General features: G+C 39.2%; 16 protein-coding genes across 26 annotated transcripts; 5 read left to right on the top strand and 11 right to left on the bottom strand.

The window, feature by feature from the left end:
• Positions 1 to 816: 816 nt before the first annotated feature.
• Positions 817 to 4,898, bottom strand: LOC112558324 (uncharacterized protein NCBP2-AS2 homolog). The gene is made up of 4 exons (XM_025228743.1): positions 4,726 to 4,898; positions 2,119 to 2,152; positions 1,658 to 1,730; positions 817 to 1,212 (listed from the first exon to the last, which is right to left on the bottom strand). Exons 1-4 carry the CDS (start codon positions 4,881 to 4,883, stop codon positions 1,040 to 1,042), a joined length of 438 nt encoding a protein of 145 aa, XP_025084528.1. The 5' UTR covers positions 4,884 to 4,898; the 3' UTR covers positions 817 to 1,039.
• Positions 4,899 to 7,668: 2,770 nt separating this feature from the next.
• Positions 7,669 to 37,602, top strand: LOC112558297 (serine/arginine repetitive matrix protein 2-like). The gene is made up of 11 exons (XM_025228678.1): positions 7,669 to 7,695; positions 10,484 to 10,507; positions 20,529 to 20,547; positions 24,765 to 24,785; positions 26,719 to 26,822; positions 27,180 to 27,296; positions 27,804 to 27,865; positions 28,431 to 28,685; positions 29,612 to 33,425; positions 33,639 to 33,912; positions 34,260 to 37,602. The coding sequence occupies exons 6-11, from the start codon at positions 27,264 to 27,266 to the stop codon at positions 34,427 to 34,429; spliced, it is 4,608 nt and encodes a 1,535-aa protein (XP_025084463.1). The 5' UTR covers positions 7,669 to 7,695; positions 10,484 to 10,507; positions 20,529 to 20,547; positions 24,765 to 24,785; positions 26,719 to 26,822; positions 27,180 to 27,263; the 3' UTR covers positions 34,430 to 37,602.
• Positions 37,603 to 39,900: 2,298 nt separating this feature from the next.
• LOC112558294 lies at positions 39,901 to 77,765 on the top strand. 2 transcript variants are annotated; one of them, XM_025228674.1, is made up of 49 exons: positions 39,901 to 40,446; positions 42,084 to 42,167; positions 42,426 to 42,579; positions 42,930 to 43,102; positions 43,898 to 44,028; positions 45,214 to 45,349; positions 45,709 to 45,832; positions 46,011 to 46,114; positions 46,515 to 46,639; positions 46,917 to 47,139; positions 47,584 to 47,739; positions 48,495 to 48,625; positions 49,043 to 49,177; positions 49,977 to 50,189; positions 50,887 to 50,976; positions 51,308 to 51,388; positions 52,080 to 52,203; positions 52,345 to 52,448; positions 52,783 to 52,888; positions 53,184 to 53,325; positions 54,212 to 54,345; positions 55,026 to 55,140; positions 55,796 to 55,941; positions 57,047 to 57,216; positions 57,768 to 57,934; positions 58,489 to 58,578; positions 59,037 to 59,199; positions 59,427 to 59,525; positions 60,421 to 60,592; positions 60,774 to 60,828; positions 61,577 to 61,728; positions 61,881 to 62,020; positions 62,395 to 62,540; positions 62,843 to 63,035; positions 63,391 to 63,543; positions 64,466 to 64,619; positions 65,137 to 65,258; positions 66,480 to 66,655; positions 67,654 to 67,735; positions 69,948 to 70,062; positions 70,752 to 70,895; positions 71,207 to 71,332; positions 73,138 to 73,266; positions 73,847 to 73,975; positions 74,114 to 74,242; positions 74,398 to 74,534; positions 75,000 to 75,045; positions 75,510 to 75,655; positions 77,175 to 77,765. In XM_025228674.1, the coding sequence occupies exons 1-49, from the start codon at positions 40,236 to 40,238 to the stop codon at positions 77,235 to 77,237; spliced, it is 6,540 nt and encodes a 2,179-aa protein (XP_025084459.1). In that variant the 5' UTR covers positions 39,901 to 40,235; the 3' UTR covers positions 77,238 to 77,765. The 2 variants fall into 2 exon arrangements, with proteins under 2 accessions (XP_025084459.1, XP_025084461.1); XM_025228676.1 differs by lacking the exons at positions 39,901 to 40,446; positions 42,084 to 42,167; positions 42,426 to 42,579 and having other exon boundaries at positions 42,966 to 43,102; positions 45,219 to 45,349.
• Positions 77,633 to 81,069, bottom strand: LOC112558321 (translin-like). Of its 2 annotated transcripts, none has more exons than XM_025228739.1 (6): positions 80,894 to 81,069; positions 80,549 to 80,642; positions 79,983 to 80,076; positions 79,628 to 79,743; positions 79,299 to 79,378; positions 77,633 to 78,992 (listed from the first exon to the last, which is right to left on the bottom strand). In XM_025228739.1, exons 1-6 carry the CDS (start codon positions 80,957 to 80,959, stop codon positions 78,756 to 78,758), a joined length of 687 nt encoding a protein of 228 aa, XP_025084524.1. In that variant the 5' UTR covers positions 80,960 to 81,069; the 3' UTR covers positions 77,633 to 78,755. The 2 variants fall into 2 exon arrangements, with proteins under 2 accessions (XP_025084524.1, XP_025084523.1); XM_025228738.1 differs by having other exon boundaries at positions 79,983 to 80,079; positions 80,894 to 81,068.
• A 672-nt stretch (positions 81,070 to 81,741) lies between these two features.
• On the bottom strand, positions 81,742 to 110,686 carry LOC112558301 (O-acyltransferase like protein-like). Of its 3 annotated transcripts, none has more exons than XM_025228685.1 (16): positions 110,471 to 110,686; positions 107,530 to 108,370; positions 106,942 to 107,114; positions 90,541 to 90,637; positions 90,093 to 90,174; positions 89,039 to 89,391; positions 88,268 to 88,447; positions 87,885 to 87,978; positions 87,340 to 87,438; positions 86,874 to 87,039; positions 86,434 to 86,516; positions 86,146 to 86,247; positions 85,737 to 85,863; positions 84,912 to 85,116; positions 84,078 to 84,220; positions 81,742 to 83,568 (listed from the first exon to the last, which is right to left on the bottom strand). In XM_025228685.1, the coding sequence occupies exons 2-16, from the start codon at positions 108,353 to 108,355 to the stop codon at positions 83,440 to 83,442; spliced, it is 2,859 nt and encodes a 952-aa protein (XP_025084470.1). In that variant the 5' UTR covers positions 108,356 to 108,370; positions 110,471 to 110,686; the 3' UTR covers positions 81,742 to 83,439. The 3 variants fall into 3 exon arrangements, with proteins under 3 accessions (XP_025084470.1, XP_025084467.1, XP_025084468.1); XM_025228682.1 differs by lacking the exons at positions 106,942 to 107,114; positions 107,530 to 108,370; positions 110,471 to 110,686 and adding exons at positions 91,042 to 91,214; positions 91,702 to 92,582; positions 94,905 to 94,983; XM_025228683.1 differs by lacking the exons at positions 106,942 to 107,114; positions 107,530 to 108,370; positions 110,471 to 110,686 and adding exons at positions 91,042 to 91,214; positions 91,702 to 92,572; positions 94,905 to 94,956.
• Positions 110,687 to 114,622: 3,936 nt separating this feature from the next.
• LOC112558300 (nose resistant to fluoxetine protein 6-like) lies at positions 114,623 to 127,901 on the bottom strand. 2 transcript variants are annotated; one of them, XM_025228680.1, is made up of 16 exons: positions 127,803 to 127,901; positions 125,178 to 126,075; positions 123,360 to 123,532; positions 122,861 to 122,957; positions 122,413 to 122,494; positions 121,331 to 121,683; positions 120,493 to 120,672; positions 120,110 to 120,203; positions 119,584 to 119,682; positions 119,234 to 119,399; positions 118,775 to 118,857; positions 118,519 to 118,620; positions 118,118 to 118,244; positions 117,238 to 117,442; positions 116,069 to 116,211; positions 114,623 to 115,541 (listed from the first exon to the last, which is right to left on the bottom strand). In XM_025228680.1, exons 2-16 carry the CDS (start codon positions 126,058 to 126,060, stop codon positions 115,413 to 115,415), a joined length of 2,916 nt encoding a protein of 971 aa, XP_025084465.1. In that variant the 5' UTR covers positions 126,061 to 126,075; positions 127,803 to 127,901; the 3' UTR covers positions 114,623 to 115,412. The 2 variants fall into 2 exon arrangements, with proteins under 2 accessions (XP_025084465.1, XP_025084466.1); XM_025228681.1 differs by lacking the exons at positions 125,178 to 126,075; positions 127,803 to 127,901 and adding an exon at positions 124,470 to 124,553.
• Positions 127,902 to 131,034: 3,133 nt separating this feature from the next.
• On the bottom strand, positions 131,035 to 133,172 carry LOC112558323 (nose resistant to fluoxetine protein 6-like). The gene is made up of 4 exons (XM_025228742.1): positions 133,068 to 133,172; positions 132,137 to 132,341; positions 131,790 to 131,932; positions 131,035 to 131,542 (listed from the first exon to the last, which is right to left on the bottom strand). The coding sequence occupies exons 2-4, from the start codon at positions 132,339 to 132,341 to the stop codon at positions 131,411 to 131,413; spliced, it is 480 nt and encodes a 159-aa protein (XP_025084527.1). The 5' UTR covers positions 133,068 to 133,172; the 3' UTR covers positions 131,035 to 131,410.
• Positions 133,173 to 133,430: 258 nt separating this feature from the next.
• LOC112557797 (nose resistant to fluoxetine protein 6-like) lies at positions 133,431 to 137,166 on the bottom strand. The gene is made up of 10 exons (XM_025227840.1): positions 136,956 to 137,166; positions 136,526 to 136,625; positions 136,114 to 136,195; positions 135,399 to 135,703; positions 135,039 to 135,218; positions 134,609 to 134,702; positions 134,274 to 134,372; positions 133,870 to 134,035; positions 133,642 to 133,724; positions 133,431 to 133,536 (listed from the first exon to the last, which is right to left on the bottom strand). Exons 1-10 carry the CDS (start codon positions 137,157 to 137,159, stop codon positions 133,431 to 133,433), a joined length of 1,419 nt encoding a protein of 472 aa, XP_025083625.1. The 5' UTR covers positions 137,160 to 137,166.
• Positions 137,167 to 143,639: 6,473 nt separating this feature from the next.
• Positions 143,640 to 161,334, bottom strand: LOC112558302 (O-acyltransferase like protein-like). Of its 4 annotated transcripts, none has more exons than XM_025228688.1 (15): positions 160,046 to 161,324; positions 159,246 to 159,418; positions 158,790 to 158,886; positions 158,443 to 158,524; positions 157,893 to 158,149; positions 157,505 to 157,684; positions 157,100 to 157,193; positions 156,415 to 156,513; positions 155,997 to 156,162; positions 155,572 to 155,654; positions 155,332 to 155,433; positions 154,932 to 155,058; positions 154,114 to 154,318; positions 144,299 to 144,441; positions 143,640 to 143,790 (listed from the first exon to the last, which is right to left on the bottom strand). In XM_025228688.1, the coding sequence occupies exons 1-15, from the start codon at positions 160,989 to 160,991 to the stop codon at positions 143,668 to 143,670; spliced, it is 2,877 nt and encodes a 958-aa protein (XP_025084473.1). In that variant the 5' UTR covers positions 160,992 to 161,324; the 3' UTR covers positions 143,640 to 143,667. The 4 variants fall into 4 exon arrangements, with proteins under 4 accessions (XP_025084473.1, XP_025084472.1, XP_025084474.1 ...); XM_025228687.1 differs by lacking the exon at positions 144,299 to 144,441 and adding an exon at positions 153,758 to 153,900 and having other exon boundaries at positions 160,046 to 161,316; XM_025228686.1 differs by lacking the exons at positions 143,640 to 143,790; positions 144,299 to 144,441 and adding exons at positions 152,969 to 153,628; positions 153,758 to 153,900 and having other exon boundaries at positions 160,046 to 161,310.
• On the bottom strand, positions 148,985 to 152,153 carry LOC112558312. Its single transcript, XM_025228714.1, has 6 exons — positions 151,214 to 152,153; positions 150,917 to 151,089; positions 150,393 to 150,489; positions 149,993 to 150,074; positions 149,249 to 149,502; positions 148,985 to 149,061 (listed from the first exon to the last, which is right to left on the bottom strand). Exons 1-6 carry the CDS (start codon positions 152,127 to 152,129, stop codon positions 149,057 to 149,059), a joined length of 1,527 nt encoding a protein of 508 aa, XP_025084499.1. The 5' UTR covers positions 152,130 to 152,153; the 3' UTR covers positions 148,985 to 149,056.
• A 578-nt stretch (positions 161,335 to 161,912) lies between the features above and the next one.
• LOC112558310 (solute carrier family 23 member 1-like) lies at positions 161,913 to 167,566 on the bottom strand. Its single transcript, XM_025228712.1, has 12 exons — positions 167,256 to 167,566; positions 166,565 to 166,983; positions 166,008 to 166,165; positions 165,643 to 165,731; positions 165,328 to 165,392; positions 164,940 to 165,121; positions 164,527 to 164,647; positions 164,254 to 164,392; positions 163,877 to 164,130; positions 163,481 to 163,754; positions 162,871 to 162,966; positions 161,913 to 162,696 (listed from the first exon to the last, which is right to left on the bottom strand). The coding sequence occupies exons 1-12, from the start codon at positions 167,260 to 167,262 to the stop codon at positions 162,452 to 162,454; spliced, it is 2,049 nt and encodes a 682-aa protein (XP_025084497.1). The 5' UTR covers positions 167,263 to 167,566; the 3' UTR covers positions 161,913 to 162,451.
• Positions 167,567 to 169,627: 2,061 nt separating this feature from the next.
• Positions 169,628 to 177,835, bottom strand: LOC112558307 (O-acyltransferase like protein-like). The gene is made up of 16 exons (XM_025228702.1): positions 177,729 to 177,835; positions 177,094 to 177,407; positions 176,650 to 176,825; positions 176,211 to 176,310; positions 175,624 to 175,705; positions 175,219 to 175,496; positions 174,805 to 174,984; positions 174,194 to 174,287; positions 173,446 to 173,544; positions 172,789 to 172,951; positions 172,405 to 172,487; positions 172,172 to 172,282; positions 171,663 to 171,786; positions 170,790 to 170,994; positions 170,410 to 170,552; positions 169,628 to 170,162 (listed from the first exon to the last, which is right to left on the bottom strand). The coding sequence occupies exons 1-16, from the start codon at positions 177,830 to 177,832 to the stop codon at positions 170,046 to 170,048; spliced, it is 2,373 nt and encodes a 790-aa protein (XP_025084487.1). The 5' UTR covers positions 177,833 to 177,835; the 3' UTR covers positions 169,628 to 170,045.
• A 1,314-nt stretch (positions 177,836 to 179,149) lies between these two features.
• Positions 179,150 to 188,652, top strand: LOC112558306. Of its 3 annotated transcripts, none has more exons than XM_025228699.1 (8): positions 179,150 to 179,573; positions 182,141 to 182,325; positions 182,966 to 183,122; positions 183,793 to 183,873; positions 184,098 to 184,205; positions 184,489 to 184,551; positions 185,205 to 186,073; positions 186,560 to 188,652. In XM_025228699.1, the coding sequence occupies exons 1-8, from the start codon at positions 179,447 to 179,449 to the stop codon at positions 187,538 to 187,540; spliced, it is 2,571 nt and encodes an 856-aa protein (XP_025084484.1). In that variant the 5' UTR covers positions 179,150 to 179,446; the 3' UTR covers positions 187,541 to 188,652. The 3 variants fall into 3 exon arrangements, with proteins under 3 accessions (XP_025084484.1, XP_025084485.1, XP_025084486.1); XM_025228701.1 differs by having other exon boundaries at positions 179,155 to 179,573; positions 185,205 to 185,392; XM_025228700.1 differs by lacking the exon at positions 184,098 to 184,205.
• An 11,060-nt stretch (positions 188,653 to 199,712) lies between these two features.
• Positions 199,713 to 205,816, top strand: LOC112558326 (solute carrier family 23 member 1-like; the record flags this gene model as incomplete). Its single annotated transcript, XM_025228745.1, is given in 16 exon segments — positions 199,713 to 200,012; positions 200,272 to 200,341; positions 200,344 to 200,393; positions 200,609 to 200,671; positions 200,673 to 200,733; positions 201,182 to 201,246; positions 201,544 to 201,652; positions 201,655 to 201,724; positions 201,888 to 201,976; positions 201,979 to 202,007; positions 202,250 to 202,388; positions 202,633 to 202,886; positions 203,012 to 203,285; positions 203,883 to 203,932; positions 203,934 to 203,979; positions 204,248 to 205,816. Coding segments are annotated over 16 exon segments (1,914 nt in total), but the record flags the coding sequence as incomplete, so codon positions are not given.
• Positions 205,817 to 206,138: 322 nt separating this feature from the next.
• Positions 206,139 to 225,899, bottom strand: LOC112558298 (contactin-3-like). The gene is made up of 27 exons (XM_025228679.1): positions 225,060 to 225,899; positions 220,134 to 220,245; positions 219,147 to 219,241; positions 218,678 to 218,763; positions 218,062 to 218,228; positions 217,665 to 217,772; positions 217,033 to 217,177; positions 215,159 to 215,343; positions 214,913 to 215,008; positions 214,445 to 214,678; positions 214,060 to 214,168; positions 213,620 to 213,810; positions 213,192 to 213,467; positions 212,588 to 212,869; positions 212,047 to 212,210; positions 211,692 to 211,806; positions 211,042 to 211,209; positions 210,686 to 210,826; positions 210,195 to 210,289; positions 209,919 to 210,008; positions 209,461 to 209,608; positions 208,688 to 208,809; positions 208,200 to 208,252; positions 207,859 to 207,995; positions 207,366 to 207,481; positions 206,572 to 206,749; positions 206,139 to 206,432 (listed from the first exon to the last, which is right to left on the bottom strand). The coding sequence occupies exons 1-27, from the start codon at positions 225,069 to 225,071 to the stop codon at positions 206,293 to 206,295; spliced, it is 3,765 nt and encodes a 1,254-aa protein (XP_025084464.1). The 5' UTR covers positions 225,072 to 225,899; the 3' UTR covers positions 206,139 to 206,292.
• A 2,115-nt stretch (positions 225,900 to 228,014) lies between these two features.
• LOC112558313 (28S ribosomal protein S27, mitochondrial-like) lies at positions 228,015 to 231,471 on the top strand. Its single transcript, XM_025228715.1, has 2 exons — positions 228,015 to 228,367; positions 229,651 to 231,471. The coding sequence occupies exons 1-2, from the start codon at positions 228,054 to 228,056 to the stop codon at positions 230,771 to 230,773; spliced, it is 1,437 nt and encodes a 478-aa protein (XP_025084500.1). The 5' UTR covers positions 228,015 to 228,053; the 3' UTR covers positions 230,774 to 231,471.
• Positions 231,472 to 232,797: the final 1,326 nt, after the last annotated feature.

Here is a 232,797-nt window from a genome sequence, read left to right as displayed (position 1 = left end):
TTGGTTGCTTTGGCAGGAAAGCGTTTCCACCAAAATGTGATTTTGCACTACGAAAAAGGTTAGGGGAGAGGGAAAACCGAGTACAGAAAACCCCTGATGGCTGACCGTGCAGTCAGGTGTTAAAGATAAGTGTCTCAAGATAAGTTCTGAACCCAGGGCCTCTCTTTGCAGTGGTGACAAGCAAGGGTTTTAACCACTACACTACCTCTCCAAGGAATTGCATCCCCACTTCAGCCATCTTACAAGTAAGGGAATTCACCTCACACATCAACACAAATCCTGGTGCTGGACATGAGCGGCTGACCTGTTAGGAAAGGGACATCAAGTATACAGGTGTTTTACTAAGTCGCTAACTTATGCCACTTAAATGACGGATCAATAGTTCACTACAAAATCACAGCTGGAAAAGTTAGTGGCAGAAATCAACCAGGGCAAAACTGGCTATTATACTATATTAGAATATGCACTCTCACTTTTCTTGTTTGTCTCCATATAAATACTTTTTAAAAAACTAATCGTGCTGAGATCAATGTCAGTTGTCATCCCATTTTTCCCTAAGTCAGTGATACTAATGCACGTGCTCTTCAATAGCGCAAAAATCTAACTTCCTCCTGATTGAAATGTCACTTTAATGCAGTTTTGGGGTGGTTGTGCACAGAGTTTTGCATACATTTCTAACCACATTTGTTTGTAAAGACAAGTCACGTGTCAAATCTACTATGCACCACACAGAACTCCCACCCCATCACTAACCTGATCACTGGTTGATTACTCTCTCTCTCTCTCTCACACATACATATACAAAGAACTGAGATGATCAGCATATTAAAACTAGTTTGCTTGTCCTAAATAGTCAGCAAGAACCCACTTTTCATTCAGACCAAAGGAAATTAACAATAAATCACAGAATTGCACTGTCCTTATTTATACAAACCACTTGCTCTTTGGTGTTTCTGTTGAAATGCAAGTCAAATCTTCACATTCTACTTGCAAATCTTTCTGTACATGTGCATAGTTCAGTTATGGTAGTGTATGAAGGCTATCTTTGTTGGCTAGATTTCTTCAGTTTTTCATTTATTTCTTTAAAACCACTCTCAATTTCCTTCTTAAATGTGCTGCTGAAGACTGAGGCTCGTTTTCCTCTTTGGCTAATTTCTTGTTGCAAGCGATTCATGGTGTCAGAGTCACGTAGCTTTTCTATACTGTCTTCTCCTTTAAAAGAAAAAGAAGGTTAAGGGACAGCAATTTTCTTGCAGCAACAATAATCACATTTATTTTCTTTTATTTAACGTTGGGAACATCTATGCTGTAAATTACAGAAGAGGTCAAAATCAAAGTCCCAATATGTCTGATTAACATGTGTTCTCAGCTTTTCCACTGCCTTTTGCTTTCACAGTGTAAACATATCCATGTACAATCCTGATATCTCTATTGTTGACTGTTGACCTCTTTTTGTGCTTGGTTATATCTGTAGATGTATTTCTGAGAATGGATGAAGCAGTGGGTGCTCACTTGGATTTGGGGTGATTGTATCTATCACAGGGCTAGAGAAACAAAATGTACACCCCACTAATCCTTTAACTGAACTCATTTTATTGAATGTGTAATGAGGTCAAATTTTCTTATACAACTGCCACATATAAAAATGCTGACTTACCAAGTTCTTTTCCTCTGTGAAACATGTAGGCTGTCAGCTGTGCTGCTCTCCTGACAGGGTAGCTATCTGCCAGCTGCATAGGACAAGTTTATAACAAAATTATGAGATAAATAAAAGGGGATTTAATTTTGAAATTTGTGCATGACACAATAACAAGTTGGTCAGAACCTGCCTATCTGATCAATATTTGTGAAGAAAATGGCAAACCAAACTTGGCATGATGCCAGACCGAAAGGAAGTGCAATGCACAACTTACTGGTACAGCTTATTTTAACAAATATTAACTTAAGGCAGAATGACAAAACACAGGTGAATGAAACATGCATGCAAACAATGCTAAATTGCTGAAAAGTTTTAAAAATACACCTCATGAGAACAAACCATCTCAGTTTATCAAACGTCAATCTTCTTCACTTTATTTAAAATTATTGAGTACATCACTATTTTAACAAAATCATTACCTTTTGGATGAGTTGCTCATTGTTTAAAAGGTACCTGAAAGATACCAAAAAAATTATCAAAAATATTCTGAAATGTATATAATTTTTAATTTCATTTTTAGAAATTGCCACATCTCACTTATGCATACACTACCACACATAGAAATGCACCTGTCCCTTCTCCCTAGAAACTGTCAGCATTAAGATACACATAAACGCCCCTTTTAAACCAAATAAATATGGATGACTATTTGACCAAATTTTACAAATACTGACACAAAGACTTTGCCGAACTTCATTCATTTTTGTCAGTTTTAAGAAGGGCCTTAAAAGGAGGCACTAATATGTTCTTCTCTTATAAGTTGTGTTAAAGATACTGCATTGTATTTTTATTTCAGTCCATTCATAATGTCAATAATGCATGTTGTGTCAAGTCCTCATAACTGTATAAGAGCTCCCCATTGTGTCTGAGCATCCATCAACATCTTTTTGGAGAAGATCATGCAAGAAACTCTTCACAATCATCATATCTCCATTTCCATTAGTGGAAGGCTCATATGAAGCCCACAGTTTGAAGATATCTATTTGATAACTGGCACCAACAGTAAACTGCAAGACGTAGCAACAGACTGGCAGATAGTTCTAATACATATGGAATGGAGACCAGCTCTGAAAAGAACAAGGTCATGTTTGATGACAATGACAAAGAGAAGATTTACTTGAATGGAGTATAGCTTAAGGAGGTGAACATTAAGTACTTAGGAGCCAACCCTTCCAAAGATGGCCGCTCCACAGCAGACATTTTCATCAAGATCATGGCAGTGGCAGCAGCACTGGCCAGGCTTAGCAAGCTCTGGAACAGCAGCACCATCAGGTTCACTCCGAAGTACAAACTGTGTAAGTCCCTCGATTAAATCCTGCTGTGTGGAGGTGAGACATGAACCCTGCTTGCAAATACAGAGACAAGAATCCAGGCATTCATAGGCCTGAAGAGCTGCTCTGGATCTTGTACATGAAAACATAAAAAATAGCTAATGACACTGTAAGGAATACAGATGCCGTATTTGTAGGACACCAGGAACCCCTTTATGCAGTAGTCAAGAGAGGCAAGCTGGTCTGGTTCCATCATGTGACCTGGCAAAACACACTAAAAGAAAAAATTCCTTCACGTTACCTTGGAGGAGAGAGAGAGGGGAGAAAACCCCAGACCTAAAAGTGTTAACGGTAAATCTGGTCACAAACATTCCCAAAACAGCAACAGAAATGCAAAGGGAGACAACTACACCTCCTGCCATCACCTTACAGGTGCATGTAATATATATTAAGCTCTAAGTGCATGCACACATACAGATATATCAGTTTGAATAATGTTGCCAATTGTCTAAGTGGTAAATGTCAAAGAGATGCAAGTTTTAAATGTATTAAAAACTCCTCTTCCATTTTATGAAAGTCCTACGCTGTGTTTACCTATGTCATACAACTTTTCTCATTATCTGAATTCAAAAAAAAAAGCTTGACTAGACCAGTCCCCTTTCCTTTCGACTATCTCCAAAACACTCAAAATGCAGCACGTGTAAAGGGAAACACCTTTATATATAATGCGCACATAATGCTTGCACTCCCAATGTGAACAATAAATAAGATTCTATATCCTCACCTTCAACATGCACATGCTATTACTCTCACACACCCACAGACACATAGATCATACTTATAAATAATGTATTAACTATAGGGCCCTGTGTATGACTGTGGTCATCATGTGACCTTTGGTCCGTGCTCAGAATTATTCAGTTAATTGCCAGTGTCCAGTATATGAAGGACATCTGTGTTAATAGACATCTACCTCCAGGAAACATTTACAAAGTTTGATAATAGTGTCACCAACATTTCCCATTTGAAGTGATTTATCTCTTAGCTTGGTCTGTCAGCTCTTGGTTATCAGCAGCATAAAACTATATATTGTCCATACCTTTTGAAGACACAAGATAAATATTTTTTTTGTCTGGCTCACCTTACTGTCACTCTAAATTTCTTACAGGTAGAAGTTTTACCAAACTTTTAACTGCCACTCTTGCTGACAGGCTTAACTTCAGTTGTTATAGGTTTTCTGATTTTCTTTTACATCTGCATTATGGAAGGGGTTGCAAAGAAAAATAAAAGTCATACACAATGAATTAATTTTAGGGTTCTCTTAGTCTTCTCATAGACAAATTCCTAAGGGAAAATAAATGAGAATCAGTTTGAAGTCGAAGTCAACTATGGTAGCTGTTTATTTCATCACTGATTTACTACCAATGTCATCCTTTCCTTGATTATCGCAAACCTTTCTGGACATGTGAATGATAATTATACCAGTGGCAACTCACAAAAGCTTATGCGATTAAAGTTTATCACTGAAGACATTTTTAAAAGAAAAAGCCTTAGCTAGGACAATGTCATCCTTCGTGAATCTGTATCCTGAGGTTGTAGTACTTCAGACGACCTAACTTCGTCTTTTGTTTCGAAAGGCATACGCATAATTCGCAATCCTATATTTAAAAAAAAAAAATAAATATAGTGATAGCATTTAGTACATCACATTAAAGACAACGTGAGAGTTGCCTTCAGTCAGATTAGTTTCATTACCTTAAAACAGCACGCAATGGCATTTTCTTGTTTAGTTCATTGCTCAATCTGATCACGCATAACACAGACCCCTTTCGTGGAATGCTCTGAGGAAAGTGGGTCTGTGCAATAAATAAGCCAATCACACAGTTGGGACCGGTCGGGGTACGTCGTATCATGGCGTCTATCCCATAGCATCAGAATGCGAGTTCACAATGCGATATACAATAAACGTTATCAACGTGGTGGGTATTCGTTGATTTGTTTAATCTTTGGATTTCAAGATATCAGTGAATTTTATTAATTAATGACGTTACTTGTATGTGGATAAAATTTCAGCATGAATTTGTCGTCTGTGAAAGCAGACATATTGTGCAGTAACGTTAAGTTGGTTTGCCATGTTTGTACCTCCTAGTGTCGCTTTGAAGAAATTTCAGCATTTGATCGTTTGTTTTGTGAAACCCTCTTGATGGATACAAATACTACAAATAACTGTAAGACTTGATAGTTATTTAGGAGTGATAGGCTAGCCGCCATTTGATGATCTTATTTAGTCTGGACTTGGCCAGTATGGGGTAGAGTGTGTTTTTTCTCAATCGAGTAATGTTTGAAGACATGAAAAGCAAGGTCATAACCTCATCAGAATGTATTATCGGTATAATACGATCGCAACGTCCCGATTAATTATCGTCGTTAAGAGTGCATTTTCCAGTATTTATTTTGTAAACCAAAAAACTGTTCAGCCCACCATCGATGATTTACATTTTCACTCATCATATTCGCACTGCTGCTACTATACTAAAATCGTAACGCAGTTCATGCATTTTTATCATATAGCATCGTTAATTATACAGGTGTATAAGAATTTATAAGTTTCAGTATAACTTAAAGAACTTTCGTTGTTTTATCTTTTTATTTTTCAAGTGTTGAAAGATCGTGTGTGGACATTATACATAAATTTTATAACATATTATTAACAGATTATAGTGTAATTATTTTGTAATCGTGTTTTTCTTTGTTTTAACTTAAATTATTGAAAAACCTTTTCACATTCAAATTTTAATTCAATTTGCATTTTGTCAACATAAATTTGTTTTGGGGTAAAATCAAATTATGTTTTGGACACATATTTCAGATATCACAAGGCATGGATGTAGATATACACACATATTACATGGTGAGACGTCGTATAGATTTTGATTAGTTCCTTCAGTAATGGCATTGAATCTACAGCATGATGAATCAGTGACAGAATTGTGAGAGGAAGTTTGCCGAATCTCCCTAGATTTTTGATTTTTCTGGAAGTAATTGTCAATCCTTGTGAACAAGTAGAAGTTAAGGAGTCAAAATTACTATCTTACTATGGTGGCTAACTATTTTACTGAACCTGGCCTTTCTGCCTACATTCAGGTTACCAAACCAAGAGAGAAATGAGAATGGGACCAGACACTCTAACATGTTGAGTTATCTGAATTAAGGAAATGAATAGGAATTGTAGCACAACTTATGTCATTTACTTACTTAATCATCCCCATTCCATCTTTTAAAAGGAACTGAGGAGATGTTGTAGCACACATACCTGGCTTTATTTTTGTATTTGAACTATGTATATTTGTATACTGCAAGAAAACAAAGTAGCTCATTTAAGGTTCTTATGTGTTGTTGCATCATCTATGTGTAATAGAAGCAATAGGCATCTGAAATCTTTTGTGCCATCCACAGTCCAGCTACTCAATCACAGATGAACTATCAGCGGTGTGTGTGTGTGTGATGGGTAGGTGTGCATGTGTGTGGTTGTGTGTGTGTGTTTTTTTTTTTTCCATATACATATATTTTGGAAACAGGGCATAGCTCCCATCTAAATTGCCCATTGGGATTAATAAAGTCTATTGTTATTTTTATTGTTATTATTCTTATGTTATGTTAATGGCAGGTGAAACAATTCTGAGCTGACAATACCAGTTTCAAATCCCAGTGTGCAGAAAATCTTATTTTAAAATCAAACTTTTATGACATTTTTTTCATCATTAGTAACAGGCTGTTTTGTCACATGTCTAAAAGAAAAGATTCATTTAAATACAGTGATCTTAGTAAGATTATCATTTTAGAGAACTAAGTGCAGCAGTTTTCCTCTAACCCAGCGGTTCTCAACCTGGGGGGCGCAACGTGCCTACAAGGGGGGCGCGAAAGTGGTCATTTTTTTAGTTTCTTATACTGGTATTAGGGAAATTAGCTTACATTGCTGGCTAAGGGAAGCGCGGATGTACCTTTGTCCGTCAGGGGGCGTCACAAGTAAAAGGTTGAGAACTGCTGTTCTAACTGCTGATCTTAATTGTCTTATTTAATATCTGATTTTTTTTTGTTGCATGAAATACCTACAGTGCCTTTATCCAGAGATGAAAGCAGGAGCAGTTAAAATAGTGTGGAATTTGAATAAAACACATTTTAAAAATGTTTCAAGGGTCATTATCAAATCAGTTTGGTACATTTTAAGTATTGTGTTAATTTGAGAAACAATAGTGTGCTGTCATAGATATATTTTCCTACAACTTGTAAAGGCACAATAAAGTTTCTTTACTGATTTTCCTAAGACAAGGGTTCTGCATATGTATATATGAGCTTTAATGATGTTATAAATTATCTAAGAGGTAGATATTATGTATATGCAAGTTGAGTTATTGGTGTAAACGCTTTTTGTAAAGGTCCCACTGTCACAAAGATGTGCGATTTGTCTATTCTACTTTTAGGTGTTTTCTTCAGTAAAATGTAGGAAAAAATGAGGACATATTTATGCATTCATAATTTATACCATGTTTCTAGGCATATTAATTTATCCTTTTTTTTTTATTGTTTTCAGAAAATTTGTGTCAACCCGATGATATCTGAAGAAAGTCTTTAAGAAATATTTTCATACCCGACAATCATAGAGAACCATGAAGTCTGTTATCAAGAGTGGAGGCCCTTTGCAAGCAGGGTCCCAAACAGATCAAGGTATATTTTGACAAGAACTACCTGCCTCAGCTTACACCTAGTTTTACTGCAAACTGTAGAGGGGCATTGTAAACCATCAGTTGGTTATGAGGGTTTAGAGTGAAAAAAATGGTATCAGTAGTCAGTTTCTTTTGTTGACACCATAGCCATATCCTAAAAAGGCATGTTAGTAAACACATGCATTGCATGTTTTGCAAGTGTAAGGATTTATCCCCCCCAAACCCCCTGCATTTGCACTGCATTTGTTTAAAAAAATTGCATTTTATTGAAGGGCTACCTCTGAAGATGACAATATCCCCCGAAGAAAAATCTTTATAAGCAATAAATTTGTGGTGGTCTACTGCTAGTGAAAGTTAAATATGGTAAGGAAAATGAAATAAGGAACTACCAGTAAAAAAAAAAAAAATTCAGTATAAAAAATGTGAAAGTAGAACAAGACAAACATTCTTGCCTTGGTGTTCTGTCATCCATTTGTCACTTAAATGTAGTGTTTGTTTTCTTTTCCGTCTGAGATCTGTAGGTTTCCTTAGTGTATGTCAGACACAACCGTAAATCATCTGATGAGCTAGAACTTACTGTGTGAAGGGGTACAACATTTTGAACATATCATTATTGTTCTTTGTCATTTTTAATAAGAACTTGTATGTATATTGAAAGAGAGGTTTTTTTTTTTTTTGCGCGTGTGTTTTACTAGTGTGCAGTTTTTGTATATTTGATGTTGTATGTGTCTGAACTTTAGTTGGGAAATTCCTATACTTAGATGAGTTAATATGCTTTCTAAGCTTTGCGAGCTTTTTGTTTAGAGCAAATGTCTTTAGGATGAAGGTCAAGCAGTGTGATGACAGATGACACACACCTTTTGGTGACTGTGCTGGATTTTGCTTAACATCTATATACAGGGTTTGGAAATGGACCGTTATCATTGTCTAACATCATTAACTTTTTCAGTGGAGGGACATCACGATAACACATTCACAACAGAGGGCAGTCCTAGCAGTTCTCTCTATGAACAGGGTACACATTTTGAAACCTGACACTAAGAGCTAATTGCAGTCTGCCATTAAATTAAGAAGCTGCTAAATACACCCGAAATAAACATGTCCTAATTGTTACTTGTTGACTGCTTTTTTTTTTTGTAGACAAGATTCAATTCTTGTTTCACAAGATAACTGGTGTTTTTGGATGCACAGTGTAGTACTAGCAGGGAAAGAATGGGCACATATTGCAATAAAATGCTTTGCAGCAAAGCAGATTTGTCACTGTCTGATAGGTTGAAACATAAAGCGTGATGTTTGGTGATGCATGCACTTTGCTTGTTTCTATTGTCTGCTTATTAAACCGAAATGACAAGAAAGAATCTGCTCCATTAGTAAAGCAATCTGTTCATAACCAAGTCCATGCTTTCTTAGAACATTCAAGAGTAACATGGAGATAAAGAACTTTCAGGAGGATCCCCTTCACCCCTCCACCCCTTCCCTCCATCATTTAGTACCGAAACAAGACTAATTGAAGTATTGTATACTAAATTTTTCTTCATGTGATCAAGCATACATCTGTTAGAAGGATTTACAAATTGTTGATACTGAGGTAAATGTTACGCAGTGAAACTTGACTAAGCTGCTTATGTTTCAAGAGAGGTGGTAATGTTATGATTAAATGCATTACATATGCAATGTGAGCACATCTATGTCATTAAGGTGAAACCTGTGTTCAGTCACAGTTTTGGTCTACATCTGGTCATGAATACCAAATAAAGATACAGTCAAAAATAGGCAACCCTCTCCTTCCCTTTATAAACCCCCTTATTTTGCATGTGACAATGCAGTATTTTTGATAGCTTGCATGTTCTGATCAGAGATAACAGTTCAGTCTCAAAAAAACTTGAGGGTGTGTAGCTTAGTTTATCATTCTTATGATTGCTTTCTCATGTTTATCTTCATCCTCAGTACATTGAGAGTGAAAGCATCTGGCATATTGCTTTGGCATAAATGTCCATGTTTACATTTTCCTCTTCCTTTCCATCTTGCACCCCCACTCCCCCCCCCCCAAAAAAAAAACAAAACAAAAACTCTTCTTCTCCACTGAAAAAACAAAAACAAAAACCCCAAGATCTCAACCTAAAACAGATGGAAGTTCTTGAGATAATGCTTGATCAAACCTACAAGGGTAACTGTGCTACTGAGGACACTTAACACAACCAGAATCAGTTTGATGACTGGCATGATCATTTTGAAAGCAAAGTATGTGGTCAGATTTATTGAATTTTTTAAAAAATAGTGCACAACGCAAAGTGTAATTAATGTTAGTGATGTAATGATGCCTGTAACCTGTCAGTGTCTATAGACTAGTCTTTAGAGCTAATCAAAGGAAAACACATGGCTTTTCAGAGCATTAAGGCGTCAGACATTGCAGCACGATTAAGCCATGATTATCGATTAGACTGTGAACTACTTTTATTTTTGAATTAAACCATTATTGTTCCCATTGCTTTTTTTCGGTTTCCTTCCCATATATTGCTAGCTCAGGTTCAAGGTACTGATCTGTTAAATTTTTTTATTTTTCGGTGTACTGTAAAGTTATGGAACATAGACTTGCTGCTAATAGATACTCAGACTATCAATGGCCTAAGGTGAAAATTCGGTTGCTGCATTTAGTTAGTCAGAATGGAGGTGAGAAGGGCAACCTGCCATCTGACATCACCAAGTAGGTAGTTGCAGCTGTCTTATACTTTTTCGTTTCTGAATATTTTTCAGTGCCTTAACTAAAACATTTTGTCTTTGTATTGAAGGTTTTGAAATGGCAAGCTAAGCAGGTAATGTATCTTTATTTTGTACGGTGCCAATGTGTGTGCCATTATTATTTAGCCATGCATTTATACTAAGACCCGGTCTTTTAATGGTTAGCTACACATTTTGATGCAGTAGTTTCTTCAAAGAAGAAAGTGTTAACATAAAATGTAATAAAAAAAGTACGTAGTAGCTTTCAAGCTTGCAACAAGATTTAGAAAGGTATGGTGAGCTGTCCAGGACACACTGGTGAGATTTCAGATCTGCTAACATTGATTCTGAGCCAGCAAATATTGTCCCCAAAGTCACTTGTGCAGGTAATCATCTCTTAATGATCAACATGCAACATTTAACATCAATATGGTCACTCCAAAGTTGGAGCTGTTGTCTTCAAAAATTATTTTAAAGTTAAGATGTTCTTGAGTTTCATACTACTACTCCTGCATATTTTTTTTCAACTAACTATTTTTGTATTGGTACTTACCACTTGTTTATAATGGCGGGGTTACAGAGTTTTAAAAAAAATATGGCCGGTTTTCACACAGACTCCTGCAGTAGTCTTATCAGGTTTTGCATGGGCTGTGGGTACTTTACTTTGCATGTTGTGTTTTAGGCAAAACGTTTTTCTCTTCCCATTCAAGTCCTTCCTGCTGTTCAACAACTTATTGGTTTATACATTGAATATTTTCTTCACAAAGCAAACATAATTCTAGCAGCTGTGTAGTTCAGAAGTTAATGAGTAATCCTGCAACATGTTTAAGCATGATAATGTTAAAAAAAAACCATTTACAACTATTCCAAATGGTTATAGTCATAAAGCCATTCATCATTCATTGCATCAAGCCATGGTCACTTGTGAAAAGAACAAAACGCTGTAACTTGTAAGTGTGCATCCACGTAATGTTTTGATCAAAACTGTTGATGGTTAAATCTAGTAAGCTGTGCTGGTCCATAATGCCTTGAGAGAAAATGCTTCACCATCACAGCCATCTTTTAAAGATTTTACTTTTTATTTATTTTATTTTTATGCATTCCCAACTTTTATTTTCTTCGGACACTCAGTGCTGATGCTGCTTTTCCAACAATGATGAGTGATCTGGAGTTGATGCATGTGTTCTACATTTGCACTTAAGATCCTGTCAGCTTCAATTGACCATTTTGTAAGAAGACAGAGTCTGTTAACCTTTAAGCTGTGTTTGGCAGGCATGATCTTTTACCTCAGGTTTGAAGCTAATAGATCAGTAGTGCATTCTCAAAGAGAGGACACAAATCCCTTTGGTGGATGCTTGATGGGTAACAGACTCTCTCTTCACTAAACGTAGTGATGTTGCTTTGTAGTATGTTTTCCAGTGTGTATGGTATTACTGTGTATGTATTTCTGACAATGTCATGGTTGCTTCTTATACTTAACATTCACACTTGAAATCTTACTCTTTCAGTGGATGTGCTAATAAGACTATTCATTTGTGTACTGCCTAGTTGTCTAGAGCATTTTGACTTACAAGTGGCCAATCTTGCTTCTCTTGTATTATTTACAATGAGTGCGCCACTTGCAAAGCCATGGCATAGTCACAGGAATTTGAACATGCACTTTATATATTCTCATATCCTGCATATGTTTATTGCCCTGTCTCTCATTTACTAATGAGTATCTGCAGACAGTAAAGAGCAATTTCAGTAGCAGGAAGTACAAATTTAATCCATTTATTGGAGGAAAAGGTACTGGGACAAAGAAAGGTATAAGTGACCAGAAGACATTTTCCTCTCAGGAAATTTCCATTCTCTCTGATGGTACGATGGTATGCACTATTTCTTATTCATTCTTGAAGAAGTCACTTCCAGTGTTTTTTGGGTGATTTAAGACATTTTTTCATTGTTTGATTTGTTATTGTGAAAAGTAAAATAAGTTGAGTTGGAGTTATCTTGATGAGTTTTCTAAATGAAGACGTAATTTTATGTTCTTCAGTGTAGCTTGCAATATGCTATGTATGTCTATTTTAAATGGTATTGAAGGTATGAGTGAACAATTTCTAACAAGCTGGGAAACTTTTCTGCACAAATGATTAGGGATTGATTTCTCAGCGAGGTTATGATTCTAACATTTTACAATGCATATCAGTAATATTCATGATATATATAAGTTATAAGTAGATAGCATGGCTTACTGATGACTGCATGTCTACATTATATTACACCACTTTAATTGATAGAGATTGTGACCAAGAAAGGTTATACAATGAAAGGGGAAATGCATGCATGCTGATTTGTATTTTGTGGATGGCATTTAAAAATTTAGGTATAAATAAAAATTATCAGAAACCACAGCCATCAGCTCTAACAGCAACACAACTGCCACTAGTCATTTTTATAGAAGACCTAAGATATAAAAATATTCAAAAAGAATAATGTTCCAATTCACTTGAAATCTCTACAAAGATGTAATGCCTATGGCATCCTCAAGTATTTAAACAGGTTTTTTTTTGTTTTTGTTTTTCCAGTATTGTGCATATGTGTGTGTGTGTGCACGTATGTGTGCGTGCATGTGTATGAGAGCATGAAAAGAAACAGATAAGGGAATGACAGAATGGCAGACTAGAACAAGTTCTTCATGCTCCCCCCCCAACCCCCCCAAAAAAAAATTGCGTGATTTCTTTTTATTTGTTTGTTTGCTTGTTGATTTATTTAATATTGGGGAAAATAATTTCAAAGAAATAATGCTAATCTCCCTCACACTTCAAGCAAGTTGAGAGGTGAGTTGTAATGAGGTTTGTTTTTAAATTTGTTGCATTGTTTTTAATATCTAGTGGTTGGGGCTCAAATGAAAAGAGAATGTCTGTGCATGCATATTCATGCACGTTCATGTAAATGTGTGATTTTTTAAAATTACAGAATAGCTGTGTTTTTTTGTATTTAATCATACCTACATCAGAGTGTCTTTACGTAGATGATATACAGTTAAACCAGTTAGTCATTAGTTTAAGTTCATCCTTAATAAACATCGTCCATTTTCTCAGGTTACTGCTAGTTTAACATCTTTTTAAAAAGTTATTGAATTTTCATGGTCAGAATAATATCTAATAATATATGGCTTTGGACTCATTAGGCTTGACTCAAGTACTATATATCAGCAGTAACATTTTTATTGTTTAATCATGTTTGATGGATGAACTATGTAGGTGGTGGCATTCTATCTGACCCCTTATTTGCCCTGCATGGAGATAGTTTTCCAGAAGTGCAGATTTGCACTATGTCAGTGTAACTATCTGCTTCACGAGGAATGTCATAGCTAGCTTTTTATGGTTGGGAATAAGGATGTTTGTTACTATTTGTGGGTTTCTCTTTCCTCTTCTCCCAGTGTTACCCTGGTGCACAAATAGTTATCGCATTAATCTGAATTGTTAAACGTCAGAGCTAAAGCATCTGCCTCTCTGTGATCATGTTAAGTGTTATATTTAACTTTGACCTACCCATTAGCACATTTTCAAACAAGTGCATTTGTTTGATATCTACAAAATCAAATAAGTGGAGTTAGCTTTTACTAGGAACCTTGGCCATGCCAACTACAATTGATTACTGAAGTGAAAGTTTGGCTTTTATACCCTCTTGATAATGCAACAATAGCTAAATTGACGGAATAAATTTCCACAGGTAGACATTGTTTTTATGCTAAGGTTCATTTTTATCATCCTGTAGAGGAACTGGTTTGTTTTCTTTAGCTTTTCATGAGAAAGAATACTATTGGTGTGCACTTGGGTCTTTTTTATTTGTGCTGTTGCATGCCCACAGACTGTTAACTTTTAAATGCCAGTTTAATTTTGTTTAATGTTGAGGAGGCAGGAAATGCTGCCATTGGTGTGCAACCTGTTCTTATAGGAATGCTATTGTGTAGGCTTTCAAATGTATCATAACATGGACAGCTGCTAGTGGATGCTGGAGGCCTTGTGCTTCTGTACTGCATCAGGGTTATGTTTCTTCTTAACTAATATAAAGTCTCTCTGTGTGTGTATTTCAAATGAAGAGTTCATGTATATTTGCTTTTCAGCTTTCCATCTTGTTCATAACCTCATGCTGATCCCATCTGTAGTCTATTCCTTGTTTTCCAAATAACATTTGGTGACTTATTTTCATGGTCACTTTCTGCCAGTCAAAATGACTCCCTATGCTTCTGTGCTACTCAGCATGCTCTCCGTGTACATTGTTTTGGAGGGGGTGGAGAAGTTAGAAAGGAGGGGGTGTTTCTGTTATGCTTTTCTTATTTAAAATGAACATAGTTCATAAATCAAAGTTGAAAGCAGTATTTACAGACATTTGTTTTTGAGAAAGTCTGATTATAATAAGAAAAACCAAGTGCTGTATTAGTACAAGTGTTTTTCTTAGACATTCATTTTTTTAAAATGAAATATTTGGTAATCATAAAACGTGCTGCCATATGTATAAACACAGTATAAGACATTGAGAATTTACATTTCATCGTCTGTGGAATGAAATGCCCATGGGATGATTTATATTTCTTTTTAATTCTTTGAGTGAGATGACTAGTAAGCACTCAAAATATGTTACTTTCACTTCTTAGTTAACTTAGCTTTTTAAATTTAATTGCTTATAGCCTAGAACCTGAAGAGTAGTGGTAAAAATAGCAGTACAACTATCTGCATCTTTCAAGTTTTGGAGGACAATTAGGAAGAGCAACTTATGACACAAACTGCCTATATTGCCACAGAGGCTGCTTATGTGATATGATTTATTTTTTTAATTAGCTTTATCTGCTTGTTAGAGTTAATAGTGCACATACCATGAAGCTTTTCATCAGTCATTTTTAATTTTGAGGAGTGGGAGCTTCCAGTGTAAATGCATACATTGGTAAAACAATGCACATTTGTTGTTAAATTTGACACTTTTGTATCAATTAGTTTATTTAAAAAAATACATATTCACTTTTGATGCATCTTTAAAAGAATTTTTATGTTAATTGTGTAGTAGTGCAAAGCTTCTATGTATTTAATTTAAAAAATTTTGGCAAAATTTGTGTGTGTGTGCAGGCATGCATGAATGCATGGGTACATGTGCTTATGTGCATATATTTCTGTGTTTACATGGGTTGGTAGGGAAGGGTTCACAGGTAAACTTACAAGCAATTTGGTGTATTCATTAAACTGAAACAGCACACTTCATTGCAGGCTTGCTTGGTTTGGTATTTGCAGTTTTAAGTAATAAGATTTAGTCCTTAGTTCTAAAGCTTGCCATCTATGAATGTACTGTTTGGGTCTGATTTTGTCCTTATCACTTTCTGCCTTGCTTTCTGTATAGCATCACCAGTCGTACATTTGTACACATTTGTTGTATTTCTGTATTGTACTAAAAATTACTGCATCCCATCTGCCATTGCTTCACCAGTGGTTGAACAATGTAGTCAGGTGATTTCATTTTGCTTTGAGTCTTCACTGTTCTCTAACCTTAGAACTTGTCTTAGGCAAGCACATCTGAGATTTTTTTTAGTATTGGGTGCTAATTTAATTTCTTTCTTTTTTTCTGCCATGTGTTTTTTACGCCAAGGGGGCAAAAATAGAAAATATGGTTGAAAATTGTTATTCAAAAATTTGAGCTGAAGGTCTTTGAATGAAAACTAATTCAATTTATACAGTAAATTTGGAATGTGTGTGCAATGTTTGCTAAATGCTTCTTGCATTTGATACTTCATTAAGAGTAATGGTGCTTTAATTTTACAAACAGTAGAAAAAATATTCCTTTTTTACATTTTCTGCCCATTTGTATTCATTTTTTATGGAGTTTTTTTTAATTTCCCCCTGGTGATCTTTGTTCTTGCCCATTTGTTATTAGATCTCTGTGCGACATTGCCTGTAACTATCACATAACTTGATATGGTCCCTCAATGATTCTCCCTTAAATGTGCTGACATCTGAAAGACATTTTGGCATTTTGGAAAACTAGTGTCAAGAATGAGTAACAGTGCATTCAGAACTTCTCATAGTTAAGATTTAAAGTTCTTTATGCCAACCAAGTATTCAGATGCAGAAAATAAAGTTTACAGGACAGAATAAGTGATGTTGGAAGTAATAGAATCTTTGCTTAAATCTTTGTTTGGAAGTAATAGAATCTTTGCTTATAGTGATGATAATCACTATACAGATTCTTTGGGAAACTATAATCAGGATAGCACTAGGGATGGTAGGAACAACTTTTCATGTGCACTTACACCTTAACGACTGTTAATGCTCTATTAGTAAGCATATTCTGTGCATCCCAGCTATTTTCAAATATATCAATTAATATGATATATACATATATCAATACATATAGTCTATCTGGTGTGTCATTTATATATATATTTTCTTCTTTCTTTTTGAACACTAAATTTTATTACAGCATTATAATAGGATTCTGGTGTTGCAGGACTTCACTATAAAAATTAGTGCTGTGTGCTTTTCTTATAACTGGGGCTCAGGTTAATAGCAGCTTTGCTCAGTGATCCACAAGTGCTTGGCTTTTTGACTTTTTAAATATTGGGTGCTAATCCTCGATTCAACAATTAACACCCTCCTCCCCACCCCCTAGGAAAAGGCCAATACCTTTGGTGAACATGTTTCTTTAACTTACTTTTGTCCCTTATTTAGGGACTTAAAAGAACTTATTCAGATTTTATCGTTATGAATATTTTCATGTCTGATCTTCTTCCACAAACATAGTTAATTGCAGTTTTGCAAACTCATTGTCAGATATTTCTGGACACTATAATATTGTGTTCAGAAAAATGTCAAAAAATAACAATGACAAAATTACGAATTTCTTGAGAGAATCAAAATTATCACTCACAAACTATCGGTGTTTTATTACCATTTAAAGCATGTAGTATTTGTGTAGCTAGGTAATCCTATGGGAAACTGGTATTCAGGTTAGAAGGAAACAATGTTGCTGACAGAGGTGTGGAAGAAATCATCAATCCCATACGAAAGAAATTTTTAGTTCTAGATTTGTAGAATTGAGGCATAAATTGATATACTTTGAATAGATACACTACTGTGCTCACTAACTTGTTTCAGCAAAGGCATGGCTGTGTAGGTATGGTTTGTGCATGAATGTCTGGATCTGAACCAGAAATAGAACTTTTATTAGCTGCTGGACTCCATATTTGTTTGGTTCTCTTTCTTAATTAGATCTTTATTGTGGTCTCATTTGACATCAACTTCTGTTCCATTTTTATCAATACATTGTCATTTATGCTTTCCCAACCATGCAGCAGGGCCACTACAGTACAGTTTACCTCATTCTATTAATGAATTTAGCTTAGATTTAAAGCACTTCTGAAAGGTGGTGGTTAAGCAAATCTTGCTGAAACATGCAAGAGCAAACATTGAACTGTGGGAAAGGGTATCCTCGATGCTTAGTTTTCTTGACATGAACTGATAAATCATATTCAGAGTAACAATAGCTACAAAGGAGGATGCTTAATTTGCTAATCAATAAAGACATCTTTTTAAATATGTATCGATCAGTCTACAAAATCAGGTGTGTGTCTACCAGAGTAAGACGAGTGAATTTTAGATATGTTGAGCTAATCAAGAAATACAGAAACAAAAAAAAAAAAGACAGTTGACACCTAACCATTGATCTGCCAGGAGTCAGTATAATCTTTGCAGTAATGGATGTATTTGTGGCCCAGCCCTACAAATAGATGTTCCATCTGATGTGTACTCATTTGAATAAGATTCTGACATGCATATGTGCCAGTCAAAACTTCTGTTTTCTTAGTGGTGTAGGTTTGGTTCTAAGGGTCATCTAGTATCTTACTATACACACATTCAGATATTTCATGATTTTGTCTAATGCGATATTATTTATTTAATACATGCATACATTTTCTGAAACCCTAAGTTTTGGGCTTTTGCATCCATACACTGAATATTTTCTATTTACAGTGGCTTATTCTTGCTTTCATTGTTTTTTTTTGTAAACATGCTTTTAGCCTTACTGGAAGAGATGACTGTTTAGGTTTTTGTGATGTGATTGTTTACATTTTTTGTTCATGACTTTTACTTATGGGGCATTAGTTTAGTGATCATAAATTTTCCTCTAAAGTTATGTATATCATAAAACATGCAATTGTTAAAAGAATATATTGGTGTTGGGTGGAACATTTGATTTGCTATTATATGGAACAGAACATTTGAATTTGTCTACCACAGAGACAATTAGATTTAGAACATTTGTTTTCAAGCAACTTTTATTGTACACTTCCCATTAAAAAAAAAAAAAAGTACCACATTTATGTTCAGCCTATGTGTTCGTGTGTACTCTTCCCTTTCCTTATCCTTCAATTTTTTTTTCTTCTCTCTCATATTCGTGCAGACATCATCCATATGTGTGGACATGCGTATGCTAACTTTTAATCTAAGAAGTACCGAATGTGCTGCTTAGGTGCAATTTAGGGAAGGTCAGTAGGGGATCTTGTTTAACCGTGTTTTCACATTCCTTTGTGATTGATCTGTCTGTATATGCATGATTTTCATTAGCAGTTGGGTGATAGAGGAGATAGAGGAGATGAAGGTAGTATTGAGACAGTGAGCTTTATTTTCTAAAGATAAGCCACATACTTATTCAGACGTATTCGTGTTAATGTCTTATTTGAGTTACAAATGACATCAGTCATGAAATGTGTGTTTAAACAAAACGCATTACATATATTAGGCATTAGCCTTAAATTCTTTATTTCACAGCTTTACAGTGTAGTGTAGACATTTCTGTGTCCAGGAGCTTTATTCTAAATTATTATATTTTTATTTAAATACAAAGTGTCAGTTGTAATAGATGAGGAGTAGAAAGGTGTTTAGTTTATTATTCTGAAAAAAAATTAAATATCCATCCATTTGTTTTACAAGAAAACTTATTTCCCATTACCCTTCTATCTCTATGGTTCATAATATCTTTTGAAGGTGATTTTATAGCAGCCAGTTTTGACCTTTGCTGTATTTATGATTATAGAGGATTAAATAATGCATCAGAAGGCTTAAAGTGTACTTTCAAGAATATGGCCCACCCCCTGATCCCCTCACTCTACAAAAAAAAGATTAGAAGCAGACGTAACATGGTGAAGTTGTCATCTTCTAACTAATCCTAGTTTATTCTCATTTTCTCCTTATTTGTATCATGAGAAAATCATCATAGTCTGTCTTTTTTTTTTCTTTTTTTTTCTGTAGAAAAGTTCTGGAGTATGCTTGATGTCTCCATTCAGTATCATTTGCATGAGGCTTATTTGGTCTTCACACTTAATTTTGGACAGTCTTTCAGCACTGATTTGTGCAGTACTTCACTAACACTATATATTTCATTGTTTGGTGAGTGCAAAATGGAAGATTTTGTATTTTGAGGATTCATTTAACTTCTTGTCAGTCTTACAAATCCCTGTAGGCTATAGCATTGCATATTCCGTATGCAACATGTAGGTCATATCTAAGGAGTGTGATTTTTCTTTTTTAAAGCTAACTTCTGATGAGAATTGCAGGCTCATTCAGACATGTCTTTCTCTAAATAGTATTTAATACTGTTATTCTTCCTGGCTGTGGTCAATAGATTGAATGTGTATGGCAGAAGTCTTATGAAAAATGCTTATTTCACAGACTCAGTAACTGTTCTTTACCATGTCCAATGTGTGCTGATATTTTTTAAGAAGCTTTGAAGTGAATGAACCTTCTAAAGGATATTGCTTCCATTCCATGTGTGTGTGAGAGAGAGAAAAAATAGTAGCAAATGCTCGAATTCTGTTAGTTTAACCCAAGCTGTTTGAAAAGGGGCATTATGCTGTTCACCTCAGTAAAAGGTTCTCATGTAGGTTACAGCTGGTGTTCCTTACTGCTGACTGAGAAGAGTTGACAAAAAATGATGACTGAAGACAATTTTTTTCAATTCTGAACATTTGAAACATTTGACAGTATGTCCCTGAAAAGCTGAAGATTTTAACCAGTTGCTTTAAATTATAGTGTGTTCTCAGACATAATGTTGTAACATTTCAATTAGGAGTGACCCTATCTGCAGGTGCTATTCTCCAGGCCAGGTATTTCCTGTTTCATTTTCTTTTCAAATGCAGTACATAGAAGAGGCTTGTTTGTATTTCTAATTTTCTTTTTAACATTTCATAAAGCCCTTTGGAGGCAAGCACCAGCATGTGATTCCCTTCCGCCTGTGGCAATTGGTGTATGACTTGAGTATGTGCTGAGTGCTTGTTTTGTCTATCTACATTTATGTAGCTTGCACATGGCTTAATTCACTCCATTTGCTAGGATTGGTCATGATACTCAAAACTAATTGTATGGCTTGCTTTTTGTCTTATATTTTGTATACATGAAGAGTTTCAATGATTTTGTTTTAATTTTAAAAAATACATAATAGAATATGTGTGTTTATGCATGTCTGTGTGTATGCGTGCGTGCGCATGCCTTCATCTTCAGCGTTAGTTGAATTTAGAAGTGTTCTTTCATTTGATACATTTTGTTATAATAGTTCAGAAATGCTCCCAGTATTTTGTTATAAATGTTGTTGGGGTTGACAGTGTTTAATTTTATCAGGTTTTTAAAAAAAAAAAAATTCCAGTCGAGACACTATTATGTAGCTGTTTAATTGAATTTTGTGTGTTTGGACTTAGTTGTACTCAGTGAATGACTCCAGCATTAACGTTCTGTCTTTCCTCTTGAAGTGCAAAAATTTGTAAAGTATGGCAAAACCTATATGCGCAGACACGCACACAAACACACAAAGTGCAATTTGTTTCTATAGTTATTTCTATAAGGCAGTATCATAAGGAACAGACCAACAGACCTACTTGCATATAGAACATCAAATTCAAATTTCAGATGCTTTTATCTGGTTAAGGGACTGAAATTAAAACGGTTAAAATAAGAGTTATAATAAAACAGATAAATATTTTGATAGAGCTTTGTTAAAGTAGGTGTTGGGGGTGTGCACATGTGCATGTGTGCAAGTTTTCTGGGGTGATAAGGGATGGTTGGTCACAAAATTATTGCTTGATGTCAGAAGCAAGTCTTGGGCTAAGTCATGTAGAGAGGACGATTTTTACAGGATGAAGGCGTTTTAATTTGGTGTGCCAGACAACCGTATGTATTACTTGTTGTATTATTTTATGGCTGTTGTATGCATGCACTGAACAATTTTAAACATAACGATTTTTAATAGTTTGTGGTCTTATGAACTACTCATTTTCTAGTATTAGCCAAATGACCAACTGCATTTTTAAAGCTAACCTGAGTGCAAATCTTTTTCTTTAAGGTTTAATTCGTTACAAGATGATTTAAGTCTTGAATTTATTTGCAAGATTTGAAACTTTAAAGTTCTTACCTGCATTTTGGAAAGAGGTCAGCACCTCATCTCAAACGTAGACTTACTAGTATAGCAAGGCCTTTCAGAGCTATGGCATTAGCTGTTGTCTTTAATGCCGGGTCAGAATTTAGGTCAGTCCATATATGCTTCTCCCGAAAAAGCAAGAAGTATATTGTAGATGAACTAATGAGAACACGTGTTCTATTAATCTGTCACTATCTTATACCTTAATTTCATATTTGACTTGCATTACCTTTTTTAACTTACATGTTTTGGTTAAAAAATTAAGATTATTGGCAGAGATGTGTTAGACATTGATCAGTATTCTTAGTTTCATAAATTTTAAACTGTTTGAAGTCACAGATTAATTAGTGGCAACATTCAGTTAGGATGATTATTTCAATGTGATTTACCAGTCCTTGTCAACATAGCACTTAAGATTCTTTCACACCATGAGAATTAGTAGCAATCAGTAAAGCCTTTGTGAAGGTCCTAAACAAAATGGTAACATCTGCATAAAATGTACATAAAGTTCCTTTTGTTAGAGAGTTAAAAACATACCCTGTATTTTTTTTTTTTTTTTTTTGGATTAAGTTAGGATAGAGCAGACTTTAAAGTGATTTTTGTACCTTTTGATTTTGATTTAATATAATGGTGGAAGAGACAATGTGGAATTATATATCAGGGGTGATACTGATCCTTATTTCTCATAGAAACTAACACTTCTGCATTTTGCAGATTTATAAAATGATAATATTCTTGATTGCTTTCTTTTTTTTTCTCTCTGCTCCTAAATTGTAGCACTGCATACTCAAGATAGTTCACACTATGCATGATGTTCTCACTGTGTAGTCAATCTATCTTGGGATGCTTTTGTGTGTGTGTGTGCACGAGTGCAAGAGAGGAGTGAGGAGTAATTTGAAATTTAAGTGTAGGACAATTTGTGTTATGTTCCGTTTTCAAGCATTAAAATTAAGCAACATTTTGAATTCCTATGTTGTACATATGGATATATATATATATAAAATACAGTTATAAATATGTGTACAGAACTGAGCACAAATCAGCATTTATAGCAGTTCTTTGTGTGGTGATGGTTGAAAGAAGGAAATTGTTTGTTTTTTTTTTTATTTTGTGTGCATGCATGTTCATGTTTGTGCACATATATAACTTTCATTTTATCTTTTAAAAAAGCACACAAGTCCTACATTTTAGAGACTGGGGTATCTTCTTTAAAAAGGGGGCACATAAAATAACTTAATCTTTTGGCAACAGTGTAACCTCACCTACTATGCTTGCAATCAGAAAAATGAATAGATGTGGGCATAGGGACTGAGTTCTTTGGTTCAGCACATTTGCATTGGCTTTAATCTGTATACTTTTCCAACCCACAACACCCAATCCCTTTAACTTTCTGGTTGCTTATTGTTGCAGTTTAAAAAAGAAAAAGTAATTAGTCTGATGTCAGTTTTTTTTTTACTTTCAAAAGTCATTAATATACTAAAACAGATCATTAGCAGATAATGATGTGGTATAAATTAACTGGTCCATAAAGTCTAAATGTTTACATTATTTCTTTCTTTTTATTTTTTAAGGCAGAAGTGGGAAAAATATCTTTGACCTCACAGTCTTTGGGGAGGAAGAAAAAAAGAGCTGAAATTAGTCTAGAATATGCCACATTTACTTGCATTATTGGGTGGATATTTGCTTTGTAGTAGGTTTCTGCTCTGCTTGCTAACACTGACATCAGTGTTTTCAGTATGTCAAAAAGTTTTTTCTGATGCTTTAGCTGATTTCCCTTTGTGCATCTTACTGTTTGTGGGAAGGATATGTACAGTGTTTGGGAAAGGAACACAACAATGGAAGTGCCATTTAAACATATGAGTAATAGTTCTTATGATTGTATGTTTGGGTTTTTTTCTCTCCTTTTTATCAGTTCTATAAATTCTTGGTGGTTGTAATACTTTGAAAAGATATATCTGTTGCAGGATTGTTTTGGCTTTTCCCTTATGTTAAAGCTAGATACTCTGCTGTTCTTTATGGCTTGCTTGCTTTACCTGAACTGACTAGTGAAGGGAAGTATTCTGATGTTGCCAAGTAGGGGAGGAAAATATTGCAAACGTAGACAATACATTACTTTTCATATTTTGTTTTCTTAGTGATTTCATGCAATCACATGTAGTTTAATAGCTTGGTACTTTACACAAATAAGAAAATGTTTTGCTAAAGTTTTGTTGTTGTTGCTTTGTTTTGTTTTATTTTCAAATATTGCTTGTAATAGTAAAATGTATTATAGCAAAGTGCGTTCACCAATGATGGAATATACAGTTTAAACCTTATACGTTTTGATTCATGAAGATAAGGCTAAAAAGTACACAGAACAAAATACCTGTGCATTTTGTTTTAGTCAGGTAGGAATTATTTACAAAGCAGTTTTTTGAAACAAATTTTGAAAAGTATTACATTTATTTCTGGTAAACTAAGCGTACTGTTTTATTTTCTTGTATTATTTCCACAATGAAAATTCATGCAGCATTAGGTTAGCAGGGGGAATATCTGTATATTTTAAAAAATGTCTGACCGCTAACCTTTCATTCTTATTAACTGGATTAGTAACCGTGCATGTTCTGCATTCATCTGTCCATCTTTCCAGGTGTTTGTGTGTGTATATATATATATCCACACACAATTCTTGACACTTTAGATCATCTGGAAAGATTTCATTGAATTTAAGTGGCATATTTGCTGTTCATTAAAACAGAGGATGAAATAAGCTTCCAGAATTAATCTAATGCTCATTTTGATTAGGCAAAAATACAGAAGAAAGTACACATTTTGGAAGATGCCATGCATCCTGTTTAACTGATACTAGTCTTTTTTATTTTTGATATTCTGCCATTTAAATCTGTTCTGGAATTAAGTTCTTTTCATCAACAGCAGCAGCAGCTACAAGAGAAGGTCAACCCTTAAGATCAACTCTGTACTGTATTTGCCACCTTATTGATGCTACAGTTGCTTGCACTTTTTTTTTTTTAATATTTCCTGTTTTATCCTCTCAACCTTCACACTGCTGGTGACCTGAAACATACTGCACAGCATGTCTCTTGTTTAGGCGATATTTTAAAGTGTTGCTTGTTTAAGGGTAAGCATTGCTTTTTTCTGTACTTTTTTTATAATTGGGACATTTTGAACTATACTCATGTTGCATACTAATGTACCTAACAATGAGTTGTGTGGAACAAACCATGGTCCTACCTTGTGTGACCATTTAGCCAGTGCTTGACATTGTCTGCTGTCTTGAGTCCTGCTTTTGGTAGCCTGTCAGGATTAATAAAACTGAACAATTTGCAAGTGTTATTTATCAGAAAGAGCAAACCAGCAGATGCATGCATCCTTTAATTTCCCTATGTATGCTAGTATGCAAATCTTTTCCATTTTCACGTAACACCATATTATGAGTCTTTAAACTGTACAAGTATTTTGGCAACTATTTTCTATGAATCCAGAGTGTATTTTCAAAGGATTTGAGCAGGTGTAAAAGATTAGTACAATTTAATATTCTTCACAGTTCAGATAAAGAATAATTACATTTGCATTTGAACTATTGTACCATGTTCCTGCTGCCCTGTCTTAGTCACATAGTCACAACTGATTTTCCTTCTAATCTTATTATCTTGTTGGAAACCTTCCCTCCCAATCCCCAAATAACTGTATTCTTATTTATAAGCTATCCTGATTTATTTATTTATTTTTTTTTTTTGCCAGTGCCATTGTCTTGGGATCATTTGTATGGGGAAAAACTGGTCCTGACTGTACATTGATCTTGTGCATTGATGCATGCTTTTGCTCACCCTCTTAGCTATAGTTTGTTGTACTCATCAAATGTCACATGCTGAGAGATCTACAGTTTGGGGCCATGTGGTAGCTTGCGAGTCTTTTTAAACTGGCATAAATCATGTTGAAAATTATGCAAAATCAATAGCTTCCTAATAATTAAAATGTACAGCTGCATATAGCTTCTTAAAATTTTAATAATTTATTTAACTATCCATATCTTTGATTAGTGAATGCAGCTTTCTGTAGGCAAAATATTGTGCTTTTTTGATGCTGGAGTTATGAAGAAAACTGCTTTTAAAATAAGTTTTCATTTGTGTTGTGTTTCTTTATATATCAAAAAATAGAGGAATGATGTTTAAGCCATTAATATTTTAAAAAAGCCAGCTAGATGTAAATTACTATTTCATATCATTTCATCCATAAACACTACATCTCAAAGATAAAATATTATTTTGTACCACTTCGCCATAAACATTGTGTCTGTGAGTGTGTTGGATTTCTCAGTAGTTTTGATTTAGTCCTGTTTCAAAGAAATGTTAAATGTAATGCCTGAGAACGAGGAGACAGGCATTTTGAGAGAGTGAGCAGGAGGTATACTGTTAAATGCTTATCTGTGCCATCAGAATCTTTTCCGAATGTTTTCCCTGAAGCAACTGTAGATGCTGTGTCTTGACCCCATGTTTTGGTCTCCCTCCTAACTTCTATTCTGCAGGCCTGTCTGAATCAGTTTACCTAGTCCATGTTTAAAGTCTTTGCAGTTACCCAAAGGGTTAGTCTGATAAACGAACTCATAGTATACAGAAAACATGTCATAGTTATTGCTTAAAATTTTAAATCTTCGATATGAAACCAAAATATTGTACAGTTATTACAATTTACTTAAGGTTGTTAAAATCTAGGGATAAAATATTAGCATTGTCTGATATGATGCACACTTTTTTTGCAGCTGTGTCCATCCAAAGCTGCAGCTTCATGCATTTCTGATGCCCGGTCATTTGTGGCGACTTTCTAAAAGTAATATGTCAGTGGTACATATGATTTTGATTCATTTCAGGAAAAGCAAAATCCCAGACATCAGCAACAGCTGCAACAAACTCCAGTAGTATTAAAGATGGTGATGGTGATGCTAAACCATTGCCAAAAAGCAGTCCAACAAAGGTAGATTATAGTTTTACCTGTTTTAATGATAAAGTTGCAGGAAATCATTCTTAGGTGGATGCACTTTTTTCCTGAGACAGTGATTAGTAATCATCACACCTATGAAATATCATTATACACAGAAGAGCTACAGATATGTGCTGAAGAAATCTTGACTTGGTTTGTAATTGACCCAGATGAATTGACCCTTGTCTTTATTATTTATATTGCTGATATGAATATTTGTTACAGAGGCCAGATGATTATCTTTGGCAGTTTGACATAATCATAATACCTTATAACTAGATTATGCATATACATCCTACATTTTTTTTTTTTAATGTGTTGTGAAGTTCCTAAGTTTTTCCTTCTTTGCAGACAAAAAAGAGTGTTGATGGAAAGAAAGATAATTCTGTGGGCACAACAGGTATTAGTTCTAGGCCCACTTCTCCTTCCCAAACGATGAAGACACGATCAGCAACAAGAAATCAGCAGGTCAGCAAAGATTAAGTGTTAATTTGTTAAAACAAATTTGCTGTAGTAGATTTAGATGTGGTATGCACTGTCCATTCAGAAAGAAGAAAGATCTCTAAGAGTTTTACAACTACACAAACGGTGATAAAGTGTATATGTATGTAAAATATATAAAGACATACACATAGTGCAGACAGTTCGGAATGTTGTTGTTAAAGGCAACTTGACAATAGTGTTTCAATCTAGTTTTAGCTTTAATAATCCTGATTAGCAGAGGCGTAGGAATTGGCTGAGTTAAAAGATTGCCATCCCCAAATGCTTGTTAGACGTATTTGGTTTTTTTTTAAACCAGTAGCAATTATTTTCATCCTAATGAATTTTTATTTCCGTTCATAGTCTTGTGTAATTGAAAAGGAATTATGTAAGAGGTGTTGGGTTTTGTGATTATAAGAAAACATTTTTGACTTTCTGGTATGAGTGCTTGAATAAAACATTGTTCATTTATTGGCAGTCACATGTATTTTGCAGTTGTCCTTGCAGGAAGCAGTGAATGAAGAGGAAGGTGAACCTGTTGCTGAAGATATGGAAAAGTAAGAGAAAACTGCAGTAATAATGATATGCATTAATTAGATCCTAGCCTTGACAAAAGATATTTATTAATGTAGCTGCACTGTTTCATTTAAAGTTTATATTACACTCTTACATTATTGCAAAGCTTACTCATATGCTTATTATAAAGATATCTTTGCGAAAATAGAAATCATCTAAGAAGTTAGTTGAATTTCTCTATTTTTTTGAGGTTGTATGTTTTATTTGATTTTCTTGTATTTTCTTTCAGTGAGAAGATTTTGAGATCTAAGATATTTATAAAATGCATCCCACATTGGGTATCTTCAGTTGTTATCATCATGATGTTTTTGGACAAATAGTGGTACAAACTTACTGGAAGTAATAATAGCAAGAAAAGCAAAATTTATATTGCGCATAGTCACACTTTCCTAAGGAGCATGCTCTTAGCAAAGTATTGAGTACAGCAGCAGTATGAAGGAGTATAGAAAAGATACTAGGCTACATTTATTGTGTCATTATCCCAGTAGTGAATAGAGAAGCTCTAAACAAATTAGTGATATTTAGCAAAATTCTACATTTTGATAGGGTGACCAGCCCCAAAGATCAAGAATCTCAGAGGACTGGTGGAGTCGTGTCATTTTCTCTCAAGAAGGCCACCAATAAAGTCACAACAGCAGTGCCTGTCTTCTCTCAGGAGAACCTGGACCAGGAAGAGGCAGAAGAGGTGGAAGTAAAGCCTAAATCTGTGATCTTGCCCATTCCTGAACCATGTCTTTCTCATGAACATTCAGTGGATAAAACAGAGAAGACACAGGGTGAAAATGAACAGAAGACAGAAAGGTGGGTCTAGCTTATCACCATAAAGTAGTTTTTAAACTGGTGAATTGTCCTATTTTTTCAGAATTGTCTCATTGTAGGAATATTCCAGTTCTCATTTTTATAGCAATGCGTGTGCATTTATTTTTTTTATCAAATAAATCTGAAAGAGATGATGATGCTGCTGTCTTCACCACTTTCTATCTCACTGGACAAATCTCGTCATGACTAAGAGCTCACAAATCTTTGCTATGTAGCACTTAGCATGTGCAGTGCTGTCTCGTGCCATTTCTGGAGTGAAAGATGGATTGAGGTTTGAAATTTTAGAAACTTGCTGTAAAACATCACTCCCTTTGTCGTCTAGGGTTAGGAAATGCTTGGAAATAGTTCAGTGAGTCTATGTTCTTCACATTTCGTATCATTAGTAATTGTATAAAAATAGAATAACATTGTGTGCACATACCTGCAAAGGATCTACTGTGCAGGCACTGAATTTTGGCCATGTATAACTGAAGAACTTATAATGAGTTAATTAAGAGTGCTGTGTACTTGTTTGTGGGGGTGTATTTATTATTCTGTGACTTAAAGTTGGGGGTGTATTTATCATTCTGTGACCAAGTTATTTCATGTTTTGAACAGAAAGTACTTTTACCTTTACATCTTAATGCTAATTTCATTCATGCTTAAGGAGGAACTTTTATAGGATCTGAAATTTGTTAAAACACCTGATCCAGCTCTGAAGTCAGAAGTGTTTAAGCGTGAAGGTGTGTGATAGTAATTTTTGTCATTGACAGTTATGGCCTGGCATTAATTTTTGTGTTCCTTCTACTTTCATGGTTCTGAGGGTGATCATTAAGGCAGATATGACTTTAGTTATTGTGATAATGCTTTTTTGCATGTTAATTTAATGTTTAGTACATTAGAAATGATATTTATATGAACTTTTTCAGCAATGAACTGGATGGGGTTTTGCAAGCTACAGAAGAGGAAATCCCAAAGATAATATCAGACGCTCAGAGTCAAGAGTTAGGAAAATCTGCAAAATCACTTATGACTCCCAAGCTGCTAACTTCTTTCATGAAAGTATTTAGCAGCAAAGATGAAACTCGTGTTTTGGATTGGCCAGCAGAAATGATTCAGTACACCACAGCCTTGCCAAGCCTTTCTTACAGCTGCAACCCTCTGCACTTTGATTTTTCACAACTGCTTTGTCCTCTGTCATCTGTCCAGAAACTGGGAATTACAGCTGAAGATTCAGTGGGGGCTGTAGCATCATCTGCAGAAATGGTAAACACAGCACCAGAAGACGATGTTAAAAATGAAGTGGAAGATGAGAAAAGAAGAGAACAGCAAGTAGAGGAGGGCGAAATGATAGGAGAAAAGGCTGAAAAAACCATCGATGAAGGAAAAGAAAAGAAAACAAGTAAACGGAGAAGAAAGAAGAAGAAAAAGCATAAGCACAGTAACAAGACAGAAGTCACAGAAGGCGAAGCTACAGGTGAGAATAAAGGAGAAGAAACAAAGAAGAAGAAGAAGAAACACAGAAAGCGAAAACACAAAGGAGAAAAGACTGTTACTGTTTCTGAACAAACAGGTTTATTGCAAGATGGGGATCAGGAAGCTAAGCCAGCCAAAGGTGAAAAAAGTAAACACCACCAGAGAAAGAGATCAAAACGCAAGCATAGTCACAAAGAGGCCATCGATACTATGGTTGAGGGTGATGAAATCGGCGCAGGGATTGTAAATGATGGCACTGCAACAGTTAAGAAACCCACCCACAAACGGTCATCACGTAAGCATAGAAAGAAACACCGTAGTCGCCGTGATCACTTGCGCAAAGCTGCTGCAACAAGCACCAAGTCCAAGAGTGAAGTAACCACAGGAAGAAAACTCAAAGCCAACCAACCAAAAGTCAAAATCGATTACATTGATGATGAAGAAGAAACAGAGCAGGTTGCAGAAGGCACTCATACTGGTGATGGAGAGCCTAAAGTAAAGCGATTGAAGAAAATGAAGGTGCCTCAGGTTAATGCTGAAGATGGCCTTGTAGAGGAGGCTGGCAAAGTTTCCAAACTGTCCAAAACTTCTGCAGGAGACCAAGAATCCAGAGATGATAAACCTGCATCAGAATTAGGAGAAAAAGAAGCTCAGAATTCTGAAGAGACCAAGAAATCCAGCATTACACCTGATCTGGCAGCTGGATCTTTAAAGTCACCCCAAGGAAACAAGAAGAGTACTAAAAGAGATGGCAATACTGACAATCCAGCGAGTGCTAGAGGCTCTTCCAGGAAGCGACAGATTAGCACTTCCAGTGCAGACTGTCAGACACCTAGCAAACAAAGCAAAACCCTAGCCCATGATGACAAGGGTGCATCATCAAACAAGATGGAGGACACTTGGAGCAGGCTTGAAGGCATCTACGAGAATAAAAGTCAGGAAGCAGAGAGTAAATCAAAATGGGACACAAGTGACAGTGAACTGGAAACTTCTGACCCACTTGGAAAAGTGGTAAATACATCACGAGAGAGCAGGTCTGATCAAGATGAAGATGCAGAAGAGACGTCACATTTGGAAAAGTCCATAGGTGGTCCAGAGGCAAGCATGCTGACAGGGAAAAAACTGCATGCTGAGGAAAAAGAACATCATTATAGCCACAGTCGCCACTCTCATAACAAGAAGTCATACAGTTCATATGAATCCAGTCGTTCCCGTAGCAGAGGCTCTCACTCACGATCTAGAAGCTACACAAGGTCAAGGTCCTCGTCCAGATCATCACGATCAAGATCTCGATCATACCATTCTTACTCTGATTACAGTACTTCTCGATCTCGAACACGATCACATTCAAGGAGCCGATCCTCTCGAAGTTACTCAAGAGGAAGTTCACGAAGTCGTTCTTGGTACCATAGATACAGTCGCTCATATTCTTCCCACAGTGGATCAAGTTACTCACGTTCACGTTCACGATCAAGGAGCTACACTCGGTCACGCAGCTACACACGTTCTCATTCCAGATCACCATATAGCTCTCGATCATCAAGAAGCAAGTCCCGTTCTCACAGTAAAATCAGTTCTCGCCGTCGTCATCGACACAAGCCTCTTGTCCTCCCAAAACTAGAGCCTGCTAAGGAGAAAGAAAGCAAAACAAACGATCCTACAGAAATACCTTTACCAACAAGTGAAGACAATGTTACAGAGGAAAAAGAAGACAAGAGCAAGCTTACAGACATACCACTACCAACAGTAGAAGAGAATGCTTCCAATCCTGCTGTGGTAGACTCAACAGCATCAACCTTAGGTAGCGCTGCAGTTGTTACAGGAACAACTAGCATTAAAGATGGTGAATCTTCAGAAGAAGTGAAGCCCCTCCTGCCACCACCACCTCCTCCATTAGGTACAGATAATCCTGGCCATGGGGGTTCTCAGAGTAGCATCCACGGCAGTCCTTCCAAATCCACAAACCCAACCCATAATCCAGGTCCTGGTCATGGTTCACATATGCATCCTCATTCTTCTCCAATGGATGGTCCCCCTCCTCATTTTGATGGACCTTCTCGCTTTGATGGGCCATTACCACGTATGGGGCCAGGTAATCCTCACCCTGGTATGCCTCCTCGTCTTGGGCCAGGTTTTAGGGGTCCACCACCACCAAGAGGCATGTTTCCACCTGGACCACATGGTCCACTTCCAAGGATTGGTCCAGGAATGGGACCTCATGGGCCAGGTCCAAGAATGGGTCCTGGACCAATGGGACCTAGGGGACCTCCTGGAATGGGGCCACCTGGACCAGGCATGGGGCCTCCAGGTCCATCAATGGGTCCACCTGGTGCTGGACCACGCAACATGGGACCCCGTCCTGGACCTCATGGACCACCTCCTGGACATGGACCACCAGGACATGGTCCAAGAATGGGATTTGGAGGACCAAGAGGTGTGGGACCACCTCCACGAGGAGATATGCCTCCACCATTCCATCACAGGCCTGGCATGGGACCTCCACCTAGACATGGTCCTCGCGGACCCCTTGGATCTGGTGGCCCAGGAATGCCACCACCTAGTATGGGAGGTCCTGGGCCTGGAAATTTCCGTGGTCCTCATTCAGGGATGGGGCCTCCACCTTTCCATCCATCAGGTCCCAGAGATATAGGTCCACCTATTCAGCAGTCCCCATCACAGCAGCATTCTGTTTCCACCTCCTCTGTCATGGATCCTCAGAGTAAACCTCCAGAGCCACCCAAAACTGACCCATCTACCCCACCTCCTCCACCACCACCACCCCAGCCACCTTCTCCTCAGCCACCACCACCTCCAAAAAAAGAGGAAGAGATAAAGCCCATGCAACCTTTGATTCCGCCAGAGCAAGAAGAGCAGTATAGAAAACTTCAAGAGCAGGCCCAGAAACATGCTAAGAAGCAGCTTCGTCGGCAACAGCAGCGTGAGATGGGTGAGCCTGTATCCTCATCTTCTGACAGTGAAGAGGAAGTGGAGGCTGTGTCCGATGCAACTGCTGATTTGGAAGCGCAAAGAGAGCTTGCTGAGATGGAGGCTGCAGCCTTAGCGGCTGGTGAGGACACAGGAGATGAAGTTCACACTACTGTTTTGGCTCTGCCAGCAGCAGCACAGTCTCCCCTGCTGCAGCCTCACCCAGCCATGCTCATCTCTCCACAAACAATGGCTCCATCTCTGTCATTGGGCGGCACACCACATATGTTGCACGCAGCTCCTGGCCACCCACAACTTCTTGTCCCAGCATCCCATGCACAGGTTAGTTATTGGACACGTGTAACCTCTGACAGCTTTTATTTTAATTGTATAAAAAAAGTGCATGCTGTGGATACAGTTGTTCTGATGAAATATGTCTGCTAGTCTGTTTTAATACTTATGATTTTACACAGAATGATTTGTATCAATCTATCAACCAAGCTCTGTTCTCATGGAGTATCTGTTATGTTAAAAGCAGTCAAATGTTGTCTGCAGATGAGTGTTGCTGCCTTGGCACAGCATCATGCACTACCCTTACAGACAGGAGCTCCCATTATGGCATTCCCTCATTCTGCTGCATCACATCCACATCTTCAGGCCGCTCATCTCAGTTCAGCAATGCCAGGAACAGTGACCGTCATGCCACACCCCCACCACCCTGGCCTGCAGATTGCAGTGAGTCATGCTCACACAGCACTTCAGAATGCAGTAATGATGCAGGCACAGGCACAGGCTGCACAGCCTCATGTGGTGGCCATCAATGCTGCCGGTGAGTATACAATACAAACTTTGCAAAACTTAATGCTTAAAGGCAGATTAGAGTTTACAAGCAGCTTGCTTTTATCATTTGTTTGAGGTTTGTTATTTTGTTACCTGAGTTTTTTTCCTTGGAAGAATTTATTGTTAAGTCTTAGGGCTACATCCAGGAGATGTGAGTGCAGTACAGCATACTCTGTGAATAGGAGTGATTGAACAAATAGTTAAAGGATAGATTGAACATATAGTCACAGGCAAGGCACCTTACAATAATTGATCATAAGCAAGGCAATTCATGTGACCATGCACTGGAGAAGAATGACATTGACGATTTCATTATCACGGAGGTAATTGTTGCAGGTCAACAGGTAATAATTCCAGCCCACATGGCAGGAATTCCAACTGCTGTTCCTCAAGCTTTCTTACAACCTATTCAGCACGTGCAACACATATCTCCTGCCCATGCTGTCTTTCAGCATCCCTCAGGACACATGGTCCTTATGCCCCGAATTCAGCGCCCTCATGTCTGATGAGGGATGTATACTCCATTTTACCTAGATTGTTAGCCTGTAGTCTGAGAAAGGGTCATTGTCCCACTGCCAGAGAAACTGACATTTAACCCTTCACATCAGAGCCTCCATCTGCATGTGGACATCATGGTTGATAATGAGCAATAACTTTGATGTCAGGTGCTGTTACACATCACCTGAAGGAGTGTGGCTTCACATTCTGAGATGTTAGTAACTGACAGTTTCTTTATGTTGGCTGGTTGTGTGCTTGCTAACAAGTATGTCTTATGGATGTTGGGCCTTTAATTCTGTTCATCTGAAATGCAGATTGTAATCATTTGCTTTTATTATTAGACATTTACAGGGCTTCTGCTTACGCAAAAAATTGCGTACAGTACGCATTAAAAGTTCGGAGGACCCCTTCAATTTTCGTCAATGGGGTCCCATTCAAATTTGGGCGAAGAACAGGGACCCCTTAAAAATTTGAAGAAGGGGTCCCTGGGACCCCAAAGAATTTAGCCTTAGCAGAAGCCCTGATTTAGTTTGTCTTCAGATGTCTAATGAGGATTGTATCATGGAGCATGTTGAAACAAGTATTGAGATATTGTGAAAAAGGGTAAGAAGTCCCATGTTTCTTGAATTGTTAAAATTATGATTTTGTGCTTGTGTGAATATTTAGACTTTTCTTTTTTTCTATAATCTAGTCAGGAAATGTTCTGAGCACTTACGGATGACTTATGCTATCTTAAGGTCTGCCTGGAGACAGTTAATTTATGTTTGCATGATCAGTACTTGTGAAGTGTAGCATGAGAAGCAGTCTGTCAACCCCTGAGGCAAGTACTGTTCTCATGTGGGAACATTCCAGGACTGTGATATCACAGTTGATTCTTAATCAGTATTGCTAAACTGAGAGACAGAAACAGACCTGTGTGGTTGTTTTCGTGGACTTGATGCATGCAACAACTCTCAAATTAGTGTAAATGACATAGCCAAGGAAGAGTCACTAGAGATATTTTTGTTAACCAATAGCTTGTGAAGTTGAGAGAGGGGTGCAGAAATAAGCAGAAAATGAGAGTAAACACAGTAATGGTGAGATATAATAAATTATGTCTTTCGCATTTGCAAAGACAGAAATGAACACCCACATTTGGTGTCATTGCAATTATTATCTGCAGCCATCCCTTGAGGGCATGTTGTTTTGTCTAAAAGCCATCTTTTATCCTTTGCTTTTTCTTCATCACTTGACATGAACTCCAGTCTTCCTAGCTGTTAAAAACAAACGCTGAAAAAGATGTATAACGAAAGTAAAGACCTTCTGATTATGTGGAAAAATCTGTAACTGTGAAATAATTTTGCCTTGAAAAAAGAACTAAATCACTGGTAAAGAAGTTATTACAAAAATGTTTGTGTGATCATTCAAGATCAAGAAATTTTTTGTGTGAATTTGACACCAAATAAAATATTGGTGTTTAATGGAAGTACATTGATGTATTTAGACTGTCCTAATGGAAGTCTGAAAATGATTACAGTTGTAAAAAGCAGTAGTGGAATGTCACATAATCTGATGTAGGTGTCTGTTTTTTTTAATTCTGGACATGCATCCAAAAAAAGTGGGCCATTCTTTCTACCTGTAACATGGCTTTGAAAATGGGATGCTATTTGAGTGTAAATTCTTGTATGACATGGTGCAAGCTCTTAGTGTGTGCATGATATTTGTATATCTCCTTAAAGAGTGATAAACGCTTTAAATGCTCTTTTTGTGTTAGATACAGCTAGACAATCACATAAGTTCCAAACTGATGGGTGTGGTGGGTTTTGCAAGTCTGGCTGTAAAAGTGCCTTTATGTAACACTGGAATTGATACTGTTTTTCACAGATCTCATAGTCTGTTATTAGCATACCCATGTGAAAGGAGGTTTTATTTTCACAGACGTGCATGCATATGTTGAAAACCATTTTTAAACATCTTAGTTTGAAGTTTTCTTCCGTCTGGAAAGATGTTTTAATTTGTACTGTGTAGGCATCTTGTGAATTATTTGAAGCACAGGCAGACATTAAATATGGCTGATTGGGTAGTAATCATGGAAATAAAAGGTTCCCGTAGACAGAGGAATTTAGATAGTAGGAGTAGGAGGAGATAAAATAAAGTGTTGTGAATAGACTATATTACAAGGATGGTGCTAAAACCACTCCTAAGAGGACATTCTTGTTGTTTTTGCTGTCCTTATATATGAGGTGTTTTGGGTTCAGAGGAAGGTGATTATGGGTGGTATGGATTGCTCAGAATATTGTGGATTTTATCTCTTATTATGTGTGTTGTTTGCATTTAGTTTTTAAAGAGCAGGTTTCATCTGCAACCTCTCCTATAAGGTGTGGTGCAGGACCAAGTGAAACATTATCTTCTATACCTTGATAATTTATTTCTTCCCTCAAATTGTTTTTTGAATGTACATTACATGTTAGTGTAAATATATATATAATTAAAGACTAACAGTTTGGACGTGCTTTAGCTTAGCAGTCAAAGCTGGACACAAATTTCTATAAATAATTCTTAGTTGTCTGTTTTGGGTTTTCCATTGTTTGCTTCAGTTTTTCTTGTACTGCTTGCCCTCACCTTTCAATCTATACTGGGTGGTATTTGTTGTTGATATCGTTGCCCATTAAAGTGGGATTGCTTAAAGTTACCTTGATCACTGTGAAACCCAGTTTTGTCCTTGGTTAAGGCCAGCATGAACCTTGTTTACTGACCTGACCATAGCTTTCAGTCTGTAACCAGTACGATGGTGAAGCACCATTCCCACTTCACCGTAACCCATTGCCCCCATCCCCCCCAAAAAAAAAAGATTTGCCTTGGATGTACAAAATGGTTCCTAAGAAATACCCAGATGCCATTATGTCTAAAGTAGATGTTTAGAATGCCATTGTGACTGCTCATTAATGTTTGTATAATATCATCTACTATCTAATGGTATTCATTTCACTGTGATTGTTTTAGATATGCATCCATTGGAATCAGAATGCATGTATATAGAGTTACATGTCCTTTTATCATACTTTATGGAGCCGATGTAAGTAAAATGCTGTTTTTAAAAGTTTGGTTTGCATATTATGAGAACACGCACAAAGAGTGTGATGCACTCTGAGTGCCTTGATTGTTGACGTGTTCTGAAAATTAAAAGACTATCCTAAAATCATTTTTGTTAACTTTCTCTTTCATGATATTAGGTGCTATACAATATTTTGATACAAAGGGCTAAAATTTTAAAAACTATCATGAGTGCTGCTTTTTAAATATGCACGTTATTTTACTTCGCCTTTCAAAACATGCACATTCGACCGTTAGGTTCTCAGCATGGAAAATTGAGATGCAAAGACTAATAAGACTTCTGTGTAATGTCATGTAGTGAGCAGCGTTTTAATGCTAAAATTCAAATACAAAAAGACCTCATTATCAGAGGCGCTGTATAAGAGCTCGGTCCTACTCAACAACCAGCTAGAAGGACAGTCGGTGTTTTTTCCAAGGGTGCCTCCTTTATTGCCTGTAGTCTTTACATCATCTTGTAAAACATTAGGCAAGAAACCCTTCATGATTTCGCACTTCTCTTTCCATCGGTTGGAAGCCCATATGCAACCAGCACTTTGCAAACGACATTTATTTGATGGCAGGTAACACCACCTAATTGAAAGACATGACCAACCGTGCAGATTAATGTGGAATGAGACCAGCACTGACGAGCGAAGTAATGTTAAATACTAACGGCGACAGCAACTTGAGATGCGAACAGCTTACAAGTACCTAAGACCCGTTTTCTTTAGAGGGCGCCGCATCAGCAATGGCCGAGCTAAACAGGTACAGCATCACATAGAAATTTGCTTCTGTGGCTGTACAAGTTTAGTTCTCATCCTCACATACATCCATAGACTTAAGCAAGACTGGGACACTGCTTGCTGATACGGAATAAAGAATTCAGACATTTGCAACTTCGTCCCCAAGTAACTACTCCTAATTTTCTGCAAAAAAAGACCAATGAATATGTACAGAGAAAGGGTTGCTACATAGAACCTCTTGACAGCATCAATCTACAACATAAAGTTGTGTTTTTTGGATAGTGGTGGTGGTGTTTGCATGTCCACATTCACCCACACAAATATATCCACACACATCCACACTCTTATTCTACATACTATTGCACTTAGAGGGAATCAGACGCGTTCAGCACTGTTCTGACTGGAGGTTGCAGCCGAGTTCATGGATCACTACCTTAGTAACTACTCTTCAAGAGGATGTTCCGGCTTGTTTCTAGCCCCAAAGGGCATAAATGGAATAAGCTTTGGCTGGGTGTGACATGGCTAGGATCTCTTTGCTCATTTCTCAAACTGCACTGGAGATTTATTCTTAAGAGGGTAAGCTACAGCTGTACGCACCACCCGGTCGTCGGACTTTACTGGTTCTTGGTGGGACTGCGCACGCGACGATGGTTAAAAACAGTATATACTCTTGATCAGTCATTGCATCCCGAGACTGGCGAGGCGTGTATAGCTAACAGTCGTGAGGAGATCTGGTGGAGGTGAACTCACGCCAGCAGGGTCGGTCTTCTGCCCTCCTGAATAGGTCCCCCAGTGAACAGCCGGTCCACTCCTTTGCGTTAGTCACCTAGTGGTTGTTTTTTTTTCTGTTTGCCACGGCGTCGACCGCCTTCAATGTAACTGTGGAGGACCGTCTTCGAGAAGGTACATACTCTTGATCACTTCTCAGTAAAACTGGGCCGGGATGCCTCTCTTTTTCTTTTTTTTTCTCTCCCCAGTTGGCCTAGGAAATAGGGTATTTGAATAAACGAATGTAGTGCCGAATATTTAATAAAAACTCTTTAAAATTAATCATTACATTTCGCAATCAGGCAGGGAAACATAATACGACACAAAGAAGCAAGCTGACCTCTGTACAAATAAATCAAATGAAAGCGAACTAGATGCAAACACCTTTATTAACGAACACGTTTTGATGCATATACAATAAGCTCAAGCAGGGAACTGCATTATCGTATGTTAAAGCGAGGGAGAGACAATTATCTCATGTGTTGTTGCCAGTTAAGTAGTAATCGCATCATAGCAAAATACGAAAACACTGTAAATCAAAGTGTGACACAGAGACTAGTATTTTCTCATAGAATGGATTTAATTATCAAAGGCATCAAACAATGTTAAAATAATTCTTTGTTGGGTATTTAAAGACACGTTTTCATGTTTTAGCAATTATAGCTTTAAATCACCAAAAGTTCAATACACATTTGGATCTCCTTTGTGCAACAATAGTAGGTCAGATAGTAAAACGCTGATTAAAGTTCTAATCTTGTGGTATAAGCCAGTATTTTTACTGTTCAAGTCGATAGCAGATGTTGTTGTGCCAGTGGAGAAGGTCGGTTGGATATCAGCGTTGATAACTTGTGCTATCAGTTTACTTCTGCTCATTCCACGTACACATAACTTTTTCATTCGTTATTTTATCGCCCACTCCCACCCCCGACCTTGAGATGAAAACTGGAAGCTTCTTTACCAAATTATTTGCAAGAACAACTAGTGTCAATGAAGTATTAAAACTGTATTAAGGGATACACTGCTTTACATCGCTTAGTGTGCAGAGTGCAGGCATCTGAAGTTTAAGTCTCATCTGTGGCAAACAGCGCGTGTTCAGAACTAAGTACTTATTCCATCGAATCACCTCGATGTTGGCTACATTGATGACATTATCTGTGTTTGGGGTGGATAAGTGTGCACCTGCAGCGACTATCCTGCAGTCTCAACGTGTGTGTGGGTGAGATTTTGCAGGATGCAGACGACAGTGCTGGTGGTGGCGATCGTGTTGTGCGTACTTTCTGCAGTGGGATGGAACTCTGCTAATGGAGCCTGGACCTCGCAGCCTGTCTACACCTCGTGCGCCCACGTCCTCCAGACGTTTCGATCACGAGGGCAGAATGTTACAGACGGCAGTTTCCTCATCAAAGTGCCTAATGTGGCCATCATTGAGATCTACTGCGCCGGTAATATTGCCTGTTATGTCATACGCATCACATACTGTACCACTCCTCTCCTTATTTTTGACTCTGGCCCCTTCTGTCCGTCCCCTCTGTTCCTCTCCCTCCCCTCACCTTTGTGTGTGTGTTTTTTTTTTCAGGCCCAGGGGCAGACAACCTTTCCAATCGCCAGAATGACGCTTTACCAGAGGCAAATAGTTACACATCAAACATTGTAGTCATTAAAACAGATCTTGAACAATATAGTTGAGTTATAGTTAAACATTACGCGTCTCCCATTAAAAATCTCACATCTACACATAGGGGTGTCTGTCTCCTGTCGGACACCATGCAACTTCGATCTGTCCGACCATTAGTTCGTGGTCTGACTGAAGTCCACTTGCACATTGGTGCCTTAGGTTTAGTCTGTCCACTGGTAGTCGGATTCTCTTACAGTAGAGGTTGTTGCTCTTCACTGTCACTCTCTGTTGTCCCCTCTCTTTCATCGTCCTGATCAACTTCCTCCTCCAGGCATCATCCCGGTTTTCCGCAGGTACCACGCCTGGAATAAACTCTGGTCCCTCTGGCCTCAACTCTATGCCCACTTCGATGTCTCTAAATTGCAAATTTGCACCAGTTTATTATCTTCATCATTTCCACAATCTGGAGGTGTGATTGCTACCTCGTCTGCACGCTGTGTGGGGTTGTTATTCCTGATATGGTTCTTTCCTGGACCAAAGATGGTGCCCAGCCTAACGCACCCACTATAGGAGTAACAGATTCCGACGGAGTGTCCGTTTTGATCCAGAGCCGTCGTCTCTTTGAACCACATACACAGGTATATATCGTTCAATTTGTCCAGAACGACAAAAATTCCTTCCTCCCAGCGATCATCTAGTATTATCACAATAGAACACAATAATAATAAGGCTGACGACAGGCGTAAACAATAGAAAAAGCCCCGGATCTACTCCGCGAAGCATCTCGTTAATCACTACACTCAGTTTCTGTAAACACTGTCCGTACACTGTATTTTGGTTAATGAATTTACCGTTCCATTGATTTTTGAGCGATAGAATATCGGTTATAATTATTACCTGGAATGGAGATCTCAAGATGGCTCGAGTTCGATCATCACCAGATGCACTATAAGCGCTATATATTATATCTTGTATCAGTCTAACCGTGAATATGTATCCCCGACACGTCCGTGGTTTAACGCAATATTTAGATGAGGACGTTGCCAGGGTAGACTAAGTGATGGAATTTTGCTTTAATGAATGGAATAACTTTTGTGAGTTCATTAGATTGTGGTAGGATTTGAAGCTGGACCAGGAGAAATTGTTTACAATGTTGAAAATGTATATCACACACATTCGACCACAAAATAGATTCACACAGTTTAGGACAAACCTAGTGTATGACTGTATGCTTAGGTTACGCAGAAAGGGGTGCAATAACAGCAGAAAACGAGAAAAAAGACGGAAGCGGCATGTGAGAGGAAGGCAGAGGCAGATTTTTTACAAGCACCTTTTATTTTATGAACACATTTTAATTTTATTCCTGTCATTTATTATCTGGTCTTCTCAACAAAACCTGCGCCATGATTACAATCCATATTTCTTTTTGAATGTTCTTATGCGTTTGGTTGTATGCTGTTGCAGGATTTGCAAGTGGAAATCCAAAAGAGTATATTACATTAATCAGTGGGAGAAGTAGTAATTTTGCAGAATACTACAGCTACATTGGTAAGTGTTTTTTTTCCTGGCCATTGGAGAAGCGGATAGCTAAATGTTTAAAACACAGTATCTGAGGCCAAGGGCTAGCACAGTATTGGGAAATGCAAGAGAACAAGGAGTAAGAGATGGCTACCTCCTTTAGGATAAAGTTTCCTTTCCTCTCATTTAAACAGTCAGTCCATCATCACATGATCAAGCCTCAATTTAAGCATTTATGAAAGGTACATTGAAAGCTATTACCAATTATAAAATTCTCTATAATGACAGGTGCTACAAGTAGTTGTGACAAGCACTACCCAGAGGAGATTTTTGCTGAGTCAGGCCGCAGCGAGTTTTATCGACTCCGCATTCTTTTACCTCAGCTGACAGTTGACATTAATGATTTCACTTTCACGGTTTCTTTTGGCGTAAAAAATATCAGGTAAGGTGCTTCCTTTTTCCTTTTTAATTGGAAATACTGTCCATGAAGGTTTTTCTTGTGCTCATTGCAATACCTGAGCATGCTATGGCTACATTCTCAAACAGTTGTTTAATGCCCAGATATATGTACCTGTAATGTTGAGTGCTGCTCATTGTCAACAAGCTAACAGTTGCCATGCATAATAATAATGCATAACACTTACTCCGTCCTCCGTCACTGTCTTCAAAGGCATATCATAATGTTCCATGAATGACTTTTAGTTGCTGTTGAAATACAACATGGCCTCGCTTTTGAATTCAAAAGAACAGCCACAAAATAATCTGTAATCATTGTTTTATTGGTCTGATCAGTTATGGTACAGCAGGAGACATGTTTGCTTCACGATACTCATGCACACCTCTTGGCAAGTTCTCCATCAACCTCGAAGGCACACCTTTTGCTGTATCACCTGATATCCAATGGACGTGGGAGGGCCAGTTTGTAGATGGCTCCCATCGTCCAAATACACAGATAAAAAACAGCTGTAAGTTTAAATAATTTTATGAAATAACTGATGGATGCTTAGTTCAACTCACTGCATAAAATTTGCTTTCCTAAATATTTGCCTGTAAACTTACATCATTTTTGAGAGCAGACTGAAGGACTTTCATTGATGAAAGATCTTGTCAAATGTGTGTCTTGCTTTAATTATATTGGAATATGATTTCATGGAATTGAGCTGTTACTGTGCCTTCACAACCAGCACCTATAAATATCACATTTTGCAAGTACATGCATACTTTATACATATCATACATATTATAGATATATCTTCTTAAAGATCTTCATTATAAAAACAAATATTTTTATGAAAATAAGCCTGTGACCACTCAAGTCAAATAAAATTCAGATCAACATGTGGTTTTGAATTATATATTTTTAGAGCTAGATTTGTCTGAATATGCTTTACAAAAATTAATACTAATGATAAAATTATACATGCATAAATATTTGTGTGTGCATTTGCATATATGTGTGTGTTCATATATTCACGCGTGGATGTATGTGTGTCCAGGAATGACTAGATGCAGTAACAGGTATTAAATGGTTTTAATAAATAAATAGAAATAAACAGACATGGTAATTCATTAAGTGCTATTCAGTTTCATTTCAGTATCACTGGAAAACTTAAGCATCTAACAAAATTATTGCAGGCTTGTTTAAATAAATATAACAAAGTTGCAGTGAGGAAAAAATGGAGGTTAACAGGTGTTCAGATTGTTGTAGTTTTATCTGCTTTATCACAAAGCTCATGCATAATTTTGGTGAATGTTTGCAGCCTACATTGGATGCTATGAAGATGCAACGGACAGACTCTTACCCTCAGGCTTTATTGGTACTGCAGACATGACTCCAGATGTTTGTGTTCAACACTGTGCATCATTGGGCTTTGCATATGCTGGTCTTGAGGTAAGCCTATTGCTAGATTCATTATTTTCTTATGGCTGTATTTGATTTTTTACAAGATAACATTATATTCCTCTAAATCTGAGCATATGGTTTTGTTCCATTCACAAGAGTCAAGCAATTTCACAATTCTTACCTGCATTAAGGTTGATGTCACAAAAGCAAGCTCATTGCTAAGGCAATGTCTTTTTGGCTGTAGCCTTCAATATGATCTAACATTAGCTTTTAGACTATGCAATGAGCTTTACCAGAGGAATTTGTAAAATAGTTATAAAGCATTGGACAAGATAATGCCAGGAGTTTGTTCTGCTGTTATCCATGGGCGACACAACTTCCTTTGACTTAAGTCAGCCTTTGAATGTTGATCTTCATGGATGCTTGCTACAGTAAGCGGGGTAAAATTTGTATTACATAGAAGTTTTGTGTTCCTTTACATTTAGTTGGATAGTATTTCTGATATAAAAAATAATTGTTGAATGATACCTTTAATTTAAATAGATGGTGGATTTTAGTGATCTTTTCTTTATACTCGGCTGTGGAGTATGAAAGGTCTTGGGTGGGTTGCAGGAAATGCATTTTTTTCTGCTGACTGATTAAAGTTGAGTGCAGGCCTGTCAAGAAGAGGGGGACAGGTGGGTCATGTGTACCTGGGCCTACAGCTGTGAAGGGGGCCTGGCCTTGATCAGCAGATTTTTTCCCATTCTTTTTCTTTTTTTTAAAAGAAAGGTTGCCATAACATTCCTAACTTTGGGGATTTTTTCTGTGGAGCAGTTACTACTGTTTCTCCTACTGTCTGTTGCTTTTACAGCATAAACACATCCAGTCTTGATATCTGTAGTGTTAATGTCATTCTGTGAATGGTGATGCTTATAGGCCCGTATCTTGGGTAGGATAAGGGTAAATGGATCGAGTGTTCACCTGGATTTGAAGAAATAGCCTTTTGCACCGAGTACCTGTCATTAGAAAAGAAATTGCACCTTGCTGAAACGAATATGACATTATTAATTGAAATAATTAAAGACATGAAATTATTATGACAATAGTTTTGGAGTGATTTTTGGATATGAGCCCATTGATTTTACACATTGCATTTCCAGTGGAATTATTGATACTATAATTTGTGTATAGCTTACTGTAAAGTGTGATAACATGTCTTCAGTAGCGCTTATAAAGTAATAATGTTTCCAGTACAGGAGTGAATGCTACTGTGGAGATTCCATCACAAAACATCCAATTGCACCAGATACTGCCTGTACAATGACTTGCGCAGGAGACTTGTCTCAAATTTGTGGCGATAATTGGAAATTGTCTACTTATAAAACAGGTAGGGACCTGTTAGTCATTGGCCAGTCAGAAGAAACAAACTTAAAAACTGATCTAAAGCAGGCTGACTTCAATTTTGGAGATTTTATACATGAAAACCTGGAATGGATAGATGAATTTTTGCTTGTAGTGTTTCATCTATACTGCATATGTTCTTTCCTGTTTGTATCATACATTTGCAGTGGAAGGAAATTTCCACTGCAATCTCAGTGCTTGTTGTAATGAACAATAAAGTATTGTTAATAATATTATAATTTATAGTAGTGTCTGAAATGGCAGACCAACATGTAGGCTAGCTTGTGTCCATTTGCTTGTTGAAAATATTATTTGTGCTATATCCATTGGGCCATTCTTTTTTAGGAACAAATCAGGTGTTGTCTGGCTATTGTGGAGGTTACCCTGGACATTGCTATCCGGCCCTTCGTTCACAGCCCTCTATCCCATTTTTGAATCTAATTCTTTCACCTGACCAGCCCTGCAGGCAGTGAGTTATGTCTGTAATTTTAATATATAAAAACAAACAGAATTTTTTTTTTCGATACCAAACTATCCTAGCATCAATATATTTCAATGTATATTGTACTTCTTGTGAAATATGAATCTTAGCACTTCATCAGCATTCTTGGCCATTTATTTGGCCAAAATATTCACATATGTTTCAGCAATCCATGTTCACAGAGCAAAATGTGCATTGCAGTATCAGCCACATCATTCACATGCATAAATACTGCAAGTTGTAATGGTACATCTTGCTCTCAACATGAATGTAAGTAACAAGCTATCAGCAAACTTTTATTTCAGTGCATTTCATTGCTGGAGAGACATCTTGCAATGTGTTTTGTAGTTTCATGACCTTTTGGTTGTAATGCAACCTTTCCTTCCTCAATACTATAAGGGGTCAAGTACCTATTCAGCAGCTAGGTTAGCCTTTTCCTAATTTCTGTATGTGGTAGAAAAATGTTAATGAATCATACAACAATGGACTAAAATCAAAGTTTACAGGAAAATAACTGAAGCAAATGTTCTCTGTGAAGTGATTTTCTAGAGTGATAGTAGGGAACATGTTCCTTCATACATTATTATCTGATATGATAGCAGATAAAAACTTTGTAGCATGAAGGATAGCTTGTCAAATCTCTTTGATGTCTCTTTGCTGTGGTGCTCAGTGATAGTCCTCTCAAATGTTTGCCCACCTGGAATGTTGCCAAGGCAGTGTGCTTGTGCCAACAGCTGTACAGGAGCTCGATTTGATGAGAACAACAAGTTTGTCTGTTTGGTGCAGTCTGGAAAGGTAACAGATGTCATACTAGATCAGTAACTTTAATTCTTCTCTCTTTTATTACAACTGAACTACTCAATCTAGACATGACAGTCATATTAAAAGCAGCATAACTATGTCATCTCTCTTTATTGTATGACTACTTAAATTGTTAGTGCTTTGCGACACTATTGATGTCACGTGGCAGGAAACTGAAAGAGATTTGAGCAAACATTTTGTGGCCTTTAGCAATAACACGCATGTCAATAAAAAAAAAGGGTTTTAAAGAATTTTGGTCTTTATGATACAGCCACAAGTTACCTGTGTGGATGGCGATCCAGGTCATTTACTATTTTTTGATGCGAAAGCAAATGGCACTGTTCACTGTCGGAATGGCACCACAATTAGCGGCTGCCACTACTGGGACCCAAGCAACCACTTCACAGGCAATGGGACTGGCACTATGTCTATTGCTTCTAACACTTGCTCAGTTACAGGGTGTCCTGCATGTACTGTATACGCCCGATGTCAAGGTCAGTGATGAGTGCTGCATGAACTGATCAGTCAAAATATATTTGATTTAGTATTAACAATGGAAAAAAGCTGTTTGATATACTTTAGTAGTTTCTGCTGTCATTTCTCAGTGATGACTGCAAGATGATTTTGTTTGCTTTTGAGGTTGTCCAGGTAACATGCATATTATTTTTATTCAAAGTAGGAAATTTATAGTGGTGAACAACATGAGAGTAATCTTTAATGACTAAGCAAGTTGTAAACAATTTATTGTTTATAGCTTTCTGACTTTAAAGACTGAATTTTTTTTACTTTTGTTGAATTTTTTCCTAAGTTTCTATCGATATACAATCTGTAAAGCCCAGGAAATTGGATGTTTAGGTCAACCTGCTTAGTATTTTTGATAACACTGTCAGCAATAATGTGATAGTCCTGATCTGATGATGACACACTTTTCTTGGCAGCCTATTCCTGTGACTGTCAGAATGGAGGCACATGTAATCCCATGACAGGGGACTGCACTTGTCGGCCTGGTTACTATGGTGACTTCTGCCAAGAGTTTGACTACTGCAGTTACTATGAAGACCATAATGATAATCACCAGCCAGCATGTACAATAGGTATGGTAATGTGTAAATATTGTGAACAGCATGTACAGCAGTTATCGATCAATCAGTCCTCTCTGTGCTATCTTGCACCTAAGGCAACAACAAGGGACCTCCATCTGCTGCTGTTCTGAGGGCTGTTTCAAGTGATAGACCTCTCCACTTGAGGTCTTTCTTGATGGTTTGCCTGTTTCTTTGGACCTCCCTCTTTAACAAATGACACAATGTTCACGCTGTGACATAAAGATTTAGTTGGTAAGTGAGCATTTTATGCAAATGAGCAGTTGGGCTTCGATTCAATTTGCTGACATATGATGACTGTCAGCCGCAGACCACCTGACTTATGCTTGCAGCCCACAAGTGGTCCGCGGACCACAATTTGAGAACCACTTACTCAGATCAGACCTGATGGTCAATTCATGCACAGTGGGTGTTTGTGTGTGTGCGTGCACATGTGTGTGTGTGTGGGGACTGTAAGCTGAGTGGTAGAAATGATACAAATGTATATACTCATCTCAGGTCTTATGCCTGTCTATGTTTTTTATTGATGATGATGAAACTATGTTTCACCCTTTTTTGAACAGGTTGTTGACCCATCAGATAAACAGTTCTCTCTCTCTCTCACTTACACACCAATGTATATATACACATGTACCACCATCATGGTGCTGCCCACCCCCTTGACACATACACACACATATACACATGCATGTACATATAAAAACTATTGAGAGACAAAGTGTACTGACTCAAGCACATCATGTTACCAGGGAAATGCCAGGCAATCCCATCTTTAGACATCAGAGCAGTTGGTGGAGACCAGACAAGCAACACTTGCATCTTCCCTTTTCAGTTGCCTCACAGTAACACTATCTACACTCAGTGTGTTGATGACAATGGGGTAAGATGAGTGCTTGGAGGTTGGGGATGAGCACACAAAATAGTATTTAGATTAGAAGCATTGCATTGCATTCTATCACATAGTAAACAGGGAAAGTAATGGTTTATCTCAAAGTGCAGATATTTGTCCAATGCTTCATGAATGGGCCAAAGGCTATTATTTTATTTATATGTATGTAACAGCATTCTTTTGCCATAGTGGTTGCATGGGTTTTGACATCATTATAACAGAAGATGTTTTGTATTTTTGTAAAACTGCAGGATTTGAAGGATATATCTGGCAAAAAATATGTGTGTGTGTGTGAGAGAGAGAGAGAGTGAGAAATGAAGTCATACAAACACACAAAAACATTTCTGAATAAAAATTTGTTTTGAGATGAAAAATTCCTGGAATATTATTCTTGTGTTAACAACATAGGATGGCCCTCCGTTTGCTTGTGGCACTTATTTTGATGGTGTTGATGACCACATTGATTTAGGACGCTGGAATCCTGGTCCTGTCTACACTGTGGCTGTCTGGGTCTCTCCAGCAGTAAAAGATAACAAACGGAGAGTATGTTAGAGTATGTTTTTTTTTTAAACTGCAACCCTTAATGGCTGTTCTCACCTTGCAATGTTTTCAAGGTTTGTGCGTGCAAGATTTTGCTTGCAATGTAGCTTTGCAGCACCATTCTCCTGAGCATTCTTCGGAATGGATACCTGCGCATTACAAATCGACATCATCATCATCATCATCATCATCATCATCATGCAGTAAGGTCACTCCCAGATGGTTTGCAAGGTGATGTCATCTGTATGGGTAGTAAACAATATAGCAGACAACATTGATGAAAAATACTTTTTGTAACTGCTGTGGCTATTATGTAGGTATGTAATTCTCTCACACTGACTATAATATGAAACATTTCTCCTCAGATCTCTTCGGCATTTTCACATTATAATTTACAGGTTAAAAGGGAGCCTACTGTGTTTGAGCATTCTGCAGTCATGCGATGTAGGTCATACCTTGCAAAAAAATAGAACCACATTATTTCCCAGCAAACCTTTCTTCAAGGCCCCTTGCAATGCCTACACAAACCTCTGAGGGCCTTCCGCAAGGCACGCAAACCCCCAAAGTGCAGTACATTGCAATGTGAGAATGGCCCAGTGTTAGCTCCAACCTTCTGCAAGATGCACAATAGTTTAGGATAAAATACATGTTTTATGCTGCTATCTGTCATCATGTTCACTCTCCATTTTACAGAAAAATTGTTCTTTTATTGATAGCCTGTTATGTGAGTTTGAAAAAAATACTAGATCATTTATTTATGGTTTATTCCATTTACATGTACTTGTGTGGATATTGTTTTCAGACTATTATTGGAGGAGTGGCTACATGCCGTGACTTTGGCCTGTACATGCAAGCTGGGTATTTCATGGCTTATTACTTCCCTCCTGGAGCTAATTGTACCTCTGGACTTCAGGCAGGTACTTATGACATGTCAAAATGGTACCTCCTGGCAGTAACCAGCAATGGCACACATCTGACAGTCTATGTAAATAGTGTACAGCAGAATCAGACACAGGTAATCAAAATGAAGCCATTTACCCTGTTCCTGTTGTCAGTAAGCTCAAATTAATTTTAGTTTCCAGGGGTCAAGGGTATAAACGGGGCTTGGGATGTGAAGGCACAGTTGTACAAGGCCAGAGGATACACCAGAGGTTCCCAGTTAGAACAAGGGCTGTTTGGAAACAATAGAGACATGATTTGACATTTGGATGCCATAAGACTGTTCATAAAATCAAAAAGGATGCGCTATGTACTTGAACTTTTGATAAAACCGGTTTTGTTCATAATGAGAGAGTTTCGATAATTTGTTTTCATGCCTCCATCACAATCAGGAGGGTAGAAACGGTTTTATAAGCTCACAAAGGATTGAAGATATGGAAAAGGAATAACTGCCACTGGTAAAGTCAAGTGTACGAATAAACAAACTTTCCAACCAACCCTTGTATACAGTGCATTCCTTCAGAGATACCTCAGGGGCATCTGGCTATGGCTGATGTATGCTTAGTGTGTTTAGTGTTATGAGGAAAATGGTCTTTTTATACAATAAAGAATTACATTGGTTGAGATACTTGTATTTATTATGGATGTCCACAAGGCAGAACTATAAACAAATTTAAATAAATTATTCAGAAATGTATGCATGTTACCTGACCTTTCTCAAGAAACCACCATAAGGAGTCAAGCAAAGGAAAGATTTGAAGTATATTTTACAGATTAGGCCATATTATCTGGCAAACAGTCTTGGAACTTGGATAGGAGGCTCCTACTGCTGTAAAGGAGAGAATTTTAAAGGCATTGTTAAGGTGGGTTGTAAAACACAGTTTTTGCTTGAACTGTCCAAGACTTTTTGAATTAAATGTAGCACTTTTAATTTATAGTGAAAGAATATTTATTTGAGAAATTCACCACTTTATTCTGTTTAGATGACCCATGTTTTCTCATCTTCTACAGTCTTTCATGTTAATGGATATGGGTGCTTTGGGATTTTCATTTCATATGATTTGATTAAATGGCATATCAGGGGTGTGTTATCTTTGCTCATTAGTGCCAACTAAAGTTCTATAAACAGTGATTCTGCTGGAAAGTCCATCATACATTAAAATTGTAAAAATGAACATTATCACACTTTTTCAGTCAGTTAAAATCTGGAAACGCTCTTTGACTGCTGATGTCATCGAAGCAAGCATGAGTGCAGCTGCCAGCTACAATTCCACAGTAAAATTTAATGTAGATCTGTGTGTGTATATGTGTAAGAAAGAGGGAGTGAGAGAGAATGAGCGGGAGAGAAGATATACATGCATGATTCTCTCTTGTTTTTGAACAAATGATTATACAATTGTGTATGTAGTGTGTGTGTGTGTATAGTAGCATGGGGCTATGCAGGGACCGACATGCATGCAGACATACACACAAATACACAAGCTGTCTCGCATATGTAGCACAATGGGGAAGGTGCTAGATGTCCAGCAGTGTCAGTACGGGGGGATCTGCCAGCCCTCCCTCCAGCCTTCTTACCCTATGTGCCCTGGTTTTTTTAAACTCATGACCTGTGACCTGTGTTTCCCAGGGATATGCAAATGGGTGGGACGAAAGGGGGGAAACAGGGAAGATTGTAGAAATTTTGGGATGTACCAATAAGAGGGGGAAGCATGAAGGGAGAAGGCGTTCAGAAAGAGAGGTGGGAACCCAGCCGAGAAGTTTAGAGATTGTTTAAATTGCTTGTAAACAATTTGCCTTTGCTGGCAACATGAACCAGCATACGAGCAAAGCCTGTTCTACCCCAAAACAGTGTTGACTGTGTTTATTATTTAGGTGAGACTGGGAAAGCAACCCCCATCTCCCCTATTATATGTATATATGCACATTTTAAATAATTATTTGTGCCTGTACATTTGTCAAACTGCAGCAAGAGGCACTGTTTAATGGGCTGGTGGCTCATTATGAACTGGGTCAACTGGTCAACACCAGCTGTCAGGGAGTGAACCATGGAGGAGATGATTGGTTGTTGAATGAGGGAGAAGAAGTGACAGGTAAAGTAGTATAATATTGTTTCATGGTTAGTATAAGAATAGGCCATAAACAGCCCCAAATGGCTGTTTATTATTTATATATTTATGTATTAACTTGTTGATGTGTTTATGTATTCATGTTTTTCATGTCTTTCTATACAGGAGTGCATTGCAATGTCAATAAATTCACTATTCCTCAAGGCATCACTGTCCAAGTAGCTCCTTTTGATGGAACAGCTGGTGGTAGTTTCGAAGTGTATGCTGAGGTATGGGGGTCTTAGCTGCAAATATAGCAAGTTCAGAACATTTAAAAAAAAACTTGATTCCTCTTTCATAAAAGTAAAAATTAAAATTACTATCAAAATAGTATAAGTATATATTATGATTTGAAGTATAGCTGTGAATATTTCTGTACAATATTTTATTATCTAATTTTTGGTATTGTATTAGAAGAGTTTAATTACATGAATGTATATTGATGTAATGACCAGTTAAAACCCTATTGGTTTTGACACAGAAAGAAGTAAAGATTAAATTATTTATGGGATGTGTTGGTATATGTAACTGTGCAGCCAGAAATATTCTTGTGCTGTATCATAGGAGATCCAGATCCAGGGCTTTTTGACTGCAGCTGGTAAAGGGTACCCAGGGGGGCAACAAACTGGACAGGGAGGAGCAGATGGGCAGCCAGGGCAATCATATCATTGTAAGTGATGGAAACTTATATTCCAGCCATACAATTGTCAGTACCATGTGAAGTTAATAAATCCCTAAAACCACTGCCACACAACCTGTTACTTCCATTGCATCCTTCAGGACCATGACAATATTGTTCGAGGGATGTAAAAATCACTGTTTTAGACATGTCCGGGGTTTTGGATGTCAGTATCTTTCTACCTTTAAATCTATCTTTCTCTCTCTCTCTCTCACACACTCACATACATGCACTCACATACACGCATGCATGTCTCTGAAATTTTCATTTAAATTTGGTGTTCCAGTACCTGCCTCAAATGGCTCAGCAGCAAACTTAGGATTACAAGTGAACCTGCCTCACAGAGGAGGGGGAGGTGGTGGCTTGGGTGGTGCCAAGAACTCAGGTGTTGGCCTTCCAGGTGGAGGAGGCGGGTATGGAACGATAGGGTAAGTGATTGTATGTAATCACACAAAACATCAGATTTGCTTTGAAGTTAATTTATTTATGATATAAATACCAGACTACTTTTTGTCATTAAAACTGAGTTTGATAACTTCTGAAGAAGCCAAAACTGTTGTTTAATTTGTTACAGTAAAACCTCAGTTTTGCTATCCTTGATTTAACAATTTCCTCGGTATAACTTTCATTTTCAGTAGTCCCGGAAAAAGCCCCATGCACCCAATTTTCAGTCCTCGATTATTAGTTTAGTTTATTCCTTGTTACTCCTCAAGGAGTATAGGGCCTCAGTCCTTGATTATAAGTTCATTGATTTAACAATTTCCTTGGTTTAACATTCGCTTTTCTTGGTCCCTCCAATACATATTGCATGTAATCTGACTCCGATTTAATGTTTTCTCTAAGAAAATACCCCAACAACGCTGACATGGCTGTAATTTATTACAGTGTTCTGAACATGTACTGCCACTCCAGTTACATACAGTGAATGTGTTGTCATCACCTAGGCGACAACCCTCTCCCTACCCCCATCCCAACACAGATTTCCACTCGAAAACTGTTTTGTGTGTAGTTGCACGCATTTTCTTGTTTGTGGCATACACCCCAGTAAACGTATTGTATAAAAGCGGTAAGAATGTTGCTGCTCATCAATTCCACTTTTACAAAATAGTATATTTAGACAGGATTGTGAAAGGCGGTGCCTATCATACTTTCTCCATGCTTCAATGTAATCTGAACAAAAAAAAAATTTTCCTTGATATAATGCTTTCCTCAATTTAATGTTTATTTTTGTTGGTCCCTTGAGAATTGTAAAATTGAGATTTTAGTGTATATAATAGTTTACAAAAGTGAACTGCTTATTTCTTTCTCTTCCAGGAGCTCAGTAGTTCATATGAGCGGAACTGGTCAAGGAGGCCTGGTGTATGGCTCACAGAATTTAGAACATCTGTACATGGGGTCTGGGGGTGGAAGTGGAGGCAATGCTGCTGATCTCTCCACCAATCCATGGGGTAATATTTTAAGATGGCTTTTTGTGTTGGAAGAAAACAATGTATTCTTGCACAGATTTTGATTGCAAGTCATAATAATGCCAAAAATGTCTCATGGCCACAGAGTTTTAGTTTTACAGTTTTCAAAAGCAGTAAATTGTGAAGTTTTCATGTTTTGTTTTATTCTGGCTAGAGTAAAAACACTTGATGTTTTGCTGTTTTTACTAGTGTGTAAATAAATTGCAATAAATTAATGTGTAAGAAGTTTCTTAATCCTATTAAATGATGTTTAACTCTGTTACTATTGACAAGGCCAGAACAATTTTATGAAAAGTTCTCTTTAAATTTTAATTGAAACTGATAAAAATATGAAAGAAATAAAGCAGTTTGAACACATTTTCAAAATTAAGACCATAAATGACCTGTTAGTAAACGAGTTACAATTGTCCTGTAGCATTGTGTCCAATCAGATTACACAAAACACTGAGCCAAATACAGTGGAAGGGGCATAATTCAAAATAATGTCTATCAGAAATATAAATTAAGGAACCATTTTAATCCATTGTGTCGCCTTACCTAACCTTGCAGATACCCAGTACTTTCGTGAATGTCAAAGTCTTGTGATGTAAGCATGCTGTCTCTCAATTGCTTGTCAGATATTCTTTTGCCGCATTACAAAATCTTCATGGTGAATTTGACAGGTGGCAGGGGAGGCAGTGGAGGAGGAATAATAGGATTGTATGCAAGAGGGAATGTTCGAGTCTCAGGACATGTATCTGTGGCAGGTGAAGATGGCCAAGGGGATTTCTCTTCAAGGTAAAATACATTTTTATGTAATCTAAGGCTTAGAGAAAGTAGATTCAAAGCTACTTTTAATCACATCACAATTTGAACTTGACCAGAGTTTTTCTTAAAATCAGATGCACTTACTGTCAGATAAGTTTGTTGACTTCACATTTATCGTTTTTTTAATTGGGATGTATGTCGTAGTAGTATGATATTTTCTAATGTGTTGTAACTGTTAATAATATTTTCCTCAAAATGTGATCTGTAGAATTCCTATGTATTAAAATATGGTTACATTTTTGTCTAGAGTCAGAATATTTTCATATTATGTGTATTTGATGTGTGTATATATACATATAAAACTGCTTCTCAAATTGCTAATGATGCAATATATTTAAAAATCAATGTTTTCCATCTGGGCTACTTAAGAGAATGAGATTTAAGAAAATCTTATTGATATTTTTAATATGTTAAATTTTAGCATGGACATATTTCACATATGGTTTGACTTTCTGTTCTTATAGTTTATTATGACATTCTTTATGAGTGAACTTTTGCATGTCATGGCTTTATGTAGAGGGGGAGATGATGAGACGCTTGATGAATTAAGTTACTCAGACTTGACTGGTGACATTTCTCTATGTGAACTTCCTCCAGTCTTTTTCTATCGTGGTTTTGTAATCAGGTGTAGTAGCTGTCCTGCTGCCTGTCAGGTGCATTTAGGAAACAGCTGTTCTGGCAGCTCCACAACTGCATGCTGGGATAACTCTGGACCTGGAGGTGGAGGGAGTGGGGGATCTCTCTACATTATTGGCAATACTGTAGATGTTGGTGGGTCACAGTTGCTTAATTACTTATAAAAACTCTGATCAAGATACTTAAAATTATGTAGACTGGCTTAATATGGTGAGTGTGTAGTGTTGGGGAGAGACAATTCGCTAATGCATGCCAGCATACAGGAAAAGCAAATCCCAGAAGCTTTTGTTCTTTTTATTTTCAAGAATTGATGAATCAAAATTGACTATAGGAATGGAGGTGGGGGGAAAGGAAAAAAGAAATGTGTAGAGTGAAAATGAGGGCAGGATGAAGGAAAAAAAGAAGAAAGGAAAGAAAGGGAGAACGAAGGAAAGAACTGTTTGCCCTGAAAACAAAACAAAGGGAAAACTTGTAGAACAAAGTACATGAGATACATGATACCAGAATTAATCGAGCCGTTTAGAGGTAATAAAATATGTCACTAAAAATACATTTTAATATTACACATTAAACTCCCCCTTCCTTGCACCTTTAGAAATACTCACATTGACATCCCCCCTTTTATAAACCCTATCATAATTAAAATGCAGCATGAAAATGTGTAAACAATCATAACAAAATCTTCAGTTACAGCCATACACAGCTAACATGAGTGCTGAGAATCCTTTTCTTTACTTTTTAAGCATCTTGCCCTACCAAAGCTACAGCACAAGGTGAATAAAACTATACTAGGAGAGCGTTTCAATCTTCTTGTACAAAAATCCCTCACCATCCTCTACATAATGGAAGCCACTTGCACAAAAATGTACCCATTCATCAGATCATAATCTTAGCTGTTCCAAAATAGTTATTTCACTAACCTGAATTAGGACAAACAATCCTGGGGTGGGCCATTGGCCCTACCCTGATCATGCCTCACTCTCAAAAGGAAAGCATATGGTAGGGCAGGAAGGAACAAAATACCATTCAAGTTTCAGTCTCCCGAGACTGACACACAAAAATCGTAGAAACAAAAACAACTAAAACTCTGTAAATACACACAACAATCAAAACTAACAAAAATGAAATTGGTTTTGTAATTTTGACATGGGTGTTACAATTACAATTAAAATTAAAACAAAAATCGCATTTAAAATTTTAATTAAAAGTGCAATTTATATTTTAAATATGTTGTATGCAGGAAAAGAACATCTTTGGCTACAAGGTGGGAATGGAGGGATAGGCGCAGGTGGAAGATGTGGAGGGAATGGAGGCTGGGGACGGATGCGAGTGGACGCTGTGATGTTTGTTGGTCAGTTGCCACTTCAGTCTTCCCTCCTGAATCTTTTCAACAGCACAACACACTACCAGGTGACATTCAGCTTGGAGGGATGGGTATAATTTCTCATTTTGAAAATCATCAGATATAGACACATGTATCTCTTATAACTTGTTTGATTCCTCTAAAAATCTACCTCTCCAACCAACACAGCTCTATCTTGATTATGTGTTCTTTGTCTTCATGCTTTTTTCCTTGACTTTCATTTACTTATTCATTTGATGACATACAGTTGAGTGTTTGTTTACATTCTTGTGATTTGTTATTGTACTGTGATTTGACCTTACACTGTGAGAAATATTAATAATCATCATCCTCATCATCATCATGGACTGATGTTTGCAGTGTCTTCCATTTTCTTCAAATCTTGTTTAGGAGTTTTCTTTGTTACATCATGATAACATTTGTTACATCATGATAATACATTTGTTACATCATGATAGTTGCTTTATGGTCAAGTGTTCTGAATTTATAACAGAAATGTCTATTCAGTTGTTTGATGCTTCGTAATGCAGGAATTTAGTTTCATTTATATTTTTCCGAGTCGTTAATGATGACATACTTCATGTACAACATTTTGTAGGACCTGAGTGTATCTGGACAAAAGCTCATACGATATTCCAGTGCACTGCAATATGGGAATGAAATCTACACAGGTTGTTTCCCTCAACGCTTTTTTTCATTTGCCTTGGACATCACTAATGATACTAGGAAACAGATGACACCTCAGTTTTGTACACAACAGTGCAGGTGAGTTGATGTATGGTACCTTTGATGTTATTGTAGTGACTTTACCCTAGTGTCTTTAATGACTTATACTAACCCTCAAGTCTTCATGCATGATGTTAAAGTGTTTATTTTTACCTTTGTGAGTACATCTGTGGTTTGCAAAACACTTGCTCCACATACAGATGCTGAGTTAAGTGCAGGTGAAAGAGTCAGCCAGCAGAATGCCTTTACTGACCAGACAATGTACATATCATTATTTCTATATCTAGCTAGTGTTTGTCTCTATCTTGCACTGTGTGTTTAACTGACTTTTGCCCATCCTCCATTCTTTAACATCTTAGTTCTTATACCTTTTTTTATTCATGCACCTCTCCTCTTGTAGAACATCCACTTAAAAGTTTTCAGTGTATTCTCTAAGATGTAGAACAATGTGTTGTTGGCATCCACTTACAGACTTTACACTATTTTAACATGCTTTGTCAAATAAGCAGGCCATTCTAAATGAAGATTTGTTTGACAATTCACAGAGTTGAAATAGATTGCCATTAATATATCATATCTTTTATAAACCATAGGCAAAGAGGATTTGCATTTTCTGCAGTATTACATGGATTTCAGTGTTTCTGTGACAATGCTTTCAATTCATCTCTTCAGCGTAATGACAGGTAAGAGGCCATTTGTTTTGTTGTTGTTTTTCAGCAAGGTTCATTTCCTGTACATGTAGTTACAGATTCAGTTTAGTCCACACATGTTTGTCATTTGTAAATATAAATGTAAAAATATTTTACCTATTTTAAGTTTTGCACTTATGTAGTGAGAAGTTAGTAAAATTACTATGCAGTTCTTCAGGTCTTTGTACTGTTTCCTTGCAATCTTGTGGATAGGTATATGTACTTTTTATGCCTGACAGATGCCTTATTAGTCTCTGATCACAAATTCTTTTGTTAATTTCATGTGAAACAAAACATATGTTGCAAAGAAATGTTATATGTAGAGAAAATGAAAACTGCTTTACAAATCTGAGGCAGTTTTTATTGGTCATACACTGCTTGTTAATTGTTAGGAGTGCTGCTTAATATTCTGACAGTTTATTTTGTTTTCATTGGTCTTTTCCTTGGGAAAGTGAGTGCAATGAAAAGTGCACTGGTGACCCACAGCAATTTTGTGGAGGTGTATCTCGCATGTCAGTGTATGGGCCTAAGCCTTTCACCCCAGTAGATGCATCTAATGGAGCACAGCAGCAGTGCCAGCCATGGTGCCTTGCTGGTAACATCTACTCAACCAATGTGTGTATTCCTTAATTGTGTCTGATATGTCTTTTTGTAAGCCAACATGCAAATATTTTCCAGACCTCAGCATATGGTTTGTACATTCTTCAAAAATTACCCGATGATCTGACATTAAAAAGCTGCCCCTTTGTAATGTTTCTATAATTTCAAGGTTATTAACATCAAACTAGCAGAAGTTAGGAGAAGAGACCTATTTTATGATGATTTTAAGGAAAATGTTTCAGCCTAAATGGGGTTTCTGCGATCTGTCCACCATGTCTTCTGTCTCGTACCAAATACGTTGCCAGTGTCCTGATGGATTTCAAGGGGCTAACTGTGACCAGGTCAGGTTCACAACTGAAATATTTTACTGTCAGTTGTAATGGAAGATAAATGTATATGGGTGGTAACAAGCTTTGCTCTTTTTAGCAGAGTAGTGGAATGAGTAGACTGATAACACTTCAGGCAGTGTCTGCAAGTTTAGATGATAATCTTTGTTTTGTGCTAAACACTGCAATGTATTACTAGTATCATAGCAACAATTATATATGTCCTCATTATATGCTTGAGGACTTTGCTGGGAAGTATCTATAGCTAAAATATTTGGTCTCATACATGTCTTGGAACAGTGCACTTTAGAAAATAGAAAGCTGGATATATGCTTTGTGCTAGATTCTGACTTAGCATGGAATGTGGTGTGTGTCAAATCGACAACACTGCATTTGAAAATGTGGTTAATGTATTATAGTAGTATGGAACATGGCACGCATACACACGCACAGAGGGAAAGTTAACAGGTACAGGCTTGGTGGTGGTGGGTAGTTATACTGGCTGGATGAAAATCCCGTGACCAAAGTAGATTGGGAGGGGGTCGACTAGTGACAGGACGGAGGTGCGGGGATGTTTTGGAGAGAAGTCAGGTGTAAAAGCTGCATGGGTGAAGAGGGCAGCAGGAGACAGAACGTGAGGGGACAGTGCAGAGGGGTGAGCTATGGCTCATTGAGAGCGCAATGGTGTGATGTCGATATTTCACCTTAGCCAGAACTATTGACTGGCGTTAAAGTAGAAGGACAGAACCTATGAGAGTGTTGTGTTCGCTATTATGGTGAGATTGGGAAAACAGCCCCCATCTAGCCTTACAGTTTATTCTTCTGGGTAGCCATGCCCCCTTAATATGTGGTGTGTGAAGAGTACATCACCGAGTTTGAAAATGTAGTTAATGTGTATTCTTCTGTGCAGCCATGCCCCCCTAATATGTGGGGAACAAACTGTGGCAAGAGCTGCATCTGTAATTCTAACAACACAGAATCCTGTGATCCAGAGGATGGCTCCTGCAATTGTAAAATAGGTTATCAAGGTGCTACTTGTGACTTGTCTTGCTCACCTGGCAGTTTTGGAGTAGGGTGCAAAGGTACAGATATCAGTCTTTTATATTGTATTGTTGGCTCTTTGTAAATTTTTTTATTTTGAAAATATTTTCTTTTCTATACTGTTTAATTCACAAGAAAGTGCTTCTGGTTAATTTATTATGGAAGCATTATGTGAGAATTGTTAAAAATAATGACTGAATATAAGATGTCTGATTTGTGAAGGTCACTGTACATGTTCTGAAACTGCTGAATGTGACTTCAGAACAGGAGAGTGCAGGTAAGTACAAATCAAAATAATTACAAGTGATTAGTTTTATTTTATTTATCGAGTGAAAATATAGCACAACTTACTATTATTCTCTTTGGTGCCAGTATTTTCTTACTGCTATAAGATTGTATAGTTCTGTGCAGTCTACTGTCAAATTCATCATATGAAAATGTGAGAATTAGATGTGGTTTTGGAATATTGCTTTTCAGATATGTTAGCATAACCATTCATTGCCAGTGTTTAAAATCATGAGTTTCAAGTCTTCAGCTATATGTTTTTGTCTTCCTGAGGGATCATCCTGCTTTTCTGTCACTGATAACTTGCCTATCAGCATTGTCTTCAAAGATCAGGATGATTTGGCAGAAAATATTGACGAACTTAGTGTCTTTAACATGCACTCAGATCTTAATCTTGGCTCTCAGTAAAATATGGGAATGGAGGTACAGGGCTTCTGCTAAGGCTAAATTCTTTGGGGTCCCAGGGACCCCTTCTTCAGATTTTTAAGGGGTCCCTGTTCTTCGCCCAAATTTGAAGGGGACCCCATTGACGAAAATTGAAGGGGTCCTCCGAACTTTTAATGCGTACTGTACGCAATTTTTTGCGTAAGCAGAAGCCCTGGAGGTAGCATAAAAGTCCTACACTTAATGTAACTAACATTTCTGTGATAGTTGTAATTACATGATGTAACCAACTGGCATGTCTGACAGTTATAATAACTTATGGAGGGATATTTACTGGTATTGCTGGATATGTACAGCTGCAAGACAGGCTGGAGAGGAGAGAATTGTAACTTCCCCTGCCCCAAGGGCACATATGGTCCAAACTGTTCTTTTCATTGCCAGTGTGGACGGCATGGAGCTTGCTCTCCTGAAGATGGGACGTGTAATTGTATGGCAGGCTTTAAATTACGTGAGTAGTTGATTTACTAATTGTCTTAGTGTGTGTGAGAAGATGGAATGATGATAATACATGCACACACCCACACACACAGCAAAATGAAATATAAGTTTTATATATAATAACAAATCAAAATGTGTGGATTGTTCTGTTTTTTCATGCAGCATTTTGTGCAGACCAGTGTGACCCTACGAACTATGGACCCAACTGTCTACATGACTGTGAATGTAATGACAGTCCTTGTGACCCTGTCAGTGGTGTCTGTTATTGTAATCCAGGATTTACGGGCATTCGCTGTGAGACAGTGAGTGACAGCTGATGATTACTAACCACTGTGCTGAGCAGGCTTAGTGTGAATGTGTGTGTGCACATGCATGTGTGAATGTCATTGTGTACAAACATCCACTCTACATACTACAAATTAAGTGGTATAGGGCAAGGGAATGCATTAGAAATTTATTTATACTATAGGGCAGTTATGCAGCTTGCCAACTTATAAGTAATTATTGAGACTAGTGTGGAACACCACCAACAACATCATTGCACACTTAACACCCAGCACACAGATCAATGCTGTGCAGAAAACAATGGAAGTAGTAATTAAAAATCACTCAAGCAAAGTACAGATTTTAGTTTTGGATTCAAAATATTTTCTGCTTTATCTTTACCTACATACAGATTTGTTCACATGGCTTTTATGGAAGTGGCTGTAGCAATTCATGTCAGTGTCTAAATGGAGGTGCCTGTGACAATATAGATGGATCATGCAGCTGTGCACGTGGATTTGCTGGAATGTTTTGTGAGATGAACTGCACCTCATTCAAGTGAGTGGCTTGTATGTGAAATATATGTAGCATAGTGTAGACTTCTTTGATGCAGAAACCTAATCTTTTTCTTATAAAGAGATGTTTTTCATTTCATTAATTTCTTAACTTTCTTCTATTATTTAGCAAATATCACCAGTTAAGCTATTGCAAGCATTACATTTGGAAAGTATTGTTGTGGTCACTTGTTCAGGCTGTCATGTTAATACTGTAGTCTCAAAATAAGGAGCTATCAACAATGAGCATACTGCATGTTATTCAAGATTACATGATTTAGGTGATGTGCCATTTTCTGTCATTAGGTATGGTCGGGACTGTGCACAGACCTGTTCTTGCATTCAGCAGAACACTGCTACATGTGACCCCTTAACTGGGAAGTGTATCTGTAAACCTGGCTACATGGGTGAGAACTGTGACCAGGTGTGTCCCATGGGCTACTATGGACCAGGTTGTAACAACAGGTGTAACTGCAAAAACAATGCTGACTGTGATAAGGCAAGTGTTTTTTTTCATTGAGCGATCTTCTAAACTGAGATAAATAAGCCCTGATGATGATTTAAAATGTTTTAAGAACATGAGCTGCTATGTCCTGTGAAAATAATAAATAATGTAGCACTGCAGTTAGGACAAGTGGGTATTGTGAAAAAGGAAGGATCCTGGGTGTTATTTGGAGACAGTCATATAAAATAATCCTTGTTTGTATTTGACTTTGGATATTTCATATATTTACAAATAAGATCATATGAATTTTCCCCAAAGCTTAAAATTGTCCAAGTGTTGTGAACTGGTTTCACAGTGATCATAATGGACCCAATAGTTTCATTAATAACTGATCTTTATTTGGTTTCAGATGAGTGGTCAGTGCCATTGTCCTGCAGGTTTTATGGGCAATCAATGTGAGAATCCTTGTCCAGATGGAATGTTTGGATCAGGCTGTAATCAGACATGTGCCAGCTGCACCTCAGGTGTTTGCAGCAAGGTGGATGGGAGTTGTATCTGTGGGGTGAGTTTTAGAATTGCTCTGTATTGCTTGGACTTGATAGATAGCGAAAACAGAAACTGTGTATGCTATGTGACTTTTGTTATATTATTTTAATTTATATTGTGACCTGGATCTGCTTGTGGCTTGTAAAAAAAATACTTATCAGTCCTACTGTGGAATTTTTTGGATAGCATGTATGAAACTCTCTTTATATCATTTCAATTGGCATTTTTAAAAACATTTATTAAGAAAAAAATGGGATAAAATGATAGCTGTGCAGTAAACATTCTCTATTTTAGATTTATAATGTATAGAAGGGCTACTTGGCATTGTCTAGACTGCTTTCTCCCAAGAACTCATGTCAGCTTTGGATCAACCACTTCATTTGAGTCAATCCAGTTCAGAAACATATAACATAAACATTAAAATAAAGATCCTTTGGAGCAAAATGTTTTATCAAAACATGATGTACAATCTTCCTGTAGGCAGAGCGCTTCACTAAAATTTGATTAGCATTGCACAAACATTGTGGATTTAAATAGTGCTTAACCACACACATACACAGAGTTGATAAGACATATTAAGGTGGTTTGTGTTTGTAGTGTAATTTTATTAAATGCAGTGCAAATATTTCTCCTTATAGATCATGATGATAATAATGATGGTTGATTTAAGTATGCTTGTCTCTTACAATGGATGCTCTAAACTATGTACAATGATAAACTACAGCAGGATATTAACAAAATTACAAATATGAAGGAATGGGTTATCACTGGAGAAATGATACAGAAACCAAAAGATGCAGAAGCAAGAGCAAAGGAGAAAGGAACAGTAAATGGGGCCTGCAGATTATGACAAGCATTTATAGAAAAAGATTTGTCAGTAGTATAATTCAAATGCTTGCAGTTCTGACACATTGTTTCTGTTATCTGCTTTTCTTCAGACCGGTACAACTTGCAGTTGTCCCCCTGGCTTCTTTGGTAGCAAGTGCCTGTCAGCATGTGCTTGTGTGCATGGCTCTTGCGACAGTGGAACAGGCCAGTGTGAATGTGATGCTGGCTGGCAAGGCTCCCAGTGTGATACGCCATGTGCTTCAGGTAAGAGGGAAGTAGAAGTGTTTCAACAACAGCACTTCTATTATTAATAATAAAAAACAGCACTTGATAGAGTACATTTCCCCACTGAACAGTGAGCTCAATACATTTTTGAAGAAAAAATGTACAGCACAGAGAAAAATAGGAAAATGAGGGTGAGATCGTTTTATGGAATGAAAGAACAACTGATGGCCAGAGATGACTGTTGAGCCTTGTGTAACTGTTTCAATGTCCAAGAATTCAGAGGTACAGTTCCAATCCGGTTCTTGGTCTTAGCAGTTTGCAGTTGCATATGTATACACAGTGTGTACTTCTCAGCCAGGTCTTTCAAAATCAAAATAATTTGTTTTATGTTAGTGATATTGTGGAATAGACCTTATCAAACATTTTTGTTTCAAGTGTCTTTCCAGAATGTCTCTCCCATTGAAAATTGTTATTTTCCAGAGGTTCCTCCAGTCATTGACATTTTACTGAAATGCTTGAGGCTGAATATATCAGCTAGGTATTAATGTTTGTGCAGGTACCTATGGCAAAAACTGCCTTAGACGGTGCCAGTGTATGCAGGGCAACTGTAGCTTTGTGGATGGTTCGTGTAGTTGCCCACCTGGCTTTACTGGATCACAATGTAACAATCTTTGTGAGGTAACTTTTGTCTGGTGATGATGATGTAATCAAAGAAGGTTATCAATCTAAGTACAAATACAGGTACCTTGTAAGTTTTTTACTTCCTGCTTAAAATCTGACTGTCAAATTGCTGTCATGGTCAACCAGTCTTTAAATTTATGTAATTGTAACTTCTGTTGCAGAGCAGTTGTTTATTACATGGTCTTGCTGCTTCATGATCTAGCTATCTTTATTGCATTTTAACCAATGCAATGTGAATTTTTATCAGGGCGTTTGAATTAGGCCACTGGTCAAGTAACATTGGTCACTGCTGAGTGGTAAAATATATCTTATTAGCATTTAAAGGAATACATGAAAGAAAGAAGGAAGTAAGAAAGAGAGGAGTACTGATACAAGAATCCCTGACAAAATGAAGACAAAAACAAACCTGTGTAGGAGGATGTTTATGTTGAAAGAGATTGTTGAATGAATGAAAATATCTTGAAAAAAAAAACGGTTCCAAAAAGGTAAAGCTCCAACTGCCTCTTTTGTTCTTCATCCTTGGAAAAGAAAATGCACATCATCAACTACGCATTTCTGAAAGCTGAATGCAAGTAAACTCTTTCACTGGTGGTGCTGGACAAATATTGCTCCCAGAAGAATAGATAGCATAAATGCTGAAGTTGAAGCGGCATATTTTGTGCAACAGAATAAATGAACTCAACTTATTTGTTTTCTTTCAGTGACACACTATTGCAAACAATACTACAAGCAGTAAGAAGCAGCAGAAAACAAATATTAAGTGCCACAGATAAGTAGTGAATTCTAACTCATTGTGGAATAAGTGCATGGTGATAAGAAAGCAAGTAGAAAAACTGCCAAAACAAGGGCTTGAAGGAGCACAAAAATGCACACATTATCAGTGTGATAGACAAGAATACCATCATAGGCAGACCACCCTAGTGTTAAAGCTGTTAACAACAGGTATGAAAGCAGGACCAGGTGGCTATCATTTGTCTTGAAACTGAGCTTGATGAATTGATGCAATTCTGATAGCTTTCTCTGTCTCTGCAGGGAAGTTGAACAGATTATTGCATATCTCTAGGTGTAAATATATTTTCAAACATTGAAATGACAAGAAGAAAAATAGAAAAAAAGGATGCATAAGTGTGTGGGTGTCTTTTATAAATATCCACATTTGTTACCTCATTTTAGAAGGTGGACAATGTTTTGTTAACATGTCATTTTTGTTTGGACCAGTTGGGTACGTTTGGCTGGAGATGTACAGGCCAGTGTGATCCATGTGGCGAAGGCGCAGACCCTCGTTGCGATCCTTTGACAGGGGGATGTCTTTGTAAGCCAGGTTACACAGGATTGTTCTGTGACAGACCTTGCCCACCAAACACTTATGGGGATAAGTGCCAGTCATCCTGCAGGTAGGAACAGCTTGCCTTTAGTTGGGAACTGTGTATGTCTATTTCTTCTTTATACTATGTACCAGATGACATGGCTATATGGAGATGGGTACCTAACCACTTAAAAGGGTTTTGGGAGAAAGAAGGCATTGAGGAAGGCGCCTGGTAGTGTAGTGGTGAGGGCTACTTGTTTGTAAACACTTCAGTGAGAGGCCCTATGTTTAGATCTTATCTCACAACGCCCTCTGTATGTGACACCTGTTCTCAGGGCTGGCCATAGGGGTTTTCTTCAGGCACACCAGTGTCCTCACTTGCTCTCTCCCATTGTGTGAATGTCAAGATGGAAGCATTTTCCTACTAAACCAAGGCATTTACGGAGAAGAGGTTGGCCCCACCCTCACAAAAGAACCTTGCAAAAAACAAAAAACTGGCTTTGAGATAAGTGCGGTGTCTAACAGCTCACATCTCAGTAACCAAATATCACAGGACTACCTTTAACTCTCCCCACATCCTGTTGCCCTGGCCATGAACCATCAAATCCAAAACAATGAATGCTACCACATTGTGTTTGTCTGCATGTGTTTGTTTGTGTGTGCACGGATTTATGTGTGCATGTTTGCATCCTTCTCCCCACTGCCTGACTTAGAAAACCCAAAAATAAAAAGTCACGCCATCTAGGGGGCAGCTGGTTGGGTGAAGCGGTGGGAGGTTCAGGGTGGTTCAGATAGGGTCCTTTGTCAGTAGCAGTCATCAAAGGGGAGGCTGTCCAGCCTGACCTGCAACAAAAGAAAAGAAAAGATGAAAATAAAAAAATAACCCTTAGTAACAACCAAGGAGTTACATATAAAGAAAAAGCAAAAATATTTGTTCTTTGTTGGCTTATATATTGTCTTCTTCTTTGCTTCATGTCTTTTGTTTCTTGACTGCTGATCTGTAAGAAAAATTAATGTTTTGGATTGAGGGCAGAGAAGGTTGTCAACATGTGTTATTTTCCTTTTATTTTGTTTTTTGAAATACAGCTGCATCAATGGTGCCTGTAATAATGTTGATGGGTCATGTGAATGCTATCCTAGCTACACTGGTGCAACATGCAGTCAGCAAGTAAGCTGTTTTTCTCACACATAATTTTTGAAATGAATTAAAGTTGACCAAAGCTGACTTATCTCTAAGTCTTTCTGTGTAAATTATAGAATTTATAGAATTCTTTCACTCATCATTTCAGTCTTCTAACCTGACTCTAACTCTGATCAAAGAACTTCTACTGCTCACCCAGCAGCAATAGAGCCTGATTTATTAGGGTAGAAAGCAGCAGGGAAAGAATGGGTTCCTCATACCACGCCTTATACATGGTGAGCCATTTATACTTCACTGCCCCTACATGCATCAGCTTAAGAGACTTTTATCATATCCTTGCCTTTTTACCACTATCTCCAGTGGGTAATCTCAAGCCAGGTAAATATTAATGGGTCATTAATGGTTGAGGTTTACAATTTGTTGCTCACAATGGATCCAAACATCCTGCAGGACAATCAGGAGATAAACATAGACCCAGAGGACCTGCAAGTCCTACAGAAGGAGGCTGAGTGGACTATTTGGAGCCCGAAGAGAGGAAATTTCCCCTGGGGTGAACAATGTCCCAGCAGAGTTGATCAAAGGTGGTAGGCAAGAGACAGTAGAGGCTCTTATCACACTGTGCCGGAAAATCTGGGTCATCAAGCAGAGCCCACAAGACTGGATGCAGTCTCTGTTCATACCGCTCCCAAAGAAGAGAAATGTGAGACAATGCTAGAACTATCAAGCAATAAGCCTGATTAATTACCCAAGTAATGTTATGTGGAAAGTGATCCAGAACTGCCTCACACTGGCAACAGAGGAACTGCTAATTGAGGAGCAGGCCAGATATTGGGCTAGCAGGTTGAAGAAATTTTCAACAGCTGAATCCTTATTGAAAATCATCCGCAGCATAGTAAGGATCTCTATCGTAATTTTATCGACTTCAAGAAAGCTTTTGATAGAATTATGGCATGAGGGGCTATGGAATGTACTGCAGAGATTCAACATGGTTTAAAACCCATTTATGCATCATCAACGGACTGTATGACAGCTCCAGGAGCTTAGTACTCTTCAACAACCAAGTTGGTAAGCTCTTCCGCACAATGATGGGTGTGTGCCTAGGATGGCCTCAGTCATCCAGTGCTATTTAACATCTACCTAGAGAAAATCATTCATGCTACACTTCAGGACCAACACACCTTCACGTCCATCAGAGGGAGGCCACTCAATAGACTCCACTTTGCCGATGACATCCATTAATAGGCGGGCAGCAGCAGTGAGTTACAGACCCTCACCAACAAGCTCACTATCAATGCAAGTACACATATGGGATGGAGATCAGCACAGACAAGAGGAAGGTCGTGGTATACACTGCCTGATATTTACAAAAAGCAGAGATTTGAATGAACAGGGTACAGCAGGAAGAAATGCAGTCTTTCAAGTAAGTGGGCACAACTCTTTCAAATGAGAGGGGTGCATCTCAGGATCACAGAAGCAACAGTGGTGATGGACAGAGTCAACAAGATTAGGGATAGCAGAAGTATCCTCTTCAATACCAAAATCAGGCTTTAAAAGTCTCATGTTGTGCCCATCATGCTATACAGCTGCAAGACATGGATCTTGCTTAGGGAAATTGGAGCGATGGATCCAAGCGTTCTAGATGAAGTGCTTCAGGAAGCTGCTCCAGCGATCTTCTACAGGGAATAAAAGATGAATAACTTTGTCTGCAGCCTGCAGTGAACCTGCTTGATGTGTTCCCAGTAGTCTCTGCTCACCTCTGTTAAGCAGCAGAAACTATTGTGGTTTGGTCAGGTCGTCCGACATGTTACCATGCCAAAGACAGTTTTCCAATTGCACATTGAAGGCAGTGGATGACATGGAAAGCAAAAATTGGGTGACTAACATCCACTGGGAAATGTTCTCATGCATTTGTAAGACCCGTTCCCAATGGCATGAATTCACTGCTGACTCTCATCATGTCTCCCCTTCAGTTGGTACCTCAGTAAATAGTTGACAGATGAGAAAATGAAAAATGGTGGGGCCAGAAATGAATGAAAAATGAAAATATGATTTTTCACTCTTTAGAAATGTATAAAATGGTTATGATTCTGTGAAGTTTCCCTGTTTTATAATTTTTATGATTTAAAAAAAAAAAAAATTTTAGATAAGGTATATTATTTTTGGTGCACCATGAAGTGCTTTCTTTCTGTGATCAGTAATTTTATGGATGTATCAACTGTTGCATATTCTCTGTCTACAGTGTGCACAAGGCACCTGGGGACCCAACTGTAAAAACAATTGCTCTTGTCCTGGGCATTCATCTGGATGTGATCCTGTTACAGCAACCTGCTTTTGTGCTCCAGGCTTTACCTTAGGTATTGTTTTGTTTGAAAGACAGGTTTCTTAGCAACCTTGATCCAACTGATGATTAACTCAGTCCTGATGCAATTAAAAAAACAATTTCAGTAAGGCCTGAAGCATTTGCTGCTGACCAACAAAAGGACATGCAGTTGCTTTTTCAACATTTTCCGATCAAGAACTATCTGTTCTAGCAAAGAAACTCCTGCATTCCAAAATGGAATAACTTATCTAATAAATTATCAGTAGAGTTGCATTCCTTGAAATTTATTTTGTGTACGGCATAATGATTGAGAGACTGAAATTGTCAGAGCAGTCTCTAGGTGATTATATTTTAAAAGTGGCACTCAACTAGGATTATACCCACCCTCTTATAGCCATCCATCAGTGAGCTACCTATCCACCTCACAATCATTTCCCTGTACATATCTACATGAGACTTTACATGTTTACTACAATTTTTTTTCTATAATGCTTAATTACTTCATTTATGTAGTTAATTTCCTTCCCTGTAAAAGGCGAGGGCTAAATAGAAAAAAGCGCTCCGTTGCTTATTTTACCCCTTGTAAATAAAGAGTTGTCATTGTTATTGTCATTGTCATTTAAACATGCACCCAAAGTCAATTTTCAACTGAAAATCATAGGCAAACTTCTTTGACTAGTAAGTCATGTTTTAGTCTCCATGTTTTGTGATATCTGTTGACAGATTTCTGCATGCACACCTGCAAGTCTGGATATTATGGGCAAGATTGTGACTATGAATGCAGCTGTGATGAGGCTGCTGCTGACTGCAGTCCCATTGACGGAACATGTCAATGTCGACCAGGCTTCACTGGGCCTGATTGTCACAGTATATGCATTATGTCCCTTACAGTTTATGAACATTGACTATTTTGGCAAATGTCAGGTGAAGAGCGTCGTGGAGAGAAAATGAGGGAGGCAGTTAGCGGGGGAAGCTGAACAGGGGAGATAAATGTTAAGATGTAAGATCTCAAGTCTAAAAAACAAAAATGAGGTACACAGGAAACAAAATTAAAAATAACAGGAAAAAAAGTTAATTTCTGTATATTTTCTGTAAAATGCCAATTCAGTCGTTTTCTGGGCTGTTGTAATAAATAATTCACCACAATTTGTTATAATATATATATGTGTGTGTGACAGTCTGCCCTTTGAACACCTATGGAGTGAACTGCTCATCAACCTGTGACTGTTCTGACCATGGTTTTTGTGACAACTTTGGCCATTGCCTCTGTGAACCTGGTTACACTGGAGACAGATGCCAGACAGGTATGCCATCTTTTTCTTCTTCATATGTTTGTTATGCCTGTTTTATAGTATTATGTGGTATTAAAACCTGTGTCAAAAAATTAAAACTGTATCAACCTTGAGTATTTTGACAAAAAATAATTAGCGCATGAAAGCAGAGATACAAAAATAATACTTCTCATCAGGGGATTATGCAACGGCCAGTGTGTTTTTAAGGTTAGTATTTAATACATAGTATGTATGGTATTACACATTGTTGTGGTAGAGGTTGGCTTAGAGGTCAGTTGAAGGCTGGCTGGTTGGCAGCGGTGGTCAGTAGCACTGATTGCCATGTCAGATTGTGTTGTCCAGAGGGGATGGAGGAAGCAGCCGCAGGGAAAAGTAGGGGCCACACCCAATCTCCTGCTAGTAAGACCCCTGTTGTTCCAGGAAAGAAGACAGAAGTTCCCAAGGTTCCCAATTTTCGCAAAAATTTTAGCTCTTACTCGTGGGGTGTGCTACCTGATCTAATATCTTGAGCTGTGTTCTTTTTTCCATTTGCCCACTTGCCGAACTTGGAATACACAGAAGCCCCTTCTTTTTCCAATAGTGTATTTTCATCAGTGGATTGTTCAGCTCCAGATAGGTGGTCTCTCTGTCTCTGTGTGTGCTCTGTGTTCCACATCTGCTTTAGTTCATGGTTTTATTGTGCATGGGATGACACAATTCATCTGCCCAAAGAATATGTTTACTTTTGTTAATTTGATGAGGACAAATGTACATTATGTGCTAAGTCACATATACAAAGAAGTTTGTAAATTTATAATGCATTTCAGTTTTATACTATTCTACCCATACCTACTTACACTACCAATACCTAGCACCTTATCTTCAATTCTCCTTGATTGAACGAACATGAACAACTAATGGGAGAGAAAAAAGATTTTGAGTCACTTAACAGTGAATCAGAATACCTGTGCTATACAGTACAATGGTACTTCTCCTGCACTCAAAATTAGGAAAACTGAAAAGGAAAAAAAAGGAGATTTTGAGGTATGTGAGTACCGGCACAGTACAGTGGTACTTCTCTCACACCCAAAATAAGGGTAACAAAATAGGTGGGATTTTGAGGTACTTGACAGCTGAAACCTACATAGTGCAGTGTTACTTCTCCTGCACTTAGGTCTTAGGGGGAACTGAAGGGAAAGAAAGCAGTTTCAAGGTATGTGAGCCAGTTGACTGCAGACTAGAACATCTACAGGGTGCAGTGGTACTTCTCCTGTATTTGAAATAGGAAAAAGGGAAATATTGACCCCACATGATGCAGCAAACATTGGTTCAGGCACTGCATTTTGCCTGCTTTTTATACAAAAACACAGGTGCTATGTCATTCTCCAGAGTCACATGGTTCAGGCACTCCATTTTGTCTTCTTTTTATACAAAAACACAGGTGCTATATCATTCTCCAGAGTCACTCACCTCACTTATGCCCACACAGCTGGCCAAGGTAGGGATGGGATGGATGGTGGAGGGAAACAAAGTGCTGTCAGCGTTCATGCTGTTCCGAACAAACACTCCTGCTATAGTACAGATTTTGTGTTTGTCACCTAGGTCTTTCAGATATTAATCAAAACTACAGCATACACTGCACAAGCTAAATGTTATCAGAACTGTGTGTGCTAAGAAAAGTTTTTTCTTGCTGTAGGTTCCCAGAAATTAGCACACTGTAATGTATGATAATGCTGGATGGTTTGTGCCTGCTGTGTTGAGTTCCTTAACATGCTTATATGATATTATGTTGCAGTATTGTCTCTGAGCAAATAATAAAATAGTTTTTAATGCAACAGCTTGTGAACAAGATGTGAAGTGGGGCAAAGACTGTTCACAAACTTGTGACTGCTCAGGTCAGCATTGTGACTTTCGTGATGGCATTTGCTGGTGTGATCCTGGGTACATGGGTCAAAGATGTGATCAAAGTGAGCAGCCTGTTTTATTCTTAAGTTAAACAACTCTGAAAATGTTGTGTAATATGACAAACTGCTTCTTAATCTCTGTTATATGGTTGCTAGATTAAGTGAATAGAATTTTCTTATGAGCATTACTTCTGAAATGTGAGCAAAAGCTTTATTGTGATGCTACTATATTTATGTTGTGGCGCTCAGTTATGCTGGCATATTGCTGAGTGTGAAAAATACTACGTACAGTGAAAGAAGAGAAACTGTGGTGTGATAGCTGTAAAATAAAACAACAAAAAAGCCTGAAACTGTCACAAATGCATACGATCTTGCATCATATTGAAAACATTATGCAAGTATACACTGATGAATACACATGCACATAGCAGCCAGACTTTATAATTATGATAGAAATTGTACAACATTCCCCCATGTGTAGCTCAGTATGCTGTATATGAAATACTACAAACTGACAGTCAACCTTACAAGAAAAAAGCATCGGTGAACATATGACACCATGGCAAACATGAACGAATCTGTAAATGAAGACTTTTGTTTTTTAAAGGAAGCCATTATGTTTACTTTCTGTGGCTGGTTATAGGTTGTGATGCGCAGCACTATGGACGACAGTGTGCCCAGCTATGTCTATGCAAGAATGGAGCAACATGTGATCCAGTGAAAGGACTTTGTAACTGTTCAGCAGGATGGGATGGCATTTACTGTGACCAGCGTGAGTTCATATTCCACAGGAAAAAAAAAAAGAGAATGATGTGTGAACCATGGCTACATTTCTTTACAATTATTTTTAGTAACAAGAGCACTACACTCTCTTGGGTTCATATCTTACGTGAGTGCTTTCTTTCTGCAGCATGTGCCATGGGAAAATATGGTCAAGGATGTCAGTTCTCATGTCCTTGTCCACTAGAAACAGCATGCAATGGGGTGTCTGGAGCATGTTCTTGTCCATCTGGATTCATGGGGCCCTTCTGCAACATCAGTATGATTTTCAGTAGTTTCTACTCACTGTGATAAAAGAATTTATTTTGCCTGAAAAACTTATAAAACATCATATTTACATCATAAAGTATCTTCAGTTCACATAGAAAATTACCCCCAAGCTTTTTTCTAAAATAATTTAGCATTGGTTTACAGGCTGCCCAGATGGATTCTGGGATGTGAACTGTATGACAAGATGTTCTTCTGTGTGTTCGGCTGGTTGTCTACGCGATACTGGCACATGCAAGTGCACACAGCAGTCATGTCCACAAGGTTTCGTTTGTGGATTGGAGGTTGTTTATCATTTTTTATCTTACTAAAATATAAATAATAATAATACACACATTATGACACTAAAAAAATCAGAGTAATCAACAGATTTAGGCAAGACAGACTATATTACAGACTCCTAACAACCTTTCCCATAATGCTAGTCCTTTGTCACACCTTTCCTTTTGCAATATCATTCAATATCTCTCTCTTCTTTTTTATACATGAAATTTAACAGCATATATATTCTTCTAGTCCTTTTGAAGTATATAAAATGCTTTGATGAATATCCCTCCAAAAATCCCACTTATCGTCCTGAAGAGATGACTATATGATGCTTAGATGATTTCATATCTTTTCGATACAACAATCTCTTCCATAAATACTGTATCCTTCTAGGCTACTAGAATTTAGCAGTATTATCTTATTGGTAGTATTTTTATTTGATAGATATTAATTTTCTTGAAGTATAAATAATTTTTTTTCAGGGTATATGTCTTTTTAGTGCATCTCGGCAAATGGAAAATTCTTCAGGTAAGGACCATTGTTTTTTGAACTGTATTTGGAAACAAAATCGGAATGCTACATACCAATTTTGTTAAACCCTCATCATCATATAAAAAAAAACAACTTTGCACGAGTGACTAAAGGAAAGTGACAAAGGTTACATTTGTAGTTAATTTATCATGTTTGTAAAGTGTCATTATTTTTTGGTTTTTCCTGAAAAAAACTTTGCTCAAAATTATTTATGAAGAAAAACATTTCAACTTTTTTATTTTTTATTTTGATGGGGTCTGAAATCCATTAACCTCTATATGAAAAACACCAATTTTATAAGAATTCTGCAACATGCTTATAAACTATCAAGCCCAATTGTTTTCTGAATTCGGTGTTACTTGAGAAGTTGGCCTACATACTAAACACCTTCTTGGAAGACTGTTATCCATGGATACTATTCATACAGTCTTATATATTATCTTCATGTTTTCAATTTACAGGGAGTCTAAGTGGCGGCCAGGTAGCTGGCATTGTCATTGGTTTCATCCTGGGCCTTTTGGTGGTTGGGATGTCAGTGTATTTTTTCATTCGCAGACCACAGATTGTTGTTATGAGCAGAATGTTTTCTCTTTTCAGGGTCAGCCAGGTGTGTACCTTTCTCAGTATTCTTTTGTGTCACAGACCATATCATGTGATCTAACTCAATCTTCTGTTATTGTGATTAATACACAACGGCATTGTCACTTTGTAGGTAATGTGATAACATCACTGGAGCCAAAGTATCCTAGTACAAAAACATCAAGTTGTGTGATCAGTTGTGTTACTGAAGTACTCAGTTTTGTCGCATACATTGCCTGTGAAGATTTTGTTGTAGGAACTACTGTATAAAAATATTTAAAAAGTCTTTTAAGTAACATGTCAAGGGAGACAAACTTTTTTGATTTCCTCTACTTTTCTTGTGAGTAAACTTGGGAACGATGAAGGCTAGGAAGTAAAATTATGATGCTAACATCACTGGAGAGGCTTTCCACAAAGAAAGCATCAGCCAGGGCCTAGTGCCCCATTTTTAGCCATTGTCTCAATTAGAGAAGAGATAGGTGCCACCAGGTACACAGATCCAGAGATTAGACCATGGTTAGAAAACCACCACAGACAGGATGACTGCATACCTCACTAGCAAACTCCAGGGGGGGGGAAAACAGTGAAATGCATACTACTAGTCATACCACCTATACAGCTTTCAAGAGAGGGAACTTATGTCGGAACACCTGCACATGACAGCAGCACATGAAACACACAGATCTAGCAGTGGGAAGGAAACTAAGCACAAGCATGGCGGGACCTTACTTGTGATTGTAGCTATCATCAGCTGTACACCCATTTTTGTAGTTTGATCTGTGTTTGCAGTTTTGTCAGGCCTCATGATATCACCATTTTCCAAGTTTATGCTCTGGTTTCCCTGCATGAAGAGTAGGTGCTTACCAGCAATGGACAGGAAAATGTAGCTTAGGTGTGAGGATTAGAGGATTAAGACTCCTAGAGTTTGCACAGTGCCACAGACTTACCATAGCCACTACCCGTCATCCATGCAAGGAATCAAAGATAGCAACAGTCTGACTTAACCCAGAGCATCAGCTATCCTATGGGAGGGTTGAGATAGCTGTATGCAGTCTGAAGGGAGGGAAATCTCCTGGCATTGACAGCTTCCCATCTGCTCTGCCAAAGAATTCAGATTGTTAGGGAGTAAGATGCTAGAAGCCTCACATTTCTCTGGGGTCAGCTTTATGTGAGGGCAGGGCCCATCTCCTCTCCCTCACTGTCTTACCTCCCTCAACCCTCTTTGGATAGGTACCCATTCCTGCTAGCAGGGTTGACGGGCAAGCGAGCTGTGCGACATGAATATCAAAATCTCAGTTTGGATGCCAGCACTCTAGCCACAAATATGCATGTGCTAGTATGTAAATAGATTGTATCAATCATGATAGGCTGAGCAGAAACAAAGCTGAGAAGTCAGTTTCCTACTTTGCATGCACTGACAGAAATGAGTAAAATAACTGAAGTATTTCATATGCTGGATTCTTTTTGTTCTTGTTAATAACACTTTAGGGGTTATTCTAATATTGTCTGCTGTGTGAACATAATATATGGCTTTTGTAATGTTTCAGACTGCTCAGACAGACGGAAGAACCATTGTTGGCACTGATAATCCTATGTATTCACCAGAATAACTTAAGAAGCTATGAGGGATCACTGAAAATTCTGTGTCTTAACTGCAGTCACCATCAGACTTAAAACACACCACTCAGGTGACTGGACTCAGTTGTCAATGACAGTTGTTTGGGATATACACTGATACTGAAGCCAACAGTTACAAACACTACTTTACTTTTGTAAAAGCTGATGTGGGAGTCAGTATTAAGGCTGACAGGTATTTTTTCTGGAAACAAGCTGACATCCTGACCTGATATGTTATTTGTTCCAAGGTGTTTAAGTGGAGCAGCCAACAGCGTAACTCTACTCTTCTGAGTTCTATGAATTGCAATGTAGAAACCTTCTTTTGTATGTTTGACAGCTTTTTTTTCCAAATATGCAACAGACATTCATTTAAAATTGATAACATGTATTACCTCAACTCAAATCTTTATTTTGTTCAAAATTCTTTTCGTGATGCATGTATTACTGTCTAATAAAGCATTATTATTTTATACAAACATTTTTTTTCTTTTTTCCGCAGTCAGAAATAAATGTGACCAAAATAAAGACACTAAAGTGAATTTTTAGTTAGCCAATGTTGTTCAAAGCATTTTTAAAGTATTGCACATTCTGCATGACTGCATTACTTCAAAGCAATAATCTATAATTTTTGAGTGAATCAGCTTCTTACTCACAAAGCAGGATTCTTTGCTGTGCAGTATTAACAGATACATCCATATTATGTGGAAGAAACAAGCATAGAATCACTGGTACATATATCTACTGACTGGATCACTATTCACCAGATGTTTCTAAAAATTTGTAAGGACTCATGTTTTTTTTGGCATTGGAGACAATATCTTCTTTCTTAAAAAAAAAAAATGAAAAAAAAATTGTTTTTCAAAGAGGTTCTTTTTCACTGTCATTGTCAGTCAACCAGGGCACTTAAAACATGCTTGTAACTTGTAATAAGTCTATCAGGATCTTCCTTTTTAAAAATATTTGTAAGTGTCCATAGTCTTGGATTAACAGATTAATGTACAGTAGCCTTCTAAGTGAAGTGTTTTCGTTTGTGAAAGATATCTTTGGAGTGTTATTTAAAGAACACCTTCCTCAAGGTCATCAGAGGGGGAAATTGGTGTTTTACATCGAGCAGATAGCTAAGGCTATATCATGGCAAAGCAGTCAGCCCTGTAAACAGATGCCACATACAGAGAAAGAACAGTGTGCCCGAGACGAGATCTGAACCCAAGACAGCCAATCCTCACTGTATTGGTGACAGGCACTAACTGTTGCGGCATTGGACTGCGCTCAAGATTATCAGACCAATGTTTGATACAGCCATTAGTACACCTGAAATTACAAACTGTTTACACATCTTTCCTGAAGGAAAGTCCGTGTCTTATCAATCACATGAACCCGCAAAACGCAACTCTTTTCGTAATTTCTTTTGTAGGCACAACAAATGCAATTAGAAACAACTAAAAACAATTTCTTAATTTGCTGCCTATCTGAGCAAACTGACACTATGATTTGCTGAAGTCCACTTTTGTTTACTCCAGAGGCTTGTTGGGGCTGCCATCTTGAGATATAAGGTTTCTGATAGATAAATCATACACCACACCTTCCACTTTCTGAACTGAATATTTTAAAGAATCAAATCTTTTACGCAGTGCATCATTTTTCAAGTTTAGAAGACGAAATCCTGAATCCAGCTCTGAGAGAAACCTGGAGATCTTGACTGGGCGTGATACATCACCAGAGACCACTGCATTAACTGCAAAGCGACTCTGAAAAGAACACAGTTTCAGTCTTTAGAAATAAAAGCATCTGACTGCTGCAGTTGTTAGGAGAAAGAATTCCAGCATTCATAGACTTGGTGAGTCCAGGTATTTACATCTATACCATTAAATACCAAATGAGATTCTTGATGTTACAAAGCTTTTCTTCGAAAAAAATAGAAATAGGTAACATCCATAGGTTCCGAATGAAGAAGACCATTTCTCTAAGATCTATGCTTTCAATCTGGCTATAGGTTTGTAGTATGTAGCAATTAAACTAGCATATTTAAACTTTAACTCTTATTAGCTGCTTACCAGCTCTGATGCCATAGTCAAAAGTCCCATGAGGAAGTCATCAAGATCTAGATGAAAGCCCTCTTTTCTACTGATTTTTACTGAAACCGACAGACAACTTGTGTTTGTTTTTGTTTAAAAAAAATGAAAGACATTCAAAATCCATCAAAATTTAACCACATAAAAGCTTTTTGTAAATGTCTAAATGCTTTGGGAACTAAATACATTGTACAATGATATCTACCAGCCTAAAACAATATAGAAGGACTGTAAACGTGTAAAAATTATTTAACTGAAATCTTTTCTTTCATAAACTTAAATAACTAAGAGAAGAAATAACAAATTTATACCTCCTAAAAGGTTTGCTGTTTCTTGGAGGGTGATCAAGCGATCCTGGGTAAGATAGACTTTCATAGCTGTTAAATATGCCAGTCGTTGCATGACAAATCGCCAGTGGTCATGGAACCTAAGAAAAAATTGACAAAGGCTGAATGTTAATGTGTCCTTAACCATATGATTCTTAAATGATATACATATCTTAGGAAATCTAAGGTTATCATAACACTCACTGTACTGCATATCACCCACAAAAGCTGCAGTAACTTTATGGTGACACATATTATGCTTCTCTCAAAGCCTTTTAAAAAACAAACCAAAGCACAAAAAAACCCAAAGCTTTTAACTGGTAGATCATCTGGACAATACCTGTAATACTGATCCTCAGGTATTTTTGCAGCTAACAGATCAAACTGTTCTGTTACTTTCTCAAACAAAGTCTTTGTCTTCTCACACAATATTACTACTGAAAGAGAGAGAAACGAGAAAAATATTTCAATTAGATCAGCCTGTAAAAAGGTTATACAAAACAAATCTGAAAAAAATCATTACAGGGTATCAGTTATAGAGCTGGAGAAGTCATGGTTCTCTTAAATCTGTTCCCATTAGAATTCAAGGTTTAAGACGCTTAAGGTAAAGCCACACTGCCTTCACCAACAGCCCTGTATTTATGTATGTGAATGCCTGTGTGTCTCTGTTAAAACAAAAACACATAAATAAGTTCAAAACTTTTTTGCTGATTAGATAAAAAGTAGAATGCCAAAAAGTCAATATTTTAATCAAAAGTAATTCATTTTTCATCCAAATAATCCAGTCACGATTTTCCCCCTTTCTAAATCCTGTTATAGCACCATTTCATAGCTGATTAATCTAATTTTTTCCTGTTTTTTTTGGTTCTGCAAATTTATAAAAATCCATTGTTTGAATAAGCAAACCATTTTCAGTGTCTGTCTGATGATGAATTCCTTGCAGTAAAGTCTGAATCTCTCTTGCTGTCTGCTCTAGATCTCTCACCCGCTCGCGGATTTCCTGTACAAAGAGGTTCATGTAGTCGGTTTTTAAATCTAATCATTAACTATAGTTCTGCATGTAATGCTGATTTCTTTCTTTCACACACACACACACAGAGGAGACTAATAAGAAAACAAAAAGAAATCACTACATTATTACTTAATGTACACGATAACATAAAGTCGAGTATCTTCTACTATTAATCGAGTAGAATGAATTAAAGGTATTATAAATAACAATACTCATCCATATGTGATTATGGATCTGACCTCACGAAGCGTATAATCAGCGTCTAGAAAAGCCTGAAATTCAGCGAACATTTGCGTAGTCGACATTTTGGTGCCACTCCGTTGAAACAAAGCGAGTAAATTGATAATTTAACCAGCGGCGAGAAGAACACGCCGAGATCGAAGATCAAGGGACACAATTTACAGTTAATTTGGAGTACAGGCCCCTTAGTAGACAGAGAGAGAGCATACACCCACTCAGTACAGTAATAGTACAAATAACCTGCATCTTTTGTACAACGCAGAAAGATATAGAGCTGGGCCAAATGTAGGTGAAGCGGGAGCACTTTTGAGACAGGTTTAGTATACATTTGTAAAGTTATGAGAAACGGATACTGTATCCAAGGGAAGCACCTTCTCCCAGCTAGGGGAGGTAAAAATAACAATAAAAACAATTCTGAACTTATATATATATGTTGCTTTGATGTATACATCATAAAACAGCAAAAATTAACAGTAATGATTGTAGTAGAAAGGATCGAGTACCATGTTGGTTTGACCAAACTGAGCAATCGGCGGCTGGCTGACCCTGTCCTTCACGCACATTTTGGTGACGTCACATAGCTCATTATTACACGTTATAACAGTTAAACAATAGATTTCTAATTGATGTCAGCAGATAGCAGCATTCAACTGGCCGGAACCATTCTATCAGTACAATTATTTATATCTTTCTGTGTGCATGAAATTCATAAACAATGTATAAACAATTTACTTTACAGTATAGCCAAGAAAGTAAAAAGCACGTCTTGTTTTTTTTTTTAAAAAAAGATGACTACGAAGAAAAATAAAACAAAAACGAAAGATTTTATTACTTTTTATTTCAGCAACAGGCTCCTATATTGAATATCTTACTTCTTGTTACATTACTCGTTTTAGAAATTTTGTAAACTACTAAAACAGACACACAGACTTGTAGTTCAGAAGAAAAATAACTTTTATTGCTTATGTACACAGGGCGCTTTACTAGGTCGTTGTTGATAAGAGAACTGAAGACAAATTCCATAATTTGCCTGCATGATGCTAGCTCGCCAAATCTGTACAAGTTAACCCTCGCTTATTAGTCCAAGCATATAGTCTTCGTTCTATCATGCAATGAGCAATACACTTGCCAAGTGTTTATTTCTAAATCAGAACAGGATGATCAAGATTGCTTTTACAGTTTATTCTGTCAACACTAGTGCACTGTTGGGGCGCAAGGAAACGATCGAGGACTGGTCAAACATGACATCAAGCGACAATCAGTCACACATGACAAAGCGACAACAAATCAAACATGACATCAAGTGACAATCAGTCACACATGACAAAGGGACAGTCCGTCAAACATGGCAGCAGCAGCAGCAACACAGACGTTCAGATTTCTTTTCGCCAGCGTAGAAAACTGATACAATATCGTGGTAAATACACGATAATTTGTTTTTTACTTTAATGTTGAAGTTCAACCAATTACACCTTGATGCATTCTTTTCTCACACATATTAGATACTGTATATTTTTTATAGGTAATATGTTTGATTTAAGTACAGTCTAATACTTTTATTGTTATGTACATGCAATCATTTACAGACTGTAATGTTGTCAATTAGAATCGCAGTTTGTTTATAATTTTAATTAGCAGCAGTAGCACTCGATCGTGACACTGACCTCTTCATGCTCTAATCGTTTGGCGATAGAAAATTGCGAGATGCATCCTTTCCTTTTTGGGCAACTTTATTATGCTGAAAAAGTGAAGGAACTGTATCCCAGAGAAATTGAGACACAAAACACAAGCCGCACTGTCCTCATAAAGCAGCAAGAAATGTTACTTTGAGCACAAGGTGTTCAAGTCTCTAGGCCACCAGACCTCTGTAGTTAGCCGAGTCTTCTCATCTTCACGTTTACTTTCTTCTCAAGTTTCTGTCAAATCGAAAATTATGAAAAATATTTTCGAGCTCCCTCTGCCTTTTTTTTCGACGCTGGGGTGGTAGCTCACTTCTTCGTTTCGCCTGGTAAACAGTCACGGGCATACGTTATAAGGTCACGTGATGGAGAACGAGACTGGGTTGAAGCAAGAGTCCAGTGTAATTTCTCTCATTAAACACAACACCCTACATAACCTTTAACTTTTTGCATATAAACAGACCAGAAAATAGATGAGAATCAAACTGATCATACACTTGACGAGATTCTAAACACTTTTATTTTGCCTTGAAAACAAATGAAGAGATGGATAAGGCTGCTGAGGTTAATCATAAGGTTTCCTTCTTCAGCATATTTGGGTAAATTTGTATGTCAAAAAGGTGTGTGGTTGTGGGAAATTGATGTTTTTCGCCGAACTAGCAACTAAGGCGAAATCATTGTAAGGCAGCCAGCCCTCTAAACATATGCCACATTGAGAGAAAGAACGTGCCCGAGACGAGATCTGAACCCAGCACAGCCAGTCCTCACTGTATTGGTGACAGGAGCTAATCGTTGCGCCACCGGACCGCCCATGAAAAGGAGGTAAAGCTGCACAGAAGTGTCTTTGATGTACATCACTGACGTCACTAATGTTTCTTGTTACCAGCGCCACCAAGCAGCGCCTTCTCGAGGCCAAGAGTAGGCGACTCCACCAGCAGCGAGAAGACGAAGGACACCATGTAGGTCAGAACCGTGACAGAGATTGTTAGCTCCGCCTGAAGAAATAACAACGACAACAACAGTAATAGATGTCAGTTATTTTCAAACTATGATGGTTTCACCTTTAAAGTGCCATTTATTAATGAATGAATTATTTATTTACAGATGTAGATATCGCCGATTTCATTTATATCCTTCCAATCACGTATCAGTTCGTCTGTCTGTCTGTTTATCTATTCCATTACAACTCTATCATTATTCATCCACTTGGTCTTGCAGTCTCTTTGACTATGTGCATTAGTGATGGATTGTTTAGTAAGTAAATGAGTAGGACTGTTATTACAATGGCGTTAACCTTGTTATATTTATGGGCGAATTTACTTTCAGGCTAAGTAATTTGGTACAATTTTTAAAATTAATTTACTAGATTTGTGTTGGTTCATACTGACTGCACGTTTCTGTGAGTGTCATGGACTCATCTTCAGAAGAGCAGAACTGCAAAGCTATTTACTTTCCCATTGACTTCCTCTCTAGTTACCATAGTTACTATACTTATCGTGCTTACCACAGTCCAGGAGGAAAGATGGAAAGGTGCGATTTTGTTGCCCAAGATGACGTAGAACGTGGTGAGGTGGAACAGGTAGGCCCCGTAGGTCAGCCGTGACAGAGGCGCCCAGCCCCTCCAGGACAAGAAGGTGTTTACAAAGCCTGTGTGTAAAGTATAATAACAGTAGATGATGTCTACTTCACATCATTAGAGGAGGACAAATAATATCCTACGTTTTTGGCAGGCAGGAATGTAATCTTCACGTATTACTGGCATTACTGGCTGACCCATGCCTGTGTGCTACTGTATTTTGTTCCCCCGCATGGAGAAAAAACTTTCTTGAAAAATTTGGACCATCTTACTGTTAATTCACCAATCGCAAAAGGAACTATTTTTTTTCAATACATCTCGAAGCAATGTAGCAATTATTGTTATCTTTTTTAGAAAAACCAACAAATTGTCCGTCGTCAAAATTTTCAGGTACCCATTCCAGCTGGGTCGATTAGGGGAAGTTTGATGCGCTAATCGGGAATAGAACCAGCACGCTCTCAGTTCGGACGCCAGCGCTGTAACAACTTGGCTATCTTTCCTTCCTCCAATAAAATATAGTAACTCATAAAGGCATAAAATGTATGTGCTGGTAAATAACAAATTTACATTACAATAATATTTTATTGTGTAAGGGATAAGATGTAATTGGTTTGATCTGTATCCGGGACCTTTTCTATCACAGGTCACTTCATACTGGCCTGTTAAGGTTGATTAAATCTCTTACTGCTCAAATCTGATTGCTAGCGTTTCAGATAAAATTCACTCAGCAGAGAAAATAAAAAGAGAGACAACCATACATACCTCCATGTTCTGTGCAACAAGCCAGTATGACCCACGCCACTGCACATGCCCACGCTGGTCGACTGAGAGTCTCGTACACGGCAAACTGGTTTGAGTCCCAGGTCAGGTGTAGAGTCTTGTCCAAGCCTTTGATATTATCAAACTGAGTGTAAACAGCCACTAGACCTACAGCCGTTGCCACCAGCCACCCTAACAGCACGAGAAGCTGAAAGAGGAGTTTTTAAGAACATTGAACTGAGTATGAAGTGTGAGGCTTACTGGGTAAGAAGGTGACACATATGTATACACATACAAATGTCAGCATAGAATTTCATCAGCATGGAAGAGTGTATTTATCCAGATTTCGGGGAAGGAGTTTTCTCGTTGAGCTTTACCAAATCATTAGAATATAAAACTAGACTTCCTCGTCATATTTAAAATTTTACATGAACAGAATAATCCAACAGTCGAAGATTTGTAGCATCTCTCTCTCTCTGACACGCACGCACTCGCACACATACTGTCTATATCTTTACTTCTATGTCTCGCCCAATCACCTCTACCACCATCATCAATTCTTATCACTTTCAGGCCAGTTCCATGTTTTATATCATCATAACCAGGTCTAGCTCTCTCATTACCTCTTTCTCCATCTGTTCCTTTGCATTTATTTTTAACAAGAGCTCTCATCATCCCCCACCACCATTAGTTATCATCTTCACGTCAGTGTCACATCTTCTTTTCTATCACAGTTATCTAATTTTATTCTTCGTTTGTCTTTCTGTTCCATATTTTCCTGATGGATAGAAGCATTTGTGACAAGCGTGCGAATCTTGATTTACCCACCTTTTGCATTTTGTACTTGCATCCAGTGGAGTGCAAGATGTAGCCCAAGAGAACACCGATTGCAAATGGCGCGACACGGGTCCAGGGAGGAAAGTAGACTTCCTTCATATATTCTGTCTGTGCATTTCTGCACGAACACAGTCAAGACTTAGCAGATGTCACTAAATTTGAGTTTCTATAATTCCTAACAAATTTATATGCTTCACAAGTTACCTTACCTTACCGTATAAACTTCAGGTTGACATTGTATGACATACTGACCTTCTACCCATCCATAATTAGTTAGATTTGTTATTGAGGCATCATATCATATCATATCATATCATATCACATCACATCACATCATATCATATCATAAATGCATATCGGTAGGAGTAAGAATAATGGAAAAAATGGATAAAAGTATTACCCGTAGATAAGCTGCAGATTATCTCTTGTGATGAAAATGGGGTTTGTGACGATGTGGACGATGATCAGAGCAACGCAGAACAGAATGCCGATAGTCCGTTTCCTGGAATAGGAAAATCACAGATAATGAACAACTAGGAAGAAAAGGAGAGACAAATTTTAATGGCCAAAGACGGATGTAAAGAGGGAAATAGAAGAAGCATTAAATGTGGAGAGAAGAAAGAAATCACAGGAAAATGAGAAAGAAGAAGAAGAAAAAACAAACAAACAACAAAATGTATCTTCTTACCCAAATGCCCATGGCACGAGCATAAGGGGGGCAATGACATAGAACTGCATGTCGTCAGAGAGATACCAGCTCCAGCCCATACACTGTAAGTTGAAAATAAGTGTTGAGATAAGAATGTTTGCGTCCATCAAGTTTGGCTTTAAGCTAATATTCAATAACACTGTAAAGTACCTGTGATGTTCATGAAGTGACTAAATTTAGATGCGTACATTGTTTGAAAACACCCAAGGTGTCGAGAAAATTTCAGCTGCATGCAAGAAAATTATTAGAAAAGATTTTCATCTTACTAGTACTTGAAACATGCCAAATGTCAGTTGACTCGTCATAACGGATCACTTAAACATGCACGCGCACCCAAACGCAAGCAAATGCAGACACACGCACGCAAAGACATAAACACACAGATTAATATAGAATACAGAATACATTGTTTATCTTACCAGTTTTGCTATATCAACAAGATTGTTGACATAGAGAATGTTAGCCCACCAGTACTTCTTGCAGTTCTGCAAGGCAATTGTTTGCGAGTTGTCGTAGGGACCGCTCATAAGGTATGGCATTATTCCGGCATAAAATATGATAGCGACCATATACAAAGGTGTCAGCCTAGGACAAAGACCATCTCCAGTGCATCAGATAAAGTCAGTTTTTTAACTATTGTAAAATAGTTCTTTCAAATAAAGATAAAGAGGCTCAAAAGAAAAGAATAATTTACTTATTCACTTCTTTATCAGTAATTCACTTCAGGACATGTTTTTGCGAGGTTTGAAACCTAACAGACATCGTGTCTTTTCTGCATTATCTGAATTTTATTTTTTAACCTTTTTTCACTCTCTAACATTGTTTGCTTATGCTCTTAACATCTGTAATAGTCATTGTCATTTTTGTCTCCTTCATTCTCTTTACCTCCAGAATCGGTGCACGTAGTACAGAATCATGTTTCTACACGTGATGCCACCAGCCTTCTGTGCCTGTCGTAAGAACAGGTAGGATGTCAGGCAACCGCTGCAAAGATGGAGAACAACATTCGGCAGTTAAGTAAACAAAATAATAAAGAATATTAAAGCATCCATAAAAGGAAAACTTAAAATCCAGAATGTTATTTAGCTTCTGTTGTATCACCTTATAAAGAACATTTCTTTAAAAGTGAATAAAAGCAACCGGCTTTAAATCCTTTTCAACAAAATTAATTTCTTTTATCTAATACATCTTACTATAAGAAGAAAGAATTCGTGTGATGTACAGAAAATAAAAGTCTTCAAAAACAGACTTTCATGAGTGGTGGAAATAAAATCCGTTATGGCTGCTTGAAGAATGGACACTTACAACATTAAGCCTATGGTCAACGAGAGAGCTGTCCTTCTAGGCTGAGAGTTTTGGGTTTTTGTAAAGACCTTTAAACTAGTCAAAATTCCACTCAGGCATGTCTTTAACAGTTTGCGATGATTTACCTTAAAAGGAAGAAGGTATCAACCGAAAGTGTTCCACTAACTAGAGGTGCCATTGTCCAATCTTGTGGCATAGTCAACACGGCTGCTGTGTTTCCTAAAATTATCAAAAGTAAATTCAGGCACATTGTTGTTGTTTTTCGTGTAAAGACTACATTTTTCTCGAAATTTCTTGCTTTTGCGTGTCTTCGCTAAGGGACAAAATGTACTGCTTTCGCTCTGGCACATAAAGATATAAAACTGGAGCGATATAAATACTGAAAGATTATGAGACTTTCCAAGAACTCGGCGATCAAACAAGTGATATTATTCATAGTGTGTTCAAAGAATGCTTTATGAAGTTGATGAATGATGTCTTAGCTGCTTACATGGTTACCCACACTTACCCACTGTGTTGGCTGTAGCAGTAGTCGGCATGGCAAAGCAGTGACCCAGGATGACCCATGTAATGGTAATGACCCGGATGCCGTGAAGGCACGACAGGTCCCCTTGACCTTTCTCAAAGCTTAGCAGCTTTTTGCCGTTTTCTAGTACCGAGAAACTCAACAGCAGCTTGGAGCACAGACCTGTAAACAGAAAATATGAACAACTGATCTTTAAAGTTAGAAAATATGAATAACATGCTATTTAACAAAAAATGTGAACGAGAGTTAAAAAAAAACCGTTTGTCACACTTTACAGTTGCATCGATAATGTCGTCTTTCTAACAAAAAAGAACCATTTTTTTCCTTATTATGTTCTTTGTAGTGATCAGGAAAGCGATACGTTTATGTATAGCAACAAGGGTTTAGTACACATAAATAAAAGTACAAATCAGTAAAAAGTGTCAGAATAAGAAAATTAGAGAATTTTCAATAATCAAAACCATGAATAGGTCGAATTTGCAAAAGATAAAGACTATAAGACAAAACAAGAATGAGTTTTGACAAGGCAGTGAATGTTGCCCTGTATTAGACATGTGTGTGTGTATTCGAGCAATGTTAATAACTAGATACTAAAGAGGAAAGAGGCTACTCGTTTGAGCAAGGTAAGAGAAAGTTTTGCCAGTATGGGAAGTTTTGTTCGCATTAAAGAGGAAGATGTTGATACCTGTGCTCTTGCCAGAATGTAAGTAAAGGTAGCAAAAAAAAAAAAAAGCCAAAAATATTTTCTGATACCTCTGGATCTGACTATTTTTTGTTCCACTGGCTCGTGATTGGCGTATATCTTTAGTCCGTTAGTAGCTACTGTCGGTTTGTGTTTCTCGCCTTGACCCGTCACTTCCGGTAGATTGCCGTTTCCAATGACATACCCTTCACCATTCTTGTCTTGAACCATAACTTCGTGGAGAGAACTACTTCCATTGGCGTGTTTTTCGATATTTTCATGCGTTTCCCCATTAAAGGCCATATTGATATGACTTGTAAGGTATGGCGTGCTTGTCTTGTTTGGTGTCTTCTCGCTCCCTTTGAGGTGAAGGCCGTAGGCTGTGCCACACACTCCAAGGAGGGCAAGGAAGGCGATGATCCCGCTAAGTACAGAGAATGGTTTCAGGACAGTCAGCTATGTGAAATAATACGAAAAAAAAGAAATAAGAAGAATCTTCGAGCAACACTGCACTAGGATTACGTCTTTATGACGAGACAAACAATGTAACATAAATGTGTATGAAGTGAATGCTGCTGCTGATGATGATGATGACGATGATGCATATTGAGGGACAAACAAGGAATGTCCATGACGGGATAGACATGTATGAGTCTCGTTGGCTGCCCGCTGCCTACATAGACAATTTTGGAGAATTATGCATTTATGTGACCTTCACCTTAAGTCGAGGGAAGACCACTTCCGGTTTGCTGTCGGTTGTTCATAAGTGTAGCGTTTGGGCTCTTACAATAAACAAATGATCGTCGACATTGCGTATACGCTATATACTATTTCACTCATCGACACGTCTAACCAAAGCATCCGATGAAAGAGTTTCAGCTTTGTCAGCGTTACACTTATTTTTTAAAAATTATTTACGGATGCTAAATCTCTAGAAACTTCTCAAATTTCAGATTTGCTTCAGCCTTAGTGCTGTTAGCATCACTGAAAACTCATGACCTTTAGAAGGCTAAGGTCCAACTGTGGACCATTAAACTTCTTGCAGATTTGATGAAACCTCTACTGAAAATGACACCCCACTGCATATCCAGAAGAGGAGAAAAAGACATAAAACAAACCACTCACATGGTGACCCAAAATAGTGTGTCACCAGTAGGATCCTTGGAGGTGACACAAGACGCCCCTAGAAGTGTTTGTCCCAAGGCGTCTGCAGAACATCAAACCAAAAACAGCAAAATTAATATCATTTTCATATACAAAACAAAATAAAAAAAATCCTATTCAACGTAATTTATTTACTCTGTACTAGGAGTTGGCAATTCGGCAAAGGTTACCACTGACAACCACATATGTTTGATGTTCTGATGTACGATTTGCTATTTTCTTTGCTATTGTCTAAGAAAATATTAGTAATATCTAAGTAAAGACTTTTATTTATTCTTCGTAGCTATGAATTGCTGGAAGACTGTGTTTCTATTTTTTTTATTTTGTGAGATATGCGCCCCAGTAATGGAATGTAAATTACAGCAGGTGTGTACTTGTGTACATAGAAAAAATTGTTAGAAACTGATACCAGCTGCTTCTTTTGCCAGCAAGGCCACGTCGTCTCTACATGAAGCCGGAAGACAGATGTCAACAAAGACGGTGCTGAGGACTTGGCCCAGAAGAGCCTGCAACATGTTTGTGATCATGCTGCAGTCAGAGAGGGACTACATCATGCCCTTACCTTCCACTGTTTCTCCCAACCCACTTCCCACATACCATTACTTGAACACCTGCTATGAGAATTGTGTTGTAGACAACCAGACACAAAATAGCCCATAAATACTGATTATATTACGTTTTTGTATCTGAGTAATGAAGCGATGCTTCTTTATTCTTACAATTCAGATTTGTTCTTGTATTGAGGACGAAAGTTTTGTCCTTACTAATGCTTTACTACACAAGTTATTGCACTAGACGTATTAAAAAAAAAAACCCATGCAAACATAATCCTTTGTACAGAAGACACGATGAGCATAAAAATTAATGTGTTTGTCTAAAACACTCGCTTACGCACAGATTTTTGTCTTACCAGCTGAGCACCGAGACTGGAAAAGTCCATCTTCACTTGAAGAGTACAAAATAGTCCCTCGATCACACCATCATTCATCTTTTGGGAAATCCCCCGACATTCGTCATACTGTCCCACAAGAGTTTTCTCCCCTAGCAGAATGCCGGCCTGTGGTTTTCCCATGGCGTCTATCACTGCAAATAAATAAATAATAAATAAATAAATAAATAACCTAAGCAACCATCAGTTCTTACCTTACTGTTCCTCTACCTTTTACTATAGTCGATTGCTGATGTTACTGCTGATTATTTAAAACCGTCTTGATTCCTTTAACTTGCATGATGACACTTATTTCCGTAGTCGATAGATAACATGCTTGATCAAACCAGCGAAACGTAGATGGTGAAAAGATTGACTACAAAGACAAGGTGTAAGTTTTCAACATACGACTTACAGATATTGTTACAAACAAAATGTCATTATTCTACTGTCAAATTATCGAGCCAGTGTCAACAGTAGTTTTTATCTAATGAAATGTCTGTGAATGAATGTAAAGAAAGAGACATATATACAAGAAACTGTCAACGTTACTTTTTCCTGTATTTTCACAAGCTCCCTTGTTAGCTTACAATTCTAAGAGTTTCTCATCCTAGGTTCTACGACAACGTGCAGACTACTTACTTTGTAAGGTCCAAATTTCTCCTTTTTGAATCCCCGCCTGGAAGGCTGCAAGGTCCGCCGCGCACTGGGGCAAGACTTGCAGGGTTTGAGACAGGAGACTGAGTTTCTGAAGAGTGTTCTGAAGGGAGATGCCGCTGTTCATCAGGAAGGGCAGAAATTCGGGTGGCAAAGAGTTGGCAGAGTTACCCGACATCATGTTCAATAGAAGCATCAAGTTCTGGAGCTGCTGAGCGGCACCGGAAGTCGAAGCGCTGGTGGAGTTGGCATTGGCGACAAGAGGAGTCGAGTTGTGTGAAGTTGCACTGAAGTTTCGTGAGTCTGTTTTAGGGAAGGACGAAGGTGTGGATTTATCAGTCGTATAGCTATTGTCGCCGGAGGAATTCCTCAACGAGATACCTCCTGCCTTTGTTGCAGGGGGAGAAGTACCTGTAAACGAGTCGTTTGTGGAACTTGATGGCTGACCTCCTAAGCCCGTGACCCCAGATATTGGGGTCCCTGTCGCTTGAGTCACCAAAGCTGGGGTCCCTGTTGCAGGTTTTCCAGTGACGATTCCAGTTGATGGGCTTTCAGTAACTGGGTCAACAGAAGAAGAGTTGCTGGTGCTGAAACCCCCTAAAGCGGAAGTTGGTGAGCTAGATTCAGTCTGCACGTTCCTTAAAGATGGAGTCACTGATGATGAACGCATTGTGCCTGTTTCCAAAGAAACTGTCTTGTTTAAATACAACGAGGTTCCAGATGGAGTGGCAGGAAGGCTAACATTGGTGGTCTGCAAGCCTTCAGTCATACTAGTAGTTTGACAAAGTGCTGTCCTCAGTGTCACCAAAAGAACTGTCGTGACCAGCATGATTCGCCACATTTCCAGTCGTTAGCTCTGAAACATTTTGGAACAAAACGGTTCATTAGAAATTACAAAAATATTTTAAGTTTTAATTGACAGAAGCTTTACTGCGATGTCCTTAAATATTAAAGTCGTGACCAGGTCATCGCCCTAAAACCATCAGTTCATGACGAACACTGTCAGCATTTGATGTTGCTGTTTGTATTGTTCTGATGGGTGAGATAAGTTCACATCTAGATGATCTGAGAATTATTCTGTATGCTTTGAAGTCTGTCAAGAAGATACTTGGGAAGGCCAGCCAAAATAAGAGATAATGACGAATGATAGTAAAGGTAAGCATTTCTGAAGATGAGAAATATGTTCATAAAAAGTCATACTCTGATCAAGAATGAAACCCAAGCTGCGAAGAGATGTAGAAAAAAGAAGAGTTGTTCATAGACTGAGGGAGAGAAGAATGACTAAAAATTTTTTTTGGATGAGTAAGATTTCAGTCTCATCGTCCTTCAGTTGCAGTCTGTTTTGAAGCATCGAGAACTTTACATCATCTATGCATTCCTGTGTCCGTATCAGTAGTCCAGATAGTTCAGTTAGTGGAGCTGACTGATAAAACTGTATCATCAGCATGACTCACATGTGACATGGCATGGCGGGACATAGCATCAGACAGAGGGGAGGTACACAACAAAAAAAGAATTGAACCCAACACAGATCCCTGAGGGACACCATATCTCAGGAAGAAATATCTGAGAACACCATTCACACACACAGTCTGGGTTCGGTCCGTGAAATAGGATCGAAACCAGGACAAAGCAACATCATGAATAGCAAAAGACTGTTGAAGTCTGTGTAGAAGTATAGGATAGTATCAACTACACCTCACAAGAATCACAGTATTCAGGGGTCATCGTCAGCAGAAGAGTAGAAGTGCAGATTCATTACCATGACCCTTTCTATAAACCGACTGGAAGGGATTAAGAAGATGATTTTGCTCCACGTGTACAATAAGCTGAGAAAGAACAATCACTTCCGAAACCTGAGACAGGAGGGACAGGTTTGAAACTGGTCTGTAATTACTGAAGCAGTTATAATCCAAAGATAGTTTTTTTTATATAAAGTATGAGGACAATAACGGACCTGAACTCGAGAGGAAAGTGTCCAAGCGTGAGAGTAGCATTAATAATATAAGTTATATGTAGTATCAGGACATATAAACAATCGACAGGCAGAGAGGAGGGAATAGAATCGAGCTCATATCATCGAACTGACATCATCATGTGTCCATTTTAAGCACAATCATATCTTTACACTATCTTGGTGGTTTAAAGCTGTTCTCTGGGTTGATAAATGAGTCATCGACTCTAGTGACACAGTTTCTGCTCGTGGCCACTCTTTCGAGTCTCGGTCCGTCAAAGGACCAGCGATAACCAATCTGAAGAAAACCAACACACCCATCCACCTTAACAACAGTTGGCATAATGCCACCTGGATCAGGTGAAAGATTTATTCTTATAGCTATTTAATACAGGTTGTTGAGTTAAGTACTTTTAGTAAAAAAAATCTGTCCAAAGATTTTTTTATGCGGTCAGACTGCTTCTGTGGACGTTATCTTTTTTCATTGGGTCAGGGAAAGTTTGAGGTTGCGCTAACGTCTGTTTCAATAATGAATAGCGGGTTCTCCAGGTCATAAACCAATGAATCTAGTTTTTTCTGTCACACCTTTGATAGTCGCCAGGTAAAAGTTACACACTGTCAGATAAGTGTGCTCAGCTCTGAGGAGTCACCATCGTGGTTTTGAAAATTACAGAATTTTATGGCTGAGCAAATAATTGATGAACATCTGTAAAATTCAGCCGAAACTCTCTTCCTCTGAGATGTAACTCATGTAGGTACCGTTGTTACTTTCCACTGAGTTGTGGCTGATGTGTATCTATGTATCTGTGATGTGGGTTTCGATTCCGATCAACGATCACTGCCCACAATTACAGTCTTTTTATTTTAAGAAGATGTTTAACATATAAATAAATAGTTTATCTCATAACAAGTATCAAAAATGTTTTGGTTTGACAACCAACAAGCCAAAATAAAATTTCTTAAGGAAGTTTCAGAAAATCAAAATAGCTGAGAAATAAAACAATAAATAAACAAATTAAAATGTTTGAAAAATAAGTACATTTAGCAAAATATATGGGAATAAACAAATCTTTACGATCTAATACATCTGTTGAAATAATTGTTAAACATATTTAGCTGAATATTTTTTACCACCGTTCTTTTTTCGAAAAGTACCAAAGTAGCGTTTAACCATTCATTTTATTAGTTCTTGTTTAAAATATAACCAATGATTAGAGTACAAACGTGTCTTTACCTTTCCTGGGTATCCAAGCAGATGTTAGAGATCCTTGTGGGATGAACTGTCGTACGAAGCTTTTATAACTTATGTGACCCACACCACGTAATTCGCTGCATGCCCTTATTAGGAGTATTCTAAAATAGAATTATTTACCTGTGATAACAGCGATAACAGGTGACAATATACCATGCGAGATATACACTCGGGTACGTCTGCACCTTTGCTGTTGCGAAACACTCCGTGTAGCAATTCATACCCTGCTGTCGAGTTGCTTTTTGTAGGTGATTTGTGGCAAGGGAAAAACTCTCAAGATTAGAGAAACAAAATCAACAGTCTCGTGATTTGGATAAAGGTAGAGATAGATACACATCATCATACAGCTAAGGTTTCCTGCACGGTTGACTGGCGGTTTGCTTTCGTGTCAGTGCATTCAGCTGAAAGCCACCCGAGAAAACACGCTTCACAAATTCAATTATTATGATTAAATAATTCATAAATTATATTATATTTTTTGATAATTACATTATTAAATTAAATGCAATGTATTATACTATATTTCTTTTTTATTTATAAATATTTTTATTTCAAATATAAAGAATTCTTTTAAATGTAAATCATTAATACTCGTAAGAACACATCGAAATATCCACCCCATCTGTTTGTTCTGTCGTCTGTCTGTCTGTGTGACAGATTGTCAGTAAGTGTTTCTTTGACTGAGTGGAGTCTTTTGCTGTGGTGGGAAGTGAGCAAACCTGCCTGTCCGCTGTAATCATTATCTTGATTGCCCTTATTTGGGCACAGACAGGTACACTGGGTACATACAGCACAGGTGAACCCTAACGGGTGGCGGTCAACGGCCGGGCGATTCAACAAGATCGTCGGTGACGTCAGGAAATAATTATCACCTTATGGCTCGTAGCACTCATAAGCTTACTGGAAGGAATTTCTGAACCAGATACATGCTCTTGAGCAGCAGCAGCAGCAGCATACAAGAGGTTAAATACTCACTAAATTGTTTCCTTTATCTCTTTGTCTCTCGTGTAATCTTTCTTCTCTAATTCCACAAAACATTGCAAATGTCCATAAAAGGTAAAGATCGTCCTAACCCTTACGGGTTTTATTTTAGAAGATCGTTGGGGAGTGAGGTGTCAGAGACCAAGATGCCAAATAATTTTCTGTCCTTTTCACTGCTTTTCCCGAAACTCTCTATGGAGTCAGGTTCCCACTTCCGACAACTGGGTTGACGAAGACAAGACATATAATGTTTGTTTAAGAAACCTTTCTGCTGTCTGCATTGCTTTGAACATGTTTTCGTCGTCAAGCGACACAATTCTGTATTTTTTTTCCTCATTTTAGCAGCACTCCGTAAAAAATCTTTCAGGGTGTACCCGACGAACTGATGACCCCTTTTAGGAGACTTATCTATGTTTCACTAGCAAGCGGTCATATAGTTTTTTCTTTTTTTACTTTATCATTTTGCCGTATTCAAAGTGCGAGGTTGGGATGGGGGACTTGGTTGAATGTTTGCTGTTTCACAACTGTCCGTGTACACGTGACTGCGACCTGTTAATCTTTCACAGAGATGAACATAACGACAGAGATGTCCACCTGCTATATGTCTCTTAAAGGGATTCTAAAGGTAAAATAAAACTGCTTAGACTTGCGTACAGAGTATGATAAATTTGAATCTCGTCTATTTATATGTGTGTTCATGTGGAAAACGTTGAAGGTTTTTAGTAGAATGTTGTGTTTAATAAGAGAAATAACACGGGACTCTTTTTTTGCTTCCACGAAAACTCGTTCTCCATCACGTGACCCTATGAGGTGTGGTTTCCATAGTGAGAACCATGCCTGGAGAATGTGCTTCACCCGACTGCAACGAAAAGATGGAAAAGATTCAAAATTTTGTTTTCATCAGTTTCCGACAGACAGAGCCTTACAAGCCTTACACACAGATTGCGTCATACGAATAAACAGACGACGTCAAATCTTCGCAATGACACAGACGCTTCCTTTCAGAGACTGACGTCACAAGAAGACTCTGACATCACAAGACTCCTCTGCTTGACCATCTCGGGAAGATATCGTGGTTACTCGGCGGAAGGACACAACGGTCGATTTCACTGGATTTTTTCAATTTTTAAAAACATCGGCAACCGAAATAGTGCTAATAAGTGGTAATTAAGTGAGAAACGAATCCTTTATTTCTCCTGTATTGCTCTCGTGCTCTGTCATTGTAACTAAATATAGTTTTGAAACGTTTGACCGTCGCCAGAGCCTTATCACAAGCCTTGAGTAACCCTTTAAAGGTGTAGCAGGGCGCAATCGCTAACAGCTGGGTAGACATTCTCTTGTCCACAAACACCACGATGCACGGAAAGTAGGTACCGATGAAGACTGAACGTGGATTGTACGTGGATACACTTGTGTTGTGTAATGACTATGGCGTTATGACATTAAGAGCTAGCCCAATCCAAAGTTGTGATGTTAGCGAAAAAGCTCTCAGATTTATTGTTTCGAGTCCCACTTGCAGTTGCCTTGGCCAGGCCAGACAAAATTAAATGATGATTAATAATGAATAACGTTTGTCTTACACCGCCTTCGAGACAAACGTGCTCCGACTCTGTTCTACTAGATATACAAATATACACAAATCATAAAGAACACCCTGAATACTAACAAAGTTTACAAATATTATAAACGTTATGAAACGTTCTGCTTAATAGGAACACACAGGCCAAGTAACGGTCCGTTTGGTGAATGTTTAAATAATCTTTGATAACGGCGCTTCCTACTGTTGCTGCCTTGCAGCCTGACCGCAACACAAGTCATCCTAGTGATGTCGCGATCTAGTCACTACAGCTGATATACATTTCTGAAATGTTAAGGCCAAGAACCACCACTTTAAAAAGTTGAAAAATATGACACACCTAGCTTAAGAAGCTTTAAGTCGTTTTCGAGATATGTAGGTAGGTATTTTCAGGCAATGTCCTAGAAAACAACTATTGTTCTGTTCCAATGCTGAGCCATAATTTCATTAAGTGTCTCCATTTAGCAGCTACCTTAACGACATCACCACCATGAGAAACCAAAGCACATCTGCATTAAAAATATTACATGGTAATTAACCAATTTATATAAGGGTCGTTACGGTCGTCAGGGCTACGGTCAGTAAGAGAATTAGGACCATCTGTTGATTAGAAACTAGAGACCTTACAAACCACATGATATATCTTTATATCTCACAATGTGTCATCTTTGTATGAGTGGTGTACTGTGTCTTGTACCTTTGCGTCATTCGAAAGACGTCATGGAGAGGCAGTTAAATATGTCTGTGTAGAGCTGCAAAATAAACAACAACAAAGACCCGTCAAGAATCATCTGTGAATAACGAAAGAATAACATTCTGGTTCTATAACACAAGGGACGAGTTGTATTGCTGTCGTCTTCGTGCAGTGTTCTGACAGCCACTTTTCTGACTGCTGTCCAACATCAACTGCCTTCACTCTCCATCTCTGTGACTAAATTTTAGATGCCTTAAAAGCAGTGATAAGATGAACAGAATTTTGGCATTTCAAAATCCATGAAATAAAACTTTATTGTCTGTCCGAGGAAGTACAAGACAGAAATTTTTCTTTTGTTCACAAGCCAAACCACATTTATAAACCTAATATGAGCATAATGGCCAGACATACCCATACAAGACACTCAACACAAACGCACACCTACACCTCACACATACATGCAAATCTCATAAGGAGGATGCCAGTTAGTATGGCAGCCCTACGAGTCCTTTTGGATGGTGATGGCTGCTGGCATGAAGGACCTCTGGTAGGCAGTTTTTCGCGCACGTGGCACTTTGAAGTTTGCCCGAGGGCAACAGCTGAAGGTTGGGACGGAGAGGGTGTTTGGTCTGAGGTGATGTCATGTGCCATCTTTCTAACTGCATGAAGGTACGAGTCAGAAAGTGGCAGCTGTGATTTACCAGTAATTTTATTTGCCTGGTGGATGACTCTGGCCAGATTTGCCTTGTCTGTGACGAGGAGGTGACCATACCGGGCGGCGATGTTAGATGTGAGGATGCTCTCAACAAGAGACCCGTAAACAGTCTCTAGCATCCCAGAACTGACGTTGAAGCTGCGGAGTTTTCTCAAAAGGTAGTCTTTGCTGTGCTTGTCTGTACACTTGATTCCCGTGATTACTAAGGGAAAGCCTTCCGTCTATCATTAAACCAAGGTACTTAAACCTGACAGCCGTATGTACTATATCACTGTAAGGCAGCCAGCCCTGTAAACAGATGCAGAGAAACAACAACGTGCCCAAGACGAGATCTGAACCCAGGACAGCCAGCCCTCACTGTATTGGTGACAGGAGCTAATCATTGCTCCAACGGACTGCCCATGTAATGAAGGTAAAGCTGCACAGAAGTGTCTTTGATGTACATCACTGACGTCACTAATGTTTCTTGTTACCAGCGCCACCTAGCAGCGCCTTCTCGAGGCCAAGAGTAGGGGACTCCACCAGCAGCGAGAAGACGAAGGACACCATGTAGGTTAGAACCGTGACAGAGATCGTTAGCTCCGCCTGAAGAAATAACAATGACAACAACAGTAATAGATGTCAGTTATTTTCAAACTATGATGGTTTCACCTTTATTGTGCCATTTATTAATGAATGAATTGTTTATTTACAGAGGTAGATATCGCCGATTTCATTTATATCCTTCCAATCATGTATCAGTTCATCTGTCTGTCTGTTTATCTATTCTATTACAACTCTATCATTATTCATCCACTTGGTCTTGCAGTGTCTTTGACTATGTGCATTAGTGATGGATTGTTTAGTAAGTAAATGAGTAGGACTGTTATTACAATGGCGTTAACCTTGTTATATTTATGGGCGAATTTACTTTCAGGCTAAGTAATTTGGTACAATTTTAAAAATTAATTTACTAGATTTGTGCTGGTTCCCACTGACTGCAAGTTTCTGTGAGTGTCATGGACTCATCTTCAGAAGAGCAGAACTGCAAAGCTATTTACTTTTCCATTCCCATCTCTTGCTACCATAGTTACTATACTTATCGTGCTCACCATCGTCCAGGAGGAAAGATAGAAAGGTGCGATTTTGTTGCCCAAGATGACGTACATGGTGGTGATGTGGAACAGGTAGGCCCCGTAGGTCAGCCGTGACAGAGGCGCCCAGCCCCTCCAGGACAAGAAGGTGTTTACAAAGCCTGTGTGTAAAGTATAATAACAGTAGATGATGTCTACTTCACATCATTAGAGGACAAATAATATCGACTTCCTACGTTTTTGGCAGGCAGGAATGTAATCTTCACGTATTACTGGCCTTACTGGCTGACCCATGCCTGTGTGCTACTGTATTTTTTTTCCACGCATGGAGAAAAAGCTTTCTTGAAAAATTTGGACCATCTTACTGTTAATTCACCAATCGCAGAAGGAACTAATTTTATTGTTGTTTCAATACATCTTGAGGCAATGTAGGGTAAATGATTGTTATCTTTCTTAGCAAAACCAACAAATTGTTTGTCGTCACATTTTTCAGGTACCCATTCCAGCTGGGTCGATTAGGGGAAGTTTGCTGCGCTAATCTGGAATAGAACCAGCGCGCTGTCGGTTCAGATTCCAGCGCTCTAACAACTTGGCTATCTTCCCTCCCCTCTTTGAAAATATAGTAACTCATAAAGGCGTAAAAATGTAGATGTTGGCAAAGAATAAATTTACATTACAATAAACTTTTAGTGTTTAAAGAATAAGATGTAATTAGTTCGATCTGTATCCGGAACCTTTTCTCTCACAGGTCACTTCATACTGGCCTGTTAAGGTTGACTAAATCTGTTACTGAAAATCTGATTACTAGCGTTTCAGATAAAATTCACTCAGCAGAGAAAATAAAAGGAGACACAACCATACATACCTCCATGTTCTGTGCAACAAGCCAGTATGACCCACGCCACTGCACATGCCCACGCTGGTCGACTGAGAGTCTCGTACACGGCAAACTGGTTTGAGTCCCAGGCCAGGTGTAGAGTCTTGTCCAAGCCTTTGACATTATCAAACTGAGTGTAAACAGCCACTAGACCTACAGCCGTTGCCACCAGCCAACCTAACAGCACGAGAAGCTGAAAGAGGAGTTTTTAAGAACATTGAACTGAGTATGAAGTGTGAGGCTTACTGGGTAAGAAGGTGACACAGACGTATACACATACAAATATCAGCATAGAATTTCATCAACATGGAAGAGTGTATTTATCCAGATTTCGGGGAAGGAGTTATCGCGTTGAGCTTTACCAAATCATTAGAAAATAAAATTAGACTTTCTCGTCACATATTATAATAAATGATATACTCATAAAGAAAGTAAATTTTCAAAAAATATCTGAAAAAGTAATATTACGGCCGAAAATTTCCTCTTAACCATGTTTTGTTTTTTTCTTGTCTTTCTTTACCTCTATGGATTATTTCCTCAGACAATTTGACAAAGAAGAATAAAATAAATGGTAAAGTTCTATATTACAGGCGTTTGCACGAGATCACTTGTGCAGAAAAAAAAGTTTTGCGACTCTCTCTACAAGATTTGGGGGGATTGAAGCTGCACGAAATTTTTGTTGCACACTCCAAGACTAGTTCCTCAATATTTAAAATTTTATATGAACAGAATAATCCCGCAATCGAATATTCGTAACATCTCTCTCTGACACGCACGCACGCACTCACACACATACTGTCTATATCTTTACTTCTATGTCTCGCCGAATCATCTCTACCACCATCATTAATTCTTATCACTTTCAGGCCAGTTCCATGTTTTATATCATCATAACCAGGTCTAGCTCTCTCATTACATTTCTTCATTTTCAACAAGAGCTCTCATCATCCCCCACCACCATTAGTTATCATCTTCTCGTCTGTGTCACGTCTTCTCTTCTATCACAGTTATCTAATTTTATTCTTCTTTTGTCTTTCTGTTCCATATTTTCCTGATGGATAGAAGCATCGGTGACAAGCGGGCGATACTTGATTTACCCACCTTTTGCATTTTGTACTTGCATCCAGTGGAGTGCAAGATGTAGCCCAAGAGAACACCGATTGCAAATGGCGCGACACGGGTCCAGGGAGGAATGTAGACTTCCTTCATATATTCCGTCTGTGTATTTCTGCACGAACACAGTTAAGACTTAGCAGATGTCACTAAATTTGAGTTTCTATAATTCCTAACAAATTTATATGCCTCAAAAGTTACCTTACCTTACCGTATAAACTTCTGGTTGACATTGTATGACATACTGACCTTCTACCCATCCATAAATAGTTAGATTCGTTACTGAGGTAGTGCTTCATGAGGCACATTAGTAAATTATAAAACAAATTAAAGCTTATAGGACTTGTTGGAAAACAGTTGCTGAAGAATTAAAAGATTCAGATTGCAGATGCGGCAACATCTTTCTCGTTTTCTCTACACCTTTTTCCAAAAACAACACAGCTATCATATAGTATCATATCATATCATAATATATTATATAACATGCATATCGGCAAGAGTAAGAAAAATGGAAAAAATAGATAAAAGTATTACCCGTAGAGAAACTGCAGATTATCTCTTGTGATATAAATGGAGTTCGTGACGATGTGGACGATGATCAGAGCAACGCAGAACAGAATGCCGATAGTCCGTTTCCTAGAACAGGAAATAGCAAATCACAAATAATGAACAATTGGGAAGAAAAGGAGAAACAAACTTCAAAGACGAAAGACGGAAGTAAAGAGGGAAATAGAAAAAGCATTAGATGTGGAGAGAAGAAAGAAATAACAGGAAAATGAGAAAGAAGAAACAAACAAACAAACACAAAATGTATCTTCTTACCCAAATGCCCATGGCACGAGCATAAGGGGGGCAATGACATAGAACTGCATGTCATCAGACAGATACCAGCTCCAGCCCAGACACTGTAAGTTGAAAATAAGTGTTGAGATAAGAATGTTTGCGTTCATCAAGTTTGGCTTTAAGCTAATATTCATTAACATTGTAAAGTACCTGTGATGTTCATGAAGTGACTAATTTTTTATGCGAACATTGTTTGAAAACACCCGAGGCGTCGAGTTAAAATAGGAAAATGTCAGCTGCATGCAAGAAAATTATTAGAAAAGATTTTCATCTTACTAGTACTTGAAACATGCCAAATGTCAGTTGACTCGTCATAACCGATCACCAAAACATGCACGCGCACCCAAACGCAAGCAAACACAAACAGACACACGCACGCAAAGACATAAGCACACAGATAAACATAGAATACTGAATACAGTACATTGTTTTTCTTACCATTTTCGATATATCAACAAGATTGTTGACATAGAGTATGTTAGCCCACCAGTACTTCTTGCAGTTCTGCAAGGTAGCTGATTGCGAGTTATCGTAGGGACCGCTCATAAGGTATGGCATTATTCCGGCATAAAACATGATAGCGACCATATACAAAGGTGTCAGCCTAGGACAAAGACCATCTCCAGTGCATCAGATAGTCAGTTTTCAAACTATTGCAAAATAGTTCTTTCAAATATAGAATAAAAGACTCAAAAGAAACGAATAATTTACTTACTCATTTCTTTTTTAGTAATTCACTTCAAGATATGTTTTTGCGATGTTTGAAACCTAACAGACATCGTGCCCATATCTTTTCCGCAATACATGTATCTGAATTTTATTTTTTTACCCTTCTTTCAGTCTCTAACATTGTTTGCTTATGCTCTTAACATTTAAATAGTTACTATTAGTTTTGTCTCCTTCATTCTCTTTACCTCCAGAATCGGTGCACGTAGTACAGAATCATGTTTCTGCACGTGATGCCGCCAGCCTTCTGTGCCTGTCGTAAGAACAGATAGGATGTCAGGCAACCGCTGCAAAGATGGAGAACAGCATGCGGCAGTTAAGTAAACAAAATAATAAAGAATATCAAAGCATCCACAAAAGGAAAACTTAAAATCTAGAATGCTATTTAGCTTATTTGCTTGTACCACCTTATTATTAAGACAATTTCTTTAAAAGTGAATAAAACCAACCGGCTTTAAACCCCTTTCAAAAGAATTAATTTCTTTTATCTAATACTCCCCACTATAAGAGGAAATAATTAGTGTGCTGTACAGAAAATAAAAGTCTTCAAAAACAGACTTGCATGAGTGATGGAAGTAAAATCTGTTATGGCTGCTTGAAGAATGGACACACTAACACTAAGGCTATGGTCAACGAGAGAGCTGTCCTTCCTGGCTGAGAGTTTTGGGATTTTGTAAAGACCTTTAAACTAGTAAATATTCCACTCATGCTTGTCTTTAAGAGTTTGCAATGCTTTACCTTAAAAGGAAGAAGGTATCAACCGAAAGTGTTCCACTGAATACAGGTGCCATTGTCCAGTCTTGTATCATAGTGATCACGGCTGCTGTGTTTCCTAAAATTATCAAAAGTAAATTCAGGCACATTGTTGTTCTTTTTCGTGTAAAGACTACATTTTTCTCGAAATTTCTTGCTTTTGCGTGTCTTCACTCAGTGACAAAATGTACTGCTTTCGCTCTGGCACATAAAGATATAAAAATGGAGCGATATAAATACTGAAAGATTATGAGACTTTCCAAGAACTCGGCGATCAAACAAGTGACATTATTCATAGTGTGTTCAAAGAATGCTTTATGAAGTTGCTGAATGATGTCTTAGCTGCTTACATGGTTACCCACACTTACCTACTGTGTTGGCTGTAGTATTAATTGGCATGACAAAGCTGTGACCCAGGATGACCCAGGTAATGGTAATGACCCGGATGCCGTGAAGGCAGGACAGGTCACCTTGACCTTTCTCAAAGCTTAGCAGCTTTTTGCCGTTTTCTAGTACCGAGAAACTCAACAGCAGCTTGGAGCACAGACCTGTAAACAGAAAATATGAACAACTGACCTTTAACGTTAGAAAATATAAATAACAGAACAGTTAACAGAATAATAATAATTGATATTAATTAATAGTTAACATGCTATTTAACAGAAAATGTGAACGAGAGTTGTAGAACAAAAACGGTTTGTCACACTTTCCAGCTGCATCAGTAATGTCGATTTTCTAACAAAAAATGAACCATTATTTTCCTTATGTTCTTGGTAGTGATCAGGAAAGCGATACAAGTTTATGTTTATCAACAAGGGTTTAGTACACATAAATAAAAGTACATATCAGTAAAAAGTGTCAGAATAAGAAAATTAGAGAATTTTCAAGAATCAAAACCATGAATAAGTCGAATTTGCAAAAGATAAAGACTACAAGACTAAACAAGAGTGAATTTTGACAAGGCAGTGAATGTTGCCCTATATTTGACATGGGTGTGTATTTGAGCAATGTTAATAAATAGGTAATAAAGAGGAAAGAGGCTACTCATTTGAGCAAGGTAAGATAAAGTATTGACAGTATGGGAAGTTTTGTTGGCATTAAAGGAAGATGTTGATACCTGTGCTCTTGCCAGAATATCAGTAAAGGTAACAACCCCCCCCCCCAAAAAAAAAACAACAAAACAACAACAACAAAAAAACCAAAAAGCTACAATATTTTTTGATACCTCTGGATCTGACTATTTTTTGTTCCACTGGCTCGTGATTGGCGTATATCTTTAGTCCGTTAGTAGCTACTGTCGTTTTGTGCTTCTCGCCTTGACCCGTCACTTCCGGTAGATTGCCGTTTCCAATGACATACGCTTCGCCATTCTTGTCTTGAACCATAACTTCGTGGAGAGAACTACTTCCATTGGCGTGTTTTTCGATATTTTCATGCATTTCCCCATTACAGGCCATATTGATATGACTTGTAAGGTATGGCGTGCTTGACTTGTTTGGTGTCTTCTCGCTCCCTTTGAGGTGAACGCCGTAGGCTGTGCCACACACTCCAAGGAGGGCAAGGAAGGCGATGATCCCGCTAAGTACAGAGAATGGTTTCAGGACAGTCAGCTATGTGAAATAATACGAAAAAAAGAAAGAAGAAGAATGACACCCCACTGCATCTCTAGAAGAGAAGAAAAAGTAAGCGAAGACATAAAACAATTCACTCACATGGTGACCCAAAATAGTTTGTCATCAGTAGGATCCTTGGAGGTGACACAAGACGCCCCTAGAAGTGTTTGTCCCAAGGCGTCTGCAGAACATCAAACCAAAAACAGCAAAATTAATATCTCTTTCATATTAAAAAAAAAAACAGAATAAAAAATCCTATAAAACGTAATTTATCTACTTTGTATGGGGAGTTTGCAGTTCGGCAACGGTTACCCCTAACCATCACATATGTTTGATGTTCTGATGTACGATTTGCTATTTTCTTTGCTATTGTCTAAGAAAATATTAGTAATATCTAAGTAAAGACTTTTATTTATTCTTCGTAGCTATGAATTGCTGGAAGACTGTGTTTCTCTTTGTTTTTTATTTTGTGAGATATGCGCCCCAGTAATGGAATGTAAATTATAGCAGGTGTGTACTTGTGTACATAGCAAAAATTCTTAGAAACTGATACCAGCTGCTTCTTTTGCCAGCATGGCCACGTCGTCTCTACATGAAGCCGGAAGACAGATGTCAACATAGACAGTGCTGAGGACTTGGTCCAGAAGAGCCTGCAACATGTTTGTCATCATTTAATGCTGCAGACAGAGGGGGACTACATCATGCCCTTACCTTCCACTGTTTCTCCCAACCCACTTCCCACATACCATTCCTTGAACACCTGCTATGAGAACTGTGTTGGAGACAACCAGAAGTAACATCACCAATAAATAGCGATTATATTACATTTTTATATCTGAGTAATGAAGTGATGCTTCTTTATTCTTACAACTCGGATTTGTTCTTGTATTGAGCACAAAAGTTTTGTCTTTACTAATCTTCACTACACAAGTTATTGCACTAGACGTATTAAAAAAAAAACCCATGAAAACATAATCATTTGTACAGAATACATGATGAACATAAAATGTGTTTCTCTAGAACACTCGCTAACGTACTTTTTTTTGTCGTCTTACCAGCTGAGCACCGAGACCGGAAAAGTTCATCTTCACTTGAAGAGTACAAAACAGTCCCTCGATCACACCATCATTCATCTTTTGGGAAATCCCCCGACATTCATCATACTGTCCCACAAATGTTTGTTCCCCTAGCAGAATGCCGGCCTGTGGTTTTCCAATTGCGTCTATCACTGCAAATAAATAAATAAATAAACCTAAACAAAAATCAGTTCTTAGACGACGCACCCACTTTATCCTGTATCGCTCTCCTACCTCGTTTTGCTCCCCCACTTTCTTCATGATCTGATTATTGTTCCTCTACCTTTTACTATAGTCGACTGCTGATGTTACTGCTGATTACTTAAAACCGTCTTGATTCCTTTAACTTGCATGATGACACTTATTTCCGTAGTCGATAGATAACATGCTTGGTCAAACCCTTGAAACGTAGATGGTGAAAAGATTGACTACAAAGACAAGGTGTAAGTTTTCAACATACGACTTACAGATATTGTTACAAACAAAATGTCCATATTCTACTGTCAATTTATCAAGCCAGTTTCCACAGTAGTTTTTATCTAATGAATCTAGTGCAGAGGTACTTACTTTGTAAGGTCCAAAGTTCTCCTTTTTGAATCCCCGCCTGGAAGGTTGCAAGGTCAGCCGCGCACTGGGGCAAGACTTGCAGGGTTTGAGTCAGGAGACTGAGTTTCTGAAGAGTGTTCTGAAGGGAGATGCCGCTGTTCATCAGGAAGGGCAGAAATTCGGGTGGCAAAGAGTTGGCAGAGTTACCCGACATCATGTTGAATAAAAGCATCAAGTTCTGGAGTTGCTGAGCTGCACCGGAAGTCGAAGCGCTGGTGGAGTTGGCACTGTCCTTAGGGAAGGACGAAGGTGTGGATTTATCAGTCGTATAGCTATTGTCCTCGGAAGAATTCCTCAAGGAGATACCTCCTGCCTTTGTTGCAGGGGGAGAAGTACCTGTAAACGAGTCGTTTGTGGCTCCCGAGGACGAGGTTTTGATAGGCGAGAAACTTGATGGCTGACCTCCTAAGCCCGTGACCCCAGACAATGGGATCCCTGACTCTTGAGTCACCAAAGCTGGGGTCCCTGATGCAGGTTTTCCAGTGACGATTCCAGTTGATGGGCTTTCAGTAACAGAAGAAGAGTTGGTGATGCTGAAACCCCCTAAAGTGGAAGTTGGTGAGCTAGATTCAGTCTGCACGTTCCTTAAAGATGGAGTCACTGATGATGAACGCATTGTGCCTGTTTCCAAAGAAACTGTCTTGTTTAAATACAACGAGGTTCCAGATATAGTGACAGGAAGGATAGCATTAGTGGTGTTCAAGCCTCCAGTCATACTAGTAGTTTGACAAAGTGCTGTCCTCAGTGTCACCAAAAGAACTGTCGTGACCAGCATGATTTGCCACATTTTCAGTCGTTTGCCCTGAAACATTTTGGAACAAAAAGGTTCATAGGAAATTACAGAAATATTTTAAGATTTACTTGACGGACGCTTTACTGCGATTTCTTTTAATATTAAAGTCCTGACCAGGTCAACGCCCTGAAACCATCGGTGCGTGACGAACATTGTCAGCATTTGATGTTGCTGTTGGTATTGTTCTGATGGGTGAGATAAGTTCACATCTAGATGATCTGAGGATTATTCTGTATGCTTTGAAGTCTGCCAAAAATATACTTGGGAAGGCCAGCCAAAATAAGAGATAATGTCTAATAGTAGTAAAGGTAAGCATTTCTGAAGATGAGAAATATGCTCACAAAAAGTCAAACTCTGATCAAGAATGAAACCCAAGCTGCGAACAGAGGTAGAGAAAAGAAGAGTTGTTTATAGAGGGAGAGAAGGATGACTAAGAAAGATTTGTTTGGATGAGTAAGATTTAAGTCTTATCATCCTTCAGTTGCAGTCTATTTTGGAGCATCGAGTACTTTACATCATCTATGCATTCCTGTGTCCGTATCAGTAGTCCAGATAGTTCAGTTAGTGGAGCTGACTGATAAAACTGTATCATCAGCATGACTCACATATGACATGGCATGGCGGGACATAACATCAGACAGAGGGGAGGTACACAACACAAAAAGTATTGGACCCAATACAGATCCCTGAGGGACACCATATCTCAGGAAGAAATATCTGAGAACACCATTCACACACACAGTGTGGGTTCGGTCCGTGAAATCGGATCGAAACCAGGACAAAGCAAAATGAATACCAAAAAACTGCTGAAGTCTGTGTAGAAGTATAGGATAGTATCAACTACAGCTGACAAGAATAACAGTATTCAGGTGTCATCGTGAGCAGAAGAGTAGATCATTCATTTTAGAAGTGCAGATTCATTACCATAAGCCGACTGGAAGGGATTAAGGAGATGATTTTGCTCCATGTGTACAATAAGCTGAGAAAGAACAATCACTTCCAAAACCTGAGACAGGAGGGACAGGGTTGAAACTTGTCTGTAATTACTGAAGCAGTTATAATCCAAAGATAGTTTTTTTTATAAATTAGGCGGACAATAGCGGACTTGAACTCGAGAGAAAAGTGGCTTAATGCCACCTGGATCAGGGGAAAGATTCTTATAGCTATTTAATACAGATTGTTGAGTTAAGTACTCATAGTTAAAAATTTTTTTTTTGTTTTAGGCGGTCAGACTGCTTCTTTGGACGTTATCTTTTTTCATTGGGTCAATGAAAGTTTGAGGTTGCACTAACGTCTGTTTCAATAACGAATAGCGGGTTCTCCAGGTCATAAACAAGTGCATCTAGTTTTTTTCTGTCACACCTTTGATAGTCGCCAGGTAAAAGTTCCACACTGTCAGATAAGTGTGCTCAGTTTTGCGGAGTCACCATCGTGGTTTTGAAAATTACAGAATTTTATGGTTGAGCAAATAATTGATGAACATCTGTAAAATTCAGCCGAAATTCTCTTCCTCTGAGATGTGACTCATGTAGGTACCGTTGTTACTTTCCACTGAGTTGTAGCTGATGTGTGTCTATGTATCTGTGAAGTGGGTTTCGATTCCGATTCTGTTAAGCTTCAACGATCACTGAATCTTACAATGGTCAATATCAAAGTGAAATCGCTCTACATAAATTTTTTATCACAATAATTATAGTCTTTTTATTTTAAGAAGATGTTTAACATATAAATAAATAGTTTATCTCATAACAAGTATCAAAAATGTTTTGGTTTGACAACCAACAAGCCAAAATATAATTTTTTAAGGAAGTTTCAGTAAATCAAAATAGCTGAGAAATAAAACAATAAATAAACATAAAATCAAATTAAAATGTTTGAAAAATAAGTACATTTAGCAAAATATATGGGACACAGTTCATGACGACCATGAAAATAAACAAATCTTTACCATCTAATACATCTGTTGAAATAATTGTTAAACATATTTAGCTGAATTTTTTTTTAACCACCGTTCTTTTTTCGAAAAGTACCAAAGTAGCGTTTAACCATTCATTTTATTAGTTCTTGTTTAAAATATAACCAATGGTTAGAGTACAAACGTGTATTTACCTTTCCTGGGTATCCAAGCAGATGTTAGAGATCCTTGTGGGATGAACTGCAGTACGAGGCTTTTATAACTTATGTGACCCACACCACGTAATTCGCTGCATGCCCTTATTAGGAGTATTCTAAAATAGAATTATTTACCTGTGATAACAGCGATAACAGGTGACAATATACCATGCGAGATATACACTCGGGTACGTCTGCACCTTTTCTGTTGCGAAACACTCCGTGTAGGAATTCATACCCTCCTGTCGAGTTCTTTTTGTGGGTGATTTGTGGCAAGGGAAAAACTCTCAAGATTAGAGAAACAAAATCAACAGTCTCGTGATTTGGATAAAGGTAGAGATAGATACACATCATCATACAGCTAAGGTTTCCTGCACGGTTGACTGGCGGTTTGCTTTCGTGTCAATACATTCAGCTGAAAGCTACCCGAGAAAACACGCTTCACAAATTCAATTATTATGATTAAATGATTAATAAATTAGATTATATTTTTTGATAATTACTTTATTAAATTAAATGCAATGTATTATTGTTTATTTCTTTTTTATTTATAAATAATTTTATTTCAAATATAAATAATTGTTTTAAATATAAATTATTAATACTCGTAAGAACACATCGAAATACACACCCCACCTGTTTGTTCTGTCGTCTGTCTGTCTGTGTGTGTGACAGATTGTCAGTAAGTGTTTCTTTGACTGAGTGGAGTCTTTTGCTGTGGTGGGAAGTGAGCAAACCTGCCTGTCCGCTGTAATCATTATCTTGATTGCCCTTATTTGGGCACAGACAGGTACACTGGGTACATACAGCACAGGTGAACCCTAACGGGTGGCGGTCAACGGCCGGGCGATTCAACAAGATCGTCGGTGACGTCAGGAAATAATTATCACTTTATGGCTCGCAGCACTCATAAGCTTACTGGAAGGAATTTCCGAACAAGACACTTGCTCTTCAACAACAACAACAACAACAACAACAACAACAACAACAACAACAACAACAACAACACAACAACAACAACAACAACAACAACAACAACATCAGCAGCAGCAGCAGCAGCATACAAGAGGTTAAATACTCACTTAATTGTTTCCTTTATCTCTTTGTCTCTCGTGTAATCTTTCTTCTCTAATTCCACAAAACATTGCAAATGTCCATAAAAGGTAAAGATTGTCCTAAGCCTTACGGGTTTTATTTTAGAAGATCGTTGGGGAGTGAGATGTCAGAGACCAAGATGCCAAATAATTTTCTGTCCTTTTCACTGCTTTTCCCGAAACTCTATATGGAGTCATATTCCCACTTCCGACAATGGGGTTGACGAAGAAAAGACATATAATGTTTGTTTAAGAAACCTTTCTGCTGTCTGCATTGCTTTGAACATGTTTTCGTCGTCAAGCGACACAATTCTGTATTTTTCTTCCTCATTTTAGCAGCACTCCGTAAAAAATCTTTCAGGGTGTACCCGACGAACTGATGGCCCCTTTTAGGAGACTTATCTATGTTTCACTCGCAAGCGGTCATATAGTTTTTTCTTTTTTACTTTATCATCATTTTGCCATGTTCAAAGTGCGAGGTTGGGATGGGGGACGTGGTTGAATGCTGTTTCACAACTGTCCGTGTACACGTGACTGCGACCTGTTAATCTTTCTCAGAGATGTACATAACGGCAGAGATGTCCACCTGCTATATGTCTCTTAAAGGGATTCTAAAGGCAAAATAAAAGTGCTTAGACTTGCGTACAGAGTATGATAAATTTGAATCTCGTCTATTTATATGTGTGTTCATGTGGAAAACGTTGAAGGTTTTTAGTAGAATGTTGTGTTTAATAAGAGAAATTACACGGGACTCTTTTTTTGATTCCACGAAAACTCGTTCTCCATCACGTGACCCTATGAGGTGTGGTTTCCATAGTGAGAACCATGCCTGGAGAATGTACTGCACCCGACTGCCACGAAAAGATGGAAAAGATTCAAAATTTTCTTTCCATCAGTTTCCGAAAGACAGAGTCTTACAAGCCTTACACACAGAGTGCGTCATACAATAAACAGACGTAAAATCTTCGCAATGATACAGACACTTCCTTTCAGAGACTGACGTCACAACAAGACTCTGACGTCACAAGAAGACTCCTCTGCTTGATCATCTCGGGAAGATATCGTGGTTACTCGGCGGAAGGACACAACGGTCGATTTCACTGGATTTTTTCAATTTTTATAAACATCGGCAACCGAAATAGTGCTAATAAGTGGTAATTAAGTGAGAAACGAATCCTTTATTTCTCCTGTATTGCTCTCGTGCTCTGTAATTGTAACTAAATATAGTTTTGAAACGTTTGACCGTCGCCAGAGCCTTATCACAAGCCTTGAGTAACCCTTTAAAGGTGTAGTAGGGCGCAATCGCTGTCTAACAGCCGGGTACACATTCTCATGTCCACAAACACCACTATGCACGGAAAGTAGGTACCAATGCAGACTGAACGTGGATTGTACGTGGATACACTTGTGTTGTGTAATGACTATGGCGTTATGACATTAACAGCTAGCCCAATCCAAAGTTGTGATGTTATCGAAAAAGCTCATAGATTTATTGTTTCGAGTCCCACTTGCAGTTGCCTTGGCCAGGCCAGACAAAATTAAATGATGATTAATAATGAATAACGTTTGTCTTACACCGCCTTCGAGACAAACGTGCTCCGACTCTGTTCTACTAGATATACAAATATACACAAATCATAAAGAACACCCCGAATGCTAACAAAGTTTACAAATATTATAAACGTTATGAAACGTTCTGCTTAATAGGAACACCCAGGCCAAGTAACGGTCCGTTTGGTGAATGTTTAAATAATCTTTGATAACGGCGCTTCCTACTGTTGCTGCCTTGCAGCCTGACCGCAATACAAGTCATCCTAGTGATGTCGCGATCTAGTCACTACAGCGGATTTACATTTCTGAAATGTTAAGGCCAAGAACCACCACTTTAAAAAGTAGAAAAATATGACACACCTAGCTTAAGAAGCTGTAAGTCGTTTTCGAGATATCTAGGTAGGTATTTTCAGGCAATGGTCCTAGAAAACAACTATTGTTCTGTTGCAATGCTGAGCCATAATTTCATTAAGTGTCTCCATTTAGCAGGTACCTTAACGACATCACCACCATGAGAAACAACATGTGCATTAAAAATATTACATGGTAATTAACCAATTCATATAAAGGTCGTTACAGTCGTCAGGGCTACGGTCAGTAAGAGAATTAGGACCATCTGTTGATTAGAAACTAGAGACCTTACAAACCACATGATATATATATGCAGGTAGTCCTCGGGTTACGACGGTCTCGAGTTACGACGCTTTATACAACGCTCATTCCGACTTACGAGGTTTAGGTCTTAGTCGTTCGACTGTCGCTACGATTATCAAGATAAAGATCGCATCCTTGAACATGTGAAAGGATCTGCTCCTATGAAAGCGACAGTGATAACAAAGCGTACTATGCTGCACAATATTTTACTGTACTTATGTTTATTAATACTTATGTAGGGTACTGTGTTAGGATAGTGTTTGCAGTACTGTAGTGTTATTATGGTACAGTACTGTATGAAAGTATGATCCGACTTACGTCGAAATTCGCTTTACGACGCCGCGTAAGAACGGATCAACGTCGTAAGTCGAGGACTACCTGTATATATCTCACAATGTGTCATCTTTGTATGAGTGGTGTCCTGTGTCTTGTACCTTTGTCTCATTCGAAAGACGTCATGGAGAGGCAGTTAAATATGTCTGTGTAGAGCTGCAAAACAAACAACAACAAAGACCCGTCAAGAACTGTCTGTGAATAACGAAAGAATAACATTCTGGTTCCACCATACAAGGGACGAGCTGTATTGTTGTCGTCTTTGTGCAGTGTTCTGACAGCCACTTTTCTGACTGCTGTCCAACATCAACTGCCTTCACTCTCCATCTCTGTGACTAAATTTTAGATGCCTTAAAAGCAGTGATAAGATGAACAGAATTTTGGCATTTCAAAATCCATGAAATAAAACTTTATTGTCTGTCCGAGGAAGTACAAGACAGAAATTTTTCTTTTGTTCACAAGCCAAACCACATTTACAAACATAATATGAGCATATATATATATACAAAACGTAATGGCCAGACATACCCATACAAGACACTCAACACAAACGCACACCTACACCTCACACATACATGCAAATCTCATAAGGAGGATGGCAGTTAGTATGGCAGCCCTACGAGTCCTTTTGCCTCTTATTTAGGATGGTGATGGCTGCTGGCATGAAGGACCTCTGGTAGGCAGTTTTTCGCGCACGTGGCACTTTGAAGTTTGCCAGAGGGCGAAAGCTGAAGGCTGGGAAGGAGAAGGTGTTTGGTCTGAGGTGATGTCATGTGCCATCTTTCTGACTGCATGAAGGTACGAGTCAGAAAGTGGCAGCTGTGATTTACCAGTAATTTTATTTGCCTGGTGGATGACTCTGGCCAGCCTTGCCTTGTCTGTGACGAGGAGGTGACCATACCGGGCGGCGATGTTAGATGTGAGGATGCTCTCAACAAGAGACCCGTAAACAGTCTCTAGCATCCCAGAACTGACGTTGAAGCTGCGGAGTTTTCTCAAAAGGTAGTCTTTGCTGTGCTTATCTGTACACTTGATTCCCGTGATTACTAAGGGAAAGCCTTCCGTCTATCATTAAACCAAGGTACTTAAACCTGACAGCCGTATGTACTATATCACTGTAAGGCAACCAACCCTGTAAACATATGGCACATGCAGAGAAACAACAACGTGCCCGAGACGAGATCTGAACCCAGGACAGCCAGCCCTCACTGTATTGGTGACAGGCGCTAAACGTTGCGCCAACGGACTGCCCATGTAATGAAGGTAAAGCTGCACAGAAGTGTCTTTGATGTACATCACTGACGTCACTAATGTTTCTTGTTACCAGCGCCACCTAGCAGCGCCTTCTCGAGGCCAAGAGTAGGCGACTCCACCAGCAGCGAGAAGACGAAGGACACCATGTAGGTTAGAACCGTGACAGAGATCGTTAGCTCCGCCTGAAGAAATAACAATGACAACAACAGTAATAGATGTCAGTTATTTTCAAACTATGATGGTTTCGCCTTTATTGTGCCATTTATTAATGAATGAATTGTTTATTTACAGAGGTAGATATCACCATTTTGTGTGGGCTGCCATACACCTTTTCATTTATATCCTTCCAATCACGTATCACTTCGTCTGTCTTTTTATCTATTCCATTACATCTCTATCATTATTCACCCACTTGGTCTTGCAGTCTCTTTGACTATGCCTATTAGTGATGGACTGTTTAGTAAGTAAATGAGTAGGACTGTTATTACAATGGCGTTAACCTTGTTACATTTATGGGCGAATTTACTTTCAGGCTAAGTAATTTGGTACAATTTTAAAAATTAATTTACTAGATTTGTGTTGGTTCATACTGACTGCACGTTTCTGTGAGTGTCATGGACACAGCTTCAGAAGAGCAGAACTGCAAAGCTATTTACTTTCCCATTCCCATCTCTTGTTACCATAGTTACTATATAGTTAAAGTGCTCACCACAGTCCAGGAGGAAAGATAGAAAGGTGCGATTTTGTTGCCCAAGATGACGTACATCGTGGTGAGGTGGAACAGGTAGGCCCCGTAGGTCAGCCGTGACAGAGGCCCCCAGCCCCTCCAGGACAAGAAGGTGTTTACAAAGCCTGTGTGTAAAGTATAATAACAGTAGATGATGTCTACTTCACATCATTAGAGGAGGACAAATAATATCGACCTCCTACGTTTTTGGCAGGCAGGAATGTAATCTTTACGTATTACTGGCCTTACTGGCTGACCCATGCCTGTGTGCTACTGTATTTTGTTCCACTAACCTTCTTACTGTTAATTCACCAATCGCAGAAGGAACTATTTTTTTTTTTGTTTTTTTCAATACATCTTGAAGCAATGTAGGGTAAATTATTGTTATCTTTCTTAGCAAAGCCAACAAATTGTCTGTCGTCAAATTTTCAGGTACCTATTCCAGCTTGGTCGATTAGGGGAAGTTTGATGGGCTAATCGGGAATAGAACCAGCGCGCTCTCAGTTCGGATTCCAGCACTCTAACAATTTGACTATCTTCCCTCCCCCCTTTAAAAATATAGTAACTCATAAAGGCATAAAATGTAGACGCTGGCAAATAATAAATTTACACTACAATAATATTTTATTGCTTAAGGGATAAGATGTAATTGATTTGATCTGTATCTGTATCAAAGGTCACTTGAGGGACTTGACTTCCTTCTGTAATCAACAACTAATTAGGAAAGCTTCCCGCATTATGTCCATACCTGAACATGTACTAGCGGGAGAATTTGTTTTATTAAGCTCCGGTAAACGCTATGCCATGCCAGTATGCAAAAGCAATAGGCATCGAAAATCTTTTGTGCCATCCGCAGTCCAGCTACTCAATCACAGATGAACTATCAGCGGTGTGTGTGTGTGTATGTGTGATGGGTAGGTGTGCATGTGTGGTTTTTTTCTTTTCTCATATACATATATTTTGGAAACGGCACAGCTCCCATCTTAATTGCCCGTTGGGATTAATAAAGTCGGATGTTATTGTTATTATTGTTATTGTCACTTCATGCTGGCCTGTTTAGGTTGATTAAATCTGTTACTGCTCAAATCTGATTGCTAGCGTTTAAGATAAAATTCACTCAGCAGAGAAAATAAAAGGAGACACAACCATACCTCCATGTTCTGTGCAACAAGCCAGTATGACCCACGCCACTGCGCATGCCCACGCTGGTCGACTGAGAGTCTCGTACACGGCAAACTGGTTTGAGTCCCAGGTCAGGTGTAGGGTCTTGTCCATGCCTTTGACATTATCAAACTGCACGTAAGCAGCCACTAGGCCTACAGCCGTTGCCACCAGCCACCCTAACAGCACGAGAAGCTGCAAGATAAAGTTTTCAGAACATTGAACTGAGTATGAAGTGTGAGGCTTACTGGGTAAGGAGACAAATATGTATACGCATACAAATATCTTAATTTTGTTTTGTTTTTTCTTTATGTCTTTCTTTACTTCTATAGATTATTTCTTCAGACGATTTGAGAAAGAAGAATAAAATAAATGGTAAAGTTCTATATTACAGGCGTTTGCACGAAGTCACTTGTGCAGACAAAAAGTTTTGCGACTCTCTCTACAAGATTTGGGAGGGTTTGGTAAAAAATCTGCTGTACACTCCGAGACTAGTTCCTAAATATTCAAAATATTCGTAGCATCTCTCTCTCTCACACACACACACATACACTGTCTATATCTTCGCTTCTACGTCTCGCCCAATCATCTCTACCATTATCATCAACTCTTATCAGGAAAGTACCATATTTTATATCACCATGACCAAGTCTAGCTCTCTCATTACCTTCTTTTTCCATCTGTTCTTTCGCATTCATTTTCAACAAGAGCTCTCATCCTCCCCCACCACCATTAGTTATCATCTTCACGTCAGTGTCACATCTTTTCTATCACAGTTATCTAATTTTATTCTTCTTTTGTCTTTCTGTTCCATATTTTCCTGATGGATAGAAGCATTTGTGACAAGCGTGCGACCCTTGATTTACCCACCTTCTGCATTTTGTACTTGCATCCAGTGGAGTGCAAGATGTAGCCCAAGAGAACACCGATTGCAAATGGCGCGACACGGGTCCAGGGAGGAAGGTAGACTTCCTTCATATAGTCCAGCTGCGTATTTCTGCACGAACACAGTCAAGTATGACATACTGACCTACCCATCCATAATTAGTTAGATTTGTTACTGAGGTAGTGCTTCATGAGGCATATTAGTAAATTATAAAACAAATTAAAGTTTATAGGACGTGTTAGAAAACAGTTGGTGAAGAATTAGATCATATCGTATCATATATCAAATATCATATCATATCTCAAACCTCATATATCATATCATATCACATCACATGCATACTGGTAGGAGTAAGAAAAATGGAAAAGATGGATAAAAGTATTACCCGTAGAGAAGCTGCAGATTATCTCTTGTGATAAAAATGGGGTTCGTGACGATGTGGACGATGATCAGAGCAATGCAGAACAGAATGCCGATAGTCCGTTTCCTGGAATAGGAAAATCACAGATAATGAACAATTAGGAAGGAAAGGCCAAAGGCTAAAGAGGGAAATAGAAGAAGCATTAGATGTGGAAAGAAGAAAAAAATTACAGGAAAGAGAAGAAAGAAGAAAAACATAAAAACAAAATGTATCTTCTTACCCGAATACCCATGGTACGAGCATAAGGGGGGCAATGACATAGAACTGCATGTCGTCAGAGAGATACCAGCTCTGGCCCAGACACTGTAGTTTGAAAATAAGTGTTGAGATAAGAATGTTTGCGTTCATCAAGTTTGGCTTTAAGCTAATATTCAATAACATTGGAAAGTACCTGTGATGTTCATGAAGTGACTAATTTTTTATGCGTACATTGTTTGAAAACACCCGAGGCGTCGAGTTAAAATAGGAAAATGTCAGCTGCATGCAAGAAAATTATTAGAAAAGATTTTCATCTTATTATAGTACTTGAAACATGCCAAATGTCAGTTGACTCGTCATAACCGATCACTAAAACATGCACGCGCACCCAAACGCAAGAAAACAAACAGACACACGCACGCAAAGACATAAGCACACAGATTAACATAGAATACTGAATACAGTACATTGTTTTTCTTACCATTTTCGATATATCAACAAGATTGTTGACATAGAGTATGTTAGCCCACCAGTACTTCTTGCAGTTCTGCAAGGTAGCTGATTGCGAGTTATCGTAGGGACCGCTCATAAGGTATGGCATTATTCCGGCATAAAATATGATAGCGACCATATACAAAGGTGTCAGCCTAGGACAAAGACCATCTCCAGTGCATCAAAATAGTTCTTTCAAATATAGAATAAAAGGCTCAAAAGAAACGAATAATTTACTTATTCATTTCTTTATCAGTAATTCACTTCAAGACATGTTTTTGCGAGGTTTGAAACATCTGTAACAGTCATTGTCATTTTTGTCTCCTTCATTCTCTTTACCTCCAGAATCGGTGCACGTAGTACAGAATCATGTTTCTGCACGTGATGCCGCCAGCCTTCTGTGCCTGTCGTAAGAACAGGTAGGATGTCAGGCAACCGCTGCAAAGATGGAGAACAACATTAGGCAGTTAAGTAAACAAAATAATAAAGAATATTAAAGCATCCATAAAAGGAAAACTTAAAATCCAGAATGTTATTTAGCTTCTGTTGTATCACCTTATAAAGAACATTTCTTTAAAAGTGAATAAAACCAACCGGCTTTAAATCCTTTTCAACTATCAATTCTTTTTATCTAATACCCCCTGCTATAAGAGTAAATAATTCATGTGCTGTACAGAAAATAAGTCTTTAAACACAGACTTGCATAAGTGGAAGTAAAATCTGTTATGGCTGCTTGAAGAATGGACACACTAACACTAAGGCTCAGGTCAACGAGAGAGCTGTCCTTCCTGGCTGAGAGTTTTGGGATTTTGTAAAGACCTTTAAACTAGTAAAAGTTCTATTCAGGCAGTTAGCGATGATTTACCTTAAAAGGAAGAAGGTATCAACCGAAAGTGTTCCACTGAATAGAGGCGCCATTGTCCAGTCTTGTATCATAGTGAAAAGGGCTGCTGCGTTTCCTAAAATTATCAAAAGTAAATTCAGGCACATTCTTGTTGTTTTTCATGTAAAGACTACATTTTTCTCGAAATTTCTTGCTTTTGCGTGTCTTCACTCAGGGACAAAATGTACTGCTTTCGCTCTGGCACATAAAGATATAAAAATGGAGCGATATAAATACTGAAAGATTATGAGACTTTCCAAGAACTCGGTGATCAAACAAGTGATATTATTCATAGTGTGTTCAAAGAATGCTTTATGAAGTTGCTGAATGATGTCTTAGCTGCTTACATGGTTACCCACACTTACCTACTGTGTTGGCTGTAGCAGCAGTCGGCATGGCAAAGCAGTGACCCAGGATGACCCAGGTAATGGTAATGACCCGGATGCCGTGAAGGCAGGACAGGTCACCTTGACCTTTCTCAAAGCTTAGCAGCTTTTTGCCGTTTTCTAGTACCGAGAAACTCAACAGCAGCTTGGAGCACAGACCTGTAAACAGAAAACCCGATCAACGGATCTTAAACGTTAGAAAATATGAATAACAGAACAGTTAACAGAATAATAATAATTGATATTAATTAATAGTTAACATGCTATTTAACAGAAAATGTGAAGAGAGTTGTAGAACAAAAACGGTTTGTCCCACTTTACATCTGCATCAATAATGTCAGCGTTCTAACAAAAAAGAACCATTCTTTTCCCTAATATGTTCTTTGTAGTGATCAGGAAAGCGATACAAGTTTATGTATAGCAACAAGGGTTTAGTACACATAAATAATAGTACAAACTAGTAAAAATTGTTCGAATAAATTAATAAGAAAATTAGAGAATTTTCAAGAATTAAAACACTGAATAAGAGGAATTTGCAAAAGAAAAAGACTATAACACTAAACAAGAGTGAGTTTTGACAAGGCAGTGAATGTATCGTGTTGATCTGTATTGGACTGTGTGTGTGTGTGTGTGTATTCGAGCAATGTTAATAACTCGATATTAAAGAGGAAACAGGCTACACATTTGAGCAAGGTAAGATAAAGTATTGGCAGTATGGGAAGTTTTGTTTGCATTAAAGGAAGATGTTGATACCTGTGCTCTTGCCAGAATGCAAGTAAAGGTAGCAAAAAAAAAAAGCAACAATATTTTCTGATACCTCTGGATCTGACTATTTTTTGTTTCTCTGGCTCGTGATTGGCGTATATCTTTAGTCCGTTAGTAGCTACTGTCGGTTTGTGCTTCTCGCCTTGACCCGTCACTTCCGGTAGATTGCCGTTTCCAATGACATACCCTTCACCATTCTTGTCTTGAACCATAACTTCGTGGAGAGAACTACTTCCATTGGCGTGTTTATCGATATTTTCATGCGTTTCCCCATTAAAGGCCATATTGATATGACTTGTAAGGTATGGCGTGCTTGTCTTGTTTGGTGTCTTCTCGCTCCCTTTGAGGTGAACACCGTAGGCTGTGCCACACACTCCAAGGAGGGTGAGGAAGGCGATGATCCCGCTAAGTACAGAGAATGGTTTCAGGACAGTCAGCTACGTGAAACAATACGAAAAAGCAGAAAGAAGAAGAATTTGCCGAGGAACACTGCACTAGGATTATGTCTTGATGACGAGGCAAACAATGGAACATAAATGTGTATTAAGTGAATAATGATGATAACGATGATGATGATGATGATGATGGTACAAATTTTTAGGGACAAACAAGAAATGTCCATGACGGGATAGATACGTATGAGTCTAGTTGGCTGCCCGCTGCCTACATAGACAATTTTGGAGAATTATGCATTTATGTGGCCTTCACCTTAAGTCGAGGGTAGACCACTTCCGGTTTGCTGTCAGTTGTTCATAAGTGTAGCGTTCTTTGACCAAGTGGGCTCTTACAATAAACAAATGATCGTCGACATTGCGTATACGCTATATACTATTTCACTCATCGACACGTCTGACCAAAGCACCCCGATGAAAGAGTTTCAGCTTTGTCAGCATTACACTTAATTTTTTCATTTTTTACGGATGTAAACCTCTAGAAACCTCTCAAATTTCAGATTTGCTACAGCCTTAGTGCTGTTAGCATCACTGAAAACTTATGACCTTTAGAAGGCTAAGGTCCAACTGTGGACCATTAAACTTCTTGCAGATTTGATCTTGAAAGCTCTACTGAAAATGACACCCCACTGCATATCCAGAAGAGAAAAAAGTAAGCGAAGACATAAAACAAACCACTCACATGGTGACCCAAAATAGTGTGTCACCAGTAGGATCCTTGGAGGTGACACAAGACGCCCCTAGCACTGTTTGTCCCAAAGCGTCTGCAGAGCATCAAACCAAAAACACCAAAATTAATATCATTTTTTATACAAAACAGAATAAAAAAATCCTATTCAACGTAATTTATCTACTTTGTATTGGTAGTTTGCAGTTCGGCAACGGTTACCACTAACCATCACATATGTTTAATTTTCTGATTAAAGATTTGCTATTTTCTTTACTATATTTGTTTTAGAAAATATTAATAATATCTAAATAAAGACTTTTATATAGCGTTCATAGCCATGAACTGCTGGAAAACTGTGTTTATCTTTTTTTATTTTGTGAGATATGCGCCCCAGTAATGGAATGTAAATTATAGCAGGTGTGTACTTGTGTACATAGAAAAAATTGTTAGAAACTGATACCAGCTGCTTCTTTTGCCAGCAGGGCCACGTCGTCTCTACATGAAGCCGGAAGACAGATGTCAACATAGACAGTGCTGAGGACTTGGTCCAGAAGAGCCTGCAACATGTTTATTATCATTTAATGCTGCAGACAGAGCAGAACTACATCATGCCCTTACCTTCCACTGTTTCTCCCAACCCACTTTTAACATACCATTCCTTGAAAACCTGCTATGAGAATTGTGTTGGAGACAACCAGACACAAAATAGCCCATAAATAGTGATTATATTACATTTTTGTATCTGAGTAATGAACCGATGCTTCTTTATTCTTACAACTCAGATTTGTTCTTGTATTGAGGACGAAAATTTTGTCTTTGCTAATTCTTCACTACACAAGTTATTGCACTATACGTATAAAAAAACCCACGAAAACATAATCATTTGTACAGAAGACATGATGAACATAAAATGTGTTTCTCTAAAACACTCGCTAACGCACTTTTTTTTGTTGTCTTACCAGCTGTGCACCGAGACCGGAAAAGTTCATCTTCACTTGAAGAGTACAAAACAGTCCCTCGATCACACCATCATTCATCTTTTGAGAAATCCCCCGACATTCGTCATACTGTCCCACAAATGTTTTCTCCCCTAGCAGAATGCCGGCCTGTGGTTTTCCCATGGCGTCTATCACTGCAAATAAATAAATGATAAATAAATAACCCAAACAACCATCAGTTCTTAGACGACGCAACAACTTTATCCTCTTATCTCTCTCGTCCCTCTTTTTGCTCCCCCACTTTCTTCATGATCTGATTACCGTTCCTCTACCTTTTACTGCTGATGTTACTGCTGATTACTTAGAACTCATTCGATACGGCAGGGTTCAAGGAGGTCACATTCCCCTCGCCCGCATGTAAATTCACCAATTTCAAAAAATCATAAAAAGTAACTTTAAGAGATAGAAAAAAATTTAAACAAATAATACCTGATCAAGCTGTGTGAAACAAAAATGCTTACATCTGAATCCTGCACGAACAGCCACTTATTAGGTAATCCAAAGCTAATTAGGTAGATGCAATGGAATTTAAAAAAAAATATTTCACACAGGGTTGCACAGGATATATCATGCTAGCACAAGTTACACCTCCAGGAATCACATTTTAATAACCGCATATAAACTTGAAATGAATAAACATTGTTCTTGTCAAAAAAAAAAAAAAAATCAGATTGATGCATTTAATAATATTATTATCGGTACGCTAAGAAGGTACAGAGCCGCGCGAAGATAATTCACTACGAAGCACAGAGTGCATGCGAAGAAAATGTTCACCGGTGTTTTCAAAAATTATATCTGTTAAACTACAAAAAAGACAAATATATGTGATACACCGTTTAAAAGAGCATTTTAAAAACATTTGCGTGGTGTTAATTTCAAGAATTATAGGTTCTGATTTCTTGTAGTAAACTCGCATCAAAGATAATCACTGTATGGGGCACGATTTTCCAAACCAGGGGAAAGGACACAATCAGAATTTTTTTTTTTTACATAATATATATATACAGACATAAAATACCACACAAGATCATTTTTTAATAGAATATACATTAGAATTTAAATATTACTTACTGTTTGCTTCTCATTTTCTGTTGTTTGAGTACAAATCCAGTCAAATCGAGTAGCGAGCAACGAATGTCAATATGGCGCTCTAGTAAACAAACCGCGTTTTTTTAAAGTCTTTTAAAGACGAGAAAATAACTGATTGGTTGATTTTGACTCTAAAGGGAAGCAATCGAAAAGGGAAAGTATCCTAAATGTTCCTGTGTTTTCTCCCTTATGTATTCGTGCATTTACGCACAGGGTTACAGATTTAAACAGTACACTGGTTACAGAAGTGCGTCGGGCACAGGAGTCTGACGCATACAAGTTACGTGAAGCCGTTTGGTCGGACTGCTGCAGAGCGAAAGTGCTCAAACCGTCTTGATTCCGTTAACTTGCATGATGACACTTATTTCCGTAGTCGATAGATATCATGCTTGATCAAACGAGCAAAACGTAGATGGTGAAAAGATTGACTACAAAGACAATGTGTAAGTTTTCAACATAAGACTAACAGATATTGTTACAAACAAAATGTCATTATTCTACTGTCAAATTATCGAGCCAGTTTCCACAGTATTTTTATCTGAATGTCTGTGAATGAATGTAAAGGAAGAGACATATATACAAGAAACTGTCAACGTTACTTTTGCCTGTATTTTCGCAGTCTACCTGGTTAGCTTACAATTCTAGGAGTTTCTCATCCAATGTTCTACGACAATGTGCAGAGGTACTTACTTTGTAAGGGCCAAAGTTCTCCTTTTTGAATCCCCGCCTGGAAGGCTGCAAGGTCCGCCGCGCACTGGGGCAAGACTTGCAGGGTTTGAGACAGGAGACTGAGTTTCTGCAGAGTGTTCTGAAGGGAGATGCCGCTGTTCATTAGGAAGGACAGAAATTCGGGTGGCAAAGAGTTGGCAGAGTTACCCGACATCATGTTCAATAAAAGCATCAAGTTCTGGAGTTGCTGAGCGGCACCGGAAGTCGAAGCGCTGGTGGAGTTGGCACTGGCGACAAGAGGGGTCGAGTTGAGTGAAGTTGCACTGAAGTTTCGTGAGTCTGTTTTAGGGAAGGATGAAGGTGTGTATTTATTAGTCGTATAGCTATTGTCCCCGGAAGAATTCCCCAAAGAGATACCTCCTGCCTTTGTTGCAGGGGGAGAAGTACCTGTAAACGAGTCGTTTGTGGATCCCGAGGACGAGGTTTTGATAGGCGAGAAACTTGATGGCTGACCTCCTAAGCTCGTGACCCCAGATATTAGGGTCCCTGACGCTTGAGTCACCAAAGCTGGGGTCCCTGATGCAGGTTTTCCAGTGACGATTCCAGTTGATGGGCTTTCAGTAACTGGGTCAACAGAAGAGTTACTGGTGCTGAAACCTCCTAAAGCGGAAGTTGGTGAGCTAGGTTCAGTCTGCACGTTCCTTAAAGATGGAGTCACTGATGATGAACGCATTGTGCCTGTTTCCAAAGAAACTGCCTTGTTTAAATACATCGAGGTTCCAGATGGAGTGACAGGAAGGCTAGCATTGGTGGTCTGTAAGCCTCCAGTCATACTAGTAGTTTGACAAAGTGCTGTCCTCAGTGTCACCAAAAGAACTGTCGTGACCAGCATGATTTGCCACATTTCCAGTCGTTTGGTCTGAAACATTTTGGAACAAAACGGTTCATTAGAAATGACAGAAATATTTTAAGTTTTACTTAACAGACGCTTTACTGCGATTTCTTTTAATATTAAAGTCCTGACCAGGTCAACGCCCTGAAACCATCCGTGCGTGACGAACACTCTTGTCAGCATTTGTTGTTGCTGTTTGTATTGTTCTGATGGGTGAGAAAAGTTCACATCTAGATGATCTGAGGATGAGGTGATCAGCATTATTCTCGATGCTTTGAAGTCTGTCATGGAGATAATTGGGAATGCCAACCAAAGAGAATTACAATAGTTTTGCTCCACGTGTACAATAAGCTGGGAAAGAACAATCGCTTCCAAAACCTGAGACAGAAGGGACAGGTTTGAAACTGGTCTGTAATTATTGAAGCAGTTATAATCCAAAGATAGTTTTTTTTATAAATTAGGCGGACAATAGCGGACCTGAACTCGAGAGGAAAGTGTTCAGACGTGAGAGTAGCATTAGTAACATAGGTTATATGTAGTAACAGGACATATAAACAATCGACAGGCAGAGAGGACGGAATAGAAACGAGCTCATATAGTCGAAGTGACATCATCATGTGTCCATGATAAGTCCAATCATAACTTTACACTATCTTGGTGGTTTAAAGCTGTTCTCGAGGTTGATAAATGAGTCATCGACTCTAGTGACACAGTTTCTGCTCGTGGCCACTCTCGGTCCGTCAAAGGACAGAGATAACCAATCTGAAGAAAACCAACACACCCATCCACCTTAACAACAGTTGGCATAATGCCACCTGGATCAGGGGAAAGATTTATTCTTAAAGCTATTTAATACAGGTTGTTGTGTTAAGAACTGGTAGTAAAAAAAATCTGTCCAAAGATTTTTTTGTTTTAGGCGGTCAGACTGCTTCTTTGGGTCAAGGAAAGTTTGAGGTTGTGCTAACGTCTGTTTCAATAATGAAAAGCGGGTTCTCCAGGTCATAAACAAGTACATCTAGTTTTTTTCTGTCACACCTTTGATAGTCGCCAGGTAAAAGCTACACACTGTCAGATAAGTGTGCTCAGTTCTGCGGAGTCACCAACGTGGTTTTGAAAATTACAGAATATTATGGTTGAGCAAATAATTGATGAACATCTGTAAAATTCAGCCGAAACTCTCTCCCTCTGAGATGTGACTCATGTTGTAGCTGATGTGTATCTATGTATCTGTGATGTGGGTTTGATTCCGATTCTGTTAAGCTTCAACGATTATTGAATCTTACAATGGTCAATATTAAAGTGAAATTCCTCTGCATACATTTGTTATTACAATAATATGCACACAGTTATAGTCTTTTTATTTTAAGAAGATGTTTAACATATAAATAAATAGTTTATCTCATTACAAGTATCAAAAATGTTTTGGTTTGACAACCAACAAGCCAAAAAATAATTTCTTAAGGAAGTTTCAGAAAATCAAAATAGTTGAGAAATAAAACAATAAATAAACAAATTAAAATGTTTGAAAAATAAGTACATTTAGCAAAATATATGGGACATAATTCATGAGACCATGAAAATAAACACATCTTTATGATCCAATACATCTGTTGAAATAATTGTTAAAAATCTAGCTGAATTTTTTTTTTACCACCGTTCTTTTTTCGAAAAGTGCCAAAGCAGCGTTTAACCATTCATTTTATTAGTTCTTGTTTAAAATATAACCAATGGTTAGAGTACAAACGTGTCTGTACCTTTCCTGGGTATCCAAGCAGATGTTAGAGACCCTTGTGGGATGAACTGCCGTACGAGGCTTTTATAACTTATGTGACCCACACCACGGAATTCGCTGCATGCCCTTATTAGGAGTATTCTAAAATAGAATTATTTACCTGTGATAACAGCGATAACAGGTGACAATATACCATGCGAGATACACACTCGGGTACGTCTGCACCTTTGCTGTTGCGAAACACTCCGTGTAGGAATTCATACCCTGCTGTCGAGCTGCTTTTTGTGGGTGATTTGTGGCAAGAGAAAAACTCTCAAGATTAGAGAAACAAAATCGACAGTCTTGTCATTAGGATAAAGGTAGAGATACACATCATCATACAGCTAAGGTTTCCTGCACGGTTGACTGGCGGTCTGCTTTCGTGTCTGTGCATTCAGCTGAAAGCCACCCGAGAAAACACGCTTCACAAATTCAATTATTAAGATTAAATAATTACTAAGTTATATTTTTTGATAATTACATTATTAAATTAAATGCACTGTATTATTGTATATTTCTTTTTTAATTTGTAAATAATTTATTTCAAATATAAAGAATTCTTTTAAATGTAAATCATTAATACTCGTTAGAACACATCGAAATACACACCCCACCTGTTTGTTCTGTCGTCTGTCTGTCTGTGTGACAGATTGTCAGTAAGTGTTTCTTTGACTGAGTGGAGTCTTTGGCGGTGGTGGGAAGTGAGCAAGCCTGCCTGTCCGCTGTAATCATTATCTTGATTGCCCTTATTTGGGCACAGACAGGTACACTGGGTACATACAGCACAGGTGAACCCTAACAAGTGGGAGGGAGGGAAGGAAAATGTTTAAAGTAAGCTGCAGAGGTACAGTATGCAGGTTCCTATAAGTATTGCCCTACTTTTGACACATACGGGTGGCGGTCAACGGCAGGGCGATTCATCCAGGTCGTTGGTGACGTCAGGAAATATCACCTTTTGGGTCGCACCCCTCATAAGCTTACTGGGAGGAATTTCTGAACCAGACACATGCGCTGGAACAACAACAACAACAACAACAACAACAACAACAACAACAACAACAACAACAACAACAACAACAACAACATCAACATCATCAACAAAAGGTTACCATACTCACCAGAACTGTTTTCTTTATCTCTTTGTCTCTCGTGCAATCTTTCGTCTCTACTTCGACAAACTATTGCAAATGTCCTTAAAAGGTAAAGATTGTTCTACCCCTTACGGGTTTTAATTTAAAAGATCGTTGGGGAGTGAGGTGTCAGAGACCAAGATGCCAATTAATTTTCTGTCCTTTTCACTGCTTTTCCCGAAACTCTATCTGGAGTCAGGTTCCCACTTCCAACAACTGGGTAGACAAAGAAAAAAATTTCACTGCGACACACGGGTATCGAACTCAGACGTCTCCGTGTTTGGGCGCCAATGCTTTAGATACTCGTCTGTATGCTTCCCCGATAAGAAACAGTACCCGAGAAATACATTCATACACCACATAACCATATTTCATTCAACGACAGACTCCATGTACAACGGCGGTCCTGTAAGGTTATAAAGATGCTGAATAATTCTTGTAGCCTAGTGACAGACGTGGGAACGCCATATTGCAACAGATTACTCATGTGTTTGAGGTGATGCCAGTGCTTCCAGTTTTGTGAAAGAATATGGACAGTCATGTTCATTATATAATACTTGATAATGATAAGACACATAATAGATGTTTAAGGAACCTTTCTGCTGTCTGCATTGCTTTGAACATGTTTTCGTCGTTAAGCGACACAATTTTTTTCCTTATTTTAGCAGCACTCCGTAAAAAATTTTCAGGGTGTACCTGACGAACTGATGGCCCCTTTTAGGGGACTTATCTATGTTTCACTTGCACGCGGTCACATACTTTTTTCTTTTTACTTTATCATCATTTTGCCATGTTCAAAGTGCGAGGTTGGGATGGGGGACTTGGTTGAATGTTTGCTGTTTCACAACTGTCCGTGTACACGTGACTGAGACCTGTTAATCTTTCTTTCTCAGAGATGAACATAACGACAGAGATGTCCACCTGCTATATGTCTCTTAAAGGTGTAGAAGGGCGCAATCGTTGTCTAGTTACTGGGTATGAAACGTTCTGTTTAATAGGAACACACAGGCCAAGTAACGGTCCGTTTGGTGAATGTTTAAATAATCTTTGATAACGGCGCTTCCTACTGTTGCTGCCTTGCAGCCTGACCGCAATACAAGTCATCCTAGTGATGTCGCGATCTAGTCACTACAGCTGATTTACATTTCTGAAATGTTAAGGCCAAGAACCATGACTTTAAAAAGTTGAAAAATATGACACACCTAGCTTAAGAAACTTTAAGTCGTTTTCGAGATATGTAGGTAGGTATTTTCAGGCAATGGCCTAGAAAACAACTATTGTTCTGTTCCAATGCTGAGCCATAATTTCATTAAGTGTCTCAATTTAGCAGGTACCTTAACATCATCACCATGAGAAACCAAAGCACATGTGCATTAAAATATTACATGGTAATTAACCAATTCATATAAAAGTCGTTACAGTCGTCAATGCTACAGTCAGTAAGAGAATTAGGACCATCTGTTGTTTAGAAACTAGAGACCTTACAAACCACATGGCAATGTTTATTTGGAGTGTACCTCGCGAAAAGAAAGGCGATATTCATTAAAATTTTCAAAGATAATAAACTAAAGACAGTGTTTCTCATTTACTGTCAAAGACATGACAGAATCACCTTTAAAGAAACTGATTGTCACCGTCATACTTGAGAGGCAGACACAAGCAGGTCGAGGTCCACACTAAACCTCTGTATCGAGTGCAGTGGAGTGAGACATACCTAAGGTCTCCACTAATCAGAATGTAATTAAGCCAGTCACATTTTCTTGTCCACCACATACACGTCTTCAAACAACTGTAGTTTGTTTAATGTTCGCTGTATACATGTATACTTCACACTTAAGTCTGGAAAAGATTTTCAACACGTTAATCGTTTTGCGCAAAAAAATGTTAAAATAACATTATTATAGTTCTTCGGCATTAAATGAGTTAGGACAATAGTTTGAGAGCATGTAACTATAATAATGTTTATATATATATACACACACAATGTGTCATATTTGTTTCGTGTATGAGTGGTGTCCTGTGTCTTGTGCCTTTGTTTGCGTCATTCGAAAGACGTTATGGTGAGGCAGTTAAATATGTCTGTGTAGAACTGCAAAACAAATAATGAATAACAGCAAAAGATGTATATTATTATACTTTAAAATATTGCGTATCACATTATATCACATTCACCATTATTTGTCAGTTTAAGTTCCATGATTTAAAAATCATATCATTAATTATCAGAAATATATGCTTTAATCGTAAAAAATGTCAATGGGGAGGGAATTAGCTGTAACTTAATCAGTAGCGATCAAAACTAACAATTCTTCCGCGACAGATGCGAGTACATTTATATCCACCGTAGATAAAGATGATTCTTCTAGCACAGTTATTATGACCTTTTGATTTTGATATTGCTTTATACATTGCATTGTCGTATACGAATTGCAATAGATACTATTGGTATATTTGTATATTTTCAGTGACTTTTCTTGCCCCTGGAGCTGCCCAGGAGTAACTTCTCCAGTCCAAGAGTAGGAGACTCCACAAGCAGCGAGAAGACAAAGGAGACCATGAAGGTTAGTACAGTCACAGAGACTGTCATATCCGTCTGAAAAAAAAAATACACAGGATCCAAACACCAGTCACAAATGAAGTGTTTAAAACGATCATATCATTTCTGCTTATGTTCTGGCAAAGATTTATTAAAATATATTGCAAGAAAAAAATATGGAAAAATATATCTCAGTTCGTTGCTCCTAGCTGTATCTGACTCCATTTGAGTCAGATCGTACAAAAACAATCTCCATGGATACCACACACACACACACTATTATCTATTTCTTGTAGTCACTCACCATAGTCCAGGTAGACGCGTGAAATGGTGTGATTCTGTTTGCCAGGAGGACGAAAAATGTGATCAGGTGAAATAGGTAGACGCCGTAGGTTAGTCGTGACAGCGGCGTCCAACCACTCCACGACAGAAAGGTGTTCACAAAACCTGAATGAAGGCAAATCAAACGTTAGAAAAGTTTTAACAAGCTCACAGCAAAGTTTGTGCATAAGACCTGTGTAATTCCTACGATGATTATTATTGATTGTGATGACGACGACGACAACAAACAATTTTTTCCCAAAGCAATGTTTAGCAAGTAAAGAAATTAGGTCATAAAGTCTAAGTACAAACTAAGATGTTTGAAATCACCTCCTGAGCCCGAGCAGCAGGCGAAGATGACCCAGGCTACTGCGCATGCCCAGACGGGTCTGCTGAGTGTCTCGTAGGCCGTGTACTGGTCCATGTTCCAGGCGCCTTGGAAGGTCTGGTAAAAGTTTTTCACGTTGTCGAACATGACATAAACACAAGTCAAACCTGCTGCAGCTGCCACCAGCCACCCCAGCGCTGCAAACATCTGTGTAGAGTATATAAAAAAAGAATAAAAAAAGAGAAGCGATGTTAAGTGTGATACAAGCGATTGCGATTGCGCAAAGATCATTTAAAATAAACATTTCTGTGGCAATGAACTATGTAATAGTAATATACTCAAAATACTTGTCTTAAAAATAAGTGTAATTCCTACAACACGGAAACTCTTTTATCTGGGTACTTTAATCGGATGTGTTTATAAGTGTGTTCTCCTACTACTAATATAATATAGAATGCGTTGTGAACAAAACACTACAAAGAAACCAACAGTCAACCACATAAAAGAAACACAAGCATCTAGAAATGAATGGCATCGTGACAAACAAAAGTAGTGAATGAATGAACTATTGAGGAGTGAGCGAAAGAGCTCGCTAGATTATGAAATATATTTCTTAAAGGGATGAGTTTTAAAAATATGAAAAGTTGGAACGTAGACACAGTACAAAGAGAAAGGGACAGAGAACTCCAAGAGGAGGGGCAGAGAAGATTGAAGATCTGCAGAATTCTCCTGTCTTATACGTGGCACCCAGAGCAACACAAGGAAGCCCAAAGATCGATTTGGGTGGTAAGGTGTGAATAAATCGTACAAGTGTGCTACTATTTACTAGACAAGAAAGATTTGAAAACTATGTGTGACATAAAATCCGAGACGAATAAACTGTTATTTGGGAACTTTCATTTCTACAAAAAAAAACCTGATAAGGAAACTTACCTTTCGTATCTTGTATTTTGAGCCGGTGACGTGTAATGTATATCCCAAGAGCAAACCAATGAAAAAAGGCCCCACACGGGTCCATGGGGGGTAATATACATTCTTCATGTAGTCACCGTTTTCCCTGTGGACAAATAAACACACACACACACACACACGTACATACAGAGTCACATCAGGTAGAGGTAACATACAAAGTACACACGCTCACATGCATATAAAACAAATGTTCATTCATCAGCTATAATGATTAGCTTTAGTAGACACTATGTACACAATGTAGGGCTGAAATAAAAAACAAAAAAAAGTACATAACTAATTTGGCAGCATGCAGTTTCCGGGACTCAAAAGACAGATGATTTCTTACGTGCTCAGGAACATCGTTTTCTGTCTGTGGACGATGACTCCGTTGCTGATTATGTGCACCGCCACGAGGGCCAGGCAGACGAGAATTCCGATAATTTTCTTCCTGAAATAAAGAATAATTTGTTTCCATCATCATCGTCATCGTCACCATCGTCGTAGTCGTCGTCGTCGTCATCATCACACACACACTCAGGTAATCGTATATTACCCATAAGCCCAAGGTAGAAGAGCCAGCGGCGCGATGACATAAAACTGCATGTCGTTGGCCAGGTACCAGCTCCACCCAAAACACTGAAGACAGATAAAAAACAACGGGGATTTATTTATATTTGCACGGACACATCTGTCACTCTGCCTTATATAATAATATCTGTGTTTGTATCTTCTCCTTTGTTTTTCTCCCAGGGACGTAGTATTTTAATTTTCATATTCTCACCATTTTGTCGGCTTCGACGATGTTGTTGACGTAGAGGAGGTTGAGCCACCAGCGCGACCTGCAGATCGTCAAGTCCTGTCTCTCGGAGTTGTCGTAGGGACCGGTCATAAGGTAGGGTGAAATTCCAACGTAGAACAGCAAAGACATCATGTACAGTGGTGTCAGTCTGAAACATGAGAAACGTGCTGGTGAACTGGTACTATTTCAGATAAATATATAAATAAAATTAGCGCTGTTAAATTTTCTTTTCCATTAATTAAGATATATTAAACATGACAAGTTACAGAAAAACAAAGAGAATAACAACGTTTTGGTTGCTATAGTGGTCAAAAGTTGACAAAGAACATGACAGAGGGCTTAGAAATTTTTACCGAGGTGTTATTTTGAGAATCTTGCTCGCTCACCTCCAGAATCTGTGTACGTAGTAGAGAGCCATAGTTCTGCAGTTGATGCCTTTGCTTTTCTGAGCTTGACGCAGAAAGATGTACGATGTCAGACATCCACTAAAGAACAACATATTTAAGATTATGTGAACATTAGTATCAGAACAAAATGTCCGCTTCAATACTTTTGACAAGATCCAGTTCTCCAAAAAATGTTTTTGAACCACCATGACCCTCCTCAATGATGAAGTGACTATATCTTGTTATTTTAAAAATATACTAAGAAAACAAATTTGCTTTTGTCTTTAATAGGGTAAATCCTAAAAATCTGTTCTTTAAAAAATTGAAATGCCTACCTTATCACGAAAAAAGTGTCGACAGAAAGAGTTCCACTAATTACAGGCATCATTGTCCAGGTCTTCACCATAAGAGCGAGGTCCCGCATGTTTTCTGAAACAAATATGACAACACTGTTAATTTCTAAGTGGCATAGGTGAATCCTAAAAACACAGGCATTTCAGTAAGAGGAGATGCCTCAGAATCCATTAATGCGCTGTTAAAGAGAAACCACGCAAAATCGGAACTGGACAGTAATATATTTGTGGCAAACTCTATGGGATAAGGAGATAAAAGTGCATAAAAGAAGAAAGGAGCAAGGAAGGACACCATCTCTCTCATGTTACTATTCACCTCACATTCAGCACGAGTAATATTTGCTACGCAGTTAAATGGGACTTAGACAATCGCCACGAAAACCCTCGGTTACAATACTTTGTCTATGCTCACCTAAAGTGTTGCCCGTGGCCCCGATGAACATGGAGAAGCAGTGGCCGAGGACGACCCACGTGATGCTGATGACGCGCAGGCCGTGCAGACACGACAGGTCAGCCTGACCTCTGCTGCAGTCCAGCAACTTTCTGCCGTTGTCCAGCACAGAGAAACACAGCAGCAGCCGACCGCCCAGTCCTATAAACAAAACAAAAATTATCTTACAGACTGTACCACGTTTAACGGTTAGCTTGTGACCTTTTTCTGCATGGTGATTTCTTTGTCTGCTCATTCGTCCAGCCGTTCAGTCTTTCTTTCTTGTTTCTCTCTTCTCTTTCTGTCTCGTTAGATGATGTTCTCTATGTAACTCATGTTTACCTGTTGACTTGGTCTTCTGTGCATTTGAAGGATTTTCGGGTTTTGACACAACGATTTTTAATCCGTTGTTACAAGCTACGGCGGGGGAAGGTTTGTCAACAACTGTGACATCAGTCGGGGCAATGACGTCATTTCCTGCTTTTTCAGGAAGTCCATCATCAAACGCCTTGTTGACATGGCCGTTTGTTGCTGCTGTCCTCGATGTCTCTGACTGGTACTTTTTCTCTTTTCTTTTATCCCTTTTCAGCAGCACGCTGTAGCTTGTCCCCCATGCACAGAGCACGACCAAGACAGCCATGAAAACGCTGCATGATACAAGAGCACTGCGCGTGAGGGATAGAAATGTGGACTAACAAAATATACTGCCATTAAGGCGCACTTTAGGTTGCAGATCGATGTAAAAATGATTGGCATCGGATCGTATAACAAATCGAGAAGTCTCAAAAACGAAAGCACCATTAATCAATTACAAGGAAAATAAATATATCAGATGGAAGAGACTACGAAACGAGAGAATAGAAAAGGCACCCAAATCTTCTAATCTATCTCTTCAACCCTCAAAAAAGCTTTTTTAACCAGGGTATTGGAAATATACATCATGACACAAACATAACCAAACTGGCAATAAAAGCAGATTAATATAAAATAACAAATCACGAATTTAATTATACAAAAATCACTATACTCAAAAGCGATACAAATTGTTCGTACTTACATTGCCACCCAGAACCCTGCATCAGTAGTAGGATCCTTGTCTTTCACACACGAAGCTGCTGTTAGTTTTGCTCCGAGGTTTTCTGAAACAAAACATCACTTGTATCATTATTTGATGTGTACTTCGTGCGTTCCATACCTTGTGTATCTTAAGTATGTAATTATGTAAAGACATCATTCAGTGAACCTTCTAAAATCCTCTGATTTGATGCTTCTTGGTGCTTGATGTGTTTAAATTTCGAACATCGAAAATCTTTTCAGTGACAATTAGTCACATCATGTGTCGACTCTGAATTCAAAGCATTATGTCAAAGGACTGACTTAATCTTTAGCTCAGTATGAAGTCTGGTCCTAACCCACAACCTGACATCAAAGATGGCGTCAGATGTTACGTGACACAAGGGGGGACTGACCTACGGGGCTTTCAAAGAGCACGAAGACATCTGCATCGGTGCACGAAGCCGGAAGACACATGTCCACGTAAAGGGGGGTCAGCAACATGGTGAGAGGCCCCTGAAACATTCTCATTACTAGAGAAACACGGCCGCTCTGGTATACAATGACTAAACAATGTAAACATTCCTTTAAAGACCAGCCTGAATGGTTTTCGTTTTTTGTGAGAATCGTAGCGGATGATTAATTAACGTATGGGTTTTGGAGGCTGAAATTTACAGTTTAGTTTTCTATCGCCTATATCTACTGATATCTGAAAAAAACGCAAACCGTTCAAGTTACTCTTTAAAATGTATGAAAATATTATGTCAAATGTATAAAAAATATCAAATATATGTGATGGTTAGGTCAATATGCGTGGGAGCTCATTTTATTTTTGAGTACTCTTACCGCTAATTCCCCCAGACTTGAAAAGTCCAACATCACTTGCGGAGTACAGAACTGGCCCTGGATCACGTGACCACTTTGCATCTCGTACGAGATCTCCCGACATTCGTCATATTGACCCGCAAATGTTTTCTGACCCTTCAGCATTCCGGCCTGTGGTTTTCCCATAGCGTCGAGCACTAAAGAAAAGCAATTGAAATATTTCATTGAAAAGCATTAACTAATAGGATATGCTAATGAATTTCGTCGGATGGCAATTAACAGACTAAATGTGCTAAATTTCAATGAAAGAAGGTCAAAAGTCATGGAACAAAGTGAAATATAGTTGTTGTACTTTACCATCGACCACCAAGACATATCGTCAAACTTTACATTATCTATAAGATATATATCTAGGGAGCAGAAGCTGATTGAGAGTCGTACTTACTCTCTATAGTCCACGTATCCAGACGGTTTAGACCGTTCTGGAATTCTTCTATGTCCGAGAGACACTGAGGGGAAAATGTTTGTGGCAAGTTGGCCAGTTGTGACTGCAGCACACCACCGAGCAGAGACGAGATGGACCCACCACCAGAAAGCGAACTCAAAATGGCGCCAAAATCGAAAGATCCATTCTGTGAAAAAGCGTTTATCAGGTTGAGGATTGAATCATTGCTTGTGCCCATAAACTCTATCAGTGACGAGGTGTTTCCGGAGAGAACCTGGCCAAACAAAGCCAAAATGTTTTGATCTACTGGAAGGTTGTAGCCGAGCAGACGGGAAAAAAGGGTCTGAAGCATTTGGACAGCCTGAAGGTCGACTAGGGAGTTGTTGGAAGAAACCGGCACTTGGGTCGTTATTGAATCTGAGGAGGTGTGCGCAGAGGTCAGGAAGACAGAGGAACTGGTGGAGACTGTGGACGAGGAACCAGGATCAGAGGGTGAAACTGTCGAGAGGGTAGTGGAACTGGTGGAGATCACAGATAAGGAACCAGTAACACTGGAGGAGTTTGTCCAGGGGGTAGTGGAATTGGTGGAGATCAAAAACAAGTTTATTGAGGTGGAAGTGAGGTTGTTGGGGATGTCAGATGAGAAACTGGGAGGAGCAGGGCTTCCGCTAACATTTCCTGCATCCGTTGTCGGTACCTGCTGCCCATGTACCCCGCCAGTCCTCAAAATGGCAAACAAAAAATGAATGACTACCACGTGTCGCCACATTTTCTTCCTCATGAATGATATCTGAAACAAATTTGGATATCAAAACAGTCTTTTTCTTTTTACAAACTGTTTACAGGATTCGTCCTTAAAAAGGTAGAGAGTATAACAATGTAACAATAAATAAATTCTTTAACCCCAATAACAATTATTATTATCAAGGGACTAGAATTCCTAAAAGTAAATATATAAAAAGGGAATTATTATAAAGCACATAACTGATGTGCAGTTTTACAACTTACTTGATTGTACATGAATAAGCACAAAAAACGAAAATCACCATCGCTACAATTTAACTTAACAATAACAACTTAACATCAGTTAACAACAACGATCGCACAGTAAAGGAAAAAGTCTTAATATAATTATAACACATAAAATTTGTAATTTCTGTAATTGATTGACAGTTTCAAATTTTACGTGATAGTACTTTTAATCATTCGCGTTCCAGTTTTTGTCTGTCTGTATGTGTGTGTGCACGTATCACTCACTTAAGATAATGATAGATAAAGGCCGATAAACACCTATGACCTGTGCAAAGTGAACCCACACAGTAGTCTCCCGTAAAAGGTAAAAATATTGTGACAGGAGTATAAGAGACTGTGTGAAAATGTTTCATGGATTAAGAATGTAGCCCCGAGCAAAGTCCAGTACGTTTATCACAGATAAGAACACAAAAATTCACTGTTCAACAAGTAAGACAACTTTTGTCTTTGATTTTTATGTGAAACCTCAGAGGTGGTCTATGATCTCAACACATCTCCACGTCACCAGTTCAGGTGCGGGGCAAAGTCCACCCATTGATCACACAGAACAGGTCCACCCCAGCATATCTCTTTCCAAGACAGGAGTTTGTTGACTGGATATAAATTCCATTAAAAGCTAGTAAATAAAGCCGTCAGCAGGTGTCTCTCACAGTTCAAATGAAGGTGCAGAGGAACTTAAGCCATGGCTAGTGCATTGTAGAAATATAAATGAAAGGAGGAACAAATCGGCTAAAGACGGGATATGTCGAAACTCTCAGCTATCTTGACATATTTGTCATGTATCTACTTGAGATTGTTGATCTCTCGGATTACTGAGCTGTCTGCCAGACAATCCCCATTCACAAGGTCGGTGTTTTATTGGGAGATGGGGGAGTTCTTAATTTATCTGTGGTCGCTATTTCCTTAAATGATAATATTTATAGCAAAACTCTAAACTGACGACTATGACTGGCCATCGAGATCGTAACTACACCCTTGACAATAAAGCAGAAAAAAACTCACCAACGAATATGCTTTGATACTTAAAAAAACAGTGCTGAACGAGACCAAACGATAACGAACTCTTCCTTCATAAATGAACCACATGCTGTAATAAATCTTTCATTACTTATTCTGTAGAATGCCTCGAAAACTTTTTTTCATCATGCATGCACAAATGGCCAAAGGAAAAAAATTATTTAAACAAATTTTTTGTTGTGCTGGTATGATCATTATGAAAACCATTCTTGAGCGTACCATTAAATTACAGGAAATAACAAAATTTCTCCAGTGAGTGTTTAATTCTTTGTTTTTTGTTTTGTTCTCGTATGTTTACTTTTACTTGTCAGCGTTTAGAGAGCGAGAGAGTATAAAAGAAAAAGAGAAACAGAGACTCAGTGGTAAACTTTTAGCAGGGAAATGTGCCCTTTACCAACTTTAGGAATTAGGATGAAAAGAAAAAAATAACCCTGCTTTTATTATTTTAGCTATATAGAACACACATAAAAGGCTCGTGGCGAGCTTAGGCAGAGTTATTTACAATGATCGTTTAACCCTTTAGCTCCCGTCCTATTTGTTCGAATCTTTAACATGTTAGAGCCTTATCTACAATTACATCATCCGGTTCGAAATAGAGATTGATTAAAAAAAAAACGATCTGAGGTATTGAGTAGCTCTTACCTGAGTACATAGTTTTCGATCCAAAAATCACGATTGTGAATTACCAAGGTACGAACTTATTATTGTATACAAACATCTCTGTAAAGTCAATGTGCATCGGAATTATTTTTGAAAAATCTGTGCATAAAAGAGTCTTTGACCTCGTTCAGTTCAACTACTTTGAGTGCGAAGAGAGCACATGGAAGTAACGATGTCGGGTAGAGACGAGTGAAGTAAAAGTGAGAATAAGGTTGTGCGATTGAGATCGGAAATATGAGTGTCGTCTGCGTCGGTAGCATCTGTGTGTTCTTTTGTGAAGTTAATTTTTGTTAAAAACAATTATTTCTTTGTATGCCTGTAGAGTTTGTTAGAAAATATGGCTGGTATCCCTAACAGGTTATATTTCTAATAGGAGTTTATTAAACACGTGGCGTTTGAGTGCCGTTTAGATGGATGAATGCGAACTTAATGTGGACTACGAAAACGTAACAGGTTGGGCGACAGGTTAACAGAAAGTTAAGCTCAATACCATGCATAGATTAAATTGATTACAACACTGGCGTCTAAACCTGAAAAAGCAGTCCCTGACTCACTTCCCTAAAACTTAAAATGATTAGAGTACTCAAATACCTTACCAGCTCAGTGGAAAGTTTATTCAGTACCATCCAGACCAGGAGATTTCTTAAATATAATCTTTTTAAAAATCTAGACGTTGTGTCGCTATTGCATTATCAAATAAAAGTATGTATTACAGTTGCAACAACCATCATTTTCTGCTCCGTTCCGTCTGTTACTTTTTACCAGTCTCACTGTAATAAAAAAAAAAAGACAATAAAAAGTAGTGAACATTGCTTACCAGTAACTGCGCAATCCCGGAAAATGAACGAAAACTTACACCCTAGCATATTTATATACTCTCAGTCAAAAACCAGTAAAGGTGCGACTCCCTCCCAAAGGGCAAAGTCCAAGATCAGGTATCCCACCCGCCACAACCCTTCATTCTTGGCACGTGTGCCAGCGACTGTTCATGCTTCGTAGTGTCAATACATGTTTTAGTCCTAGATAATGTCTGTTAATACCCTCCACTGTTCGTACATTGTATATATTAATGAATATCAGGAAGTAACAAGTATGGTAGGGTCTGTTTTAAAAGAAAATGTCATCTGGGAAAGCGAGAGGGGTCATGTGGGGAGAACTGGGTGGAAGCAGAGATAGTAAATATTAGTATTTAGTATCTTTGGTGGAAACTAGCAGCACGGAATGGGGAGTACTCGATAACCTTAATCTTGTAAGGGACGATTGATTAATGAATCCCCGTAAAAGCGATTGCTGGTTGAGGGATTAAATACACCCGAGTCAGCCAAGGCTCGGGTTGAGGTTTAATTCTTGTACATCTGTCTATTCATTTATCGTTCTAGTATTATATCTTTTTCCATCCGTCTCTACGTTTGCAAGAGGATTTATTTTCACTTGACAAGCGATTGTTTTTCTTTGGTTCGTTTCCACAATAGGTCTTTCATGCAGAAATCCCAAGATAAACTATTGTGAACACAAGAGGGGAGTTTTCTCTCTCTCTGTGCTGTGTACGTGTTTGTAAAAAGATTTTGCTTCCTAGTGTATAAAGGGTTGTAACGAGATTCCACTTCCAATGCAGTATCTACCCAAACCGAACTCCTTTTATTCTCAAGATAAAAGACTGCAAGCTTCATCATCCACATTAATGAAGTCTCAGGATGCCGGGGATGCGCATACAGTTCCGAGTATCACAGGAAAGTGCACGCCATGCTAATAATAGAAAACACGTTTTATATATACATACACACATATCCGTTTTAAGGAGCCGGCCTTCTGCAGTTCATAAATAATCTCTTGGTTTATTCATCTTGTTGAAAATTTTATTTTTCAAAGTTGGTTAATTTTGCTAAATAAAACTTATACATCTTCATTTCTGCAGCACGTTTTTAGTGCCACGCGTAGTAATCGGAATGGTGTTAGTTTCTGCGAACTTGTTTCCTACTGTATTAATTTTTATTAAATAAATTAATAACCTCCTCAATTTCAATTAAAACTTTGTTAAAGGAGGAACAATTTTTGTTCAAATTTTTTGAGACAATTTCTTTCTTAAGTGGATTAAATAGCTGATTTATTGTGCAGTCGAGGTTATCTATAAAAAAAGAATCACGATCAATGTCACGTGATCAGATGTCTTCCCCTACAAGTGAAAAAATAGTAAAAATAGAAACTAGAACAAATTAATTATAGATTAAATTTAGGAATATAATTAATAGTTTATTACTACTAAAATTAAACGGGGTTAGGAATTCTAGTGATTATCAGCGCGTATAAAATCGTTTAAATACTTAATATTATCAATCGAGGTGGAACTTTGTTTTCCGCGGATTGACATCACTCGCAATAAATCAATCCAAGGACGTGTGTAGTCCAAGTTCGTGCTCAATCGAGCAGACGTCTCTTCTTGTGCAGACCAAGGAAAGAAGAGGAGTAGTTTCACAGGTAAGAAAAATTTAAAAAAGAGTTGTACTTTGCATGCTTGACTTCATTAATCTCACCAACTACATCTCCGTGCAATTAAATTACTGGTGTACTGATATTAGCACAAATAAAATTATTGTTAGTTCTTTAAATATTTATAGAAAAAAATGAACACTGAAATGTTGTGGCCCGCGATGAACGGTACTGCCAAAGATTAGGCTCAACGGATTTATTTTTGTATAGTCTAAAAGTCAACGAGCTATAAAACTGTTTCTATACCAAGCCTTCACATATCTTAGGTCGTTCAATCAATCTATCAGATAGAGTTAAATTGAAGAGAGGTAATACATTAACAAGACAATCTAGTATACTAGTGGTTGTCTCCCATGCAACATTTAAATTAGCACTTCGACGGAGTCACAGATAAGCTAAAGCTAACGGCATTTATCAAAAGAAATTAGTCTGTCATTGCTTTGTACTTCATATACAGATCTGTAGTGGTTTTGGAAAAGTTAATTTTATGAAATTTGTATTTATTATTATGAATAATTTGAAATAAATAAGGAACTGTGAAGGATTGTTTCCCGTATGTGCAGACATAAAAATAATACTTAACTCATTGAAGCCGTTTAGGCTAGAGAGCAGTTTGACCCACTGGGACTTATGATTTTTTCCCTTTTCTAGAAAATTATAACAAAATAACTAAAAGAGGTAGAAGAATAATCCACTGATAACGATAGATCAAAATGTGTAGAAAGGAACAATCTTACTTGAAACTTGCTTGAGAACTCACTTTTATTGTAATCTATACAGAATCGGGTATATAAAGTTTTTAAAAAGTTTTTCAGGCACATGTTTACACAGGTTATGTCGTTTAACAAGAAGTTAGACATTTAGGAACCAGAGTTTGATGTTTAAAAACCAAGAAGAAATGCAGAAACATTGTTTGAAAATTGCATTACAAGTTGTCTTCGTCGTTAGGCTTGAAAGTCACAGGTGCTATTAAAACAGATGAAAGGTACAAATATGTTGCTGAGGTTAACAATAATGTTTTCTTCTTCAGAGCGTGTTAATGAATTTTTGTAGGTGAAGCTGCTCGTGTCTTTAATGAATATCAAAGACGCGCTAAAGTTGTTTTCTGTTACCAAGCAGCACCTTCTCGAGACCAAGAGCAGGCGACTCCACCAGAAGAGAGAAGACGAAGGACACCATGTAAGTCAGAACCGTGATAGAGATTGTTAGCTCGGCCTGAAGAAAAGTAACAATGATAACATCATTAGAAGCTGTCATTCAATAGTTGGACTTCATTGTGCCATTTATTAGTTCAGTTTAAATAAAAAGAGCCTTTACAGAAGTAAATATCGCTATTTTATGTGGGCTGCCATCCATCTGTTCATCCATTACTCCAATCATGTTCATCTGTCCGTCTATCTAGTAATGTAATACTTCCCTATCATCCACCCACTCGGTCTGCAGTCTCTGTGCTTGTTTGATTAGTGATGGATTGTTAATTAAGTAAAAGAGTTAGTCTTCGATCACAATAGCGTTAACCTTGCTATATTTATGGGCGAGTTTACTTTCAGGTTAACATAGTACAACTTGTAAAATTCATGTATTCGTTTGCTAGATTTGTGCTGCTTCGCACTGACTGCACATAATTTCTGTGTCCTGGGCTCGGCTGCTAAAGATCAGAACTATTTACTTTCCCATTGACTTCCCCACTAGTTACCATATTTACTATATTTATTGTGCTCACCACAGTCCAGGAGGAAAGATGGAAAGGTGCGATTTTGTTGCCCATGATAACGCAGAATGTGATGAGGTGGAACAGGTAGACCCCGTAAGTCAGCCGTGACAGAGGTGCCCAGCCCCTCCAGGACAAGAAGGTGTTTACAAAGCCTGTGTGTAAAGTTATAAAATAATAGTCTGTCACCACGCGTTTCAGGTAAGCCTTAAAAACAGAGAGAACGTGATCACCTTAGAAAGAAACTTTCTTCTTTTTTTAAAAAAAGAACAGTCCCTTACAACTATCCCTTCCACTTCGCTACTTCATCTATCGCTGTTTCGATATACCGCGGGTCGGCATAAGAAATGAACTGCGGCACAAAATTTTAGAAACATAAAATTCCTTACATTTTCATTATAATATTTAACAAATTGTATTTCTTAATACCATAAATGCACTCTGCTCCTTTTTTTTGAAAATGTTAAATAAAAAGTTACAGATAGCGAAAAGAATGAGAGAGCAATTAGATGACACAAAGGCCAGAAATGTAATGGTATCTTAAAAAATAAGGCACCCCTAAAGGGATAAAATGTATGTGCTTTATTGTATGAACATATCTGTACAATAATATTTTATTCTTTAATAGCATAGGGGATAAGCTGTATTTAGTTTAATCTGTATGGAAACCTTTTCTCATGCTGGTCAGTTCAGGCTGGATAAATCTGATACTTTTTAAATCTGGTTAGTTGTGTTCACCATAATATTCATCCAGAACAGAGAAAATAGAAGGAGACACAACCATACCTCCATGTTCTGTGCAGCAAGCCAGTATGACCCACATCACTGCGCATGCCCACGCTGGTCGACTGATAGTCTCGTACACGGCAAACTGGTTTGAATTCCAGCCCAGGTGCAGAGTCTTGTCCATGCCTTTGATAGTGCCAAACTGAATGTAAACAGTCGTTAGACCTATAGCTGTTGCCGACAGCCATCCGAAGAGCACAAGCGGCTGTGCATGCAAAGAAAAAAACAACCCACCAACGTTTAAAGATTTAAGAAGGTATTATAAAAATAAGGCTTACCGGGTTACAAGGTGAAAATATGTACACTCCTACAAACATCACCATACCTTCAACGGACGTTCCCGTTGCGCTTGTCGACTAGCATCAAGGTCGTCGAAGAAACCTACAAGAAATGGGCAGGAAAGGTCTACTGCATAGATGCTTTAAATCCAACATCAACAAGGACAAGACGAGGATATACCCCGATGCTTACATAGGCAGCGACCATGAACTTGTCTTAACGAGCCTGAAGATAAAGCTGAGGATAAAGGGCCGCTGGACTAAATATTGCAAAAACCTGTACAACTTTAATGATGGACAGAAGCATTTGTAACAAGCTTGCGATACTTGATTTACCCACCCGCTTCATTTTGTACTTGCATCCAGTGGAGTGCAGCATGTAGCCCAAGAGGACACCGATTGCAAATGGCGCGACACGGGTCCAGGGAGGAAAGTAGACTTCCTTCATATATTCCGTCTGTGTATTTCTGCAGAAACGCACTCAAGGTTAAGCAGATCAGGTAGAATTTTACTTTTGATAAATCTAAGAAAGGTAGGCGATTATTTATGCATTTAGTTTTCGGCTGATATACTTCCAACAACTTTCATGTTTCAGAGATTACGTTACCTGACCATTTAAACTTAAGCTTGACACTGCATCCATGCTAATCCATCCATGATGAGTTGAATTTCTTGTTGAGGTATTACTTATTTGAGCTTATTCAAGAAAAGGGTGACGATCATGGAATGTGCCCTCTACACAAAATTAGCAACTTCCCATTGTTCATTGTAACAAGTTTCAACTAACAGCAAATACGTCTAATAATAATAATAATAATAATAATAATAATAATAATAAATAATAATAATAATAATAATAATAATAATAATAATAATAATAATAATAATAATAATAGATTGTGTAATTCACCATTAACTAAATCATTTCAGTTGCGCTCACCTAATCCCAGAAAAGCTTAAAGGCAGGTAGGTTGGCTTCTTTGCGATATCGAGCCGCATTATCTAATGTTTTAAACTTTCTGCACAATATTGTAACATAGGTTGATCTTGAACATTGAAAAGATTAAAAGTTCAGATACATTCTTGTCATTACATCTTTGACGTATATTTTAATAATGGAAATACGTATTACCCATAAAGAACCTGCAGATTATCTTTTGTGATCAAAATGGGGTTCGTGACGATGTGGACGATGATCAGAGCGATGCAGAACAGAATGCCGATAGTCCGTTTCCTATAACAGGAAATAAACCAGAGATGTCAAACGATTAGGAGAAGAGAAGAAATTCGACGACAAATCACGAAAGTGACCAAAAAACCCCCCCAAAAAATAAGGAAAAAAACAAACAAAATGTATCTTCTTACCCAAATGCCCATGGCACGAGCATGAGGGGGGCAATGGCATAGAACTGCATGTCATCAGAGAGATACCAGCTCCAGTCCATACACTGTAAGTTGAAAATAAGTGGTGAGATTAGAATGTTTGCCTCCATCAAGTTTGGCTTTAAGTTAGTATTCAATAGCACTTAAAATACATGTGATGTTCATACAAGGGCTAAACTTTAGATGCAAGTGGTACATAAGACATACACTGTTGTAAAACACCTCAGGCGTCGAATCAAAGACGAAAGTTGTTAGCTGCGTGCACGCGGCTCATTAGAAAAATAATAACCCTGGTAGTCCATTTGAATGCTCACTCATCTATTCACAAAGAAGCAAACAAACATAAACATGAACGCGCACACACGCACGCACCCTTTCCCCCACAAACAAACGAACAAAGACACAAAGACAGTCACACAGAATACTGAATGTTTTCTTTATCTTACCATTTTCGTATAATCAAGCAGGTTGTTGATATAGAGAATATTAGCCCACCAGTATTTCCTACAGCTGTTTGAGAGACCTAGTTGCTGCTTTTCGTAGGGACCGCTCATAAGGTATGGCAATATTCCGGCATAAAAGATGACAGTGATCATGTACAAAGGGGTTAACCTAGGACAAAGACCATCTTCCATGGAACAAATAAGGCCAGTTCTTCAACCGTTGCAAAGTAGTTGTTTTAAAATAATGATACAACGGATATAGTCTGAAGTTTTTTAAAAACCGTTCTTTCACATCTGTAGCATAAAATTGTCATCATCATTTTTGTCTATTTCCTTCTCTTTACCTCCAGAATCGGTGCACGTAGTACAGAATCATGTTTCTGCACGTGATGCCGCCAGCCTTCTGTGCCTGTCGTAAGAACAGGTAGGATGTCAGGCAACCGCTGTAAAGATGGAGAACAACATTGTAGCAGTTGTAGCAAACAAATTGGCGACCCTAATGTAACTGCCTATACTACAACAGAAATCAAAATATTTTACTGTATTCACGAAGTACTTGTGTTTATTTTACTGTTCTTGTAATGGCAGGTCTGCCCAGCACTCTGCCTCTAGTTTTACGAAAGCCGCTCATGGTTTTTGTAACTCAATAACACATAGAAAGAATAATGTAGAAGATAAAATCATCTGTGAAAAGAAATTTCAAAATCAAGTTTATTTACTGTACAAAAAATTACTAATATTTATGTACTGATTGGCACAAATTAAAGTAAAATAATGACTTCTGGAAAAATGGACATTATTATGATATTAGTACTACGGCCAATGAGATAGAGATGAAAGTTCTGGGACTTTGTAAAGACATTGAAGCTTCATTTAAAAAATTCCACCAAAGCTTGTATTGAAAGTTTGGGAAGACTTACCTTAAGAGAAAGAAGGTATCAACAGAAAGTGTTGCACTGGCTAAAGGCATCATTGTCCAGTCTTGTGGCATAGTGATCAAGGCTGCTGTGTTCCCTGAAATTATCAAAGTTGAACATCGGCAGAAGTAAATTTAGACTATAGTTTTGATATAACGAAGTTTCACTTGAAATTTCTTGCTTTTGCATGCCGTTTCATAGACAAAATATACAGCTTTTGACCTGGTACATAAAATGCGAACCATAATACTTGAAAATTTTCTGGCGATCAAAGAATTTTCGCTGATCAAAGAGATGTGACTCTTTATTATGCTCAGATCGTGTTCGAGGAAAGCATTACTCAGTTGCTGATTGATGTATTTTTTATATTTCGTGCTTAATTGGCTGCAACACACTCACCTACTGAGTTGTCTGTACTAGAAATCGGCTGGGAATAGCAGTGACCCAGGATGACCCACGTAATGGTAATGACCCGGATGCCGTGAAGGCAGGACAGGTCACCTTGACCTATCTCAAAGCTTAGCAGCTTTTTGCCGTTTTCTAGTAGCGAGAAACTCAACAGGAGTTTGGAACAGAGACCTGTAAACAGAAAATATGAACTTTGGACTTATAAACTTTACAAAATATGAATAGCGTTTACCAGAAAATGTCACTCATGTGTTGTGTGGACTAGTACTTGACGTATGTGTTTAGTCAGCAATGTTAACAAATACGAAGATAAATTATATTAATCAGAAACTGGAACATTCTTCTTCGAGGGGAGTGCTGTTTTATACTGTAGGTCGGTTGGCCGCAAAAAAACATCGCCTAGTCATCCTTGCCAAGTACCGTTCCTCCGCGAAACTGCCAGATGCATTCTGTACATTTTTTTCTGAAAAAATTCAGCACCATCAGGGTGAGCCTTGATCACTCATCAATCAGTGCCTCTCCAACTCGGTCCTTGGTTGGTTTCATTGTTCGCACCTAATCTGTTAGGGTCCAAATCTGATGCTATGTTTAATGTCTCACGATTCCGTCCGTGAGCCTTTCTTGTTTACTACCTATGTCCAGCTTTCCAATTCAACAAACTGTTCACTAGCACTCAGCAAACTCTTGATTTTGTCAAATTACAACAATAATCAAAGGTAGTAATAAAGAGAAAGTGGTTAATGATACCTCTGGATCTGACATAGCTCTTTAGTCCGCTGGAAGTTACCGTCGGTGAGAGATTATTGTCTTCAACCATCACTTCCTGCAGAGGGGTTTTTTCATTGGCAGGAGTTTCATCATTGAAAGCCATATTGATATCACTGTTAAAGTGTGGCGTTCTTAACCTGCTGTTTATCTTCTCTCTTTTCTCGCTCCTCTTGAGGTAAATGCCGTAGACTGTGCCCCACGCTCCAAGGAGGGTAAGAAAGGCGATGATCCCGCTAAGTACAGAGAATGGTTTCAGGACAGTTTGCTACAGGAAGCAATAAGAAAAATATTCCACGATCTCTAGTACTCCCATTCTCCATAACTTATTTTGTATTATTCCTTCCACTCTAATCGAAGATTTCTAACTACTTAAACTTTTGACAGCATGACTGATGACTATTCCAATGGCTGAAGACAGTTATTGGTGATCGTGGGACTTCGTGTCGAGCCAGCTTTCAAGGCTACATCAGCCAAGCATTAAGCCCTATAAACAGGTGTCACAAGTGTCGCACTCACGCCAGAGGCGAGATTTCAGACGAGATCATCACTGTATTGATGACAAGCGCTTGCGCTCCTCACCACAGGCCTGAGTTGTTTACATAGAGACATAGGCAATAAAACTAATTTTCTGTTTAGAAATAAAACTATTCTCCAAGATTAACAACAAATCCGACTATTTTCTCCTGTTTTAAAACAGCATAAGACTTAAAACAAACCACTCACATGGTGGCCCAAAATAGTTTGTCACCAGTAGGATCCTTGGAGGTAACGCAAGCCGTCTTTTCCACTCTTTGTCCCAAGGTGTCTGCAGAACATCGAACCCAAAGCAGCAAAATAAAGTTCACTTTCATATAAAGAGAATAGCAGACCCAAATAACATAATTTATCTAGTCTGTACCAGAACTTGCAGTTCTTTGTTACCATTGACCATTACTGACATTTGATGTTCCGACATAAGATTTACTACTTTCTTACTATTTTCAGAATATCTAAGGAAAACAGATTGATGCAAAACGTTGGTAGCTATGAAATGATAGAATACTGAGTTTCACTTTTCGTGTTTTGTAAGATACATGCCCCGGTATGGAATATAAACTATAGCACGTGTCACTCGAAGTAATACCAGCTATTTCTCCTGCCAGCATGTCCGCTTCGTCTCTACACGAAGCTGGAAGACAGATGTCAACATAGACAGTGCTGAGGACTTGGGTCACAGCAGCCTGCAACACGTTTGTCATCTTTTAATGCTGCAGAGGGAGCAGGACTATAGACTGTACAGCAGTAAACATACGATACCGCTACCTTCACAGAAAAAGCTTTCAATATTTCCCCAAACCCACCTACCATCGAACACTCCCCTTCAAACACCGGATATGCACTTTGTATTGCAGACGACCAGAAGCAAAGTTGCCAATAGATAACGAGTTACATTCGTGCATGGAGCTTTGATTCTTTACTATTGCAACAAGTTTTTAAAAAAATCATAATTCTCAATGTATCTGAACAAGTCTTATCTCTAAGTATATACTCCATGTGTTGATACAACTTTCTCCAAGAAACATAAAGTTGACTCTGTTGTACAGAACACATGACTAATGTAAAACATTGTTTCTCTAGAACACTCAAGCACACATTCACTGTACATACCAGCTGACCACCTCGACCGGAAAAGTCCATCTTCACTTGAAGAGTACAAAACAGCCCCTCGATCACACCATCATTCACCTTTTGGGAAATCCCCCGACATTCATCATACTGTCCCACAAGAGTTTTCTCCCCTAGCAGAATGCCAGCCTGTGGTTTTCCCATGGCGTCTATCACTGCAAATAAACAACAGTCTTTAGTGGTGTTCACGGTTACACGGTTCACATTGTTCACACGGATGGCCTACCATTCCATGAGTTTCTAGTCGTATGTGCTATCAAAGTGTGCAAAGGCACTTACTTTTTAAGGCCCAAGGTTCCCCTTTTTGAAGTCCCGTGTGTAAGGCTGCAAGGTCCGCCGCACACCGTGGCCACGGTTGTAGGTCTTGAGTCACGAGACTGAGCTTCTGCAGAGTGTTCTGAAGCAAAATGCCGCTTTTCATCAGCGAGGGCAGAAATTCGGCTGTCATGGATCTGCTGGAGTTGCCCAATACTATTCCCAACAAAGTAAAAAAGCTCTGAAGCTCCTGAGCAACACCGGAAGCAGGGGTGGAGCTGGCACTATCGCCAAGAATTGTCGAGTTGTGCAAAGTCAAGAATGGAGATTCACTGAAGTTTTGCGAGTCTGCTTTGGCGAAGGACGAAGGTGTGGCTTCATTAGTCACATAGGAGTTGTATCTGAAAGAAGAACTCAACGGGATATCGTTTGCCTTTGCTTCATTAGGAGCAGTTCCTGTAAACGAGTGGCTTGTGGATCCCGAGGACGAGGCTACGAAAGACGAGGAACTCGATGGCTGACCTCCTAAGCCGGAGACTAAAGACGCTGGGGTCCCTGACGCTGAATTCCCCAGTGCTGGGGTTCTTGATACTGGAGTCCCTGGTTCAGTTTTTCTAGGAATAATTTCATTTGATTGGATTGCAGAAAAAGTGTCAACTGAAGAAGTGTTTCTGGTGCTTACCTTCTCTGGAGAAAGAGTCGCTGTGCTAGCTCCAGACTTTACATTTTCTAACGATGAGGTCACTGAAGAGGAATTTATTGTGGCAGTTTCCAGAGAAGAGGCATTGCCTGTCTTGACTATAGAAAAGAATGTTCGAGAGCGATTGGTCTGGACCCTAGTTTTGCTGGTCTTTAAGCCTCCCGTCGGATATATAGTTTGACTACTTCCTGTCCTTAATACGAGAAGGAGAACCAACAGGACGAGCCCAACTTCTTGCATTCCTTGTCTTCTCTAAAAAGTTTGTTAAAAATACAGAAACGCTTAAGTTTTAAGTAAAAGAGTAAACGATCCTTTACTGCGGTTCTTTTTAATTGTTAATACTATGAAGAGATCAAGGCGCAAAGAAATTGTGTAATTACCACTTTATCATTATCTGATGCTGTTGCTTGCATCAGTCTGATAAACGACGATTACACGACACAAATCTTATCAACATGCATTGAAGATAGCTGTACATCTTGGTGAGCTATAGAATTGAGGAAGGGAAGTGACATTATGTCAAATGTACCCGGCTGGCAAAAGATATCCATGTTAAGCGCAGTCGTATATTTACAATGAGTCCCTTGGTGGTTCAAACTGTTCTCAAGGTTGATTGAAAGAGTCATTAATTAAAAAACAATTTCTAGTCGTGGGAATTCTTCTTAATGTCTACTTATCGAAGTAATAGCAACAAGCAATCAGCGGATAATAACACCATCTCCACCCATCTCCAACCGCCCCCACCCTCTGTTATGATGGTCGTTTGATGCAAATAGTTTCCGATTGTGACAGCTCACACTTAGTTAAGACTATGTACTTCAGCAGCTCCCACTTATTATGGACTGTGTACTTTGGCGGCTCTCTATCAGTAAACACTACATTATGCCATCTGGTTACAACTAAAGGGTCACTAACTCGTGTCAGCTTCTAATGAAGTGCACAGCTGTGGGCTAATCAATCTCCAGGAGTCAAAGTCTTAAATAAACACAACAAAAACAAGCAAACGAAACCAAAGCAAACAAGTACACATAAACGCAAGCATAAAACAAGCAAACAAAAAAGAAGAAAAAATACTTAAACAATTATAGACTTTCTAGTCTCTAATTTATTGATATGCTTCAAAATATTTGCAATATAATAGTATCCCGATATGGCAGAATTGAATAATGATATACCTTGAACGAGCAATATTTTATCCTTTATGGTCAGAACTTTTTGCATTACAACCAATCAAAGTTGCTTTCTCATCTTTCTTCTTTGCCACAAATTATTATGTAAAATATACCATCAGTAGCAGCAACAAATGAGGATTGATATTTACATTTTCCCCCTATGATATGGTTTTATTATATACAGATAAAGAAGCAAAAGTAAAATGACATTTAAACCTGTCGTTAATAATTCGAGGCATCTGAAAATTACATTGATAGTTTTCATCGTCGTTTGGCGTGAAAGTTATCAAAAGAGTTATCAACACAGATGAAAGAGACCGATATGGCTGCTGAGGTCAACAACAATGTTTGCTTCTTCAGTAAATATCTTGGTAAAACTTTATGTGACAAAAAGGTAAAACTGATGAGATGTGTCTCTGATGCATACAGCAGGCGACTCTAATGTTTTCTGTTACCAGCGCCACCAAGCAGCGCCTTCTCGAGGCCAAGAGTAGGCGACTCCACCAACAGCGAGAAGACGAAGGACACCATGTAGGTTAGAACCGTGACAGAGATGGTTAGCTCGGCCTGAAATAAATAACAACAGCATAAGAGGTAATAACTGTCGTTTACTTTTAAACTGTGATGATTTCACCTTTATTGTCCATTTATGAATTTCCCACTAGTTACCATAGTTACTATATTTATTGTGCTCACCACAGTCCAGGAGGAAAGATGGAAAGGTGCGATTTTGTTGCCCATGATGACACAGAATGTGATGAGGTGGAACAGGTAGGCCCCGTAGGTCAGCCGTGACAGAGGCGCCCAGCCCCTCCAGGACAAGAAGGTGTTTACAAAGCCTGTGTGATGATGTTAACATGATGATAATGTCTACATCCTATCAGTCTTAGAGGATAAAATATCGTGTCTACGGCAAAATGATCATTTTGAATAAACTTTTTCTTGCTGGCTATTCAGGAATGGTTGAATCTATTACTGCTCAAATCCAATCTTTTGCATTTAAAGTTAAATTCAACCAGAGCAGAGAAAATATGAGTCACAACCAAACATACCTCCATGATCTGTGCAACAAGCCAGTACGACCCAAGCCACTGCGCATGCCCACGCTGGTCGACTGAGAGCCTCGTACACGGCAAACTGGTTTGAGTCCCAGGCCAGGTGCAGAGTCTTGTCCACATCTTTGACATTATCAAACTGAGTGTAAACAGCGGTCAGACCTACCCCAGCTGCCGAGAGCCACCCTAACAGGACGAGAAGCTGAAAGAGGAGCAACGCTTCAGGTTATAAGATCATTAAATGAAATACGAAATTTGGATGTCACTGGGAGAGAAAGGGACAAATATGTATATAAATAAAAATCCTACCATGCTGAAAAAAAGAATATCATCGTTGTACTCGGAATTAACTGCTGTAACTCGCCTTAAGGGCCAACATGGAATTCAACTAACTCCAGATGCATTAGAGCTACTTATACTCCTGCTCGCAGATGATATAAAATTATTTTCGGACAGTCCAATCGGGCTTATAGGGGGTAATGGCCCTTGAATGATTAATCAATCAATCAATCAATCAATCAATCAATCAATCAATCAATCAATCAATTTCTCTCACACATGCTACTTTTGCTGACATATCTTTCCCACTCATCTCTATTACCATTATTAACTCATTGAATCAAATCTCGTTCCCTCCTTATCTCTATCTTTTCATCTCTATTTTTTGCATTCAATTCCAACAAAATCTCTTAACATCCTCCAACCATCATTAGGTATTATCGTCAGTGTCATATCGTCTCTTTTATCACTATTTTTCTCCTAGCTCTCTCCTGACAGGCCTATGAGCATTTGTGACAAACATTTGCTTTACCCACCCGCTGCATTTTGTACTTGCATCCAGTGGAGTGCAGCATGTAGCCCAGGAGGACACCGAGTACAAATGGAGCAACACGGGTCCAGGGAGGAAAGTAGACTTCTGTCATATAGTCCATCTGAGTATTTCTGTACAAACACAGTCAATACTTAGCAGATCGTGTAGAAATTCATTTTCGATAAATCCCAACAAAAGTGTTTATTATTTTTATTTATTTTCTTTGGCTGAGAATATATTCTATTGCAGCAGTTTTCATGTCACTTATCCAGTCACACAAATCATTGTCCAGTCTAGAGGAAAGTTTGTAGAGTTGTGCTTGTCTTTCGGAGACTGTAGGGGCAAACACTACTTTTTATTTTAATGTGTAAGAATATTAAAAAGAAAATTGAAATCATCATTACCCATAGAGATATTGTAGATGATCTCTTGTGATAAAAATGGAGTTTGTGACGATGTGAACGATGATCATAGCAATGCAGATAAGAATCCCGATAGTCCTTTTCCTACAAGAAATAACAAACCGCAGATAACGAAGGAGAGGAAAAATTCAACCAAGAAATATTAACGTAAAGAGAGAAAAAATATGAGTCGCAGAAAGAAGAAAGAAAGAACAGAAGATATTTTGTTCCAAATCTTCTTACCCGAATACCCATGGCACGAGAATAATGGGGGCAATGACATAGAACTGCATGTCATCAGACAGATACCAGCTCCAGCCCAGACACTGTAAGTTGAAAATAAGTGTTGAGATAGGAATATTCGAGTTCATCAAGTTTGGCTTTAAGTTAGTATTCAATAGCATTTTAAAGTATCTGTGATGTTTGAAAAATGAATAAGTAGATTAAAGTGGTAAATAAAATTTCAACCGTTTTGAAACACCCTCAACGTCGAGTTAAAGACACAAATACTCAGCTGAGTGCAAGTAAATCATTGGAAAAATTTTTCACCCTACTAGTACTTTAAACATATTGATAATCACTCGTCTACTCACAAAGAAACATCAAAACATGAACGCACACACACACACACACACACACACACACAGAGTACCGAATGTGTTGTTTACCAGTTTCTTCATCGTAACAATGTTGTTGACATAGAGAAGGTTAGCCCACCAGTACTTCTTGCAGTTCGTCACGGCAGCTGTTTGCGAGTTGTCGTAGGGACCGCTCATAAGGTATGGCATTATTCCGGCATAAAACATGATAGTCATCATATACAAAGGTGTCAGCCTAGGACAAAGACCATCTCCAGGGCATCAGATAAAGTCAGCTCTTACAAAGTAGTCCGTTCAAGTAAAAGATACACCGGATCAAAAGAAAGCGAATAATTTTCTGATTCAGCTTTTTTATTTACTAGTAATTTACTAATTTGTGTATGTGTCGATGTTTGAAACCTCTTAATACTTGTAATAGTCATTGTCATTGTCATTTTTGTCTTTAGCATAAAATTGTCATCATTTTTGTCTCTTTCATTCTCTTTACCTCCAGAATCGGTGCACGTAGTACAGAATCATGTTCCTGCACGTGATGCCGCCAGCCTTCTGTGCCTGTCGTAAGAACAGGTAGGATGTCAGGCAACCGCTGCAAAGATGGAGAGCAACATTTAGAGGAAGCAAGATGCTGTCAACCCTAATGTAACTATTAGAACAAAAATCAAAGTATTTCATTGTGTTTGGAAGGTGCTTGTTTTTACTTTTTGTTCTTCTAATAAAAAGCTTGCCCAGCACTCTGCCTATAGTTTTGCAAAATACATTTATATTTATATAACCATTCATAATAATTTTAATTTATTTATATTTAATAATTTATAATTAATTTATATTTCTTACATAACTATTCCCCTCTCTCACTGACTGAGATGGGCGCGGACATTATTTCTTCCGCTGTAAATTCTTATAGATGGCAACTTCAACTCCTTTTTTTCAAACAGCTGTCTTAACTTCATGGCATTTATATTCCCCACAATAAGAGTATGTAAAAAATAAAGGTATTCAAACACCGACTAATGGTTTCTGAAAGAGTGAATAATTTTACACTATTAAGGCTACACCCAATGGAGGAACTGTGGTTCCTCGTCGAGAATGAGGGAATTTCCCCAAAACTTTAAAACCAGTTATTTAAAAAAAAAAACCCACAGGATTATCTTCACAAGTTTGCGAGGACTTACCTTAAAAGGAAGAAGGTATCAACAGAAAGAGTTCCACTGACTAAAGGTGTCATTGTCCAGTCTTGTATCATGGTCATCACGGCTGCTGTGTTTCCTAAATTTTTCAGATTCAAATTTCAGCAAAGTAAGATCATTCTACATTGTTATTGTTTTCATGTAGAAATGATATTTTCTTCAAAATTACTTTCTTTTACGTGCTCTATCATGAATGTTTTATGGAGAAAGTGTATTGCTTTTCCTTGGCACATCAAGATGTATAGCATGAACAATGCTAATACAAATTCTGAGGTGATCAAAATATTTTCGCTGATGAGAAAAGATGAGACTTCTCATATTGCTAACATGGACTAATAAGTTGTTGATTGATGTCTTATTTACTAGGTTTTTTGGCCACGACACACTCACCTACTGAGTTGGCTGTTGTGCCAGGTGGAGCGGAAAAGCAGTGACCCAGGATGACCCACGTGATGGTAATGACCCGGATGCCGTGAAGGCAGGACAGGTCACCTTGACCTCTCTCAAAGCTTAGCAACTTTTTGCCGTTTTCTAGTACCGAGAAACTCAACAGCAGTTTGGAACACAGACCTTCAAAGAGAAAGTATGAACAGCAAACCTTTAGACTTATAAACAGAAAATATAAATATGTGGACGAGTGTGTGAGTGAGAGAGAGAAATTATTTCAACATATATATGTATTTATCTTTATATATTACTAGTAAGAGCACTATCCGGCATTGTCCTCGTGGATTAATACAGTTGTATTGTATTGTAAAGTGAAAGTATTTACTGATACCTCTGGATCTGATGACCCCGGACTCCACTGGTTCGGGACTGGAAGTTACCGTAGGTGAGGGATTCTTGTCTTCAACCATTACTTCCTGTAATGTGGTTCTTCCACTGGTGTGTGTTTCCCCATTAAAAGCCATATTGATATATGAGTGCGCCGTCCTCGCCGTGCTTTGTGTTGTCGCCCCTTTGTCGCTCCCTTTGAGGCGAACGCCGTAGGCTGTGCCACACGCTCCAAGGAGGCCAAGGAAGGCGATGATCCCTCTAAGCACAGAGAATGGTTTCAGGACAGTCAGCCACATGAAACAATACTAGTCGCAGTATTAGTTACTCGAACCTTTCCGACACCTGGAGAACAATTTTCTCAGTATTCCGCTTTATCTAGCCTCCTAGTTTCCATGACTTATTTTGTATGTTTTATTCTTGTCTTTAATTAGATTTCTAACCATTAAAATTTTTGATGTGGTGACTGATAATTACTTCATTGGCTTTCAGTGATTACGACAAATTTCTCCCCTTTTAATTATAAAGGGCAAGACTCAAAACAAACCACTCACATGGTGACCCAGAATAGTTGGTCACCAGTAGGATCCTTGGGCGCGACGCAGGTCGTCCCAAGAACTTTTTGTCCAAAGGCGTCTGCAGAACATCAAACCCAAAGTAACAAGAACAATTTCTCTTTTATCTAAACAAAGCAGAATACCGAATTCCAAATACTGTAATTTACCATTGTCTACCACGGACCATTGCTGACATTTTATTTACTATTTTCAAAATTCTAAGGAAAACAAATTTATACAAAAAGCTTTTCCTGTTTTGTGAAATATATTCACCGGTAATAGTAATGTAATTTATAGCATGTGTACACCTGTAACTCAGCGAAAAATGGTTTAAAAACTGATACCAGCTACGTCTGTCGCCAGCAGGCCCACGTCGTCTCTACATGAAGCCGGAAGACAGATGTCAACGAATACGGTGCCGAGGACTTGGCTCAGAAGAGCCTGCAAAATGTTTGTCATCCTTTAATCTGTGGACAAAGCTTGACTACGGACTAGTCACCGTTAACACACGATGCTGCTACCTTCACAGAACAAGCCTCCACAATATTTGTACCAACCCAGTTACCATCCAACCCTCGCCTTGGAATATAAAATTTGTGTTGGAGACGACCAGAAGCAAAGATATATTAACGTTTTGTTACTTGGGCATGGAGTTTTTAAAAAATAAGAATAACGTTTTTCACATTACCTCATGAATCATACGCATTCGAGAAACAAAACTAAATCCTTTGTACAGAACACATGACTAATGTAAAACATTGTTTCTCTAGAACAGTCACGCACTCACTCACTGTACATACCAGTTGACCACCGAGACTGGAAAAGTCCATCTTCACTTGAAGAGTACAAAACAGCCCCTCGATCACACCATCATTCATCTTTTGGGAAATCCCCCGACATTCGTCATACTGTCCCACAAGTGTTTTCTCCCCTAGCAGTATACCTGCCTGTGGTTTTCCCATGGCGTCTATCACTGCAAATAAGCAACAGTCTTTAGTAAACACTGTCATCTTACTTTCCAGCTCTCTGACCCCTCTTCTTGCTACTCCAACTGTTGATAAGATTATTTTCCTTTTACATTTTGCTGATGTCGTTACTGGTGATTGAAAATCGTCTGGATCCATTTTACCTGAATAACACTTCTCATTTCCTTAGTCTGTAGATGGTTTGTCCTTCTCGCTTTCTATGGCTCTATATCTTTCTTAGTACCTGTAGCATGGATAAGCAAACTACAAGTGTTCGCGAAATATAGATATAAAACTTCCGACCGAAATACAAGTTACCGGCTGAAAGGATTGACCACAAAGACTCAAGGTAAGTTCTAAGCATACGTCTTAAAGATATATTTTTACAAGCAAAATGTTCATGTTCTCCTGCTCAATTATTAAGCCTGTGTCTATAAAGAGTGGTTTTCACTCTGAGGAAACTTGCAAATCTGGGAATGAATGTGAAGGTAAGACATGCGTATACAAGAAACTGTCCAACATTACCTCCTTTCCCTGTGGTGTTCACGGTTACACGGTTTACATTGTTTACACGGATAGCCTACCATTCTGAGTTTCTAGTCTTATGTGCTATCAAAGTGTGCAAAGGCACTTACTTTGTAAGGTCCAAGGTTCCCCCTTTTGAAGTCCCGTCTGGAAGGCTGCAAGGTCCGCCGCGCAGTGTATTGATAATTGTAGGTCTTGAGTCACGAGACTGAGCTTCTGCAAAGTGTTCTGAAGCAAAATGCCGCTATTCATCAGCGAGGGCAGAAATTCGGCTGTCATGGATCTGCTGGAGTTGCCCGATACTATTCCTAACAAAGACAAAAAGCTCTGAAGCTCCTGAGCAACACCGGAAGTCTCACCAGTACCGGAAGCAGGGGTGGAGCTGGCACTATCGCCAAGAAGTGTCGAGTTGTGCAAAGTCAAGGATGGAGATTCACTTAGGTTTTTCGAGTCTGCTTTAGGGAAGGACGAAGGTGTGGCTTCATTAGTCACATAGGAGTTGTCTCTGAAAGAAGAACTCAAAGGGATATCCTCTGCCTTTGTTGCAGTGGGAACAGTTCCTGTAAACGAGTGGCTTGTGGATCCCGAGGACGAGGCTACGAAAGACGAAAAACTTGATGGCTGACCTCCTAAGCCGGAGACCACAGACACTGATGTCCCTGACACTGAATTCCCCAATGCTGAGGTTCTCGATACTGGGGTTTCTGGTTCAGTTTTTCTAGTAACAATTTCAGTTGATTGGATAGCTGAAGGGGTGTCAACTGAAGAAGTGTTTCTGGTGCTTACCTTCACTGGAGAAGGAGTCGCTGAGCTAACTCCGAACTGCACATTTTTTAACGATGAGGTCACTGAAGAGGAATTTATTGTGCCAGTTTCCATAGAAGAGGAGTGAGAAGAGATATCGCCTGTCTTCATTATGGACAAGGAGGTACCAGAGGGAGTGGCCATGACACTAGCATTATTGGTTGGTAAGCCTCCCGTCTGACCAATAGATTGACTGTCTCTTATCCTCAATGCGAGCAGGAGAACCAACACAACGAACCTAATTTTCTTCATTCCTTGTTGTATGCTTTGAAAAATTACAGAACAAAAATCTTCATTACAAATACAGAAACACTTTAGTTCTACTTTAAAGAGTACGCCAGCCTGTACTGGGGTTCGTTGTAAGTGTTAAAGCTGTGAACAGACCATCGGAAGTTGTGTAATGAGCATCTCATCATCATCTGATGCTGTTGCTTGCATCTGTCTGATAACTGACAAAGCTGAATTCGATTGCACACAATACAAATCTTATCAATATTCATCTCCGTTAGTTCCGCTAACTCATTGTTGATACATCTTGTTCACCTCGAAGGGTGAAAAACTGGAGTGAGGTTATCTCAAACGCACGCCACCGCCAAGTGATACCATCATGTGTTGTACAGTGAATCTTTTGGCGCCTTACAGCTGTTCTCGAGGTTTGTCGAACTCGTCAATAAATTCAGAGAATTTCTCAGGTTATCGAAGTAGCAGCAATAATCAATCCGGGGATTAAATAAAACACCATTCTTATATATTTCCCACCTCCTCCCGCTGTTACCGTCATACGATTCGTATTGTTCCCGTATCCGGTTAAATGAAAGGGTCTTTAATTGTAAAAGGGCAACAAGTGGAACTCAAGGACAAGAATCTTGTTTTCATAGTAGACCCGTTGGATACTGCTTTATCTTTCCTTACCACAATGAATCTTTACTATCACTTTATAATAACAGCATCAGGGGTAAACAACATTTGGTGAATCTGGACATTATAACTTTGTAAGTAAGAGGCTTGTCCTATCGTCCCTATTCTTGCCTCAGGCCAACGCCTTACCATCGTTTTTTAACTATGGACCCAGGAGTCAAAAGACGGTGTTGATGAAGTCTTAAATAAATAAACAACAACAACAACTGGCAAAAAATCAGAAACAAGCAAGCCAATACACCACAAACACGAACATCAAACAAAAAAAGGAAGATTATTAAGACCAAGGTAGAGATACACAATTGTTATCATACAACAGAGAAACAGTTTTATCACATCAGAATGTCACCTGTGTTTATCAACACAGTCACAAGTAGGTGACTCTACCATAGCAAACATATCACAACCCTGGAGTTACTACTCAGATTGGGAGACAACTAAATCGGGGTGTGTATAGGAACAATAAAATAAAGTTAGTAAAAAACAAAAACGTTGGTCTTGAAATTATCCGTCAGTGACGACCAAAACTCTCATGTCACCACATAACAATTACTAACTGAATATCAAAACCCCAACAATAAGAAGACACTAAGCATTTCTTAGCAAATTCATAACATGGCAAAACTGATTAAAGATTTATAATTAAAGAAAAAGCGACATCCAAGCAAATTGTTCATTTGCAAACTGTTCATTCCTCGCGCCTCACTCATGCTCATGCGTCCTCTTTATTAGTAATTAAATTGTGTCTTAAGGCAATGGCCACGATAGGCCGAGGCTTAACAAGATCGCTATCATCAGTTGTCTGCTGATGAGGGGCCACGTGACCTCCGACACAACCTCTTGAAGGGAGAGCACCGTCTGAAGGCGAAGGTGGGCATGAAGGGGACGTAACTGCAGCACGTAATACGACGTAGGCAGGCAGCCAGGCACGGAAAGCCGTAGAGGTTGGCCGTGATGTGGTCGTTGTCTGAAGACTGGCTGGAGTCTGCGAGGTCCGCAATCTGACGCCATTTTATGATGCCTCTCTCTTCTGGAGTGCCTGAGTGAGGCAGCAAGACAGCAGTAGCATCAGTCAAGGTTTGAGTTTATAAGAGACTACAATTAGTCTTCTATACACATATACAATAGATAGTCACGTGTTCTAGAGTCACCTGACCCCTATCCTATCACTCAGCATATGAGAAGCATAAACCACTGACTTTAGTCTTCTCACCTGGCACGGTAAGGTCGAGGAAGAAAGCCAGAGCACCGCCCACAAACATGGCTGTACCCATCAGAACCTTGAGCACCTGGTCCAGGTCGCTGTTACCTGGGTCAGAGGTGGGGTGAAGGACAAGAAAGAAGAAACGATGTTAACCCGATGAAAAGATTACTAGTTAGGTCACTAGAAAGTTTTAATATCTCCTGTCTATCCATCCTCATGTGTGTGTGTGTGTTCTTGCTTGCTTGCATGATTGTTATTATAAGATGTCGTTCGGTCATCATGGACTTAGTAGTAACTATAGTGAGCACTAATGGTGGTCATAATGGCGGTGGGGTAACTTGTACCACTTCATTTGACCCAAGTGTATTCCACTCAGCAGTTGACATGCGCAACATCTGTGTAGGGCAACAGTCAAACACTTTTACTTTTGAACCAACTATATTCCTGATGTCCCATCCCTGACTTGCTGAGCTTGTGGAAGGGTAGCACTGAACAACACACTCATCTCCACAGTCTGCTTTGTTTATTATATGAATGTCAACACGCACAGTGCTTCTATAAAATATACATCAATAAAAACACAGGTCATGTTTGCATCTTTTATTAGAGCTTAACTAACCTGTCTGAATGGCGTCCGGGTGGTCGGCCAGGTAGCGGGGTACCATGAGGCCCACCAGCAATGAGGAGCCGATGATGCAAAGGTTGCGACCCGAGGAAAGGTCGACGAAGGAGAGATTGGACAGCCCCACGGAGGTGACCATGCCGAAGCTGACCAGTACTATGCCCCCCAGCACTGGGTCTGGCAGCATGGTCAGGAAGGCGCCGAACTTGCCGCACAGCCCGCTGACCAGGAATATGATACCTGCGGCCACGAACGCCCAGCGACTCGCCACCTGCAACACACGTGCACCGGTGAAAAATTATGTGGAAAAAAATTGAAACCAATAACACTAAATCATTTCGTTGTACTGAAAATCGTATAATTTCCGGCGCTGAGTGTGGCGAGGTTTCTCACCTTCGTGAAGCCGATGGCGCCTACGTTCTGGCTGTACGAGGTCGTTGCACCCCCTGACCCCACTGCACCGGAAATCAGGCTGCCCAAGCCCTCGATGGCGATGCCGCGGTTGACAGCGTGCGCAGGCGGCGGCGGAACTCCCGAGATGCGCGCGCATGCGTAGTAGTCGGCCACGGACTCGATGATGGAGGTGATGGTGGCGGCAAACATGGCCATGAAGCTGGCGAGACTGACTGTCGGCATCCCCCACTGACCTGAGACATTGGGAGACAAACAGTCAAACATGGCGGCGTTTCAAGAATATTTGCACGAACATAAGACACATCTAAGCCATTTATAACTGATTGCGTTATGAAGTGAGTTCAAAACAAAGGTACCCGGATATGGGACGAAAAACCACTGAGCTATTTGGAGAACTTCGAATTTGGAATCAGTGCGCACACCCGGTTCCTTCAAAGTGTCAGTGGCCGTCAAGATGGCGCTAAATGCCCAGGCGATGACAACTGCCAGTATCACCTATGACACATCACATCTCATGTCAAACAAAGGAAGTTTGAGTGTAGTTCGAGAATGAATCAAAGAGACAGGTTTCTTTTTTATCACGAGCAACAAAATGACAGAAAAGACAGTTCCCGTTATCACATACAGACCGGAAATAACATGAAGATGGGGTACTTGACAAGTCGGCAGCCTTTTGTTCTGGTCCATGAAGGGAAGGGTACCCTGACTTTGCTGAGGTACAGCGAGAAGAGGAACACGAGACCAACAGTCCTGTTGACAATCGAAAGACCAACAAGTTAGGAAATGAAAACCAACTTTTGACAAATGTGAGATCAACGGAGGTGATGACAAACAGGGTACAGAGACGTTAGGACATTGTTGTTGACAGGAGTGCGACTCGTTAATACAATGAGACTAACACGTCTGTGACAAACGTGAGACTAGCAAAGCTGTTGGCAATACAAAGTCAGCATGGAAGTTGGCAAAAAAAAAAAAAAGAAGTATGTTGCCAAACATCCTGTTGACAAACAAGATCAGAACCGCTGTTGACAAACTAACTTACAGCGCCGTGATGCCCCAGTGTTTCTGGCAGAACTGGAGAGCCACGTCCACCAGCGACAACCCTACAAGAGAGATGGTGGGGACGACAGTGATGGGGCCCAGGTACTCCAGCAGCAGTCCCAGCATGCCCGTGCAGCCGATAATTACCTGGGCTAGAGACGCTGTCATGATGCCGCCTTGAACCTGGACAGGTACGAGGCAAAAGTCGCTAAGTTGATACACTTTTATTTTTACCTGGGCAAATCCTGATATATATATATAAGTAGTGCCCTATATATACACTTCACGTGATCATCATCATCATCATCATCAGTGTAATGTAAGACATTGTTCCTTAAATGACTGAGTACAAAAAAATCGTCTTTTTGCAACATGTGTGGAAGGCTAACCTCTCGCATTCGGCTCTGCCACGCTTCAGTGATTTCCTCAGTTGCATTGGCACTTGTCAAAGCCTCTGAATGATGATACATAATTACAATAATTAAGTGACATCATTCATGTAAACAAAGAAGAGGACAGCAAAGTCAGTAAATGTGAAAAATCGTGTCCACTTTGTCTAGTCATTACAGGGAAAAGAAACACCCAAAGGCCAAACAAAAGAGTGATTGATTGATTGATTGATGGATTGATGGATTGATGGATTGATTGATGGATTGATTGATTGATTGAGTCACTCGGCCACTAGGCATGCACATCATCAGTACCCATATCAGGACATTTCCACATCTGCAGCGACAGCAGAGCAGCGATGGCGGGAATGAACGTGTGGCAGCCGCCTTGGATGATGGGAAGTCTAAACAAAAATATCAATGTTTATCATTGCATAATGACAACATATCAATGATCATCATTTCATAATAATTTACAGTACTTCTGACTTAACATTAGAATTTTCCAGTTTCTCAAAAACTAGAATTATTGATGAGATAATTGTCTCACGCGGATGTCTTGTACCCTAGTCAGTGCACTGCTATTTATTTTCAAGAGCCAAATGTTTGTTTCTGTCGTGATTTGCCGAGCGACAGGCTACTGATGCTTACAGTAACCAAGGGCAACAAGGTTCACGCACCTGACGCCGAGAGTGCTTTGGAGAATGGTGCACACCCCGCACATGAAGAGGAAGGTGGACATGATCTCTGACTTGACCAAAGTCAGGTCGTCGGCACAGATGAGACGACTGACGATGAGTGGGATAGAAATGGTGGCGCTGATGCTCAGCAGAACATGCTGGAAATAAACAAGCAGGTGGTCTCAACGACAACAGCTCTATACGACTGCTTGCACTATGTGTGTGTGTGTGGTTTTTTTTTTTTGTTTTGTTTTTTTTTGAGGGGAAATAAGCGCGGATGAATTTATGAAAAAAAAAGTTCTCTGTCCACATAGTAGCTGGGGTTCAGACTTGTCCAGGGAAGTAAAGAAATTCGAAATAAGAGGATTGGGCTTTGAATTTCCCACGCCATTCCCTTGACACAGTGTGTCACTCAAGGCTGTAAACTTTAGCCTTTCTGTATATATATACTTTAAAAAACGGTTATGATGATAGCAATACGAAATTAATGCAAACCAACAATGCCATGAATGTGTTGCTGATTTGTGAAGAGCTTTGTGAGTGAAAATCCCACTCACCTGAAGCCCAAACAAGAAGCACAGGCGAACCGGCGGCACGTCCGTCACAGAGTACAGTATCCCTAGTTGCCTCTCCTGCTCAGTGTGGTGTTGCCTCCCTTCCTCTTCCCCCTCCTCCTCACACGACACGTGCGTATCTTCTGTGGGTGATTCCTGACACGAAGAGAAGCAACAAAAATCGGATGCTCGCGAGTTCCTGCCTCCCTTGACCTCTGCCCTGACCACAGGAGACGGTGACGGCTGCTTGCTGTCGCTGACCTCACTTTGCACGGTGACCTCAGCTGACGTCCGCCTGGGGTCGGAGTCCACCCTCGTCATGACCTGCAGCGGCAGGTCGTCCACACTGTGGGAGTGAGTCAGGTTGACCACACCGTTCTCACGGCGCATGTCTGGGCTGTGCGGAAGCAGATTCTTCTTACCTGCAAAAACTTACAAAGTCTTAACAATACAAACACACCGACCTAAAACCAAGTTGTATCCTTGACCTCCTCCGGCCATTGGCACGCCAAGAATTTAATGACCATAAAAAAGAAAGAAAACCACGCACACACATGAATGAAAACGGGTATATAGAAACAAACTATGCTGAAGATTATCTTTTGATGTTTATTTAATACAATAAAGACTTAAACAGAAATAATAAAAGCAGATACTTTGTTTGTCTAAGCATGTGACAAAGCCTGATACCCACCAAACATCTTTTGACTCTTCTTACTGGAACATACAAACCAACACGTTGCGTACAACTGAAGAACACTCCAACAGGCGAAGAAAGAAACACAATGCTGGGACTATATTAACATGAAAGATAAACAAGTTGTTGCTCCTGTTTACTGGGCCCCCATGACTGCCTCAGTGATTGCGCAATGAGAGAAATAATGACAGCGAAGGCGAGACGAAGAGGAACAACTCTCTAGCGATGGCTGGCTGCTTATGAATTCATGAACTTGTGTTAATGGACTGCTTACACACGATTTGTTTCGGTTAACTACTAGAACGAGGCTGGTGGGCATACAGCTTCCGGTTTAGTCATTGTTTATGCTCGCCGAGACCAACAGAGGAGAACTTCGCAAGAGGCTATAAGCCTTGGTCGCGGCAGACACTCATCAGTCCACCGATACACATCCGTGAGGCCTGTCACCGAGCCCAGCGAGCCGCACCGAGATGTCAGACTTTTACATGAAAAAAATATTTGAAAGAGAATTTTTAAAGTGAAAAATGTTTACCGCCCTAGAAAGATAATCACATGCTGTATAGTTTCCGGAAACGCAGTAACATCTGCTGCATCTTCGTCGTTCTCACTGTTGACATTCGCTGGCGACACCTTTGTAGCACATGGCAGAAAAATAAATACTCTTATCATCACCAGACATATATGCGCTGAATTCAAGAGTACATGGACGGGAGTGAGATAACAAGCAAATAGACATTAACAGACTTCTCACATTGACAGCAAATGTTACTTATTAATTGAAGTCAATGATTTCAAATTGAAAAAAGAGAGAAACAGTCCAGTCTTCTTCAGAACAATGTTAGGCGCTTCGTATTTTTACAGATTAAGCGAATTAAGATTGGGCAAATGATTTGCACTTGGGAAAGAAAGAAGGACTGACTAGATGCGAGGCATGCCCACTGACCAAAGGCTCATGGTTTCCCATCCTGCCTAAGCGCAGGTTCCATGAACAAAAGAATACAGAGAGGATAACCGTGTCCATACTACAAGAGTTGCAGCAGAATGTTTTTCTTCTTCGGCCTCTTGGTTTAGTTAGTACAGTAGACTTTGGAGTCTTCCGCTGTTGTCTTGCCCTGGCCATGACTAGAAACAACTGCTGACTCGTTATCAGTTGGCAAGAAAGGTCGACAACCGGGGGAAAAGAGGACAAAAGCCGCCATCATGCGAGGTCCTTGACAGAATGAACCACGGGCAACCACCGTTCTCTTATCTCTTGTGTCGGTTAATGCCTCCTTCTTTCACTTGACTCAGCTTTGATTTTTATTTCGGATTATGCAATAGCCTGTACCTTTTGATGCAAAACGTACCAACTCTAATTTAATTTACTCTAATTAAGTCGTATTAAAGTAGTAAAACAATATTCCTTCCACGAGACCATTTTTGTCCTCTTGGAAAAGCCAATGCGTTGCCAGATATTTCTTTGCATGCTTAGAAACATTATTAACATTATGTGCACGTATGCAGGATCTGATTATTACTGAACGTGTCTCTCACATATCATGTGGATTAAAAGGCCCAGAGTCAGTAATACAATGATCCAGTAACGGACTGATAAAGAGATGGTGGAGGGCTGTTGGGGCAACGGTCAACAATGAGGATTCAGAAGCTGTGGTAAGGACGATGTTCTCGCCGGGAAAGGTTTTTTTATGAATTTTTAAAAAATTTTGTTTTGAAGTGGTTGGGCCTTTTGCCGACATTTGTAACAGATGAATTTCAGCACAACTACTTTTATTGTTGGGTTTAATGAATCTCTTGAGACAAAAGCTTTCGTTTACCATCAATTAAAAACAAACCCAGGACACTGCAATGACTTGTCAACTAAAGACACCGTGAGGTGAACAGATGTGGAATGGTGTTTGCTGCAGACTGTTATATTTACAGTACACAAAACCACTTTACATACAGGGCAAGAAACTTTAATTCAGAGCAGAGAGAGAACTTGACCGTCCCTCAACATTTGTATGAGAACTGAGTAAATCCGTGTCTCTAATTCATTGGTTCTACTCTGCAGGAGAGATAAATATGTCATGTCTATATTCTACTTAGAATATTTTTTCTATATTAGTGTGTGTGTGTGTGTCTGATTGGATGTGCGGTTGAGTCGGTGTGTATGGGTGGTTACGTGTGAGATCACGTGTCCGTGTAGTTGATACAGGTTCGTGTGTGGGAAGCAAAGGAGTTTGCAGGTAAAGGTACCGGATTCTCGGTTTTTGAAAAAAAAACAAAAAACAAGATGAGGTTAAAGACTGAACAAAACGTCAACAAACTTTTCAGCACAAAAGACTAATTCTTTGAAAATAAACCATTTTCATAGACAGACACCATCTTATGATCGTCATTTATTCTTGCTGGTCAAAAACTCTGTGGGCCAATGTGCAGCTTTATTTTCTCTCGTTAAATCATAATCAGCTTATCTTTACGGTAACTGATCTGTTGAATGGAGGAGGTAAGAGGAGCATGTTATATGTACTTTGGTCGGTGGAAGAATTACAGCCCACTAGTGTCATCGCACGTCACGTGACCGGCTCCTTCTCGTCTTCCTTCTTAATCTCTCTCTCTGCCCCCTTTGGATGTGTTTTCTGTCCTCCCTTGTTTATTGTGACAGGAAATTGTGTATAACGTATAATGATTTTTCGTCTATGAATATATTGAAATGGGAGACGCTGAAAGGGAGGCAAGCAAACGACAAACAATTAAAACACTAAAGTACTTTTTCTTCTCTGTGTTGAATAGTCTATTATGCATTTTTTATATAAATTTGGGTAGCAACACTTTTTCCAAGCCAATGATAGGCGACTCCACAAGCAGTGTGAAGACGAAGGAGGCCAGGAAGGACAGTGTAGTCACATAGACTGTCGTCTCCATCTGAAAACAATAAAGGACCATCATTGACTGGGGACCAAAAACAATAAATAAGAAATAAAATAATGGAAGTTATGTTATCTTGGTTAACTTTTGAAAGTCCTTTTATTCTTGGCGCTAGTTTTGATTGTTTTTCATGGCAGCAGCTTGATGTGTCAAGCAAAACTGATGATATTAAAACATTAACCATAGTGTGTAAGTACTAAATTTTTAATTTTCGAGCCGTGTCTGGAATATAATCACTACTTACTAGGCTCCATTGTGTCAATATAAAAGGCGTGGTCCTGTTCCCAAACGTGATGTAAATAATAATCATGTGACACAGGTACACGCCGTATGACAGTCGCGACAACGGCCTCCACGCGCTCCACGACAAGAAGGTGTTGACAATGCCTATAGGACATGTCATATAAAACACTGGGAAGGTAAACAGTTGTTTGCGATGTCACCAACAATGCGAACAGCATCATACATAAATATAAGTTAAAGAACTGCTCATCTTACTCACAAGTGTAAGTTATAGTAGATGTGCGTTGTTGAATTATTTTGCTTTTTCTATTTGAAGACAGTTTATTTATCTCATTTAACAGTTTTATTAAACAGAACTTTGAACATCGCCGATGAGTTCACCTCCTGAGCCTGAGAAGCAGGCGAAGATGACCCAGGAGACTGCGCATGCCCAGACGGGTCGACTGAGTGTGTCGTAGGCACCGAACTGGTTATTGTTCCAGGCCAGGTGATACTCCTTGTAAGCATTTTTGGTGGTGTCGAACATGACATAAACACATGTTAAGCCTGCACCCGTTGCAACCAGCCAGCCGAGAGCTGTTGTCATCTGTCACGAGAAAGAAACTTGTAGGTGGCAGGTATCAACAACAATAAACAACAGAGTAATTGCCGGTAGGTGGCACGACGTGCCCAGTATACATGAAAAGCAATATTGGAGACTAAAAGCTTTCGAATAAACCACAGAGGAATATCTCTGGACTGATGACCGTCTGCCTAGACCAAAATGAAGAACAAAAATATGCCAGACCACTTATATCCCGCAACTTCAAAAATATTTTCTTTACATAAAACAACTTTCTGAACAGGAAAACAATATAATTTCTGTATTTTAACAAAGAAAATTTAGGTTCATAATCTTAGTGCTACCGTGTTAACTAGCTTTCCTTTTTTAATCAGTCATCCTTGTCTCCTGTGTTAAGCTGAGTTTTACAAGATACCAGGTTTTATAAACCTTTGACAAGAGGTAAACCGATTTCCAGATAATGTTAGTAAACGAAAAAAGTTGTTTTCGATCAGCTGCAACAATGTTCCAAGCATTTTTTTTCGTTTACAGACTTGTTCCTCTTTGTGAATCAGAGGTGATTATTGTTCCCAACTGTCTTGCTTAAAACAATGTAGACTAGTCATGTAAAACACAAAGATCTGGTTAAAGATTTATGAAATTCATGTTATTTCACACAGGTGAGTCTAAACTTTTATTTCTTGGTAACTTACCTTCTTCATCTTGTAGTTGCCTCCGGTTAAGTGTAACTCGTATCCCAACAGCAAACCGATGGCAAAAGTCCCAACACGGGACCAAGGAGTATAATAAATGGTCCTCTTATATTTTTGTAATTCCCTGCACACACACACACATACTTAATAACTATATGTATAACTAAAATAAGAGACGTATTAAGAAGATGCACGCAAAAAATAATGTATCCACAAACTGATTAACAATTTACGGCCACATTGATAGGCATCAGGGGCATTACATCTACGACCATACTTGTGAAAAGAATTCATTTTATTAGCTAAGAAAATTAGAGATTGAAAACGAGAAGGCAAACACAGCCGCATGTGTACAAGCAAGCGGCCCACTGGCAGCGACCTGTGAAGATGTTGAGGACATGATAGACGGAAACTAAACTACAGGCACTACCACACAACCACCTTTACCAGCACAACGATCTCCACCACGACCACCGTGTGCACCATTCCATGATCAGAAGACATCTTACTCTTTGCTCGGACTGGTTGCATCAAAGTTCGGATCATGGAAGAGGATGATGTTACTGACGAAGTGTATGGTCACGAGGCACAGGCAGACAAGAATGCCGATATTTTTTTTTCTGAAATAGAGATTATATCATCATCCATCGTCCATCGTCCATGGTCCATGGTCCATCATCCATCATCCATCATCCATCACACACACACACACACACGCACCCACATAGACACGTGATTTTACCCATAAGCCCAAGGTAGAAGAGCCAGCGGTGCGATGATGTAAAACTGCATGTCGTTGGCCAGGTACCAGCTCCACTCGAAACACTGAATACACAGAAAGAAACAGCGCAAACTTTACTGAGACCTTGGATTTCAATACATAACACTAAACTTTTATAAACACTTCTCCTTGTTAAAAGCTCAAGACAATTTCCTGTCAGGTAGAGACGAGCATTTAAAACTGAATTACTTTTAGACATTCAGACATGAACAGGACCATCATGGAAACGGTTACTCAATATTTTTTCTTTTTTACGACCTATTTTTCTACTCTTCCCTAAACATCAGTTTGCTTAGTTGTGGGATGGAGGTGGAACATAGAATGATTGTAGCCTTGCTTCATCACCTTAACATCTCCGAGGATGTTGTTGAGAAAAAGAACGTTGTGCCACCAGTTGGATTTGCAGCTTTGAATGTCCTGTGTCTCCGAGTTGTCGTAAGGACCAACCATAAGGTAGGGAGAAATTCCAATGTAAAACACGAAGAAGATCATATACAGTGGGATCAGCCTGGAAAAAAGCGAACAGAAAGAAAAACGACAATTTACAGATCAGGATGCGCGATGTTGTCCATCCTACCTCCCCTTACCCCAAAATATAAAAACCAGTATTGCTAACATTAGTTCTAAGTCGTTATAAGCAGAAAAATAGATATAATTTATTAGTTTTATCGCAAATTCTTTCTCTCCCCTCCTCTCTCTCATTGGAGACAAATTCGTGAACTGCTTGAATTTCTCAAATATTTTTTTTTAATTGGAAGCACCAGGGCGGGCGATGAGAGAAGAACTTACATGTCATCTTGTTTCCCCTTATCTTAGTGAGTCTTTTGACAGGTAGGGTAAGACTCGCGTGAATATTTGTTTGCATTTCACCTGAGTGTTTGTGCCACGCTATCTGACTTCCAACACATCGTACACAAAAGTACAAATTAACACATGAATACCGCAGAAAATTCGAACCTGACACTCTCGCATTCCAAGCCGTTTGCCCACTATACCACTCACCTCCATAATCTGTGCAGATAATATAGAACCATGCCTCTGCGGGTGATGCCTCCATTAGTCTGAGCGTGTTTCAGAAAGATGTAGGAGACAAGCGACCCGCTGTTAACACACAACAAATGTTTGCAACATTAGAAAAGGAAAACAAGTTTTAGCTGCCATCAGTCTTGAACAGTTCTATCCTGGAGCATAACTGTTAGTTTCTGAAAGAGAAAAAACTTTTTTCGGAAAAGAAATTTTAAATAGAAGAATAATTTAATTTTTTTACAAATATGGACTGATTTTACTATATTGTTAATATTTCTTCTACCTCTTATACAGAACGGAGTTCAAATTCAAAACCATCGGTAAATTTTCCTATCCTAGCACGTCAGCACAATATGAGCCGATGAGAAGGGTGAAGATATAAAGGACAAGGCAACCCTCCCAAAAAACAAGTGACTAATCTGAGATGACAGGAAATAATTCGGAACATATGTATCCCCCATGGACGGGTTTTCTTTCAGGAACAAAATGACAAAATGAAACAAAAAGAAAACATTTATCATTCACCGGAATAAATTATAGACAGCAGCCTCCCCCGATAATTTATATGCTTCAGGAAAACAAAGTTTGTGTATGCTACGACTGCAATATTGTACCCCGGGTAAGTAAGCCAATGGTCAGTGGGATAACCTAAACCTAACCCAAGACTTGAAGCCCATTGTAACGGAAAGCAGGGGAGGGAAGTACATTTTGTGTCCAGCCTCACCTCATCACGAAAAAGCTGTCGACAGAAAGCGATCCGCTGACCATAACCATGGCGGTCCACTTCTTTGTTATGTAGGCCATGTCCGCGATGTTTCCTGAAGCAAGTGTAATCAAATACAAGTTTGATGGCCTTTGATGTAGTGATGCCAACGTTTTGCCTAGCAGTTTCCATTTAAAAAAGTCCCTAATGTTATTTGTTAATACAATCCTACTTGACGGTTATTTTTAAGTCAGAAAAGCATCAGGAAATTTATCAGCAAAATACAATTTGAGAAGAATCAAATTGAATAGTTTGCAAAATGAGCAAAAGATTTCGACTGGACACCAGTGGCCGTATTCATGAAGCGAAGGTAAGTCATCCTTCTGGATAAATAAAGGGCAAGAGTCTTGTTTCAGTATTTATAAAGTGACTTCGGGTCTCCATGGATACTGTTTGACCTCTCGGACTGTACTTATAAGTCAGTGGCACAGATGCCCTGGGGGCAGACTGACATAAAGCAACATGGACTGAGTCGTAACTACAGAGAACCTTTTCCTTCATTTCTCCATTTTGCTCGCAGGTAACGATATGCAATCGCTTCGTGAATACAGCCCCAGACCTTGAGTACCCACCTAGTGAGTTCTCTTTGAGGGTCGTCGGAATGATGAAGCAGTGGCCGAGGATGACCCACGTGATGCTAATGACACGCAGGCCGTTAAGAAAAGACAGTTCAGCCCCACCTTTGGTGCAGTCCAGCAACTTTCTTCCATTGTCCAGCACGGAGAAACACAGCAGCAGCCGACTGCCCAGTCCTACCAACAACAGGATGTGAGAAGTGAGAAGGTTGTGGGTTCGATTCCTGTCTGTCTTTTACATGTTTTGCTTATGTATCCATGTTTTACATTTATTTTTATTTTTTTTTCTTTGTTTTTGAGATTGTATGTGTGTGTGCGTGCACGATGATGTTCCATTTTATCTGTACCCCATTCTTGCTTACAGTTTTTTTTTTATCTCCGGGATACCATTAAGCATGTTTACTCCCTCACCTCTAACTTTGGTGGAGTTAGATTCTTCACAGACAAGTTCGACATCAGCCGCCAGAGGGTCATTTCCGGGTTGGTCGGGTTTGCCCTCGAAGGCTCGGTTGACGTACGTACCCAGCAGGGCTGTCTTTTCTGTCACGTGGTGTCTTTCTTTCCCTTCCTCCGTTGGCGGTCTCTTGTCATCCGTTGGATCAATCTCTTCTTTCTTGTCATTCTTTTCCAGCAGGATGTTGTAGGCTGTTCCTAGTACGGCGAGTATCACGACAACTACCAAAGGCAGACTGCAACGACAACAGCACTGGATTATTCGTGACTTTGGTTGATTTCCTCGATTAACAGGTAATAATAATAATAATAATAATAATAATTTCATTTATATATATACAGATACAGTTTGACGATACATACACTGCGATCCAAAATCGTGCGTCACCCGACGGATCCTTGTCTCGAATGCATGAAGCTGCCGTTAGGTTAACTCCAAGGGAGGCTGAAATGTTATGTCACCTACACTTCTGAAGTGTAACATCACACAGGTGCCTCAAAACAAGTTTTAAACTTCTAAAGGTCAACATTAAATACATGCTGCTGCACGGGTACGTCACATTTACGTTTAGAAGTTCTCAAGTGTGACATCACTTCTGTGAAGAGGAAATGTTACATATTATGTAAACTTTGTTCTTCTGAAGTATAACATCACTTATATGCTGCTAAAATGTAACATCACATATCTGCTAAGGATCTTTCAAGAGCAGCAGCACAAAAATGTAAATACAAGAGGCTATGAAAGGTCTGAAAATGATGAAGCAGTCTTTCCTTCTTTCTCCTCTTCGTCATTTGAACTTTGAACTGGGTAAGCGCTTACTATACTACTGTTACGTTTACTAACCTCCAGCAGCTGTACGTCACCTGTCAACATCATCATTAATGTGTCCAAGAAAGCCTAGTAACCTAGTAACAGTCTATGTTGTATCGAGCATTCAGTCGCAACTCACCTGCCGGGCCCTGAAAAAGCATGAAGACATCTTCATCGGAGCAAGAATCCGGAAGACAAACGTCGATGTACAGGTGCTCCAACAACAGTTTGAGTAGTTCCTGCAGCATGCCAGTAAAATGTCTTTTCCTTGAGGATCTTCTTAACCAGCCAAATATTTTTCAGCATATGACTATAGTAAATTTACAGGACGGATGGATAGCTGCCAGATACTACAGATACTTTGAAACATGTATTCTGAAAACTGATACATAATACAATCTACGATGACAAAAATAATAAAAATAATGATTGAATAGCTTTGTCGTTGTTTGAAAACAAAATAATTACTTTATGTCATTCTTATCAATAAATTTCATCTTCCATTTCTTCTGATTATTTAGCACTGCAAGAACAATGACATTAACAAAATTATTGAATCTCTTAACACTATATCTCACCCCTTTCTCGCCAAAGCTAGAAAAATTCATCTGCACTTGCGGCGTGCACAGCTGGCCCTGGATCACGTGACCATTTTGTGTCTCATGCGAAATCTCGCGGCATTCATCGTACTGACCCACAAATGTTTTCTGACCTTTCAGAACTCCGGACTGTGGCTTTCCCATGGCGTCTAGCACTGAGGAAGAAAGTAGTCTTCAGCATCATTACATTGTTATTTGGGTTGAAACTTTATGACACTTTTATCTCTCTACCTAAAACAAATACTTTGTCTCTTAATTTAAAATTTTTAAAAATTATTTTTAGCATGTCATTTTAAACATCAAAGATTTTGAGGTTTTAAAGACCCCACTAGATCTTCAAAGTTTACTTGCAGGTAGTTTAAAGTTGAAACATTTACAAGAAGGTAGCCACGGTCGGTGACAGCTTGGCTGAGCTGTACTCACTTTGTATAGCCCAGAGTTCAGAACTGTTTACTCCTCTCTTAAACTCCACCAAATCCAGACGACACTGAGAGGACAACCCTTCAGGCAACGGGAATGATTGTATCATGTTGTTGATGAATTCAATGATGGGGGTCAGAGCAGAAGGCGATGGGTCAGCACTTCCAAGCCGACCCAGCATGCCCGCTGTGTTGAAGACTTTGTGGTCCGAAGTGTTCAGAAGATCAGGAACAGAAATATTGTTTGTACCCACAGGACTGACCAGAGTAGTCATCAGGAGTGAGAGAACCAGCACACATGGCCACATCGTCTTGGACCTTAACGATACATGAAACAACAAATAGGATAGTATGGCAGCCTAATGACATCTGAAACAAAATAATATAGTATTCTAATGATACCGGAAACAGAAAGTTAAACAATATGGTAGGTTACTGATATCACAAGAAACAAATAAAATAATAAAATAGGCTAATGATACAGAAAACAATAAATAATATGGTAATTTTATCTTTAGATGTTTATGATATTTGTGCGTCTTAATAGAGGAACTGAAGAGAAAATAAAGGAAGCAAAGTTAAAGAAAGAAGAAATGAGACAGGCAAGTGAGAGAAAAGTAAGAAAAATCCAGTACTCACACAGAAAATGACAAGAAGAAGTCAGAAACACTGAGCTTCGACGGCTGGTGTGGTTGTGAGAAGGGTGGTAGGGACCGAGCATAAGTATGGGTACCCCAGGCCATGGAAGTTCCACTGCCATACCTTAAACCTGAATCCGGCCTGTGTGAACACTGCCCAGTGGGGTGTGTACTTTACCCCGAACAAAGTTCACATCATTTGCTATTGACAAGAAAACTTAAACAAATTTTTTTATGGTCTGCATAGGGAACCTTTGATCTCTAAAAACCTGCAGCATCACCTAGTGAGCCTTAGGCTAGAGTTTGGCAGATTTATGATAAAATATTTAAAATAAGTTTCATATAAATTATAAATTCTCATTGTTGGACTAGACCGGCCCAGCTTTCTTATTACTTTAGACAATTGTCTGAATGGAGGAGCATAGAGGATGCCTGACCGCCGGCACAACGCATCTGTCATCATTGTAACGGTCTGTGGAAGAATGTTGTGAAATGTTAACATTTTTTGTTGTAAGAACGAGTAGACATGCGTTTGAATTGTGTATTCATTGAGTCGTAAGGATTCCAGGAATCACTTGGGGGCAAAGAAAGAGAGTTCTTAGAGTAACTGTATGAGTGCATATGTATATAACTTACATGTAATTGTAGGTGTGTATATGTATTGTACATAACTGTGTGTTTATACTCGTTACTTAACCACATAAATATATATGTTTATGTACCTTAGCTAACCGTATTAATGGATGTGCATATTATATAATTGTTAAAGTATATTTGTCTATGTTTTTGTAGCTTACTGTGTAAGTGTATATGCAAATGGAAGTTACCAACGAGAAATAATTCGAGTCTTGAATCGGTAGGTAGGTGGAGAGAGAGAGCCGAAAGAGGGAAAAGTAGAAGAAATAAATGAAGATAGGAAGGAGTTAATCGGGTGTTTAAGACTATTTTTAACCTCCCTCTATCATTTTCTCGGAAATCCACACACGCCGTGAACGTGAAATCGTGACACGGATTTGGATGATTCATCGCTCGCCTCGTTCAACGTGTGCTCGTGTACGTGTGTGTGTGTGAGAGAGAGAGAGGGAGAAGTCTTAGACTTTAGTTACTGTAGGCCGTGGTCCAGTGTGACAGACAGACAGACAGACAGACGGACGGACGGGCAGGCAGGCAGGCAGACGAAAACAAAAATACCAGGAACAGGGATTTATCATGTTTGCGAATATGTTTGTGTGTGTGTAAGACATGAAAGGTGTGTTTATGATGTGTGTGCGTGTTACAACTCTGCTTTAGATAAATGACTGCTAAATCGTTGTGTAAGACATTCACATCATGACAGTCATAAGGAAGTATTCCGGGTATAGTCAGGGCTCTTGTAGTAATACTACTCCAGCCAGTAAACATTCCCACACTCCCCACGCCCCAGGTCAGGTTCAGGAGGGTAGGCTGATCTCCGGCTGGCAAGACCTTCTAATGTAGGTGAACCACCCTAACGGGGCCAGTCGGTAAGGACGGTGTCATTCAGGGTCTTGTGAGTCGGGTGCAATCACAACAACGATCAAGTGCCTCCCGACTGCTGGGTTATTTACAGTTGGAGGGTTTACCCAGCGGTCTATTCTTAGGGTAGGTACGACTCTTCAGTAGCTGCTCGCACAAGACGGATTTCGGTGAAGGAGACCAAAGCAGACTTCACGGGTATCCGCGGGTATCGGGTGGTCAGTGATGCCGGCGGGAGGACCTGTGCGGCTTTCTTTGATCTGGTACGTGTGGCTCGTCGCTGGCTCTCACCTGAGATGCTGGTCAGTGGGTACGGAGGGACCTTGCGGTGGAGACGTGGAGCGTTTGTGCAGTAAGTGTCACTTCCTGTCACCTGTCGGCACCTTAGTGTGTCTTACAACTTCATTCAGCAGTGTGAAATCACAACTCTCTCTCTCTCTTACATACACACAAACACCTACACACATGCATAACACACACACACACACACACTCAAAACAAATTTACGCACACACGCATTTTCTCTTCTATGTGTTCTCGTTTCTGCAATATACTCTCAGCACGTGACCATTCTTTACAGTGTTCTTAACGAGGTAAATATTTTAACCAAGTTTGTCAAAGTTTTCACATGATCCACGGCTTCCTCACTTCGTCAAATTTGATCGAAGAAGTGTCCATATTAAATGGTTAAAAACGAACTTAAGAGATGAAATACAAGTGGCCCTCAGACCTCGGCCAGGTTGCACGTGATTTCTTTAAAATAAATTTTCACAACCCTTGTCTCAAGTACAATTCAACTTCGCCAAGTTCATTCTTAACAGTAGACTTTCCACTTGTACGCAGAGACACACGGCTTATTGTTAAAATTTTACATACCACCCAATCTAACAATGAATCGTTAAATTTAAGCCGAAAAATTCAAACTAATTATAAACCCCTTTCAGATTATTAACTAACATGTAACCAAGTCCTGGTCGTTACAAATCGTCGTTTTGTTGAGTAGACGATTTCCAGGAAATGCAAAGTTTGACGAAAATTCTCTGCTCGCAAGAAACTAAAAAAACAAAAACACACAAAAAAAACAAAACAAAAAACAAACAAACAAACAAACAAAAAAAAAACCCAGACTTGAACAGGTCCTCAGCACACTTCACGGGAAAGTACACAGCAATAAAACGACCTCATAATTTCTGGGCACACAAACAACCTCGTGCTTGTGTCCGTGCGTGCGTGTGTAAACACAGGTTTATGTTAACATTTACCTTCCTGAACCCTCTCACTGCAAGTCTACCTGCGCGGTCCTTGCTTTCAATAAATAAACTAACGCGCAGAGCGTGCGTCACTTGCTCACTGATGCGTTCAGGACGAGAAGGATGGGAGGGAACAGACACAGTCCTACCCAGCCACCTCAGACCTCCTCCTCCTCCTCTACCCCGAGGATACTCGCCCTCATGAATAATTTCCTTCTTTCTCTTTATTCTTCCCCCAGCTCCCTCCGACCCCCACGTTCGCTCTCCCCGCCAACCCAAAACCCTTCCCGGTAATGTATTTTTTTCAACTTCCCGTCTTTGCTAGAGACTCTTTATTCGCTGTCTACTGCATATGACCTTTGTGATTAACCTCGAGATGGCTTACCTTCTCGGCAACAGTGTGACAGGTGCAAAGATACCGACAGGTAAAACCAGTTTCGATAACATTTCAACGCTTGGCTCTGGCGAACTTCAATGCTCTTTATTTTCCATTGCGAAGGGACACAACGATTTCGTGGAAAATAGTAGAAAATTATTCTTCTGACTGGGTAAAATCAGGGGGATAACCCTCCACACCACCTCCCTCTCAACTTCTGTTCTCGAGAAACATCTTTACAAGTATCACCATGCACCAATGAAAAGAGAGAGAAGACAAATATTTATGACGAATCTTTAAGAAGGCAACAGACTAAGCAACAGTTATGTTTTTTTAAAGGTAGCTCTCGACCTAAGTAGAAAAAACAAACACTATAATATTTCAAAACAAAGCAGAGGAGGGAGTCTAAATAAGGAGTCTACCATTAGTTGATACTCTTTGATAACCAGAGACCTTCATTCGTAAACACATCCCCGAAAGTTTTTGGTTGAGGGTATTCACCTTGGTTTTGGGAAACATTTGATTGTGCAGTCATAAAAATGTTACACCCCAATCCACCTAAAAGCTTGAAAGAGTCAAGTGTTCCCATGTAAACATAACTACTTGTGTAAGCTGGAAATCGAGGTCTCTTTAAAATAAATACAGTTTAATATATGACAACGAAATCCACATAGCAAACAAATGTATGTTTGTAAAAGTCGAAACGAGGCAACATATAGCTGCAAACAGACAACATTTGTTTACTCTACACTCATCATTGACCAGACAACAACGAATCCATTCACAGTTTTCACACCCAGACCCAGTCCCGATGTCCGCGAACTCACAAACAACATTGTACACAAGTAGGTAGTCCTACTGCCCTCCAGTCTTCCTTTCAAATGTAGTCCTGATGAATTGTGAGGCTCTCCTGACCTTTGAACTCCTGGCATAAGGATAAAAAGATTACGGAATTTCAGTCAACAGGATAACAAAGGATAAAAAAAAAATGTTAGTCAACGGGCTAATAAGTGATAAGGAATTGTAGTAAACAGGACAAATTAGGACATATCTGTTTTTAGACTGTTTACTTTCCTCAGTTGTAGGATTCTTAAAATATGTGATGATATGTGATGTTGCGATGTTCAGAGAGAGAGAGAATGAATGCATGAATAACTTTATTAATAAGACTTGATCATGTAAGACGATTAAGGATCAAGAAGATGGGTAATAAAGACTTTAGTTTACCTTCAAATCTCCTCTTGAAGGTAAGTAAGACACCTTTCTGACCACTACTTATCCTGGTTGTCATAGACTTTACGAATGAACTGGACTCTGCTGGGAACTTGAAGCTGGCGTGTGAGTGTGGAGACAGTAAAGACTCAAAGACAAGGAAGATAAAAAGGTTCGTCATTGCATTTCAAGGAGGTCGACATTCCCACAGGGACATTGCCAAGCTCGAAGATGGTTGCTTTAAGCCCGACGCTGGGAAAGTGGAGGTAAATATTACAATCTGAGAGGTAATGAAGACTTTTTGAAAAAAATCATTTACCCTATCAAGTTAAAAAAAAAATAAAAGGAGGATGATAATAAGGAACGAAACAAATTGAAAGAAAAACAAGCCTAATGTGTGAAACAAGAAAAAAAGAAAGGTAAGTGTGTTAATAATAGCAACAGAATTTTAAAAAATAGAAACTTGTGTCTTAACCTGAGCATGGTTCTTTCGACAAATGATAAATATTAAGTTAATAGAAACCGTCCAAATAAATGAGTGTAGGATGCAGTTAATGTATCTACACATTTGTCCTAAAGGATCAAGGTATGGGACTTGTAAAGAATAGTATAGATATATTATTATATACAATGCTCAGCCAAAGTTTTTGATAGGATACAACTTTCTAAGAAATTGATCATGGGTTGAATTAAAACTTTTCATCTTTCAATTTTCACCAACAAAAACATCGCCACATAGTGTCTTGTAATACGAGTATGTTCGCGCGTGCATGCATGTTTCTATGCACACATGGGAGCGCGCACCTGCACGCACACAAATGCATGTTTTAATCACTGTATCTCTTTCCGTTTTGCATTTTACGTTGTACACTTAATAAGTGTGAAAAATCCATGTTTGAATTTCAGAAAATCTTTCCGGACTGCGATTGCTGCAAAGACAGTCGGCAATTCTCGGTGAGACTTCTGGACCCAGAGGATTGTGACGATGGAACTTACACCTGCATCATCACCTTTCCACAAAGGGATGGGGACCTTGATTGCAACAAAACACTGCAATGGCAAGGTGAGACAATCCAGAAATAGACTGTCATATAAAGACAGGTAAACAATCTCTAAAGAAGTGATACTTTAGCCAAGAGTTTATTTTACTCGCTGGTTACTTGAGAAGAATTTAATTTACCGAGTGGTGATTACTCGCCGGGGAAATATATGAGGGAAAAGAAACCCAAAACAACCCTCTGGGTAACCTGCGATGAGAACTGAACTCATTACCTCAAAGTTCTACAGAAATAAACGTTTTTGAGTCTTGATAAAGAGTGATAAACCATTGTGGTGTTGAGTACCCAAGAACAGAGATAAAAGCGCCCTCGATTTCACCTAGAAAGGATTTTTTCATTTTGTTGTAGTTACTCAGCAGGATATACTACTTCCCAAGCTGTGAACAAATGACCCACTTGTCTGGTTGATAGCATGAGTAAATGGCCCACTTCTCTAATTGAGATAACATTTAAACATGACCATAGACAAGGGCCAAGATCAAGAGGTCACTGTATGCAGGTAGGTCAGTAGGTGGAGGTAATTGAAGGTCGGTGGTGGGTTGACAAATAAGTAGTAAACAGATCGAGTAAGCGCTACTCACAAACTGTTGTTGATGTGTGATCATAGTTTGTTTCCTGTGTGTTTGTGTGGTTTTCCCCTCATGGTGAAGAACTTAATATTTTCATTCTTTCCAGCACCAAGAACGACGCCCACCACCACACAGCTGGTGATTACATCAGAAGAAACCACTGCGGTACCTCGAGCAGAAAACATAAGTAATTTGAGGGACTCATTCATGCTGCTGGTGTTTTGGAACCAGAAGACAGACGGACAGACAGACAGATGGATTGAGACGTACAGGCGGAGAAAGAAAGCACAGAAAGGGAGAGGGGGTGGAGAGAGAGAGAGAAAAAAAAGAGCAAGTAATTGTGAGAGAGATGCAGAATCAGAGCGACAGAAGGGTACAGATCCAAGTGTAACACTTACCTCTGTTTTGCAGGAAAATCTGACGAAAACGATCAGCCATCTTCATCAGTTCTCATCATTGTTATCGCTGTGGCAGTTGTCGTCATCATCATCGTTATTGTCATTGTGTTCATTAACAGAAGTAAGCCACGCTCAGTATGTAGATCATGATCACAACAGAGAAAGTCATATGCTCGTGACGGTTGTCATGAAAATATGTTTTGTTGTTTGTTTTTTTGTTACACATTTGCTTATTGTTCAGCGAGGACGCCATTGAAATATAAAAAATATTTGGTGTCGGGATTTAATCGCAACCAAATATCTATCCACATCCCCATCCATCTACACTTCTTTGTTAATCTGTGAATATCTGTCTTTTTTTTCCGACGATGGTACGACGACGACGACGACGATGATGATCGTAGGATGCCGGCGTCTTAACCACCATCCTGTCAACAATCGTTCGGAAGATGAAGACCACCAATTAGGTAAGCGTGAATACTATTCACTAAATGTAATGACAGAGGCAAACAGAAAAGATATACTCCATAAATTGAAACCTTTTTTTTTTGTTCAACGACCTGTGCACAGCGCGAACAGTGAAACACAGATATGATCCAGGTCACAGCAACCTGAGATTTGTGACAGGTCATAGATACAAAACAAATTATATATCTACTTTCACTAGTCAGCACATTATGGCATGGAACACTGCAGAACATTTTACTGGTTATGTTTGTGCATCTGGAGTGCTGCACATGGCATCTAGAAAATGTGCAAACAAGCTGCTCGACTTCTGTAGTTAATGGAATGACAAACGACCGGGTTCTGGAGAGGTTCCTTATTTATTTATTTTTGCATACAGCGTGATGCACTTTTTTCGTTAATGCAGTTCGCGAGACCTTTCACGGGTAAAACCCAAAATTAGGAGTCAGAACATGGCACTATTAAACTCAGAAACGAGAAACAAATGAAAAGAAAATGCAATAAGGGGGATGACTTTGAACAAGGGTAAACTTTAGGGAACAAATACATGTTTACGGTTTAGAAATGCTTTATCTGTAGATAAAGTCAGGAAATAAGTTTCCTTTCGATTTACTATAGAAATGCTTTCCTTGCTATACGGTTTGTGATGTTTCAGTCACGCATCTGGACGTCAACGCCAATGACGATATGAAGGAGGTGGATGAGATGAAAGTCAGGGGCTACAACCGAGCTCGAGACAGGGCGAGACGGGACCATCGTGTGGATGACCTGGACAACACCTTGCTGCTAGAAACCTTGAGGTGCCAGTGCCAGACAACGCTGGGTGACACCATGAGGAACGAGGTGCGTCTAGTGTCACCGGAAACCCTCGCGAGTTTCTGCGAGTTTTGTGGGAGGGGGAAACGGCGAGGTGAGGGCTGCGGGGGCCGAGGCAAGGAGCAGGTGGATAAGAAAGATGACAAGAGCTTGTCAGGTGTGGCGACCCTTATTGAGACACCTGCAGTTCTGTCATCAGCAGGCAATAATACGAAAACAACCGCCGTCCACAAGTGTAGTCAAGCGACTGCACACATTTGTCCACCAGGTCCTTCACCTGGAAGTGTAACTGGCGACTTTCCTGGAAGTCAATGTAATCATTGCACCGGTCGAGGATGTCCACAGCACGTCACGGACCGACATTCGCTGGGACAGGGAGCGTGCCAGGTGAAAGCGGATAAAACACAGGACAAAGGTCACACCTGCCCGCCGCTGCCATCAGGCAGACTTCACGATCTCACCAAGACCGCGCCATGCTGTACACACACCAAGAAACCCACTGGCCGTCACGACCGGCATCTTCTGCCAAACACTGCGCATGCGCTGCCGGAAGGAGACTCCGCGGTAGCTCATCGGGAACTCGGGATCGATTCCGCATGTGTCACTCATGGATGGTTTTCAAACAGACATGCGACAGAACGAGAGCTCTTCGTCGAAGCCGCTTTGGAGGCTGCCCTGAATGCTGCTCCTCCGCTAGTAGCCTCACAAGTAGGCATTTCTCCTTCTAACAGTAAACATGATTTGTAGAGAAGGAGAGAAGGTAGTGGGTGAGAGAGAAATACGGAAGAGAAAAAGAGAAAGAATGTGAAAGACAGAGAGAAAGAGGGAAAGCAAGAGAGATAAGGAGAAGACAGCAAAAGAGAAAAAAAAGTAGAATAGCAATGAAAAAGGAGAAGGTAAAGAGTGAGAAAGATAATGAGAAACATAGGAAAAGAAAAAAGCGTTGAGAGAAACAGTGGGAAAGGCACTGAGTGACAGTGAGATACAGTAAGAGTGAGGAAGAGAGTGAATGGAGAAAGGGAGCGAAACAATGGAAAATCTCAAATGTTAGATATTCAAAATCGTTGATCCGGGTTTTCTTTTATTTCCCCACTTCCTGTATTTACTGACAAAAATGAAAAAGAAAAAATAATAACCCACTCATCAGGTCCTACAAAAGATATTACGAACTATTTGCGTAAAATATGTTTCCAGGATTTGTCGCACCATGAGCCATCTCGCGCCAAGGGGAAAAACTCTGAACACACCTCGTCCTCAGTACAGCACGCAGTTACGCCCCGTAACACTTGCTGCATCGGAGGTTCGTGTGAGGCGACGACGCACAGCCAAGGTAGCAAAGTTGATGACGACACTGGTGATGATCGTTTGCATACCCAGCTTGGACTTCGCCCTCCCGCTCCCTGTCATCATCACTGCTGTTGTCAACACAGAGGTTTCAGAGATTCCCGTCCTCCCAGCAGCGACACGACCGACTTATCCAGCCACGACAACGAGGAAGAAAAGCGCCTAAAGGGAGGATGCCGGGAGGATGAACCAGCTGACTGGGACACCATGGACAAGAACAGAAATGAGAGCATCCAGACACCAGGCATGTCCCGAGGAGATGCTGCCCGTAGAAAACGGAGCCCGATCCCCAGCGCTGGCAGGGCGACCACGTCGCTGAACTCGCAGACGTTGCTGGAAGCGGACGGGGCGCACAACAACAACAACAACAACAACAACAACAACAACAACAACAACAACAACAACTCGCACGAGGTGCAGCTCCGTGACAAGGAGACGCAGTGCAAGCGCCCCGTGTCTGCCAAGGGCGACAATCTGGGATTACCGGTGACGTGCGCCTCCGACGACTTCGCGCAGCGCGACGGTCAGGTGGAGGTCAACGACCATGACCCCCCAACGGCAGCGGCCGTGATCGGACGCGTGCAGCGGACCGAGTCGGGTCGTTCCGACCCACGTCTGCTCAGCTCCAAGCGCGGGGTTAACCCCCAGGCGAGTCGAGGTCACAAGCCTCGACTTCGACAGCTGAACGTCACCGTGCACCCCGGCTCCGACTCGATCGAGACCCGAGGCAGCTCGACCAGGTCACAACAGTCAGATCGCCCACCTTCCTCTTTCTCTTCTGTTGGCTCCAGACACAGCACCAGCCTCAAGGTGCCACTGAGTACCACGTGATGATGTTGACAGCACGCGGTCTTCTGTTGACTCTACTCCTTACATCGGTTCTCTAAGGAAATGCATCCTTCACAATGGCGTCTGGATTTTTACATTCACACCAGAACTTGAGTAGCAGGAAAATTGAAAAAACGAGAAACATTTAGAGTTCTGCTCCAGTTGTTAAGTTTTAACATGTCTTAGTTTCTTTGTATCGGTTTGGAATTTAAGATATTTATTATGTATGGAAAGAAGATGCTGACTTCTGTACAAGTAACCACACCAATGAAGAGTGCGAGCACTGCACATATAACAAAAAGCGAGAATACTCATGTAAACCAGCCCTGCAAAGAAGTCAAGAAGTGTCAATTTTATTGCGATTTTTTTTTTCTGGACAGATAAATGAGAATTTGACAATTGACAAATCTTTGTTTACGAGGGAAACATAATTAGCAAACGTTTGGGGCTGTTTTTTCTGTACATCTAGCCCTCGATCTAAGTGGAAGAAACTGAAACACTACATTGCTACAAGACAAATACATTTAAATCACACTAGAGAAATGATATGTTCGAAGATGGGGGTTCATGACAGGGATTGGGAAGGGATTGGGACAATAATAATTATAAATAAACAAAACTATCGCGACTAAGCAAATCACTGGATTATAAGAAAAAACTAATGAAGTTGTACAAAGTAGATTTAATTCTGACCACAGCTCGTTTTGCACAGGCAGCCATCGCGAACACCTGTATAGAGGATTGAAGTGACTGCTGGGTGTGTGTGAGAGAGAGAAAGAAAGAGGGAAAGAAAGAGGGAAAATGAGGGAGAAAGAGAGTGTGTGTGCTCTGTCTTTCTGTTTTGTGCTGTTGGGATGTTGAAAAGTGTCACTGCCCCAAAGCAGCCATCTTTAGTTTGTATGCCATAACCTTTGACCCTATGCAGTCGGGGGCCTTCAAGGTAAATGCAGACATTCTGAAATTTTCATCACTTTGCTCGGGTCCATAGCATCCTATAAGGAGGCTTTTCTTTCATCTCCCATGCCTTGTTTCTAGCTTATTGCTTTTTTTCTATTGTTCAACTGTAGTAATTGAATATGTGCAGTGTACAGGTTGTAATACATTTTGTCATCTAATTTGTTGTCTGCTTTATACATGAGAGAGTGAAAGAAAAAGAGTATTGCATATTAAAAAAAAATCATCCGTCTTCAGACTATAGACTCAGTGAAAGAGACAAAAAGAGGAAAAAGTTATAGAAGATGTAGAAGCTAACTTTTTCAAAAATCTATAATTACTGAGTTTTTTAAAGTTGGAAAACGGCAAAAGGTGAAACTTTAAAAAAATAGATAAGAACAATCTTTCCTTCTCGAAAAGTGGTTAGTAACCTATCGAAAACCCAAGAAAGCTTAACACGCAATTGCTCATTCTTAGCAAAGCTTGCATTCTTTAGATATGAAGAAGTCAGTATTTCTAATGGGGAAATCCATGTCTTATTTTTCCCTTTTTACCTTTGATTTTATCAGAGACCAAGTCTCATAAGATGAAGGAAAAAAAAAAACCGCAAGTAGGTCACAAAGCAACAACATCGATTAACCTCAAAATTAAAATTGTCAAAATACACTAGCATGTCCGTCTTCGAAAAAAAAACCCCCAAAAAACCCAACACTTAATATACAACATTTCCCTGTTGGGCAGAGAGTTCAACGCACTATTAATGAAAAAGTTCAACACAAAAATTTACAAATATAAAACGAGCAAATGATTTGTTGAGCAGATAATTTATGTATCATATTGCTGATAACAGCCAGCTTTGTTAATGATAACATGTGTTGAGACTGAGAAGAAAGCCCCTCGTAAATAGTAGCAGTGTTTATTTGTCCAGCTGTGAAGGGCGATTGTTCACGAGAACAGTAATTAATTGTGTGGATGTTTAGCTGACACTCGTCTAGAGTACATAATTAACCCACTTTCTCAACACATTGCATAATGTTGCCGGCGACTATCTTCACAGCCAGCTACTCTTGTTTCATTCTCGACATGAATGTCTACTAGATGAACTGCTTTGGGTTTTTTTCTACAAGATATCGCTTCGCATAATTTGTGTAAATTTTGCGGATAAAATAAAAACATGAAAGACGTGGAATTCCGGGGTAGAAATGTAGATATGACTGTGGTACAGTTATAGTCAGTGCCAGAGTTCAGACCATATGTTGATGCTGGATTTATGTGGCAATATGTGAGGTCAGGTCTGTTAACCATTCATTTACGGGGTCGGACATACGGTTCCACAGGTCACAGGCAAAGATGATTCAGCTTCAGACTTAATGCCCATAGAGGAATTTGAAATGGAGTTTTATGCTTCCTTTGCTTGGAAAAAAAAAGAGTTGTGATCTTTGGATGTTCGTTTGCGAGCGCGCGCACACACACACGCACACGCGCCCAACCACCCACTCATCCACGAATAACCCCATGAACTTCTTCAGACGGACACAAGTATGCATGCACAGCAGGTAAGTATGCAGTAACAATAGAAAGCAGGAATACAGAGTAATACAAAAGTTCTTTTTTTTTTTGGCAGTGCATACCTAATAGGAGATATGAAAGTTTTATACTTCTCTTTGAAACTTTAATTTGAAACCTTAGAGTGAGCGCAGCAGGAAAAAAGAGGAAAGGAAATGAAGCTGAGAGGGAGAGAGAGAGAGAGAAAGAGTGAAAAGAGAGAGAGAGAAGACAAAGAAACGATCCATTAAGTTCTTAGTTCAATATCTTGCCCTATCAATCCCTGAAAATTGTATGAAATATGTAGATAAAGCTTATATTTCTGTCACTACCACACCTGGGCAGAAATACACCGGTGAGCTTCTGGAGTTTGTGATAAACCGTTCCAATGATTTTATTTCTGATGCTATAGAGTGTAGAGAAAAGTATGATAGAGAGAGTGTGTGTGAAGAGGAAGAAGAAAGAGAAACTTCCACATACATATTCTCCCAATCCTTCTATGGATGTTTACACAAACTGTTACGGGGGGTTGGTGGGGGATACATTATCTCTTTTGTTCAAAGTTAATTTTCTCCCCCCAACTCTCACACAAGGGTTTTTGTTTTTCTGTTCATGGTGACCGATAATTAGCAACAATCTTGGACAGCATTTCAACACGTGCTCACCTCACGTGGCGATAATATCTGGTCTGTGTTTACTCCACTCGATTTTTGGTTGACAACAAGTCGTCCTAACGTCCTTGATATTTTTTTAAAGTTTTGGGTAACAAAAGTTTGTGCTTCACCGAGAGTCACTGAACTCTACAGATGACATGCTTCGCTAAATTATTCATCCGTTAATGGTGCGTTACGACCCAGTGAACCCAACCTCACCCCGCCCTTTTCCTTCATCAAATCAAGATCCTTGTGTTGATCCCCAAACAGGTTTTCTTGACCTCACCAGGTCGTGTAAACATCGTTATCATCGTGTGGTCTGATTTCGTTTTTCTTTTTCTTGTGAGGTTTGGCTTGAATTAAGTTCAAAAGTTAATGGTCGCAGTTGACAGGCTTGTGAGTGTAAGATGGTTGAACGTGTCAAGGGTACTTCCCTCGCTTTTTACCTCCCTTTGATAACTCAGGGAAGCTGTTGCTGACGACTGTTGTAAAGATACGATGTTATCCTGTCGTGACCTGACCAAGTCTCGAACTGGCTGCCATCTGCCGCCAAGGCCATGAGAACAAGTTTGTGGGAATATGAATGTGAGAATTTGTTATCGGGTGACAAGACGGGTGGAGAAGTCTTGTGACGACAACAGACCAGACACAGGTTGTCGCCGCTGGGTGGCGCTGTCGTTACATTTTGTACAAGAAGGCGTACACACATAAACAATCCTTCCACACAGTCACATTCACAAAATGTCGACAACTGTGTAGTAAAAGAATTTATTTGAACTCGTGATCGGTGGTGTCTCGTTAGTTGGATTAGTTATATCCAAAATTATTAACAATCAAGATGGCTATAAGTAATGTCCCACAATATCAGTTTGAACTAATTGCATCAGCTCACACTGTCATCGACTGGACATCATCGGAGGACGAGGAGAATGTTCCAGAAGTCGAAGGAAAAGCAGGTAGGACTAAGTAAGTCATATTGTGTCTACGGGAACAAAAGTGATCGAATTCTTTACATTAAAGCACTTTAAATAAACATAATGCACTCGCACTCTTTGCACTGGGAGTTGTTGTTGACGAATTTACATCCTAGTGTATTGAGAGACTGAAGTGAACTGCTGACTCGTCAAATGGAGAAGACGACCATCTGTTCAGTAAAGGCCTCTGGGTCCAGCTGTTTTCGACTCCATTCGCAGTTGACATCTAATACAAGTAGAATGGCTTTTGTCAAATCTCTTGTGGTTGCTGCTTTAGAAAAAGAAAATCTTACTACTAACCCAGTACATTGTTTTTACCTCTGTGTAAATTTTACAATTAAAATTTTACATTTCAGTAACTAAAATGTCAAGTTGAAGTAGGTTGAGTCGGAATGTGATTGAGAGTTTTGGATAAGTGAAGCTATCAATCAGAAATAAAAAATTAATCTCAATGGGGAAAAAAAACCCCGAACACTTGAAACTCTATAGGGCTGAACTATTTGTTCTGAGTCTGAACTAAGTGGTAAAAACCAAGAAAGATACTCAGATTGTTCTCCTCACTCATATTTTCCAGGAGCAAGGCCAGGTCTCTCTTATGAACGCCATCTTGTCGGAGAAAATTGCCAGATATAGGGCAGTGGAACATTGACTGATATTTTACTTCTAAGTACACATCATTGACTTTTCTTGCGAGTCTCCCTGACCCTCCGGTTCAATATGAAATTTATCTATGCACAGGTAAAAATAAAAGCGGCCAGTTTTAAGGGATACATAAAATACAGGAAAGCAGTGAGCTTTGATGTGAGGATTGTGTCGGGTCTGGTGGTGCAACTTTACATTGTTGTCACCAATGTAGTGAGGATCGACTGGCCTGGATTCGGTTCTCGGTTCGGGCGTGTTTATTTTCAACACGTAGCACGCTTTGCGGTTGTTAGAGAAAAACATTTAATATACCTAATCTGGTCTAAAGATAATCAAAGCTGGCTATCAGGAAAAAAAGGAAAGAAAAACCAGTCAGCCAGGCAGACGAGAAGAGTCATATAACAGGCTGAAGAAAAGTATGAACCTGCCAACATGAATCATCACTGAATGCCAGGGTTTTCAGTCTTTCATAAATGAACATTGACGCTTGACCAATGCTGAAGGAACGATTGATTAAAAAAAATCCAGGAACGTTTAAATACAGAAAAGAAGGAAAAACCAGAAAAAGGAAGGGAAAAAAAAGAAAAAGAACAAAGTAAATAATTGGTGGAACAGAAGTAGGGCAACAGATGGGAAGAGGCTTCATTTAAATAGAAACCACGTGACCCGCCCTTTCACTGGTTGTTTAAAGGACCTAAAGCAAGTTGTATTGACAGAACAAAGCATCTCTGGTGTTTGTGTAACACACATCTGGCTGTAGGGGCACCATAGGCAGGACTCCGGCAAGGTGAGTACAGTTAGGTACCTCTTGAACTAAAATATGTTGTTAATATTTAATATTATGTAAATTCTAACTGATTATTGTCCGGCGGCATTGATGCAAGTAGTTGTTTGAAGTGTGGATTTTTTATGAACGACATTTATTGTAACATAAATGACATCGGTACACATATTTACATTTACATTGCATGTATATCTAAAAAAATACAGTGTTGTGGACCTGTTCTCAAAAAGAAAATGTGGTCAGTCTTTTTTTTCTCAGGAGCAATCACTTCTTGTAAGTTCAAAAACTTTAAACCATTAAACAAATTGGAACTTGCTTGCAAGGAATAGAATTGTGTAACTTTTTCAACAATATTTAAAAATTTAAGAAAACATTAACTTCTAAACACTAATTTAGCAGTGCGCTAAAATGTAAGTTATTAGATTATATCTGATATTTATGTAGATAATAATATTTACTTTTACTTTTTATTTTGGTAAATTGTCGTTTTAGTCTTTACCAATAAACAATTTCAGTTGTGTGTAAAAACCAACCCTTCGCATCATCTGTAAAACTGCTTGGTACTTCTCTGAGAGGTTTAGGTTGATTGTTAAGTTCTTGTTTCCAGTTTTTAGAACAAACTTCAGCAAATAAATAACATCTATTGACATTGTCAGAAGATGTTGAGGACAGATTAGCGCTCCTTCCACGCCCCATCCTTAACCCCGGTGTACTCTCGGGGTAAGCACACAGAAGTCTTTATAACCAGGGTTTTTGTCTGCCATGTGGGACAAAGATGGTCCGGTGTGTTTATCAGAGAATGTTAACAACAAGGGTTAGCTGTGAAGATGAAGCAAATGTTTCTACGTTTCCGGAAAGTACCCTTCACACATTTCTTGTTGTGTGGACATGTATGACAATCTGGTGGGAAGTGGAAGGGCTGCCAGTGAAATACAGTTTTCAGAGATAACACTGGCCTCCTGGATACCAGACTGAAGTGGTTTGTGAAAAAGAAGAAAGTTTCACTCTTTGGTGGGTAGAAATCTTTGAAGTTGTAGAAAGGTATGGTATTGTTCTGCATGAAACATTTCTCACAGTAAGACCAGACGGCGTGAAGTTGCGAGACCAGAGACTGTTCTAGTCATCATGTTGGTTTGTTTCTACAATTTATTTAAGTTGTCGATAGAACTTTTCATTTTGTAGTATAAACTATTGCTTGGTGTTGTTAGTGGGGTTTCTGTTTCTCATACCTTCAAACAAATCTTCAGCAAATCAAGAAAATCAAACAGAAAAAGACACATAATCTCGCCCAGTTCAGTTTATTTTAGTAGGAGGCGAAACACACATTAATGGACACAGAACAGGTGAATATCAAATAGTCAAGAGACTGCTGGGATTGTGTAATCAGAAGACAGTGAGTAATCTTGTTAAAACATAATCTTTTAAGGCTGATGGAAGGTCACTAGCAGAGACCGGTACACAAACCGGTTCAAACCGGTACACACAATTAGGAAAAAAAATTCAGTTCCACAGTCACGGCCACCATGGTCACCAAAATAACAAATAAATCAAGCAGAACTACATAACATGCGGAAAGCTGCTTCCCTCTATCCTGTCAGGCGAAGGGACACCACTCCCCTATGATAATTGAAGTTAAGCCGGCGATCAGACCTTTGGTGTCCGAAAGATACAAACAGGGTGACTGGTTTAATTAATTAGAAATTAATCACCTGTCAGTGAGTAAGTAAATAGGTGTGTGTATATGAGGGTGAGAAAGTGTTATGAGGGTGAGAGAGTGTGTATGAGGGTGAAAGAGAGTGTGTGTCTAAACAATGAATATGACTAAACCGGAAGCTTTGTACACACCTGCCTCGTTTTAGTAGTTAATCATCTGCTAGGAGACACGTTCGTGCTGTGTGTGAAAAAAAATATAGAAAGTGGTTTGCATATCCTGATATGCAAATTCTTTTATTTATTATTAAATATTTTATCTAACGTTCAAAAACTTTTTTTAAAAAATTATCTTTCATTGCCACTGTCGATCAAAGAAAAAAAAAACAAGTAAAACGATATCTTGTAGATTAGTGGTGAGCCTCCGCTGAGTCAAGTTTAGTCGCACAGTGTGAAGCAGGCTTCAAGCCAACACGGTTATGATTCCGATTCACAAAAGCAGGTCCGCCTTCAGCAGACTTTAACTCTCCTACCCCTCCCTCGCCTACTTTTTCGCATTCGTCTCGATTTCCCTGCCACTGAATTATGTCTTGTGTGGACGACGAGGCAGGACCTTGGCTGCGTTGCACATCACAACAACAAGCTGTTTACCTTTGGTTAAAGTAAACACAGTCGCAGCATTGTGTTTCTGAAGCCGGACTAACAGGTGTTGGGGGGAGTCCTCAGTTGTCTGCAACGTGTTCATTTGTGCGCATCTGTCACCAGGGGGCTTGTCGGCCATTTTAACGGCTCTGGGCTTTCGTTGCTCCTGCATCCAAGATGTCTGGTGGGTATCAGGCTTTTGTACTTGTGTAGGTTGACGTACAGAGAGACAAACAACAGACAATACAATCAGACAGAAGACCAGCGGACACAGCTACCAGCCAGATGGACGTACAGACTATCAAACGTCTGTTATGTATCATGTGCTTCGTTGCATCCGTTTCTTGGGATAATAGTCTATCACAAATATAATGAAAATAATCTTAATTTCGGTTTTTCCATTCACACACAACATACATGCACACAACACATATACAAATATTTGGATATATATATTTATGTGTAATGCTGTTTGCGTGGGTTCAAGGGGGAGCTTAGCATGTATGTGGGTAGACTTTTTGTTTTAGTACACTTCTCACGATTAAGCAAAGTGGTTATTATAAAATAATGACATTTAGTAGAGTGCCTGTATCGCACTATATATACAATATACTTCACTCTTACACATGTTGACAAGTGGTCGTTATACACCCCCCCCCACACACACACACACACGTTTGTATAGTGTTTACATATATATAATGGATTATACAATTAACTGATACTAGTGATGAAAGGAAAGCGTTTATCTAAAACTAAGAAGAGATCTTGTGAGTGAATGTGTGTTAGGGACAGAGAGTTTTATATACTTTTATATTGTTAGTGAGATGACAAGGGTGATGACAGTTACATCCGTGTCATGGATGTTCAAATTTACAGGTGCTAAAAAATTTATGAGCTTTATGAACAGTACTGCCACTCCATAATGGGGGAATCCCCGGCTTTGCACGTGCAGCCAGACATGCTGTCTCTGGCTTATATATATCTTTATCTGATGCTGATTGTACACTGATGATATTGTTTGTTGTACATGTTGATTGTTGTTTACCATGAACCACTGAGCTGCTCTGTTGTACACCACTGAAGTTAATTGTCTGTTGTAATGTCTGTTACTGGGCTACACTTGACAGTTCGTAAAGATGAAAAATGGAGGAGAGTAGACTTTTGTGTTTTGCATCTCTACTCTAGGTTTAGTTTTTTCCTTTCTCTCCTGTTGGTGGGTCCGGTGGCGCTTATCACCAATACAGTGAGAAGTCAGCTGACCTGGGTTCAGATATCGTCTGGGGTCCCTGCGACATGTTGTTCTTTCTCTGCACGTGGCATCTGTTTACAGGCATGCCTGCCGTGCCTGATGTAGCCTTGTTGCTCCCCTCTCCTCTGTCCTTTGTGTGGCTGCTGTCGTCTGACGACCTCAGTCCAATCTGTTCCTCACGTGCTCGTACTTTAAACAAACTTTGTGTTGCGACTCGTAAGGCAGCGCCCTCTAGTGACAAACTTTCCTTTCTTCTGAAACTTCTCCCTCCATCCTTCGTTCCTTCATCGCACTTTTACTACCAGACGCCTCAACAAAAATGAATTAGGTTAATATTCATGTATGTATATGTGTGTGTGAGTGTGAATGTGTTTGCGTGTGTGAGAGAGAGAGAGATACAGGCAAGCAGAAAAAATGCAGTCAAGTAGCAAAATAATTATTTATTCATACCAATGGCTGTCAAGTATGCTAAACTCACACACAAATGTAGGGTTCGTCAGGAGGTCGCCTCAAAGCCATAAAATGGTGTATGTATATGCATGTGTGTGTGTGTGTGTTTGTACGTGCGTCACCGCAAGTGTATGTGCATGAGGAGGTCAGGTTAAAAGGAAGGAACAGCTGATTATACATAAATGTGTTTCGCTCTGGTTAAGACCACTTTCAGACTGAATAAACTGTTTTGCTTGTATTTAAGCGAATTCAGAACCCTAAGCAACTCTTTCGAATATCATTCTTTCGGGTATCGTTCTTCCAGAATGTTTCTTTTAATTACTGAGCAAAACAACCTTGTCCACCTGGAATGCCAATCCAGTATCGTCGCGAGACACTCACGCGCTGTTCATCTTTATCTGTATGGAAAAAAGTTCAGGAACATCAGACACACACTGCGATATCATATAATGAGAAACACATCATTAAGCTATCACAGTTCGTAGTCATGCTTTAATGAGCTTTTAAAATGTCCCGGTTGGTTGTGAATACCACATTTGGTAGCTGGGGGTTGAGGGGAGCGGGGGGGAAGGGTCCTAGTGTTCAGAGTGCACAGTGAGAGTGCGAGGGCCAAAAGACATGTTGTCTTCACTGTGGTGACTGACGATAGGAGCGAGGTGACATGAGAAGAGGAACATTCTAGCAATACATCAGGGAGTCGTGGAGTTCACAGAGTTCACGGACACAATGGTGGAGTAAGAGGAGAACAGTCCCAACATGTGGCCAGGCTTTTACCATTAGGAGAAGTTAGGCAGCCACCTATGGCGCAGTCACGGAAGGGAGGAGGAGTAAAATGGTCTGCTGCTTTTTTTAAAGGGAAAATGTCAGAAAAATATCATTTTCACCACACATTTGCAGCACACCTTTCATCCGCTTGTAGATTTTCTCGAGTTTCTCAGTTCCTGTATTAAGGAAAGCCCATTATGATTATTTAAGACCCGTAAACGAGTAGGATGTAGAGTGCGAGGGGCGGCGATGATGGATGAAGAAGGGGTTGGTCGTTGACCTCTAGGATGGGTGAGACCGCATACCAACCTCACCTTTCTCACTTCTTTCCTACATAGGAACACGTTCTGCACTTATTTACAGGAAACACTGCAGCTGAGCTCAGGGACAATGACACTGATTTAATTTTTCTAGAATGTTTTTTTTTCTGGCTATTATTCTATGCTCAATATTTTGTTACCTTACGAACTTTGAACCAGAGGGCACTTAGCTAATGACACGTTCATATTCTGAAATAATAAGAGTATTAAAGCAAGATAGAGTCAGTTGATTTAAATAATATATACTTTGTTTTGTCAATTTCTTTTAATTTAATTCACTGTCACGAACCTCTTCTCGCGCTAGGGCTGTAAACAAAGGGGACATTACTGGGGATGGAGAGTTGATGCCCTGTAGTTTTACAATTGGTTATTATGGGTTAATGTGTGTTAAGGACTTAATTTTAAGACATTACACGAATGGAAGGATGGGAAGATACTATAAAACCTCTCAAGTATTTGTGATCACATAAAGATAATTCTCGCATTCACACATCTTTTATTTTTTTTTTCTTCCTCCATCATTGAAACAACAATGACATAGACTATTGAGTACAGCAATAACTTTATTACGATGTTAAAGTTTTTGTCAAGAATCCATTCACATTATGAGCAGACTTTATAGCTGAGCTTCAGTTTATTAATAGTATCTTTATGCAAACACTCAACCACACATACACTCTGACTAATATCCTCGACCGCAGCAAGGCATGGTAGTCTGTTAGAGATTTTTCTGGAACGAGATTGTAGAGTTTCCAAAGAGAAAGGGTCTTTGAGTTTCACAGATTATGGTCAGCACATGTGAACGAACCTTTATCAAACTATTTAGAGGGACCACTGAGAATAAATAAGGTAGTGTGGTTTGCCGAGACAAGCAGGCGAGAGTAAACATTACTGTAAACACGCAGGTCGGGATGGACATTGCTGCTGAAGACGGGACACAAGCAGGACAGGAACCAGGGTCCGGAGGCCAGTGCTAGATATGCTTGCTTTGTACCTAGACACATTCTAGTCCTTGACAATGTGATCTGGGTTTTATATTTGAACAGGGATGAGGTCTTTCATAGTCTCTTAAGCCCCTATTTACCTTTTGTCTCTCTTATTTGCCGAGCCTATCTTCGCTAGGATTTATAACCTCGTCTCCTCAGTGTACCAAACCGGGATTTATTTTTGATAGAGAGTTTGCTTAGGACAAGAAGTGGTATTTATTGTGGTAATAAGGTGTGACATTATCTATCAGTGTGTACTAAATGCCCTGTCTTTCGCATGTCAGAGTTCTACATCTTTTCTTGGAGAAAGGATTGCATAAGTGTAGGTTGATCTTAAGTTCGGAGAGACTTAAAGTACTGCGTTAGTATTTCTTTTCGTTTGTTGCTAAGGTTAAAGGAGTCTACATTGGCATGTGTGTCAAAAATATAAGCTGACCAGCATTTAAAGACAATGATCTTTTTCGCGTGCGCAGGTAAGGAAAAGCTGTTTCCGCTCAGTCCAGACATGCGCCTTGAGAACGGCTTCGTCAACACGGCCCACGCCCACAGCGTGGACGACCTTGCCGCTGCAGGTCATGAAAACGGTCGACTCGGGCTCCCTACCTGTCGTCTGCTGAGGTCACGGACAAGACGTCCCATGTGGTCAACGCTGACGTCAAGACCGGTGACAACCGGCAAGTCTTCGGTCTTTGCTGCTCCTCTTCCGGTCACGTGCCACCCACGGAGGCTGGACACGTGACATGGGTGGAGGCGCCATCAGGTGTAGAGGGTGAAGAGGAAGGGAAGCGACACCACACGGCGTTGGAGAAGCAGCTCGGGATACAGTACACGGTGACGGACGTGCCGCCTGTCTACATGTGCGTCCTCTTCGGGCTTCAGGTGAGCATTGGTCTCCATCATCCAAACGCGTTTTAAAAAATAAAACATTTGTCATTGCATCTTGCGAGACAGGTGGACAACAATTAGATTTAATATTTCACAAAAATAAGCACACATTCACAAAAGGTTACATATGTATGACGACTATATTTTCTTTGGACAACAATTAGTCACGGTTCATAAACACCCATGCATAAGCACACACAAATACAGAGAGATAGAGGATGTTATTGAGGTTATTGCCTTCGTGTGTTTCCAGCAAGTTCTGCTGAGCATAAGCTCTACCATTTCCATCCCCCTCATCGTCAGTCGTCTCATCTGCGCCGACGACTAACCCTGGTCAAGTCGGAGATCATGTCCACCTTCCTCTTCATGTGCGGGGTGTGCACCATTCCTGCAGAACACCCTCGGCGTCAGGTGCGTGAACACCTAACCCTTGTACACCACAGAAAGCAGCGAATGTAAACAGCGGATATAGACATGTACATCATAAAGGCAACTTATTAATGCCACACATTCTTTTTGCTATTTGGAGTGATGGAAGGCGATCACCATTAGGCTCTTTACGACAGAATTTGTGGTTGTTACTCAAACAGTGCGATGCAATGATAAGTTTGACATTTTTATTCAGGCTTCCCATCATCCAAGGTGGCTGCCACAAAGTTTATTCCAGCCATCGCTGCTCTAATGTCTTTACAGATGTGGAGATGTCCTGATATGGGTGAGTATTTTAACCAAAACAGAGAAATTATTTTTTCGCTAATTTTTATTTTTCCTTAACTTCATTGATGCTATAAAATTTTTGTTTAATTTTTATGTAAAACTTCTGATTTTATGTTTTAGTATGGTAATGCGAGCGTGCATGCACACACACACACGCACACATCCTGGAGTTATAAAGAGAGGTGTATATGTTTACAACATTCCATCGCGATTTCTTTCTCTCTTCCTGAAAACTCTTCGTGTACTCAAGTCATAGAAGGCACACAAACATGCCAGAGTGTTACCAGAGGCAGACATACAGACAGACAAACAGTAAGAAGTGCTGGTTATTTATATTTTACATTCATGGATTTCACTACATCACTGGCCACGCTGTACCACTTTGCCGCCATCTTGTTTGTTTACAGACGAATCACACGATGTCTTATTTTTTTCTCCTCACTCAGAGGCTTTGACAAACGCCAATGCAACTGAAGAAATCACTGAAGCATGGCAGAGCAGAATGCGAGAGGTTAGTCTCCCACATACAAGCGGTACAAAAATTGTTTTTATTTTTATTTCTAGTCCATAAGTGAAGCCGCATCTGGATCAATGTCTTAATTTACATCCTGGAAACTTTGGCTTGAATTAGACAAACTACATTAGGACCACTGTTAAAGAAATGCTTGCTCTCCTTCTGTGATTTGCAAGTTATGCAGTAAGTAGTTTAAACTTTAGACAAAATTTAAAACATTCTTTCGCATTTCTGGGCGACAGGTTGAAACAGTCTTGTCATCATTAAAGTCTGTTCTTTGTTATATCTGTCCAGATTCAAGGCGGCATCATGACAGCGTCTCTAGCCCAGGTAATCATCGGCTGCACGGGCATGCTGGGACTGCTGCTGGAGTACCTGGGCCCCATCACTGTCGTCCCCACCATCTCCTTGTCGGGCTGTCGCTGGTGGACGTGGCTCTCCAGTTCTGCCAGAAACACTGGGGCATCACGGCGCTGTAAGATGGTTTGTCCACAACAATGGTCTCGTGTTTGTCAACAACAATGATGGTCTCGTGTTTGTCAACTGCACTTTCAGAATGTTAACATGTTTTACTCCTGCTTGTCAGCAGCATTTTTGGTCTCAGTATATTAACATGTCGGTCTCGTATTTGTCAACAGGACTGTCGGTCTCGTGTTCCTCTTTTCTCTGTACCTCCGCAACGTCAGGGTACCCTTCCCTTCATGCAGCAGGGCAAAAGGCTGCCGACTGTCAAGTACCCCATCTTCATGTTACTTCCGGTAAGCCAACATCCAGAAATTTAGCTGTCGGACTGAAATGAGAACAAGCCAACTTTCATACTTTTATGTCGTTACCAAAATATAAGGAGATCTATAGTCTTTACGAATTTTGTTTATTGAGAAAGAAGCTTTGAGACCTTATAATAAAGACCTGGACTGCTTCACATATCTTAAATTACTGTTGAGCTCTTTAGAATAAGATAAATGGTGCTTCATATGACACCAGAAGTCATGTGTCACAGGTGATCCTGGCAGTGGTCCTCTCATGGGGATTTTGCGCCATCTTGACCGCAACTAACACCCTCACAGAACCGGGTGTGCGCGCTGATTCAAAAGTCGAAGTCGTGAAAATAGCTAGATGGTTCTTCTTTCCCTACCCTGGTAGGTCCATGCTGGCTGTATTTGCTATGTCCACATATACACTACATTTATTTAAATTCCAGCGACAGAAACTTTTATGTAATGTCCTCTTTTATTTTCCAGGGAAAGTAGGTCTGCTCTTTATTATAACTACAAATTTATGTAATGAAAAGATTTCAGTAAATGTCTTCAAGCTTACTCCAAGTCTAAATCGGTGTTTGGGTTGTCGAACAACCTGTTTGACTGCTTGTCTCCAATGTCTCAGGTCAGTGGGGGATGCCCACAGTCAGTCTCGCCAGCTTCATGGCCATGCTTGCCGCCACCATCACCTCCATCATCGAGTCCGTGGGCGATTACTACGCATGCGCACGCATCTCGGGAGTTCCGCCTCCGCCTGCGCACGCTGTCAACCGCGGCATCGCCATCGAGGGCTTGGGCAGCCTGATTTCCGGTGCAGTGGGGTCAGGGGGTGCAACGACCTCGTACAGCCAGAACGTAGGCGCCATCGGCTTCACGAAGGTGAGAAACCTCGCCACTCTCAGTGCCGGTTAACAAACTATACGATTTTCAGTACAACGAAATGATTTATTGTTATTGGTTTATATTTTTTCTCATAATTTTTCACCTGTGCACGTGTACTGCAGGTGGCGAGTCGCTGGGCGTTCGTGGCCGCAGGTATCATATTCCTGGTCAGCGGGCTGTGCGGCAAGTTTGGCGCCTTCCTGACCATGCTTCCAGACCCAGTGCTGGGGGGCATAGTACTGGTCAGCTTCGGCATGGTCACCTCCGTGGGGCTCTCCAACCTCTCTTTCGTCGACCTTTCCTCGGGTCGCAACCTTTGCATCATCGGCTCCTCATTGCTGGTGGGCCTCATGGTACCCCGCTACCTGGCCGACCACCCGGACGCCATTCAGACAGGTAAGCAGACAGACTGTTTCGGTTATGATTATTCTGATGGTGCATGATTTGTCAGATTCATGTGAATAGTTTGATATTCATGACATTATTAACACCAGTGTTATTGCGGTAGCTTCCTTTAGAAACCACAATGGTTAAAAGCAGTTCTTTTGAAATGGAAAATAAGAACAGAGGAAGAATAGAAAGAGCGTAGAAATCTGATGTTTACTGGTGTCAACATGGAAAGCGGTTATCTATCATCTAGAAGAGAAAATTGAGCAAAAATGCGTAGAACCATCATGTGGGGAAAAAATAGAACGATGCCTACAAGATAGGGGTGTGTGTGTTATAGAAATAATCTGTTTGTGTAATTTTTTTTTTAAAAACTTGAAATAACATAGTTCTGAAAAGTTCTCATTTGTTGAAACAGGATAGAATTAACACATCTCGTAAAGACGAAATTTTAGCCTATAGGATATATTCATATCTGCTCGTTTATTGTAAAAGCTGTACACGTTTCTCAGACAGTTTAGAACCAAGAGTGTCCATTGGTCCATTGGTAATTTTTTGTGTGAGGATCACCCTTTTGGTTTTTACTGCTGTTCCTCTTTGACCCAGGTAACAGCGATCTGGACCAGGTGCTAAAGGTGCTAATGGGTACAGCAATGTTTCGTGGGCGGCGTCCTGGCTTTCTTCCTCGACAACACTGTTCCAGGTGAGGAAACTGGAGAAATTGTCAGTTATTTTTATGTCTCACGTGCTGAGAATAATTTTAAATAAAATCTTATTTCTACAAGCATACATAGGAACTTGCCTGATAGGACCTAACAGGAACACCCACATACTTGAACAATTGAGTGAGTGGTGTGGGATTGGGTGCGTGGATGGATGAGTGAGTGAGTGAGTGAGTGAGTGAGTGAGTGAGGAAGGGATAGTAATTGGCTTTCTGAATGGCTATCTGACCTCGTTCTCTGTCCACTCAGGCACGCCAGAAGAGAGAGGCATCATAAAATGGCGACAGATTGCGGACCTCACAGACTCCAGCCAGTCCTCAGACAACGACCACATCACGGCCAACCTCTACGGCTTTCCGTGCCTGGCCGCCTGCCTACGTCGTATTACGTGCTGCAGATACGTCCCCTTCATGCCCACCTTCGCCTTCAGACGGTGCTCTCCCTTCAAGAGGTTGTGTCGGATGTTACGAGGTCGCTCGTCAACAGATCACTGATGATGGCTTCATTGCTAGATTTTTGACTTATACAAATCGCAAACCATACATACCAATCTGTATTTCATCCATGGATGTCCTTTATAATGTCATCCGTGGACACGAAGAATGATCTCGTGTTGGCTGATTGCTCATGTTACTGCCAATGACATTATCTGGTTTATGTATCATTAGCATTATCCAAGTCTTCGTTTAATTGTCCTTATCCAGATATCCTCTGAATTGTCCTTGTCCAGTATCCGTATTGAAATAGTTTCCGTTTCTTTTGTAATATTCAAGTCTCTTTTTCCTAATAATAATTCAGGTCTGTTTGTTCTGACATTATCAAGGGATTTGTTTTATTATTATCCGGGTCTCGTCTCATCGACACGATCCAGTTGTCCGAACGATCGACATTATTCATCTGAATCACCTACCTCACAAAGGTGCACGGAAAGCTCTAATTTTTATTGTCTGCAGTATGAGCCGCAGGATAAAGTGTAAAATTTTATTGATATAAAACTGGAATTACTGTAGGCGATGTAATGGAAGCTGACAATATTGTGACTGCTAGCATTCATACAGCATGAAGCTTACTAGGTAAACTAGGGAAGTTAAGACAAATATCTTGACCTCGCGAATATTGTTTTATCCCCAGGGAATCTTCAGGAGATAACAACCAGTGTTTCTTGCAGACTCCATTTGTTTTGATGATAGTGATGATTAGTTAATGTTGCTATTATTTAGTGTTCACTTGCCTTTCACGGTGTTCACACGGTTATGCAATTTTTCAGTGTTAAAACTGTCGTGCAGTCTTTCAAGCCAGAATGTTTTTCGCTATATCCAGAACAATTGTCTGTCTGTCTGTCTGTCTGTCTGTCTGTCTGTCTGTCTGTCTGTCTGTCTGTCTGTCTGTCTGTCTGTCTGTCTGACGCACTCTCATGTACGCACGCATAAGCACCTACACACATACACAGGTAAGCATGCACAAATATGCACACCTCCTCCTCCTCCTTCTTCTCATCCCTTAACTACAACAGGAGGTACCAGTCGTGGAGGACGCAGCGTGGATGAACTCACGCCTGAGGGGCCGGTCACGTGCCCACGAGACAAGGTCTCCCAATGAAAAGCCGGTCTATCCTTCACAGCTCACCCATATTCCCACCCACCCCCACCCACGTACACACAGTCACACCCACACACACATACCCCCAAGCAGAGAATATACACACTCGTATCAAGGTCCAAAGTGTGTTTTATAAAGATTATATAACAGAGATAAATGGTAATCCATTTATGAATTTATTATACAAATCTTACGCTATTGCAATCGTATATGTTTGTTTACAAACATAATTTTTTGTATTTAATAAACAAATACCAACAATTTTATGTCAATTGTTTCATAAGCATTACAATGCAGTACAAATTCGTTTAGCGGATAATTATATATATATGTGTTTACAAGACTGGTCAACCCGACACAACGCTTTTCTTCACGTGTGTCGATTGACTACATTTGTACTATGTTATATATGCTATTGTTTTCTCCGACACACGCACTCTCTCACACACTCTCACACACTCTCACACACACACAACACACACACACACACACGCACACACACATAGACACATTGGCATAATGCACACTGGTACACGTGCAAACTGACTGCGGGACTCCTGAAAATGTAAACTCCTAGCTCAGAATATTCCAGAAAAAATTAATACATAAATGAAATAAATAAAGTGGGTAGTCCTGGGCTCGTTTTTGCAGGCATATGTGTCACAATTCTTACGCAGAATTCCCAGGAGTAGAGGTCATGACCTGCTGGTGACCAATCCAGTGACAGCTAGTAGACACGCCCACAGGAGAAGACGTGACGGTGCCGGCAGGAAGGCAAGAGAGAGAAACACATCGATCTCTTTGGCAAACGCTCGATCAATCGTCACTTCCCCTTCTGTAAGTTAAAAAACACTTTCTATTTAAATAACCAAGCCAACAGTGTAAACAAAACCCCAAAGAAGGGACATTTGAAGCAGAAAACAACAAAGACACAAAGATGAGAAATATTTTTTGCTGTAAGTTTTGTTTCTTACCAGTGGAGAAGTACATAGTGGGGGACTTTCGTCCGTAACCTCCTTTACTAAAAGCGCTGACCCTCAAAGCATAGATGATCCCTTTGTCGACAGTCAGATGGGCTTCGTGGGCATGGTGGTCATGGATGACAGCCTCACATCTCGAGCGGTAATGCTCGTTGGCCGGCCAGAAGTAGATCTGCACAATGTTTACTAACTGTTTACAATGTCTATTTATCTTCTCCTTCTTCTCAGCTCGGAACTTCATAGTAGCCTCTCAGGACTAAGACTGCCGCAATAACAGCATCAATGAGGGTCCTTCATCATCGTCATCAAGGCGCAGTAATACCAAAGACAACACAAAACGTGATGTGGGAATCTCCATAGAAATAATAAAATGTTTTCATTTGTCCATATGAGAGTTAAAATCTTAAGATGACCCATCATCTTTCAAAACAACCATAATAATTTCATAGTGCATGCTGAAGCCATGCTTCGCGAAGATGACACTTTACACTTTTACATTATTAAACTTATATGAAGGAAATGAACTCTTTTCATGAAATAGTATTGATGTATACATTGTAGAGAAATGACAATAAATAAAATGACTTTGCGTTTTCTATAATTGATTTTATTCTTCGTTTATTACTGTTGTTTATTATTTTATAGTTCATTTGTTATTTGTTTTCCTCCAGCCAATGGAGTTAATTGTATTTAGGTCAGGCGCCCGAACTTTGGTACTCAGAACAAAGGTTCTCGGATTTACCTGCCTGCTAGTTATATTCTCGACATTAAACTCAGTCCATACTTACAACAAACCCATGAATATTAGCTTCAGGCTGAGTAATATGGATTCCGCGCCACCATACCAACACCTGGTCATGCTCTGCTGAGTACACACGCACTTCCTCTGGGTACTCCGACGCGGCTGTACGATCACAAACGCAAACTACTAGATAATGTTAAACTAGCAACAGCCAAAAAATAACAAAACAAAACAAAAAGAGGTGAAACATTTTTATCAACCAAAGACAGTCACAATAAATCAGTGTTAGGAGGGCTGACACCTACGGGGGTGATCATCCGAAAGTATAGAAAAGCACACTAAGGGGCGCAAACAGGTGACATAAAAATTGGTTTTCATGCGGAAAAAAGAAAAAGAATGAAAGAAGACAAAGATGCGACAGAGGTGAGGATGATTACTTAAAAGATATAAAAATTCCATCTTAGCGGCGACGTGTTTTAATCGTGCCTTATCGTTGGTTAATGTTAATTTAAGGAGCTTTGTGGAGGGTACAGACTCACGTGCTAGTGTTGACTCAATCATGTACGTGTCACTGGGTGGTCCTAGGCCGGCAGAGTTGAAGGCCCTAACCTCACAGAAGTAGAAGGTGTCCGACGCTAGCCCCATGTAGATCCCTTCAGTCACGTGACCTTCATACCTGCGAGACCAAGATGGAGACGAAGGTGCAAGAAGGGCAGATGTCCCTTTGGCAGAAAGGAGTTATATTTTCCTTCCTCGTGATGGCACAAAAGAGAACAGCCTTGAGAGTGTGGCAAAGACTTTTATTATCAAACCAAGAAGTCAGAAAGAAGGGATGGATAATGACAACAACACAAAAACGAAGACAAGTCTTGGTTCTCACCTGATGAAGTCTCGGTAGTCGGTAGCAGAAGTTCCTTCAAGCCAGTAGTTGATCTGAAACAAAAAGCAGCGCTTGTTGAAGTCAAGGTATATTTTGTGACACACAACAACAATTCGGTTGTTTTTTTTTTTTTTACAGACACAGCAATGAATACAAACAAAGTCTGAAATAAATCGCTCAGGGACTTGTTATGATAATCAAGCTATCGATGTAAGAAACAAGCAGCAGTCAGGGTATGTTTGAAAGAGGCAAACTAAAGAGTACTTTTATAATAAATATTTTCATCCTAGTAAACATAAGTGAATGTGAGAACTTTTACTTAATTGCAATTAATTAAATTTAAGGTTTGTCGCAACATTTGACATATATCTTCTACTTGAAAGTTGTTAGACCGACCTTGTTTTGCTAGATAAACCGAAGGTTGCCAATACTCTGGTTACAGAGACTTCAATTTTTTTTTTAATGTTATTAGGCATTCTCATACTCGCCTGATACCCAAGAATGACTCCACGAGCAGCCTCTCGGGTGGCAGGTATCGGAACCCACGTGACCAGGTTGGCGGATCCGTTGTAACCCTCGCCGCGAACCTCGGTGGGTGAAAGAGCGGGTACTGCAAGTCAAGTAGGTAAAAGAAAAGATGCCAGTTACCTGCGAGTGTTGTTAGAGTGTAACTAACCAAGAAAGAAGAACGCTTCCAAGGGATATACATCGATATAAACTTACTTCGCGCGTAAATACTTCTCTCAGCTCATCAAAGACATAAGGGACGCAATATTGTCGATATAAGATGGCAGCAGTGCTGTTTAAGTAATAATAAAGGTAGACAAAAACATATAATAGCATAATATATAATAATATAAATGAATTATATTAAATAACACCCATGATAGATAATATCGATAAATTTAATAACACAAGTAGAATACATAAATTCAAATTTAGAATACAAGAACACTAAAATAATGGGATCATTTAAGCATAGTAGTAGCCACCACTGGAAATCAGGAGGGCCTCTAGCACTCAAGAGTATGAAACATTAATCAAACTGAACACAAACAACAGACATCAACGCCTTTACCGAACCGTGACTCTCCCACATCCCTTCATCGACTCTTTTATCTCTGCGCGTCCGCACTTCCCAACACAAACACACAGCACTGATACAATCACCTGAAGTTGAAATCACATTTCCACAAACAACAACAACAACAACAACAACAACAACAACAACAACAACAACAACAAAATGAAATTCCCTTACAGTCCTCTGCCGAAAAGACGACAACAACGCTAGAATTGGGTCCCGAGCCCATGCGGTTGAAAGCCTGAACTTTGACCTCGTACTCCAGGAAGTAGTTTTCTCCGCCAACAAAAGCTACGTAGTGGTCGTTGAACCCCTCCACCTCAGCCTGCAAGTATACACCGAGTAGTCTACAGGTACACGTGTAATACAGCAGCTTACAGAATCACTAGATATTGAGAAACTTAGAAGTTCACTAGTCTAGAGAAGCTCACAGGTTCACAGACTACACCGAAGCTATTACAGAGGTTCGCACAGAGCTTTGTCATACATAAACACAGCTTTGTCATACATACACACAGCTTTGTCATATACACAGCTTTGTCATACATAAACACAGCTTTGTCATACATAAACACAGCTTTGTCATGTATACAGGTTTATGGTTGATGTGTATTGAAAACTGAGGCGGAACCTACCTTGCGCCACAGAGAGTTCGGGTCCCCATACCTGCGCCAGTAAATTTTGTAACCAATGCCATGGCCGTTCTCTTCCCACGGTTCGAGAGGCTGCAGGCAAGAACAACATAATTACAGTTGACATTTTTATTTAAACGCGCTATAACTATATTTTCTATAAATAAATTATTTGTTAGTCCATTGTTTGCATGTCAAATGTAATATTTTTATGTGTCAAACGCTATTTCAATAGGAACAATATTTTTACTGGAATACCATCAAGATGTGTACACTCACCATCCACGAGATGAGCAGGTCACCTACGCCTCCTCCTCCCCCTCTGATGTCACGCGGAGGAATGCTAGGAGGAGCACTGGGCAGGTACACCCACGCTGAGAGAAAAAGCAATACATGTAATGCAAGTACAATCTCAAGTTCAAGTAGAACGAATTTTTTACAATATCACAAAATTTTTCAAAAGTCCTAGTAGGTCCTCATAAAGCTTTCCAGTTCCCATCATTTGTGTTTCTAATAGTGAAACAAGATCGAGTTATATTATCAAACGATACCCAAATCTCATTAAATATTGAAACTCTCGACGTAACGAGTTATCTGATGTCACGGATTTTTTTCTGGTTCGAATGGATTCGTTATGTCGAGATTCTACAATCTGTATTGAAGATTACACTTTTGACCTTTGCCGAGCGCTTGTTTGTTTGTTTGTTTGTTTGTTTGTTTGTTTGTTTGCTTGCGTCCCCTTCATGAAGAGCTTAACAATGGCGACTCACTGGAAGGAAGACTTGGGACGCTGTAGCCAAGCTCGTTGACGGCAAGAATTCTGAAGCGGTAGCCGTTGCCTGGATACAGATTGTGAACCTTGACCCGAAGCTTCTGGGTGTCAGGTTCGATGCTGATGCGGCTTGGACTGTCTGAGTGAACAACAAATCGACAGAAAATTTAGTCACAAGGTTATCGTGAGCCAGGTTCACATCAACAGGCTCACCTCAACCAGCTTCACCTCAGGATCACATCAGCCATGATGATCTCGGTGTATGGAGAAGAAGATGGAAAAAGGAAGTTATCATCTTTACCTAAGTTTGCCAGACCGAGAATCTCAAAACCTTGAGCTCTGATATTTTCTTACCTGAAAATACCGTTTGCCACACGTTCTCGTCGAAGCTGTTGGCCAGCTGCACCACGTACAGGCTGATTGGCCGCCCGTTGTCCGTACTTGGGGTCCATAGCACGTCAACGCTGTCCTTCTTCACGGACATGCCGTCAACAAAACACCCTGACGGCTCGCTTGGTGGACCTGTCAGTTCAAACAAAGTATGCACAATTTAAAGTATTAAACAAGCATCGCCAGGCAGGTCCTGCCCCACATCGTCGTTTAAATCGTTATCACTTGGCTCTTGGCCTACTAAATGCAGTTGTCGTTCTTTGGTCATTGTTATTGATTTTAGAAGGGAAAGTGCTTCCACCTCACGTGATTTCGCACTGTGGGCAATGGGGATCTTGAGGGGGTATGGGTAAAGGGAGGTTGTCGTCTTGAGTCACAGCTATAGCGAACTTCGACCAACGCTACCACGCCTCTCGTATATAATTAGCTTTGTGGCGAGCAACGCCCCTGGTCTGTACACCGGTGGCAAAACCGCACCCATAACTTTCCTCACGATGAACAACACCTACACGCCTCACCTTCCTCTACAAATCTACACCTTCCAACGACAGACAGCCACGCCCCTCGCCTGTCTTCATCTACGAGGGACAGCAACTCCCCTCTCCTTTCCTCACCTATAACAGACAGCCACGCCCCTCGCCTGTCCTCGTCCATAGTCGTGCGAGCCACGCATTCATAGAAGCCTGCATGCTGCAGCTGCACCGCAACGACGTACAGCCCCGTGTCGGTCTGCACGCACACACACACACAGTCGCGGATCACAAACACACAGGCATGTAGATACCCGTTCACAGATAATGACTTACGTGCAAACATGCATCAAAGTAAAGAGAATTTTAACGAACCCTGTTGAGAGAAATGTATTTTCTGCCGACGATCTATACTTTAATTGTTTTAATTGCGCTCGCGTACACACAATAACAAAAAAGTTTTGCCCAGACACTTTCACGCACGCATTCATGGGCTGACCTGGCGATATTCGACTTTTTTCTCCGTGTCCACCCGATGCCCGTTGACGTACCAGGTGTACACAAGGTCGACATGAGGAGCATGGGAGGCGCTGCAGGCCATGAAGGCCGTATGGTTGACCATCACTTGTGTGGGGCTGGGCGCCACGACTATTGATGTCCCAGCTGACGACACAAAAATCAAAAAAAAAAAAAAAAAAACAAAAACAAAAAAAACAATAAAAAAAAATTAACCATCAATTTATAAATTTAGAAAAAACATTAAAAAATATTTGATTCGCGTTCTTCCGTTCGCCTGTGCAAGTAAATCTGTTTTCGGGTACCTTCGAATGAACTTTGTTGTTATGGTATTTCTTTTTTTAAATCACGATAGATTTTGTAACAATTTGTTTTATTAACCCCACTTCAGCTGAATCGTCGAGCTATAAACACATATGAGCAATCTTTCGGTATTGTGACATATTCTGTGTTACCCAACACTGACACTGCCTTCATCGATGAATGTCATTAAAAATCCTCGCCTTTAACACTTTCACACTCACCGGCAATAGTAACAGTCGTAGAACTGCGGGCTTCGTCGAACTGGTTGGTCGCCACGCATGTGTATCGCCCTTGGTCAACGTGTTGTACATTTCTGATCAGTAGATTACCATTGGGTAGCTGAGTCACGTGGTTGTTGTCCACATCCAATGGGCTGTCGTTTTTTAGCCACGTGATGGTGGGCGCCGGCGCGGCTTCCGGTTTGCAAGTGATGGTGATGTTGCTGTTGAGGGCGCACATGGTTCGAGGCTTCAGCGGCTGCTTCTTAAATGTAGGTGGGAAAGCTTTTAAACAAAAAAGCACGAGAGATAGACAGTTGAAGGAACTCGATACATCAAGTAATAATCTTAGTTCATAAAGAACACGAAATCTGTTTCCTGCAATAAACTCTTGTGACCCAGGTAACTAGCTGTGCCTATGGCAACAGTCTACTTCATTCAAACTACTCGGTGCGTCTCGTGAAACAATCTTCTTCTCAACGATGATTCATGCAACAATCTACCTCCCCTCACCCAGGCGACTAGCTGTTCTCCACACAACTAATCATCACCTGATTCACCCAGGTGTGTCTCATGCAACCATCTGTTTCACCTCACAGGTGTTTACCGAGGATTCTCAGCTGCGCCTCGGAAAGTGTCATCCCGTGCACGTTCCTCGCTCCGCACTGGTACATCCCATCATGCACCTTCGGGTCCAGGTTGCTGATGCGCATAACGTTGGCGTTGATCTGGATCCCTTGGGCAGGGTCAGAGGTCAAGGCTTTTCCATCCTTGAACCACGTGTAGGTGGGTGGAGGTCTACCCCGCGCGTCGCAGCGCCACGTCAGCTGGGAGTAGAGGTCCGCGTGCTGGTCCCTCAGGGGTGAGATGAAGTAGGGACGAGCTGTGGGATGATCTTAAGGTCAACAACAACAACAGCAGCAACAGCAACGTCTATTCTATATTATAAATTGAATTTTGCTCTATATTTTTTACATTGTAAGTAACATGTAAGACTAAATGCTGACTATCCCTCTACCCCTTTCCTTGACGCACCTCCGAGTACGAGGTAGAAGGACTTGCTGTCCTTGGCGTTGGACCCACGGGAGACCGTGCACACGTAGGTGCCTTGGTCCTCCAGCTGCGCGTCAATGAGGGTCAACACTCGGTTCTGGTCTGACAGCTCAGCCCTGGCCGGCATAGGCTTCTCCTCTCGGTGCCACTGATACAAAAACGGCGAGGTGGACCTGCGCAACAAGAGGTCACGTGACGATTTCACTGTATCGGATGAGGGTGGTCGGGTGACAACAACATCTACATTAAGACATGAGACGGCTTTTGCAATAAATAAATAAATAAAATAAAAAATCGCTGGAACGGCAATCATTAGATTTCTTTAACTTCTTCCTTTAACTGCACATCTACGAGCCTTAATTACGAATCGGGCTTACGAGCCTATGTTCGAGAAATGTTTAGAAGCCATAAGCCATACTTACGAGCCGTATGCGAAACACTCCATGCGTACATCATGTCCTTTCAATGGTGGCTGTGGAAAGACCGCAATGAAGTCGTCTTGGATCAAGGGACCCCAGTCTGCTTTAGGAGCTGTTACAACAGTCAGAATGCATCACACACAGCAGCTCATTAAAATGACGCCAAAACTAATTAAAAACCTATTTGGACTCTAAAGAGCTATCTATAAATTAATATATTTTATAACATCCACGACTCTCACGAGGCGCAGAAATGTACTATTGCGAAGGTTTTTTTTTTTTTTTAAATCTGTGAAAAAAATCTGTTAAGCTGCATATCACCAGCCTTCAGTGCACATTAAGTGACAGGGTTCTAGAAAATTTGCCATGCATCCCACCCGGCACCCACCTTGATCATGCACGTGAAGCTGGATGCCTAAACTCGTGCGCGTTGGAGGCTGAGAGGTACCGATGGTGTACCGGTTGACCCCAGTCAGGATGGCAATGCAATGATATCGACCCTCGTCAGCTCTCGTCACCTCTGAGAAATACAACTTCCCGTTCTGGGAAATGAACTGGTAGGTCTGGTACTCAGGCCGAACAAAGCTGTAGGCGCTTTCCTTGAACCAGTTGTACTTGACAGCTGAAGAAGGGACACGAAAGTGTTTGTAAGGATGCCCGAGAGCGGATGGACAAAAAAAAAAAAACTTTCCTCTTTCAACTCCAACCATAATATACAAGTTATTGTGACCCTGAAACATTTCTCCTTTGAGTAAAATGGGAAAAATTGAAATAGGTCTTTTTGGGCAGCTGAGAAGGGGCTCGTAGGTGATCTTACCTTCGTATATTCGGTAATAACGTTTAGACTGTAGCTTACCTGGCTTGAAAGTGATTCTGCTGCATTCAATTGCCACTCCATCGTAAGCTTTTGAGTTGACCCCCGCATCAGGTACGTTTGAAAATTCACCAAGGTCTGAGAAAAAGAGAAAAAAAATCATTTTAAGTATGAAGGTTATATTGGTCTTTCCTAGGCAGAAAACGGACTAACTTCATCTTTGAAAATTTTATTTCCGTGCGGTTTGTTTGATCGGTGAATGAAGAAGTCCAGACAAACAAACCCGACCTCCAAAACTGATGCGAACGTCGTTACTCATGACGACACCAAGGTGGTTCTGGGCGGTACACCGGTACTGGTTGGCATCCAGCCTTTCCACTGGATTCTGGATGATGAGCTTTCCGTTGGTTAGCGTGTAGCGGCTGTCAACCCCCGCGGTAACTTCATCTTCGAAGTTATCTCCCCTGTACCATCTGCCACAAAAAAAAAAAAAAACACCACTTCATTTTTGCAAATGAGAAGGAAGAAAGGTAAGGGGGGAAGATTTTAAATAAAAAAATAAAGAATAAAATATTCTATTGATTTTCATACAGTAGTAATTGTAATTTTTTTATAACGATTATTCTGTCTGAAAACAAAACTATGGTAATAAAATAACAAAACATCAATATATATATATGTTTCGCTATGTATGTCTAAGTCAATTATCCCTCAATCCAATCTGTAGTGCAGCGGTTCTCAACCTGTGGGGCGCGACCCCCTGGGGGGTCGCTACGTGCCTACAAGGGGGTCGCGAAGGTGGTCCTTTTTTAAAAGTTTCTTATACCGGTATTAGTGAAATTAGCTTAGATTGTGTAACCGAGTGGTGAGGGCGATCAAACTCCAAATCTCTTCTCCCTATTCAAGTACACTGTATCGGCAATGCAGTGACTTCTCACTTCCAAAACTCAAAACACAATCCCCCTCTCAACAATTAAGCCTCCAATCTCGCTCCTCTCGCCTTTTGCCCTCTCTCTCCCCCAATCTCTCATCGCTGACTCCCCTCTCCCTCTCCAGTCACACCTCTCTCTTTTTTATAAAAAAAAACATCTAAAAGGCACGCATTCAGGAAACGTCCATCATTCACACCCTTTCGCCCTCGCACGTGCTCAGTCCTAGTACTCTATAGGTCCCTGACAGAAGGCCATGACCAGACAGTGCGGGGTGGGGGCTTAAGAACGACCGATGGCTGCTGCTAATGGCATATTTATCGGACATATTTGAGAATCTGAACGGTGTGAATACTTCTCTGCAAGGGAAAGTCACCACCATATTACAAACAACTGACAAGATGAATGCTTTCGTCCGAAAAATTTCGTTGTGGACGCAAGAGAAAATATTTTTGATGTTTCCGTGCTTGTGTCAGTGCAAGGCTGACAACTTGAATCTTGATCAGGTGAAGAATGTAATTATTGCCCATCTAAACGGACTGCAAGAAAGGTTTCAGCATTACTTCGCTGAAATTGATGTAACTAAATACGATTGGATTCGTAATCCATTTCTGGCTGATCCTAGCACAAGCGGGTTGTCCACGGAAGAAGAAGAGCAGCTCGTCGACCTTTCGAGTGACCAATCCCTGAAAATGGTCTTCCAAACAACACCAGTGCCAACATTCTGGATTAGCGTCAACGGTGCTTTCTGAGAAAGCAATGAAAGTTCTTCTAACATTTTCAACTTCGTATATGTGTGACAAGGATTTTCAGCATTGGCAGCACTGAAGTCGAAATACAGAAATCGTGTGGACGCAGAGGCTGAGCTGCGAATAGCAGTGGGTACGAACATCGCACACAGGTTCGCTTCTCTATGCAACATCAAGCAGGCTCAACCTTCTCATTAATCAAAGAGAGTGTCCAATAAAATTAATCAAATAATATTTATTAGCACCGCAGAATTTGCTTTAGTAAAATTTCATTAACAGTTATACTTTTTGCAGATACGAACTTTGTTCTTCCGTTGTTGATTTCCTCGACGCGGGGTTGGAGGTTAGCTAAGGCTCCCCCCACTCTTCCACCGACCTAGCTGGCTAAGGGGGTCGCGGACGTACCGGTGTTCGTTAGGGGGGTCGCCACAAGTAAAAGGTTGAGAACCGCTGCTGTAGTGTGTGTGTAGCAGCTGGCCCTCACCTATAGGAAGGCACAGGATTGGCGACCGCTAGACATTCCAGCTCCGCCATGGTTGGTCCCCCCACAATGACGATGCTGACCGGCTGGCGAGTGAAGTGAGGACCGCGGGGGAGGACATTGATGTCCTGCACCATCAACCCGTAATCTGACAACAAAATCGCCATGAGTGACCGGGAGGGCATGAAGGTATGAGAACTCTCCTGCTACCATGTTGAGGCCATATCTTAAAAGTTAAAGGAATCACATATAAATTAAATAATTTATAAATTTCTACGGTCTTCATTTACACTGGTTTCTTATTATGTGTATCAAAGTAAACGACCAAAATGACTGACGACAATCTTTTAAACAACACAGCAAATATCGCATGATCGAAACACTACATCAACACAGCATCACAACCACTCAGCATCGGATCATCACATCATCACAACTCTGGAGCAGCGCAACATCACAGCATCACAACTTTGGAGCAGCACATCCCATCATCAGATCATCAGATCATCACAACATCACAACCAGAGCCTCACAGCAACATAGCATCATACAGCAGCGCAACATCTCAGCAACAAAGTGTCAGAAATCACAGCAACACATTCTCTCATCATCATGTCTGTATTTTGTTCCCTCACCGTAATCTCGGTGCACCTGTAAAATCCTGTATGCTTCAGCACGTGCGACCTGGCAGATGTAGGGCAGCTCGCGATCAGGGGTCACAAGCGTCCAACCGTATCCCCCCTCTGTTAATCAGACCAACCGATGAGCATCACAATCAACTTTTAATCTGACTGGCAGTAAAGAAAGGTACAGAAACCCGAGTTTGCCATTTCGCAAAAAAAAAAAAATCAAGATTAATATCTGTAAGTTTAACGGCACACCTTACTTCCTGCATCACAAACATGCATTCAACAACCCCTGTATCAGAGGCAATGCTGAAATGTAATTAAACTAATTAAGTTACCAAAATGCTTCTGCATGGGCTTGTTTTCATAAAATAAATCAAGGAGACATCACCGACACTGCTCTTACCACCTAGACTGTAGACAATGACTCCATTGGAGCTGTTTCGATTCGTCCCAGGATTCCAAAAGCTTTCAGCCCCACTGAGAGGGTCGCCGCCATGCCCCTCCCAGACAAACCACCTCTTCTCCCGCGTTGACCCTTTCTCACGTATTCCGCTGGTGTACCACTCACGCCTGTCACACCATCGACCACACAATTACTTCTGACATCACTTCCTCTCAAGATGGTAAAATGTCATGTTTAAGAAGCACTGTGATGCGTTTAAAAAAAAAATATTTAAAAAAAAAACATGTCATCGTCATCGTCCTCCTCCTCGTCGTCCTCCTCCTCATCCTCGTCGATTTTTTAGTTTTCCAGGAGAATAAGCACTACAAATATCTTTTTCGAGGAAACAGACTTGGATGATAAAAGAAAATTTCTGAGAAAGAGACAGTGACCGCTGATTTTTCAGTTAACAGATGAAATCGCTGGCGCTAAGACGCCGTGCTTGTTATGATTCACAAAAGTGCGATTTTTGTTTTTCCCAGCTGATACATTGATCAATTATTCAAACATGTTTTTGAGAATTGTTGCCCAAATGTTCCCGAGGCGTCTGCTCTAAAAGTAAAAACTTGTCCCTTACATGAACGGATCGTTTCTTTCCAGCCAGCTGCTGATGAAGCCGTGCGTGATCCTGTCCAGAACACTCACCAGACTCCCTCCATGCTCCTGTGATGGAATATTTAGCATTGATATGAACCAGCTGTGGTTTCTCTCAGCAAAGCATATGATATATGAAAAACATAACAACATAAAATATTACATTGAAAACATAATTAAACATGAGAAATACAAATTTTAAAAAATCGATTTAAAAACAAAAATCAAAACTCGTTCACACCACCCTTCACAGTTAATGGACCCATCCTAGAGCTTAAATCAATTTAAAACATCATGTAACAAAAGATTCAGTATGATGGAGAGGGGACTAATTTTATACATACAACTCAACACAGGACTCTTAGATGATAAAGATTGTTTCCCAAGATACCAGTTAATAATGGACTAGTAAGAAATGGATTAGTAAGTAACAGGCTGGCTGAGATGCTCACACTGCAGGCCAAGCGGGCTCCTTCATAATTTCTGGGTGTATCCCCTTCGAAGAGGTAACACTCGCTCCCATGCTCATACCAAGGGGTGGGGCAGCCTGAAAATGAGTGTGAACAAACAGGGGAGTTGTTAAGTGTTACTGTTCACTGATAACATGTCTTTCATCAAGCTCATTCACACAAGTTCATGTGGGTGCTAGGAATATGCTCACACCGGACTAAAACTGTAGAAAGTGAAAAAGCGCCTACAGGCACCTTGCAGGTGTGGACTGCCAGACAGGTCTAGTCGTGCTCAAACCCTCGTTTAACTCTCACACTCGTACACCCTGGGCCTCTTTACGCTATTACGTCATCCACGTTCAAACGCACACGCACACATACATGCCAGGGAATCGGGTAGCCAAGTGCTTGGAGTCAGAAACCAGGAGGCCGCTTGTTCGATACCCGTGTGGCGCAAGCGAACGTCTCTCAATCGACTCAGCTGTGGATGACTAACTCCATAGAGGGTTGGGAAAGGAAAAGCATCGAGACGGAGAGGACATAGGCATCACCTCCCAAAAAAAGCTGATTACGATAAAAGTGGGGAGTGTAATACCTCCACACCCACCCCTACACCAAACGACCTGAAATAAAAAAAAAGGTTATGGCCCGACCTTTACCTTGTACGAACTCACACATGAACACTCGCACACCTTCAAATCTTTACACCGCCTCGCCTTGGTACACACACACACATGAGAATATCATACCACGTAGACATTGCACACTTTGAGTAAACTATTAGTAGTAAAATATACGACAAAAAAAAAAAAACAACAACAAAAAACAAAAAAGAAAAAAAGAAAAAAAGAAAAGAGGCTTATCCCTTAATGCAATTTTTACAGTTATATAACCTGAATCAAGTTCTCGCCTTAAGGACTTGCAGGGGGGCTGAGTGCCAGGGAGCTTTGTTTGGCTATTGTTGTCATTCAGGGTACAAACGATACTTACTGAACACATGTTGACTGGAGGCGGATTGCACAAGGCACAGTCCGATGGAAGTGAGAAGCCAGCCACCATGTGCCAGATGCAGGTGTTGCCCACCTGTCGTAGTGCACTTTCTCTGAGGAGAAAAACACACAATGAAGGTATTTCGTCAGTTTTTCAGCGCTCGCTCAGTAAACACTAGTCGGTGGTTAAAATGGAGTACTATTAAAAGAGGGGTTCACTTTGCTGCCCTTACTGATACATACGAAGGTAAAAGATGGTTTTAGAAGATCACCGTTACAAACTGCCGCAACGGTAAATTGTATATTAAAAAAAAAATGTGGAGAAGAAAAGTTAGTATTATCTGCTTTCCCGACGGTAAATGCTTGAAAACTTTAGAGATGAAAATTGTGGTTGCAAACGATACGAAGAAAGACGGGGTATAAGCTTTACAATACACTCAAGCAATAACGATTTTAAAATTGGTAAGGGACATGTTTATATTTATATTAAAATTTAATGCACTCGATCGCAGTCTTATATTCAACACCTGTGAGGATGCACACAGACCACAGCACATGCGTACACAGTGATATCATTCGCAATCAGATACATTTCGTATAGTCATATACTAAAAAGACACAGGAAAGAATGCTAAGAAAGTTCTGAAATAAATAATAAATAAAATTATTGGCACTTTAAAAATGTTTATAAGTTTGTAATCTCCACCCCAACTGCTATTTTGACAAAATCTGTAAGATGTTTATGCTCCCAACATCTGTGACCTTTCACATCTCACAAAGCCTTTTAGAAATCACGAAGGTCGTGAACTTTTAGTTGTGCTTATCTCCTCCAATCTATACATTTCTATCTTCAGGTGCTTTGTTTAAAAATTAGCTCCTACACCCGATCTGTTAGTCAATATTCCACTTCTTTTACACATCTGTTTCTTGTATTTGTCCCCATTCAGACAGATGACAATAAATCCAGATATGGAAGAGAATAAGTTTTCGATCACTCAGAAGCCCTCAACAAGCCACTCGAATCGGTTTTACTCATAAATTGCCAATGTTGGACTCAAAAAAAAAAAAAATCAACTTAAAATAGGGAGATATGTAACAGAAAATAAAACAACAGAACTCCCTTTCAATATAGCTTTAAATACCAATCTGTTTAGGAATAATTAGTGATTGTTACGCAGATTTCGAAATCTGAGGTATTTGGACATGCGCACTACTTTATGGACTAAAAGTAAACAAACAAACAACAAAGAGCGCAAGGAAATAACGTCAACTAAAAAAAAAAAATCAAGTAGCCAGTTGCACAACACATTTCTAATTTCGAACACGTTTAGGCTTCAAACCTAATGAGATCATCAGTTTTATAGAAACTTAAAACTTTTTAAACTAAAATTATTTTAAATAAGATAAAACCAGACTTTCAGCAGCATCAGCATATCTTACTTATAAGTAACGCATTTAATTGGCTAAGGAGCGATATTCGAGGATCGAAAAGAAAGAAAGAAAGAAAGAAAGAAAGAAAGAAAGAAAGAAAGAGAGAAAGAAAGAAAGAAAGAAAAGAAAGAAAGAAAGAAAGAAAGATGCTTCAGAATAGTTTTAAGTTTTTAAAAACACGTGGAACTGGGCCTCGAGTGCGAGCGTTTATCATAAAAAAAAAAAATCAAAAGTGAACTCAGTTCCCCAGGGGAATGTTGATATAACCGTCACGTTTGATGTTCTGGCAAGGCCACAGCTGTGACGTACTGTGGAGAAACGAAGAAACACATCTGCTCATCAGAACTCAGCTGTGACGTTGATTTAATGCGGGATTGGCTGTCGCCAGATGGCGCTGGAGATTTGTACGACATCTCGCGCATGCGCAGAAAACACAGGTTTGTAACGGTCACATCTGTTTCAAAAGGCTAGGAGGGGAAAGTGTAAAGAAGATGAAAGTCGATGAAATGAGCTGGACTTGTATAAACAAGTTTCTGACGAGGATTCTAAGCTGGAGTCGAGGTTTTTTTGACCCGACATTCCATAGCTGGAACAACGGAGTCAATGCTGCTGTTCAGAGAGAGAGAGAAAGAAAAAGAAAGAATACAAATACAAATAGCTTATTTTATTAAACCCTTGGGCCCACTCACAAAAATTAATATACAATACACTACCAAAAAAAAAAAAAAAAATCTTAGCTTATTCTTAGCTCAAGAAAGCTCTAGTCAGCATTCTCAATACAATCCCTATCACGGATGCTAATGAAAAACTTCGATTCTCATTTTGGAAAAAATTTGTTTTTCATTGAACCTCATTGACAGGGAAGGACTTGAAATCGGAATGTGGTAGCATTCAATCTCAAATCCTGTCACAACTACAACTAATACTTTTTTATCTTCATTTTATTATGATCATAGTCAGGGCCGTGCTTAGGGGCAGGCGGACGAGGCATCTGCCTAGGGCCCCGCGCTTCAAGGGGCCCCGCGCTTTTGATTGTAACCTATTGACGAAAGTTACAAATAAATTAATCGTAGGCTTATGTTGTAATGTGTATTCAGTGCTGTCAATGATAAAAGACGAGATATCCCTGAGAAAAAAGTGACTTTAGATCCCAACTAAAACCGTGTGATCGTGGCGTAAGGGCCCCGCACATGCCCTTTGCCTCGGGCCCCGCGGGGGCTAAGAACGAGCCTGATCATAGTATAATGCAGCTGAAGCAAGCCCGGCATCACAGGGCTCAAGAAACACGAAAGGTAAAGTTGCTAAAATAAAACATTTTACAGTCTTTGTGGAAGTTCCCATTCTCTTCTTTTTTGCAGACAGAAACTCTAGAGTAAATTATAGTGGCTTTTTAAAGAATCCAGCGACATTAAAAGTGAATAATAATATCACATGACACTCACGCTAGGGAGATGACACGAGAAAACAAATGCCAGCGAAACGAAGCAGACCGATGACCTATGAACTTACAAGTGGTTAAAAAAGAAAAAAGAAGACGAAGAACAAGTAGGGAGAAGTAAAAAAAAAAAAAAAAAAAAAGAAAGAAAGAAAGAAAAGGTAAAAAAGGAATAAAGCGAAGGATGGAAAGAATGAACAGAAATTTGAATAAACGAAACAAAAAATGAACGAAAGGAGAGAAAACAAACGAGAACGAACACAAGGGAGAAAGAAAATAAAAAACCAACCAAAAAGACAGAAAAAGTAAAAAAAAATGCAGAACAAATGGAAACGAAAATAAAATAGGAGAATGGAAAGAAACAAATAATCCCCAGGGAACAAAAGAAAGAAACTATGAAATAAAAGGAAAGGCATAACAAAAGAAATAAAGAAAAGAAAGGAGGAACATACGAACAAGAGAAAAGGAAGGACAAAAAAAAAAAAAAAATGAAAGAAAGAGAGAATGGGCGTGTCTGAGAAAGCTCATGGTTCTCGTGTTAACTGATGTCTTCATACCACAAGGCTCAACATGAAAACGAAGATAGAAACCAAGAAGAGGCATCAAAGCCTTGAGTAATCGCCCGTCATGGCTGCCTGCCTTTGTTTCATTGTCAGACGAAATATGTACAGGACGAGACAGCTTCCCCTTGTTTAGCACGGATGTAGCACAACAGAAATGTGACCTGAGGACTAGAGCTTTATTTATTATTCTGTTTCCGGGTCCTCTCTCTTACCTCCTTCTCGATCAACCTCCTCTCTCTCTCTCCTCTCTTCTCCTCCTCATTTCTTCTTATTATTCCTCCCCCGTCCCCGCCCATTGGAGCATAGGGCCTCTGTCTCATTTATGTTGTTGTTGTTGTTGTTATTATTAGTAAAGCTTGTGGAATAAGAAATTTAGTACAAACTACAGCCTGTCGTGAGGTCTTAAATCGAAAGTTTGTGTTGTGTGCGCGTGTGTGTGCGCGCGCGTGTGTGAGTGCGTGTGAAAGACAGACAGACGGAGTGAGCGCATTTTGGTAATTATTCTTTTTAGCGGGGGAGAGGGGTTGACTAACTTTTTTTTAAATGCTATGGTTTAAAATGTAAAGGTGTATTTTGAATCGTAAGTCTCATGTCTGTCATGTCCTACCTGTACACATTAAGTGTAATGAAAGACTGAGACCCTGAAATTTAACAGGGTTAACAACAAAGGAATAGAACCGAGAAAGTGGGCTGAATGTGGAAATGAAGCAAGATAATGAGCAGTGCAATCAAAAGTTTGGTATCATAAAAAGAAGTCAAAATACAAAGAAAGACGTTGTAACACACACACAGAGAGAGAGAGAGAGAGAGAGAGAGAGAGAGAGAGAGAGAGAGAACAGTAAATAAAGCAAAAAAAGTTAGGATATATTCATTCCTTTAAAATTCTTTAAAAGAAATTGTGTCATAAATTACAGGAAAGAAAGCTATATCGTTAATGAAGTTCTGTTAAAATAGTAAATACTACATAATTAATAATGTTTAAGCGATAATCGTGTAATAACACGATGCATGTTAATATTTTAAGACACACATTGCTAGAAAATCTTAGACTGATAGTCTGCGATACAAATGAAAAAAAAAAGAAACTGAGTCAAACCAGTAACAAAATTCGTTAAGCTAATACTGCATGACAAAATTGTTTGAGTTCCAACCACACAAAGAAAGTGGTCCAACTGCACGAACAGAGACATTAAGTCTAAAGTTCATAAGAACAACATGTAACAAGTAAGCAACAAAAAAATTACGCATTGCATGATAAACATTACATCTTTATGTTATTCTCATAATTTAAGAAATGATTTTTGTCTTCCGGTTATCTAAATGAAAATTTAAAAAATGGCTAGCAGACTAACATATTCAGAAAAAAAATGCTTACTACAGGAATAGAGTTTCTTCTATTTGCAAGATGGGTAATTTCCAAGACAAGAGAGAATATTCGAGCGCATATACATTTTCAAACACCAATCAAAGCAAATCAAAGATGCACATGGTAGCTCACCGACTGACCCATTACAGCACGCGTCCTTCAGAAATTTTCTTGCACATTAACAACGAGCCTTTGGAGATAGTCACGTGACGGCTGTGGCAGCCTCTGGCAGGCAACATGAGGAATGTATACCATGGACGGCTGTCAAGCCAGCTCAAGCGGAACGAAGTAAAGCACTTCCTTTGTTCCCTTGGCTCATCTTCATGGCATCACAAATGGGTATGGGGAGATAGTCGTGTTAATATGAAACTTAGGCTTGGGAGCTTCCATTCCCACTTTCCGATTTTCTTCGTTCTCATAACCCTTTGGACAGAAACTGGTTAGTTTGTTGGTTGTTTTGGGGGAAAGTGCTTCCACCTCGTGGTGATTTCGTATTATGAAGGGAGAGGGAGGGGGTAGAAAACCAGAATACCCGGAGAAAACCTCGATAGCTGGACCTGCGAACAGCAAGGTGTCATATACAATGAGTGTCTCGAGACGAAATCTGAACCCAGCGCCTCTGACTGAAATGGTGCAAAAATGTGTGCACCCGTTGAGTCCTGTTACGGTGCATAAATGGCGCGTGATTTACCGAGGAAGTGTCTAGGGGTGCCCGGTAGTCTAGTGATTAAAGCATTTGCTTTTTTACCCCTGCAGGGAGAGGCACCATCTTGCAAAAAACCAACAACCAACCAACCGGGAAGGTAACGACAACGAAAAGAAAATTTTAGGCTTTGCCTTCCACATGCTGTGCACGGTAAACCACTCACACTCACTGCTCCTACAGTTCGCTAGGTTATGGGACACGTTATCTTTGGATCTTCCACAATTTAGTGCAGTGGCAAAAGCCATTCTTTTTATTCGATAGTCGAGGGTTCGATTCTCAAATGTATATTTTAAATACATATATATTTTGATTGTTTGTTTGTTTTGTATACCTTGTGTAATTTTTATATGAGCTTTCTAGACAGACAAGCGTACATCTACGGCTTATTGCAAAAGTTAGCGGTGGGGTTTGGGCTGTGGTTCGGGTTTGAAGCTGATCACAAAATAAGATGAAATAAAGGAAGTTTACCACATGCCGCTTAAACTCGAGGTAAAATGTAAAGTCGACTGGGGGACATCATATAATTATAATAATTGTGTAGAGTATTTCCCGCCTGGCAGTAAATTCAATAATGTGCTTGAGCAAAAGATCACCACGAGCGAAACAAATGTTTACAATTTAGAAACATTTTGAGGGGTCGCTGATGGGGTGGGGTAGGTAAGGGATTGAACGACGGTAAGAAAGGAAGACCACCAGCTACTGCAGTTTTCACCTGAGGTGGATGTTCCGGTAAGGCTTAAAGTCTAGCTAGTGATCACTGTTAGAAATGCAGGTAGACATTCCAGAGAAAGAAAAGAAGTGGCACCAATATCGGTCATATTAGAGATATGTATGTCTATATACATCTAATTTATATATATAGAGAGAGAAAGATCAGCTGTCTGACACATATGCACGATATTCGCATCAACAAATCTTAACGACCGACTGGTAGGTCGTCTATCAACATCTCAGCTAGACAGGTATTGTGGGACAAGGTCAGACACGACAGCACATACAGGTTTGTATGTCGAGGCGTGCCAAACTGGCAAACAGCCCTGTTCATGAAAAAGCCTCTCCATCTTGTCTCATAACTAAAAGTGCACAGATGACATGCATATAGCTTGTGAAAAGTTTAATTTTATCCCATCAAATCAAGAGATGCAAAGTTACGCAAAACTTCAGAAAAATACTTTTATCCAGTTTAGCTCTTACTTTATTTTTAAGAAATGTACAGTGCTTTCTCAGGTCAAAGAAAAAAGGTAAAGGAAATCATCAGGATCACTTGAAATGATATTTGCTCTTATCTCATATTTACAGTAGTTAATACTGTAGATAATAACTGATCCATTTACTTAACTTTCATTTCCAAATGTAAAAAAAAGGTGCATGCAACGTAAGACCCATAATTGGAACGCTGTGACCTGGGACAAATTTAGTGCGCGTTCAAAAATGGCCTCCTCCAAACTGCTTAAAGGACTATATTTCAGTTAAAAATCTATAGTTCAGTACTGACAGTTTTTGCTTCGTTTTTCTTCAATTTTCACAAAGATGATCTTATTTTAAAAGCCATATATTTAGTGGATGCTACGGGATAAATTGTTCGAGCTTCAGCTTCTATTTACGTCTTTGCAAAGAGCAGTTATATCATTATTACTATTATTATTACTACTACTACAAGAAGTTGTTTTGTATTGCGCTTTTTCACGCCGTTAAAGGTGGGCTCAAAATGCATTACTAAAAAGAAAACCATACAAAAATAACAATAATGGACGCTGGTCTCAAAAACAGTTATAGAATCACTGAAAAATAATAGAATATTCTTGTTGCAAGATCATCAGGTTAGTTTTACAATCACTGAGAAATTGCCAGATTCTGTTCAAGAATTTTCGGGACTGAAATACTGGAGGCAATCATCAGCATGTTGGGGTAGTCATAGACCGTTCGCATGAGCTGGCCTCCTAAGACTGTGGAGAGAGTTGTGGAGGTCAGTGAGACACACCTGTCCAATAGCGATATTAAAACATGGCTAGCCTTCACACACCTATCCAATTATACTTGCATATCTTTTGTATAAAAAAAGACACAAACTTTCGTAGGGCTGGGACTAAATTGGACTAATTAACAGCAATCTGACAGCGTTAATATTTAGGAAAGTTCTATCGACATATTTTCCATCTGCTTGCATTTCTCTGCCACAGCCTCAAGCCCATCCTTATTACCTGCTTCAAAAAATAAAAATGATGTGAAATAATCATAAGGTATAGTTGTTCATCTATAAGATTAAAAAAATCTGTCATCGCTGTGTCATCTCCTCGAAGTGGTTTAGTTACGTTTCGGGCGTCTATAGCCGTCTCGAGCTGCTCAAGTTGACAAGTGGGTCGAGTCGGTGACTCGCCCCACTATGTGTTCTAGAGTACTCTCCCTTGCCTCCATCCAACATGGCAGCGTCCTTTCTAGCACGCTGTGTAACCTCTAACACTATTCGTAGCTTGGCAGGTGCCTACCGTCGTACTGTTAATGTATCATGTAAACGCTACTTGCTGTCTCAGGCCTATAGCTGCACTGAGGCCTGGAAGAAAAGTCTGGCAGATCCCATATTTAGTCAAGTCACTCTCAACGAATTTATGATTCAAATGAGAGATCAATATGAGAAACACAGTTCGATAAGTGCAGTGGACATGGAAATTTGTGCAAATAAACTACAAGAGATGGATCTTGATGATGCAAGTTTTATCGAAGAGCTAATAATGAAGTAAGTTTCCAAAACTGAGACTTGTATGTTTTGTGATATTGACAAGGAAATTTATTTTGTATCGGTCCCTTTAATTAAGTATCTTCACAGTTCTACATTTTTGTTATCCGAATCTAGAAATTGGTATGTATATATGTATATGGTTGAAATTCTTGATCCGTATTTTTCCTTGACTATTAATGTTGCACTGCAGGATTAGTGCATCATCAGTAAAAATAAAGTTATTGTGAAGCTGAAAGTATGTTGGTTTCAACTTGTAAGTTGGATGTAGAATTCAAATGAATATAGAAGTTTAGATATGCCTTTCAAGGCTACATTTTATCAATCATTACCAAGATTTGACTAGAAATCTACCCATATCAGTTGCTGACTTGTTAATTCTGAGAGTTGAGTCTTACAGGACTAGAAAACAAGTACAATTCATAATGTGAATATTTATCTTAACACATTCCATAAACATACAGGAAGTTGCACAACATGCACACACACACACAGGTGCATACAGTGTGGTGGAAACTTAAATACTTGTAGGAAAAAAGTAGAGATGTTTAACTGAATGTCATTCTATGATTCACAGCCAACACCTAAACCCATGACATTCTTTGTCATAATGACAGGTACTTTAGCCACTGCCACCAACCATTCCTTGCAAGTCATATAAATGATCAACAAGCTTCAAAGATGGTGTTGGCATCTAGGGCTGTGCTAATTTTATTATATTTAAGTGTTTGTAGACACACAGCTCATTTTTGAATGTTGGTGTCAAAACATCAGAATCTTGCCCATATATTAACTCAAATAGGTGATTTTGAATTATTTGTTTGAACTACATCCTGATTTCATATTTCATCCTGTTCAGAATGTAACTTCCTTAGTTTTCTGTGACTGAGGATCTATGACAATGTTAAGCAATTTCTTAAAATATTTATTTTTAAATTGAAAACTTAAAAAGAAAACTTCATGTGTCAACTTTCAAAATGCTGATATAATTCTGAACTTTGCATCTTTATACTATCAGTACTATTGGTATAGTTTATAGAGACATAATATTGCAGTCATAACATTTGCAGGTAGTTGCCAAAATAAATTTTGATTTTAATTTTTGTTCATTTACTCTCTTTCATTGACAAACCAAGTCCAGAAGAACTTCAAAGTTCAACCATGAAAGATTTTATAAGCCATATGCAGATTTCCATATACATTTCTTACTTTTATTTGATGACAAGCTTAGCTGGTAAAATTTAATTTTTGTATAATTTTGATTTATTTTCCTGTCTTTACAGATTCCGAAGGTCGCCAGCAGCAAATCCAGTCAGGGATTCTATTGTCTATGTCATCATACGCATGTATATGGAACACAACATTGCTGACAGGCTTATTCCACTCATGAAGCAAAGATCAGTAACCGGAATTTTTCCAGACCCTTACTCCATTAGTCTTCTCATGGACCATTTCATACTAAAAGAAGATTTTCATCATGCAGCTCAGGTTGCATATGAGATGATGATACAGGAAGATTTAAGTCATCCAACCTCTCGTCTCTTGGCTTTGTATTCCTGTGTGAAGTTCCTGAAGCAAGCAAATATGGATGATTTAACACCTGCAGAGATTAAAGATGAAGAAGGGGAGGAAGAATGGATACCTGTCAGATACATTAAATATCCCTCATATGATGACCACTTTGACATTAAATCTGAGCAGTATCTTCTGGGAAAGACATTGTATTTTCTGGGAAAAGAGTATGCAGATACAACCCTTGGCCATTCTTTAAAAGTAGTGGGTTTAGGACTTTACCATAAGTTCAAGCATTGCCTGCAGGTACTGAAAGATGTTGCAGAGTCAGGTGATGCATCCATCACAGCAGACACTTTCAGTTATGTTGAGGCAAGCTTAGACAAAGCTCAAGCTCGTGACCCTAACAAGCCAGAGAAAGAAATGGGTTTGTTGACAATTGATGATGAAATATACAAGCTTCTTCCGACTGAAGAGGAGAAAGATGTCTTTCGGCAACAGCTGCAGCAGCTGAAGCAGATGCTGACTGATAAGGGCAAGGTGGTAAATGTTGCATTCACAGCTCTTGCAGAAGAACTGGTCCAGTCACAACTGTCACAGCATGAGCCATCCGACATAGAGATTCAGGTGAGACGTTTTGATGAGTGGCAAGAAGAGCGAACAAAGCTTCTTGAAGAGCAGATTTTTATGCTGCAGCGGAATGAAAAAATGGCTGAGATTAATAAAAAGTTGAAAGAACTGCAGGAAAAAGAGGAAACTCTGCGTTTCTTTGAGTTAAATGATGAGATCAGGTTAATCCAACCTAAGCACTTGCCCAAGGAGAAAGTAGAAGATGATGAGGAGACCCTGCGAGCCAAACGCATCAAGCGGCGCAAATTTCGGCACAATATTTAAAATACTGTGTGAGGAAAGATTTTCCATGTGTATACTTATGTGAGCAGATTTTGTTACTTATGTGCGTGTTTTGAAAGGATGGTGGCCATAAGGGGTATATGCTGTACATATGTACAGTTTTTGATATATGGATAGATGAATACTGGCAGGGGAGGAAGTATGAAATGGTAGAGTTATGTGTATCTCACATTCAGTAATTAGTCCATCCATTCTTTATATGAAGACAGATTTGTAAAAAATATATCCTCATTCCCATGCTTTAAAGAGATCCAGCTCAAGTTCTAAAAGAGCTTTTTTTTTTAGTGGCTACTTACTATGTAGCTTTATTCTCATTAGTGTATCAGAATCCCTTATCATTAATAATAATAATGGATTTATATAGGTGTACCTCTCCTGATGAAAGAGCTGATGTTTACAAACAAATCTTTAGTTTGTTTTCTGGTTGTTTTTACTTTTTTTTTTTTCAGATGAAGCAATTCATAGATGGTAGGGACTGTAATAAAAATATAATTGAAAATAGATGGCTTTGAACAATCATAGTCTGCATCATTTTAATTTGCTGTCTCATTTATTGGTTTGAAGATCAATACATGCTCTTTTGTACTTATCAGCTTATCTCCCTTTATCACAGATTGCTGCATTCAAACAACTACTTGTTACAGATGTTGGTATGTGAATAAAAACAGTATAACATGATATGAGAAATTTGCACCTGTAGATTGTTTATTATGGTTTAAGGTTGCATATGTGAAAACAGAAGAATTTTTTCTTGACCAAGAGGAGGGAGAGAGGAGGTTTGTTGACCTTCATCAACTGGCCCATTTGACCCTTGACTGTTACTACAGAGGAGTGTATATAATACTTAACCTATGCTAAAACTGCTAAATATGTTACAGTACGATACTTGACAAAGGAATGGAGTTATGGTGAATTTTGCTACTTAGAATCTTTATTTAAAATACAGAGTTGCTGTAATCAAAAACACACTCAGAAAGGCATGACAATTTTCAAGAAAATTTCAACTAGAAAAGGTGCATTCATACTTGTCATTGTTATATAAACTGTGCCTTTTAAAAATTTAACAACATGAATGATAAATTTTCACATCAGCCTAGCAGTTATTTACTGTAGTTTATTAATGATTCTAAGGCTAGCTTTGAAGTGCCCCATATTGAGTAAGGATTAGTTGACTTAACCTTTACAGTTTTTTTTATTTGTATTCAATGGATCATTCAAAAATTAAACATTTAAAGTTAAACAGTTGCTCAAAATCATTTAGCATTGTGTTAAGTTGAATTAAAAATAAGATTAAAAAATTCTTTTCAGTTAGTTGGTGCTAGGCCTAAGTTTTTTAATTCATTTTAGTTTTGGGACATTATTTTATTAATAAGAGACCATTGTCCTAAGAAGATTAAATTTACTAGAAATCACTTCTAGAAATATTCTGCATTTTCAGTATGTGGCAAAAGCAGTCTTTGTGACTGATATGTGTAAATGAATCTTAAGATTCTTGTTTTGTGTTCACTATACCTGAAAATGAATTAAAGCTAAAAATTATGTTGGTGAGGATTTATGTTTGTACTATTTTCTTCTTCACTTAATAGAACTTTTACTTTTGTTTTTGTGATGTGTTGATACAAATTCATGCTTAAACTGTATGTTGAAATAGCTGGTATTGAGACCCTTGGTGTTAGCCATGTTTTACAGTTTGAGAGATATTTCACCGGGCATTTTGGAGAAGTGTGTATAAATTTGTGTAAGTGTATAGGTATGCATGTAGGTGGTTGAACGGTTTTGAGTTCTTTTTCTGATCTCACGTAAACCCTAATAACAGGGCCAGCTGTGGGTTACATAGGCAAATCAGCATAGAATGAAAGTGCCACACCCCTGACCAACCCTGCAGCTTTTTTCAAAGAAGCGTAGCTGTGGCTATCTATAGGTGGCAGTCAAAATGATAATACTTTCTTCTGGAGAACAGTTTCTTAAAAGTGAACAGAGAATAAGATTATTTAGCCTCTTCATCA

Source organism: Pomacea canaliculata, linkage group LG2 (genome assembly GCF_003073045.1).
Source record: "Pomacea canaliculata isolate SZHN2017 linkage group LG2, ASM307304v1, whole genome shotgun sequence".
In the NCBI taxonomy this organism is placed as follows: domain Eukaryota; kingdom Metazoa; phylum Mollusca; class Gastropoda; order Architaenioglossa; family Ampullariidae; genus Pomacea; species Pomacea canaliculata.
The sequence above is the reverse complement of the archived record's forward strand: the minus strand, read 5'-3'. Positions and strand labels throughout refer to the sequence as shown.

Excerpts from the sequence above, each read along its gene's own strand:
- LOC112558324 (XM_025228743.1), bottom strand. The coding sequence starts at position 4,883 with ATGATACGACGTACCCCGACCGGTCCCAACTGTGTGATTGGCTTATTT. Across the intron at positions 2,153-4,725 it reads CCATTGCGTGCTGTTTTAAG|GTACCTTTTAAACAATGAGC; the intron begins GTAATGAAACTA and ends GGTATCTTTCAG. Across the intron at positions 1,731-2,118 it reads ATGAGCAACTCATCCAAAAG|CTGGCAGATAGCTACCCTGT; the intron begins GTAATGATTTTG and ends TGTCCTATGCAG.
- LOC112558297 (XM_025228678.1), top strand. The coding sequence starts at position 27,264 with ATGAAGACACGATCAGCAACAAGAAATCAGCAG. Across the intron at positions 27,866-28,430 it reads GTTGCTGAAGATATGGAAAA|GGTGACCAGCCCCAAAGATC; the intron begins GTAAGAGAAAAC and ends ACATTTTGATAG. Across the intron at positions 33,913-34,259 it reads GGTGGCCATCAATGCTGCCG|GTCAACAGGTAATAATTCCA; the intron begins GTGAGTATACAA and ends TAATTGTTGCAG.
- LOC112558294 (XM_025228674.1), top strand. The coding sequence starts at position 40,236 with ATGCAGACGACAGTGCTGGTGGTGGCGATCGTGTTGTGCGTACTTTCT. Across the intron at positions 61,729-61,880 it reads TATGGCAGGCTTTAAATTAC|CATTTTGTGCAGACCAGTGT; the intron begins GTGAGTAGTTGA and ends TTTTTCATGCAG. Across the intron at positions 67,736-69,947 it reads GTGCAACATGCAGTCAGCAA|TGTGCACAAGGCACCTGGGG; the intron begins GTAAGCTGTTTT and ends CTCTGTCTACAG.
- LOC112558321 (XM_025228738.1), bottom strand. The coding sequence starts at position 80,959 with ATGTCGACTACGCAAATGTTCGCTGAATTTCAGGCTTTTCTAGACGCT. Across the intron at positions 79,744-79,982 it reads CCTGAGGATCAGTATTACAG|GTTCCATGACCACTGGCGAT; the intron begins GTATTGTCCAGA and ends ATTTTTTCTTAG. Across the intron at positions 78,993-79,298 it reads TGACTATGGCATCAGAGCTG|AGTCGCTTTGCAGTTAATGC; the intron begins GTAAGCAGCTAA and ends TGTTCTTTTCAG.
- LOC112558301 (XM_025228682.1), bottom strand. The coding sequence starts at position 92,557 with ATGTGGCGAATCATGCTGGTCACGACAGTTCTTTTGGTGACACTGAGG. Across the intron at positions 88,448-89,038 it reads AAAAATAGTCAGATCCAGAG|GTCTGTGCTCCAAGCTGCTG; the intron begins GTATCAGAAAAT and ends TTCTGTTTACAG. Across the intron at positions 85,117-85,736 it reads GCAAGTACAAAATGCAAAAG|CTTCTCGTGCTGTTAGGGTG; the intron begins GTGGGTAAATCA and ends CTCCTCTTTCAG.
- LOC112558300 (XM_025228680.1), bottom strand. The coding sequence starts at position 126,060 with ATGTGGCAAATCATGCTGGTCACGACAGTTCTTTTGGTGACACTGAGG. Across the intron at positions 122,958-123,359 it reads CCGGTCTCGGTGCACAGCTG|GCTCTTCTGGACCAAGTCCT; the intron begins GTAAGACAACAA and ends AACATGTTGCAG. Across the intron at positions 120,673-121,330 it reads AAAAATAGTCAGATCCAGAG|GTCTGTGCTCCAAGCTGCTG; the intron begins GTATCAGAAAAT and ends TTCTGTTTACAG.
- LOC112558323 (XM_025228742.1), bottom strand. The coding sequence starts at position 132,341 with ATGTTTGCAGCGCTGGGGTGGCTGGTGGCAGCTGCAGCAGGTTTGACT. Across the intron at positions 131,933-132,136 it reads CTGCTGCTCGGGCTCAGGAG|GTTTTGTGAACACCTTTCTG; the intron begins GTGATTTCAAAC and ends GCCTTCATTCAG. Across the intron at positions 131,543-131,789 it reads ACGCGTCTACCTGGACTATG|ACGGATATGACAGTCTCTGT; the intron begins GTGAGTGACTAC and ends TTTTTTTTTCAG.
- LOC112557797 (XM_025227840.1), bottom strand. The coding sequence starts at position 137,159 with ATGAAATATTTCAATTGCTTTTCTTTAGTGCTCGACGCTATGGGAAAA. Across the intron at positions 135,704-136,113 it reads GCAGGGTTCTGGGTGGCAAT|CGTTTTCATGGCTGTCTTGG; the intron begins GTAAGTACGAAC and ends TGTATCATGCAG. Across the intron at positions 134,373-134,608 it reads GACACTTTTTTCGTGATAAG|TGGATGTCTGACATCGTACA; the intron begins GTAGGCATTTCA and ends GTTGTTCTTTAG.
- LOC112558312 (XM_025228714.1), bottom strand. The coding sequence starts at position 152,129 with ATGCAAGAAGTTGGGCTCGTCCTGTTGGTTCTCCTTCTCGTATTAAGG. Across the intron at positions 150,490-150,916 it reads CCGGTCGAGGTGGTCAGCTG|GCTGCTGTGACCCAAGTCCT; the intron begins GTATGTACAGTG and ends AACGTGTTGCAG. Across the intron at positions 149,503-149,992 it reads AAACTATTTTGGGCCACCAT|CGGGATCATCGCCTTTCTTA; the intron begins GTGAGTGGTTTG and ends CTCTGTACTTAG.
- LOC112558302 (XM_025228686.1), bottom strand. The coding sequence starts at position 160,991 with ATGAAGAAAATTAGGTTCGTTGTGTTGGTTCTCCTGCTCGCATTGAGG. Across the intron at positions 159,419-160,045 it reads GGAACCTTGGACCTTACAAA|TGATAGACGCCATGGGAAAA; the intron begins GTAAGTGCCTTT and ends GCTTATTTGCAG. Across the intron at positions 158,150-158,442 it reads CAACTATTCTGGGTCACCAT|AGGGATCATCGCCTTCCTTG; the intron begins GTGAGTGGTTTG and ends CTCTGTGCTTAG.
- LOC112558310 (XM_025228712.1), bottom strand. Across the intron at positions 165,122-165,327 it reads GGCAGAGCCGAATGCGAGAG|GTTCAAGGCGGCATCATGAC; the intron begins GTTAGCCTTCCA and ends GTACCTGTCCAG. Across the intron at positions 162,967-163,480 it reads CCCGGACGCCATTCAGACAG|GTAACAGCGACCTGGACCAG; the intron begins GTTAGTTAAGCT and ends CCTCTGACCCAG.
- LOC112558307 (XM_025228702.1), bottom strand. The coding sequence starts at position 177,832 with ATGGCCTGGGGTACCCATACTTATGCTCGGTCCCTACCACCCTTCTCA. Across the intron at positions 172,952-173,445 it reads TATCTGCACAGATTATGGAG|GCTGATCCCACTGTATATGA; the intron begins GTGAGTGGTATA and ends GCTTTTTTCCAG. Across the intron at positions 172,488-172,788 it reads ACATCCTCGGAGATGTTAAG|TGTTTCGAGTGGAGCTGGTA; the intron begins GTGATGAAGCAA and ends CTGTGTATTCAG.
- LOC112558306 (XM_025228699.1), top strand. The coding sequence starts at position 179,447 with ATGCCGGCGGGAGGACCTGTGCGGCTTTCTTTGATCTGGTACGTGTGG. Across the intron at positions 183,123-183,792 it reads CAAAACACTGCAATGGCAAG|CACCAAGAACGACGCCCACC; the intron begins GTGAGACAATCC and ends CATTCTTTCCAG. Across the intron at positions 186,074-186,559 it reads CTCCGCTAGTAGCCTCACAA|GATTTGTCGCACCATGAGCC; the intron begins GTAGGCATTTCT and ends ATATGTTTCCAG.
- LOC112558298 (XM_025228679.1), bottom strand. Across the intron at positions 218,229-218,677 it reads GAAAGAAACGATCCGTTCAT|GCGTGAGTGGTACACCAGCG; the intron begins GTAAGGGACAAG and ends ATGGTGTGACAG. Across the intron at positions 211,210-211,691 it reads GGCGTGGCTGTCTGTTATAG|GTCCACCAAGCGAGCCGTCA; the intron begins GTGAGGAAAGGA and ends TTGAACTGACAG.
- LOC112558313 (XM_025228715.1), top strand. The coding sequence starts at position 228,054 with ATGGCAGCGTCCTTTCTAGCACGCTGTGTAACCTCTAACACTATTCGT. Across the intron at positions 228,368-229,650 it reads ATCGAAGAGCTAATAATGAA|ATTCCGAAGGTCGCCAGCAG; the intron begins GTAAGTTTCCAA and ends CTGTCTTTACAG.